The 242,502-nt window shown below is 42.5% G+C and overlaps 3 protein-coding genes across 6 annotated transcripts; 1 reads left to right on the top strand and 2 right to left on the bottom strand.

Moving 5' to 3' along the window:
- Nucleotides 1-37,422: 37,422 nt before the first annotated feature.
- Nucleotides 37,423-167,620, bottom strand: dusp22a (dual specificity phosphatase 22a). Its single transcript, XM_043706607.2, has 7 exons — nt 167,373-167,620; nt 149,901-149,934; nt 142,593-142,675; nt 124,997-125,046; nt 94,987-95,061; nt 94,679-94,850; nt 37,423-38,123 (listed from the first exon to the last, which is right to left on the bottom strand). Exons 1-7 carry the CDS (start codon nt 167,391-167,393, stop codon nt 37,917-37,919), a joined length of 642 nt encoding a protein of 213 aa, XP_043562542.1. The 5' UTR covers nt 167,394-167,620; the 3' UTR covers nt 37,423-37,916.
- Nucleotides 167,621-187,401: 19,781 nt separating this feature from the next.
- cox4i1 (cytochrome c oxidase subunit 4I1) lies at nt 187,402-202,539 on the bottom strand. 4 transcript variants are annotated; one of them, XM_043706608.2, is made up of 6 exons: nt 202,491-202,507; nt 197,532-197,578; nt 197,284-197,363; nt 194,798-194,962; nt 190,819-190,950; nt 187,402-187,667 (listed from the first exon to the last, which is right to left on the bottom strand). In XM_043706608.2, the coding sequence occupies exons 2-6, from the start codon at nt 197,537-197,539 to the stop codon at nt 187,531-187,533; spliced, it is 522 nt and encodes a 173-aa protein (XP_043562543.1). In that variant the 5' UTR covers nt 197,540-197,578; nt 202,491-202,507; the 3' UTR covers nt 187,402-187,530. The 4 variants fall into 4 exon arrangements, with proteins under 4 accessions (XP_043562543.1, XP_043562544.1, XP_043562546.1 ...); XM_043706609.2 differs by lacking the exon at nt 202,491-202,507 and adding an exon at nt 202,244-202,262; XM_043706611.2 differs by lacking the exon at nt 202,491-202,507 and adding an exon at nt 202,183-202,200.
- Nucleotides 202,540-221,226: 18,687 nt separating this feature from the next.
- emc8 (ER membrane protein complex subunit 8) lies at nt 221,227-235,919 on the top strand. The gene is made up of 5 exons (XM_043706606.2): nt 221,227-221,483; nt 228,757-228,833; nt 230,772-230,841; nt 231,804-231,898; nt 235,354-235,919. Exons 1-5 carry the CDS (start codon nt 221,280-221,282, stop codon nt 235,511-235,513), a joined length of 606 nt encoding a protein of 201 aa, XP_043562541.1. The 5' UTR covers nt 221,227-221,279; the 3' UTR covers nt 235,514-235,919.
- The last annotated feature ends 6,583 nt before the right edge of the window (nt 235,920-242,502 follow it).

Below are 242,502 nucleotides of genomic sequence, written 5' to 3'. Positions count from 1 at the left end.
TGCTGAGATGGTGGACAATGTGCTGCAGAGAGAAGTGGTTGCAGAATTAGAGTGAGAGTGAAGTAGTAGAGGAAGATGGTGGCACTTGCGCTTGCAGTGAGCAGAAGTAACTTAAACTTCCAGCAGTATTGCTGCACGTTTCTCCAGAGCCTGGATGGATGGCTATTTCAGACCATGCCTGCAGCACTTAGAGTCATAGAGTCATAGTTGACATAGTGCACAGCTGAGGCTTAAACCTGTGGCGCCCACAGGTTGAACATCGAAAGATTGCAACAGTGGTGAGCATTTCACAACTGCTGAACTCAAGGTAGTGCAACAGCAGCACCACGATGCATACTTAATGAGGTGAGCAGCAGAGTGACATGATGTTACATCACCATCTACCCTCAAACAGCCAAGACTCATGATCTATGAGCAAGTCTCACAACACGGCTTTTGAATCATTTAATGAACTCATCTGAAATAAGAACAGCTGACCCCAGGTAGTCCATATCTTTATGCCCTCCAATGTCCCTTTCCTTGGATCTTCAGGCCCAGTTTCTGTCAATATTGGTCACTACCTGAAATTGACCACATAGCTCAGGAATTGAGTGTATCAAGCTGAAAAGAATAATTAAGTAACAATAATGATATTGTTCCTTTCTGTGCTTCTGAACTATACTGCTGAGATTTATATGTAAGATAGCTATATGCTGACCTACAGCGGATAGTTGAAGCACCAAGTTGTTTGAGCTTCAAGTAAGACCAAGAAAACACTATCATCTGTTACAACTAATGATAATGCTATCATACAATAACAGATCACCACACTGGAAAAATCCAATTGAAAATCAGCTGCAGGGCCATGATCCATTGAAAAGAACAGCCGTGAAGATGAGTTGAATACATTAGTTTAGCATCTGAATGGGCAGAGAGGTGGTGGGTGAAATGGCCTCTTTCTACATAACAATCTCTATGATTCTTTAACACCATTGTTGGATTTTAAATAGTTATTTGAAAAAGTTATAAGATGACAGAAAGATTGAGGAAGGTGGCAAGTGTTAGGGTTCTGGGAAAGAATGAGTTAGAACGGGAGCCAGTGTGGTGAGTCTTTATTTCAACACAGCAAGGATGCATTAAAGAGGAAGAACAGGCTGACTGTATATTTAGTGCTCAGATGGAACGAGACTAGTGGGCAACCATTTTGCTGCGGTTGAAAAAGAGAAAGACAAGATGGATTGCAACACAGGCAGAGTTGCAGGCTGGAAGTGACAAAATGAATATCCAGTGCTAAATTAATCTTTTCCTCTCAAGGAATGTATGGGAAAGCCAGGAAAAGTTTCACCAGATATGGGAGCTGCACGAAAATCTGGCATTGACATGGGCTGTGTAAAGATCCAAGGCTAAGAATGAGAGCCAAAACTATATTTCTTAGAAGCATGTCTGACAAGGATGTTATGTGGGAGTTGCAGTTAGTCAGTCACCCGCTATTTTTCAGAACTTAAAACATCTGCTAGCAATTTATAAGGATAGGAATTGACTGCAACCCTTTCTGGTTACAAAAGCTGCCGGGGAAATGCAATTAGCTGTTGCTTTTATCTGACGATTACTTCTGTTTCATTCACAAAGCTATTACGGTTGTCAAATGTCAAATACACAGAAATACTAGAGAGGATAAAGTAATTTGAGAACTATCTAAATCCAGAGAGCATTTATAATTTACACCCACATCTTGTTTTACTCTCTACTTTGGACTAATGACAAAAAAAATCTTCTTGGTCTATTAAACTTCATCTATCTATGACACAACTTATCCAGGCCCATATTCCTGCTGTTTTTTGAAATATACCTAGCAAAAGTAATTAAAGTAATTGAATGGATCATCATTTCGGTGCCCATAGGTACCTTCCAATGAAAAGTTACTGTACTGTCATACATTCTTGTTCTGTATTCTTGTCATTGCTTCTCATAGAGGATTTACTCAGATTCTATAAGGTTGGTAAAATCAGAATTTTGCTAGTCCGATCCAAATTCTTTATGATTACGATGAAATTCTTTTAGAACAATGGGACAGTGTATTATGACCTGCACTACCAGGACAATAATGAAACAGGTCAAATCATGGATCATTTGTAAAGCCCATCTGATGTCCATCATCAAGTTCAATAGAACAAAACTGCCCACGGAGATGTAAAAGCATTCAAAGGTGATTGCGCATCTTTGGAAAAAAACATCAACAGAAAGCTGTGGGTCCACTGGACATTTCATAATTCTGGTACTGACAGCAATGTGCCGTGCTAAAGCCTGGTAAGAAACGGGTTTGCGGCTAAGTTTCCTCACACGATGAGTTTCTGATCTGTTGTGGTGGGACATAAGCAGGGTGAGCTCTTTCCTCAGACAGAGGAAGTGAAATTGTTGGCTTAGTCACCATGAATTTCTCCCAGGAATCTGCTAACTGCCAGTTAAGCCCATTGTCAGTTGTGGCCTCATCCAAACTTCAAAGAAGCAATGTACATGTACATGAAATCATAAGAACATAAACTTCTGTAGCACAGAACAAGGTCATTTAGCCTTGTCTGTGCCAAGACAATTAAATACAACCTCAAATATCAAATTAACTCAAATATCAAGATCAGGCTGATGATTGTATTGTTCTTGTTCATAATTGTACCAAGAATGGAGAGTGCACTGACTCTCTCTAATTACAACACTCAAATAGATGCAATATAAATTTAAACCTTGACCCTTAGTGATATGAACAATTAATCCTTGATTGATATTAGGTTTGGAATAAGTATCAACAAGGCTTCTTTAATAACCAACAAAATTATTGATTAGTTATAAATATAAGTTTTATTTGACCAAGATACAAAGCTAATTAACATGCAGTTTGAAATATGAAAGTATAAATGTTTACCTTTCCTAACAAAACCTACTCATACATAGTTAGAGAAAATAAACTTTCTCTGCAGAGCAAGTTGGAAAAAAAACATTGTTGTCAATAGTCATTGGTTTTTAAGGTAGGTATGAAATGTTTGAGGTTGCTGAGAGGCAGCATCCTGGCACATGTAGATGGGGTCACTAAACACAAGCAGTTATCACTGCGGTCTTTGCTAATGAAGTTTTTTTTCAGGAATAATTGAGAAGAACTCTCTCAGAGGTTTTTTAGGAGACCTGTTGGATCAGTGCCTCAGTTACCAGACAGGATGCTCAGAGTTCTCTCAGAAAGGCAGAGGATAAGCAGGGTAGCTTCATTCTCAGGAGCGCATGCATCTTCTGAACTCCAAACAAATCAAAAACTTACTCCTGACAGCTATAAGCACAGGAATAAGATTTCCTATAATTATAAGCAATTAGCTATAATGAGATCCAAGAAGTATGATTATAAAAAGTCCAATTTCTTTCTATAATGCTTATTGAGAAAACACATCCAGTCATCCCCTAAGCTGTTTTCAAATGAACTCCTGCCAATCATCCAAAAAGATTAATAATGAGTATGTCCAATACATTCACTATACAGGAAGAATGACCCTCACATGACCCTTGATGCTGCAATCAGTTCACCCAAAGCAAAGAGGGAAATGCAAAGTAAATGGTTCACGTCACAATGTAGGAGGCTTTAAATTTAATACATGATTAATTGATGTTTAAATGCTTGATTCCATGCTACATAATTTTATGTTCTTCTGATTTACATTTCTGATGCATATACGTTGCTTCTTTGAAATTTGGGTGAGGCCAGGCAACATGTTCTGAGGCCATAACTAACAATGGTCTTAACTGGCAGTTAGTAGATTCCTGGCAGAAATTCACTATTTATATAGGACTAGTTGATCTTCCTTAATCTTGAACACAGGGAATTATTACCAAGTACAGTCTTTATGATAAAAAAGGTTTGGAGATAAAGAAATAACTGGGCCAGAAGCAATTCAGTCCTTGTCTTAAAGCCATGCATTCTTTCTTGAGTTTTCCATTAATATAAATTCTGGGCACCAAATTTCTTTGGCGTATTTTCTTCCATGCACTTATTCTATACTTTTGATCATTTGAATAAGGGTGTCTACCTGCATGCAAAGGTTCATGGCAAATTGATTAATTGGGCAAGACTGCACACCAAAAACAAGGTTTGTGATATCCTTGTCTATCTGCTGATGCCACTGCAAAGGAATCCTATTCTGAAATATGTTTGTATCACCTTGGAGATAGTTTCTCTTGGGCTTGCATGGAGTTTGGGCTGGCAGTCAGTATCAGGTAGACCAAAGTTATGGGCCAAGATATAAAGATTCCACTGAAATAACTACCCGCATGCTGGTGCCCCATCACCAAGTCACCCTTTATTTACATTTGGAGAGTACTTGATACTGAACCAGCTTCCTCAGAGCCAGCTCTCAGAGTGAACTGATTCTCCTGTTTATAGCTGTCAGCCAGGACTCCCTGATTGGACCAGATTAACAGCCCCATTTAGGGAACTTATATTCTATGAGGTCCACCTCATTGTGATCATTACATCCACCTTACTTCAACATTGACAACCCCAGTCTAGAAGTCATTGATAGTCTTCACACACCTTGGACCAACAATCACCAGCAACTTATTCTCTGCTGACAAAATCAGCACCAGCATTGACCAAGACTGCGACTGTCAAGCAAAGCTGAGAAGTTGGGTGTGAATGAACAGAAAACTGTTGAATCCTTGATGTGTAGGTACACCCACAGTGCTTTTGTAAATGTAGTTCCAAGATATTAACCCAGTAATAGTAAAGGAATGTTGATATACTTCCAAGCCAGGATGGTGTATGACTTGGAAAGGAACTGGCAATTGGTGGTGTTCCCATGTACCTGGTGCCCTTGTCCTTCTATGTAATAGAGGTTACGGGTTTGGAAGATGCTGTCGAAGGAGCCTTGGTGAATTTCTTCAGTGTGTCTTGTAGATCTACCCACTGATGCTGCTGAGCATGAAAGGAGTCAATGATGAAGGGGTTGGAAGGGGTGCCAAGCAAGTAGGCACTTTATCCTTAATGGAGTTGAGCTTCTTGAGTGTTGTTGGAGCTGCCTTCATCCAGGCAAGTGGGTAGTTTAGCATAATCCTGAAATGCCTTACCTAGTTCTTTCAGATCTAATCAAAATGAGTGCAAGAAATCCAGTGGGCGGCACAGTGGCACAGTGGTTAGCACTGCTGCCTCACAGCACCAGAGACCCGGATTCAATTCCCGCCTCAGGCGACTGACTGTGTGGAGTTTGCTCATTCTCTCCGTGTCTGCGTGGGTTTCCTCCGGGTGCTCCGGTTTCCTCCCACAGGTTAGGTGAATTGCCTGTAGTGTTAGGTACAGGGGTAAACATAGGGAGAATGGGTCTGGGTGGGTGCGCTTCGGCGGTTCGGTGTGGACTTGTTGGCCCGAAGGGCCTGTTTCCACACTGTAAGTAATGTAATAAAAAAATCCATGATATAAAGGGAAAACATAAATTGCTGGAGAAACTCTGCTTTTGGTGCTGACAGCTCTGATGAAGAGTGATTGGACTCAAAATGCTGTCTTCCCACAGATGCTGCCAGAACTGCTGAGTTTCTCCAGCATTTTCTGCTTTTGCTTCAGATTCCATCATCCACAGTTCTTTGTTTTATTGCTGTAAAGCAAATTTATTAGCTTAAGCTACTTTATACATGTCGGAACTAAATATTATCTTATACTACTTTAGATATATTGGAACTAATTATTAGTTCAAACTGCTTAAATGTATTCAAACAAGTGAGTCTCATGTCTGTTCACCTGTCGGAAAGCCAGACACTGGCACATAGATCTCGATCTCATTTTCCACGGCATCAGTCACAAACCCAGCCTATTGAACTGTGAAATGTTCCAACATGAATGATATACTGGATTTGATGATATGTGCTGAATCTCCCCTTCTGAATACTTTTCCCAAGTATTCCTCTGTGCTTGGTGAAAAACAAGTCCAGGTCATGCTGCAATACAGCTTCTTCTCACAGCAAGGCCATCTTCTTGCAAAACAGCCTGTTTTCATAGACTTTTCTGATCTCCAGCAATGGCTTAACACTATCCCCAATTAACCCTTAAAGATCTAATTTGGACATGTCTTTTTGTTGTGATGCACTACAAGGAGCATTCCATCACACTTGTGACTTATACCTTTTAGTAGGTCAACAGATATTGAGGTGACAAGAGGTGAGTTACTCTTGACAATGTTCATTGTCTCTGACCTGATGTTTAAAGAACAGTGCAGCACACATACAGGCCCTTCGGCCCACAAAGCCTGTGTTGATACACAATGCCTTTCTAAACTAAAAACCTTTTGCCTCTACATAGTCTGTATCTCTCTATTCCTTGTCCATTCATAGATCTGTCAAGATACCTTTAAACATTTCTAATGTTTCCACTCCACCACCTCCCCTGGCAGTGCATTCCAGGCACTTACCACCCTCCATGTTAAAAAAAATTGCCTCTCACATCTCCTTTAAACTCACCACCTTTTACCTTAAACCTATGTTCCAGAGTAAATGACATTCCTGGGAAAAAGCCCCCGACTACCGATTAATTATCTCTCATAATTTCGTAAATTTCTACCAGTTCATCGCTTGACCTCCTATGTTCAAGTCAAAACAAACCAAGTTTGTCCAATCTCTCCTTATAGCTAATACTCTCCAGGTAACATCCTGGTAAATATGTTTTGTACACTTTCCAAAGATTCCACATCTTGCTGGTAGTGTGATGATCAGAACTGTACGCAGTGTTCCACATGTGGCAGAACTAAAGTTCTATACATATCTGGCAATACGACTTGCCAATTTTTATACTCTATGTCCTGACCAATGAAGACAAGCATGCCAAATGCCTTCTTGCCTACCTTATCCACTTGTGTTGCCACGTTCAGTGAACTCTGGACCTGTACACCTAAATCCATAAGACCATAAGACCATAAGACATAGGAGTGGAAGTAAGGCCATTCGGCCCATCGGGTCCACTCCGCCATTTAATCATGGCTGATGGGCATTTCAACTCCACTTACCAGCATTCTCCCTGTACCCCTTAATTCCTTGTGATATCAAGAATTTATCAATCTCGGCCTTGAAGCCATTTAGCGTCCCAGCCTTCACTGCACTCCGCAGCAATGAATTCCACAGGCCCACCACTTTCTGGCTGAAGAAATGTCTCCGCATTTCTGTTCTGAATTTACCCCCTCTAATTCTAAGGCTGTGCCCACGGGTCCTAGTCTCTTCGCCTAACAGAAACAATTTCTTAACGTCCACCCTTTCCAAGCCATGTATTATCTTGTAAGTTTCTATTAGATCTCCCCTTAACCTTCTAAACTCCAATGTATACAATCCCAGGATCCTCAGCCGTTCCTCATATGTTAGACCTGCCATTCCAGGGATCATCCGTGTGAATCTCCGCTGGACACGCTCCAGTGCCAGTATGTCCCTCCTGAGGTGTGGGGCCCAAAAACGGACACAGTACTCCAAATGGGGCTTAACCAGAGCTTTATAAAGTCTCAGTAGCACATCACTGCTTTTATATTCCAACCCTCTTGAGATAAATGACAACATTGCATTCGCTTTCTTAATCACGGATTCAACCTGCATGTTTACCTTTAGAGAATCCTCGACTAGCACTCCCAGATCCCTTTGTACTTTGGCTTTATGAATTTTCTCACTGTTTAGAAAGTAGTCCACACTTGTATTCTTTTTTCCAAAGTGCAAGACCTCACATTTGCTCACATTGAATTCCATCAGCCATTTCCTGGACCACTCTCCCAAACTGTCTAGATCCATCTGCAGCCTCCCCACTTCCTCAGTACTACCTGCCTGTCCACCTAACTTCATATCATCGGCAAACTTCACTAGAATGCCCCCAGTCCCTTCATCCAGATCATTAATTTATAACGTGAACAGCTGCAGCCCCAACACTGAACCTTGCGGGACGCCGCTTGTCACTGGCTGCCATTCCGAAAAAGAACCTTTTATCCCAACTCTCTGCCTTCTGTCAGATAGCCAATCCTCAATCCATGCCAGTAGCTCACCTCGAACACCATGGGCCCTCACCTTACTCAGCAGCCTCCCATGTAGCACCTTATTAAAGGCCTTTTGGAAGTCTAGATAGACCACATTCACTGGGTTTCCCTGGTCTAACCTACTTGTCACCTTTTCAAAGAATTCTAACAGGTTTGTCAGGCACAACCTCCCCTTACTAAATCTCTCTCTATATTAATGCTTCTCAGGGTTCTGCCATTTACTGCATATTTCCCTCCTTCCAGAATGCATCACCTCGTATTTGTCTGGATTAAATTCCATTTACTCCACCCAAATCTCAAGCCTATCTATGTCCTGCTGTGTCCTCTAATAAACCTCCTCACTATCTGCAGGTCTTCCAAACTTTGTGTCATCTAGACCCTTACTAATTAGGCCACGTACATTCTCTTTCAAAACATTTATATACATTGCAAACAATAGAACACCACTAGTCACAGATCTCCAGTCAGAAAAACACCCTTCCACGCACTCTTTATTTTCTGTGACTGATCAGTTCTTAATCCTCATACCAGCCCATGGGGATCCCATGTGACTTTTTTTTGTATTAACCTACTGTGAGGGACCTTGTTAAAGGCCTTACAAAAGTTAACGTAGACAACATTTACTGCCCTCATCAATCATCTTTATGACTTCCTCAAAACACTCAATCAGGTTTGTGAGACATGACCTTCCCTGAACAAAGCCATGCTGCCTATTGCTAATAAGTCCATGTTTTTCCAAACGTCAGTAAATCTCACCCCTAAGAATCTTCTCCAATAATTTCTCTCGCACTGACATGAGGCTCACCAGCATGTAATTTTCTGGATTATCCCTATTGCCTTCTTAAGCAACGGAATAATGTTAGCTATTCTCCACTTTTCTGCAATCTCCTGTGATGAAAAAGGATACAAAGATTTCATGCAAGTATCTTGCAATTTCCTACCTGCCTCCTTCAGCATTCTGGGATAGATACCATCAGGTCCTGGGGACTTGTCTAACTTAATGCTTTTCAAAACACCCAATACTTCCTCCTTTTTTACATTGACATGCCTAGAACATCTACATATCCCTCTCGAGACTCACCATATGCAATGTCCTTCTCCTCTCTAAATATTCATTCAGGACCTCACCTACTTCCTCCAGCTCAACAGATAAATTCCCTCCTTTGACCCTGAGTGGAACTACCCTTTCCCTAGCTGCCCTCTTGCTCCTTATATATGTAGAGAATGCCTTGGGATTTTCCTACTGTTGTAGCCACAATATTTTAATGTGTGGTCCAGATCAGTTTCTGGTCAACAGCAATTCCCACAATATTGATAGCAGCAGTTTTGACACTAGATCCAAATGGTTGTACATCACTTTCCATCGTGATGTCAGCTCTGATGGACCTGTATTACCTTACTGCTGGATGTGTTCACTGTATCTCACCAGGCCTTTCCTGGATTACTTATTGAGCAAGAAAGCATTGTTTTTGCGGAATGTATCTCAAATCTGACTAAGATTTAGTAGTGTTGCATTCACCCAATAATAAATCTTTACACCTAGACATGTGATCACATGTTTCTTTCCAAGATAACAGCCAAGATAGGCTATCTGCCAGTACCACTTCTTGGCTTGTATTTAAGAATGAAATCAATACTTTGAAGCCTCAAGAATAACCTCTGTAGTATCACTGGTGCTTTGCACAGATTATTCTTGTGGATTAGCTCCAGTTGATGATGATCACTCTCGATTGTGAAATTTCTCCTGGAGAGGTCTATATAGAATTTCTCATGTCCATACACGAGTGTGAGAAGCTCTTTTTCATCTATTGCACATCATCTATTGCATCCTCTGCACCCGATGTGGCCTCCTCTATATTGGGGAGACAGGCCGCCTACTTGCGGAGCGTTTCAGAGAACACCTCTGGGACACCCGGACCAACCAACCCAACCACCCTGTGGCTCAACACTTTAACTCCCCCTCCCACTCCACCAAGGATATGCAGGTCTTTGGACTCCTCCATTGCCAGACCATAACAACACGACGGTTGGAGGAAGAGCGCCTCATCTGTGGGCGGCACGGTGGCACAGTGATTATCACTGTTGCCTCACAGCGCCAGAGACCCGGGTTCAATTCCTGCCTCAGGCGACTGACTGTGTGGAGTTTGCACGTTCTCCCCGTGTCTGCGTGGGTTTCCTCCGGGTGCTCCGGTTTCCTCCCACAGTCCAAAGATGTGCAGGGCCAGGTGAATTGGCCATGCTAAATTTCCCGTAGTGTTCGGTAAGGGGTAAATGTAGGGGTATGGGTGGGTTCGCTTCGGCGGGTTGGTGTGGACTTGTTGGGCCGAAGGGCCTGTTTCCACACTGTAATGTAATCTAATCTAATCTTCCGCATAGGGACCCTCCAACCACAAGGGATGAACTCGGATTTCACCAGTTTCCTCATTTCCCCTCCCCCCACCTTGTCTCAGTCAAATCCATCGAATTCAGCACCGCCTTCCTAACCTGCAATCTTCTTCCTGACCTCTCCGCCCCCACCCCAGTCTGACCTATCACCCTCACCTTGACCTCTTTCCACCTACCACATTTCCGATGCCCCTCCCCCAAGTCCCTCCTCCCTACCTTTTATCTTAGCCTGCTGGACAAACTTTCCTCATTCCTGAAGAAGGGCTTATGCCCGAAACGTCGATTCTCCTGTTCCCTGGATGCTGCCTGACCTGCTGCGCTTTTCCAGCAGCACATTTTCAGCTCTAAGCTCTTTTTCTACACTGGTATTCCTGAAATTAGATTTTTGTAAACGCTATTGGCTTTTGCTGTTGTGCCAGGGCTGCTCTCAGTCCTTTCTTGGAAGCATCTACTTGCAAAGTGACAGGGCTTTTTTTTCTGGTGCAGTATGACAGATTTGTCTCTCTGCATGTTATCATTTTGCATTTGTTGCAACTCATATGACTTTGGGCACTGGTACCTGCAGCTTCTTTCATCTGCTCCTTTCATGGTTTTGCTGTGTGTTTTGACATACGCAGTAAGAACGATCTCATGAATTGGATGAAGCCAAGGAAACTTCTCAATTCTCTTATCTCTTGAAGCTTTCATCCCAGAAATAACCAGAATTCTTTCAGGATTTAGTTCGATTCATCAGGTGTGCATACCATTCCAAGGAACTGGCATTCTGTCACCTTCATAAAGTGTTGGATTACATTTAACTTAATTCCAAAATCCGTAGTTTTCTCCATAGCTTCATGCAAAAGGTGCAAATGATCTTTATCCTCTGTACCTTGTATCTGGCTATCATCCTCTATTTCAATTGCTCCTTTGCAACCTCTGTATGCATCATAGACCTACTGCTGGAATACACACTGGCTCAATTTAAGGCCAAAATGCAGAGGCAGGAATTTGTTCTCTCCAAAGATTATGTTGAGTGTTGTCAACAGTGCTGGGCCTAGCTTCACATTGCAGTAATCTTTTCAGACATTAAGTTCACTTTTGCTTCTGTCAATGCTAGTATTTCAACCCTCCAGGGTTGGAATGGGCTTGTGATTCCCTCTTTATGGTCTGAATAAGATCTTTGGGATTCAAGCAAATTTTCAGTTGTACACTTGGCTTCTCTCTCAACTGCAATGGAGTTTACCTGATCTGTAGGCCGTTTCTGCCTGGTGGTCACTATTCTAACTTTAATCTCTTGGAGCTCTCTTTCAAATATTCATTTTTGTTCCATTGATACGTTACATGTATGATACATCACTGGTTTCATTGTTGGGTCAATGGTGAGGTGATAGTCAAAATCTCCAAAATATTTCACTGAACCACTGTGGGCATATTTGCACCAGACCTTCTTTGCATCTGTTTGTAGGATGTTTTTCAGTGAAGATACAATGTTCAAAGCCCCAGCATTTAATTTGATTTGATTTGATTCATTGCAGTCACATGTACCTAGGTACAGTGAAAGATTTTGTTTGCAAGAAGTACAGGCAGATCATAGTACGCAAGGACATAAGATCATAGGGTGCTTAGACAGAGTGAAGCATACAGGCAACGCTGCACAGGTGGAGCAAGAAGCAAGATCAGCATTAACAAGGTCAACATTATTTGAAGTTAGAAAGTCCATTCATCCATCTAATAATGTCAGGGAGATACTGTTCTTCAACCTGTTGGTGCATGTGTTCAAGCATCTGTATCTTCAGCTTGATGGAAGAGGTTGGAGGAGAGCATTACTGGGTAGGAGGAGTCAGTGATGATGTTGGCAGCCTTTCTCTGCAGTGAGCTGTGTAAATGGAGTCCATGGATCGAAGGTTGGCTTCTATGATGGTCTGGGCTGTGCACACCACCTTCTGTAGTTTGTTACAATCCTGGGCAAAGCAGTTGCTGTACCAAACTGTTAAGTACCCAGACAGTATGCTTTCTATGGTGCATCTATAAATGTTGGTGAGGGTCCTTAAGGAAATGCTGAATTTCCTAAGCTACCTGAGGAAGAAGAAGCATTGTTGTGCCTTCTTGACCATCACATCTACATGGGAAGGCCAGGACAAGTCATCACTTATCATCACTCCTAGGAACGTGATGCTGTCAACCCTCTCAACCCTCTCAACCTCCACACTGTCGATGTAAAAAGGGGTGTGTTCTCCTCCTTTCTTCCTGAAGTCAATGATCAGTTCTTTTGTTTTGCTGACATTGAGGGAGAAGTTGTTATCCTTGCACCACAACACCAAGCCCTCTGTCCCCTTTCTGCAGACCTCTTCAGTCAGATCTCAGCTGTAGATTTGTCTCCTGTCTACAGAATGATAGAGCTGACTCTCTGTTCATTGCCAGTAGGAATCTACTGACTACCTGTATGCACTTGTGTTTAAACTTTCCAAATACCTATATGATGTCATAAAAATCCTAGTGCATTATTGGCTTTTGCTGTGCTGGTCCTCGTGCTGTTTTATATTTTAGGATAAGAAATTCACTCCCATTAACAGCTATTCACCCTCCTAGACTGATCATTATCCACTCCTTTGTCTGTCCAACTGTTGTTCTCTCTCTTTGGGCTCTATTCCAACCTATTATTTCATCATTACCCCCTCGTGCCATCCTATCTTCTACATAATAAAACATTTTACTAGCTGCCATCAGTTCTGAGGAAGAGTCACTGGGCCTGATTTTTTCTCCACAGATGCTACCAGACCTGTTGTGCTTTTCCAGCAATTTCTGTTTTTGTTTCCGATTTCCAACATCCAAAGTTCTATCGATTTTTTGCTCAGTTTTATTTCTCTCTCCCTCTGTCTTGCACTAATTTGGGTCAATTTTGCTTATCAGAATTCAATTTAATTCAAAATGTTTTAACAACATTTGCCACCTTGTTGATATTTGATTGTCTGTGGTTCCTAGATTTTAAAATAATCACACTTCTTACTTGAAAAGGTTAAAGCTCTTTGATTTTAATCCAATTTGCCGTGCCATCTCCTTAGAACCTTTGGCCAATGTCCTGTTACACATAACCTGATGCTCTACTGCAGTCATGAATGTGCACCTTGAGAAAGTTAAAAATCACACAGCACCAGGTTATAGTCCAACAGGTTTACTTGGAAGCACTAGCTTTCGGAGTGCTGCTCCTTCATCAGGTGGTTGTGGAGTCTTATACTCAGTTTTCTTATACTCAGTCTTATACTCCACAACCACCTGATGAAGGAGCAGCGCTCCAAAAGCTCGTGTTTTTAAATAAACCTGTTGGATCAACCTGGTGTTGATTGATGTTTAACTTTGTACACCCCAGCCCAACACTGGCATCTCCAAATCATCCTCTCCACAACACTTGCACGTACAGTTAGTTCCTGGCTAATTAGTTTCCAGCTCTTTTACAGACAGTAAGAAAATGTATAATAATTATATAATCTATTGAACATTCTCCAGAATGAAAGGGTTAATTCAATAGTGGCTTTTATCTGTAATGCAGTTAATCTCAATAGCTGCCGGCAAAATTACGTCACATATTTAACCAGTATGAACCTGCCCTGTAACTTTGCACAAATGGCAGCATCGAAGAAATATTTGATCATTGATTAGATAACTGAGAAAGAAACAAACAATAAGATGCTGTTACAGGTTGCAGCATGACTGAAGAGCAGAATTTAAGTTCTTTTTTAAGAAAGTAAACTATTTTTCTTGGAGGCTGAGAGCCCTAGTGCCAGAATTTTCAGTCAAGCCTGGCAGAAGGATACCCTTGACCTTCACTATAGCCTGAAAGCATCTAACATCTAAAGGAAGCAAAAAGGAAATGCAAGGTTCTTCGGTTCAAATGAGTTGCACTCAGCAGGTAATCCTTACCCAGTCTCAGTAGCACTACACGATTCAGCATGTTCCCATGCTATGGTTCCCTACTCCCAGGCTCACTCAGCCCTAGCCCTAGCCATGAGTGTTCCTCAACTGTTTCTCCAAAATAATCCCTGACCATCTCTGTTGACAACAGTCAGGCCAAGTCCCTTCCCATTCATCCTATGCCATTATTCCTCCCTTGCATTCCCTCAAGCACCCCAATTTGAATGACTTGCTTGTTCCTGGTTTAATCCTCTCCAGATTCATTGGAATGCATCCTGCATATTAGTGCTTCTTGGCATGATGCCGACGTGTTAGTTGCTCTGCCTTTGTTTATTCAGCCGCACCACCCAGTTCTCGTAATCATAATATCCCTGTTACCTTCTATCCAAACCAATGGAAAGAGCACGTACGAAAGTCATGGACACATCAACAACAGAATGTGTAGCAAGATAGTGGGAAGGGAAATCTGACACAAAGACTAAGCAAAAAAATAAACAAGAGAATACAATGACAGACAGCCTGAATGGGTCGCAGAGACGGGAACCATCATAAATTAGTATTTAGATGAGCACTTGAAACACCGTAGCATGCAAGGCTATGGACCAAGTGTTGGGAAATGGGGCTATAATAGATTGGTGTTTGATGCCCAGTGCAGACACAGTCCCTTTCCACTCTGTAAAAGAGAGAAGGGAATAGGATGACAAATAGAAAGACACATAGTGAACTTAAGTGGGGAACAAAATTGCAAGAAGGCTGAGATGCAATAGTTGGAATCTTGTGCCTTTTAATACTAATCTCATTCCTTGCCATGACACGACAGCCTTGGTAAAAGCCCACCTGCCTCCCAGGCGAGAAAATGCAGTAAAACTGGTCAATGGGGGCATATTGGTTCAACTTGTTTCATATACTTCAAAATGAGGGTCCAAGATCACCCATTCAATTCCAAGTATCAGATTTTCTGACTGTGTTGTTTTTCCCTCAGGGTTGTCGGGTTTTCCCAGAGGAAGTCAATGAATAGGACTTTGTGAATCAACCTCATTTGTTAAATAATTAATAAGCTCTGAATGCATACACCAGGTCTCTGGCAGAAGGTGACCTGTAGTCACTGCTGATCCCTGCTGCTGAGGTGCTCAGAGTTGGGAAGGGGTGGAGGAAGGGGATGGGAGGACTGAATGCATTTCCAGACCCCAAGCCTGCCATCTCTTGGATGCCAACTGTGGGCACCCTGCTCAGTGAGAGGCCAATTCATTGTCGTCGCAATCTGCCTCCAAATCACACAACACAAACAAAGGTCTGCAGATGAAAGTCTGAAACAAAAACAGCAGTTGGGTGGAGAAACTTAGCAGGTCTGGCAACATCCATGTAGAGAGAAGCAAAGTTAACATTTCGAGTCCAGTACTGATGAAGCATCACTGGACTTGAAATAATAACTCCATTTTCTGTCTGCACACATGTGCCAGAACTGCTGAGTTTCTCCAATAGTTTCACTTTGCGTTTCACTTAATCACTCAAGTGCTTTTGGGCAGGTAACCATTGCTGGTCATGTTCACCTCTGGTAGCATTCTCTGGAAGCAGAACATGATGAGCCAGTTAACCAATTCAGAGCTTCCTGCATTTCCTGACATCAAGCTCCTTCAGTAGGAGTGGGAAGATCTTACCTTATTCTTTTCGTCTATGATCTGTTCATCTTTTTCCTAAAATTTATTGCAAAAGACATTAGAGACTGAATCAGAAAATTTCATATTTCAGATGCAAAATATTGATAATTTCTAATCAAACTATTCAGAAATGCTGTGAATAAAAGTCTAGAACTATTGAATTGGTTTTGACAAGCAAACAGTACAGCCTAAATACAAAACTAGAGGCAATTCTTTTTTTAATGAAAGGATTTCACAAGTTCTGTGGATGTTTAGTATTAATTAACTATCGTGTTCGCACAAATTTAATAGCTACAACAAGGTTGGACATTAATACTTCTTAGATCTGTTACTAATCATCCACTACTTTTTATAACAGAAAGGTTATTGTGTCAGTAATAAAAAACAAAAGATGCCAGTAATGAAGATCAGATCATGATTTCCAGTAAGCATTACATGTACATTTATATTGTACCCCACCCACCTACCTTCGGGCGCCTTTAGTTGTAAATCACTTCAAATAAAATGCTGTAAGTCAACAGCAGTAGAAAAGATAAACTGTATCTTTAGCTTTATAGAGACTGGGTAGGGCAGTGGACCAGTGCAGCTTTAGTATGCAGAAAATGATTTGAATTCAGTCCAAACTGTTGGGATGCCTGCCACCAATCCAATCAGTCATCAGGACTTTAAAACTCAAGGAATGTCAGCAGTATAAATACTGATGCCCACCTGAATAGATTAGATTAGATTCCCTACAGTATGGAAACAGCCCTTCAGCCAAACAAGTCCACACCGATCGTCCGAAGAGTAACCCACCCAGACCTATTCCCCTACCCTATATTTACCCCTGATTAACACAATGGGCAGGGTAAAAAAAAAGATGCTGGATTTTTCTCTAGATTAGAGTGGTGCTGGAAAAGCACAGCAGGTCAGGCAGCATCCGAGGAGCAGGAAAATCGATGTTTCAGGCAAAAGTCCTGATGAAGGGATTTTGCCCAAAACGTCGATTTTCCTGCTCCTCGGATTTGCCTGACCTGCTGTGCTTTTCTAACACAATGGGCAATTTAGTATGGCCAATTCACTTGACCTGCACATCTTTGGATTGTGAGAGGAAACCCATGCAGACACAGGGAGACAACCTCCACACAGGCAGTCACCTGAGGTGGAAATTGAACCCAGGTCCTTGGTGCTATGAGGCAGCAGTGCTAACCACTGAGCCACCGTACCACCCACTTGGCACTAATTGTCATTTTGACTCACAGAAGTCACAAGGTGTCTATTGAGAAACCTGCAAAGATTCATACTGGTGGGGTAGGGTATGAAATTGGTCCAAAAGCATTTTGTTGACATAAAATACAGGGAATTACAACTAACCCATGCAAAATCTATCCAACTAGTACTTAATTCATCAGGTGCCAGACATAAAAAAATGTCTCATATATTTTAAGGTTGACAACTTTCACACAATCAATGCAATCAAATAATGTTTTATTTAACGTCTTTACTTCTGATTAGCAAAGTAAATAAGGAGCAATACAGTCCTTAGCAGAATCTTTTGGGACAGAGTTTATGTGTAATGGCTCACAGCGTGATTACTTCCACATTAGAGCAAGTGTTTGATTACTTGCTCAAACACCTCCACTCTATCTATAAATGTAACACTGGTCAGCCTGTGACTTCCCCCATATTGACCTGCCCATCTATACTCATCCCCAACTCTGATCTTCGACCAGCTCCACCAAGCTTGGTGTGATCTGCAGGAACAGAAACTTCAGTAACTTCAGACTGCAGCGACATTCACAGCTTTCTGTTGAGTCAGGAAGCTGCTGGACTTGTAGAGTTGGTTTTGTTGACATTCCATTGAAACTCCTGACATGGATCTTTTTGTGGCAGGAGCCGTGCTCTTGGACGGCGACCTCTCCTTTTTTGCCCCCACTTTGGGAGTAGTGCTTCCAGTTTTAATTTTGGACTCAATCCCTCGCTGTGGTGTTCACATAGAAGCAGGAATTAGGCCATTCAGCCCATCGTGTCTGCTCTGCCATTCTATCAATGCTGATAAATTTCTCAACCCCAGTGGGCGACACGGTGGCACAGTGGTTAGCACTGCTGCCTCACAGCGCCAGAGACCTGGGTTCAATTCCCGCCTCAGGCGACGGACTGTGTGGAGTTTGCACATTCTCCCCGTGTCTGCGTGGGTTTCCTCCGGGTGCTCCGGTTTCCTCCCACAATTCAAAAATGTGCAGGTTAAGTGAATTGGCCATGCTAAATTGCCTGTAGTGTTAGGTGCAGGGGTAAATGTAGGGGAATGGGTCTGGGTGGGTGAGCTTCGGCGGGTCGATGTGGACTTGTTGGGCCGAAGGGCCTGTTTCCACACTGTAAGTAATCTAATTCTCCCACTTTTTCCCCATAACCTTGATACCTTGATACTGAAGGACCTATCTATCTCAATCTTAAATATACTCAATGACCTGGCCTCCACAGCCTTCTGTGACAATGAATTCGATAGATTCACCACTCTCTGACTGAATAAGTTTCTCCTTATCTCTGTTCTAAAAGGTCTTCCCTTTACTCTAAGGCTATGCCCTAGGGTCCTAGTCTCTCCTACCAACAGAAGCATCTACTCTGCCCAGGCTGTTCAGTGTTCTGTATGCTTCAATTAGATCCCCCCTCATCCTTCTGAACACCATCAAGTATAGATCCAAAGAGTAGTGAATCTATGGAATTCTCTGCCCAAGGAAGCAGTAGAGGCAGCTTTATTAAATATATTCAAGACACAGTTGATGAGTTTTTGCATGGTAGGGGAATTACAGGTTGTGGGGATATTGCAGGTAGGAGGAGCTGAGACGATGGATAGATCAGCCACGATCTTAATGAGTGGCGCAGCAGACTAGATGGGTCAAATGGCCTACTCCTGCTTCCATTACAATGAAACTATGAAAGTGGGCTCCTTTGTCTTTCAACAAAGGTTGAAGATCCTTGAATTTCTGGTATGCCTAGTTACAACCCTGTAGCACCCCTGGTCTTTGGAGGAATGCTGTCTCGTTTTTACTGTATCCGTTTTATATGGTAAAATAACAAGCTACTCTGTCTCCACTCTCCACTGAGTGGATTTCCTAGGCAGCAGCGTCACTGGGCACTGTTGTACAATCCATGCTGTACCATTACCATTAACATGCAGATTTTCCTCTCCGATAAAACAGGATCCTGCAGTTTGTCAAGTACATTTGAGCCTATAGAAAGAAATGTGGTTGATAACTGTCATTTATTAGTTATTTTATTGTGCAAGATGTCTTCTTGAAAAATCATCAAATCTTTCGAAGATCTTCATGAAGCAATCACCAGCTTTCTGAGTATTGCAATTTTCCTTTGAGTATTTGTGGTTTCTATCCATGCCAGATAATGAGCTAAACTGACAATGAGATGTAGAACTGAGTTGCACAATGCATCTAGATATACAGTGCAAAGTCATAGATCAATATGCATTACATCATCCCAGTGGTCAAACTAGAATGCTGGGAATTAGTCATAATTCTGATCTGAATGAAGTACAGTACTACAATTCAGCATTGGCACAGTGTTCCTTGCATTTTCAATTACATTAGCACATTAGAGAACTAATTCAATCTTCAAATCAAATTGTCATTATTTTCAGATTTACTGCTACCTGTTTGAGCTTCTCCAAAATATTATTTGCTAATATTGAGTCAGAGAGTCATAGAGATTTACAGCACAGAAATAGACCCTTCAGTCCAACTCATCCATGCCGACCAGATATCCTAATCTAATCTAGTCTCATTTCCCAGCATTTGGTCCATATCCCTCTTAATCCTTCCTATTCATATACCCATCCAGATGCCTTTTAAATGTCATGAGGTGGGGGTGCTAGTGTCGGACTGGGGTGGACAAAGTTAAAAATCGCACAACAGCAGAATATAGATCAACAGGTTTATTTGGAAGTACAAGCTTTCAGAGTGCTGCTCCTTCATCAAGTAGTTGGTGGAACAGGATCATAGGATACAGAATATACATCAAAAACTTTGATCTTTTACTATAAACTCTACGTCCTATGGTCTTCTCCTTTACATTCAATGCAGTACCATCACTGAATCACTCAACATTTACATCCTCAGGGCTAGTATTGACCAGGAATTGTACTGGACCATCCATTTAAATACTGGTGCTATAAGAACAGGTTTGATGCTGAGAATTCTACAGCTACTGACTTTCAAATTTCAATGAAACTTAGTAGATATGTAGGAAATGGCCTAAAAAAGAACTTGCTTAATTTTCACTGACAATGCAGATCTGGTCTTGATGCTGTAATCTTTAAGATACATTAACATTGGCAGATAGGGAAAAATGACTTTTTCTTAGAGTGTTAGACACTATTTGATTTAGAATGCTGTTGATTATTTTAGGGTGTTGTAGATTGTCTCAGCTGTCTTATTGGAATTTGTCAGTCGTCTATATGTGAGCAGAGTTTTTAGGGCAGTTTGTTGGACGTGATTGGCCTGAGACCTTCTTGGTGAAATGTATGTTGTTAACAAGATTATTTTATTTTTAAACTTTGTGGTTTGAACATCAACCAGGCAGGGAACAGCCCCAAGAAAGAACTACATATTTGTAATAACATTGAGTTAATGTAGCATGGCAAAGGGATACACTCCACTGAATCCCCACTCCATTTGTTTTCGTTATTTTACATTGTTAGTTACTTAGCAGCACGGCACGCACCACTTAATTTTCACACAGTTGTTGCCTATATATGGCCTGACCACCAAATAGAGGAAGTTTCGGTATGTTGTCAGGAGATGCTCAGAGTCACAAGCTCACACAATAAGCCATAGCTATCAGAAATATCTTCCAACACTCAGATTAGAATTTCAATGGCCAGTGTGTGAGAAGAGGTGATGGTAATAATAAATGCAGATTGATTGAATTATGGAGACGGGAGGTGTCCTCAATACTATAGTCAGTGACATCTGCAATCTTAAAGCATCTACAAAATACTAAAACACAAAATACATCACCAAAGCTTACACATCTGCAAACGTGATTGCTGATACCCTATAAGATACAACAGTGGCTAAAGCCTAATGTTGACTGTTTGGTGTGGAAAGCAATTGATGGAGCTAAAATAATTGAAAACACAAGCTTTTTGAGCCTTGCACCCTCTTCAGGTGCTAGTGAGAGAGGAGACATCTGACCCAGAATGTATAAGTAAAAGATCAAAGGGTCATACAACTGATGCAAATGAATTGAACATATTTCAGATGGGTGTTAAACCTTTTATCAGTTAGAATAGAGATGCAGGTTTCGACTGATTAATATGCAAATCCCAGATTTTACTTCAAGTCACTGCCCCAAGATAACTCAAAGTTTTATCAGTATGAAAGGTGACATCTCAGGTCAGACAATGCATTTTCCGTGTGAGGTCTTGTATAAGTCTGTCTGTGTCTTAACCTGAAGACAGACTGATTTATTTCCAAAGTAGGAATTTATAAAATGCCACATTGACTGACTGCTTACAGATTTGTGTGCTTTTGGAACAAAATAGAATGTATCTACAAATACAAATCTGTGAATTTATAAATTCCTACTTTGGAAATAGATCAATCTGACTCCAGGTTAAGACACAGACAGACTCTAAACAAGGCCTCACACCTAAAATGCATTGTCCGACCTGAGATGTCACCTCTTTTATACTGATAAAACCTTATGTTATCTCGGGGCAGTGACTTGAAAGAAAATCTGGGATTTGTGTATCAATCAATCAAAACCTGCATCACCATCCTAACTAATTAAAGATTTAACAACCATCTTAGGTATATTAAATAAATTTGCATCAGTTGTATGACCCTTTGATCTTTAATTATAAATTCTGTGTCGAATGTCTCCTCTCTCATTAGCACCTGAAGAAGGAGCGAGGATTTGAAAGCTTGTGTTTCCAAATAAATCTGTTGGACTATACCCTGGTGCATGTGATTTTTTATTTTGTCCAACACAGACCAACATTGGCACCTCCACATCATGGCTAATATAATTGAAAAAGTTTTTGAATTGAAATCCAGATTGGCACAATTTCATGATACTCCAGTTTTTGAACAAGTTTGAGCCCATTTATTTTGTCGAGCTTATCGTTTGCACAAGCTGAAATATACCATTACTGCATAGCCCATTCCTACAGGCAGTTTGTCAATGGTAATCTCTCATCTCATGAGCTAGCATGACACTCAGGTAAAGTGACTGAAGTGGATCAGCAACTCCTGGGTGTATTTCTCTCATACCAATCACCACATGTTTCATTATTGCATTGTAAGTGGATGCATGTACCAACTAGGGCATGTGCAAGACAACGCACGCAAAATAAAAGGTTCCAGCTTGGTGTCATTGTCTTGTGTCATCAAAGGAGAATAAGATTTTAAAAAATGAAGAATTTGCCATGTTTAGAGTCATAGAGTCATAGAGGTGCACTGCACAGAAACAGACCCTTCTGTCCAACCCGTCCATGCCGACCAGATATCCCAACCTAATCTAGTCCCACCTGTCAGCACTCTGCCCATATCCCTCCAAACTCTTTCTATTCATATACCCATCCAAATGCCTTTTAAATGTTGCAATTGCACCAGCCTCCACCACTTCTTCTGGCAGCTTATTCCATACACGTACCACCCTCTGCATGAAAAGAATCTCCTTAGGTCCCTTTTATATCTTTCCCCTCTCACCCTAAACCTGTGACCTCTAGTTCTGGACTCCCCACCCAAGGAAAAGACTTTGTCTATCCTATCCATGCCCCTCATGATTTTATGAACCTCTATAAGGTCACCCCTCAGCCTCCAACACTCCAGGGAAAACAGCCCCAACCTCTGCAGCTTTTCCCTATAGCTCTAATCCTTCAAATCTGGCAACTTCCTTGTAAATCTTTTCTGAACCCTTTCAAGTTTAACAACATCCTTCCAATAAAAAGGAGACCAGAATTGCACGCAATATTCCAATAGTGGCCTAGCCAATGTCCTGTACAGCCACAACATGATCTCCCAACTCCTGTACTCAATACTCTGACCAGTAAAGGAAAGCATACCAAACGCCTTCTTCACTATCCTATCTACCTGCAACTCCACTTTCAAGGAGCTATGAACCAGCACTCCAAGGTCTTTTTGTTCAGCAACACTCCCTAGGATCTTACCATTAAGTGTATTAGTCCTGCTAAGATTTGCTTTCCCAAAATGCAGTACCTCGCATTTATCTAAATTAAATTCCATCTCCCACTCTTCAGCCCATTGGCCCATCTGATCAAGATTCTGTTGTAATCTGACATAACTTTCTTCGCTGACAATTTTGGTGTCATCAGCAAACTTATCAAGTTTACCTCTTATGCTCACATCCAAATCATTTGTACAAATGACGAAAAGTAGTGGACCCAGCACCAATCCTTGCAGCACTCCACTGGTCACAGGCCTCCAGTCTGAAAAACAACCCTCCACCACCACCCTCTGTCTTCTACCTTTGAGCCAGTTCTGTATCCAAATGGCTAGTTCTCCCTGTATTCCATGAGATCTAACCTTACTCACCAGTCTCCCATGGGGAACCTTGTCGAACGCTTTACTGAAGTTCATATTGATCATTTCTACCGCTCTGTCCTCATCAATCCTCTTTGTTATTTTTTCAAAAAAACTCAATCAAGTTCATGAGTTCTCACACATAAAGCCAGATTGACTATCCCTCATCAGTCCTTGCCTTTCCAAATATATGTAGATCCTGTCCTTCAGGATTCCCTCCAACAACTCACCCACCTTTGACGTCAGGCTCACCGGTCTATAGTTCCCTGGCTTGTGCTTACCACCTTTCTTAAATAGTGGCACCACGTTAGCCACTAATCCGGCACCTCACCTGTAACTATCAATGATACAAATATCTCAGCAAGGGGCCCAGCAATCACTTTGCTCACTTCCCACAGAGTTCTAGGGTACACCTGATCAGGTCCTGGGGCTTTATCCACTTTTATGTGTTTCAAGACATCCAGCCTGTAATACTCACATTTTTCAAGATGTCAACATCTATCTCCCCATATTCTATATCTTCCCTGTCCTTTTCCACAATAAACACTGATGCAAAATATTCGTTCAGTATCTCCCCCATCTCCTGCGGCTCTACACGAAGGCTGCCTTGCTGATCTTTGAGGGGCCCTATTCTCTCCCCAGTTACCCTTTTGTTCTTAATGTATTTGGAAAAGTCCTTTGGATTCTCCTTAACTCTGTTTGCCAAAGCTATTTCATGTCCTCTTTTGCCCTCCTGATTTCCCTCTTAAATGTAAGCCTACTGCCTTTATGCTCTTGTAAGGACTCACTCAATCTCTCCTGTCTATATCTGACATATGCTTCCTTCTTTTTCTTAAGCAAACCCTCAATTTCTCTAGTCATCCAGCATTCCCTACATCTACCAGCCTTTCCTTTCAGCCTAATAGGAATATATTATCTTTGGAGCCGCATTTCTGAAGGCTTCCCATTTTCCAGTCGGCTCTTTACCTGCGAACATCCACCCCCAATCAGCTTTTGAAAGTTCTTGCCTAATATTGTCAAAATTAGCTTTCCTCCAATTTAGAACTTCAACTGTTAGATCTGCTCTATCCTTTTCCATCACTATTTTTAGACTCTGAATTATGGTCACTGGTCCCAAAGTGCTCCCCAACTGACACCTCAGTCATCTGCCCTGTATTATTGCCCAAGAGTAGGTCAGGTTTTGCATCTTCTCTAGTAGGTGCATCACATACTGAGTCAGAAAGTTTTCTTGTGCACACTTAACAAATTCTTCTCCATCTAAACCCTTAACACTATGGCAGTCCCAGTCGATGTCTGGAAAGTTAAAATCCCCTACCATAACCACCCTATTATTCATAAGGATACCTGAGATCTCCTTACAAACTTGTTTCTCAATTTCCTGCTGATTATTGCGAGGCCTATAATACAATACCAATAAGATGATCATCCCTTTCTTATTTCTCAGTTCCAGCCAAGTAACTACCCTGGATGTATTTCTGGGAATATCCTCCCTCAGTACAGCTGTAATGCTATTTCTTATCAAAAATGCCACTCTCCCTCCTCTCTTGCCTCCCTTTCTGTCCTTCCTATAGCATTTGTATCCTGGAACATTAAGCTGGCATTCCTGTCCATCGCTGAGCCACATTTCTGTAATTGCTAAGATATCCCAGTCCCATGTTCCTAACCATGCCTGAGTTCATCTGTCTTTCCTGTTAGGCCTCTTGCATTCAATAAATGCAGTTTAATTTAACAGTCATACCTTGTTCGCTGCTTTGTTCCTACCTGCCCTGACAGTTTGGCTTATTTCTTTTCTCAACTGTACCAGTCTCAGATTGATCTCTTTCCTCAATGTCTCCCTGGGTCCCATCCCCACACCTTATTAGTTTAAATCCTCCCAAGCAGCTCTAGCAAATCTCCCTCTGCCTGTATATTAGTCCCCTTCCAATTTAGGTGCAATCCGTCCTTTTTGTACAGGTCAATTCTAGCCCAAAAGAGATTCCAATGAACCAAAAATGTGAATCCTTCTCCCATACACCAGCTCCTTAGTCATGCATTCATCTGCTCTATACTCCTATTCCTACTCTCACTAGATGTAGCATCGAGAGTAATCTAGATATTACTACTCTCAAGGACCTCCTTTTTAAATTCCAGCCTAACTCTTGATATCCTCTCTTCAGGATCTCATCCTTTTTCCTTCCTATGTCATTGGTTCCAATGTGTACAATGATCTCCTGCTGGTCACTCTCCACTTTGAGAACATTCTGCACCCTCTCTGAGACATCCTTGATCCTGGCACCAGGGAGGCAACACACCATTCTGATTTTTTGCTGCTGGCCACAGAAACATCTGTCTGTGCCTTGGAATAGAGTGTCCCCTAACACAATTGATCTCTTGGAACCAGACGTACCCCTCATTGCACTAGAGCCAGTCTCAATACCAGAAACTTGGCTGTTCATGTTATAGTCTCCTGAGAATCCATCACCCCCTATATTTTCCAAAACAGCATATTTGTTGGAAATCAGAATAGCCACAGAAGACTCCTGCACTAACTGTCTACATCACTTACCTTTCCTGGAGTTAGCCCATCTATCTGACTGTATCTGCGACTTTTCTCCCTTCCTACAACTGTCATCCATTACTCCCCCTTGTTCTTGTAAATTCCTCATCGCCTCTATCTGTATTTCCAACTAATCCATTCGATCTGATAGGATTCACACCCAACAGCATTTATTGCAGATATAAACTCTCCCTAAACTCTCACATCTGACAAGAGCATATCACTCTACTTAGGGCCATTTTTGCTTCTTCCATTCTACAGACCCAGAAAATAGTACCGTCTTATTCCTCTACAAAACACTGCTCCGGGCTAACTTAATACTTATGGTTTACATTTTTAAGTTTAATCAAGAGACATATATGTTTCTGAGACTTTGTCATGTGTTCAAAAACTGTCAATAAAAACACACACCAAAAACATACACTGTAACAAAGCGTTCATATTGAGACTGCTACCATTTCCTATTATTTATTTAAAACTATTAAAGAAACAAATGAAAACTGACCACAAATACTCTTCAGATCCTTAAACTCTAACCAGTTAACATTTGAACATGGACTCATCACCTCTTAGCATCCTTTTTTTTGAAGTTTCTGAATGACAGTTTCAAACCACTCCATTAACCCTCTCCGTCTGTCGAGACAGGATTAGCAGTTTTACATGCACGCTTAAGTTTGAAAGCAATATTGGATTCAATGCATGTTATTCCATCCACCATTTCCTCGCTCCTCATTGCAATCTTCCCCACTTTTCAAGTTTGATTAGAAATGCTTCAGCCTCATTTACAGGGGTCAAAGGTCTAATGTGTTTGCAAATTGTACTATAGGATAAAGAAAAAAATCATCAACTAACCTCACTCAAGAGACACTGGCCAATGTAATAGGGCTTTTCCAGATTGAAAATACTGGGTAGAAAGTAAAATATCAGGAAATACCTACCTGGAAAATTAGTATACCGAGTGCAGTATTATCCATGGTAATAGAAATGGCCTGCGTCAGTATTGAGTTGTAACTTTGTCAATTCTCTGAAAATATTTTATTTTGTTGCACGGTAACTCAGTTTAACAGGAAGCAAGTAAGAAATACGAGGTGTTTTGTTATCTATAAGGAATACATTTTATGATGCAAATATATATTTAAACATATGAGCAAATCCCACGATAGAATCAAAAATTAAACCTGCCTGGTATTGGGATAATAACAAGTTTAGACAAATACCATATTCAACAGATGTCAGAAGTGATTTATTAAATATTCTTTCATCATTTCTTTGAGCTGATTGTAGGGCTTGATATTCTGAATTGCTTCATAAAAATAGCTAGAAGTGGTTTCACCTCAATCTAAAATATTTTGTACTTGTGAATTGTGTGTGACAGAGGATTTAAAAACCGAGTTAACTGCAATAAATCTGTTCAGGTTGGACAGACAAGGTGTACAGAAAGCAATGCATAGACACATCAAAATTATCATATACCAGTGCCTGAGCACACGTACTTATCTTCTACTGGACAATAGCAATTACATTACAGAAGCACATAATTGGCAGTAAAAGAATTCGGGACACCCTAAGTCATAAAAAGTGCAATATAAAACTACTTCGTGTTTCTTCATGGGTTACATGTTAATATTTGTACGAAGCTTCTTATTATTTTAAATTTGCTGATGTGGTTTCAAAGTTCCAAATTTTACATCAGTCCATAAGTCTAAAGGGGGAATGAAACTGACTGAATTGCTCCATGACGTAGACTCAAGCAGTCAAACGGCCTCTTCTATGCCATAAATGACTCTATGACCTTTTGCAGGATAAGGTACTCATAGATTTTCAGGCAAGCAATTTGTCTCCTGTCCACCTGCAGTGAACCAATGTGGAATAAGTCATGCCGTTGCTCAATCTACCAAATGGTCAACATAAACACAAAATTATTGCAGCTGGCAAACCTGATCTCACAGTCCAGTGAAATAAAATAGTTACAGTCAAGATATTAAGTATTAGTTTTATTTCAGGACTGGATTCATGACATTGACCTCAGGTGTTTTGTGCTATATTTTCAAAGTGTGGTGCAACAGTGGTCATGTGCAAGTAGGTTAACCCATGGCCTGTGCTTAAAGTTGGCCTATCATTGCCCATAGTTCAACATACACATCTGACCTAGTTACTGTTTGAAGGAACCGGTAGCTGGAGTTCCACAATTCAGATCTTGTGTACTAAGAAGTGATGATACACTGGAATAATAGCATTAAAAATTTGTCCTGTCGATACATCAGGGTAATTGGCTTGTATAATTCAGGTAAGAAGATTAATATTTGGTGCTGATTGATGATTCCATAGTAGGCTATTTACTTAATTTTTTAAAAAAACATCTATCGGCATCCATATGCACTTGTTCTCTTAAAAGTACCACAATCTACAAACCATTTCCCAGATGTAATAAAGGGTAAATTATTCACTCAGAATTCCTTCTAATATTTTCCTTGGCTAGCTGCTAGCAAGTGTACAGAGATTATCAAATTCAATTGTTCTTTGAGATTTTCCAGACTAGGATCTGAATGTGATTCCATCTGGGAATACAAATGCCAATCCATATTCCTGAGCAATATGCTTACTGCATCAGGACCTCAACAACAGTATCTTGCACATTTTACTTCCTGATTGTTTCGTGAGGGTTGAGGAAGTGAGCAGGAGTCTTTTACCACAGTTGTTCAGATCCTGAGCTTTGGAGCCAGCTCACGGTAAGAAAGGAGCTGTGAAAGATGGTTGTGTTGCAATTCCACAGGGCTCAGCTCAATGTTTTTACAGGAGGTTACCCACGACTGTATGGAATGAAGAGAAAGAAGCACAACAAAAAAAGGATGTTGTGAAACTTAAAAGGGTTCAGAAAAGTTCTGCAAGGTTGTTGCCAGGGTTGGAGGGTTTGAGCTACAGGGAGAGGCTGAATAGGCTGGGGCTGTTTTCCCTGGAATGTCGGAGGCTGAGGGGTGACCTTATATAAGTTTATAAAATCATGAGGGCCATGGATAGGATTAAAAGATAAAGTCTTTTCCCCTTTGGGAAGGGGGAGTTCAGAGCTAGAGGGCATAGGTTTAGGGTGAGAGGGAAAAGATATAAAAGAGACCTAAGGTGGTGGAGGTTGGCACAATTGCAACATTTAAAAGACATCTGGATGGGTAAATGAATAGGAAGGACTTAGAGGGATATGGGCCAAATGCTGGCAAATGGGACTAAATTAATTTAGGATATCTGGTCAGCATGATGAGTTGGACTGAAGGGTCTGTTTCCATGCTGTACATCTCTATGACTCTATGAAAGGAGCAATAAATGGATTTTGAATAAAGCTAATTTAGAAATGGTAGTGATCAGGCAGAGTTTAAATGTGAAACAAACCTTACTAGATTTGAGTGCATGTGTGTCTCTCAGTGTGCAGGACATATTCTTGGTGATTGTCAGCACCACTAGTCACATGGAGCTGTGATATAGTGACAAATTGGAGACCTGGCTCCAAGTGAAGAGATGAGCTTTCAGTATTTCTGCCTATAAGAAAAATATGGAAGAAAATAAAGTAAATGATATTCATAGCCCCAGTTAAAATGTTCCAAAGTTCTTTTAATCCTAGAATCTTGAAAAATTGCAATGTAACACTGTTTTTTAAGAAAATTGAAAGAAGGAATCCATGGAATTATCAATCACTTGGCCTAATACCTTTTAGCAGGAAATTGCTAGTGTCTCTGTCCAATCAGGAAGGATAGAGTTATTGAAAACCTTGAAAACTGACCAGACAGACAAAGCATAGTTTTGTAACTGATAACTTGTGACTCATGCCTGAAGAACCGGGCTGGATTTTCTGAAGATGTGACAAAAGAGCCAGACAGGTCAGTGTCTAGTGAGACTACTTGTATTTGTAGCGGAAGGCTATACTGGCTTCAGTGGACATGGAGCATAGATTTACCAGGGTGACACTTGGACACCAGAGGCTAAATTCTGAGGAGAAGTTATGCAAACTGGGGATGTATTCTTTGGAATCCAAAAACTTAGGGACTAATTTGCTGGAAGTTTCAGTAAATTAAGGGGAAGTGATCAGGTGGATTGAAACAATTTCTCTAAAATTGGAGGTTAGAATTTAAATATAATTGAAGAATTAGTGACTTTTCAAGAGTGATACTGAGGAACATTTCTGTATTTGTTATTTTGTTTTGGTTGGAAGCATTCTTCATGTTACATTTATCCTTTAAAAGTTAGACTTTTGCTGCCAAAAACAGACAATAGATGGACAAACTGACTGATATCCTGTTTAAACATCTTAAACACCATGCACAGTTTGGATGAGGGGCTCAGAAATAGCGTATAGGATGCTGCCCTCACTATGGAGAAGTTTCACAACAACTAATTCACCAAGTTCAGTACTGCTACACTTGAAATTTAAAGTTTAGAGTGTAGGCACAAAGAAGAGGAACATTCCAGTGTCGAGAATCAGTAAGAGGTGACACTGTCAATGCAGGGAGGAGGAAGATCGACAAGGTACTTTTACTTTCCAATGCACATAATATCACTTCTCTAGCAGTATCATGTACCATTTACAATGAACTTCCACACATGCTGACCGCAATATCCTCCCCAAAAAAAAGTGATCTGAGAATTTAAGCTAAGCTCACAAAGCATTAATTCAGCAGTGTTTATGAGAATGCAAAACACATCGCCCTTAATGGCCATGTCTACAAACTTAATTGAACCCTTTAGACCACAAGATAGTAAGGGCAGAAATAGCTCATTCAAGTCATCAAGTATGCTCTGCCAGTTAATTAGATCATCGCTGACCTGATCAATCCACGCTTTCACTTTCCTGCTTTATCCCCATAACCCTTACTGATTAAAAGTCTCGGCGAAAGTGAGGGCTGCAGATGCTGGAGATTAGAGTCCAGATTAGAGTGGTGCTGGAAAAGCACAGCAGGTCAGGCAGCATCCGAGGAGCAGGAAAGTCGAAGTTTCGGGCAAAAGTCCTTCATCAGGAATGTGGCAGGAAGCCTCCAGGGTGGAGAGATAAATAGGAGGGGGGGTGGGGCTGGGGTGAAGGTAGCTAAGAATACAGCAGGTGGATGGAGGTGGGGACAAGGTGATAGGTCAGATAGGAGGGTGGAGCGGATAGGTGGGAAGGAAGATTGGCAGGTAGGACAGGTCATGAGGATGGTGCTGAGCTGGCAGGTTGGAACTGGGGTAAGGTGGGGGAAGAGGAAATGAGGAAACTGGTGAAGTCCATATTGATGCCCTGGGGTTGAAGTGTTCCGAGGCGGAAGATGAGGCTTTCTTCCTTCAGGCGTTGGGTGATGAGGGAGGTGCGGTGAAGGAAGCCCAGGTCCTGCATGTCCTCGGCAGAGTGGGAGGGAGAGTTGAAGTGTTCGGCCACAGGGCAGTGGAGTTGATTGGTGCAGGTGTTCCGGAGGTGTTCCCTAAAGCGCTCTGCCTATCCTGGCCTTGGATATACTTAACGACCCAGCCTCAATGTCCTTCTGTGGTAAGGGTTTCTGTAGATTTGCTGAAGACAGAAAGAAGAAATCCCTCCTCATCTCTGTCTTCAATGTGCAAATCCCTTATTCTGAAGTTATTTCCTGGTCCTAGACTCTCCCTCAAGGGGAAATCAATCTTTCTGCATTTAGCTTGTTAAGTCCCCTAAGATTCATGTATATTTCAATAAGGTCACCTCTCCTTTTTTCCGAGTTCTGATGAATACAGGTCCAACCTACTCAACCCTCTTCATAAGAAAATCCACCCATACCAGGATCAAATTAATGAATGTTCTCTGGACTACTGATTTAAAATTCCACCAACAGTACCTTATCAACTTCTTGAAATCCAAATGTATCGCATCCACATCCACACATCTCTTCTGCTCATTAGATCCTCAAACAATTTTAGTACGTTTGTCATGAAGACTCTGTTTGCTTATTTTCTGCATTTCCTAAATTATTTGCTCCTTCACCTTCAATCATTGTCTCTAACATTTTTCCAATAACTGATGTTAAGCCTAACTGGTCTTCAGTTACCAGTATTTTGTCCCCTTCCCTTTTTGAAAAATGCATCACAAAGGCAGTCTTTCAATCCTCAGGCCTTTTTCCAGATCCGAATGATTTTTGGAAGTTACTGCAAGTACATCCTTTATCTTTGTTGGCACTCCTTCTATTATCCTTAGGTCCAGGGATTTATCAATCTCTGGCACCATTAGTTTTCCTAGTTCTTTTTATCCCAGCAATAATTATTGTATTTCCTTCCTTTCCAATCTTACCCCTTGATTTCCCTGTTTAGTATCTTTGGAATACTATTTATATTGTCTGCAAAGTATTTATTCAACTCCCCCTGCCATTTCCAAGGTACCCATTATTATTTCCCCATCTCATTCTCTAAGTGGCTTCTCACTTCTTTTTATATATTTAAAGAAAGTCTTGCTGTCAGTTTTGATATTACTTGCAAATTTACCCTCAAAATTTGTTTTCACATTTTTTTTTGGTTGAGTTTCATTTGGTTTTTAAAACTTTCCCAAACTCTGGCTTGCCACTAATCTTTGCCACATTATATGTGTTTTTCTCAGATTGATGATCCCGCATTGTTGGAAGGATGTGAAAGCTTTGGAAAGGGTTCAGAGGAGATTTGCTAGGATGTTACCTGATGTGGAGGGAAGGTCTTACAAGAAAAGGCTGAGGGACTTGAGGCTCTTTTTTTGTTAGAGAGAAGGTGGAGAGGTGAATTACTTGAGACATATGAGATAATCACAGGGTTAAATAGGGTGGACAGTGAGAGCCTTATACCTCAGATGGTGATGGCTAGTTCAAGGGGGCATCACTTTAAATTGAGGCGTAATAGATACAGGACAGATGTCAGAGAGAGTTTCTTTACTCAGAGAGTAGTAGGGGCGAGGAACGCATTGCCTGCGACAGACTCGCCAACTTTAAAGGCATTTAAATGGTCATTGGATAAACATATGGATGAAAATGAAATAGTGTAATTAGATGGGCTTCAGATTGGTTTCACAGGTCGGCGTTACATCGAGGGCCAAAGGGCCCGTACTGCACTGCAATGTTCTATGTTCTATGATGCAATTCCTAACTTCTTTGGTTAATGGTGGTTGCATATCCTCTTCATAGATCCATCTTCCTCAGCGGCATATATCTTTCTTCTAAGCCATGAACTGTTTTCTTAAGTTATTTTCAAGCTACCATTGATAGGCAACCACCTTTGCTACTGAACACTTTTCTCAGTCCACCACAGCTAGCACTGTTTTCAGTCCTTTATAGTTATCTTTATTTAAGTTTAGCACAGTTATGGCTGGTCAAAGTTCCTCCATCTCAAACTGAGTGCAAAACTCTAACACTGTTATGGTTAATGTTTTTGACAAGATCTTTTAAACGTGCCTCATTACACAACACCATAGCCTGATCCTTTGTTGAATCAACAATAAAATGTTGGAGGAAACTGTCCTGAAAATCTTCATTGAAATCTTCCTCATGACTATGTTTACCAATCTGACTTTCCAATCCACCCGAAAATTAAAGTTACGCTTGATTAAAGTAATCCCTTTTTTTAACATGCCCTCATTATCAGTTGATTTATTCTTTGTCTTACCCTATAGCCATTGATGGAGGTCGAGCAGGAGAAGTTATATTCTCCTACTAGTGCCTTTTTTCCCTTGGTATTTGTTATCTCCACCCATATGGATTCTACATCTTAGTGTCGGAGGCTGAGGGGAGACCTTATAGAGGTTTACAAAATTATGAGGGGCATGGATAGGATAAATAGACAAAGTCTTTTCCCTGGGGTAGGGGAGTCCAGAACTAGAGAGCATAGGTTTAGGGTGAGAGGGGAAAGATATAAAAGAGACCTAAGGGGCAACTTTTTCACGCAGAGGGTGGTACGTGTATGGAATGAGCTGCCAGAGGATGTGGTGGAGGCTGGTACAATTGCAACATTTAAGAGGCATTTGGATGGGTATATGAATAGGAAGGGTTTGGAGGGATATGGGCCAGGTGCTGGCAGGTGCGACTAGATTGGGTTGGGATATCTGATCGGCATGGACGGGTTGGACCAAAGGGTCTGTTTCCATGCTGTACATCTCTATGACTCTATCAAATCTTGCTGCAGTGCTTATTCCAGTCCATATGAGCAAAGCTACCCCACCTACCTTTTCCTTCCTTCCTGCCTGCCTGCCATCTCAGGAATCACATACTCTTCCTTATTGAGTTCCCAGCCTTGATCACTGTAGAGACAGAAAACCTGCAGATGCTGGAATCCAAAGTAGACAGGCAGGAGGCTGACAGAACACAGCAAGCCAGGCAGCATCAGGAGTTGGAGAAGTCAACATTTTGGATGTAACCCTTCTTCAGGACTGAGGGTGAGTGTTGGGGGCAGGGTGGTGGTGGGCATTGGTGAAGACAGGCAGAGCGAACGATCTGGTTGGTCAATGGGAGGAATTAATCTGGTTGGTGGCTGGGAGGAGTGGAAGGGAGAGGGAGGGGCTGGGAAGGGTGTTAGGGGATGGAGAGGGAAGTTAGTAGAAATTGGAGAACTCAATGTTGAGTCCTGCGGGCTGTATTCCTGGAGATTGTAGCTATGCTGTAGGCTGCCTGGAGGACTCAACATTGAGTTCTCCAATTTCAAATAACCTCCCTCCCCATCTTTCCCAGACCCTCCCCTCCCTTCCACTCCTCCCTGCCACCAACCGGATTCATTCCTCCCATTGACCAACTAGTTCATACCTCCATCCTGTCACCGCCATGAGGAAATCAAATGTCAACAATGCCCGACATTAAAGTTGGGACAGGCACCTGATGACCCGTTCCTCTAGATCACCATCTTAGATACCTGATGTCATCATCTATGGTGACGCTCCAGTGTCCAAAGATGTGTGGATTAGGTGGACTGGTCATGCTAAATTGCCTACAGTGTCCAGAGATGTGCAGGCTAGGTGGACTAGCCAAGGGAGTTACAAGGATGGTGTGGGACTAGGTGGGATGCTCATCAGAGGATTGGTGCGGACTTGATGGGTTGAGTGGTCTGTTTCTATATTGTAGGGATTCTATATAGCAGCTGCACACATTCCACATCCATGGACACTGGCATCTGATATGTGTCCACCTTCCCATGCCATTATGGCATATCTCTGGTTCATTTACTGAACCTTGGCATGTAGTGGCAGCCATCATTGCAACTCTGCTGCAAGAACAGACTGTAAACAAGGGCAGGCACCAACTCGTGGATTGGACCGGTCGGATCGGTCAGATCTGCTGACTTGTTCTCTTGGCCACTAAAACACTTTGGACAGACCTAGGTGTTCACAGCCTCCCTGCCTTGCCGTGCCTGTGTTTGTGTGATATGTTCCCACAGCCAGAAGTACCAGGCTCAGAGTACTCCAGTATCATCTTGTTGTTTAGTGCAGGCACAAAGCTGGGAAGTGTGCCCATGTTTGTCAGCAGCCCTCAGTCATGGGAGATAGTCTTCAGCCAGGTGACCCCAGCACAGTCCAGGCACTGATCAGGGTGGTCAGAGTCTGGATCCTCACCTTGTAAAGGGGCAAGGAGCTGAAAATTGGACAGGCTGTCATCTGTCTTGACTCTTTCTGCCCTGTTGGGGGCTGCTTCCTCCTGCGATGAGAGATAAGATGGTATCACGGGAGACAAAAGTGGCTGGTGCAGCTGTTACTATAGGTGCAGGGGACGGGAGGAAATTTGGTGGAGTGTTTCAAGTGAGTGAATAGGCAATGTGGAGTTAGTAGCATGAGGGAAATGGGTGATGACAGCAGGTGAGAAAACTGGATGTATACATTGTGAGAGTGATGGAGAATAAGCCTTAGCAGAAAATGTGTGCAGTCACAGAGATAGTGAGTGTGAGGCAACATTTATGCTGGTGGGAGTAGTAAAGGTCATTGACCTTCTTCCTGCCTTGCTGGGTGTTCCTGTAGACAGCTGAGACTGCATTGACCTGAGTGGTAACGTCAGACCAGACTGTCCAGTGTCATAGCCTCCTCAGGCTGTCCTGAGGGAACAGGACGTCCTCCTTTGCAGAACCCACCCGTCAGGATATCCAAGTCCTCGCCCACAAAGTTCTGCACCATGTCTGCAGCAAATGACAGGAACAGTGCAGGGCAGATCCAGGTTAGCTGTGTTTTTCAGGATGCACAGTGGCCTTGTAAAGATGGCACCTGTGCCAGTACTGACAATTTATTCCAGGATATTCTAGTGGTGACGGGTTCTTCCAGCTACAGTGAGCGGTAGAATCAGTCTAGTATTGGACCAGATGGGTGCAATAGTGGGTGTTCGGTAGTTAATGGATTTGGGAAGACAGCATGAGAAAACTCACCAGGCCTTGTGGAGAGAAACCCACCATAACCAACACTTTACCAAAAAAGGACAAGATTCAGACCCACGTAAAGATAAGTTCTGTTCAATTCTGTCATCGGTGACCCAGAAGGGTTTTAAAACAATAATTGTTTCATGGTCACCATTACTGACACTTGTTTTCAATTCAGAATTTATTAATTAACAAACAGTTTATCAACTGTGGCTCTGGGATCTGAACCAGTGTCCCCAGGTGATTAAAACTGAATGTCTGGATTGCTAGTCTAGGCCAGTATATAAGAATCACATCCCTGTGATAAGACTGTTTTGATAATGAGGAAGTGCCCATGGTTTTTACATGGCACTTCAAGCACCTTTCAGAATCCATTTACGATGCCTTTGCACAAAGCAATTCTTCCCATGATCAAATATACCGTTACTCTCAGCATTTAACGTATAAGGACTGAGGGGGCGATTTAGGTCTTCCAGCAGAAAGGTATCCCATTGAGAGGAAAATTTCAGAAAAATTGTAGACTGCCAGTAAGGGTAGTAGAGGCAGAAATCCTTATAACACTTAAGAAGTATTTAGATGTGCACTTGCAATGCCAAGGCACACAAGGGTATGGGCCGAGTGCTAGAAAATGGGATTAGAATAGGTTGGTGCTTGTCTTTGACCGACATAGAATCAATGAACCAAAGGGCCTTTTGTTGTAGGTACCTACGACTCATGACTGTGCAATGATGAATCCCTGAGATGTCACCCAGGAGTGAGAACCAATCCCCAACGGCAGTACCAGTAAGCTGACTGCAAACTGCATTAGCACCTTTAATATCAGGAAGCATTCCAAGGTATTCACATTCAGATTGCCTATTAATAAGGTCACAAGACATTGGGTCAAAGAGGTAGTTTCTAAGGAGATCTTAAAAATGGGGGATGATCATTTGGGTCGGGGTTCTGAGACAGAGAAGTTTAGAAAAGGGATTCCAGGCTAAAGGGGCTAAGTAACTGAGGGCACAACTACCAATTGTGGACAAGAGGAAGTACCTGATGGGACAAGATGCAAACTCCACAACTTACTTAAAAAGGTACAACACTGTAAACCCAATTTTCCATTTTATTTAATCATTTTAAAATTCAATTAGCTTAATGAGTAAAAGTAAACATTTACTGACACATGCGGCACTGAAAAACTTATATGGTTTCATGTCCACTTATCAACATTGTCAATGCTTGTAGGTAAAAGTAGCAACTTTATAGACTGTTAAATAATTTATAGCCCTAAATGGCACTGCCCAAAGTTACTGCAGCAAGCATCCATTCTGGATAAAAGGGAGGTGCCAAACAAATCCAAAGCAGCACAATTTAACACTGCAATCTTAATTAGGCACTTTAGTTTAAAGAAAGGCACAACTTGCACACTGTAGCCAATGAAAACACACTTGAAAATGATAAATAGGAAAAGAAGAAACAATGATATATAAATTATATGCCGTTCTCCTGCTTCATATTGCACAGTTGGTACATATGGCTGTATATATTCTTGCTGATTCGCAAATGAATAAAATGATTCAGCAGTATTTCTCTGGCAGTCCTCTTATCTGTTCACCCAGCTGCGACTCGTACTGCCATAGGCATTGTAGGGAAGGGGATAGACCGACGATGCATGGTTTGTCCAGTGGCGCTCCCCGAGTCTCAACTGCTGTTGCTTTTGCTGTTCATTGTACTGAGACAGCAGCTTTTCGACCTCCTGCTTGTCATTAAATCGATTTTCACCATATTCCGCTCGAAGCCATCTCCGATACTGAAACAAAACAAGCACACGTCAAAATTCTGTATTTTTTCCCCTGATGCCACGAGGACACATTTCTGAGAAGTCACCAATGATCTCCAGAATTGTAGAATTTCTCGTCCCGAACCAAAAGCTATAGTCCAGCCTATATATTAAAAAAATGACAAAACCATGTGCCATTGCTTCAGCTGCCCCATCAGCTGGGGCATGTTGTAACATCCTCACATGAAAGCTGGCAATCACTAAATCGAAGCGGACATTCTCGTGCATTTCTGAGGGAGTGTCGCACTGCCATAAGTGCTGTTTCTTTTTCTTTAAGACGTTAAACAAGCGGTGTCCCGCAGAGTTCAGTGTTGGGGCCGCAGCTGTTCACATTATATATTAATGATCTGGATGAAGGGACTGGGGGCATTCTAGCGAAGTTTGCTGATGATACGAAGTTAGGTGGACAGGCAGGTAGTACAGAGGAAGTGGGAAGGCTGCAGAAGGATCTAGACAGTTTGGAGGAGTGGTCCAGGAAATGGCTGATGGAATTCAATGTGAGCAAATGCGAGGTCTTGCACTTTGAAAAAAAGAATAGAAGCATGGATTACTTTCTAAGCGGTGAGAAAATTCGTAAAGCCAAAGTACAGAGGAATCTGGGAGTGCTAGTTGAGGATTCTCTAAAGGTAAACATGCAGGTTGAGTCCGTGATTAATAAAGCGAATGCAATGTTGTCAATTATCTCAAGAGGGCTGGAATATAAAAGCACTGTTGTGCTACTGAGACTTTATAAAGCTCTGGTTAGGCCCCATTTGGAGTACTGTGTCCAGTTTTGGTCCCCACACCTCAGGAAGGACATACTGGCACTGGAGCGTGTCCAGCGGAGATTCACACGGATGATCCCTGGAATGGTAAGTCTAACATATGAGGAACGGCTGAGGATCCTGGGATTGTATTCATTGGAGTTTAGAAGATTAAGGGGAGATCTAATAGAAACTTACAAGATAATACATGGCTTGGAGAGGGTGGACGCTAGGAAATTGTTTCCGTTAGGCGAGGAGACTAGGACCCGTGGACACAGCCTTAGAATTAGAGGGGGTAAATTCAGAACAGAAATGCGGAGACATTTCTTCAGCCAGAGAGTGGTGGGCCTGTGGAATTCATTGCCACAGAGTGCAGTGGAGGCTGGGACGCTAAATGTCTTCAAGGCAGAAATTGATAAATTCTTGATGTCACAAGGGATTAAGGGCTACGGGGAGAATGCGGGTAAGTGGAGTTGAAATGCCCATCAGCCATGATTGAATGGCGGAGAGGACTCGATGGGCCGAATGGCCTTACTTCCGCTCCTATGTCTTATGGTCTTATGGTCTAAACCAGAGCCACACTGCACCCTCAGGTGTGCATTAAAAAGTCCCATGGTATTATTGTAAAGAATAGTAGGTGAGTTGAACATAAAGGAAGCTTTGCATTTATATAGCACTTTTCACCATCCCTGGAACATCTCAAGGAGTTTTACAGCAGTTTTGACACGTCATAACTGTTATAATACAGGAAAACACAAAAGGCCAGTGTAGATGCAGCAAATTGACAAAAACAGAAATTTGACAATGACCAGATAATCTGCTTGATTGAGAGAAAAATCTTGGCGAGAACAGGGTGGAGAATTACCATGCCCTTCTTCAAAATAACACAGTAGAAATTTTTTACAGTTTCCCAAGCAGAAGCTGGAGCCTTCATCTGATGTGGCTGCAAGGATAGCACCTCCAGCATTGTAGCATGCCCTTAAGACTGCACTGAAGTGTCAACTCAATCTCTAGACTCAAACCCTGGAGAGACCTGAACCCAAAACTTTGTGACTCAGTTAGGTTAGCAACTGAGGTAACACTAGAAATTTTAATTCTTCAACCAATATTATTAAGATTATAAGGTTTTATAGTTATTATCATTACATAGCTGCTGCATTTCATTCATTAGAATAATGGCTACATTTGAAAAGGACTTCATTGGTTGCAAAGTGTTTTGAGGTGTTCCGAGGTTTTCAAAAGTGAGTTCCTTCTTTATTATGTCTGTGGATACATTGCACTGACAAGTGGCAGCATATTAAAGTATTGTGACCTGTCAGAACTCTTGAGACTGTGAGCTTTTAATTGCTGATTGGTATCAGCAGCTAGAGAATCCTCATGACCTGTAGCTATCTAAGGGCCACAAAGCAATGGTAGAGGCTTAAATATAAAATTTCTTGGGATAGCATGGTGACTCAGTGGTTAGCACTGCTGCCTCACAGCACCAGGGTGCCAGATTCGATTCCAGCCTCAGGCGACTGTCTGTGTGGAGTTTGCACATTCTCCCTGTGTCAGGGTGGGTTTCCTCCAGGCGCTCGGGTTTCCTCGCACAATCCAAAGATGTGCGGGTCAGGTGAATTGGCCATGCTAAATTGCCCATAGTGTTAGGTGCATTAATCAGTGGTAAATGTAGGGGAATGGGTCTGGGTGGGTTACTCTTCAGAGGGTTGGTGTGGACTTGTTGGGTCGATGGGCCTGTTCCCATACTGTAGGGAATCTCATCTAAAAGCTGTTGTTTTGGGTGACCTTGGATCTTGCAAAAAGCCTCCCCAGGTAGTTCATTTTCCATCCTAAGCCATAAACTGGGCCTTTATCTGAGTGACTGGTGACCATTATCTCACTGGTCCTACAAGAATGTCCTGCATCATGCATGTTGCTCCCAAGGGAGAAAGTGAGGACTGCAGATGCTGGAGATGTAATCTTCAAAAACGCCAGGATTATCACAAGGCAATAATTGCCGAATAAAGACTTGTCGTTCTGTGTTAGATAAAAATATAGCCTATTCTAATTAACTAGGAATTCCTGATGAAGAGCTTATGCCCCAAATGTTATTCGCATGCTCCTCAGATGCTGCCTGACCTGCTGTGCTTTTCCAGCATCACACTCTCGACATTGTTCCAATGGACATACAGCCAGTCAAGTGACCTCTAAATTAATAATTAAGACCAATCCTGTCTTCACTCCATATCTACACTTTCAACAGGATCACAGCATAACCTTTGGAGCAGCAATTAATTTGACTTTGCTTCTCTCTTTCCCCTGGCACCAGGGGCCTCTGCTCTTTGTCGTTTTTATAAATGACTTGGATGAGGAGATTGAGGGGTGGGTTAGTAAATTTGCAGATGACACAAAGGTTGGAAGCGTCGTTGATAGTATAGAGGGTTACTGCAGACTGCAGCGCGACATAGACAGGATGCAGAGCTGGGCTGAGAAATGGCAGATGGAGTTCAACCTGGATAAATGCGAAGTGATGCATTTTGGAAGGTCGAACTCGAATGCTGAATATAGGATTAAAGACAGTATTCTTGGCAGTGTGGAGGGGCAGAGGGATCTGGGTGTGCAAGTATATCGATTCCTCAAAGTTGTCACCCAAGTGGATAGGGTTGTTAAGAAAGCATATGGTGTTTTGGCTTTCATTAACAGGGGGATCGAGTTTAACAGCCACGAGGTTTTGCTACTGCTCTACAAGTCCCTGGTAAGAGCACACTTGGAATATTGTGTCCAGTTCTGGTCGCCCTACTATAGCAAAGATACAGAGGCTTTGGAGAGGATGCAAACTAGGTTTGCCAGGATGCTGCCTGGACTGGAGGGTTTGCCTTATGAAGAAAGGTTGAATAAGCTCAGACTTTTCTCTCTGTTGAAAAGGAGGAAGAGAGGAGAACTGATCGAGGTATACAAGATAATGAGTGGAATAGATAGAGTCAATAGCCAGAGACTTTTCCCCAGGGCAGGATTGACTGGTACGAGGAGTCATAGTTTGAAGATATTAGGAGGAAGGTATAAAGGAAACGTCAGAGGTAGGTTCTTTACGCAGAGAGTTGTGAATGCATGTAATGTGTTGTCAGCTGTGGTGGTAGAAGCAGATTCTGCTGTACATGCACATGGATAGCAGTGAGTTGAAGGGTGCGTAGGTTGTTATTATATTTTACATTATGATTAAACCTCGGCACAACATTGTGGGCCAAAGGGCCTGTTCTATGCTGTACTTTTCTATGTTCTATGTAATATCACCACCACCACTTTGGCTAAGATTAACCATCAGCATCAATCCTGGCATTTCCCTGGTCTGCATGCCACATGGGAAATATGCTCATCACCTAGTTAATTAGGACAGGCTATATTTTTATCTAACACAGAACTACAAGTCTTTATTCGGCAATTATTGCCTTGTGATAACTCTGGGATTTTTGAAGATTACATCTTCCAAATTTTTTAAAAGTTAAAGCTCATGGTTTGTGGTGCTTGAAGAAGTCAATTTAATGATATAATACATTTACAATACATATAATTCACAAGGCTGTTTGGAAAGCAAGTTCAAATCCTGATCTCTATCTAACTTATGTGTTTTGTTCATTAGATGTGGGAAACACTCGTTAGGTCAAGATTTATAGCCCATCTCTAATTGCCCTTGAGAAGATGGCAATGAGCTGTCTTCTTGAGTCACTGCAATCCTCAGAGAACACCCCCACCTGCAAGTTCTCCTCCAAACCACACACCACACTGACTTGGCACTATATCACTGGTCCTTCATTGTCACTGGAGCAATATGTTGGATCTCTCTTCCTAACAATACTGTGGGTGTCCCCACTTCGACAGCAGTATATGAGGATGGCTCACTACTGGCTTCACAAAGGTAATTAGGAATGGGCAATAAATGCTGAACTGGACAGTAATGCCCACAACTCATGAAAAAAACTTTAAATCTATTTTTACGCAAAACCCTCAAATCAACAGTGTTTTTTACAATGTTCATATAAATGGCAAGTTTGACAACAATGTCGATAGTCTTCACACCTGCTCACCAAGGCAAAAGCACTCTACAGGTCTCTGAATGTGGTTGCTCATGTACCAAGTTTCCAAAATCAGACAGGTATGGAAGGGCTCACATCAAATGATCTGCAGCAGCTATACCATTCTCAACTTAAATCTGGCCATGTTAGGAGCACTTACTTTGCCTCAAGGATAAATCTTTAAAACAAATCCACAGAGTGGAGGAGACATACTTGGGGAGAGAGAGAAAGCAGCAGAGACCATCACTCACTGCAGACAAACTAGTACTGTCAGGCCACATCCTCTTTCTGTGAGAATTATGATTAAGGTAGACTATGGGGAAGCGTTCTGCAGTACCTCCAATGCAGCATCTATTCCTATATTAAATGCAAATCTATCTGCAAATCCACATGAAGCTTTGTTCTCTGCATATAACAAAGAAGCCTCTTGTATTAGTCGTAAAGTTAACTTCTACTAATCTGGACCAGTAGCTCCTTTCCCTACTCCCACTCTATAACTTCACTCTAACACTCTGGATTCATATTTTACTCATCATCTACTTCCTTTACAAAATCACATCACTTTCCTCATTTATCTCATGCTTCCTTCCTACTTTTCCTCCAACCTTTGAACATATTCAGCATCTAAACCAGACCCACTCCTGAATATATGAGCTCATCAGCATTGTAGTTTAAGTTATACCTCCCACTCACTGAGGACGAACGATCAGTCCTCAGCAAAGGACTCACGTTCATCCCCCTCCATCCATGCATCAATGAATTTAATACACACTGTGACGTCGAACAATTCTTCCATTGCCGCCGCCTCCGAGCTTACTTTCACAATCAGGACCCCGCCCACCTTCCAAGAACCCCTTCGCCCACCTCCAACACACTGCATCCACCTGGACACCCCGCGCTGGCCTATTACCTGCCCTCGACCTCTTCATTTCCAACTGCCGACGGGACATTAACCGCCTCAACCTGTCGACCCCCCTCCCCCACTCCAACCTCTCACCCTCACAACGCGCAGCCCTCCAATCCCTCTGCTCTAATCCCAACCTCACCATTAAGCCAGCGGATAAAGGGGGCGCAGTGGTAGTCTGGCGCACTGACCTCTACACCGCTGAAGCCAAACATCAACTCAAGGACACCTCTTCCTACTGCCCCCTCGACCATGACCCCACCCCCCATCACCAAACCATCATCTCCCAGACCATACAGAACCTCATCACCTCAGGAGATCTCCCACCCACAGCTTCCAACCACATAGTGCGGGAACCCCGCACTGCCCGGTTCTACCTCCTTCCCAAGATCCACAAGCCTGACCACCCTGGCCAACCCATTGTCTCAGCATGCTCCTGCCCCACTGAACTCATCTCTACCTACCTCAACACTGTCCTAACCCCCCTAGTCCAGGAACTCCCCACATACGTTCGAGACACCACCCACACCCTCCAACTCCTCCAAGACTTCCGTTTCCCCGTCCCCCAATGCCTCATCTTCATCATGGATATCCAATCCCTCTACACCTCCATCCGCCATGACCAGGGCCTCCAAGCCCTCCGTTTTTTTCCTCTCCAGACGTCCCCAACAGTACCCTTCCACCGACACTCTCATTCGTTTGGCCGAACTGGTCCTCACCCTTAACAATTTCTCCTTTGAATCCTCCCACTTCCTCCAGACCAAAGGGGTAGCCATGGGCACACGTATGGGCCCCAGCTATGCCTGTCTCTTTGTTGGCTACGTAGAACAGTTGATCTTCCGTAATTACACCAGCACCACTCCCCACCTCTTCCTCCACTACATTGGTGACTGCATTGGCGCCACCTCGTGCTCCCGCGAGGAGGTTGAGCAATTCATCAACTTCGCCAACACATTTCACCCTGACCTTAAATTTACTTCGACCATCTCTGACACCTCCCTCCCCTTCTTGGACCTCTCCATCTCCATTAGTGATGACCGACTTGACACTGACATTTTTTACAAACCCACCGACTCCCACAGCTATCTGGATTACACCTCTTCCCACCCTATCTCTTGCAAAAATGCCATCCCGTATTCCCAATTCCTCCGCCTCCGCCGTATCTACTCCCAGGAGGACCAGTTCCACCATAGAACACACCAGATGGCCTCCTTCTTTAGAGACCGCAATTTCCCTTCCCACATGGTTAAAGATGCCCTCCAACGCATTTCGTCCACATCCCGCACCTCCGCCCTCAGACCCCACCGTCCAACAGTAACTGGACAGAACGCCCCTGATGCTCACCTTCCACCCTACAAACCTCCGCATAAACCAAATCATCCACCAACATTTCCGCCACCTCCAAAAAGACCCCACCACCAGGGATATATTTCCCTCCTCACCCCTTTCCGCCTTCCGCAAAGACCGTTCCCTCCGTGAGTACCTGGTTAGGTCCACGCCCCCCTACCATCCACCCTCCCATCCTGGCACTTTCCCCTGCCACCGCAGGAACTGTAAAACCTGTGCCCACACCTCCTCCCTCACCTCTATCCAAGGCCCTAAAGGAGCCTTCCACATCCATCAAAGTTTTACCTGCACATCCACTAATATCATTTATTGTATCCGTTGCTCCCGATGCAGTCTCCTCTACATTGGGGAGACTGGGCGCCTCCTAGCAGAGCGCTTTAGGGAACATCTCTGAGACACCCGCACCAATCAACCAAACCGCCCCGTGGCCAACATTTCAACTCCCCCTCCCACTCTGCCGAGGACATGGAGGTCCTGGGCCTCCTTCACCGCCGCTCCCTCACCACCAGACGCCTGGAGGAAGAACGCCTCATTTTCCGCCTCGGGCATCAATATGGACTTCAACAGCTTCCTCATTTCCCCTTCCCCCACCTCATCCTAGTTTCAAACTTCCAGCTCCACACTGTCCCCTTGACCTGTTCGGACTTGTCCGACCTGCCTAGTTCCTTTTCCACCTATCCACTCCACTCTCTCCTCCCTGACCTATCACCTTCATCTCCTCCCTCACTCACCCATTGTACTCTATGCTACTTCCTCCCCACCCCCACCCTCCTCTAGCTTATCTCTCCATGCTTCAGGCTCTCTGCCTTTATTCCTGATGAAGGGCTTTTGCCCCAAACGTCGATTTTGCTGCTCATCGGATGCTGCCTGAATTGCTGTGCTCTTCCAGCACCACTGATCCAGAATCTGGTTTCCAACATCTGCAGTCATTGTTTTTACCTAGTTTAAGTTATAGTCTAATTTTTAATCTTTTTGAGTTTATCAATTCATTAACTGACTGGATAAATTTCCCAAAGAAGTAGAGTCTACCCAGACTACTCTATCTCTTTCTGTTTTAGCACCATTCATTGTATGTACATATTCCCTGTTTTCCCATCCTACATGCGGTACTTTGTAACTGTCTGCATTTAGTACCGTTTTCCACTTTGTCTAACTCAGTTGAATATTCTAAGCTGCCTCTTCTGATTTTAGACTCTCCTCTAGTTAGATTTTATCAGCAAATCTGACCAAAATGTTAGTGCTACTGCCTGCCTTTTTCTCTTAACAAAACATCTATATTGCACATAGCCACCATCTGATGAAGGGTTGCACTCAAAGTGGGATGTTGCTGGGAATGGAGGGTTTGAGTTACAAGCAGAGGCTGGATAGGCTGAGACTTTCTTCACTGGAGCATAAAACGTTGAGGGGTGACCGTATAAGGGTTATAAAATCACAAGGGGCATGGATAGGGTGAATAGTAAGGGTCATTTCCGTATCGTGAGGTGTTCAAAACTAAAGGGCATAATTTTAAAGCAAATGGAGACAGATTTCAAAAGGGCATGAGGAGCAACATTTTTACACAGTGAGTGGTTCATGCGTGGGATGAACTGCCAGAGGATGTGGTGGATGCAGGTAGAGTTACAACGTTTAAAAGTCCATGAATGGGAAAGGTTTGGAGGGATATAGGCCAAAGACAGGCATGTGGGAATAAGTTTGCTTTGGGAACATGGTCAGCATGGATTAGTTGGACCGAAGGATCTGTTTACATGCTGTATGATTCTATGACCTTGAATTGGGTTTCTGACTCCAAGTCATTTTAGTAAGTAAGAAACAGAAGCGAGAACAATACCAAATCTCAGAGCAGCCCATTCAGTGCTTTTGTCCAACATGATACAGTGGCTAAAGTGCAGTATTTTTCAAGCAGGATTCTTTGGGAAGACAAAGATTCTGTCAGTACATCTGAATGATTCAGGTTATTCAGAAACTGTTCCATTTTCTTTTCAACATTCATTGTGATCACATTTAATGAAAAGTAATCAGTTAAAGTGTTTCCATTTTCATTCATTTGTTTGTGCCTAATTTTGTCTTTGTTTTTGTTTTCAAATATATACAGCGGGAATGGAGAACGAACAGAAGATTGGGGCTCTAACAAAATTTCACAATACGTTTTAGTGTTACTTTATCAAAAACAAAATATTGAAAACCGCTGATCTAACAAGGATTCATTCATATCTACCTTTTGATAAGTTTCTTGTCTATTCCATGGATTTACCCTGAAACTGCGCTGCCTTCCTTTAGCATTTCATCAAATGTTCTCTTGGGCTCCTAGTTCCTTAAAGTGAAGGGGTTTGGTGAAGCAGAATTTTCCCCTTCTGAATCCACGTTGCTATTGGTTTAATTCAGTTATTATTGCGCAGTTACTCTTTAAACGTGCCCCTCAATCGATTCCACTGATGTCTCTGTGGTTCCCCATTTCCCTTTATTTGACTATGTGACAAAGTCCGAAGACTTCATTACAGAAAAGGAATTGACTTTTATTTAAAAATTGAGCCAAAATGGTTGAAATGGAAATCTTTTTCTCAAAGCATTTATTTTGTCAGAGAAAGATGGAATGGCATAGATAAACTGTCTTAGCTATATATTCTTGCAAAACTAGAAATGGAGCCATTTTCAATATAGAGGTATGGAGCTTGATGTTAAGGCAAGTGAAAAGTGAAATTGATCTGGCGATAGCTTGTATATCTCTTGCTCCTTGTCCAATTTTTTCCCCTGGATTCAGTCCGAGGGAAGATTTATTTTCACAGAATCATGGAATCCCCACAATGTGGAAGCAAGCCACATGGAAGTAAAATGGAAGCATTTTGGAAGGTCGAATTTGAAAGCTGAGTACAGGATTAAGGATAGGATTCTTGGCAGTGTGGAGGAGCAGAGGGATCTTGGTGTGCAGGTACATAGATCCCTTAAAATGGCCACCCAAGTGGACAGGGTTGTTAAGAAAGCATATGGTGTATTGGCTTTCATTAACAGGGGGATTGAGTTTCAGAGTCGTGAGATCTTGTTGCAGCTCTATAAAACTTTGGTTAGACCGCACTTGGAATACTGCGTCCAGTTCTGGTCGCCCTATTATAGGAAAGATGTGGATGCTTTGGAGAGGGTTCAGAGGAGGTTTACCAGGATGCTGCCTGGACTGGAGGGCTTATCTTATGAGGAGAGGTTGACTGAGCTCGGACTTTTTTCATTAGAGAAAAGGAGGAGAAGAGGGGACCTAATTGAGGTATACAAGATAATGCGAGGCATAGATAGAGTCGATAGCCAGAGACTATTTCCCAGAGCAGAAATGACTAACACGAGGGGTCATAGTTTTAAGCTGGTTGGAGGAAAGTATAGAGGGGATGTCAGAGGCGGGTTCTTTACACAGAGAGTTGTGAGAGCATGGAATGCGTTGCCAGCAGTTGTGGAGGCAGGGTCATTGGGGACATTTAAGGGGACTCCTGGACATGCATATGGTCACAGAAATTTGAGGGTGCAGACATGAGGATCAGTGGTCGGCACAACATTGTGGACTGAAGGGCCTGTTCTGAGCTGTACTGTTCTATGTTCTATGTTCTCTAAGCCTTTCAGCCCATCGAGTCCAAAGAGCAACCCTCCAAAGAGCAACCCACCCTCCTACCCTATCCCTGTAACCCTGCACATCCCATAGCTAATCCATCCAGCCTGCACATCCCTGGTCACTATGGGCAATTTTGCATGGCCCGTCTACCTAACCTGAACATCTTTGGACTGTGGGAGGAAACGGAGCACCCAGAGGAACCCATGCAGACACAGAGAGAATGTCCAAACTCCACATAGACAGAGGCCTGAGGCTGGAACCGAACCCGGGTCCCTGGTGCTGTGAGGCTGCAGTGTTAGCCACTGAGCGAATATGGAGAAACTGAGTACTGCAGATGCTGGATATCAGAGTCGAGAGTGTGGTGCTGGAAAAGCACAGCAGGTCAGGCAGCATCTGAGGAGCAGGAGAATCGACATTTCGGGCAGGAGCCCTTCATCAGGAATCTGATGTTTCCTGATGAAGGGCTTTTGCCCGAAACGTCGATTTTCCTGCTCCTCAGATGCTGCCTGAGCTGCTGTGCTTTTCCAGCACCACACTCTTGACATTGAGCGAATATGTCAGGCCGTTGCTGAGCATTGTTGGACTGTCACTTTGACTACCAGCTCCTCCCCGTGGTTACAAGGAGGGAACAAGGTAATGGGTTAAATTTGCCCAGGGGCCAAATACATAGCAAAAGAGATTCCATTTGTGACTACACTGAACACGAGAATACCATGTGGAGAGGGATTGCTGCTCGACTGAATACAAATGCAAACAACACTTCTGGGTACCAGGAAATTTAAGTTTTGAGGAAAGATGAAAAAAGAGGTCTAGCTTTCTTTGGAAAAGAGGAAACTGTGAGGTTACCTAAGAAAGTTCTTAAGACTATAAAAAGAAAACGTAACGTTGACTCAGGGTAATATCAATGCCACGAGGTATTCCAGAAAGAAAATACAATAAAAGGACATCGTATCACCTTCTGATGCTAATAAGCTGATATACTTAGTCCTACAGGGATTTCTTTCAATTATGGATCAACATCAATTATGCTTTTAAAGAAATGTTCTGCAGTTCTGAATGAATCTTGGTTTAACAAGGCTAAACTTGCAATGCAGCATTTAACATGTAATGGTATAGTGGCCTCAGTAGACCTTTACTTCCTAATGTAAAATCATACAACGGTATTTCCAATGGAATTCCCCTCTGCTAATGTTTGGCTCGATATCGCATTGTGAGTGATAAATGGTTTAACTTGATGTAACATTGATGAATACGTTCGGGCTCTCTCTCATACATATGCTGTTTAAGCTGATAAGCAATAACAGACTGTGAAGCCCCATGAAAAAATCATTTGCCATTTTTTTTTTAAATTGCACCTAAGAATAATATCAACCTCATTGGAAGGTATCATTGCATCATTTCAGAGTAAAATCATCAAATCAACATCCGGAAATATTTTTGAGGGGGATTTTGGGCTCGAAATGGCTCAACAAGAGCTATTGCAGGAGAACATACGTTCCAAGATAAAATTGGACGAATATCTTAAAGGACATTGGATACAACCATCCGGACAGCAGAGAGGTAAATAAGGTGGGCCAGCAAATCATAAGACCATATGATATAAGAGCAGAATTAGGCCATTCGGCCCATCAAGTCTGCTCCTCCATTCGATCATGGCTGGTATGTTTCTCAACTCCATTCTCCTGCCTTCTCCCCAAAACACTTGATCCTCTTACTAGTCAAGAACCTATCTATCTCTGTCGTAAATACAATCAATGACTTGGCCTCCACAACCCTCCACAGCAATGAGTTCCATTAAGTATAACATTGTTCCACAAGAAGATTATCTGTTTCTTGTATTAGACTAATTCCCTGTCTATTGACTGTAAATGAAGGGGAGGAGGGGACGTTAATCAGGCTGACATTTATCTTCCTTCACTCCAAAGAAAAATGATTGTCATAGCTACCAGGACAATATCACATTAAGGAGCATGCCCAAAACTGTGGGAATAATGTAAGGGACATAAAGCTCACAATAATGTATGTAAGATCAGTACATTTTTTCTGGGGTGAGATTAATAATAGGAGGCATGGAGAGACAGTGATAGATATGCGTGGTTAAGGTGGAATATCTGGATGGAAGGTGCAGATTCTGAGAGACAGAGACAGAGAGAGAGAGAGAGAGAAAGAGAGAGAAAGTGTGTGTGTGTGTGTCTGTGTCTGTGTATCTGTGTGTGTGTGTGTGTGTGTGTGTGTGTCTGTGTGTGCGTGCGTTCGTTCTATGTGATGGGGGAGGAGGAATCTTGAAGATTTCCTGACCCCCCACATCTGCACCACGTTTTAAGCACTGGTAACCTTTGGAGTCATTTGCTCAGGTGTTTTGACTGGGGTTTTGGCAGCAGATAAAAATACAGAGGCGTGCTTTGATTCTTGAGTTGCTAAATTTGTTCAAAATTGATTCTATCTCAGCCATCCCGTTAGCTGAAGGACTATCAGGAAAGATGGGACTGCCACTCAATCAGCCACAGTGATAGCCATAGAGGCAGCATCGGTATGGACGATCTTCTCTAAGAAAATGGGGGTTAACATAGACCTTCCGAAACAGAATGTTGGTCCTCGACATGTGGCAGGGGAAGAACGTGTGAGGGTGCTGTGCCTCAGCAGGTCAGCTGTCACCCAACTCAGTCACGTTATGCAATATGAGCGGAGCCATATCGTTGTGCACACACTGCATTCTCTGTGACTCTGAATGTCGTAGTGAGTGACTCTCAATCTCAATCTCTGTCACAGGTTTACTCCACAATATAACAGGTGACATCAGCAACATCAATCAGTTCACAGTCCCTGCACAGCCTTCAGGTGGGTGAATGATGCTGAACATTGTACAATCATCACCAATACCTTCACTTCTGACCTTATGAAGAAAGGAGGATCATTGGTCAAGGTAGGGCCAAGGAGACTACCCTGAGGAACCCCTGCTTTCTAGCTTCACCAGCTCGACATTTCATTTCTGAGTATGCCTGGTGCTGCTCCTGCCACGCCCTCCTGCACTCTTCATTGAAATGAGGTTGATCCCCTGGTTTGATAGTTACAGTGGAGTAGGGGGATATACCGAGCTATGTGGTTGCAGATTGTGTTGCAGTACAATTCTTCTGCTGCTGCATATAGCCCACAGTACCTTGTGAATGCCTAGTCTTGAGTTACTAAATTTGTCCAAAATCTATTTGATTTAGTGCAGTGGCAGTGCCACACAACACAATTACTTCACTTTCTCATTCATCTTTCCTTGGGTGCCATCCTGAATTTGGGACATGGTCCTTTATCTAGGTTTCCTATTGTTATATTGTATTTTATGAGTTGCTAACAGATTAGGAGCAGTTGTGTATAGCAGTGAAATGAAAGTAGCCAGCAACCACAGAGGCAAATACCTCAATCATCTTTGTTTTAGAATCAATTATCCCCAACATGACAACTGGGCTTTATATCCACAAGGACTGTACGGCAATTAATCTAACTGATGCTGTCAAGGACAGGTGCATCTGCAACAGCCACATTGGTGGAGATGAGGTGAAGTATGCTTATCCTTCTCGTTGCCTGCTGTGAAGCCAGTCCATGTAAAAACAAGGACTGCAGATGCTGGAAACCAGATTCTAGATTAGTGGTGCTGGAAAAGCACAGCAGTTCAGGCAGCATCCAAGGAGCAGGAAAATTGACATTTTGGGCAAAAGCCCTTCATCAGGAATACAGTCTACCAATTATGTCCTTTCAGACTCAACCACTCAGTAATGGTGCTGACAAGCCACTCTTGACGATGGATATTGATTACATTCTACACCACGGGAACTCTCAGTGCTTCGTCCAAGTGTTGTTCACACAGAGGCATAATGATACATCAGCTGAGAGGGTGAGAGAGCTTATGTATTTTATTATCTGTGTCAAAATTGAAGTATTCATAAATACAGTAATATTTTACTTTTACTTGGCATTGGTCTCCATAGTATTTCAGCTGATCTATTTAACATTTTTTCTTTCTTTTGCAAAATTAAATGAGTCTCTTTTAGTACAGTTAGTCCTCCCATTTAGATAAACCATAAACCACTTGTAACTCCTTCACTAAAACAGGAACTGGCTTGAATCACCGCTTTATAATACTGTACGTTGCTTCCAACAATGTCACTCTAGAGAATCTGTACTGTGCCACTTGACCCATTTTTGCTCTTTCTCAATGCAGACTGTTATGAATCCTCTAGCTGTAATAAACAGCTTCTTCTTATCTGAGGGAGGTATTTTTGCATTAGGACATTTCTGACATCAGCAGTATTTGAACAAGTAGCTTATATAAACGTGCTTACAAATGCATTAAGGTTTCAACTAAAGTCCGCACCAGAAGAAAAATGCTTTCTAAATACACAAACCTTAGCCAATAATTTGTAAGAATTGCTTATTACTTTTCGCAACTAACAAATTAATCTTTATTATTAAAATATTTCACTACCTATTTTCTAACACTTCACCGTCCACTCTGTTGATGTTTGCATTACACCTCTGACAAAACAAAGATTATCACTTTGTCTTTGATTCCAACTTCATTGATATCACAGGGACACATTATTTACTCCAGTTTTCTCTTTTACAATCTACTGGATTTGACTGGTTCAGTTGGGTTTCAAACCAAACTGCTACTTCCTTATCTCTCTCACTTTCTCTCTTGTTTTTTTGTCTTGGGGCCATCCTGTGTTTGGGGGCAAGGTCCTTTATCTCAGTTTCCTAATGTCACAGTATACTTTTATAATCTACTAAGAGCTTCAGAACAGTTGCATATAGAGGCAAAGTAAGTTCAGAATCAGAGCAGTGAAGTGAAAATGGCCAAGCAATTACAGAAGCAAATGCCTCAATCATCTTTGCATTACATGTTGACGTCTGATTAATGAGTTTTGGTTCAGACTGCTTGCACATTGGGAAGGCTGAATAGATAAATGTGCAATGCAGGTATGTATTTCTAGAAATCTTTTGGAGACAGCAGGTGAGTCCATAGAAGTAGCTTGTTGCTCCTGTGTACAAACTAAAAGAGGCAGAATTTGACAGGCCGAGGTCTTATTGCACAGTGGGTAGTGTCTGTGTGTCAGAGTCAGGAGCTTCAAGTTCCAGTCCCATTCCAAGACTTGATAGTTGAGGAAGATGTGATCATAACATGATCAACAAGTTCCTTCTTGTTGTGGGGAGTGGATTTCCCAGATAACATAAGATACCAATTAAGTTCTCTTCTATCGTTGGTTAGTGATTGGGCCTGTGAAGACCCAGAATCAAAGTGACTAGATATTGAGGCCTCCCAGACAAAGTGTCCCCTCATCAGCCTTTTATTCTTAGATAAAATGAAGATGGCCATGGAATATTGCCATAATTTGATTGTTATTAATACTATTAAGGCATGGAGGATAATGCAGCAGCGGGAGGGTACCATGTACCCCAAGAGTGGATATGCCAGGTTTTCAATGGGAGGTAATGGAACCCAGATTTAAGCCCTGGGCAGCCAGGGAATCTCCCGTTTGGGTGATTTATTTGAAAGTGAAAAAGTAAATAATTTGTAAGTATGGTCTAGTTAGCAAAGACCTTTTCCACTTTTTTCAGGTCAGGGATTTTATTCAGAAAGGGGCCACACTCTTGACCAACCCCCGTGGATCTACTTTGGAGAAGAGGGTACTTTATGCAAAAAGTACTCTCTGTATTATTATGCTTTATCATATGCTGGGGAGTGATTCTCCAGAAGAGATTGAGTGGCTTTGCAGGGTTTGGGACAGGGAAGAGGGGTTGAAATTTCTATGGAGGCATGTGGGGACATTTGTGAGAATGTGTGGAAGATCTTGATTTTAATAGGGCCCATGCCATACAGCTAAAGATTTTGTTTAGTGTCTATCTGGCCCCAGACAGTCTCTCAGAGTTTAAGGTGGTAGCATTCCCCCATTTGGCCAAAGTATAAGATAAACATTGGTAGTCTCACTCATTGTTTGTGGTCTTACCACAGGCTCTGTAAATATTGGGGTTGTATGGCAGGTGCTATAGAGAGGGTCTTGAGGGCTAAGGTTAACACGGCCCCTATATATCTCCCCCTAGGCCTACCCAATATGCCCTCTTTGGATGTTCATGAGAAAAAATCTTTTTAATATCCTCACTTTCTGGGCTAGGAAAAATATTTTAATGCGTTGGGTTTGTGTCTGTTTTAGTCTGTTTTGCACATGGGTTTAGTTGCGTTTTGGGTGTATTGTTGCTGTTGTGAGTTTTTTTCCTTTTTTTTCATTGTTATATGTATACAGAATAATGTTTGCTAGTGTTGTAATTTATCTTCCTTTTTTATGTTTTTTTTAAAGGAAGAAAAGTTTAATAAAAATATCAGTGTTAAAAAAAAAGTTACTTCTCAATCTGTGAACCCATCCAGCACCTACCAATTCCTTCTCAGCCATGTGATAGACAGAATTGGAGCCTCACCCTCTGTAACTTTAAGCTACAGCCCACGTACAAAGCTGTATGTTGGCAGTGTCTGGGACTCCTTGGCTGGTAGGTTTGATCTGCTCGCTTGTGTGGATTACATTGGGGTCAATAGCCTGGGATTTGATTCCTGGTCTGTCTGGGATGCATTCAAGACCTGCCTCCATTATCCAACCCAGGTGGAGGTCTTGACACTGTAAGCTTGAACTCTCTTAATGCAGGAACGATGTGAAGGCCTCCGAACGTAGATGTGGTGAATGTAAAACACAATTAGCTTGTGCTGGGTTTTTGCAACAAAGGCAACATGCCAACCTCCTGAGGCTTGCTCATTTCAGTGATTGCAGCTTCCAGCCAGCACTATCCATGCTCATTGGTTGGGTGCTTAGAATCATAGAATCCCTACAGTGAGGAAGCAGGGCATTTGGCCCATCAAGTCCACAGCAACCCTCTGAAGGCCATCCCATCCAGATTCCCCCACCTTCACCTTATTCCTGTAACCCTACATTTCCCATGGCTAATCCACCCAGCCTGCACATCCCCAGACAGTACTGGCATTTAGAATGGCCAATCCACCTAACCTACATATCTTCGTGGGAGGAAACCCACATGGATGAAACATGGATGAAACCCACCCAGAGACAGGCAGAATGTACAAACTCCACACAGTCACCCAAGGGTGGAATCGAACCCAGGTCCCTAGCAGAGCTAACCACTGAGCCACTGTACAGTATCATAGGGTTTCATATTGAACCCGACATTCAGTGTGTCCTCATGCCAGTCTCAACCTCTTAAAAAGAAGCTACACTGTCGCTGGAGCAGGCTGAGACAGTCATGCACCATGTGAACCCAACCTTGTGAAACACTGACTAAGAACTGAAGGGGTTGAGTTATAGGGAGAGGTGGAATAGGCTGGGGCTTTTTTTCACTGGACCATCGAAGACTGAAGGGTGATCTTGTAGAGGTTTAAAAAATCATGAGGGACATTAACCATCTTTTCCTGGGGTAGGGGAGTCCAAAACTAGAGGACATACGCAGGTTTAAGGTGAGAAGGGAAAGATTTACAAAGGACATGAGGGGTACGTTTTCACACAGAGGGTGGTACGTTTCACACAGAGGGCGGTGCTTGTATGGAATGAGCTGCCAGAAAATGTGGTGGAGGCTGGTACAATACAACATTTAAAAGGCATCTGGATGGGTATATGTATAGAAAGGGTTTAGAGGGATATAGGCCAAATGCTGACAAATGGGACGAGGTCAGATTGGGATATCTGGTCAGGATACATTGGATCGAAAGGGCTGTTTCCATGCTCAATGACTCCAAATTATATTTTGCACAAGATACAGTGATGTCAAGCCCTTGCAGTTCCTGCTATTGATATTTTAAAGTTCTAGAATTGGTTGACCCCTTCATTAGGTTGACATCACAGCAGATTTTGAAAGTAAGTTATGAATTAATTGTGTTTTCATAAAACTTTCCAGATATACCATTGAGAGTACAAGGCTTGTTGTCCTGCACAGTGCTTATGAATACAGGGTGAAGGGGTATGGAAATGTAAGGAGTTGGCATGGAGGATATCAGGAACCTTGAGAGGGACAGTGGATGGCCACAAGCTGACATGAAGGATTTGGGAAACTTTGCGGGAAGTGGGGGGATTTTTATAGCAATGTTCTATAACAACAGGAATTCCGGAGATACCCCAGCTATGCAATCAGAGGCGATGGGACCAGATAGCCGTGCAAGTCAAAGCCAGTTGTCAAGCTATAAAGACTTGAGGCTGAATTATTCCAGCCTCATCACTGAAAGATGAGAAAATACAAGGAACCCTCATTGGGTCATCTCCCCAGTTTATTTCCATTGCCAGAGGATTTTCTGAAGGGCACAGAATGAAGTGAATCAGCTGCTCATGATATTAATATTAAATATGAAGGTTAATATTAAAAACTTACAGTCAGGTGATGGCAGATTAGGATGCTCCAGCCGGAGCGCCTCTGCTCCATCAACCTTTCTCCCTCTATCCTCCCTCCTCTTGGCCTCAGACATCTGGCTCGGTGTCCGAGTGGATTTGGTGGAGACGCCAGAGACGAGAGTGGGTTCGGCAGAGACTGGCTACCCAGAGTTGGGATACTAGTGACCATCAGCCAAGAGCGGGGACACTAGTGACCATCAGCGGAGAGCGGGACACTAGTGGCCATCAGCCTGGAGCAGGGACACTACTGACCATCAGCCCAGAGTGGCGACACGAGTGACCATCAGCCCAGAGTGGGGACACTAGTGAACATCAAGCTGCAGCAGGGACACTAGTGACCATCAGCCCAGAGCGGGAATACTAGTGACCATCAGCCTAGAGTGGGGACAGTAGTGGCCATCAGCCCAGAGTTGGGACGCTAGTGACCATCAGTCCTGAGTGGGGACACTAGTGACCATCAAGCTGGAGCAAGGACACTAGTGACCATCAGCCTGGTGCGGGAGCACTAGTGACCATCAGCCCAGAGTGGGGACACTAGTGGCCATCAGCCCAGAGTTGGGACACTAGTGACCATCAGTCCTGAGTGGGGACACTAGTGACCATCAAGCTGGAGCAGGGGCACTAGTGACCATCAGCCCAGAGTGGGGACACTAGTGACCATCAGCCTGGTGCAGGGACATGAGTGACCATCAGCCCTGAGTGGGATCACTAGTGACCATCAGCCCGGAGTGGGGACACAAGTGACCATCAAACTGAAGCAAGGACATGAGAGACCATCAGCCCTGAGTGGGGACATTAATGACCATCAGCCCAGAGTGGGGACACTAGTGACCATCAGCCCAGAGCGGGAACACTAGTGACCATCAACTCTGAGTGGGGACACTAGTGAACATCAGCCCGGAGTGGGGACACTAGTGACCATAAGCCGGGAGCACGGACACTAGTGACCATCAGCCCAGAGTGGGGACACTAGTGACCATCAGCCTGGTGTGGGAGCACTAGTGACAATCAGCCCAGAGCGGGGACACTAGTGACCATCAGGCTGGAGTGGGGACACAAGTGACCATCAGCCTGAAGTGAGGACACTAGAGACCAACAGCCTGGTGTGGGGTCACTAGTGACCATCAGCCTGAAGCAGGGGCACTAGTGACCATCAGCCTGGTGCAGGGACACTCGTGACCATCAGCCCAGAGCGGGGACACTAGTGACCATCAACTCTGAGTGGGGACACTAGTGAACATCAGCCCTGAGTGGGGACACTAGTGACCATCAGCCTGGTGCGGTGACACTAGTGACCATCAGCCCAGAGTGGGGTCACGAGTGACCATCAGCCTGTTGCGGGAGCACTAGTGACCATCAGCCCAGAGTGGGGACACTAGTGACCATCAGCCTCGTGCGGTGCCTCTAGTGACCATCAGCCCAGAGTGGGGTCACTAGTGACCATCAGCCCAGAGTGGGGACACTAGTGACCATCAGCCCGGAGTGGGGACATAAGTGACCATCAACCTGAAGTGAGGACACTAGTAACCATCAGCCCTGAGTAGCGACAATAGTGACCATCAGACTGAAGCAGGGATACTAGTGACCATCAGCCTAGAGTGGGGACACTAGTGGCCAGCAGCCTGGAGCAGGGACACTAGTGACCATCAGCCCAGAGTGGGGTCACTAGTGACCATCAGGCTGGAGCAGGAACACTAGTGACCATCAGCCCAGAGTGGGGATACGAGTGACCATCATCCTGGTGCGGTGACACTAGTGACCATCAGCCCAGAGTGGGGTCACTAATGACCATCAGACCGAAGTGGGGACACAAGTGACCATCAACCTGAAGCGAGGACACTAGTGACCATCAGCCTGGCGCGGGGACACTAGTGACAATCAGCCCTGAGTGGGGACACTAGTGACCATCAGCCTGGAGCTGGGACACTAGTGACCATCAGCCCAGAGTGGGGGTACTAGTGACCATCAGCCTGGTGCGGGGACACGAGTGACCATCAGCCAGAGCGGGGACACTAGAAACCATCAGCCCTGAGTGGGGACACTAGTGACCATCAGACTGGAGCAGGGACACTAGTGACCATCAGCCCAGTGCGAGAGCACTAGTGACCATTAGCCCAGAAAGGGGACACCAGTGACCATCAGCCCAGAGTGGGGTCACTAGTGACCATCAGCCTGGAGCAGGGACACTAGTGACCATCAGCCTGGTGCGGGGACATGAGTGACCATCAGCCCAGAGCGGGCACATTAGCCATAAGTGGGGACACTAGTGACCATCAGACAGGAGCAGGGACACTAGTGACCATCAGCACAGAGTGGGGTCACTAGTGACCATCAGACCAGAGTGGGGACACAAGTGACCATCAACCTGAAGTGAGGACACTAGTGACCATCAGCCTGGTGCGGGCACACTAGTGACAATCAGCCCAGAGTGGGGACACTAGTGACCATCAGCCTGGAGATGGGACACTAGTGACCATCAGCTCAGAGTGGGGTCACTAGTGACCATCAGCCTGGTGTGGGGACACTAGTGACCATCAGCCCTGAGTGGGGACACTAGTGACCATCAGCACAGAGTGGGGGCACTAGTGACCATCATCCTGTTGCGGGGACACTAGTGACCATCAGTCCAGAGTGGGGACACTAGTGACCATCAGCACAGAGTAGGGCACTAGTGACCATCAGCCTGGTGCGGGGACATGAGTGACCATCAGCCCAGAGCGGGGACACTAGTAACCATCAGCCCTGAGTGGGGACACTAGTGACCATCAGCCTGGAGCAGGGACACTAGTGACCATCAGTCCAGAGTGGGGACACTAGTGATCATCAGTCCAGAGTGGGGACACTAGTGACCATCAGCCTGGAGCAGGGACACTAGTGACCATCAGTCCAGAGTGGGGACACTAGTGATCATCAATCCAGTGCAGGAGCACTAGTGACCATTAGCCCAGAATGGGGACACTAGTGACCATCAGCCTGATGCGGTGACACTAGTGGCCATCAGCCCAGAGTGGGGTCACTAGTGACCATCAGCCCAGTACGGGGACACTAGTGACCATCAGCCCAGAGTGGGGACACTAGTGACCATTAACCTGAAGCAGGGACACCAGTGACCATCAGCCCAGAGCGGGAACACGAGTGACGATCAGCCTGATGTTGGGACACTAGTGACCATCAGTCCAGAGTGGGGACACTAGTGACCATCAGCCTGGTGTGGGGACACTAGTGACCATCAGCCCAGAGCGGGGACACTAGTGACCATCAGCCCAGCGTGGGGACACAAGTGACCATCAGCCTGAAGCTGGGACACTAGTGACCATCAGCCTGGTGCAGGGTCACTAGTGACCATCACCCCAGAGTGGGGACACTAGTGACCATCAGCCCAGAGCGGGGACACTAGTGACCATCAGCCCAGCATGGGGACACAAGTGACCATCAGCCTGAAGCAGGGACACTAGTGACCATCAGCCTGGTGCAGGGTCACTAGTGACCATCACCCCAGAGTGGGAACACTAGTGACCAGCAGCCTGATGCAGGGACACTAGTGACCATCAGCCCAGAGTGGGAACACTAGTGACCATCAGCCTGGTGTGGGGACAACAGTGACCATCAGCCTGGTGCAGGGACACTAGTGACCATCAGTCCAGAGTGGGAACACTAGTGACCATCAGCCTGGTGTGGGGACAACAGTGACCATCAGCCTGGTGTGGGGACAACAGTGACCATCAGCCTGGTGCAGGGACACTAGTGACCATCAGTCCAGAGTGGGAACACTAGTGACCATCAGCCTGGTGTGGGGACACTAGTGACCATCAGCCCTGTGTGGGGACACTAGTGACCATCAGCCTGGTGCGGTGACACTACTGACATCAGCCCAGAGCGGGGACACTTGTGACCATCAGCCCTGAGTGGGGACACTAGTGACCATCAGCCTGGTGCGGTGACACTAGTGACCATCAGCCCAGAGTGGGGTCACTAGTGACCATCAGCACAGAGTGGGGCCACTAGTGACCATCAGCCCGGAGTGCGGACACAAGTGACCATCAGCCCAGAGTGGGGACACTAGTGACCATCATCCCGAAGTGGGGACACAAGTGACCATCAACATGAAGCGAGGACACTAGTGGCCATTAGCATGGTGCAGGGACACTTGTGACTATCAGCCCAGTGCAGGGACACTAGTGACCATCATCCCGAAGTGGGGACACAAGTGACCATCAACATGAAGCGAGGACACTAGTGGCCATCAGCATGGTGCAGGGACACTATGACCATCAGCCCAGAGCGGGAACACTAGTGACCATCAGCACAGTGCAGGGACACTAGTGACCATCAGCCTGGTGCAGGGACACTAGTGACCATCAGCCTGAAGCAGGCACACCAGTGACCATCAGCCTGGTGCAGGGACACCAGTGGCCATCAGCCTGGTGCAGGGACACTAGTGACCATCAGCCCAGAGCGGGAGCACTAGTGACCATCAGCCTGAAGTTGGGACACTAGTGACCATCAGTCCAGAGTGGGGACACTAGTGATCATCAGTCCTGAGTTGGGACACTAGTGACCATAGACCGGAGTGGGGACACTAGTGACAATCAGCATGGAGTGGAGACACTAGTGACCATCAGCCCAGAGTGGGGGCACTAGTGACCATCAGCCCGGAGTGGGGACACTAGTGACCATCAGCCCAGAGTGGGGACACTAGTGACCATCAGCCCGGAGTGGGGACACAAGTGACCATCAACCTGGTGCAGGGACACTAGTGACCATCAGCCCTGAGTGGCGACACTAGTGACCATCAGACTGAAGCAGGGATACTAGTGACCATCAGACTAGAGTGGGGACACTAGTGGCCATCAGCCTGGAGCAGGGACACTAGTGACCATCAGCCCAGAGTGGGGACACTAGTGACCATCATCCTGGTGTGGGAGCACTAGTGACCATCAGCCCAGAGTGGGACACTAGTGACCATCAACCTGAAGCAGGGACACCAGTGACCATCAGCCCAGAGCGGGAACACGAGTGACGATCAGCCTGATGTTGGGACACTAGTGACCATCAGTCCAGAGTGGGGACACTAGTGACCATCAGCCTGGTGTGGGGACACTAGTGACCATCAGTCCAGAGCGGGGACACTAGTGACCATCAGCCCAGCGTGGGGACACAAGTGACCATCAGCCTGAAGCAGGGACACTAGTGACCATCAGCCTGGTGCAGGGTCACTAGTGACCATCACCCCAGAGTGGGAACACTAGTGACCATCAGCCTGATGCAGGGACACTAGTGACCATCAGCCCAGAGTGGGAACACTAGTGACCATCAGCCTGGTGTGGGGACACTAGTGACCATCAGCCTGGTGCAGGGACACTAGTGACCATCAGCCCGGAGTGGGGACACTAGTGACCATCAGCCCAGAGTGGGGACACTAGTGACCATCAGCCTGGTGTGGGGAGACTAGTGACCATCAGCCTGGTGCAGGGACACTAGTGACCATCAGTCCAGAGTGGGAACACTAGTGACCATCATCCCGAAGTGGGGACACTAGTGACCATCAGCCCTGTGTGGGGACACTAGTGACCATCAGCCTGGTGCGGTGACACTACTGACATCAGCCCAGAGCGGGACACTAGCGACCATCAGCCCTGAGTGGGGACACTAGTGAACATCAGCCCGGAATGGGGACACTAGTGACCATCAGGCTGGAGCTGGGACACTAGTGCCCATCTGCCCAGAGTGGGTACACTAGTGACCATCAAACTGGTGTGGGAGCACTTGTGACCATCAGCCCAGAGTGAGGACACTAGTGACCATCAGCCTGGTGCGGTGACACTAGTGACCATCAGCCCAGAGTGGGGTCACTAGTGACCATCAGCACAGTGTGGGGACACTAGTGAACATCAGCTCGGAGTGGGGACACAAGTAACCATCAGCCCAGTGCAGGGACACTAGTGACCATCATCCCGAAGTGGGGACACAAGTGACCATCAACATGAAGCGAGGACACTAGTGGCCATCAGCATGGTGCAGGGACACTATGATCATCAGCCCAGAGCGGGAACACTAGTGACCATCAGCCCAGTGCTGGGACACTAGTGACCATCAGCCTGGTGCAGGGACACCATGATCATCAGCCCAGAGCGGGAACACTAGTGACCATCAGCCTGAAGCAGGCACACCAGTGACCATCAGCCTGGTGCAGGGACACCAGTGGCCATCAGCCAGGTGCAGGGACATTAGTGACCATCAGCCCAGAGCGGGAGCACTAGTGACCATCAGCCTGAAGTTGGGACACTAGTGACCATCAGTCCAGAGTGGAGACACTAGTGACCATCAGCCTGGTGCGGGGACACTAGTGACCATCAGTCCTGAGTTGCGACACTAGTGACCATAGACCGGAGTGGGGACACTAGTGACAATCAGCATGGAGTGGAGACACTAGTGACCATCAGCACAGAGTGGGGGCACTAGTGACCATCAGCCTGGTGCGGTGACACTAGTGACCATCAGCCCTGAGTGGGGACAATAGTGACCATCAGCCTGGTGCGGTGACATTAGTGACCATCAATCCAGTGCGGGAGCACTAGTGACCATTAGCCCCGAATGGGGACACTAGTGACCATCAGCCTGGTGCGGTGACCCTAGTGACCATCAGCCCAGATTGGGGTCAGTAGTGACCATCAGCCCAGTACGGGGACACTAGTGACCATCAGCCCAGAGTGGGGACACTAGTGACCATCAACCTGAAGCAAGGCCACTAGTGACCATCAGTCCAGAGTGGGGACACTAGTGACCATCAGTCCAGAGTGGGGACACTAGTGACCATCAGCCCAGTGCGGGAGCACTAGTGACCATTAGCCCAGAACGGAGACACTAGTGACCATCAGCCCTGAGTGGGAACACTAGTGACCATTAGCCTGAAGCAGGGACACTAGTGACCATCAGCCTGGTGCAGGGACACCATGATCATCAGCCCAGAGCGGGAACACTAGTGACCATCAGCCTGAAGCAGGCACACCAGTGACCATCAGCCTGGTGCAGGGATACCAGTGGCCATCAGCCAGGTGCAGGGACATTAGTGACCATCAGCCCAGAGCGGGAGCACTAGTGACCATCAGCCTGAAGTTGGGACACTAGTGACCATCAGTCCAGAGTGGAGACACTAGTGACCATCAGCCTGGTGCGGGGACACTAGTGACCATCAGTCCTGAGTTGCGACACTAGTGACCATAGACCGGAGTGGGGACACTAGTGACAATCAGCATGGAGTGGAGACACTAGTGACCATCAGCACAGAGTGGGGGCACTAGTGACCATCAGCCTGGTGCGGTGACACTAGTGACCATCAGCCCTGAGTGGGGACAATAGTGACCATCAGCCTGGTGCGGTGACATTAGTGACCATCAATCCAGTGCGGGAGCACTAGTGACCATTAGCCCCGAATGGGGACACTAGTGACCATCAGCCTGGTGCGGTGACCCTAGTGACCATCAGCCCAGATTGGGGTCAGTAGTGACCATCAGCCCAGTACGGGGACACTAGTGACCATCAGCCCAGAGTGGGGACACTAGTGACCATCAACCTGAAGCAAGGCCACTAGTGACCATCAGTCCAGAGTGGGGACACTAGTGACCATCAGCCCAGTGCGGGAGCACTAGTGACCATTAGCCCAGAACGGAGACACTAGTGACCATCAGCCCTGAGTGGGAACACTAGTGACCATTAGCCTGAAGCAGGGACACTAGTGACCATCAGCCTGGTGCAGGGACACTAGTGACCATCGGTCCAGAGTGGGAACACTAGTGACCATCAGCCTGGTGTGGGGACACCAGTGACCATCAGCCCCGAGTGGGGACACTAGTGACCATCAGCCTGGTGCAGTGACACTAGTGACCATCAGCCCAGAGCGGGGACACTAGTAACCATCAGCCCTGAGTGGGGACACTAGTGAACATCAGCCCGGAATGAGGACACTAGTGACCATCAGGCTGGAGCAGGGACACTAGTGACCATCAGCCCTGAGTGACCATCATCCTGGTGCAGGGACACTAGTGACCATCAGTCCAGAGTGGGGACACTAGTGACCATCAGCCCAGTGCGGGAGCACTAGTGACCATTAGCCCAGAACGGAGACACTAGTGACCATCAGCCCTGAGTGGGAACACTAGTGACCATTAGCCTGAAGCAGGGACACTAGTGACCATCAGCCTGGTGTAGGGACACTAGTGACCATCAGCCCAGAGCGGAAACACTAGTGACCATCAGCCTGGTGCAGGGACACTAGTGACCATCGGTCCAGAGTGGGAACACTAGTGACCATCAGCCTGGTGTGGGGACACCAGTGACCATCAGCCCTGAGTGGGGACACTAGTGACCATCAGCCTGGTGCAGTGACACTAGTGACCATCAGCCCAGAGCGGGGACACTAGTAACCATCAGCCCTGAGTGGGGACACTAGTGACCATCAGCCCGGAATGAGGACACTAGTAACCATCAGGCTGGAGCAGGGACACTAGTGACCATCAGCCCTGAGTGGGGACACTAGTGACCATCATCCTGGTGCAGGGACACTAGTGACCATCAGCCCTGAGTTGGGACACTAGTGACCATCAGCCTGGTGCAGTGACACTACTGACCATCAGCCCAGAGTGGGGACACTAGTGACAATCAGCCTGGTGCGGTGACACTAGTGACCATCAGCCCAGAGTGGGGGCACTAGTGACAATCAGCCTAGTGCGGGGACACTAGTGACCATCAGCCCAGAGTGGGGTCACTAGTGACCATCAGCCCAGAGTGGGGACACAAGTGACCATCAGCCCAGAGTGGGGACACTAGTGACCATCAGCCCAGAGTGGGGACACTAGTGACTATCAGCCCAGAGTGGGGTCACTAGTGACCATCAGCCCAGAGTGGGGACACTAGTGACCATCATCCTGAAGTGGGGACACTAGTGGCCATCAGCGTGGTGCATGGACACTATGACCATCAGCCCAGAGCGGGAACACTAGTGACCATCAGCCCAGTGCAGGGACACTAGTGACCATCAGCCTGGTGCGTGGACACTAGTGACCATCAGTGTGAAGCAGACACACCAGTGGCCATCAGCCTGGTGCAGGGACACTAGTGACCATCAGCCCTGAGTGGGGACACTAGTGACCATCATCCTGGTGCAGGGACACTAGTGACCATCAGCCCTGAGTTGGGACACTAGTGACCATAGACCGGAGTGGGGACACTAGTGACAATCAGCATGGTGTGGAGACACCAGTGACCATCAGCCCAGAGTGGGGGCACTAGTGACCATCAGCTTGGTGCGGTGACACTAGTGACCATCAGCCCTGAGTCGGGACACTAGTAACCATCAGACTGGTGCGGTGACACTAGTGACCATCAGCCCAGAGTGGGGGCACTAGTGACCATCAGCCTAGTGCGGGGACACTAGTGACCATCAGCCCAGAGTGGGGACACTAGTGACCATCAGCCTAGTGTGGGGACACTAGTGACCATCAGCCCAGAGTGGGGTCACTAGTGACCATCAGCCCAGAGTGGGGACACTAGTGACCATCATCCCGAAGTGGGAACACAAGTGACCATCAACCTGAAGCAAGGACACTAGTGGCCATCAGCCTAGTGTGGGGACACTATGACCATCAGCCCAGAGCGGGAACACTAGTGACCATCAGCCCAGTGCAGGGACACTAGTGACCATCAGCCTGGTGCAGGGACACTAGTGACCATCAGTGTGAAGCAGGACACCAGTGACCATCAGCCTGGTGCAGGGACACCAGTGGCCATCAGCCTGGTGAAGGGACACTAGTAACCATCAGCCCTGAGTGGGGACACTAGTGACCATCATCCTGGTGCAGGGACACTAGTGGCCATCAGCCTGGTGCAGGGACACTAGTGACCATCAGCCCTGAGTGGGGACACTAGTGACCAACATCCTGGTGCAGGGACACTAGTGACCATCAGCACTGAGTTGGGACACTAGTGACCATAGACCGGAGTGGGGACACTAGTGACAATCAGCATGGAGTGGAGGCACTAGTGACCATCAGCCCAGAGTGGGGGCACTAGTGACCATCAGCCTGGAGTGGGGTCACTAGTGACCATCAGCCCAGAGTGGGGACACTAGTGACCATCAGCCCAGAGTGGGGTCACTAGTGACCATCATCCCGAAGTGGGGACACAAGTGACCATCAACCTGAAGCAAGGACACTTGTGGCCATCAGCGTGGTGCAGGGACACTATGACCATCAGCCCAGAGCGGGAACACTAGTGACCATCAGCCCAGAGTGGGGACACCAGTGACGATCAGCCTGGTGCAGAGACACTAGTGACCATCAGCCTGAAGCAGACACATCAGTGACCATCAGCCTAGTGCAAGGACACCAGTGACCATCAACCTGGTGCAGGGACACTACTGACCATCAGCCCAGAGTGGGGACACTAGTGACCATCAGCCTAGTGTGGGGACACTAGTGACCATCAGCCCAGAGTGGGGTCACTAGTGACCATCAGCCCAGAGTGGGGACACTAGTGACCATCATCCCGAAGTGGGGACACAAGTGACCATCAACCTGAAGCAAGGACACTTGTGGCCATCAGCGTGGTGCAGGGACACTATGACCATCAGCCCAGAGCGGGAACACTAGTGACCATCAGCCCAGTGCAGGGACACTAGTGACCATCAGCCTGGTGCAGAGACACTAGTGACCATCAGTGTGAAGCAGACACATCAGTGACCATCAGCCTGGTGCAAGGACACCAGTGACCATCAACCTGGTGCAGGGACACTAGTGACCATCAGCCCTGAGTGGGGACACTAGTGACCATCATCCTGGTGCAGGCACACTAGTGACCATCAGCCCTGAGTTGGGACACTAGTGACCATAGACCGGAATGGGGACACCAGTGACAATCAGCATGGAGTGGAGACACCAGTGACCATCAGCCCAGAGTGGGGGCACTAGTGACCATCAGCCTGGTGCGGAGACACTAGTGACCATCAGCCCTGAGTCGGGACACTAGTGACCATCAGACTGGTGTGGTGACACTAGTGACCATCAGCTCAGAGTGGGGGCACTAGTGACCATCAGCCTAGTGCGGGGACACTAGTGACCATCAGCCCAGAGTGGGGACACTAGTGACCATCAGCCTAGTGTGGGGACACTAGTGACCATCAGCCCAGAGTGGGGTCACTAGTGACCATCAGCCCAGAGTGGGGACACTAGTGACCATCATCCCGAAGTGTGAACACAAGTGACCATCAACCTGAAGCAAGGACACTAGTGGCCATCAGCGTGGTGCTGGGACACTATGACCATCAGCCCAGAGCGGGAACACTAGTGACCATCAGCCCAGTGCAGGGACACTAGTGACCATCAGCCTGGTGCGTGGACACTAGTGACCATCAGTGTGAAGCAGGCACACCACTGACCATCAGCCTGGTGCAAGGACACCAGTGGCCATCATCCTTGTGCAGGGACACTAGTGACCATCAGCCCTGAGTTGGGACACTAGTGACCATAGACCGGAGTGGGGACACTAGTGACAATCAGCATGGAGTGGAGACACTAGTGACCATCAGCCCAGAGTGGGGGCACTAGTGACCATCAGCCTGGTGCGGTGACACTAGTGACCATCAGCCCTGAGTGGGGACACTAGTGACCATCAGACTGGTGCGGTGACACTAGTGACCATCACCCCAGAGTGGGGGCACTAGTGACAATCAGCCTAGTGCGGGGACACTAGTGACCATCAGCCCAGAGTGGGGACACTAGTGACCATCAGCCTAATGCGGGGACACTAGTGACCATCAGCCCAGAGTGGGGGTACTAGTGACCATCGGCCTGGTGCAGGGACACTAGTGACCATCAGCCTGGAACAGGGACACTAGTGACCATCAGCCCAGAATGGGGGCACTAGTGACAATCAGCCTAGTGCGGGGACACTAGTGACCATCAGCCCAGAGTGGGGGTACTAGTGACCATCAGCCTGGTGCAGGGACACTAGTGACCATCAGCCTAGAACAGGGACACTAGTGACCATCAGCCTGGTGCGGTGACACTAGTGACCATCCGTCTGGTGCGGGAGCACTAGTGACCATCAGCCCAGAGTGGGGACACCAGTGACGATCAGCCTGGTGTGGTGAAACTAGTGACAATCAGTCCAGAGTTGGGTCACTAGTGAACATCAGCCCAGAGTGGGGACACTATTGACCATCAGCCCAGAGTGGGGACACTAGTGACCATCAGCCTAGTGTGGGGACACTAGTGACCATCAGCCCAGAGTGGGGTCATTAGTGACCATCAGCCCAGAGTGGGGACACTAGTGACCATCAACCTGAAGCAAGGAAACTAGTGGCCATCAGCGTGGTGCTGGGACACTATGACCATCAGCCCAGAGCGGGAACACTAGTGACCATCAGCCCAGTGCAGGGACACTAGTGACCATCAGCCTGGTGCAGGGACACTAGTGACCATCAGTGTGAAGCAGGCACACCAGTGACCATCAGCCTGGTGCAAGGACACCAGTGGCCATCATCCTGGTGCAGGGACACTAGTGACCATCAGCCCTGAGTTGGGACACTAGTGACCATAGACCGGAGTGGAGACACTAGTGACCATCAGCCCAGAGTGAGGGCACTAGTGACCATCAGCCTGGTGCGGTGACACTAGTGACCATCAGCCCTGAGTGGGGACACTAGTGACCATCAGACTGGTGCGGTGACACTAGTGACCATCACCCCAGAGTGGGGGCACAAGTGACAATCAGCCTAGTGCGGGGACACTAGTGACCATCAGCCCAGAGTGGGGACACTAGTGACCATCAGCCTAATGCGGGGACACTAGTGACCGTCAGCCCAGAGTGGGGGTACTAGTGACCATCGACCTGGTGCAGGGACACTAGTGACCATCAGCCTGGAACAGGGACACTAGTGACCATCAGCCTGGTGCGGTGACACTAGTGACCATCAGTCTGGTGCGGGAGCACTAGTGACCATCAGCCCAGAGTGGGGACACCAGTGACGATCAGCCTGGTGTGGTGAAACTAGTGACAATCAGTCCAGAGTTGGGTCACTAGTGACCATCAGCCCAGAGTGGGGACACTATTGACCATCAGCCCAGAGTGGGGACACTAGTGACCATCAGCCGAGATTGGGACACCAGTGACCATCAGCTCAGAGTAGGAACCCCAGTTGCCATTGTCCCGCTGCAGAGCGTAGTGACAGCCAGTGGTCAGAACATGTGAGGATCCCCTGCATTGGCCTGCCGCAGATAGTCTTTCAGGAGAGACCGTGATGTTTGCCTTTTTAACTTTATTTTCTCTGACCCAGGTTACACTGTGTATTGTAACTCTTCTTTCATTTCTCTATTCTGGAACAAAGGATTGTACCCATGTAACTTTGTACCTAAGACGGCACTGTAAGTGGTAACTTATAAACATTTCACTGTACTCTTTGAGTTCATGTGACAATAAAGCTACTTCATTTATTCAGTCCTAAGTATGAATCATTTTGTAACCTGTGTGCCATTTTGCTGATGACATATTGCTCTCCAGCCGTCTCAATGGAGCTGGACTCTGTGGAGTCAGAACTCATCAAGACCAATCCAGCCAGGAGTTTTTCCTCCTCCAATCTGATTTACCCAGTGAGGTAAATCTCAATGTGCAGAACAACTGTGCTCTCTTATAGTCATGTGCTGGATCTGGAGCTCTGTCCATCCAACTGGACCTGCAGCATCATGCACACACGTACACTCGTCACACCAAGCTCATACCAAGAGATTGTCAATAAGGTGGCTGCCTCTCAGAGATTGCACTTTGTTGGTGTGGGGGCGGGGGGGGGGGGGGGGGGGGGGGGGGTGGGGGGGTGGGGGGGAGCGGGTTGGGATCCTAACTCAAACCTGATCTCAGCATCCTGAAAGCCCTGGGAACATTCTGATCCGGAGACAGTTCCACAAAATATTTAATGATCTCAAACGAGTGCTCCAGATCCGTGAATACAAACAATGTATCTGTGGATGCAGAGCAGCTAAACAAACTGCAACTTTTTAAAATTCCTGAACAGAGACAGCATTGTGAGTTCGCAAGTGAATTCATTAGCTCAGTTCCAAATTAGTAAACAGGTGACATAATCTCCAGATTACTTGGAATACATGATAGACTGGCTTGATCTTTCTTTCAGAGAAATTCCAAATGTATTCCTTTATGTCTGTTCATTGACTTGGTTAGTTCCAATGTTGGCCTAACAATCTTGGCAAGAGTGCATTAAGCTGCAATGTTTGGGCTAGAATTTACAGTCTCTCCCACTGGGTGGGCCCATCAAACACATGCCTACTGCCTACCTGTCCACCCCTGCTCCATCCACAAGGGGAATCGGGTAATCCATCTGCCTGTACCCAATTAAGCTCCTTGAATGGCTAATTAAAGCCCACTTAAAGTCAATCTGAGGCCAAATTACAGCTCAAAGGAAAGTGGCCCGGGGTAGTCCGGTCAGTACCCGGGGCAACTGGGAACTGGGTGGTTGACGACCAGCGTGGTGGAAAGCAGGCCTGCGGAGGGTTGGTCAGTACGCAGGGTGGCCAGAGACCAGAAGGCTGACGACTGTCCTGAAGGAAGGCTAGCCAAGGATGGTTTGATCAGTATGTTGCGCAGACAGGTGTCAGGTGTCTTTTATAGCTACATTGGGTCTGTACTCTATGCACTGTTTCTGATTTGATTGCACTGTCTTGTCTGTGTTTGTTACTGTTATCTTTGTGATGAATGGAAGTGGGATTTGAGGTTTATCCTCATCTCCCTGAAAACTGGTTGAACAGTGGGGTTTGGGGTTTGGCTTTGCTGCCCTTTCCCCTGTGTATAGTGCTTTTTTTTGTGAACTGCTGCTTTCTGTTAATTAGGTAAAAACAATGACAATTCCTCCGCCTCCGCTGTATCTGCTCCCAGGAGGACCAGTTCCACCACAGAACACACCAGATGGCCTCCTTCTCTAGAGACCACAATTTCCCTTCCCACGTGGTTAAAGATGCCCTCCAACGCATCTCGTCCACATCCCGCACCTCCGCCCTCAGACCCCACCCCTCCAACCGTAACAAGGGCAGAACGCCCCTAGTGCTCACCTTCCACCCTACCAACCTTTGCATAAACCAAATCATCCACGGACATTTCTGCTACCTCCAAACGGACCCCACCACCAGGGATATATTTCCCTCCCCACTCCTTTCTGCCTTCTGCAAAGACCGTTCCCTCCGTGACTACCTGGTCAGGTCCACGTCCCCCTACAACCCACCATCCCATCCTGGCACCTTCCCCTGCCACCGCAGGAATTGCAAAACCTGCACCCACACTTCCTCCCTCACCTCCATCCAAAGCCCTAAAGGAGCCTTCCACATCCATCAAAGTTTCACCTGCACATTCACCAATTCATTTATTGTATCCGTTGCTCCCGATGCGGTCTCCTCTACATTGGGGAGACTGGATGCCTCCTCGCGGAGCGCTTTAGGGAACATCTCTGGGACACCCGCACCAATCAACCGCACCGCCCTGTGACCCAATATTTCAACTCCCCCTCCCACTCTGCCGAGGACATGGAGGTCCTGGGCCTCCTTCACTGCCACTCCCTCACTACCCAACACCTGGAGGAAGAACGCCTCATCTTCCGCCTCAGAACACTTCAACCACAGAGCATCAATGTGGACTTCAACAGTTTCCTCATTTCCCCTTCCCCCACCTCACCCCAGTTCCAAACTTCTAGCTCAGCACTGTCCCCATGGCTTGTCCTACCTGCCTATCTTCTTTTCCACCTACCTGCTCCGCCCTCCCCCCTGGCCTATCACCTTCATCGCCTCCCCCACTCACCTATTGTACTCTATGCTACTTTCTCCCCACCCCTACACTCCTCTCATTTATCTCTCCACTCTTCAGGCACTCTGCCTGTATTCCTGATGAAGGGCTTTTGCCCAAAACATCGATTTTACTGCTTCTCGGATGCTGCCTGAACTGCTGTGCTTTTCCAGCCCCTCTAATCCAGAATCTGCTTTCTGTTTATTGTCAACTGTATTTTGTACTGCTTAATAAAATTTTTTTAAAAGTCAATCTGCTGCTTCCAGGATTACCTAGTGATGTCTTATTTAAGGAAAGATAGCATTCCATTGGAGGCAGTTCATGGAAGGTTCACTGGGATAATCTGGAGGGATTGTCTTATGTGCAACATTGAACAGATTGGGACTCTACGTTTGCTGATCTCATTGCAACATATCAGATTCTCAAGGGGCTTGACAGAATAAGTGCTGAGAGAATGTTTCTACTCAGGGGAGAGTCCAGGACCAGAGGGCACAGTCTCAGAATAAAGGCATCAATTTAAGACTGAGATGAGAAGGTTTTTCTTCTTTCAGAAGGTTATGAGTCTTTAGAACTCTTTGCCACAGAGAGCTGTGGGGGCAGAACTCCTGCATATATTTAAGGCTAAGATAGATGGTTTCTTGCTCAATAGGAAAATCAAGGGGTATGGGGAAAGGGCAGGAAGGTGGACGTGATGAATGTGATTAGCCATGACCCAACTGAATGCACAGCAGGCTCGAGGGGCCAAAAGGCCGACTCCTCTTCCTATTTCTTATGATCTCATGGACAGGAAAGACCATGCTAAGGTCCAACCAGATAGTATTCCCTGCAAAGGCTGGTAGGTGGTAAAGAGTTGTGGATTCTCCTTAATAGGAGGTTTTCCCATTCCAGGTCCCCCGCTCCACTGGTCTCTCTACCCTGGCCTAGTAACAATGGTGACAAAAACCTTTCGGTGGAAGAAATTCAGGAAAAGTATTCAAAGAAATTACCTGCTACTTTCATTTTAATATATACAAGAGGAGGTTAAAGGGAGCATTTCAATGACTCCCTGAAGGCTTCCCTTAAGAAAAGCAAAATAGACGTCAACGCACAGGAGTCCCTGAGGAGAAACCAACTTGGAGGAAACTCCTGTCTGAAGGGTTGCAATTCTTTGAGGCTACCATCAGAACCAAGAAGATTGGAAAAGGACCCAGAAAAAGGAATGCCAACATCTCAAGATCAAGGGCTATTTTCATCTCCCAGAAACACCTGCCAAACATGTAATTGGGGATATGGCTCTAGGGTCAGGCTCATCAGCTATACAAGGACCCAGAGAACCCAAGACCAGTGACATGGAATTTCTTGGGTGGGGGGCAATCATACTCAATAGTGAGTGATTGCCGATGATGTGCTTCTGAAAGGAATGCCTCTGACTTTGCCAGTCTGACACAGCACGAAAGTGTGGTGTCATGGACATATCTCAAATCTTTGATCTAAGTAGGCAGCACAATAAATGTAAAGATAGAACACAGTCAAAAACAAAGATAGAGCAATCACAGCTTTAGAAAATCTGAAAATTAATCTATGATCCCTGTTTTGAAAAGTCTATATAACAACATACAGAGTTCTGAAATCACCCCATCTGAGTTTTAAATTGTGGGAACCTTCACAAATAATATCACATCAGAGGTGGACCCTGTGCACGTAAATGTGATGTACTCCATGATGGTGGAGCAGATTCATAGAACATACAACATAGAACAATACAGCACAGTACAGGCCTTTCGGCCCTTGATGTTGTGCCAGCCTTTTCATCCTCCTGTAAGATCAATCTAACCTACATCCCCTTCATTTTACCATCTTCCATGTGCCTATCAAAGAGTCACCTAAATGTCCCTAATGTATCTGAACTACTACCACCGTTGGCAGTGCATTCCACATACCCACCACTCTCTGTGTAAAAAAAACCTACCTCTGACATCTCCCCTAAACCTTCCTCCAATCATCTTAAAATTATGCCCCCTTGTGATAGCCATTTCTGCCCTGTGAAAAATTCTCTGGCTATCCACTCTATCCATGGGCCAAATGGCCTAATTCTGCTCTTATAACTGATATCTTATTATGGAGTATGTTTTCTACTGGTCGCATTGGTGCTGTAGACAGATCACTATTATAGAAATTGTATGGTGCCCATTTCCTTTGACTAGTTTTAAGCCAGGGTGGAAATTGGAAATCCACTCCCATTTCTACATAGAACAGGAGCATCTCCATGCTAAAGAAAACATCTGAATGATTGCAACGGAATTTGTTCCAGGATAAGATATCTGAGATCAGGAAGAAAATACTTGTGGGGAGCTTTGACACTTTGGGGTCTTTTCCAAATTTCTCACTCTATATTATTTCAGCTCTCAGATCATTTATATGGCAAGACTGAGCACCACCCACCTTCAAGACTGGCTATGGCTGCAGTTCTAAGCACTAAGTTAATACTTACTTTCAATATATTCTTTGCTTTGACATTTCTTACTACTATTCCTTGAAAATTCAGTAGCTTCTTGAACAAGAATGTCAGACTAATTCTTCAACTCGGCTCTTTGATTTGAAGACAGAGCAACCCCAATTTATATTCTAGAAAAGGGAGTTGCTAGACATTTCAGGAATCCATGACTCAGATTCATAAAGTCCTGTGCAAATAATACTAAATCCTTGTTTAAATCTGAATTAATGTTCTCTGTTCCACCGCCAATGGAAACAGAATCTGAACTTGAGTAGTTTTCTTTTTGAGAAATCTGTTTATGATTGCCATGGGACTTGACATTAAGAAAATCGCTACATTGAAAGTAGTCAAAATGTATTTGAAACTGTAAAAAAGACAGTAGTTCATTCAGTTCTGACAGGTGGAATTTCAACCTCCTACAGCCAGTTGATCCCATATTAATTTCCGGGATGTAATCCACTCTCACATGGTGAGATAGTTATAAAATTCTTTTCCCTACAAAATGAAGGCAGAGACCAGTTCACTGTCTGTTTTACAATCAGGTTTCTCTATATCCTGTAGATACAGAACAGAAAAAAAGAATATATACTTGCTCTATTGGTCTATCTGGAAAAAGCAGGAATTCCCATAAACATTAACTGAATGCTGCAAACTCAAATTAGTTGAACTCATTACAATGGCACATTTAAATTAAATCTACAGAATAAACTTTACACATTACAGCAGGTAGTTCTATGATGAAAGTAATTACATGTGGAAAATGAAAAAGATTCATTAATCAATTGCAGCTACTACAACAATGTTCAGTGTTTATGAGTGAAAAAAAATCAGATGTTGGGATGAATTAAAAGATTAATACTGAGCCAAAAAATAGAGGCAACCTTACTACATGAGAGATTTTCACGAAACTAAATTTCAGAGCTCTGTGGAGAGTCCCAGTATGAAAAGAATGTTAGAATCATTGAAAACACACATCAGAAAGCAACCAGAATGAACAATGAGGAATTGACTACAAAGAAGGAATGGTGCATATTGATCTGTTCACAGCAGGAAGGGGAAGGTTGAAAGGTGATTTGATTATCATTTTTAGGATTGCAGAAGGACTGGATAATGTTATCCATGAAAAATTATTCATCTTGTCCAGCAAACACAGCCTGCACTTGAAGTAAGCGCATATTCAAAACAAATCTGCAGGAATCCCATTTTACACAGGAAGATGGAATAAACATGGTTCTGCTTGCCCTGACCACACTCTACAGCTCCACCTCCTGTCAAAAGGACAGTGTGGCTGATGGGCACGAGAGAACACGCTTGGCATAAGGTGGTAGGTGAGGATAATCAGCAGGTGGGGGAAGACTTGTGATCTGGCATCAAGACATGAATCCTCAACTGGTAATTGAGAGCTGCGGGTGGGTGGGGTGCAGGCTGGGGGGCACCCAAGTTCAAGCGGCTGGAGAGTGGGGAATGGTGAAGGCCCATGGTTTCATTAAGAAGCTTCCAGCTCCCCTGGGCCAACAGTGGGCGTGGAAGGGGCAGCTTGCTTTGCAGAAGCAGCAACTCCCTTCTCCATACACTGCCAAGATTCACAGCCCTCAGTGAATCCATGCAACACAAGTGGAGTTCAAAGCTGACAGCTAGTTAAATTGTTGGAGCCCGGATTCAAACACCAACCAGTATCTTATCTCTGAAGAGTGCAACATTTAGATGCTCTGGTTCTGCTAAGCATTCACAGTCTGTTGGGGCAGCTTCTGCAATGTTTACTTTTCAAACCCCTTCTCCCTCTTGCTATTGAGTGGTTAACATCAAATCCACTGTTTCAGTGAAGGCGTTGTCCATCTATAGAACGGATCACTTTGGGCAAAGATAGAGGCTGTTATTGTTGACTCATTTAAACATAGTTCAAATAGATTTCATTCAGAAAGTGCCATTTTGGGATATACTATGTGACTAATTTGAGGCATTATGTGTTAATTATAATGAGTTTGCAAATGTAAAGGTCAATTTTGATTTGATTTTGATGCGGTTTCCCAAATATCCCTCACCACTGAGATTTCTTGTCCATAATTTCTGTGTCTGTTATAAATTAATATTGATGGAGTTACTTTTTCTTTATTTGTTCATAGATGTAGGCATTGCTGGCTAGGCTGGCATTTTTCAGCCATGAGAAGGTGGTGACGAGATGCTTTCTTGAACTGCAGCAGTCTGTGTGGGGGTAGGTATGCCCGTGATGTTGTTGGGAAGGATGTTCCAGGATTATGACCAAGCAACATTGAGGGAACTATGATGTCATTCTCATTAATGATTGGGCTTGATTTTATTGGGGGCGGGAGGATTGCAGGTGCTGGAGCCCCCATGCATCTGATCTCTGTGTCCTCCTAGGTGGCAGAAATAGTGGGCCTGGAAGATGCTGTAGAAGAAGCATTATTTTTATGTAATTCACTTTTAGATGCACAAATGGAGGAAAAGAATGCTAAAAGTAATGTTTGTGGTGCCAGTAAAGTGGGCTGCATTGTTCTGGATGGTGTCAAGCTTTTTGATTGTGATTGGAGCTGCACCCCAGGAAGTGGAGGGTATTCCATTCCACTCCTGACTTATACCTTGTAGATGGTGGACAGGCTTTAGGGAATAAAGAGGTGAGTTATTCGCTGCAGGATTCCTAACCTCTGAGCTACTCTTGTAACCACAGTATTTATAAACAAAAACAGAAATTGCTGGAGAAGCTCAAGAGGTCTGATGGCATCTGTGGAAAGAAAGCAGAGTTAACGTTTTGGGTTCACTCAACCTGCTTCAGAACACAATACACAGTATATATATATATATATATATATATATATATGACGAGTCCAGTTCAGTTTCTGGCCAATGGTAACACACAGTTTGTTGATAGTGGGAGATTAAGTGATGGTAATAACATTGAGTGTCAAGGGCAATGGTTAGATTCTCTCTTGTTGAAGATGGCACTTGTGTGACATGAGTGTGGATTAGTCAGCAAGTGCGTTATCACTGCATACAACAGTCAGGATGGTAGGTTAACAACATTGAATTTGTTCTTCTTTCGTCTAGCAGTTCCAATGTTTCCACAGAAATATTACTAAAGATAAGACTTTGGATTGTTTGTTGTACAAATAACTTTGTAAAACATATCAGTAAAGCAATTAATATGGCCCTGTGATAGATATTGGATAATGGAGTTTGGTTTGTATCCTCTGCATTGTAGATCACTTCTTCCAAAAAGGTTACTTAAATGGCTTATTTAATTGTCTTTGTACCAAATATTTACAAAGCACTCTGGTGTTACTCTACAGATCCCCTTGGGAACAACGTATTTACTTCCTCTTTTTAAGGGCTGTGGTCCCACAATACTTCCTTGTAGCTATCCTTAATCTCAGTTTCAGTCAAGACATAGAAATTCAAGAGCTAAAAATTCCTCCACACCATTTATTGTTGGGCGTGGGAATCTCAATTCCCAACCTGCCCATGTCTCCTGAAGTGGAGCTAAGTAAATTCTGTCCTATCATCAAGACACATTGGACAAGTACATGGATAGGGTAGGTATGGAGGGATATGGGAGAGGACTGCAGATGCTGGAGATCAGAGTCAAGATTAGAGTGGTGCTGGAAAAGCACAGCAGGTCAGGCAGGGCTTCCGAGAAGCAGGAAAATCAATGTTTCAGGCAGGAGCCCTTCATGAGGAAATCTAGTGCTTGTAGATGGTGGACAGGCTTTAAGGAATCAAGAGGTGAGTTACTCACTGCAGGATTCCTAACCTCTGAGCTACTCTTGTAACCACAGTATGGATATGGACCACATGCAGGCAAACGGAACTAGTTTCATTGTGAAAACTGGGCAGTATGGTCGTGTTGAGCCGAAGGGCTGGTTCCATGCTGGAAACTTCTTTGAATCTATGTCCCTGATTATAACGCAAAGTTAAGCATCTGTCACACTGTGGATTGGCCCAGTGCTCAGCAGTAGTGTGTGCACAGCACACAATGAGCCAGCGTTGTTCTTAAAGGGGTAGTCTGTACCTTTAACAAGGAAGCTACACTGAATTACCCAGGGTATTGCTGAATACTATTGCGGCAAAGGGACTGAGAGGGTTCTAGGTGCCCGTCTGCAGTGTTAGGAGTCTGTTAGGATTGTGGTAACAAGAGGGGAGATGAGCGAGGTCTCATGACTTGTGTAGCCGACTGCTAAAGTCTCCCCACTTGGAGTCCAGTAGAATGTTGAGATCAGTGCATGGCAAGTCATTGAGCTTGTGTGGGCTGTAACAAAGCCCAGGTAAAGCAGAATGTGCCAGGAGTACTGGGGCACCCCCTGATGAGTCATGATACAGGGGATTCAGATGAGGATGCCGATATAGCAGCAGTCAGTTTAGGTAAAAATTTAACCAACTAATTGTTGTGATCAGGAACACACTGCAGGAAAGGATGATGGAAACAAAGTCAATATTAATGTTAACATTTAATTCGTAAATACCTGTAAAGAAAAAAATGAAGGAATGGTAAAAGAGTGAGAGAGTGTAACTCATTAGATAGCACTTGCAAAGGTTCGACATAGGCATGCTGGGCCAAATAAGCAGAGGCGGGTACTGCAGATGCTGGAGATTAGAGTCCAGATTAGAGTGGTGCTGGAAAAGCACAGCAGGTCAGGCAGCATCCGAGGAGCAAGAAAATCGACGTTTCGGGCAAAAGCCCTTCATCAGAAATGCTGGGCTAACTGACCTCCTTCTGAGTTGTATCATCGTATGATTCCCTATGAAGTCATGAAAATACCACCAGGAGGAAAAGCCATCTCATCTTTCGGACAGTAAGCAACCTGGCTCAGTGGTTAGCACTGCTGCCTCACAGCACCAGAGACCCAGGTTCATTTCCCGCTTCAGGCAACTGTCTATATGGAGTTTGCACCTTCTCTCCGCGTCTGCGTGGGTTTCCTCCGGGTGCTCTGGTTTTCTCCCACAGACCAAAAATGTGCAGGTTAGGCGAATTGGCCATGCTAAATTGCCCGTAGTGTTAGGTGAAGGGATAAATGCAGGGGAATGGGTCTGGGTGGGTTGCTCTTCGGAGGGTCGGTGTGGACTAGTTGGGCCAAAGGGCCTGTTTCCACACTGTAAGTAATCTAATTCTATTGAACCTGTAGGATCCTTGGGGATATGTTTGACTTCCACTTGCTAATTACCCAGTTACGTGATTCAGATCATGAGCTTGGTGTGCGGGAAATCACAGATCAAGAACTGCACATGGCCCACCCAAAGGTTTCAGATCAGAAGTTTCTAAATTATATGGTTCAATTAAATTTAAGGTAGGAAAGCACCCTGGGATTTTTTTCAATGGATTTCAGTCAATGATTCTCTGGGGAGAGAGACTTTTATTTTAGCTTGCTATGCAAAGTTGAAGGGGGAAGGAGAATTGTCTCTTGCACTTGAGAAGGTAGTGGTGAGCTGCCTTCTTGAACTACTGCAGTCTGTGTAGTGTCGGTACACAATTCCGTTGGGGAGGGAGTTTTAGGATTTTGACACAGCAACACTGGAGGAACAGTGATATATTTCCAAATCAGGATAGTGCATAGTTGCATGTTGTGGTGTTCTCATGTATCAGTTGTACTGGTTTTTCAAGGCAATGGAGATTGTGAACTTTGAATGTAATGTTAATGTAACAAAAATACTGCATTTCTGACAATGTTTTATTATTTAGTGGATGCGGTCTTGGTAACCACTAGAATAAAGCCTAGCTTCTTTGTCACTGTTTCAGGTAGTGAAAAGGAATATATATATTGACATCTCAGGGTAAGGCAGAGATTTTGATTGTTGCCTTTCTTTGGAAACTCATCTAACAGTCCACTCAAAGTATTCACGCTGGACCACTGAGTCAAACCACCCCAAACAATTCAAATATGCTCATTGCTCGTGTAAATTTCATAATCTCCAGAGAAAAGGTAGGAGTATCTGACAGCACATAGCAATCCTACAAATAGTTGCAGTGATTCTGTCAGTGGATTTTTAAACAACAAAAAAAGTTGTGATTTCGCTTCTTGATTTCTCCCTACTCCCAATCAAATGTGAATACGTGAACTCACACGCATGTATCCTATGATGATACACTCTGAAGACCCAGCACTGATTATGAATGTAGACCTGCAGGATACTATTACAATTCCCGCATTTGAAGACATATTCCAAAAATAATTTGACGGGGTCGGGGGTTGCAAACAAAACAAAAGCAATTGGCCAATGTGTCCGCATTTTAAAACGCTGCATCTCAATTCAATGGCACGTGCTTTATAAACGACAGGTTTGCAGGTCTAGAATTTCTCTCACCTCTGCACACCTCACCTGGCAACAAACTTCAGGACCTTAGTCTTTGTGTCAAATTATTTTTTAATTCATTTTTGGGACATGGGGGGTGACTGGTTGGGCCAGCATTTATCGCGCATCCCTAATTGCCCTTGTGAAGGTGGTGGTGAGCTGCTGCAGTCCCTGTGCTGTCAGTTGACCCACAATAGAATGAGGATGTGAGTTCCAAGATTTTAACCCAGTGACTGTGAGGGGTAAGAGAGAAATACATGTCCCACCAACAGGTGCACCAAGGTTCTTCAGACAGAACCTTCCAAACGATGACGACGCCCCACAGCAGGAAAAGGGTGGCGCCTTCAGTGTCACTCGGTTAAAATCTTGGAACTCAAATCTTCATACTATTGTGGATCTACTGACAGCACAGGGACTGTAGCAGCTCACCACCACCTTCACAAGGGCAATTAGGGATGGGCGATAAATGCTGGCCCAGCCAGTCACCCCTATGTCCCAAAACTGAATTCAAAAATAATTTTAAACAAAGACTGAGGCCCTGAAGTTTGTTGCCAGGTGAGGTCTGAAAGAAATCCTAGACCTACAAAGCTGACCTTTCTAAATGGCCTAGGAGAAAGTGAGGACTGCAGATGCTATCGTACCAGGTTTGAAAAATGTGGTGCTGGAAAAACACAGCAGGCCAGGCAGCATTCAAGGAGCAGGAGAATCGACGTTTCGGGAATAAGCTCCTCATCAGGAATGAGGACCATACCTGGAACAAAGGAAAATGGTCGTAGTTGCTGGAGGTCAGTAATCTCAGCTCCACAACGTCTCTGCAGGAGCTCCTCAGGGGCCCAACCATCTTCAGCTGCTTCATCAATGACCTTCCCTCCATCATAAGTTGAGAAGTGAAGATATTCACTGATGGTTGCACAATATTCAGTACCATTCATGACTCCTCAGAAACTGAAGCAGCCCATGTCCATACACAGCAATACCTGGACAACAACTGATATGCAGCAAGCAACATTGTGTCACACCAATGCCAGTCAATGGCCATCGGACAAGAGCGAATCTAACCATCTCCCCTTGATGATCAATGGCATCACAATCACTGAATCCCCTACTTTCAACATTCTGAGGCTTACCATTGATCAGAAACTGAAATGGATTAGCCACCTAAATACTTTAGCTATAACAGCAGGTCAGAGGTTAAGGAGTCTATAGCATGTAATTCAATTCCTCACTCCCCAAAGGCAGTCCGCTGTCTGCAAGGCATAAGCCAGGGTTTAATAGAATACTCTCCACTTGCCTTGCTCAGTGCAGCTCCAACTACAATCAGGAAACAATCAAGGACAAAGCATCCTGCTGTATTGGCACCTCACTCCCATTTTCAATACTCACAGCCTCTGTTACTAATGCACAGTGGCAGCAGCATATACCTACTATCTATAAAATAGACTACAATAACTCATGAAGGCTCCTATGACCTTGTGGCATCTTTCAAACCTGTGGCCTCTTCCAATTGAAAGGACAGAGACAGATGAAGAACACCACCACTGCAAGTTCCTTTCCAAGCCACACATTACTTGATTTCGCTGACTTGGAACTGCATTGCCATTCCTTCACGATCATTGCATCTGATTTCATTGGAGGCAGCTGATCATTTAAGTCATCAGTTACCTCCAGGAACCACTTTTGCAAACTAAGGACCACTGCCCAATCCTTCCCGCAGAAAAACTGAGAGATCCCGGAACATAGGACTCCTGACTTCTTCCATCATTTTCACCATGGCAAGCAGAGGCTGGGGTTAGCCATTAGGGAAAGGGTCAGCAGTGGGGGTATCATGCCACACCCCTGAATTTAGCACTATAGCAGCCTAAGCTGGTCAGGACAGGTAAGCACTGTTGCATATTCTCCTACATCCTCCTGTAGTCATCACACCACAAACAGCCTTGTCAAGCCTATTCAATCACATCACTCCTCATCTCCACTTACCTGCACATTCATCCATCCATTCATTCTGTACGCTTTCTCATTAATCACAGTCTATCCACACCACGCTCCCACTCACCCTGATCCTTATGCAATGTCAGGTCTCTCTCACTGTAAATCACCCTCTTCAATGAATGCGGCCTAACAGCTGAACATACGTCATTATGTCTATACATCTCTCCTCTCCTTCCTGATGACACAATTATATATCACTGTACTCGGTCAGATTGATTTAATTGCAACAATGAATGCAATCTGATCATCTTCATCATGGGGTTTAACTTCTGGCATATTTTTATTTTGCCAGGACTAATTCATGTCTTGCCTGTCTTGCAGAGTCTTCACACATGCATCAGAATTCAATGGAGATCATCAACAACAATTCTCCAGGGCAGCAGAGTCCTCTTGATTGTGGCATCGTGACAAGATCCATTCAGACTATGCACCAGTTCAGACACACACACATCAGCAGGCACACATGGGTAGGTTTTTCCTTTGCAACTCACACTGCTCAAACGAGGGAGAGCTCACACTGGGGTCAGGGTCAGCGGTGGAGAATTGGTGTCAAAGGGCACAGCCCTGTCCACATTCTGCCCAATTGGTCACAATGCTGTGCCTTAATAATGAGAGGCATCATTCAGCATCAACAGCCTGATGTGCAATGCGCAGCCAAGCATTCAAAGTGGGATTAGCACAGATTGCTAAGAAGGAGATTGGAGGAGTTCACCTCAAGTATGAAGGCAGGCAATAGAAACATAGAAAGTAGGTGCTGGAATAGGCTATTCGGCCCTTCAAACCTGCACCACCATTCATTATGATCATGGCTGATCATCCAATCTCAAGTATCCCATTCCCACTGCCCCCCCATATCCCTTGATTCCCTTTAGCCGCAAGGGCCACGTCCAGCTCTCTCTTGAATATATCTAATGAACTGGCCCCAACAGCTTTCTGTGAGAGAGAATTCCACAAGTTCACATCTCTCTAAGTGAAGAAATTCTTCCTCAGCTCATTCCTAAGTGGCTTATCCCTTATTCTTAGACTGTGACCCCCTAGTTCTGAATTTCCCCATCACTGGGAACATGCTTCCCGCATCTAGCCTGTCAAGTCCCATCAGGATTTTACATGTTTCTATGAGACCTTCCCTCATTCTTCTACATTCCAGTGCTGTTGCAAGTCACTGTGAGCTGTCATAGGTATAAAACTGAGTTCATGCATACACTCAACATCACTGTGCACATACCGGATGCCAATATATCAGTCACGTTAAGTTAGGTGGCAGATACCTTCATTGTGACCTTACAGAACTGCACTGGTCTAAAGCAAGTGTTCTCCAGTGCAAACATAGGATTCTTTTACACCTATAAAGCCTTAGGGTCTTTAGTTGGTGACTGTGTTTGACTGACAGTTCAGTCTGTTATGAAGATGAGAGAATCCTTTACAATCCTTGCGGAGGTTCTACTAGTTGACATATTTAGGCACATGGTAATTGCATTAATAAATCTGAAGCAACCTGGAATACTTGCTGATTCCATGTAAAAACTGAGCAAACCAACACAGATTTGCCTCATAGAAAACTGCAGTTACCAACGTCGCATAGGCTTTGGACATCACCTCGGGTCTGCTGTTCTTCAGCCTATTGACTCGTTAACTCCTTTAGAAAATGGTTCAGATGGCATCTTCAACACAGCAAAATGTATGAAAATACTTCCCATTGGCATTAACAAACAAAAGAGGAAATTTACAAGAGTGGTACCAGGGATGAGGAACTCTAGTTATGAGGACTGATTGGAGAAATTGGAACAGCTTTTCTTGAAGAGGAGACAGCTGAGAGGAGATGTAATAGAAGGTTTCAAAACCATGAGGGGGCTGGACAGAGTAGATAGGGAGAAACTGTTCCTGCTGGTGAATGAATTGAGAAACAAAAGATGCAGTTTTAAAGCTTTATTTTTCAAAAGAAGCAAAATGTGAGATGGGAAAATAAAAATTTCACAGAGCTTCCAAGTTAGAGCCTAAAATGCACTGCTTCGGAGTGCGGAGGAAGCAGGTCCAACTGAGGCATTCAAAAGGGCATTCGATGATTATTTAACAGAAACACGATGCAGCATTCTGGGAACAAGGCGACAAATTGGCACAAAGTCAAAACACTCTGAGATCCAGTGCAAACACAACAGACTCAATCACCTACTTCTGAATTCTAATAATTCTGTGATTCAATGAAAATTCTGACACTGAGCTACATGCAGGGAGTTTTGGGCTTGTGACCAAATGTTTTGTCAAAGAGGTAAGTTTTAAGGAGCACCGTATGGAGCTAGAGGGAAGAGCAAGGTTTAGGAAGTGTACTCTGGAGGACATTGGTAACTGAAGGCTGGAGAGATGGAAATTGGCCAAGGGCAAAAGGTTTGAACTGGAGGAGCACTGAGATCTTGTGCTGTTGAAGCAACTGCACAGGAACCACTTTTATGAACCAAGAGGGATGACTATAGTAATACTCCATACAATAGCAGCATCTAGAATAAGTATTTGACCAACCTACCTTTGTTCAATCTCAGGCAATGCCTTTTGCCTTTCTTTGAAGTTCATCATCATATAATCACTGTAGTGTGGAAACAGGCCATTTGGCCCAACAAGTCCACACCGATCCTTCAAAGAGTAATCCAACCAGACTGATTCCCCCACCTATTGCTCTACTTTTCCCCTAACTAATGCACCTAACCTGCACATTTCTGAACACTATGGGCAACTGAGCATGGCCAATTCACCTAACCTGCCCATCTTTGGAGTGTGGGAGGAAACCGGAGTACCCGGAGGAAACCTACATAGACACAGAGAGGATGTGCAAACTCCACACAAACAGTCGCCCAAGGCTGGAATCGAACCCAGGTCCCTCGCGCTGTGATTCAGCACTGCTAACCACTGAGTCACTGTGCAGTTTATAAGTTGTTCCGAAAATCAGTCATGAACAAAGGAGCTATATGTTGTATTTTAAGGAACCTAACTGTGATTAAAATCAGATATATACTTGCTCACATTCATCTCAGTTATCCAACTCATCAGCTGTGATCATATGCCATGCACTATACCTTACAGTGTAAAAGCAAGGCTTCAAATATTCCATTCATGGACTGTCAACTTGCACATTCATGTAGTTTTCTATCAGTGGGAGTCTGCTGGGGGAATATGAGCAGCCAGGGGCTAAATTAAAAAGCAGAAGCAAAAAAGGAAAGAATCTCCAGATTATTACATGAGCTGCAACCAAATTGGCACAGCATCAACAAGATTAAAGAAGTAAAACGTGTGGCTCAAAGATTGATGCAGGAGAAACAGGTTCAAATTCATAACTTGGAATATTAGCACCATACTGGGGAAGTGGGAAGCTGTTCCAATAGGACAGGCTCCACCTGAACCATGCTGGGACCAGAGTCCTGGTGAATTGCATTATTACGGCTGTTGAAATAGCTTTAAACTAAATAGTGGGATGGTGGGTTCAATTGCGCAGAAAATTATTAAATCAAAGTTAAAGAAGCAGGTAGGATTACAGGTTAATGAGGGGATTGATTGTGACCAAAAAATAGAGGAAGGGACAGATTGTGTGAATGTCATATTGTACCAAAGAACCATAGGAGTATCAGGAAATTTGATATCAGAAGAAACTTAAAGATGTTGTCTCCTAATGCACAAAGCACTCAGAATAAGTTAGATGAACTGATGGTGCAAATCAAGGTGAATGAATATGATCTCATAGTCATTATGGAAACATGGTTACAAGGAAATCAAAATTGGGAACTTTTAAGTTCAGGCATATTTGGCCTTCTCGAGAGACAGGAGAGATGAAAAAGTGGTGAGGAAGCACTGTTAATAAGAAATGAAATGAGGACAGTTGTGAGAGATTACCTAAACTTGAATAATATACAGTACACTTGGGCAGAGGCAATAAACAGCACAGAAAAGAAGATGTTGGTAAGAGTAGGGTACCGACCTTCCCAAACAGTAGCCATGCCATGGGAGAGGATGTAATTCAACAAATAATATGAGCAATACAAAGAATAGAGCAATAATTATGGGCAATTTCAATCTTCATGTTGATTGTGTCAATCAAATTGGAAAGTGTAGCTATGACAATGTGTTCATAGAGTGTATTAAGGATAGTTTCCTATAGTAATACTGTATATCATAGAACTAGGCAGCAGCCTATCTTGGATCTGAGTAATAAGACAAATTTAATAAATGACCTCCGAGTAAAAGATTCCCTAGGAAGCAGTGATCATTACATGATGGAATTTAACATTCAGTTTGAGAGTGAGAAAGTTGAGTTGGGAACAACTGTGTTTAACTAAAATAAAGGGCATTACAATGAAATGAGGTTAGAGTTAGCTAAAGTGAGCTGGACAGATTAGCAGTAATGTCAGTAAACAAGCAATGGTATACACCTAAAGAGGTAATTCATGATTCTCAGCAAAAATACATCCCAGTAAGGAGGAAAGATTCTAAGAGAGGAATAAACCAACCATGGCAAAGCAAATAAGTTAAGGAGAATATTAAGTTGAAACAGAAAGCAGATAAGGAGCCAACGTCAGTGGAAGCCCCAAAGACTCCAGAAAAGGAGGACTGAAATGATAACAAAGGAAAGAGAAAATAAACTATGAGAAAATTAGCGAGAAATATAAAAACTGATAATACAGGCTTCTTTAAATATATAAAAAGGAAGAGAGAGGCCTCTGAGAAAATGAATCTAGGGAGACAGTTTTGGACAACAAGGAAATAGCAAAGGAGTTAAATAGATATTGTGTATCAGTCGTTACAGTGAAAGGTTCTTCAAACATTGCATTAATACTAAAGAAACCAGGAAAGGAATTAAGTACTATCACCATCACAAGAGAAATATTATTAGATGATGCTAGGGGGCTAAAGACAGTCTTTTGGCTCTAATAGATCGCAATCTAGAATCCTAAAAGAGGTAGCAACAGATATAGCGGATGCATTCATTGGAGTTTTCCAAAAATTATTGGATTATGGATAAGCGCCAGAGGATTGGAAAGCTGATAGTGTGAAATTCCTATTCTAAAATGGAGGGAGGCAAAAAGAAGGTAACTATGGGCTGATTAACCTAACATCTATTGTGGGCAAAGTATTGCAATCAATTCTTAAGGAAGTAATAGCAGTACATTTAGAAAATCATAATATAATCAAGCAGAGCTAGCATGGCTTCATGGAAGGAAAATTATGTCTTACTAATTTATTAGAGATTTTTGAGGAAGTTTCAACCAAAGTGGATAGAGGGGAACAAGTAGATGTGTTATATTTGTACTTCCAAGGTATGCGACAAGGTAGCTCACAAAATGTTAAGTGAGCTTAGAGGCCATGGTGTTGGACGTAGTATATTGGCATAGACAGAGATTTGGCTCATGAGTGGAAAACAGTAGGAATAAGAGATTCTTTTTCAGGTTGGTGACCTGTGGAGTTCCACAGAAATCAGTGCTGGAACCAACTGTTTGCAATATATAGAGTCATAGAGTCATAGAGATTCACAGCATGGAAACAAACCCTTCTGTCCAACCCTGCCGACCAGATATCCCAACCCAATCTAGTCCCACCTGCCAGCACTCAGCCCATATCCCTCCATACCCTTCCTATTCATATACCCATCCAAATGCCTCTTAAATGTTACAATTGTACCAGCCTCCATCACATCCTCTGGCAGCTCATTCCATACACATACCACCCTCTGCGTGAAAAAGTTGCCCCTTAGGTTTCTTTTATATCTTTCCCCTCTCACCCTAAACCTATGCCCTCTAGTTCTGGACTCCCCGACCCCAGGGAAAAAACTTTGTCTATTTATCCTATCATGCCCCTCATAATTTTGTAAACCTCCATAAGGTCACCCCTCAGCCTGTTCAGCCTCTCCCTGTAACTCTAATCCTCCAACCCTGGCAACATCCTTGTAAATCTTTTCTGAACCCTTTCAAGTTTCACAACATCTTTCCGATAGGAAGGAGACCAGAATTGCATGTAATATTCCAAATGTCCTGTACAGCCGCAATATGACCTCCCAACTATTAATGACTTGGAGGCAGCAAGTGAATGTATTGTAGCCAAATTTGTACACAACACAAAAACAGATGGAAAGCCAGGTTGTGAGAGGGAGACAAAGAGTTTAGAGAGAGATATTGATAGGTTATGTAAGTGGGCAAACACGTTGGCAAATGAAATATAAAGTGGGGAATTGCCAAGTTGTTCATTTTGAAGGAAGAACAAATGTACAGAACATTATTTAAATGGCGAAAAACTGCAGAAAATTGCAATGCAAAATGACTTGGAGGCACTTGTGCATAAAACACAGAAAGTTAGCACATAGTTGAGGTAGGTTATCAAGAAGGCAAATAGACTGTTGGCCCCTATTTCAAGGGGGTTGGAGAGTGAGGATAGGGAACTCTTAATGCAACTGAACAAGGTGGTGGTGAAGCCACATCTGGAGTATATGAGCCGTTTTAGGTTCCTTATTTAAGAAAATATTTAATTGGAGGCAGTTCAGAGAATTTTCACTAGGAAGATCCCTGGTATGGAGGGATTGTCTTGTGAGCAAAGGTTAAACAGTTTGGGCCTCTACTCATGGTGTTTAGAAGAATGAGAAGTGATCTCATTGAAACAAGGATTCTGAAGGGACTTTACAGGTAAATGCTGAGATGATGTTTTGCCTCATGGGAGAGTCTAAGACCAGAGGGCCAAGTCTCAGAATGAAAGGGTGCCAATTTAAGATTGAAATGAGGAGGAATTTCTACTCTCAGAAGGTTGCAAGTCTCTGAAGCTCCATGCCACAGAGAGCTATGGGATATACTCCTTGTTTCTCGATTAAAGGTGCTGGAAAAGCACAGCAGTCCAGGCGGCATCGGAGGAGCAGTACAATCAACATTTTGGGCAAAAGCCCTTCATCAGAATCTGGTTTCCAGCATCTGCAGTCATTGTTTTTACCTAGTTGGTATACTCCTTGTGTATGTTTTAGGCTGAGATAGATAAATACTTGGTCAGGAGAGGAATCAAGGGTTACAGGGCAAAGGGCAGGAAAGTGGATGTGTGAATGTCAGATCAGCCATGATCCTACTAAATGGCAGAACAGGATTGGGGGCCGAATGGTCCAGGTCCTGCTCCTATTTCTTGTGATCTTATGATGTTAAATACTTTCTAAAGCTCTGTTCAGATCAGTATACTAACCTTGTCTGCATTCCATCAATCTTTCACAATGACACATAAAATAGTTCAGAGAGTCATTAAGATCTCTGTCATTAATGTTGGATCTTAAATGGACTTCACTAACTTATCTGAAGATCATTCATAATTTGAGAAAGGAACCACATCTAGCCTGTTGTGTTGAAACAGCTATTGCCCAACAGAAACACATAATGGTTTTCTCTGAACACATTCTCTATTTCAACTCAATACATTCTTATCTGACTGTGTAAATTACTGCCATATATATCTTAAAAAGTTTTTCCTTTATTTTTCTGTCTTACTTCACAACCCTGCAATCTAACAGAGTGTTAATCAAGTTCTGCCCAAGATGTTTGCTATTATTGTCAGTCGAGAGCACCTGCTAACCCTTGCGTTAGTTTCAATTCTGCTGCTGCTTATTTTGGCATTCATAACTTACTATGTGTAAAGGATCTGAATTTCCATTCCCACAACGAAAAAAAAACACAATTTGGACATTTTCAGCGTTGGGGGAGGGTTAGCACAATGGTGTGAGGTAATAGCAGATCAAGTAAGGTATTGATCCACTGATGCTCAGAACTCTTGGTTGAGATTTTTTTTTTCTGACATGGATGGGGAAAGCTTATGCAGCCAAAGAAACAATGCAGCCAACTCCTTCCATAGATCACATACAGAACTCTGCTAAGGTCGTCTCTGTCCTACCGACTTCATCATATGTGGGAAAGTGTTTAATACTGGTTTCTGATGACCAATGGTAGTCAAAGCAAAATACTTTTACATCCTGTATTTTTCCTGTTCAAACCTGGACAGTTGCTTTTCACAGATGATCCACAATATTCGCTCTACCTCATAACCCAATAACAAAGAAACCATTCCAAAACCTGAGAATGTTAGGATGTAGAGAAAGGTTATTTGATGCATGATGTTTTGCACCTGCTCCAAGAATCCTTTATTCTATATCCTAAATTCAGCTCTCTCCCTGTATATTTTAACATTTCCCTTCTTCAATCAATCTTCTAAGTCCCTTTTCAAACATTTCCCTTTACAAAGTGGCTTTCCATCACCAGTTTGCAACAGAGAATTCCACATCCTGGCCAGCATCCTGTAGCTTGAATAATTTTGACAACCTCTGCCATGTACTTCTTATTCTCTCAGCACTCATTAAAAAGCTGTAGATTCTCAAGGTCATCCTCATAATTGTAATCAGACACCTTAGTGTAATAAAATACTAACATACCATAACATTCTTCATCAATGTGATGTAATTTATACAGCAGTTTAATAAGCAATGATTGTAGTACACCTCCTGCATTTGGAATCACATTCATCATGAACTAGAAGCTATGTCTACACATTTTCCCACTCAACCAGCTTTTTAGAATCCCACCATCTTGGATTGCTACACCATACAATATTTCTCTCCAGAAGATGAGGATCACATTATGTATGCATTGGATTAAGATTTACACTTAGCTACAAAAGTTAAATACTAAGGATAGTGACCAAGGTTGACAATGATACAATTACAGTGGTAAATGTCCCTTTCTTTAAAAAATCCCATTCAATTGCAGACAGTACAGCTAGAATCCATTTACCAACATTGAAACACATTCACCATTCACTCTATTCTCATTCCACTCGAGACCATCATTTCTTTCCACATTTCCTGGCTCAGTTTTTCTTCCCCTCTCTGATCTTTCAATTAAAAACTTAACTATGTTCCATTAGCCTTCAATGCAGAAAGTCTGGAATGCAGAATGCAGGTAATGCGCACATAAGAAAAATGAATATTGATGCTTTCTCTGGCAATCCTGTCTCAAGGTTGAATAAGTCACAGGAAGCAGTCATTTACAAAATCCAAACATTGGTTTTCTGGTCTAATTAACACTTTAATACTCAAAGGAACCCAAACGCATGAGCCATCGACAGAAAACTAAACACTGGAAATCCAGATAGCCATCTTCTACTTTCTACTGACTTAGTTTTACATTTATCCTGCATGAAATGGAGAAGGATTTGTTTGTATAGCCCCACTCTGAGCAGCACCAAGCAGATGTAAATCAGGACAAATGTAATGATAGAATGAGACAAAAAAAAACTCAAAGAACTACAGAAATCAGTAACAAAAATAGAAAATGCTGCAAAAACTCAACAAAAACCGAAAAGAAGAGTCACTGGGCCCAAAATGATGACTGTGGTTTCTCTCTACAGATACTTCTAGACCTGCTGCGTTTCTCCAGCGATTTCTAAATTAATGAGACATGCTGTCCAGAAAGTGGCCTATGTTGCTGCCTAACCCCACGGATTCGATGTTCCTCTGTACAGCATTGCTAAATGTTACCCTTTAATGTATCAATTTATATTTATGCAAAGAGAGCTTGCTCTGTATCTATTCCTCAGTGATAATATCATGGAATCTGACATACTTCTTAACCTACCAATAAACCTGCAATGCACCTTGCTTTTGTGTCTTTTCTAAGAGAATTCCCAAAAATGTGCTTAATACCTAAGGCACACGCTTCTCCAATGGTCTTTATCTCACGTCATGTCTGGATATTCTGGAGACTGACAGAAGCTGATTGCAACGATGAATTAGAAAATGAAGAATCGGTGTATCATACAACTTCCAGCATTTTAGGAAGGAAAACAAACTGATCCTGTCAGAATTAAGGATTCTTAGTAAATAATATTTTGGAGATAATAAAGAATTCTTATGGAGTTAGCTGGCACACATTGATTTTTCTCTCTTTAGAAAGGCATAAGCAATTCTAAGTAGCCAGGTTGGAAAGGTTCAAACAAATGATTGACATAATGTGAACTAACAGCCCCTGGGGGAAATAAAATATACTAACATGTCCTCATCGGGAACATAGCTTCTTCAGATGGAAGGTGTACCCAGAAATATGGAGGATCACCAAAGGATCCATCACAAATGACTAAGTTCAGTATCCTGTGTGCCAACTATCTGTTCAACTTCAGGTATCAGTGAATCGCCCTCAACTGTCCAGTTGACTGATGCATCATATTGAAACTTATGTTCTATGCTAAACTTAATAAACAACCTTGAAATTACATAGAAAGTCAACTATTACCTCAGGTATTCCCTCAAAATCTTACAAGCCTTTGTGATTTCATCCAGTAAATTAGATTAGATTAGATTAGATTAGATTACTTACAGTGTGGAAACAGGCCCTTCGGCCCAACAAGTCCACACACTGCCCCGCCGAAGCGCAACCCACCCATATCCCTACATTTACCCCTTACCTAACACTACGGGCAATTTAGCATGGCCAATTCACCTGACCTGCACATCTTTGGACTGTGGGAGGAAACTGGAGCACCCGGAGGAAACCCACGCAGACACGGGGAGAACGTGCAAACTCCACACAGTCAGTCGCCCGAGGCGGGAATTGAACCCGGATCTCTGGCGCTGTGAGGCAGCAGTGCTAACCTTAAATTGTTTCTTCAAAATGAATAAAGCATTTATTATTTCTTTTTTCTGACTCTAACTGCAGTAACATCTATTAAATACCATTTAATTAACAGTCAATGGATGTCTATACGTTGAATTCTGTTGCACATAAATTAATCAATCTGTACATTGCATTGGACTTATTTACAGTGGTTATTTCAGTCTAATACTCAGAGATGCAAGAACATTGCTCCTGGGCTACAGTTACCTCTTTTACGAGAGTTGCCTCAAACTCTTGGAGCTGTTGCTGGAAGCCAAAGTTTGGACTGACAAACGATCGGGCAGCCTTCACCGCAGACAAGCACTCTTCCCAGCCATAGTCAGTTACAGTCATCAGATAAGCCACCACTACTGTTGTGCTGCGTGAAACTCCCGCTAAACTGTGCCGAGGAAGGCAGAGGGAGGGACAAAAGAGAAGACATTTAATAACACACTTTACAGCATGATTCCTTGAAGAAAGCAGAAACAGATGTGGATTCATTTACGAATTTGATATTGCTAAGATGCTGTACCTACCAGTGAACAATGCACCCTCCTTTTTCCATTCGACATTCATGGATAAACTTAATGCACTCCTTAAAGTATTGGATCCTAGGAGACACAAGAGAATGATTTACATTGAACGTTTAAAATATTTTTAAATACAGTTCATAGACAAAAATACAAGCCAAGCACGTAAATATGTAGTCCATTTCCGCCAAGAGTCTTCTCCCTCTGTTTCCTATCATCATGAGATTATCTTAATGTGACATTCTTTTAGCAGCAACACTGGCTTTTCATTAGTGGTGTAAAACACACTTCCTCACATTGAGCTTCAGACTCAGTTTTCAAATTAATTTTGAACAATTTCACAAAAATTGTAATTCTGTCACATACAAAACCAACATCTCTCAAGGGTAACCTATGAACAGAAGAAAACATAATGAGTTTGCTTTGCGTTTTGAGCAGAAAAAGGAACAGCACATACCTGCAAGTACAGCAGGCAGTGGCAAAGGCAAGTGGTATTTTGACCTTCATAGAAAGAGAATTCAAGTACAAGACCAGGGATGTCTTGCTGCAATTGTAAAGAGCCTTGGTGAGATGACAGCTGGAGCACTGTTTAAAGTTTTGGTCTTATGTGAGGAAAGCATTTCTGACTATGGAGGACATGCAACGAAGGTTTACAAGACTGATGCCTGGAATGGCAGGATTAATGTATGAAGAAAGACTGAATCAGTTAGGTCTATATTCACTGGAGGTTAGAAGAATAAGGGGAATCTCATTGAAACCAAGAAAATTCTAACAGTACTGGCTATGGTTAAATGCAAGCAGGATGTTTCCAATGATTGGGGAATTCAGAGCCAGGGTCATAGTTTAAGGATAAGGAGTAAGCCATTGAGGACTGAGATGAGGAGAATGTTCTTCACCGAGAGAGTGGTGAGCCTGTGGAATTCACTGTCACAAAAACTTAGCTGATGCCAAAACATTGAATGTTTTCAAGAAGGAGTTAGATATAGTTCTTGGGTATATCAAAGGGTATTGGGTAGAAGTGGGAACAGAGTACTGAGTTGAATGAGCAGCCATGATCATAATTGATCAAAAAGGCACAAATGGCTTAATGGCCTATTCCTGTTCCTATTTTCTATGCTACTATGAATATGCAAAGCATCTTGAGTTCATGTTCCCAACTGTACTATCTGGGCTAATAGACAATTCACAACACAGTGTGTTTTTGATTCCTAAACCCCAGGGTATGAGGAAGGCATTTTGCCGTGATACAACAGTAACTAGTCACATTATCATTTACTGGTTATCAGTTCTGCTTCACCCCGCCATGGGGCTCAGCAATTGTTCCTTCTGTGGTCTCATTGTCAAAATATCCTGGTTCAGTTCTGTACACAAAAGGAAGGATGGCAAGGCATCTGAGAGAGAGTGGAGGGGGAGGGGGGATGGATGAAGGATTTCATTTCCAAGGAGAGAATGGAGAAGCTTGAGCTGTTCACCGTAGAGAAGAGAGAGTTGAGAGGACATCAGATGGAGGCATCCAAAATCATTAGAATCTATTGAACTGCTGCAGAGAAATTGCTCATATCGACGGAACAGTTAAGAAGCAGAGGATTCTAGATGACTGTAAGGTGACAGGTAAAATAAAATGGCAACATGAGGAAAAACCTGTTTACCGAGCAAGTGGTTAGGATCTGGAATGCTTACCGGCTGGTCATTATGATGCAGGCATATTCAATTGTGGTTTTAAAAAGGAATTTGGATAAGCATCTGAAGATGAAAAGAAAAGTTGCAGGACTACTGGGACAAGTTGGATTGGAATATGAATTCCTCTTTAAAAAAGTGCCAGAAGAAACACGAGGGGACAAATGGCCTCCTGCTGTGTTCTAACTGTTCGCTGATTCCATGTTAAAATTAGTTACAGAAAATAAACAGCTTTTATTTCATATTAAGAACATAATTCCTTTCAGGAAATATGATGCTAACAAAAATATTTACTGAAAACCATGAATCAAATAATTTGTGCAATCCACTGACAAGAGCTCTTAAAAGATCTAAGCATAGACAGTACAGCTAGCAATAAGAACACAAGATATTTTGTACATTCATGTGGCATTCCTTTTCCCATTCAAAACAATATACAAATGAACTAAGTTTTCTGCTGCTGTTAGCCTACCCTTTTAGAGAAATTAGGTTCGTGCTCTGGAAAATTATTCATTTTGGGGAATTGTCCAACTTTTCTGAATGAATTTATACTTACAATAAATCCTCTCAGTCTATGAATAAAAAGTACTGTACTGGTGACATTAATGTAAGAAAGCATTTGTAACAGAATTTATCTTCTTCCTCAACTGCCAAGTCTGTCCTCCTCACTTCTACCATCCCCGTCTCTAGAAGTAATTTTGGTTTAGGTTGAGTTTATGTTTTAACTAGTTTAGACACAGATATCCCTCTTCCTTTAGGAAGTGTCTCTGCCTTTGGAAAATAGCCTCCAAGAATGGTCTTACATACTGCCCACCTCTGTGGGGTGAGTTGATGAACTTTGATCCAAGTCCACGCTGAGGAAGGCATTCTAGAGGCTGGAATGTGCCAAGGGGCCACTATACACTCGTTCCTCACAATTTCCCTCGACACAATGCTTGGCTTCAGAGTTGTCTACACATTGCCAGGGACATTTCAGCCCAGAGACTCCTACTGCACAGGAGCAATCCATTCTTTCCAGTGTGCTAATACTAGCTCTTTTACTGAACTACCTAATTATTCTCAATGCCCTCATGTTTCACAGTAGCTTTGCAATTTTCTCTACTTAAAGGATTTATCCAGACCAGCTTTAAAACTATTTCCATTACCCTTTCAGGCAGGTGTATTCCAGATCATGATGGGTCAACAACACAAATCTCCCAATCTCCCCTCTAGCTCTTATGCTATTTAGCTTCTTAGTATTTAAGTAGTGGGGATCTGCCACTTGTTTTGCTAAAAGCTGAATTAAACACTGACTCACTTAGTCTCTCAACAGTTTCCCTTTTTGAAATTGTGTATCGCTCACCATCAAATCCCAAAAGTAACAATTTGATTTTGTGCATAAATCACTCTCCTCTTTGAACTGAGAACTGACAAGCAACAACTCACATTCTGTAGCTAAAGAGGTTGCCTCACCATTTCCTGATGCATTACTAAATGACATTACATACTCCTTTAGTTCTCACTTTAAGAATTCCTCGTTTCTTTCTCATTCAGAGGCATGTCTTTTTAACCTTAAAAAGGTTTCTCTTTTAGGCACCAGCTCAGACCAGATGCCCAGTACAGTGACTGCAATGTACTGAAGGGTCACAGGGATGACATATTTAAAGATTCAGAAGCAATGCACTTCCAAGCACATGTAAAGCAAACAAATCAGCTCCAGTGGGAATTGCTCCGTCATAGGAAAAATGTAACACCTCTTGGTTGGGATGGTGGGAGGACGGCACCAAAGAATCGGAGGATGGAGAAACACTAGCATATTAGATTAGATTCCCTACAGTATGGAAACAGGCCATTTGGCCCAACATGTCCACACCGACCCTCCCAAAACCACCCAGAGCCATTCCTCTACCTTATATTTACCCCTGCATAATGTACCTAACACTATGGGCAATTTAACATGGCTATTCACCTTACCTGCACATTTTATTTGGATTGTGGGAGGAAACCAGAACATCTGGATGAAACCACGCAGACACGGGGAGAACGTACAAACTTCACACAGTCGCCAGAGACAGGTATTTGAACCCAGTTCCCAGGCATTGTGAGGCAGCAGAGCTAACCACTGAGCCACCATGCCACCCCAAGTATCAGCTCCACTAGTACCCATCTATTTTTCAGGCCCTGTGCTAGACATATGTCCTGGCCAGAGATAAGAGGCCTGCTCTATGTTAGCTAGCTAACAAGCAGCTAAGGAATCTTTCTTCATAAGACAGCAATAGGGTGATCAAATGCAAAGTATTGCATTTTGGTGAACAAACAAGGGCAGGACTTATACAATTAAAAGTAGGGCATTGTTAGTGTTGTAGAATAGAGAGACCTAAAGGTTCAGGTACATAATTCTTTGAAGCTGCATCACATATAGACAGAGTGGTTAAGAAGGCATTTAGCATGCTTGCCCTCATTGTTCAGATCTTTGAGTAAAAGAGTTGGGACATCATGTTAAAGTTGTTCAGGACATTGGTGAGGCCTCTTCTGGAGTACTGTGTCCAGTTCTGGTCACGCTGTTATGGGAAGGACATTATTAAGCTGGAGATCACTGACAAGAACCAGTATCGCTCACAAAAGTCAAACGGTTCACCCAAATAGAAAACCATTTTTTGCTGGAGTAGTTGAACTCGGTTGGCATTTGAGAATTGAAGGGCTTTTGCCCGAAACGTCGATTTCGAAGCTCCTTGGATGCTGCCTGAACTGCTGTGCTCTTCCAGCACCACTAATCCAGAATTTGAGAATTGGGGCAAGTTATCACCACTTGCCACCAATTGGCTGTGCTTTCCAGTTGGTCACCAATAGCTACAAATCACTTCCATTCTACTTACAAGATCAGAAAGTAAAACTATAAGTGTTACAATAGCTCTATGGCAACTGGATTCCCTAAATGTCTCATAATTCAAACACATGTAAATTTAGTTCCCACAAGTTTAACATTTAAGTCACTTATGTAATTTCACTGTAAATTGGAAATTTGGATTTTTGGAACATTTGCATAATAACTGTTTTTTAAAAAAGCACTTAATTCTGTCTCACACTAAGCGTGGTGCAATTAAGTCTGCTACTTTCTTTCATATGCTTCCAATAACATATCAAATGAGTGTCTACTGCTCTAGAAATCTGCATATAAAACAAGAACTGTATGCATTCAATATAACAGAATCAGTTCAAACACCTTCAGCAAAAACTGTTGGTTCTTCGAATTCCATCCATCCTCCAGCTTTCAAAAGGTAACACTTTCAAATTGCAGATTGTCCGCTTGACATTGTCAGCCCTCTTTTCATTTTGGAAATATTGGAAAAGGCCTATTAGCAAGCACAGAGTTCACATACACGATTACCCAGCAGCACAGGGAAGGTAAACTCATTGCTTCCTGTGTTGCTGTTATGGCATAGATATGAGGGGTTCTCAGAGCAGTCCGGTAATCTATTGAGGTTGAGTGTTGCTAACTGTGTCCAAACCCTTCCAGGGGATCTTATTTTTCTGAAAATGCTGATGTCACACATTGACCTGATGGTTTAACCCGTGCAGAATAACAATCTGGGAGTCATTTCACATTATCACCAAGATTTCCTTTTCCCTGTTCAACTACGTTTGACTCCCTGGCCCAGTTTGTTGATTGCCAGGGCAAAGCAGTCAAAATGCAGTTCTCTGCATCTCCAGGATCCAGCACCACAATCAAGGACTCTTACCTGAACCACAGTGTGCACGAAAAGAATCTACACTACCCTCAAAATCTACCAAATCTTAAAGACTTTTGTATATGTATGTTACCTTACCATATATGTCAGTCCAGTTCAATGCACTTCATTTATGGAGTTTCAGAACAGTATTGGTGCCATACCAAAATACTGCCCTTTACCTGCACTTCTCCTGTTGCCATTATTACTCTACCTCCACTCACTCCATCAATAAGAAAACTGGCAACAATGACCATCAGCACAGTCCACATGCAAATTTGCAACACCCAAAAGCAGTTCAGGAATGGTTCATAATATTATGCTCCATGCTATTGCAACACCAGCTGCAAAGTGTACTTGCAATGCGATTAGATCACTGTTTTGATGAGCTTAGGGTTCTGACACAGCCTCTGCATGAAGTATACAACAGGATTTGTTCAAAATATTGCTAATAAGTCTCCCAGAATGCTTTCCTTGTCCATTGGGAATCTGGTGGCAGTCATTCTGGGAGGAGTGGTATCCTAGCTGAGGTGACGGCCTAGGGCACTGACAGTGGTGGAAAGGTTATGATGCCTTCTCTCAGTATGGCAGCTTTCACCACTCCGCCACACTGTCCTTATGGCCAGTCAGCCAGTCCAGACTGCTTCCACACATGCCAATGTGTTATGGTCTGTAACCAAGCCCTCAAGACCCAGAGCTACTCAAGAGCATCCTGCAGTCTCCTTCAGAGAACATCAGCTGTCTTCCCCACCCACCACCCTCCAGCGTGAAGGAGCGCTAGGCTATGCTAAGGCATTCACAAGGCAGGCACTAAGTGAAGGTCAATAGTTCAAATTGTTTATATTATTGCAAGTGAACAAAACAGATACAGTGGACTGAATGGCCTCCTTCTATGTCATAACAAGTCTGGGAAATGTTGTTGGATAAAATTGGTGTGCGTGATCCATTTGCTGCATCTCTTACTTCAGAATTTTAGGTCAGTAAAATCTTTGAATGTTCATGATAGTGGCACAGAGAAGTTTGGACAATCTGAGACATTGGGGATTTTCTATCGTGTGTTGGAGTCTGATAAGCCTGTCTGGACTGACGATGCTCCAAATGCTTTCTTCTTTTCTGATCTGTCTCCTCTTTCTTCTCCTTCTGAGCTTCTCACCAAAGGCTGTGCTCTCCTGATGGCTCGGTTGTGCAGGCTGTACCATGTATCGACGCCCTCCAGCAAGGAATGGAGGGCTCCCCATGAGTGGTCCAATCATTGTCACAGCATGTTAATGGTCTACTCCACAAGGTGACCAGTTGCATTGTGTCATTCATTGGAGTAGCACCATCAAAGCGGTCAGTCAAGAACTGCATTGAGAGCAGGGAACCCTTGTTGCTAAGCGACCACTCTCTGGTTTGACTTGGTGGCTTGGAGACGAATGGAGTAAAGCAAGATGGCAACATGATGATAACCAACACACGAGTGAGAATCCACAAAATTGATGGTCTGTGCAAGGTCACCCACTGTCTGCATATTCAAGGGTTGGAACTCTCTAGGTCTCCAGCTCCATCTCCCCATTGCAATGTCACACCTGCCGACTAAGCACATGTAGTCAGTAACCTCTGCACCATTGAATAAAACCATGTGCTCACTCTTCATGCTTGGACCAAAGGCAAATGAAGCTCATTCCCCGGTGGAACCAGTCTTGGTGTCCTCTCTGATGCATGACCAAGTGGGGAACTCATGTGACTCGACAGGCCCTTCAGCCCATCAAGTCTGTACCACCACAGTCCTTCCACAGGTCCAACACAACTGCCTGAAAGGACTGTCAATTCCTCCAAAAAGAGTGTACACTCTGATTCCAATAACACAGCAACAGTGGAAGAATATCAAAAGAATCCCACCTCAGGATTCCCCTAAATGGGAGATGGATGGTCCCCCTCCTGCAGCCAATCACATACCCAACTGCAAGAGATGGTACTAACACGAAGTATGAGGTCCAAAATGGCAGTGTTAGACACAGGCAGATGTCTATATCTGCCCATTCCCCCTGCCACTGCTGCATGCACAGGGCGTTGGTGCTCTTGGTGTTTAGTGTCGGCCTTGTTGGAAGAAATGGAAGGAAACTCCGCCATCCCTATTGTCACCAGCTCCCAGGATTGATGAAGCTTTGCAAGTTTTGTAGCTGATGTTCGCAAAATGGCCTTGATGTTAAACCAACTTGCACTCCATTACTGAGTAATACCTGGCTGATATAAATAAGGATGGACTTAACAGGAAAAGACATTTCTTTCCATCTTTAGTACTAGCTCTGTGTTATCCATATTCATCTGGATTAAAATTAACATATTCATTTCTCACAAGAACGATCCTTGATAGTGGCACAAATTATGAATCAGTTCACAATCTCTCAAGTGAATATAAACATCCCCCTGGCAAAAAGAAGAGAACCAAGAGTTAACCCTCAATGTCCATGTGAATATTTATTCCTCATCCATCATCGTGAAGACAGATCATCTGGACATTATCGCATTTCCACTCACTGGACCCTGCTGTGTACACTTGGTTGCCGTGACTGCACATCAAAATAATTCACTGGTTGTGAAATCCTTTAGAACATCCTAAAGTCATGAAAACTTCTGTCTAAACATAAGTTTTTATCAGTTCTTCGGAATTTTCCTTTGCTCATTCTTTAAATTTATGCGAGGTCATATAGCGATCCTAGGGTCGCAAAGTCATACAACACGAAAACAGACACTTCAGTCCAACTCATCCATGCCTTGTGTGTCTTCGCAACCAGAAAACTTTATTGTTTGTGCTCCTTTATGGGTGGCACAGTGGCTCAGTGGTTAGCACTGCTGCCTCATAGCATGAGGGTCCCAGGTTTGATTCTAGCCCCGGGTGACTGTGGAGTTTGCACATTCTGCGTGTGAGTGCTCCGGTTTCCATCCAGTCCAAAAATATGCAGGTCAGGTGAATTGATCATGCTAAATTGCCCATAGTGCATTAGTCAGAGAGAAATGGGTCTGGTTGGGTTACTCTTCAGAGGGTCGGTGTGGGCCATAGGGCCTGTTTCCACACTGTAGAGAATCTAGTCCTTGGTAATGAGCGAAGGCTATTTATACTCAATTGCACAACATATGGTTTGAGCACCAACTGCTCACTCCCACAGAAAAGAGGAATCGGGTTTTTATTGAACTTTAACCAAGAAAATGAGAATTGGTAAATATTCAGTGGGTTGGTTTTGAATCTAACTGCAAAGGGGGAAAGAAAAGTACAAGAGAAACAGCAATGTGTTGGTGGGGCACTGCTGCTCCGACAGGTCAGCAGCTACGTGAACAGATGGTGAGTTGTCGATTGGGACCGTGCTGTCAGAGGGGAGTGGCTCAGAGAGCAGGTGCTTCCTGACAGCCAATGAGCAATAGTTCAAAGAGCGATTCCAGTCAGGACGGCTCTGGTGACATCTCTTCCCAGCTGTTCCAAGATTTGAGAGGGGCTTTGGGACCAGGGTCAGTAGGCCCGCCTTGTCAGGCAAGGTCATGTCAAGCAGGAGGAAAGAAAATCAAATGAAGTGAACTTTTAAATAGAAAAAAAACTGACTAAATGTTTGACAACAAATAAATAAAGAAAGACAGATTAATTAACTACTTGGAGTTTTAAATGGATAAGACTCCATTTCTCAGCGTAATCTCATTGACGTAGAGTGTGCAAACTACATGCTATCTGTTCATCTCATCCACTCCATGATGCCCTGCTGACTGGGACCCACAAGGGACCCTACCCCCACCTTGGTAATGTACATATAGCCTGGGCCCTAAAAAAGACCTGGCCTTCTTATGCGGAACTGCACACATGCAACAGGAAATTCTGCAGTCTTTGGTTGGAAGGAAAATCACAATAGATGGAGCAACAGAAAAGGGTAAAAGATGCCAGGTTTTCTGATGCAATGCTGGAGATAATGACGATGGAGATGGAAAGAAGCATGTTCCTGAAGGATATCAGGAGATAGTCAAGGTATGCATTGAGAAGGGAAAGGGAGCAGCTGACCAGGAGAATGAAATTCAAAAGTCTTATCCCCCCAAGAACTTGGCTGTAGTGCTGGGGAATATTCAATGATCTAATATAACTGGTTATGGGCAGTGACTGTTTCTCATAGACACCACTCCACCAAGCTCTTCTGCTGCTCAGTGCATTCACCTCCACCATTCTCAGGGCAGTAAATGTAGCTGAGGGATTGGAAGGTGATGAATTAGGGAGCAATTCTGATGTCAGGATGGCAAATGTAACTCCATCAATCCTCCCAATGTTGTGAGCCTTCTAATGTCCATTCACAACTTCCACTTGCCCCAAGCTGTTAAACGATGGCAAGTACTTGACCCAAACACATTGGAGCGTACACTCCATTTTCCCCCTTTCTTGCAAGGGAAGGTGGTTCGCAATCTCAGCAACCAAGGGGACACTGACACACTTGCATCATCCAAGCCCTGTGGTTGTCTGCGTCAAGGGATCAATTACAACTGAGGCCACTGTATTCAGCAACTCTGAGAATATTCAGGATGACAGAAACTTTCCGTAATCTCCCCTTTTCCAAACCTCCTCCCACTGATTACATGACATGAAAGCAAAAGGTGTGACCAGGAGCTGCTGCCATTTCAACGAACTGCAAGCCCCATCATTTTACCGCACTCAACCTCCCCTTCTGTGTATCTGGCATCAGATACTCGCGAATGTTGCCTGGCCAGTGGCAATAGCCTCATCATACAGTTACACCAGGAACATCATCACTTGCTTTGACAATCCATTGCAGAGAACTCAGATGGAATACATTATAGAATGTGGATGGACAGGTACAATGTGTTGTTTGGCGTATTGGCACCGATGTTTTCCCCAAGCCACATGGACCACACAGCCACTGGTAAGCTCCGAGCACACCCATTGGCATGCCAATGCATGACTTCCACTTCAGCCACTGCCATTCTCACTGCCTTGACAGGCAAAGGCAACAGGTATAGTGATACAAAGTTGAGTTTTGGTGTGTATCGTTGTGATAAGACTATTGTGGAATTTTTTTGTTGGCGGCTTTATTTCAGTATTTTGGCTGTGATATTATGCAGCAGAGGGATTGGAAGATGATGAATTAGGGAGCAATTGTGATGCAGGATGGCAAATCAACAAAACCGAATCTGTTCGAAGTCCAGAGGTGAAGGGGTCCTGGATGTCTCCACCTTTTCCTAAACATCCTTCTCTTCCTCCTCTTTATTCCACTCAGCTCCCTTCAAAACTGCCTGAAATTAATCTCCAAGTCATACTGCAGCCCAAGAGGAACTGAAACCATAGTCTCCAGCATCGAAGCAGACTTTCTTTTGACAAGTTTTCCAACTCCTCTGACCTCTTTCTCAAGGCCCAGCACCATTCCCTTGAAAAACCCAAAAAGCTTGCAAAATTCTCCCTGATAATATTTTGCCAGTGAGAATATGCAAGTTTGGTGCTATTTGGAAGGTGCCAATCTAGGTCGGGTACATGAACAAAGGAGTACCCGAGTGTAAATACATCGATTGCTTAAAGTTACACCACAAGTTAGCAAGGCCATAAAAATCAAACCAAGATCCCCGCTTTATTTCTACAAGAATAGAATCGAAAACCACAGAAGTTATGCCAAACTTGTATTGAACCTAGCTTGAAAGATTCAGCAGGTCTGTGGAGAGCGAGTCAAGTTAACGTTTCAGTGATCCTTCTTCAGAACTGGACAAGTCCAGCATCTGCAGTTCTTTGGGTTTTCTGTATTAAACCTTAGTTAGACCACATTCAGGGTACTGTGTGCACCTTGTGATCAGCCTGTTATGAAAAGGATATCAAGGAAAAGGAAAGTTTCAAGGATGATACATGAAATGCGTGGGGATACATATTAGGAAAGGACTGGCCAGCTGGGTCTGTTTCCTTCCCAAAAAATGTGGAGAGGTGACCTACTAGAGGCCTTTAAGATTATGAAAGGTTTTTTATAAGAGTGGAATCAGAGAGTTTTGTTTTGCGCTAAGGGGCTTGACAGGAAGCTATCACTGTAAGATAGTCATCAAAAATCCACTACAGATTTCAAGAGGAAAACTTTTTAATCCAGGGAGTTGAAACTGAGGGAACGGTTGAAGTAAACAGTCTAGGTATAGTACAGGTGAGATTAGCACAAGGGGGAGGGGACTAAAAGGTTACAATGATAAATTCAGAGGAAGACAACTCAGAGGAAGCTCGAGTGGAACATAAGCACCAGCATAGACTGATTGGGCTGAATGGCCTGCTTATGTACTATACATCCAATGTGATCTTCTGTAAACATAGGAAACACAGTGCAAAGGATGTGCAGAGAAGGTTCACTGGGGGTTAATTCCAGAGTGAAGGGAGTTGGCTTATGGGGAGAGATTGCATAGAGTGGGACTATACTCATTGAAATTTAGAAGAATGAGGGGGATCTTATAGAAACATATAAAATTATGAAGGAAATAGATATGATAGAAGCAGGGAGGTTGTTTCCACTGGTGGGTGAAACTAGAACTATGACTAGGGGGCATAGCTGAGGAGGAATTTCTTCACCCAAAGGGTTGTGAATCTGTGGAATTCCCTGCCGTGTGAAGCAGTTGAGGTTTCCTCGTTGGGTGTTTTTAAGGCAAAGATAGATAGACTTTTGAACAGTAGAGGAATTAAGGGCTATAGTGAGCTGGGGGTAAGTGGAGCTGAGTCCATGAAAAGATCAGCCATGATCTTATTGAATGGTGGAGCAGGCTCGAGGGGTCAGATGGCCTACTCCTGCTCCTAGTTCTTACTTTTTATTCCACTAACTCTACAACAACAAAAGGAAGTCAATAGCCCCTCCCCTAGGGGCTGGATGGTTAGCACTTGTGCAGGGGGTTTCAGGGTGTGGCTCCCTCATGCAGAGCTGGGATGATCTAAGAGGATGCATTAACTGCTCCAGCTGATCCAAGCTTTTACATCAGTTCAGAGTTAGAGGCTGTTTAATGTCACAATCTGTCCACTCTGAATCCTTCAGATATCACCCTCACCCTTCATGCTGTCAGTATCGAGGAACTATGGCCTGTGCAGAAAGTGGCTGACATTTTTTTGTGTTCAGGACTGCGGTACTTACAAACATAAAAACAAGGAAAAAGTATTTTTCCTGTTCGGCTATTCAATCAGATCACGGCTAAGCTGAGATTCCACATTCCTGCATAAACCCAATAATCATTACTGGGCAGTGAGAGGGCATATCTTCATTAGAGCATCTTCTTCACTTTCTGCAGAAGTTCTTTAACAAAAACCTCTTTACCAAAAATTGTGTATGGTCAGAGGATCATTGATTTGCCATTCACCTCCAGCTATTTCTACATTTCTCAATTGCACAAGAGCCTTTGTTCGGATGTTAATCTTGTCATGTCTTCAATCTTTCCATTTACTTTAGTTACTTATTCAACATGCAGAGATAGAAATTTCAACGTTGCTAATAATGGTTGCTTGCTATTGGAACTTAACTGAAATTCTCCTGGAAGATATATTCCCTGTATAATACCAAGTCACATATTTCACCTTTTTTTCATATACTATGAGTCTTGAAAGTTGACAAAAATGATCTGCAAGTTTCTGAATGTGCTAGACAAGTCAGAGCAAGCACCAAAAACTGATCACCCTTTCCATATCCTCAATATCCGATCTTGGATGTATAAGCAAGTAAATGTTTCTGAACAAATTCACAGTGCTGCCAGACATCTTTTCTTTCATGTTCTGATCATAATCTTGGAAACTTGGCAAGACTGGTGAGGAATCAGCTGAAAATCTAGAAAGTTAAATCACTGGAGAGTAAAGGTGAAAGAAAAAGCAAAATTAGCTGCTCATTAATTGGAGGGATTTGAGTTCTCAACAGCTTAGTGTGTTCTATATGATATGGCACTAAAATAAACAGACCAGTTGGTTCCAGCATCGGTCCCCAGTCTGTGCTAAAGCAACTGGGTTCCACTGATTTGGCAGTTGGTCTTTTATCATGTGGTCTTACATTCACATCAAAAGAGTTTGTTTTCAAGACTATTTGAGAAGACAAGATCAAGAGCGAGCTTCAGGCTTAGACTTCAAAGTAACATCATTTATCATACATTAATACTAAATACAGTTAAGACCATAAGACATAGGAGCAGAAATTAGGCCATTCAGCCCATCGAGTCTGCTCCAACATTCAATCACTGCTGATAGGCTTTTCAAACCCATTTTCCCCTTTCTCCCCATAACTTTTGATAAGACCATAAGACACAGGAGCAAACTCTGCTGCTCATGGCAATCACAGATATCTCAGGCTCTGATTTTACATTAAGTAAAGATTAGTCTACTTTGTGTATTCATATCCATGTGCTCCTTCAATTCTACTAACTTTCTAGTCTAGTGTGGTGAGATCTAACTCCACTACATTGTGCTACATGGAGGAAAGTCCAGTAAATAAGCATGTACTGCTCACACTGGAAGTCCAGTTTAAGATACACAAGACAAGTTGGATCTGTATGTGTCATTCACAGTTTTCATGACTTTTTCTGTGACGATAGATACCTCTGTGACATATCTTCACAAGGCTCGTTGAGGGTCCTCAATGCCTTGCACAAGTTGTCACCTTCGAATTGGTGTCAGAACCCCGGTCTAGGAAAGAATTCTGCAAAGGTTCCTGTGACTGATCACTTTGCAAGCCCCCATAAGAAACTAGTGTATGTGTGAATATCAGGGAAGATCAAAGGCTGTGTTGTCTCCATTGTTAATTATTTTCCTGCTCAGCTTCGATGATCCTGTCGGTAGGGTACTAGACGGTCTTCGGTACCCTTCGGTCTGTTCTTTAGTTTAAGTTAGGGTTAGCCTGATAGAAAGATGGATATTGGCAATCGGTATGGAAATCAACACCAAAATCAAAATAAACTCTTGGGGGTGCTGGAAATCTGATATAAAAAGAGAAAGTGCTGGAGCAACTCAGCAGGTCACTAGGCCAAGAGAGGATGAAAACCCCGACTAAAAGTCAACTCACTTCCAACTCCTACTTTCATATGAATGCCACTGTGACCAGCTCAGTGTGTGTATCATCAGGGAAAAACACAAGGTCAGTGTTCTTTAAATCCAATCCCTGAATTCAGCCCCATTACCCATCCATTGACCAGGATTTTGGACCCTGTCTGTGTCTCTGCAGTTCTGCTTCATAAGAAAAGGGTGTCATGGTGGCTCAGTGGTTAGCAATGCTTCCTCAAAGTGCAAGGGACCTGGGTTTGATTCCAGCCTCAGGTGACTATGTAGAGTTTCCCCATTCTCCCGGTGTCTGAGTGGGTGTTCTCCAGTTTCCTCCCACAGTCCAAAGATATGCAGGTTCGATGAAATGGCCATGCTAAATTGCCCACAGTATCCAGGGGTGTGCAGGCTAGGTGGATTAGCCATGGGAAATGCAGGGTTACAGGGATTGGGTGGGATGCTGTTTAGAGGGTTGGTGTGGACTGAATGGGCCAAATGGTCTGCTTCCACAATGTAGGGATTCCAGAAAAATGATTTTTATGTTAGCTCTACCTCTAGACATTTTTAAATTGTCATCTTTAAAATGATCAATTTATTGCTTTGCAATTAATTATCTTTTGCTCCACAAATTGATTAGATTTTCTTCCTACCTTAACTTTTGTTTCATGTTTAATGACCCAATCTCAGGCAGATGCTGTTGAGTTTCTTGCTGAAGGGGACTGAGAAAAAGTCTGATTGCTTTTTTGCAGGGCAGACAAAAGGGCTCATTTTTGCTCCAGCAAACACAAGAAATGTTGAAAATGGTCAACATATCTGGCAGCATCTGAACTGAGAGAGAGAGAGAGAATCAGAGAGACAGAGAGAGACTCTCAAGTCAGTGAGCCTTCATCAGAGTTAGTGTAGATTATGAAGCACTAACTCTGCTGCTCTCTCCACAGATGCTGCCTGGCCTGCCAAGTATTTTCAATATTTACTGCTTACATTTTAGATTTCCACCTTCTGCAGTGCTTTGATCTCCTAGTATAAGCAACATGCTGGGCACTGGTAAGTGTACTGAGTTCCAATTTAAAGTGAGAAGTTTTCTTTTGTCAATTGAAATAATAATTTTCTGTTAGCAAAGCCCACTTGAGTCAAATAAAATAGCACATTACTGAATGTCGGTTGGTGCTAATTTACTAGAATGTTCTGCCACTTCTTAAATTTGGAAGTGAAATTAGGAGTCATGTGTCAATAGCATATGTCATTGCTAGTTCAAAATATACTCATTTGTACATAGGATCGTTTGTTGTGGCACTTGTGATGTTTGAGGCTTTTAGATCTTACTGCATAGAGCCAGGTTCAAGGATGCAGAGCTGGCTGCATTATATAAATAAGCAAGTTGCATGTTATTGTCCATCAAAGCTGTCCTTATAAAGTGTATTTGTGTGAAACCTGAGCATTGATGTACTGAGCACAGAGTACAAAAGACTATGAGATGTAGGAGCTGAAGCAGGCCATTCAGCCCATCAAGTCTGCTCTGACATTCAATGAGATCATGCAATAGGTTTTGCTCAACCTTCAAGAATAGTTTGACCCCACTATGACTATGGTACACAATTCAAAGGATGTGAGGGATTGGGTTTGAGAGAAGGGACAAAATAAACTGCTCAGGAACAGAAGAGTCAGGACTCATGGTTTTCATCACTGGCCCTGTTTGGCTGCTTAGCAATGAACTTATCTGCACAATATGGAGTGTTGTAAACTTCAAATGATTGCTGTAGCTGCCACGCAGATTTACCACCACTGAGCAGGTGGAGCTAATCTCCAATAAAGATATAACTTTTATTCTGAGTTTATTTAAACTAGGAGGCAAGTCGAAGTGGGTCCAGAGAAAAATAAGTCACAATCCATGATGCAAGAGGAGCTAAAACGACACCAGTGAATTTGAAATATATTTGAATTAACAAGAACAGGCTTAGACAAGTTTCAGTACTTTCACTTGGACAAACTCCAACATTTTGCTTTATTGACCTGAAGCTGCTGTGATGCGGCTTCTGACGCCCATTACATAAAGCAGCAATGACCAGAGTTCATGTTGACAGAACTTGAATAGTTTCCTGTAAGCTGCGGAAGATTTTCTAGCAGATTCTACAGCTTGTTTCAGTACTGCCCTACGGTGTTAAAATTTCACATCAGTGCAGCAACCCAAAGGCTGATATACCCAAATCAATTGAGAAAGGTTGAGAAAGCTGTTTAGCAAAAGGTTATGGGATCCTTAGCTTTATAAATAGAGGCACAGGGTATAAAAACAAGGAGGTCCAGCTAAACCTTTATAAAACACAGCGTAACCCTCAGCTGAAGTACAATGACCAATCTGGACACCATAACTTTAGGAAGTGGGTCAGGAGGAGATTTGATAGAAGTGTTCAGAGTTAAAAAGGGTTTCGATAGGGCAAACGTTTCCAGTGACAAAAGAGTTAGTAACCAGAGGAAACACATTTAAAGCCTTTGGTAAAAGACCCAGAAGCAATATGAGGAAACAATATTTGATGCAGCAACTTGTTATAATCTGGAATGCACTGCTTGAAAGAGCAAAAGATGCAGATTCAATAATAATTTCAAAAGGGAATTGGATCAATATATGAAGTGGAATCATTTTCAGGGCTAAAGGGAACAGGTGGATGAGATTATCTCTATCACAGATTCAATGGACCAAATGGCCTTATGCTAAACTGTATCAGTCATCATCCATGTTCCAATGGCACTGGTTTTGGAGAACACAGTTGCCTGTGAATGGGAGATAGATCATTAAATAATATGATGTCTAAATGGTATTCTACATGTTGCTGCTTAAGGTCATTCACCTCTTAAATTCCAATGAGAATCTCTCTGAGTCCAACAGCTAAAATGTACATCAGGACAAGACCACCCCATCTAAGTTTAATATCCTTTTAGTGAAGAAATGTCCAGCCTTCTTTCTAATGGTACAGCCCAGAAGCATTCTGTGGTACAGAGCCTTCATTCACCCATCAGTTGACCACACCACCCAGTGGGCTTCTAATGCCCTTCATATTTATCAGCATTGAAAAGATTATAATCTGCCTAGCATCAGTCACTATCTTCAATGTGCTATACTCTGCTCTGTTAGAATGAAAGTAGGTCAACAGCATCTTGAACAAAGAAGCTCAGTTGACCTCTTTGACGACCTTAAAAAATTCACTCCCTCCATCCAGAGTGGCAGCAGTGTGTGTTATCTGTTAGATATACTGCAGCAATTCACCAAGACTTCTTCAACATGGAATATGTGCTGATAGTGAGATTAGTTCAGATGGATCAACATAGACTCGCTAGGCCAAAGGGCTATATTACTCTTGACACTCTAACAACATATTCTCAACTGATTCTCCATATTGCTCCTCTGAACCCAGATCATTTCTCTTTTGCTGTACTTATCTCATCCTTATTATCAGAGCTACCCAAATTCTTCGTGCTGCAGTAGATTATTTTATGAAATAATCTCAGGAGCCTCAAGGTACAGATCAATGGTTGTTTATTGGTTATGAAGAACCCAGTACCAAAAAGATTCCAGGGAAGCACTCTGACTCAACTCGGATCCATCACATATTTATATATTGTAAGTCACATAGGCAATACATTGCTTGAATTCTGAATTGGTCTGTTATGGACAAACACTTCATTTGTAACACCTTGCAAAAATTGCAAGGTGCCTGTTTCCCCTGGTCTCACCACTCCCTATCTTCCCAGGTGTCATTCTTCCTCCTCTGTAAAGCTTGTACGTCGTTACCCCTTGAATAAACCCCATTGCTTTGTCTTTCTTGGCATGTTACTGGATCATCCTCACATTCCACTAATGCTGGTTCAATCACCTTTCATTCTCACAGAAACCGTCCGTCTACTGCATCAGCGTCTGAACACGTTTGTGCAGTTTAAATAATTTTCTTTTAGAACCTGACTACTTTCCTGAATAAGAATAACTGAGAATGAACCTTAAATGATTTATTTGATTATTGCTTGTGAAGTTAATTAAAAATTCCTCCTCATTCTAATCCCAGCTGGAGTTTCATGTGGATTTATAGGTTAATTCATGTCATACCCAAACAGCCCCATAACAGGTCTATGATACTTTGACTCTCTAACAACATATTTCAGGTTGATTCTACACCTTAGTCCCCTAAACCAAGGTCACATCTTGCCCCTGTCCTGATCTCTTCCTTATTACCACAGTGGTGGTGAGTTTAGTTCAGTTGATTTGTGAAGCAGTGTGATGCTGACAACATGGGTACAATTTCTGTCCCAGCTGAGCTTATCATGAAGCACTCTCCTTCTCAACCTCTCCCCTCACCTGAGAGATGGTAGCCCTCAGGTTAAACCACCACCAGTTATGTCTCACTAATGAAATAACAGCCCTCTGGTCTGGTGAGACTATGGTGTCTTGAGTATCTCAAATCTTAGACATTCAAAGATGAACTGATCAGCCAATGGAATTTTGTTGTTTATTAACTAAAAATTGGAAATAACAACTAGATGGAGAACTGAATGGGAATAACGTCTGTCTAAGAAACAATATTAGCCGATGTAAATATTTGCAATATTGACTATAATTTGAAGCAGGAGAAAGTGAGGACTGCAGATGCTGGAGATCAGAGCTTAAAAATGTGTTGCTGGAAAAGCGCAGCAAGTCAGGCAGCATCAAAGGAGATGGAGAATTGACGTTTCGGGCATAAGCCCTTCTTCAGGAATACTCAAACTAAAGTGTTACTCTGAGAACCATTTCAGTGATATGATTTGTAGAATTTGGTATCAAAATCAATGCTAAAATACTGCAGTAATTTGCCATTTCCTATTGCAGGGTGGCTGACGAGGCAACACTCTTGTTCTTATCACCTGCTATTAGCCAAACTGGAAGGATTTATAGGCTGAAAATCAATTAGCTTGACCACCACTGGAGACCACCTTCTACGATCAACAAGTATCAGTGTGGGACTCGGACCCAAATAAAATATCTTCCTCTCTCTGCCCCCTTTTAAAAACAAACCCCAAAGTTAGTCCAAAGGTCTGGAGAGGTGGTGGGCTAATGATACAGAACTGCTCAATGTCCTGGAGGCATGCGTTTGAATTCCACTGTGGCAGATGGTGAAATTTGGATTCAATAAAAATCTGGAATAAATTGTAAGCCTAATGGAGACCATCTCACCACTGTTGATTATCATAAAAACCCTTATTATTCACGCATGTCCTTTAAGGAAGTAAAAATGGGGTGTCACAATGGATTAGTGGTTATCACTGCTGCCTCACGGCACCAGGGACCTGGGTTTGAATCCACCCTCGGACGATTGTCTGTGTGGAGTTAGCACGTTCTCCCCTTGTCTGTGTGGATTGCCTCTGGGTGCTCTGGTTTCCTCCCACAGTACAAAGATGTGCAGGTTTGGTGGATTGGTGAAACGCAGGTCTGTGGGCAGGATGTTCTTTTGAGGGTCAATGTGTGACTCAGTGGAATTCCAGGCACCTTTGATCTTAAATGATTTTTCCAAAGAGCACAGGTCTCTATAATGAATTCAATTATTCATCCATTGTCGACTGTCAAGGAAAAGTCCACCTGGTTCATTAATGCCCTTTAATGTTATGCATTTGTTAAGAAATAATCTCAGATGTTTAGAGCTGAAACAAGTTACATGGATAGAGAAGAATGAATTTCTGGGAATGTCAATTAGAATTTTAAAATCAAACCTTGTATCAGCTTATCTTTGCCATCCAGAATAAGCCAAACAATTTAAGTCGACATGTTTCACTTCAGATTCTTTTCTAAAAGCAAAAGCTAGCAGCAACTTCTCAATTCAGTGCCATTCTCAATGAAACTCTTTGCTTTCTACTCTTATTCAAATAATTGCGTGTTAAAACTAAAACAGAAAACTGTCACCACTGTAAACCCAGGGAAGCTGAATGAAATATATGAAACTTCTATATCACTCAATTCTAGATTAAGCGTTCAGAGAGCCTGACAACAGTATCAGAGGAAACCCCTGATCACACTCTTGTTGATTGTTCCAGTCTCTTTACTTGACTGCCCTGAGCTAGCACAACATCATAGGCATTGGAGTATGCCATTCCACCCCTCTAATCTTTTCTACCATCCTGCTAAATTGTGGCTGATCTCAAACTTTGCTGAGAGCTTTCACATTTTGGTAACTTAGCTGAGTCATTGTTCACCCTCACTGTGGTGTGAAGGGTTAAATTATACCTCTACTCTATTGAGCATGAGCACAAGGAGCTTTGTCACAGTGATATCAGATCAAGGAACTAGAGCCTGATTCTGTACAGTTCCAGAAAAACGTCCTCTCTGACTACCTCTTGTATATCACTCGGATTCATAAAACTTGTTAATATTCACCTCACCAGAATAAAGACCTCACCTTATTAAACAGTGGTGGGATCTGGACCAACATCCCTGGAGATTCTCACCTACACTATCCTCTTCGAACCATAGAATCCCTACAGTGTGGAAGCAGACCGTTCAGCCCATTGAGTCCACACTGACCCTCTAAAGAGCATGCCACTCAAGACCTCAAGCTTCCTTCCCAACCTTATTCCTATAACCCAGCATTTCCCCTGGCCAATCTATCTAACCTGCACATTCATAGACTGTGGGAGGAAACCCACACAGACACAGGGAGAACAGGCAAACTCCACACAGACAGTCAGCCAAGGGTGGAATTGAACTCAGGTCCCTGGCGCTATGAAGCAGCAGTGCTAACCACTGAGCTACCATGCTGTCCCTGAGTAGTATTTGTTAGCACTAATCCCTTAATTCTTCCAGGAATATGCCAGTTTTCCTTCTCTAAATGCTTGACTGAAACCAAAGGGATCAAATCTGGGGCGAGTGGGGAAACAGGTGGGGACGGGCTTTGATTTTTGGGACTCGCTGTCAATATAGCAAAAAGGTCAAGGTACTAGCAATGTACCATTGGATTCACACATGGAGAACTGGAGTTTAAATATCAATGTGTGGTTGAAACTTCCCAAACATCAATTAAGCAATCTCAGTCACTGAAGGGGCAACATCTTAGCAGAGAAAAGAGTATTACCAATCCAATCTCATTCTCTACCCAAGTGAAAATATTGCTTTTCATTATGGTCAAATCATCTGGTAAAAATGAGAGACAGAGAGCCACAAAACTCATATTCCATTACCTTGTGTGGAAGGAAAGCAATATAATGCGTGAAAAGCTACCAAACGGGTTCACCCTCTAGTATGGGGCCTCTCTTTCATGCTTAATACACAAATAAATAATCGTTTGGCTGTGGTGGTTTATCAGGGCAACACAATGTGCCCTTGCAGTTGTTATGAAACATTTCCTGTGCAGGTGCAGCCCTTATCCAAAGTGACTTAAGTCAGTAAACAGCAGCCCCTCTCCCCTCCCCACCAACCCTCTGAGTTTTAAACCTGCACCCTGTATCTCCACTCTCCTACACCCATGCCTTCCTGTCTCCTCACTCGATCGACCTCAACTCCACATGTGCTTTCAGAAGCTCTGTGATAATGTGCCACCCTTTTTTGAGATAGCTACTGTAGTCAACTATTGAAAAGCAGTGGCTGATGTTTTGTTACCTTTTGGTTCGTTTTTCTCTTGAATTATATCTAATTACAACAGCTACATAATGGAATAAGAAAAGAAATGTATTTGGGAAATAAGACAAAGTACATGTGGGAATAACGATTAATGGGTTTAGAATAACTGGACACAAGTGAAATTGAAACACAGCAGTCTAGGCCATTCAGCCCTTTTAGTCCTCCTTTGACATTCAATTAGGTCAGTGCTGATCTGTGCCTCAACAAATAGTAAAAACACTGGCAAAGTTGCAAAACTGATGGGCCAGAACTTCCTGCCAGACTAACGATGATCACAACTTCTCACACACTTATCGCAAAACAGTTTTAGGCACTTCAGTGCGATTAAACGGAAAGATCTATCATTTGCAGTCCAAGATACACTGATCCATTGTTGACTTTGTGAAAATTCAAATGCACCAGGTAGCAAGTTCCTATACTGCTGCAGTAAATACAAACTAAACTCACTAAACCAAATTTGGGGCTTGTCCATTTCAATCTAAGTATCCTTCTATTAGTGCAATGAGTCTGAATTCCTGCCAAATCATCTCTACGGCACTAACAGTTAAGTATTATAAACGTGTTGTCATATTCCCTCTGTGTTTAATAGTTGGAAATGCTTTTAAAAATATGTTGACCCAGCATATAAAACAAATTCATTTCTTTCGCTCCCAAAATCATGTTCATGTGTATATTCCAGTTGATATATTAATCAAAATCCCCTAAGCTACCTTTGTCAGTCAGGACACTGCATTAATCAGCAGCAGCAATGTTTCGCCCCACAAATGGATATTTTACTCACTGGTACCTTATCACTGGATGCCAGGGGTGAACACAGTTCAGGCTCTGTTACAAAAATGCGCAGGAGTTTAAGACACTCCCATGCAGGACATTGCCCCCAGGTGGTGAATGACAAAGATGCCAACTACCCACATCATACCAGCAGTTCATTTTCGCATTTGGCATAAACATCAGCCCCAGTTTTAGGAGTGATTATTGTGAAGCTTCAACCAGTGCAGGCAAGGTGGGACAAATGGCCTCTTCCCTCACCATATCAATTCTGTGATTCAAACATTTGATATAATCTACACTTACTTATATTTACCATTATGCCACTCCAACCCACCACCAGCCTACCAAACAAGTTCTGATCCACCATGTTTCTTTCTTGAAAGATTTTTGGTGAACCTTAATGCTCATTACAGAAGCAGAGGTCATTTTGGGAATAGAACATTTTTCCATTTCAGCTAACCTACAATTTCCGGGTCAAGTTTCATGATAATTAAAGACATTCTTCCACTCTTATCCAAAACAAGCCTTTACTCTACCTGTAACCCAACAACGTTCTGATTTGGAAAGGTCAACTCTCCAGATTTTCTAGATACACATCTTAAACATGGCTTCATAGCATGTATATTTACTACTGAACACGTTTCATAACATTATAGATGAAACCATAAAATGTTGGATATCGCTGAGCAAATCAAGCATTACCACTGGCAAAAGAAACACAAGTTGACATTTCTGATCAATGAGCCTTTGCGAGAGAGAGAAGTGCTAGTGAACAGGGATGATTTTGGAAGGCTGTTGATTGGAGACATTGGCCTGGAGTTTCACCAGCGAAGCAGATAGTGAGAGTCAGGAGAAGTCCCACAGTTGCACACTCACCTCTGGGGACAGTGCCCACGAAGTCATTGTGGACGTGAGGGTGGAAGATGTCAGGCCAGCTGACCCAGAAAAGATATCAGAGGCAGCCACAGAGTCTGTTAGGAACTGAGACAGTGTGTTTAAAAGACCTGCCTCAGTGATGTGAGACTTCTTCCCTACTAGAGTGAAAAATCTAATGCCCTCTAGCCTTAATCTCTCATACTTCTTAACCCTCCCCCATGCCCTATACTAGCTGGAACCAATGATCTCAGGTGTTTCAACACTATGAAATAATAATTCCAAATGAGATTTGGCTGAGAACTGAGACATCCGTTAGACTGCTGAAACAACTGAGCCCCAGACAACCAAGGCTTGATTGATAGCTCTGGATCTCTGATATCTGATGTCAAGTGCACTTTTTTTTCACGAGATTAAAAGGTTTCAAGTGTTTGCAGCTTTTATTATTGATACTTATAATGGTCCAGATGATTGACACAATTATTGCTCTTCTTAAAAGGACTGAATTTTTAATCTGAGATAGTGGACATGAATGAATGAATAATTTTAAATTTTTTAACACATTCTGTTATCACTAGAGAGTTCACTGATTCCATAAAGTGTATAAAAATGGGCATGGGCATACACTGATTGGCATGAGGGACTACGGGGTGTATGGATGGCATTACCTGAAGGCAATGGGAGGTAATTGGAAAAGCATTAGGAAGACCTTTTGGACTTACCTTTCCAAAGGTACACACTGCAGACTTTGTTTCATTACTTCTTTGTGGTGTCATGAACTATGACTCTTCCAAAAAGACAACCAAATTCTATGAAAATTGGAAGGAATGTCTATTTCAGCCACATTGGAAGTGTTGGGTACTGGCTCACAGTGCAAATTAGACCGCATCTTTGAAAGACACTTCCAATATCAGAATCTCGGAATCAGGACATGCCCACCATTTTGAAAAGATTCCAGGTATCAACTCTGTTTCTTTCTCCATAGGTGCCTCCTGACCTGTGTTTTCACAGTGTTTTCTGTTTATACTTCAGATTTTCAGCACTAACAATACTACCCTCCTTGAATATTATACACATGCATCGTTCAGATTTCTCCATTTTTCCTTTCTCCTTCTTCTGAAGATGAAAGCATAAGGCATCTGTGCTATCCAGTGGCCCATTGCTTCTGTCTCAATGTGATATTCCCATTCTATCTCCCACATTATTACAGACTCTGGGGACAAGACTGCCATTCATCCCAGACTACAAGCAAATTGTGCTGTAATTCTGTGAACACGTTTTGAAACTGCCCAAAATCTACATAAGGACCTACCAAGTCAGAAAAGGAAAATATTACTTCCATCTAAATCAATAACTACTGGAGGGCCAAAAGACAATATTTTACTCCCTTTACAGTAAGCAATGCTGGCAGAGCTCAATCACACTCTGTGCAAATTTCTTCTTTGTGAAAAAAATATTTTTTGTGGTTGTAAATTTGCTCGCTAAGCTGCTAGGTTTGTTCACAGATGTTTCATCACCATGCTAGTGAGCCTCCATTGAAGCACTGGTGTTCTGTCTGGCTTTCTATTGATGTATCTTGGTCTGTTAAGGTGGGTGATATCATTTCTGGTTCTTTTTCTCTAGTAAATGAGGTCCAAATCGATTTCAATCATGCGGATCGCTGACAGTTCACCATTAATAAACACCCCCTCCCAGTCCCCCACCACACCCAACCCCCCCAAAGGCCCTTTTGTCATTCTTTATGTTTTAACTTTGGATGCTCCACCATCTTCCTCAAAGATAATGCCTGGTCTGTACCTGAACTATCTCTTCCTTGAATGGTGTCCATTGTGCCATTACTGTTTTACCCTGGGAATTACTTTTCTAATCAACTTATGCTGAAATTAGTCTTTCTCCAGTTCAACATGTTTTAGCTTTGATAGCTTCTGGACTCCATCTTATTTTAAACCAAATGATGGTGCACTCAATGTTAGTTTAATCAGCTTGCATTATCCTACCTTGTCCAATTTCAAGTCTCACAACCATATCCAATACTGTTTTCCTTCCCTGATGGTTGGCAAACATATTTATGGAGAAAATTCCACATATCTGAAAATCTTTTCCTCTCTACCAGTCTATATCAAAGAAATTAAAGTTTCCTAACACTCTATTTTTGCGAGATATTGAAATGTGACAATAAATTTTATAACAAGTTAACACATAATCCCATCCTCAACTCAAGCCAAATAGTTTCATCCTTAGTAAATCCTTTATATCTAGAACTGTAACATCAAGCCGAGCAATAATGCCAACTCCTTCTCTCTATCATTTTTGGAGGTCGCCACTGATGATGTTACCTAGCCAGGTAATGAAACATCTGGATATCAAACCTACAGCCCAGCGAGCAAACCTACACCCTAAATTCTTGAATATTTGGTAACGAAAAATATTCGGAATTCAAAGCTGACATTTTATTAGTGTCATCTCTCTGTTAAACCAAACATATCATGATTCCTTGCAGCAATTCATGCATACAGCTCACCAAACTTGCTCGTTACACTTTGAGTTGCCCCTCTAGTTTTGAGTAATATACTTTACATGCAGCACTTTGGGAAATATTTTGTGAAGTGAAAAATTTTGTACAACTGCCTGGTACACTGGCAGTATGTTTTTGACTGCATGTGGCTGAGGGCATATGTTATCCACAAGCACTATAGTCTCTTGCAAAATACTGCCCACTTCCACCTCCATAATATCATCCATCTCCAACCCTGCCTCAGCATATCTCCTGCTGAAACATTGACTCAATCCCTCAGTACCTCCACAGTTGATCATTTCCATGTTCCCCCAGTTGGCCTCTACCACCCTACATAAACCCAACCACCTCCAGAGTTCTGATGTCCATTTCCTGGACTTTGAAGCAAGTCCTGCTCATCTATGACCACTCTGCTCATTGATTGACATTTGTTCCCTCTCTCCCGCAATATCTACATTTTAAAATTCTTACCCTGGTTTTCCAATTCTTCCATAGCCCCTCACTTTATAACCACGTAACCTCTCCATCCCTATATTTCTCTGAAAACTCTGCACAGCTCCAGTTGTGGCCTCTTATATGTCCCTGCAAATCACAGTGGATGGTGTTGTCTTCATTTGCCTAGGCCCTGAGTCTAAAATTACCTCTCCACCTCTTTATTTTTCTCTTCACCTTCAAGCAACACTTTAAAATCAAGCCTCTTAAACAAGCCATTGCTCAAATATCCCCTGATACTGAGGTTCTCTGCTCAGTTGTCTAATATCAAATCCTGTAGAGCGCCTTGAGATGTTTTACTTCATTGAAGGTGTCATATAAATGTGCAATGTAACTGTGATTTAACAAAATGTCTTTCTTTTTACAATTCACTGTACAATGACAAGGAATGCAACACAATGACATCCCCACAATGACAAGGAATGCAACATTTAATAGATGTCCATCCTTTTATCATAAAATGCCACAATTGTCTCAAATAGCCTTTATTCATTCATCTTTCACACATCACACAACTGCAGTGACAGTAGCTCGGGAACTTTAGTAGACACTGTCTGGCTAACACATACACGTGCCCATATAGAGAGTAACCTGCTTTCAGCACAACATTTTACAATGCACCTTTAACCAACCCAGACCTCTTATTCCACCAGCAATGATGTGTGCTCACGGTGTTAAAACTGCAATGCACTGGTTTAAGTGTCGAGTTTTGGAAATCGATCATAGTGCTTGGTGTCAGCCTCTTTGAAATCTTCTTTGTGTCGGCATGACTTTCAATTGTGAAATCAGATTTAAAAATACACACAACTGCAGAAAAGGGTCACTTCTGTTAAAAAACGACCTTATGTCTTCCTTCCTGTGGTATTTCTCCTGGACACATTCTGATTGCAAAAAGGAATCAAATTGTGCATTGACCAGAAAACCATTTCTTGTAAATAGAGATATTAGTTCTGTATAATCCATTTCAAGATTCATTTTATTACTTTAGGTCCGGTAGTCAATGAGAGCATTTGAAAATCTGTTTGTCTATTGAAATTGACAGTCAAGCCTAAGGAGAGTCAGAACAGACTCAGCAAAACACGGCTGGAGTTAAATTTTTTTATATCATCAATCACTCTCATCACGAGAGACGTCACAGAATCACAGAAGTGTTACAGGGCAGAAGAAGATCATGTTAATCTGAGACAATACCTATTATCCAAAAATAATTCCAAAATATTACTCTGGCCCAATCAACTTTTTGCAAAGAGTCATGATTTTCTTAAAGATCTTCCATTGTTCCACAACCATCTTTTATGCTAAACCCTTTTCCCAATCCTCTACAAACAACTCAGCCTTCATTCCTATGTATTTAACAGTTGTTTAATTTTATCATATTTGTTTACCCATGTTTCTCACTCTCAAACTTAAAGCTTAACTTTGGGGATCGTTTACTCTGAGATCATTAATTAAACCTGACTCATTACAGATTACCAGATTCAAAATAGACTGATCCCTGGTTGGATCCATAACATATTACTCTAGGAAATTACCCTGAATACATTCTCTGAATTCTTTCTCGTGACTATCCTTACCAATTTGGCTTTTCCAGTCTACATGAAGGTTAATGTAGCCAACGATTAATGCATTGCCTTTTTTACATGCTATCACTATCTCCTGATTTATTCTTTGTTCTACAAAACAGTTAGTGTTTGGAAGCCTATAGACTAGTGTCTTTTTCCCTTTATTATTTCTTATTCCCACCCATGGGAGACTACATCAGCTGATCCAAGATAACTTCTTGCTATTGCACTTATTCCATCTAATATTAACAAAGCTACTCGAACATCATTTTATTCCTGACGTTCCTTTTGTAAAGTCACTGCTATTGATTTAGGTTCTATTAGACTCAAATGAACTTGTGGAGGGATAATACTTAACAGTTAGTTCTTACTGTGATAAAGATCCAGGTACGCACAAGTCATAAATGGGAAAATCATAACACATTTCTTCATAGGTTCTTAACATTCTCGGTGGTGGAAGTATGATGAAGGAGATGTATTTTCAATCTAAAGCACTCCTGTTCAAACAGGTTGTTCCATAGTTTTAATTGAGTAGAAGAAAGACATCAATTACAATGAGAATCCTGCTATGCTAGTTTTTGCTCTCCCCAAACCAACTCATCTCATATTAGCAGCATCTCAGCTACACATAGTGTTCATTCTGTTGAGCAGATCTTTAAATTCTCCCTGGGATTCAGATGCTGGTGGCAGTCAGACCCCTGTCTCCTGTGAACACTGAACATGAGAAACTCTCCATTTGCTAGTGGTTCAGTTGCCATTTGCTCTTTTGTTGATGAGGACAATGTTTCCTATATTTGGCTAAATATTGGCATTGACACCTGGACGGACAATTTTGTTTCAGGCAATGAAGGCCCGTTTATGAAAATAATCAGGCATGAAGAGGTTGCTAAGTTTACAGATGGGTTTAGCTTTCCTGAATCCCAAACACAATTAGAAATATTAGTGAAGCAAGAATTGTCACTCCCTAATTTTGAGTTTGGATAGTCTGATTTGGGCAGATAGTCCAGAAACCAGACTAATGTGATGGGGTGGGGTGGGTGGGAGGGGGGTGGAGTACCATGGGTTCAAACACCCCTCAAAGCAGCTGGCGGAAATTGAATACAATTAATAAACTGGGAGGAAATGTAGTAATGGCTACCACAAAGGCTGTCACTGACTGTTGTAAAATCCCAACTGGTTCACTAATGCCGGTTAGAGAAGTAAATGTGCAGTTCTGGCCAGCACGTGACACCAGACCCACAGCAATGTGGTTGACTCTTACTTGCCCTTTAAGGTGGCCTACAGCAATGTTGAAATCAAGCCTCAGTCCACAGTGTCTTACTCAAACTTATTCTCTGCCAATACTCTAAAATAAGAAACTTCTCATTGCCCTCAGTTTCCTTTCTCTTGACCATCCATAGGTCTGACTTCTCCTCATCATTATTCCGCATCCTCTTTGCTATTCTTTGCAAATCTGGTTGAAGCCCTTAACTCCTTCCCTAATAACAAACAAAATCATAAGTCGGACGGTACCATGTGGGTGCTTGAATCATTTGAAATTATCGGGTGATAATGCACGACAGGAACCCAATTTATCCTTGCAGTATTTAATGCCAGAGTTATCAGCTTGTTAAAATCAAATTCAGATTCCTCCTCTTCAGGAATGAAACTGGAAACTAAAGATTCTGGAGTAAAGGATCAATGTTTCCCCAAATGCACAACACGCATGTTGATGCTTTCACCGATGACATAATGAATAGGATTCCTCAGTTAATCGCTCTGCATTCACCCTGGCTTTATGTATTTGTCATGGTTAATACTTACAGATTTTGGCTTGAAGAATCAGCTGCAGCAATACAAAGGTATTTCATGTCCTGCCGAAAGAAAAGAAGTTCAGTGTCATTGAGGCTGACAAAGACTGAACTTGCCTGTGTTTTTGTTATGGTCCAGACCAAATCCCTTCAAATCTTCTCCTGTTTTATATTATTTAAAGGCAAGTGTAAGATGCTGTGTCCCGGTTGTGATTCGATTGGCCAACTAGTAGGATCTAAGCAAAACACACTTTATACTTACAACACAAACAAAAAAAAAGAATAATTGGCATAATTTGAAAGCTGTTGAAATACTTAATAAACATATTATGTAACTACTACTCATCAACTATTCCAACATAGCAGATCCCATGAACACACTCTTGGCAAAGGCAAATTCAGATTTTCCTCACATGTCATTTCCTCTGCAGTCCAGGAGAAAAAAACACTGACAGAAACAACCTAGGGAGCAGAAAGTGAACTTAAGTTTTTCCTGTAGCTAGGAGAGAGCTGTATCTATCAGCTTCAATGAGCCAGCTCCAAACTCCTAATGAAAGCAAAACTAAAATCCTGAGTTTATGTGAGCGTGATTCAAGCCTCTTTCATCTAATTTTTAAAAACACTCAGGGAGCTTAAAACTGTTTACCCACTGCTTCTGAAGCAGACATTCCAGCACCACTGTGGCAACGCCTCACTGCAAAGGAAACAGGACAGAACAAATCTCTCCTAAAGGCACAGTACCATCACACTTTACAGTCATGGAGTAGGCACTGTCGTTTTATCCTAACTCAGCAGATTAGTTGCATGGTGTTGGGCTTACACTCTGCTTTACATTACTCCCTGTTGATCCTAATGCCGAGAATGTTCAAGTAGGCTTTAAAATCAGCCTTGCAACTGATCCTGTGGCTTTCCTAATGGTCAGGTTAGGTTAGATATTTGAAGCATTTTCACCTAAGGAATGTATTAACCAAGTTCCCACAAACTAGAGCATGATGATCACTAGATTGAGCTGCTTATTTTCAGTGATGTTGAATGTGATGTAAGCATTAACCAGATCAGTGGGGACAACGCCCCGTTCTTCAAAAATAGTGCCAGGGTTCTATTATACTCACATGAGAGGGCAGATATGGCTTCATCTTAAATGTTAATCTGAACAGTTGGCACCACTGATAAGCACACCTTCCTTATTACATTTGAGAGTAAGTATGGACTTTTGTGCCACATTTCGTTCCAAAACTGTGTGTTTTAAATTTGTATCCACTTGCTCCCTTTTATTAAGTACCTCATTCGAACATAGGACATAGACCAGTACAGCACAGAAACAGACTCTTCAGCCCACGATGTTTTGCTGTACATGATGCCAAATGAAACTGATCCCTTTTGCTTGCCCTTGGTCCATGTCCCTCCATTCCTAGCATATTCATTTCTTTATCTAAAAATCCTTTAACATGCCTATTGTATCTGTCTCCACCACTACCCCTGGCAGCGCGTCCCACACTCCTACCACTCTCTGTGTAAAAAACTTGCCCCTCATATCTCCTTTGAATTTTCCCCTCTCACCTTAAATGCATGGACCCTAGTATCATTCTTTACCACCTTGCCTATACAGCTTATTTTATAAGATAATGATTGGGTATCCCTCAGTCTTATGGTGCAGATAAATGTGAGGTCATCCACTTTGGCAGAGAGAATAGAAAAGCAGATTATCAGCTGAATGACAATAGATTGGGAAAAGGGGAGGTGCAACAGAACCTGAGTGTCCTTGTACATCAGTCGCTGAAAATAAGCAGGTAGATGCAGCAGGCGGTGAAGAAGGCAAATGGGTACATTGGCCTTGAAAGTGAGAGGATTCGAGTATAAGAGCAGGGATGTCTTGCTGCATAGTATAGGGACTTGGGTGAGGCCACGTCTGGAGTACAATATATAGTTTTCATCTCCTTATCTTGGGCAGGACTGGCTATGGAGGGAGAGCAATGAAGGTTCACCAGACTAATTCTTGCAATGGTAGAATGAAATGGGAAGAAAGATTGGATTAGTTAGGGCTATATTCACTGGAGTCTAGAAGCATGAGGGGAAATCTCAAAGAAACCAAAAAAATTGTGACAGGACAGACAGGGTAAAAGCAGGAATGATGTACCCTATATGCTAGAGTCCAGAACCAGGGGTCACAGTAAAAGGATATGGGGTTAGGCCATTTAGCACTGAGCTGGGAATTTTTTTCACCTGAGAAAGCAGTTGAGACCAAAACACTGAATGTTTCCAAGAAGGAGTTAAATATCATTGTTAGGGTGAAAGGGATCTCAGGGTATAGGGAGAAAGTGGGAACACTCGACTGTAATATAGTTAAAGTCATAGTCATAGGATCACACAATGCAGATAAGGCCCTTCGGCCTATCGAGTCTATACTATATAACTACTACTAAAGGCGCACTCATCCCAATCTCCTGTACTTGTCCCATATCCTTGAATGTTACGTTATTTCAAGTGCTCATCCAAATACGTTTTAAAGGTTGTAAGGTTTCCAGCCTCCACTACCTTCCCAGGCACTGCATTCCAGATTCCCATCACCCTCTGAGTAAAAATGTTTTCTTTCTCAAATCACCTCTGAATCTCCTGCCCCTTATCCTAAGGGTTATACCCTCTCATGATTGACTCCATAACCCAAGGGGAACAGCTACTCCCTACTTATCACCCTATCCTATACTACGTTGGATCATAGAATCACAACAGTCCAGAAGCAGGCCATTCAGCCCATAGAATCCACACCGACCCTCTAAACAGTATCCCACCCAGACACACAACCCTACTCTATCCCCACAACTCCGCATTTTCCAAGGTTAATCCACATAGCCTGCACATTCCTGGACACTATGGGCAACTTAGCATGGTTAATTTGCCTAACCTTAACCATCCTTGGACTGTGGAGGAAAACTGGAGCACCCAGAGGAGACTCATACAGACACAGGGAGAATGTACAAGCTCCCAAGGCTGGTATTGAACCCAGGTCCCTGGCACTATGAGGCAGCAGTGTTAACAATTGTGCCACCATGCCATCCAATGATCAGCCATGATCCTATTGAATGGTGGAGCAGGGTCCAAAGAGTCAAACGGCCTACTCCTGCCCCTATTTTCTACATTCCTATATTTCTCCTGAATCATCCTTCAAGAAGTAAGGTCACTAAAAGTACAGAACTACTCTGATCACTCTTTGCTGAACTCTGTACTTTTTGAGACCGGAGTTAATGTATAATCAGTGAGAGCAGTGTGATGGGTAAATGGCAACTGCACAGCAAATTGGATACGAAGTCTGATTGCCATAAAAAGCTTCAAACAATGAAGACAGAACAGCCACCAAAAAATTAGGAATGCACAACAGTCCATTGGCACCTGGTGCCAAATTAACCATATACTGCTGAAGGCTGAACACAGTTCTCTAGATAGCATATGACCAGTACGCGATATAACTCAAACACTGGATCATTATTTTATAATTCAATCCAGTTAATATCAAGGCCAACATTCTAATTGTCATTTTTGATTTTAGTTACGGTGGCTCAGTGGTTAGCACTGCTGCCTCACAGCACTAGGGACCTGGGTTCAATTCCCGCCTCGGGCAACTGTCTGTGTGGAGTTTGCACATTCTCCCCGTGTCTGCGTGGGTTTCCTCCAGGTGCTCCAGTTTCCTCCCCCAATCCAAAGATGTGCAGGTCAGGTGAATCGGCCATGCTAAATTGCCCATAGTGTTAGGGGAATGTGTCTGGGTGGGTTGCTCTTCGGAGGGTCAGTGTGGACTTGTTGGGCCGAAGGGCCTGTTTCCACACTGTAGGGAATCTAATCTAATCTTAATGTCTGTACATTATTATTGTACAGGCACAGCTAAGTCCCATTGTTTTTCCACAGATCCTTGTCCCTTTCTAATTAAGAAAGTAGTCATTTGCATGTAACTAATTTGAGTATTGCTGGAAAAGACACATTTTATCAAAGCTTTTCATCCTGCATTCATCAAGACATTTCAGAAGAATACCAATTCAAGGACAAAACTGCATGAAAAGAGAGTGCTAATTAGTCACCAATTGGTGTAACCTTTGCCATGGAGAATGCACCCACTCATACTGATTGGCAGTTAACTATCAGGTTTTGTTTAAATTTAAAACCAGGAATGTTGTGTTTGATTGCTCAGTGCATTGTCCTGAGAAAAGAACAAGCAAATGGCTGTCACCTACTTTGTTGAGTTAAAACAGTATACGTTCATTTACTTTCTGTCTGTAAAGCACAGGGCCCTATATAGCTTCGAGTACGTCCAAGTACACCACACTGTGAGCTGGCTAACAAGTCTAAATTGGTACCCATCAAACATCTAGCATATTCAGGATTATCCAGAAAATGTTGTCCAACTGCAGATTCACAACTAATGTAGGACAGTGTATAGTGACTTTTGTAAGTGCTGTTTGGTTGGGTACAGCAGTACATTTCTTGTTGCAAACAGCCAAAGGGACATGCTGTTTGATATGATCATCACGCCCATCACACACCTCCACCAATCAGAACCCATTTGCCAACCAATCAGCATTCTCTTCACATACAGAATAAATGCTGGTTTTCCCCATGAGTTGAGATTCTTGCAAAATATCCTGATGAGTGCAAAGCAACAAGCTTCCACAAAATGTGTTATTTTTCAGTAACATTTAAGGAAGTACGCCAGAAACATTGCCTGTGGATTGGAACATTTCAAATGTCACCCCTCCGACCCCCCAAGTTAAGAAGTAATTTTAGAAGAATGAGGGGAATCTTATTTAAATACTTTCGTGAATCTAGCCTCTACAACTCTCTGGTATAGAGATTTCCAGACATTCACTACCCGCTAGGAGAATAAATTCCTAACATTTCGGTTTTAAATGAATGGCTCCTTATTCTGTAAAAATGTCTCCTAATTCAAGATGCCCCAACTGGTGGAAACATCATCTCACCGCCTAGCCTGTCAAGCCCATTTAGAATCTTATATGTTCAAATAAGACCACCCTCATTCTTCTGAATAAAGGCCGAATCTGCTTAGCTTTTTTTTGATAAGTTAACCCCTTCATCCCAAAAATCAGCCAAGTGAATCTACCCTCAATGATTAGATTATATTCCCTACAGTGTGGAAACAGGCCCTTCGGCCCAGCTAGTTCATACCGACCCTCCGAAGAGTAACCTACCCAGACCCATTTCTCTTTGACTAATGCACCTAACACTATGGGCAATTTAGCACGGCCAATTCACCCTGACCTGCACATCTTTGGACTGTGCGAGTAAACCAGAGCACCCAGAGGAAACCCACACAGACACGGGGAGAATGTGCAAACTCCACACAGACAGTTGTCATGAGGCTGGAACGAAACCTGGCGCCCTGGTGCTGTGAGGCAGCAGTGCCAACCACTGAGCCACCATGCCTAACCATTCCTTCAATGGTAGCCATACCCAGGAAGTATTAATGTTAATATTGAATGTCATTAGTTAATAATATTTTATTAAATTCCTAAGAGGATAAGAGACTTTGCTGCCCTAATGTCTTCCTGATATGGTTGGAATTTGTGGAAAATTAAGGCTTCACTCACATGGAAAGCAAGTTGGAGATTATCTTTGGTGTCAATTCCTCCCAAACATTCAGAAAATGTCATTTACCCAAATCAGTCAGTCAGCTTTGGTTTGCAGTTGTTATGGCAACTTCTCACATTGGAATATAATGAAATAACTTAGTAAGTCATGGAAGAAGGTCATTGTAGCTCACACAGCTTTATAGATGAAATGTGCAAAGGGAATGTTAGTCATTAAATAGTCACATTATACCATCACCAAAGGGAATTAAATAACTTAAGAGTCGATCTTCCACTGTGTTGAGTAGAACTAGAAAGCACAAAAAATAGAATTAAATAACATTGGTCTATGCACGCTGTCTGCCACCTTTCTATATCTGACCCAAAGCTCCATTTGATTTAGTACAAATGTCACTTGTCATCTGAAGTCATCTGATCCCTTTTCAATCCCTGAGTGGCTTTCCTTGCAAAATGAACTGATTGCTGCCCCCTGCTGTGCAAGAAAAATACATTTCAAAAGCACATTGGCTGAAAAATGTTTTGAGACACATTGGGTTTATGGAAGGCTCCATATAAATGCAACTTGTTTCTTTTTACTGACTGCACCCGTTCTTCCTGTTGTCCTCCTTTATTAAGATGCACCTTTTTAACTGATACTTTGGTCACCACCATCACAACATCTCCTTCTTTGGCTCATCACCCACCTTTATCTCCACACAGCACTTACCATGTTATTGAACACAAACTCTTTTGAAAGTCTGATTATCGAATCCAAAGTTACAGCATGTCTCATTCACCCTCACCCTCTGCCTACTGACCTACTGGCTCCTCAACCCTGTCACGTTTTCTGAGCTCATCCGATTCTGTATTCCTATGCATCTATGCTGTTCATTTTTTGAGCATAGAGTCATAGAGATGCACAACACGGAAAAGGACCCTTCAGTCCAACTCATCCATGGTGACCAGATTCCTAAATTACTCCAGGCCCATTTGCCAGTACTTGGTCCATATTCCTCTAAACCCTTCCTATTCACATTCCATCCAGCTGCATTTTAAATGTTGTAATTGTAGCAGCATCCACCACTTCCTCTGGCAGCTCATTCCATACACGTACCACCCTTTGAGTGAAACATTTGCCCCTTAGGTCCCTTTTATACCTTTCCCCTCTCACCCTAAACCTATGCCCTCTAGTTCTGGACTCCCCTACCCCAGCAAAAATACCTTGTCTATTTATCCTATCCAGGCTCTTCATGATTTTATAAACCTCTACAAGATCACCCCTCAGCCTCCAATGCTCTAGGGAAAACAGCCCCAGCCTGTTCAGCCTCTCCCTATAGCTCAAATCCTCCAACCCTGGCAACATCCTTGTAAATCTTTTCTGAACCCTTTCAAGTTTCACAACATCCTTCCGAGAGGAAGGAGACCAGAATTGCACGTAATATTCCAACAGTGGCCTAAGCAATGTCCTGTACAGCTGCAACATGACCTCCCAACTCCTGTACTCAATACTCTGACCAATAAAGGATAGCATACCAAATGCCTTCTTCACTATCCTATCTACCTGTGACTCCACTTTCAAGGAAATATGAACCTGCACTCCAAGATCTCAGCAACACTCCCTCGGACCTTACTATTAAGTATGTACGTCCTGCCCTGATTTATCTTTCCAAAATGCAGCACCTCACATTTATCTAAATTAAACTCCATCTGCCACTCCTCAGCTCATTGGCCCATCTGATCAAGATCCCATTGTACTCTGAGGTATCTGTCCACTGCACCTCCAATTTTGGTATCATCTGCAAACTTACTAACTATGCCTCCTACATCCAAATCATTTATATAAATAACGAAAGATAGTGGACCCAGCACTGATCCTTGTGGCACTCCACTGGTCACAGGCCTCCAGTCTGAAAATCAACCCTCCATTACCACCACCTGTCTTCTACCTTTGAGCCAGTTCTGTATCCAAATGGCTAGTTCTCTCTGTATTCCATGAGATCCAACCTTGCTAACTAATCCACCATGAGGAACCTTGTCGAACGCCTTACTGAAGTCTATCCGGATCAAGTCCACCATTCTGCCCTCGTCAATCATCTTTGTTACTTCTTCAAAAAACTCAATCAAGTTCGTAAAGCATGATTTTGCATGCACAAAGCCATGCTGACTATCCCTAATCAGTCCTTGCCTTTCCAAATACATATAAATCCTGTCCCTCAGGATTCCCTCCAACAACTTGCCCTCGACCGATGTCAGGGTCACCGGATGTACGGTCATGCCTTCAGCTCAAAGCTCTTGAATTCCCTCCCTAAAGCTCCACCTCTCTCTCTTCACCTTTCAGACCGCTCTTTGTGACCTGTCTCTTTGACCAAAATATTGGTCACCCTATTCAGGTATTTCTTTATGAGGTTCAGTGTCAAATGTTAGCTGGGAATGTTACTGTGAAGTGCTTTGAGTCTTTCACTATGTTAAAGATGCTATAATATAAGTTGTTCTTGTCATTCTTTCACATTGAAGACAAGTTGTTATTGATGGTTTACCCATTACGCACACTTATCCAAATGTCAATTCTACATATGCCAAGCTGCACATGAGATTCAGCAAGATTCCCAATTTCCAAGGATGCCCGCTCCCAGCTGTCAGTCACTGACTAGCGATCAGAATAAGCTCCTCTTCATTGCACATTCCTACCTCAGCACTGATGCAAACCATCCTGTCTCACTGCTTTTTCTGGTGAGCTGTGTACTGGATAGGAGGAGGGGCCACAAGGGTACACAGGGGTATATCCATGTGAAAGTATACTTCAAAATCATGCATTTGAGTGTATTTTCATTTGCAAATTTCCCTCCTTGGAGTGAGCGTTTCCTTATCCATTCAATTGCAGAAATGCCTTACAATAAATTATTGCTCAGTGCACTCCCAAATGCCTTAATCCTATAATGGCGAAGAAATCAGAGGCTTTAACAAACTGTAGAACCTGACTGAGAGCTACTCCAAAGTGAAGATTTAATATCATAACATGATGTCACTCTGACAAAGTGGTAGTACTGCAATGTATTACTATGTGGAAAAGATAAATAAATTAGGGCAGATTTTACTGTGACAAGGTATCTAAGTTTTAGGAGTTTTTTTTTAAGGCAAGTTGCTGTGAGCTATGAGGGGAAGGGGAGCATATGGAATTTGAGTGAACACAGAAATTCAGATTGAAGGATTGTGAAAACCTGAGCAGTTTCATTTAGATAAGAGTAATTCCAAATTAGGAACCAAAACAAAGGACGGAAGGAAAGGAGAATGGATTAATTAAAGAAACAGGCAGTAAAAAAAAACATTATTTCACATTCTTAATTCTGCAGCAACAATTAATATTCAAAGGATGAAACTCCAAACTTGTAACTGTTCATTTTCAGAGCAGTATAAGTCGCTTGGTAGTAATTGACACTGAACACAAAGTTTAAATGATACAGAGTCTGAAATGTGACAAGTTTAGTTTGTACCTACAATACAAATGCAGCAACATCACATTGTTCAGTGAGTTTCAATCATCAAACTGATGCAGTGAGATCCTGTTACAACAATATTAACAACCTGCAAGTACATAACATAGAAAAACATTTCAAAGTAGTTCAGGGGAGTGTCAGTACACTTTGACCAGTAACCCACGTGCCTATTGCAGCAGGAAGGTAAATGTGTTGGGGGATTGTAGTTTCTAATATGCAATGTCAACAGTGTTGTCCAGAAAGTGCCCTGCATTGCTGCCCAGTGCCACTCAGTACCCAACGATCCAGCTTTTCACCTTTACTGGAATACACAGAATCCCAGGATTGCAAAAGTTTGCATTTTCATTTTGCCAAGTTGATACTTGGGCTGCAGAACAAAATGATTCAGTTAACATTTTGTACTATACTGAGGAGATGATGTTTCTTCTGAACTATGTGCAGCACTGATGCACTGAAGGAAGGAATGTGCTTGGGGAAGGGCCTGTCACTGATCAGGATGTATTGGGAGGGAAGCAGATCTGCTGACTGACTTGCAATTAACGCTGCTGAATGCTGCATATGCTTTGTACTACTGTCCCCTAGTGTCTTCCTGTTGTAATACATTGGCAGTAGTTTTTAAAAATCTGGTTTTGTTCCACAGAAATTGCATTTGATCCCTTCTTCAAAACACAGTTTTTAATTAAATGCAAGACATAATTTCATTCAGAACCAGATGGATATTTCCCTGTGCCAGTATTCCTGAAGCAAAATGTTAATGCTACCCTTCAGTAAAATGGTATGGAGAGACCTTAGTGAACTGTGCCATGGTGCAGTGAGTTTCCATACCATTATGACACATTTGATCAGTGTTTTTTGACTCATTCATGTGAGGAGGAGAATCGCTGGCTGTGCCAGCATTTATTGCCCATTTCTTAATTGCCTGGCAGGATATGGTGGTGGCACAATGGACTGGATTATAAGTTAAAGTGGACTCCCCGCCCCAGAGTTAATGTGAGAAGTGAGGCCAGATCTACTTGGCTGGCTCAGTCCACTTTCACCTTTCAGGTGAAAGCCCGAGACCGTGCGCTTTGTGAGACTTGTGAGAGCAGTAGGAGGGCAGACCTCATAGTGCTGCTCGAGACAAAAAAACTGCAGATGCTGGCATCCAAAGCAGAGAAACAGGAGGCTGGAAGAACACAGCAAGCCAGGCAGCGTCAGGAGGTGGAGACCTAGAGGTGGAGACCTCCTGATGCTGCTTGGCTTGCTGCATTCTTCCAGCCTCCTATTCGTCTACTCATGGAGCTGCTGGCCCATTGAGAGAATGGACATGCAGTGGACCCTCTGATTGTCTTTGGGGACCATGCAAGGGCCATCTTCTTCATCTGCTCCCTCCCCACCCACCAACAGGGTTAAAGCTGCCATCTATTCTTTCAGTCTCAGTCCCTCCCATTGCCTATTAAATCAGCATGTCACTATTAATTGACCATTAATTGCCCAATTATATCCCCCCATTGGGGCACAAGTGGGCAACCCACCAAATAGTACCTGTTGCTTGTAAAATCACAATGGGGATGCAGTTGGCCAGTGTGGGCATGACACCAATGACACTGTATCCAAATGTATGGGTCCACCTACCTGCTTTCACACCCATTATGTGTCTCATTGAATGTAGCCCTACGTGTTCTGAAACCACCATGACACACTGTGTTCCGGTACTACTATGACAATGTACATCAACTAATTCCTACAACAGTCTGCATGCGTTCATTCAAGCATGAGTCAGCATGGTGGCTCAGTGGTTAGCACTGCTGCCTCCAAGTGTCAGGGACCTGGGCAACCCGGGAGTTTGCACATTCTCCTGTATCAGCGTGGGTTTCCTCCCACAATCCAAAGATGTGCAGGTCAGGTGAATTGGCCATGCTGAATTGCCCGTAGTGTTAGGTGCATTAATTAGGGGAATGGGACTGGGTGGGTTACTCTTTCGAGGATCGGTGTGGACATGTAGGGCCAAATGGCCTGTCTCAGTACTGTAGGGAATCTAATCTATTCACATTCATAAGTATTAGCAAGTTGAACATCAGATCCTGCCCAATGTCAGAATTCTCACTGACGGCAGGAATTAACCTCTAATTAATCTCAGCGCAGTTTTGGACCTTCTGGACTTAGCATCTTGTACATAGTCACATCCTAGCAGCAAAGAATACCCATTTGATATGTATTACAATACTCCTTATAGAACTGAGCAGCTAGAGACTCACTAGAACAGTCAATATCACATGGGATCCACAAGTATTTGTACAAACTCAACTCCAATTAATGGTTCAATCAAGAGACAATATGAAATGCACACTATCAGATTCTACCTGTTGAAACATTTTGCAATCGGTATATCCAATGTATAAGCAGAAATCGCAAAACTGTCTCAGTAATTGTTTCTTTCGGAAATCTACTTCAGTCCATGGATTCTAAATTATGAATGCTCACTTAAGATGAAAATAAGATTCCAAAGAACTGACTACAGACTGTATTATATTTTAGCAGCACACAGCACCCCAGACAGACAACATAGTGGCCCTGACGACTCAGGTTAGGAACAGGTTGCTTGCCCCCAAATCACAGCATCGTCCTTTTAGTACACTGTCAGAAATTACACAGTGGCAAAGCTCAGGAAACTAACATCAGTTTCAAAAGATCATTATCTAATCATGGCTGATTTTGTGAGTTTGCTGTGTGAAAACTGATTGCTGTGTTTTCTATCTTTGCAACAGTGGTATTTTTATCACTCAACTATTAATGCAGAAACCCATTCTGAGGATCTGAGTTCAAATCCGACCATGGCAGATGGTGGTATTTGAATTCAATGAAAATTTGAAATTAAGATTCTAAAGGTGTTCATGAAATCATCATCAATCATCAGAAAAAAACCCATTCATTAATATCGTTCAGGGAAGAAACTGCTCTCCTTATTTACTCTGGCTACATTTGACTCCAGAACAACAACAATGTGGTTTTCTCTTAATTGCCCTCTGGACAATTAGGGATAGGCAATAAATGTTGGCCTAGCCAGTGATGCCCATCTCCTATGAATGAATTTTTAAAAAGTATTTGAAACTTGTTCATCAGCTGTAAAATACTTTGAAAAGAGGGAAGGTGCTAAACAAATGCAAAAGTCTCGCTTGTGGTTATTGTGACATCCTTCTTTTCAGGCAGGTTCTGGGCTCTGCAACTTTGAAACAGTGAGAAGCAAGCCCAGATCTGTGGCATTAAAATCATAATCTGTAGACAGTAAAGAAAAAAAATCACTGTGAAAGTTTGTGTCCTCCCCCTCCCCCCAAAATGGCTGTCAGAAATTGTCATGCTGTTCAGGCTCAGAAACTGCTCCTGTCTTGGTTGATGCTGGTCAGAGCCATGCTTTGTGATTATGTGTGATTCCAACTTACTCTGAGGCTCTGTCAGTGTAAAAGAAGGAAACTCTGAGCTGCACAGTGATTGCCTAAATTACAGATATTAGATTAGATTACTTACAGTGTGGAAACAGGCCCTTCAGCCCAACAAGTCCACACTGACCCTCCAAACAGCAACCCACCCAGACCCATTCCCCTACACCTAACACTACAGGCAATTTAGCATGGCCAATTCACCTAACCTGCACATCTTTGTGACTATGGGAGGAAACCGGAGCAAACCCATGCAGACATGGGGAGAATGTGCAAACCCAAGGCTAGAATTGAACCCAGGTCTCTGGCGCTGTGAGGCGGCAATGCTAACCACTGTGCCACCGTGCCACCCGGAATGGAGCCACTAGGGAGTAACTGGACAGTTCACTTTAAGAGACAAAATGACATGACAAAAGCTGGTGTTGATAGAAGGGAATCAAAATTGGGGCAGAAAACAGCTTCCTCTTGACCCATTTAGTGAAGAGAAAATTGCTTGTTCTAACGATGTGCTATGTTTACATTTAAAACAGCATGGAAATTCTATACTACAAACTTTATTAGCTTGTGGTAAGTCATTGTCAAGAACAGAATTCCTCAAAATAGTGAGACCTGTCTCATGCCTGCAACCAATATTAAATCACAGACAAAACCTCCAGTCAATGCTAACTTGCGCAGTCTATTGGGTTTTCCCAATCTTGTATTATAAATGGGACCTATTTAATTCATTAAACAGTGTAGAACTGAAATGAACTGCACATGGCCTGAACCTAAGGCTCGAGACACATCCAACCCTTTTCATGAACATCTATGTGGCAACTTAAATCCAATTACTTTTATGAATAGCCCCACATACTACCCAGCACCTCACCATAACTGACATTTGGTCTGAAGCATAAATCACCTGCTTTACATCTCATCTAAAATCAATCTCTTTTTCTCTTGCGCTCACACATATGTCTTTATTTCAGCCTCTTGCGGTATCTCAAATATTCCACTGCTTATTAAAAATAAAATCAAACCTATTTTCCATTTATAGGTGCCTACATTGAACAACCTTTCCCAATTTCACAAAGTCAACACTCACAACTTTATTTAAATTTGACATTACAAGAAAAAGGCTTTGGTGTTTTCTTTAATACCTTCTTTCAGAATGTAACTGAGTACCCGGGGGAGACATATTAATTTGTGCATTTGGAATCATGGAGGCCCCCAAATGCAGAGAGTGCCATTGTTCACTAACCCGGGATTTCACTGTCAGATTTAACCATCAGTCTTTGCAATCCTGGGAAAATGCTTGTAAGCATTTGATATCCTCTCCAAACCAGGAGATACAAGTCATCATTTTCAATATATAATGGCTGCCTAAATTTATAAATTGGACATTTTAACAAGTGCCAGATACTCTCAAAATGCATATTCTTCCGAAGCAGTGATTTTTCCCTTCCCCTATGATTTTTACTGTGTGCACAATACTATTCCCATTGGCTGGCAGATTGGGTATAAGATTAAGAAGAGTTCAAGGGTAAAAAGGTTAAGAAAACAGGGGAGGGGATGAGAGGCAGATGGTGGAGAGATGGATAGAGAGAAAGAAGGATGGTGGATAGAGACACAGAACCGAAACAGAGAGAGAACTAGAAGAGAGAGAGGTAGGAGAGAATAAGAAAATGTGAAATGGAGACAGGAGGGAGAGGCTTAGGGGAGAGAGGAGAGAGTCTGGGGGAGAGCATGCCTGCTTACTTCCAAAGAGACCTATTATGTTTTTCCTATGTATTACATTATACAATCCATTCCAATACAAATCTATTAACCTAAATACAATTTAGTTGCCTAACATGTGCAATGAAGCATGATGCTGTGCACTGGAAACTGTCAGACCACCCAGCTGATGTGCCCTCTGGTGTGTCAAGACAGGATGAGAAAATTGTGTAGACAGGGTCCTAATTGAACTGTTTATACCAGATTGATTCAAATCAATTTGCTTCTGCATTTGCTTTTGACCAGCATCAGGAAGTGAGCAGTTTTGCTCCAATCAAATGTTGCTGCAAATTGACTTGCATCCTTTTTATTGTACATTTGATTCAAAACAGCTGCACTTCGGAAAACCATAGACAGGTCTTTAAAATCCTGAAACTGTGTGGTTCTCAACTGATGTGCAATAAATCCATCACAAGCAATTTGACGCTGGGATGGTAAACTGTGCTTATAAAACAGTCCAGGAGTTGTACACCTCAAAGAAACAGGAGGAAGTGAAGACTGCAGATGCTGGAGATTAGAGTCAAGAGTGTGGTGCTGGAAAAGCACAGCAGGTCAGGCAGCATCCAAAGAGCGGAAGAATGGACGTTTCGGGCATAAACTCTTTGTCAGGAATCACCACAGCCATTTCCATGTGGACTCTCCCAGTGCCTCCCAGTTTCTGCCAATGGTCATTGATCATGATATTGTATCCTTGAGAGGATATCAAATGCTCACAAGCATTTTCCCAGGACTACCAAGACTTGCAGTTAAATCGGACAGTGAAATCCCGAGTTAGTGAGCAATGGCACTGACTGCATTTGCCTGAAACGTCGATTCTCCTGCTCGTCAGATGCTGCCTGACCTGCCGTGCTTTTCCAGCACCACACTCTCGACTCTACCTCAAAGAAATAGCAGTTATACTGGAATTTAGCTTCCTTCAACAAACCCCTAGACCAAATTAGCAACCAATTAAATATCTTAACATCTTATCTTACTATGTGTAAGGTAGAACATTAAAAATAGAAAGGCAAGGAAGGAACAAGGGACAGCGATTAACTGGATGGGTCTTTCAAAGAGCCAACATGGTTGTGATGGGCCAAACAGCCGCCCATTGCATTGTATCACCCTCTGACTCTGTAAAATTGTGGGGTGGCCCCTTTCCATGTAGGCAATAATGGGTATTCTGCTTAAAATGATAGAAATAAGATTCTTCAAATGGTATCGAAAAGTGTGGCGCTGGAAAGGCACAGTAGGTTAGGCAGCATCTGAGGAGCAGGAGAGTTGGTGTTTCGGGCATAAGCTCTTCATCTCTTCAAAAAGTGTGCTGAGTGATGGTTTATGGATTTGGCTGCTTCCATCGCACAGTAAAATGCCCCCACTCATGTCAGTCTTTCCAACCTGGGAAGACACAGCATGAGACCCTTCCTTCCTGGAAAATGGACGAAGGAAACAACATAATGATCAATGACCATAAGTTGTTCTCACATTGGCAGAAACTGGGAGGCACTGGGAGAGTCCACATGGAAACGGCTGTGGTGAGATTTTAATGTGAAAGAGATCTGAAAAAGGAAAATAGTTTGCAAAGAGAAACAGACACTTTTTTTTACAGATTTTAAATCAGGTTGAATTGTATTAAATATTCTCATCAGCTTCTGCATCATTTTTCAGAGTTGAAAAGAGTCATAGATTCTTGAGCTCTGTCATGAGACACTCCATTCTCCTTTTCTTCTGACTGGAAGCTATAGTGAACTCAATGTCCACTCAAATTCCTCAGCCCAACCTTATTGTTAATCTACCCTTATCGACCACCTCCTCTTCCAGTTAGTCAGGGACCGCTCTATAAATGCCCCATGGCTGTGTGAATTTGTCCAGTGCTTGGAGATGACGTGCACAGGTTGGGATGCGATGAATTGGTTGTGATCAGTTCCCTTGGGATGTATATACAGATTGCAATGGAGCACCGTGTGACTTGTTTTGGTGCAAAGTCTGAGTCATCGACAACACTCAGGGGCCAAGGAACTAAATCTCAGTACAAGTCAAATGTGGACACCTTCTGGTGAGGCTGAACCTTACATGAGTATATAAACAGATGGGTAGCCCTGTAGGTTAGGGAACCATGCTATCAATGCCACACAACCCCTTCTTCACCAATCTGACGACCAACACAAACTACAATTTTGCTTTAGGCAGGCAAAGCATTGGGTGAGCCACTTCTGGTCTCATTCCCATCATCACTTGGATCTGAATTGATGGAGAAAGGGACCCAAACTGAGCAACCAAGCTGGTGGGTTTCCCTGCATAGGTTGGTGCTGGGCACTAGGGGTCCCAATTATTTAATCTGGCCCCATTGGTCCATCAGTGGGCAAAAATGTAGGACTCGCCCCCAAACCCTTCCCCACGGATCTCTTAAATCCCCACGCAACCCCCCTGCCCATCTCCCTGAGGCTTGCAACATTCTAATCAATCGCAGTTCACCTCATGAATAAAAACTGTGGACGCTGGAAATTATAAACAAAAACAGAAATTGCTGGAAAAGCTCAGCAGGTCTGGTAGCATCTATGGAGAGAAATCAGAGTTAATGCTTCTGGTCCAGTAACTCTTCCTCAGAATGCAGTTCATCTCCTCCTTGCTTGAGTACGGTATCACTAGAGGCAGCCATCTGAATGGCCAGCAGTTCTTTGAGGTGAGATTGGCTATTCCTGAAGGGCAGAAGTAGCCATCTGAAAGGCAGCCAATAGTGTCCTCAGCAGGCTTCCATAATCCCCCCACCCCACCCAAACTATTCGGGTGGGTTGCTGTAGATAGTAGCCAATATTATGTTAAGGTGACATTTTGGACAAGAGGGAGCTAATCAAAGGAAGAACCTACATACTGTATGTGTTAAGCCTTTCATTACCTTAGAATGTTCCAAGGTACTTCAGAACTGTTATAATGGAGGAAACATAGCAGCCTGATTGTACACAGTAAGTTCCCACAAAACATAATATGATAATGACCAGATAACGATTTTAGTAACATAAAAAAAAACAGATATTGGCCAGGACACCAAGAGTAACTCTCCTGCTCTTCTTCTAGATTGTCATGGGAGCTTTTGAATCCACCTAATGTCCAATCCCAAAGACTGTCACTTCAACACTGCAGCACTGTCTCAGGGCACACTAGAGAACCATCCTCAGGCCTTGTCAAGCTTTGTACTCAAACTGCTGGAGTGGGACTTGAACCAATAAGCTTCTGAGTCGAGTGAGAGATCTTCCCACTGAACCACAGGTAACACTTAATCACAAGCCAATCCAATCCAAAACCCATTTTATAGTAATACCTTCACATTGATGTCAGAAAATTACTATAGGACAAATATAACTGTTGCAGCTCTTGCTAATTGTGATGCTTACCTCAAGTACAGGCTTGGCATTGTGGCAGATAGACAGGACATGGGAAACTCCATTCTTTACAAGGTTATCTTTGTCCTGGGAGTCTGTGGGCGACAGCAAATACAAAAACCACATTCATAATGACTAAACACCACATAAGCACAACACTGTGCAAAGAATAAGAGCGAGTTGCAATTTTGCGAATCAAATTCTACAATGTGGGATGTGGGTAGCATTATAATTAGTGAAAGCATCCATCAATTTGGAGACATTCTACGAAAATTAAGTGTTAACTCATTTCACAGTTTGCAGTAAAGGGAATAAGCCAAGATCAAAACAGGCAATAAAACAGAAACACAAACAGTGGAAATCTCAAAAATAGAACTGAAAACTGGAAATACACAATGAATTGATGACCTTTGAAGGTATGTGTTTTGGGTGGGACCCTTTGTCAAAATGAAACATCCCACCTAATCTGTGTCAGAAGACAATGGGGCTGCAGACAAGTCTTCCTGTTGATTCTTGTATGTTAGTAAAATGCACCAAAAATAAATCACAACGAGAAGGGATTCCTATTCTCTTGAGCGTTTGAACAGAAGGCAACAACATTGCTTGTTCCAGGAGCCTCCTGAGCTAATTGTTTACATGGTTCCATTTCATTAATAAATGAACACTATTGCATAATGAAAACAGCATGAAATAACCAGAGCCCAGGAGAACAGTGTGACCCTTAACTCTAGTCGCTGTGCAATGCATCTAAAATTCTCTGGCTGTCTTTTTCAAAGCATACGTGAAAGAAATTGTTTCCTTTTCCACTACTTCTCTCTGCTTCTCTCCTGAAGCCACTGACATTTGGCTGGGGATCGGTTCTGAGGGTATGAATCACTCTCTCCCAATATTTAACAAGGAGCTAACAACCATGGGGGCCAACTCAGTGGAGCCAAAACCTGACAATCTAGGTGCATTGGCTCTCCTCAACAGCTTTCAGAGGGTGGTCAGGAGCAGGACTTCAGGCTGATGTTGTTTTCCTCCTATAAGACTATGAGGAGTAGAAGTAGGCTATTCAGCCCATCGAGTTTACCTCACCATTCAACTGGATCATGGGTAATTTGATAATCCTCTACTCCACTTTCCAGCCTTTTCCCCATAACCCTTGATTTCCTTATTGATTAAAAATCTATCACATAGTACATGGCGGTCCTTTTTGAACTGTACAGACACAGACTTGTCAGCTATATTGGTCAGAGCCTTTGTGTAGCCATGAGAGCTGTGTCTGGCGGGCCGGGGGCCCCTGGGAGGAAGAATTCCAAACAATTACGGCTTTGCCAACTGATGTTCCTAGTCGTGGGGAGCTTTGGTGGGATTATGCTGAGTGTTGTAACTTAATACAGTTTAATTTGCCTTGGTTCAATTCGCTTTCATTCAGTTGCTTTTTGATTTAGTCATTTATTGAATTGTAGTTTGTGTAGGTTTATATTTCTCTTTATTCTTTTTTTTCTGCTAAATTGTTTGGGGAGTAGACTAGTAGTTTGGTTACTGTTATTGTTGTTATATTATAAGATTTTTTCGCTTGTTTGTAGTAATTATGTAATTTTGTAAAAAATTCAAAATCTTTCTCTCAATAAAAATATTTACAAAAAAAACTATCCCAATCTTGAAATTATTTAAGCACTCAACCTTCTACATAAAGAATTCCACACATTCACTACCCTCCAGGAGAAAAAAATCCCTCTCCATCTCTGTTTTAAACGGACGACTCCTTACTTTGAGATTATGCCCTCTGGTCCTAGACTCTCCCACAGAAAAATAACCTTGTTGCATCTGCCCTGGTCAAGTCCCATAAGATTGAAATGTCTAAATTCATTTCAATGAGGTCTCCTCCCATTCTTTGAAGCTCCATTGATTACAGAATGAATGAAAATCCTTCCATACCTGGGATCAGTCTCATGAAACTTCTCTGGGCTGTCTCCAATACCAATATATCTTTTCTTAGATAAGGGGACTAAACCTTTTCAAAGTATTCCAGCTGCAGTCTGACCAATGTCTCTTGCTTAGCTCAGGTGCTCTGTGGCTTACAGCAAAATCCAAACAATTGTCAGCAACTCTTCCTCATTCAGCACATTGGGAAAAGAAATGTTGGAATATCCCAAAATGTAGGTTGATAATTCCTTGTGTGTAGAGAATTAAGTGCTGATCCCATTGAAATAGTTAGAACGATTAAGGGATTAAATGGTGTAGAGATAGAGAAAGAAACGCTATTGTCATTATTATTTAAACAACTACATTATTATTTAAGTGATTTATGCTGAAAATAAAATGTAACAGTGGTGTGTATACTCCCTGCATTATATTTCCATTACTGAGTATGTTTTTAATATTGATCAATTGGAGTATTTGATCAACCTGCACACTCCTGGTCCTATAGGTACCAGTTAATAAAAAGTTTGCTATATTTATTATAGTGGAGAAATCCATGTGAGCAGATATTCTCTTAACATTAGAGTTAGCCCATTAAAGGGTGATATCAGGGAGCAGTTATTCACATGGAGGATAATGAAAATCTAAAACTCGACAAGTTGTGAGGCTGAGGGTCAAATGGAAATTTCAAAACTGAGTTTGATAGATTTTTGTCAGGTTATGATATGAAAGGATTTGAAGGCAGGTAAATGGGACAAATGAACCTCAAGCTAACTGAATGACAGAACAGGCTTGCAGCGCTGAATGCCCTACTGTACATTAGGGAGTGACAGCAGACAGAAAGTTGATAAAGTAATGTGGAGTCAAATAGGGTTGAGGTCTGATTAACATCCTGTTGTTTAAAGCTGACAGTTACACAATAACACTAAATATACACACAGGAAGTACTGAAAACCTCACAGGACAAGTGGTGAGCTTTCAAAGTGAAATATAGCTAAACGGGGAGCCTCTACCATCTGTCTACATGAATTTCTCCTCAACGTAATTACCACTTGCATTTAGCATTTTATTCTGAGATCTCCCACTAGAGGAAGTAAATCCAGTAAACATTATTTATCAATGAAACGTGGAAGGTGACAAAGATTGATCTAAAACTAGATGAGGCAACCAAATACCTTTTTTGTGCATAAAATGAGGAGATAAATTGTTCACTGTGAGCCTGGTACGAGATTAAAGTGGGATATCAGAGAATAATGGTGATGTTCATGCACTACCGCCCTGGGGACATGAATTCAAATCCCACTATGGTAATTGGGGAATTTAATTCAACAAATCTTGCATTTAGAAACTAAAGCATTAGACATGGATATGCCTTTAAGCACAGTACACATAACCAAATGCAAATTAAATGGGAACCATGAGCTAACTCATTCTCATGAAAATCTAGTTCTCTAATGTTCGTTTACAGAGAGAAATCTGCCGTCCTTTCCCAGTCTGACTTACACATGACTCAAGATCCATAGATCAACTCTTAACTGCCCTTTGCAAAAGCCAGCAAGCCATTCATCTTAGCCTGCTGGACACACTTTTCTCATTCCTGAAGAAAGGCTTATGCCCGAAACGTCGATTCTCCTGTTCCTTGGATGCTGCCTGACCTGCTGCGCTTTTCCAGCAACACATTTTCAGCATTCAATGGATATACTAATGGGCAGTAAATGATGGTCTCACCAACATCCCAAGAATCAACAAATTTTTAAAAAAACACCCATCTGTTTAATGGAGCTGCAACAAATTGTGCTACTCTGAGTTAGGGACAGTAGAGAGAGGTTAGTGTGGATGTTCACATATTATTTCTTGAATCATATACAGAATACAGCACAGAATTTTTTTTTAATCATTCACAGGAAGACAGCATCGCGAGCCAGGCCAGTATTCAATTGCCCATCCCTAATTGGCCAGAGGATAGTTGAGAGTCAGCCACATTGCTGTCGGACTACAGGCACATGTCAGCCAGAGCAGATAAATATGGCAGTTCCCTTTCCTATAGTTGTTAGGGAACCAGGTGGGATTTTTTCCAACAATCATCAATGGCTTCATAGTCACCATTAGGCTCTTAATTCCAGATTTTTATAGATTTCAGATTACACCAATTAGCACAAACCCAAGACCACAGAGTCTCTGGATCAATAGTCTAGTAATAATACCACTAGGTGACTGACTTCTCAACATGAAGCTGTTTGGTCCATGGTAAAAGTGCTGGCACTTGAAAGTACTATTCTGGATTAGTGGTGCTGGAAGAGCACAGCAATTCAGGCAGCATCCGAGGACAGGCAAAATCGACGTTTCGGGCAAAAGCCCTTCATCAGGAATTTGCCTGTCCTCGGATGCTGCCTGAATTGCTGTGCTCTTCCAGCACCACTAATCCAGAATCTGGTTTCCAGCACTTGAAAGTGCTATCCAATCGATCTCACTCCCCCATTCAGTCCTCATTGCCCTACAAAACACACTCCTTCAGGCACTTATCTGATAGCTTTGTGAAAGTTATCACTGAATACGATTTCAATTATGCTTTCTCAGCTATGTGTAAGATCAGAAAAACCTGCTGCTTAAAAAATAATGCCTTCAAATTATGTCTGTTATTTTTAACTTCTCTTTGAGGGTCCCACCTCAGCAGATTCACTATTCCAATATGTGTCATGTGCTTCTCTCTTCAAATCATCCCAGTACCCTCTAACATCCATCACTGTCTGCATCATTCTGATAGACCCCTGACTGTGACAGTAACCAGAGTCTAGATTACAGTGGTGCTGGAAAAGCACAGCAGGCCAGGCAGCATCCGAGGAGCAGGAAAATCGATGGTAAAAGCCCTTCATCAGTATGGAGCATTTCAAATTGTTACAAACAAAATTGCCTTTAGTCATAGAATAGTACAGGTGTACAGTCCCTCAGTCCAACTTGTCCATATCAACCAAATATCCTAAATTAATCTAGTTCCATTTGCCAGCACTTGGCCCATATCCCTGTAAAACCTTCCTATTCATATACCCATACAGATGCACTTAAATGTTGTAATTGTACAAGCCTCCACCACTTCCTCTGGCAACTCATTTCATACACCAACCTCTGCTTGAAATAATTGCTCCTTAGTTCCTTTCAAATCTTTCCCCTCTCACTCTAAACCTATGCCTTCTACTGTTAGACTCGACCCACCACTGGGGAAAAAGGCCTTAGCAATTCACCCTATCCATGCCCCTCATGATATTATAAACCTCTATAAGCTCACCCACTCAGCCTCTGTATCTCCAGCCTGTTCAGCCTCCCCCTATAGCTCAGAACTTCCAGTCCCGGCAACATTCCCATAAATCTTTTCTTTCAAGTTTAACAATAGCTGGGAGACCAGATTTAAATGCAGTATTCCAAAAGGCTATCATAGTCAATTTCATCTTGATGGTTTAGCTCAAGTACCCACTAAAAGAGAGGTCTGACAGGAATTATAGCATTTACTGCTGATTGATGGGCTTGTCAAATATACACCTCTTCAAGTAAGATCATCCCACAACAACCTTGTTCTGCTTTTAAATTAATTTCATTTCATTCTGAATTCATCTGCCTGCAAAATTTGTGGGGTCGTTTTTGTGGCAATATAAACATTTTTAAATTCTCCAGCTCTTCAGTTATACATGGTTGGCTGAAAACACAAAACCTCCTCAGTCTGTTTCTAGGCATTTCTCTGAAATGGAGACTGGGTGCATGCCATAACAGAACAATTAAGTTATACATATCTTTTTAGCTGTCCAGTCTTCAGCAGCCCAATAACAATTAAGCATTGAAAAATACTTGAAAGATGTGTACATTGCTACTACATGCATTTTATTACATAGAATGTAAAGCACAATTTATATCTGGTGCTTATGCTCCTTCTGCTCCACTGCATATTCTTATTCATTCATGAGACATGGGATTTGCTGGCTGGCCAGCACTTATTGCCCATCCCTAGTTGCCCTTGAGAAGGTAGTGGTGAGCAGCCTTCTTGAACGGCTGCAGTCCATGTGCTGTAGGTAGACCCACAATATTATTAAGGAGGAAATTCTAGGATTATGATCCAACGACACTGAAGGAATACATCTCCAAGTCAGGATGGTGAATGGCTATGAGAAGAACTTGCAGTTTTTTTTTCCCATGTTTCTGTTCCCCTTGTCCTTCTAGATGGAAGTGGTCGTGGGTTCAGAAGGTGCTATCAAAAGTACTTGATGAATTTGTGCAGTGCATCTTGTCGATAGTACACACTGCTATAGAATGTCAGTGGTGGAGGGAGTGAATATTTGTAGATGTCATGCTGATCCAGCAGGCTGCTTTGCTCTGAACAATGTAAAGCCTCTTGGCTGTTGTTGAAGCTGTACCCATGTAGGCAGTGGAGAGTATTGCATCAGACTTTGCAGGTGATGTACAAGCTTTGGGAAATCAGGAGGTGAGTTACTTGCTGCAAGATTCTTAGCCTCTGACCTGCTCTTATAGCCACTGTATTCATGGAACAAGTCCAGTTCAGCTCCAGTAAATTGATAGTGAGAGATTCAGTGATGGTAATGTTGTTGAATGTCAACAGGCAATGATTAGTTTATCTCATATTGGAGATGGTCATTGCCTGGCACTTGTAACCCAATCAGCATTACCTTCTAATCCTTCCTCCTTGGATACCCATCTTATTTCCCCTTAAATGCTCCTACACTGTCTACCTGATTCACTCCATTCACCGCCTATTTCGACAATTTCACCAGTTTTTCAGTAAAGGAGTTCCTCCTGAATTCGTTATTGAATTTATTAGTTTAATCTAACAGTATATCCATTTTAATCTAGCTCTTTTTTCACTTATGCCAACAAACATAAGAAGGAATCACTCTAATACTCAACACACGTTCTAAATGGAAATTCAACTTTGAGGTTGAAATTGACATTGACAAAACTCTGAGTTATTATTCCTCCTGGCTGAGGTGTGATTGATCAATACGGTTATGAAGAATCAGAAAGTAACATTCTTACAGACAGATTATTGGAAAAATTAGATGCTTTGCCACAGAAAGTGGTTAAAGCAGAGATAGTTTTAAGGGAAGACTGAGTAACTACTTGAAGTGGAGGAAGAATCACGGTGACTGGAAGGAAGCTGGGAGCTGCTATTAGTTTTGGATGGTTCCAGCAAAGAGCAGACTCAGACATGATGGGCCAAACGGTCTAGGAGCATCCATAGGTCTATTGACTGAACTATTATTAACTTGTAAAAAAAGGCACTGGCCATTGTATTTTATAGCAGTTGGTAGCTTTGTTCTAATGGTGGGCAAAAGAACTTAAAGAACCAATAATGCAGTTTAAGTCCATGGTAACCATGATAACAAGTTAAGAAATGATAGCCACACTTACCTCTAATATTTCCAAGATAGAGACCATCTAAAACCTAGTAAGAGAAGAAGATTTCTTTATTAAATCAAGAATGCATAGTTGCACAACTTACAATGAGTTCAGTGATACAAGTAAGTTAATTTCTAAGCAAGCTCAGCTCTGCACTGCACACCAAACACATCCATCAAAAATAAGACTGATATGCATTGTACTATGGTTTTCAGCCTGACAAACAGACACATGGCACTAGCTTTGATTAACCAGTCTGCACTTTGTTAATGAATCCCAGCAGAGACAACGTTCCAGGGTAAATGTTGGTTGGTGTTGCATGTTTTGCACTTCTGATGCACTTTATGCCACTCTCTGTATGATCGTGTAGTTTGTGCTGTCCATGTAGCACTTTTGTCCTGGAGGAATGCTGTCTCACTTTTACTGTATCGGTTGTACATGAAAAATAAAGCCACTCTTGATTCTTGGCTTGACTCTTGGTGGCAAGAGGAATAAAGGAACAGCTCGCAGTGTCTATTCTCACTTGCCAGAGGGCAACTTCCACAAAAGGTGGATCTACATACGGATCAGGTGAATGAAACATCAAGTTCAGCAATGATTTCCTATGTGAACGAGCAGACTGACAATGTCAGTGCCCAGGTTCAAATCCCAGGAATGATCATTTACTTAAGGCACCAACTGGGTACTGGCAGCTCAAGATGATGGTGTGTTTAAGAGAAGAGCAGAACTTCTTCAAAGTGAACATATCTGACAGAGAAGTGGGAGTGAATTAAACACTCAAATAAAGGTAAGATACTGTGGATACTGGAAATCTGAAATGAACACAGAGAATGCTGGAGAAACTCAGCAGGTCTGGCAGCATCCCTGGAGAGAGAGAAACAGAATTATTGTTTCAAGTCGGCAATGACTTCTTCAGAACTTCCAGACTTGAAACATTTCTCTCTCCACATGATTTGGAGATGCCAGGTGTTGGACTAGGGTGTACAAAGTTAAAAAATCACACAACAAAAGGTTATAGTCCAACAGGATAATTTGGAAGCACTAGCTTTCAGAGCCCTGCTCTTTCATTTCTCCACAGATGCTGCCAGACCTGCTGAATTTCTCCAGCAATTTTATGTGTTTGCTTGTGAAAGTCTCTTGATTACATTACTCAATTCAGCAATCACATTTCTTTGATGATAGAAAGCTCAAGGTTTGTATACAGAACATAATCAACAAAGATTGAGGAAGTGTAGGTGAGAAAGCAAAGATTGTGCTCAGGTTAGAAGATTCAATTTCAGTTTTAATATTTGGTGGTTAGTGGCAGAACTGTTAGGAGTGAGCAACGTAGTGTGTTTTGAAGCTCTATGATAGCTACCACTATGCACAAGATACCGACTACTCAAGACAGGACCAGAAACATTATAATGTGGAGTCTATGTTCAAGGATGGTTCTGTACAAAGGCACATCTCCTCACTGCACAGTACGTTCTTTAGACCACTACCATATAAAAGACACATACCTCATACCTGCTCTACGTTAGAAACATAGACATAACTCTTTAAGGAATACTACATCAAAGCTGGGACTAAGGTGTTTTACACAAGTGATCCAAACAGTCCTTGCCATAGGATGTGCAGCATGAAACAAGGAATATTGGAAACTTCAGAGATAACAGCCCTTAGAAACAAGCTTTCTAAGTCATGATTTCTAGTTGGTTTACTTAAAATTTTGCCCTACGCCTATCCTAATCAATGGCTGCCTGCTGCTGACAATTCACAGCCATGCAAACTCTGAGCAATGACTCGACATGTGGATTTGAAGATATTTCACATGCAGCTCGTATACCTCAACAGCTGCTCACATCTATGGCTTTTGTCAAATTTCATAGATTCAGCTCTTTTGTGAATGGCTTGACATGGATAAGAACCAGTACAGTTGGCTGAACTAATCCTTCACACATTAAATGTCTTCTGTACCTTTCAGGACTGAATGTCCTGATCCATCATAAAACATGTGCAAAGGTAACTGCTTTAGCTTAAATACAGAAATGGCACAGAGATTAGTTTTAGCATCAGCACCTACATGCAATGTACTCACTCCTCTGTGTGTCACACACTGAGCAAGTCTCAGAGTATCCTCAACTGCAGGACTCCACCATGGAGACAAGGGAATGGATTTTCAATCCAAGTCAGGAACCCAACACCTGGAACACCTTTAAGTCCCAGCCCCACAACAAATCTGCAAACTTGCAGAACTCCCAGTTGAGCCAGAGGCCAACTCAGCACTGATCTGTGGTGCTGGGCAATGTCTGGGAATAGGAACTGACTCTCAAAGCAATGCTAAATGGCAAACAGCAGGCATTACTCAGCCTGCCATCACCTTGCTGAATGGAGCAGACATGATGGCAAACATCAAGCAGCACCACAGTGCAATAAATGGAAAAAGAGGCAATCCATTCAAATGATGACCATTTTGTGCCACTAACTGACCTCCTAGGTTTGAATAACACTTTTTGCTTTCAATACTCTAATTCAGCAGCAACAATGGCTCCCTGCTGTGTTCCTGACGAGTACTAATGAACCCCAGCTTGTTTACTCTTCCTGTTTGCTGGTTTTTTGATCACCACATTCCAGTTTCAAATCAGAAGCAAATGGTACAATTAACAGGGCCAGCAGCAAACACATGAAACACGTACAATTCCATGACCATGGTAGGTTGCTGTTGGAAGGTCCCACCATCAATCTGGGTTTGTTGGGACCTTCCAAAGCTCTGAAAGCAGCAGAGCTCTGCAAGAACACAACTGAGAACTCCTGGGGAAACATGAGGATGACTGCAAGGTTCATTGTCTGTGGTCGCAAATCGATTAGATGGCTAGACAATGGAAATCCTTCCAGTTGACACCGTCTTGAGGGAGAAAATTCCATATGTCTGCAATCCTCTGTGTAGAGAAAATAATTGCATTCTGATTTATCTCCCAACTCATCTAGCTCAGATTTTATGTCCTTTGTTCTAAATTAGGGTAAATAGTTTATCTGTATCCAACCTTTGAACTCTTATGACACTTTAAATATCTCAATTACCTCCACCCTTAATCTTCTAAACTCCAGGCAATACAAGTCAAGTTTATGAAATTTGCCCTTACAATTTAACTGCTATGATGGTCCTGTATTTTCAACTCACACATTACACCTATGAATCATAACGTTTGTTTTGATCTTCCTGAACTAAGTCCTATTATGGCCTCAGGTCCTATAAGTATTGTATTGTTCTGTTACATAAGTACACTGATAACAAACTAAAATGTTGATAATGTTATCAAGGAGACTTCAGAATTTCTTATATAATCAGCAGCCAGTGATTTGCACAACAAATGTATGTCCTTAACGTAAATGTAAAATACATTATTCAGTTGGGTTCTTCCAGAGAGAAAAAAATAAATTCTCCCAAGATTGTGGCAAAAAAAAGGGTGGCATGTTGGCTCAGTGGTTAGTATTGCTGCCTCATAACACCAGGAACCTGGGTTTGACTCCATGCATGGGTAACTGTCTGTGTGGAATTTGCACATGCTCTCTGTGTCTGCGTGGGTTTCCTCTGGGTGCTCCAGTTTCCTTCCACAGTCCAAAGATGTGCAGGTTAGGTGGATTGGCTTTGCTAAATTGCCCATAGTGTCCAAAGAAGTGCAGGCTAGCTGGAGTAGACATGGAATATGCTGGGTTATAGGATACAGGGGTGGGTCAGTGCAGGATCCTTTTATGGACGGTCGGTGGGGACTCAATGGACCAAATGGCCTGCTTCCACACTGTACAGACTTTATGGTGTCAATGATTATTTACTGATGTTGCTAGTGGTTCTAAGGGAATTCCAATGGAGACTTGAGTACCACCTACTCCAGGGAATGGCACTGAAGCCCTTTGCCCTGGTAATGGGTGATCCTCATCTGTAATGATACTGTCAGATTCTTTGGAACGATGGTAGAAAACACCGACCACCCCTTTGAATCACCTGTGTATTCCAGACCACAAAATGCCACTCTTAACTTTGAGGTTACTTTATGACAACTGTGGGCATATCATTGGCACCTTGAAATTCCAATCATCACCTTGGACTCTTTCATCATGGAGATGGACACACTATTGCCTCTCAATGAACCAAAACCTAACTCATCAGCATTCCTCCTCTAATCTAGACAAAATCTTCAAATATTCAGACTGACGCTGTCCCATTAATAAATCAATGACTGAGCATTCCATCTGCCTGACAGCATCTTGATTTTGACTCAAACACGACTGTATTAACCGTGCCCTACAATTAATTAACCTTCATTAATAACTCCTATCATCAGAATCAAGACCCTTCCCACTCAGCAATTGGACACCCCAATCCCAGCTACTGACCTTCTTCACAGCCCAGTTCCATCCCTCCATGCCCTGAGCCGACCTGCTGTTCTTCCCAAACCCTACTGGTTTTGTCCTTGGCCCTAATTGAACCCTCCTCATTCCTGATTTGCTCTTGACTGTCCTGACCCCCTCATTCAACTTGTCATTCTCCAGGTCCCCTCCCTTGGTGCTGCTGAAATTAACAATTTCAGCCATTCACCTCAGGCACAAGCCAATTAGTGCCCACCATTTTTAATCATGCCATCATCCCAATGAGTTTGTCAGCTTCAGCATAGATATGAGTGTCATGGGGTTCCTGTGTGATACTGACTTAATCTGAAAGATTTGTAAAGTTTTAAGGTAATGAGCATTCACATTATGCAAACATATTACAGGTACCTGCAACAGGACAGCATGAACCCTGATCTGTCATGTGACACCATTAAGTTTGCTTTTCATACCAGCATAATATTCAAATTCCACCTCCCACACAATTACTTCACCCCACTCGCCATGTATCCCATCTCATTAAATTCAGCCCTATGAGTGAACTTTGTCAGCATTAAATATTTGCAGTAATCATGGCTTCATGTATAAACTCTCCTCTTCCATAGGGCCAGATGTGAAGTCCTGCACTTAGCTAACCAGAAGTAACATTGTCCAATCTTGCTATGTCTCCCAGTTGAAAACTAGAGTTGATGCTCACAGTCTATTCCTAGATTGATACTTGGGCTTCTCTTCATTCGCCATGAAGTTATAGCTCTAAGGAAGAAAAAAGAGGGCCAAGGAATCCATAAAAATGCTCTTTTGGTCTTAGAAAAATAATGGATGAGGTTGTGACTGAATGTAAGGTGTAGAGTAAGTAAAGGTGTAGAGTAAGTATATTTTGTGTCTATGTATGTTACCTTGGCAGTGAGCAAACAGAGTGTGTCAAAGAGTGAACGCTGAGTATGCACGTGTCAGTGTGCACAAACATTTCTGGATTGGGATGAATGCTCACTCAATACATGAGTACATTGGCGATTAATCATTTTCAATCAATCAATGTAGCAGATTCATTAAGGACCAACTCCAATTTATGTCATTTCTAAATGCAAAGGAAATTATTTTGTGTTAAAAGATAATTTTGCTTGATTTATTTCAACATGCATTGTGTGCTATCACCTGCAATGTATTAAATATGTCAGATCCATACAAATTTCAATCCCTGATTCCCAATCCTTCCATGACTCCACTTCCCACTATCTTGGTTACCTTCTCCAGCTCCATCAAAATCCTGCCATCTTCATGCTGCTCTAATGCTTGACCAAGCTCTTCATCACTTGTCGTAAAGTCTTTGTTTATGGCTCAGTGTCAAATTCTCCCTGATTACATTCCTGTGAAGTCCTTTGCAAACATTTCCTTTTACCTATTCACACATTTCCTAGTAAGGCTGACGTAAATTCAACTGAATCAGATGAATTAATAGGATACCATCAGTCTGTTATCATGTTCGGTCTCCTTTTTTAGGTCAATTTTCTCCTTAAAAATTCTCATATCCACATTTATAATGGAAACTATCTGTTGAAGATGTCATTACTGTAATTACAATGCACTGACTGTGGTGGAACTGTAGCCCCTTGATTTGTATCTGCCAACACTCCATCTTCGAAATACCTCTCGTTTATATCCCTAACTTATCATATGTTCCTCCATTTAATATTTAATATAAAATAAGAATATTAACTTTAAATTCTATTTGCACATCCTAGTTCATTTAGTCCTTGTCCTCTAATTACACTTGGTGCAACGTTAAAAACTGCCACAATAACGCAATGCTACAAAAGGTAAATGTCTTCTGTCTAGCATTGAAGGACATAACCCCACAGACCTTTGGACTGGAGATTTTTATTTCAGTTGTCAGCTAAACAAGGAGTAGTTTTATGGTTGTACTGTGTTACACCTGTGTCCCCCCCCCCCCCCCCACTACACCTTCATATCAATACAGTGAGTGACAGGTCATATTGCACTTCACAGGAATATGCTGATAACCTAATAGATGTCAAACTATCACTTTAATATCTGACACCTCACTCCTTCAGCAGTTAGAGTTCAATTTACACCATATATTTAACCACACAGCATGCTAGGTTCTGCAGCAACTTGTAGTACATCATTAGCTCCCAGCATGGTATCTGAAGCTCAGATTGGGAGAGGTTTATAATGACATTAAAAATGATCCAACCTGAACAGTGTTATCAAATATCAGGCTTTCTCGAATACTATTTGGGCAGATCTCATTTATAACTGTCCATAAACACAAGTTAATCAAAACCCTTTGCTTGGAGACAGTGGGGTCTGCAGATGCTGGAGCTCAGAGTTGAGAGTGTGTTGCTGGAAAAGCACAGCCGGTCAGGTAGCATCCGAGGAGCAGGAAAATCGACGTTTTGGGCCAGAGCCCTTCATCAGGAAGGGCTCCGGCCCGAAACGTCAATTTTCTTGCTCCTCGGATGCTGCCTGACCTGCTCTGCTTTTCCAGCAACACACTCTCAACTCGAAATCCTTTGCTGCCTAATTCTCACCAAGTCCTGCTCATCCGTCACTCTTGTGCTCACTGCTTCTAAATAAAGCCTAATTAAGCAATAACTTGATTTTAAAATTTCAATCCCTGATTCCCAATCCCTCCATGACTTCACTTCCCACTATCTTGGTTACCTTCTCCAGCTCCATCAAAATCCTGCCATCTTCATGCTGCTCTAATGCTTGACCAAGCTCCTCATCAACTGTCGTAAAGTCTTTGTTTATGGCTCAGTGTCAAATTCTCCCTGATTACATTCCTGTGAAGTCCTTTGCAAACATTTCCTTATGTCAATGGTGCCATATGAATGTTTCATATCTTGGTTCCCATGCTGTTCCAGGTTTGCTGAGGTCAGTCAGAACAGTAGCGTGGGGGAACTACTATTGGTCCCTTCTCTCCTGGTCAAAATGTGAGATGTAGAGTTGCCACACATCCAGCAAGCCCTCCTGCTAAGTGCCCCTGGGGAGGTACCAACTTTAATGAGGTTATTTTTCCCACCACAGCCTAAAAGCACCTGTGATTTGTGCTAATGCCCATGAATGGCCATGGACAGGGAGCCATATCTAGTTGCTGTGGCAATGCACTCAAGTGAACAGTACATCTTTGAGGCAAGCATTATGGAAAGAAGCATTCTGTCCTCAATATGCAGGAGCTGCATACCCTGTGAAACGGACACTTCTTGGCTAATGCTTCAGCAACTTCTAGAACATGCATGGCATCTGACCATAAACTGACCTTTACAAACAAATGCATTTAACTTGCCAGAGTATCTCAGATAAAGCACTTGCCAAGAAAGGAGAAGATGTTTGCAGTCAGCTTTTATTATCACGCCCTGGATGGACTTCCAATCATTGTAAATGTTCTCGGTTTTCTCCCTTGGCTGTACATTCCAAGATGCAAAGAGTTCAATCAACCACACACTGTCAGTAAGTAACATAGTTCGTCTACTGTGACATCTACATGATCTAAACTGGAATGCCAGGCCTCTATTTTAATGTCACTGATTTGAAAAATGACTTTTCTGGCCAGTTTACAGGTGAAGTTTAACAAATGTTTTGTGCTCATTGTGTGTAAGTTGTGCATTTTGCCATCAAACAAAAATCATCTGCTCCCAACTCCCAACAAGATACATATCGGTCTTAGCTCAGGTGGGAAAACAAGCATCAAGATGACACCTTTATATGACACCTTTCACAATGTCAGTATGCCCCAAAGTACTTTACATTCACCCAAATATTTTGAAGTGTTGTCAGAGTTGAATCCTACCAGTCTCATCTCTGAATCAGAGATTGGGAGTACAGATCTCACTTCAGGTTATTGGGTAAATAATCTAGACTGACACTTCTATGTAGTACTGAGGGACTTGTGCCTTAACAGAGGAGTCATCTTTTCAATTAGACATTTAATCAATATCCTTCAGACTTCCTCAGTAGCCCAAAGTGAAATGGTCTATATTTTTAAGTGTTATTATATCCTACCAACAATGGAGTTGGAAAAACTGCAGTTTTTCAGCTGCAATATAATTAGCAGCCTGTTAAAATTCAGCACAGGAGGTCTTGGTGGTGCAGTGGCAAACATCCATGCCTCTGAGTCAGAAACTGCAGGCTCAAATCCTACTCCAGGATTTAACGGATAAGGAATGTGTATTCATAATTCTGGCCCACAGATTGAGCATCAATCACCAAATCCTTCCATCATACACTAATGACAAGTAGTAAGAATAGGAGAGATTCTTGGGGTCAGCTATGTGGTGGAAAGATTGTTGGACCATTGACCTTGGCTCCAAACTACAACATGTATTTGAAAGGGCATGTTGCCCTGTGCCACAAGTTCAACATACTATCACTGTTTTTGTGTTCTATGCCTCATGATGTAAAACCAAATGTAATGTTTGTCTTTCTCCAGTTAGGGACAGAGAACATAGAACATTACAGCATAGTACAGGCCCTTTGGCCCTCAATATTGCGGCAACCTGTGAAACCAATCTGAAGGAGAAAGTGAAGACTGCAAATGCTGGAGATCAGAGCTGAAAATGTGTTGCTGGAAAAGCGCAGCAGGTCAGGCAGCATCCAAGGAGCAGGAGAATCAACGTTTCAGGCATGATCCCTTCTTCAACCAATCTGAAGCCCATCTAACCTACACTGTTCCATTCTCATCCATATGCCTATCCAATGACCATTTAAATGCCCTTAAAGTTGGTGAGTCTATTACTGTTGCAGGCAGTGCATTCCACATTCCTACTACTCTCTGAGTAAAGAAATGACCACTGACATCTGTCCTATTTCTATCACCCCTCAATTTAAAGCTATGTCCTCTTGTGCTAGCCATCGCTATCTAAGGAAAAAGGCTCTCACTGTCCATCCTATTTAGCCCTCCATTATCTTATATGTCTCAATTAAGTCACTTCTCAACCTTCTTCTCTCTAATGAAAACAGCCTCAAGTCCCTCAGCTTTTCCTCATAAGACCTTTCCTCCATACCAAGCAACATCTTAGTAAATCTCCTCTGAACCCTTTCCAAAGCTTCCATATCCTTCCTATAATGTGCTGACCAAAACTGCACACAATACTGCAAGTGCAGCCGCAGCAGAGTTTTATACAGCTGCAGCATAACCTCATGGTTCCGAAATTCAATTCCTTTACTAATAAAAGCTAACACACCGTACACCTTCTTAACAACCCTGGTAAAAACAATGACTGCAGATGTTGAAAACGAGATTCTGGATTAGTGATGCTGGAAGAGCACAGCAGTTCAGGCAACATCCCAGGAGCTTCGAAATCGACATTTTGGGCAATCCTGATGAAGAGCTTTTGTCCGAAACGTCGATTTCGAAGCTCCTTGGATGCTGCCTGTACTGCTGTGCTCTTCCAGCACCACTAATCCAGACTCTTAACAACCCTATCAATCTGGGTGGCAACGTTCAAGGATCTATGCACCTGGACACCAAGAACCCTCTGCTCACCGACACTACCAATAATCTTTCCATTAGCCCCAGTACTCTATATTCCTGTGTTCCTTCCAAAGTGAATCACCTCACACTTTTCCACATTAAACTCCATTTTCCACCTCTCACCTCAGCTCTGCAGCTTATCTATGTCCCTCTTTAATCCACAACATCCTTTGTCACTATCCGCAACTCTATCACCCTTAGTGTCATCGTAAATTTACTCACCCATCCTTCTATGCCCTCATCCAAGTCATTTATAAAAATGACAACAGCAGTGGACCCAAAACAGATCCTTGAGGTACACCACTAGTAACTGAACTCCAGGATGAATATTTCCCATCAACCACCACCTTCTGTCTTCTTTCAGATAGACAATTTCTGATCCAAACCACTAAATCACCCTCAATCCCATGCCTCTGTATTTTGTGCAATAGTCTACCGTGGGGAACCTTATCAAATGCCTTACTGAAATCTATATACACCACATCAACTGCTTTACCCTCATCCACCTATTTGGTCACCTTCTCAAAGAACTCAATAACGTTTGTGAAGTACGACCTACCCTTGACAAAACCGTGTTGACTATCCTTAATCAACTTATTCCTTTCTAGATGATTATAAATCCTGTCTCTTATAACCCTTTCCAACACTTTACCCACAACCGAATATTTTTATGAGCAAACTATGTGTTGAAATTTAAAAATGAGCATTAATCAGAGATTTCTTTTCTTCCCCATGTTCAAATTTTTAACTCCTTCACAGCTTTATAGGTTTGAAGTATTGAGAATTTGACTGTCGTGCAGGGTAGCGTACTGGGACTGTTGTTTGAATGACAATATATTCAGACAATCTCTTGGCTAGTAAGTAATAACTGTAATTTAAATAACTAGATAAGATTTATTCCTTTATTAAAGTAATTATTTTTAAATCCAGTAGCCTGTGTGATGTGGGAAATCAAGACAATTCAAACATCTCTGACAACTACATCTGCAGCAAATGTGTGCAACTGCAGGTCCTGTCAGACTGCATGGATTGGTTGGAGCATCATTTAGACTTAGGAGCATGTAGAAAGTGGAAAGTGTCTTAGATGGGAGTTTCAATCCCAAGGTTGAGACAGACAGATGGGTGACTGTAGAAGGGGTGGGAGTCAGTGGAGGAGATCCTGTGGCTATCCCCCTCTCTAATATGTATACTGTTTTGGGTACTGCTGGGGGGTATTCCCTGTCATAAGATGGTGACATCAACAGTCAAATCAGTGGCACGGCAGCTTGCTCTGTTGTACAGCAGGGAGGCTCAAAGTGCAGGTGAAAGGTAGTAGTCAGGAACTGTGTACTCGGGATTATTCCTGATGCCACTAGTGAGGCCAGAAATAAGAAAATAGTACAGCTGATCACACTGGTGTACGAGGAAGGGCTTCAGATATCTGGATCACTGGCAACTCTTCCAGGGTAGGTGGGACTTGTACAATAAGGACAGGTTGCAGCTAAATTGAAGGAACACCAATATCCTTGCTGGGAGGTTTGCTAGAGCCACACTGGAGGGTTTAAACTAGTGTAGCAAAGGGGTGGAAACTGGAGCAGCAGGTCAACTTGTGATGAGATGGTAGAGGTTAATAAGATGAAGAAGCAGAACCAGTTTAATGAATAAGGTAGGACTATAAAAAATGTATCACGAAAGACAGGAGGGAGAAATAATAAAAAGATGCCGAAGGTCAGAATAGACTGTACAGTCTAAATTAAGGTTCTTTATACAAATGCACAGAGTGTAAGGAACAAAGTAAATGAGCTACAGACTCAGATTCAAAATGGAAACTGTGGTATTGTAGCCATTATGGAGACATCGCTGCACAGTGGTCAGGACTGTGAACTAAACACACCACTTCATAAAGGTTTACAGAAGGGATAGAGAAAAGGGCAAAGGAGATAGAGTATCATTACGTGTTAGAAACAGAATCACTTCTATGTTGAGGGAGGATGTAATGAGGGGAAAGCACCCAGTGGAGGCCTTATGGGATGTGAGGAATCATAAAAGAACTAAATCCACAATAGACCACCTGGTAGCAGATCAGATAAATGTTGACATTAGGCAATCATGAAGCAAAAGCAGAGCAATAATAATCAGGAATATTGGCATTGACCACAGACATACTGGATAATGGGTGACATGGTGGCTTAGTGGTTAGCACTGCTGCCTCACAGTGCCAGGGACTCACATTCAATTCCAACCTTAGGCAACTGTTTGCATGGTGTTTGCACATTCTTCCTGTGTCTGTGTGGGTTTCTACTGGGTGCTCAGATTTCCTCCTACACTCCAAGCTTGTGCAAGTTAGGTGGACTGGTCACCCTAAAATTGCCCTGTGGTGTCCCAGGGATGTATAGGCTAGGTGGGTTAGCAATGGTAAATGCAGGGGTTACAGGGATAGGATGGGGAGCTAGGTCTGGATGGGATGCACTTTGGAAGGTCAGTGTACATTTGATGGGCTGAATGGCCTCTTTTTGCATGATAGAAATTCTGTGATTATTTTATTTCAGTATTTAGAGCAGAAAAGGAGGACAATTTCCTGGATGTTCCAAAGAAATTAACAGAGGATCAGGGACAGGGTTAAATAACATTAGCTGAAGTAAATCATCAATAATGGGGAAATTAATGAAAGTTAAGAATAAGAAATCTGCAGGACTTTAATGCCCAACCATGGGCATTAAAGGTAAGGGAGAACATTACTATACCCGAACAAGAATCTTTCAGAGTTTCCTAGATTTAGACGTCGTACCTCTGGTTTGGAAAGTTGCTCCATTCTTTAAGAAAGGTCACAGAGGAAATTACAGACCAGTTACCTTGATATGTGGTAGGGAAATTGTTGGGATCTATAATTAAGGATAGGGGAACTGATCACCTCAAAAATTTTGGTTAATTAGGGAGAGTCAGCATGGATTCATGAAGGGTCAGTCATGTCTGACAAACCTCGTAGAGTTTTTTGAAGAGGTAACAAAGGTGGTGGACAGAGATAGGTTGATGGATGGTGCTTATGTGGACTTTCAAGAAAGCTTTTAATAATGTATCACACAAGAGACTGTTAGTTAAGGTTGAAGGGCACAGAACTGGGGGCAAATTACTGATGTGGATCGAACATTAGTTGAGTGGCAAAAATCGGAGATTTGAAATAATGGGTAAGTACGCAAATTGACAGGGAGTGACAAGGGATGTTCCACAGTGAACTGTGTTGGGGCCTCAGTTATTCACAATATTCATTAACGTCTTGGATAACTACGTTAAGAAGTCAAACATCCAAATTTGCTGACAACATAAAATTGGGCAGCATTGTGGACATGGTTGATGAAATTACGAGAAGATATGGATAGATTTGGTGAACAGGCAAAGCTGTGGCAGATGCATTTTAATATAAGCAAGTGTGAGATCATCTATTTCAGACCAGAAAAGGATAGATCAGGGTTTTTTTTTCAGAAGGCACAAAGTTAAACATAGTGGATGTTCAATGGGAGTTGGGGGTTCAGGTGCTTAGGTCTTCAAAATGCCACAAACAGGTCCAGAAAGTAATCAAGAAGACTCATGAAATTCCGGTCTTTATGTCTAAAAGGCTGAAGTATTAAGATGTATACAATGTGCTGCGGTAATCAAAAATTTAGACTCCACTTAGAATACTGTTAGCAGATGTGGGCGCCACACCTTAGGAAGGATATTTTGATCCTGGAGGGAGTTCAACACAGGATCACAAGGGCGATATCTGGACTTCAGGGGTTAAGTTATGAAAAAAGTTTAGACAAATGAGGCCTTTATTCTCTAGAATTTAGCAGGTTAAGGGGTGATCTAATCGAGATCTTCAGGAAAGGCAGGGTAGTTAAAGATAAACAATTTCCACTAGCTGAAGATCCTAGAATGGGGAGTATAGATTGAGAATTAGGGTCAGACCAGGGGAGATCTAGAAAGCAAAGAAAGATGGAGGTTTGGAATTCTTTTCCTTAAACAGCAGTCGATGCTAATTCAATTTGTTAAACTTAAATCTGAGGTGAACACATTTTATTAAGCAATGGTATCAAAGGATATGGAGTTAGGGCACAGATTAGCCATGGTCTTTTGAATGGTAGAGCAAGCTCAAGGGGCCAAATGGCCCACTCCTCTTCCTGCATTTCTTAATCCAATAGCTGAGTAAAAGGCTTGCTGATATTTTTGGTGTCCAATATAGATTATGATCTTTTGATCCAAAAACTATAACTGCAGCACTTTGACTGAGGGACAAGGGCTCACTTTTGCTACATGCATCAGGCAGGAGGTCTAATAGGCGTGCCTCACAACAGCTGAACACTGTTCCCACAATATCCCCAAATGGTTAGTTTTTAGATTAGATTACTTACAGTGTGGAAACAGGCCCTTCGGCCCAATAAGTCCACACCTACCTGCCGAAGCGCAGCCCACCCAGACCCATTCCCCTACATTTACCCCTTCACCTAACACTACGGGCAATTTAGCATGGCCAATTCACCTAACCTGCACATTTTTGGACTGTGGAAGGAAACTGGAGCACCTGGAGGAAACCCACGCAGACACGGGGAGAATGTGCAAACTCCACACAGTCAGTTGCCTGAGGTGGGAATTAAACCCGGATCTCTAGTACTGTGAGGCAGCAGTGCTAACCACTGTGTTACCGTGCCGCCCACTGTGCCACTGTGCCACCCACATATAGGATTTAATAACTGAATTCCTCTGAGTTTCCTTGGTTAGTTTGGTTCACAGATCCCTGTAGATTGCCTAAAACTAGAAGTAGAGCCAATACCAGACTGGACATCTTTCAGAAAATTATCTGGGAACTAACAAAGACTATTTGTGCTGGAAATCCTAGAAGCTGAGATATTTAAAAGTATTACAAACAAATACTCAGAACTAGAGTCATCACTGCATTGTTCTAAGATAATTCAATCATCTAAGATATGCAAAATCAAGACTAGAGTGGTGCTGGAAAAGCACAGCAGGTCAGGCAGCATCCGAGGAGCAGGAAAATCGACATTTCGGGCAAAAGCCCTTCATCAGATATACAGAAACCTGGTGAAAACAAAACAGTCAGGAAGCTTTAGGCCAATTTTCTCATTGTACTATTAATAATTGAGTCCACCGTCTGATAGCATGGGCTGACAAAATTAACACCCTATGCATTGCTCTTAAATAATAAAAGAAAAAAGATTTATTTTACAATTTATTCATGGGATGTGAGCATTTTGAGAAATGCTTGCATTATTTCCCATCCCTCATTTCTTTAAGGATATGGTGGTGAGGCAGCTTCTTAAATCACTGAACTTTTTATGGGAAGGTGATGTTAGGTAGGGATTCCCACAAGAAGCAATGTAAATCATTTATTGGTGACGTGCTTCCAGGTCATAATGATGCATGATTTAGAGGGAAACTTGATGCTGTTCAAATAGGCCTGCTGCCCTTTTCCATCGAGATTGGAATTATCACAATTTCTAAAGATGCTGCCAAGAAGCTTTGGTGTAGTATGTCTTGTGGATGATAATATTCTGCTGCTGCAGACTGTCAATGGTGGAGAGAGCAAGGTTAAGGACAAAATGCCAAAAGCAGGCTACTTTCTCTTGGTGGGGTTGAACATGTTGGATTACATTAGAAAGGTGCTCATTCAGGCAAGTAGGGATTATTTCCACATAGTCCTCACTTTTGCCTTGTAGGCAGTGGAAAAGGTTTTGGAAGAAAGGAGGTGTATTATTTGCTCCAGAATGCGCAGCCTCTGATCTGCTCTTGCAGCCACAGTATTTACATCTGGTTAGGCAAGTTCAGTTTCTGATCAATCAATCTTTTGTACAATCAACTATATAAGCAACCCCATTTTTTTTTTGCTAAAGAACAGGCCCATGGAGGTGATAGCCTTGATTGATAATCCAGAGATCCAGGAAATGTTTTGGGGACCTGTGTTCAAATCCCACCATGGCAGGTGGTGGAATTTGAATTCAATAAAAGTCTGGGACTAAGAATCTAATGACAACCATGAAACCATTATCAATTGTGAGAGTAAAACCTATCTAGTTCACTAAAGTCCTTTAAGGAAGGGAAACTACTACCATCCTCATCTGGTCTGGCCTACATGTGACTCCAGATCCACAGCAATGGGGTTGACTCTTAACAGCCCTCTGAGGAATTAGGTTTAGACAGCGACATTCTCATCCTGTGAATGAGTAAAAGTAGTTTAGCACTGATCACAGAAGTGTTACAGTGTAGAAGGAGGCCATGTCTGCACCAGCTCTTCAAATGAGCATCATTACTTATTTTCTATTAACCTGTACGCTGTTCCTAATTACGCTGGGCTGATAAAATGTGGACTCATTCAGGTCTTTGAAGATCAAAGTTGTTGTTACTGCACTCACAGTAAGTATCCCAAGGCCTGAGTACATGGAGATATATTTAAACAGACCAAGCTCCCAGAATAGCCTGCCGCATGAACAACTGCCAAGTCGCCTGCTGAGATCAGATGCAGCACCACAATGGCGTGCTAACTCCCAAATACATTCACTGAAGAAATGCTAACAGCACTGTTGAACAACAAAATTACTGCATATCGTCTGTGCAGCAGAGAAACGCGGAGTAGTGAGGCCAGTGCACTCATATTTTTATTTAAAAGGCACAAAACACTTAACCTCGTTTCGTTTTGAACAGAATGTGAAGTCTGCATTCCACTGGTTGCTCCTGGAAACACAAGAGCCGAGCCTCCTGCCTCTTTTAAGACAGGTGGGTGTTCATCCGCTCATTTCTGAGGGAACGACAGTAGCGTGGGGTAGAAATCAAGGAAGAGTGTTTTGAGGGGTTTACATTCAAGGACAGCGTGGGTCAAGACTAGTGTGTTCCCTGACTGACACCAGTCGGACTGTCCTTGCTGTCCACCGCGGGTCACATTTCAAACACGACCTTGGCTGGACGCTGACCAAAAATGCAGGTCCCTCGGGCGAAATGGATAGAGGGGTTCAGGTCTTCTCCCTCGCCTCACCCCTTAAAATATATCAATGATTTCAAACTTAACCTTTCCCGTGAACTCTTGGGTTTTATTTTTGTTGGTTGCTACAACAAATCCATTCCGAGGCAACGCTGGATGAACAACATGTTAGTTTTCCTGTCTGGGACATTTAAGGGGGTGGTGGGCGGGAGGAAGGGGGGGGGGGGATCTGTCACAAAGCAAACCCTAAATTTAGGGTGATTTAAAAGCACCGTTTATTCCCCACCCACCCAGACCGTTTCGACCGACCGTCACAATCTGTTGTTTGAGGTTTTTTTTTGGGGGGGGGAGGGTGGGATGGGAGAGGGTGAGGGGGCAATTGGTGAACTTTTTGCGAGGCTCCTTCCAGCGGTGGCTCAAACACGCAGCGGAGACACCCTGTTCACTTCCGATCAAATGCCGTGGTGTTTTGGAAATGTCAGCAATTGCTCTGATTACATCGGTGGGAAACGCGAGCCGCCAAAGGGCAGAGCTTGCAATTTCACCCAAGGAATCCAGTCGATTTCAGCAAGCTGTAACGATCTGTCTCTCCTACCTCTCTCCACCCTCTCCCTCCCTCTCTCTCTCTCGGCAACACTTGTCAACACGCACACGCCCCATGTCTGCCACATACCTTACTCATTCCAGTGCCCATGGCTCACAGACTCGGGGCTCCTACAGGAGCTGCAGTTACAAAAATAAAAGATTTCAAGGCTACCGCCGAGCTTTCGGTGCAAAAGGGAGCCCGGCGCTGAGCGGTGGAGAACTGCTTTCGTCAATGGACCGCTTTGAGACCGGTGCCGGGCTGAAACTCGGATTTGCAGCGTGCCAATGCCACCCGTTTTTCCTTCAGCTGGAGCTGAAATTCCGATCCGCTTCCGCACTCCCTGGAAAATACATCAGCGCGGTGACATCACCACTAGGTGTCTCCAACTTCAGTTAAAGGGACACAACATGGTCTTCATCTTTCCCTTGTCTAACACTTTTCACTCATTCCTGCCCTTCATCCTCTCGTCCAGCTCCACGTTTTACTTCTTCTCCTCCCAAAGCCGTATAACCAATCTGCCTCTGTACTTCCAGACAATCTGCTGGTACATCTCTAAATTTTTGAAAACCTCGATCAGATCTCCGCTTAGTCTTCTTCTCCCAAGGGGAACAGCCCCAACGTCTTCAATCAATCCTCATAACTGAAGTTCCTTACTCCTGGAATTATTCCTGCAAATGGCTTCTGGGCTCTTTAGATTAGATTAGATTAGGTTCCCTACAGGGTGGAAAAAGGCCCTTTGACCCAACCAGTCCACACACCATCCCTCCGAAGAGTAACCCACCCAGACCCATTTCCCTCTGACTATTGCAGTCTAACACTATGGACAATTTAGCATGGCCAATTCACCTGACCTGCACATCTTTGGACTGTGGGAAGAAACCAGAGCAAACATGGGGAGAATGTGCAAACTCCACCCACCTGAGACTGGGATTGAACCTGGGACCGAACCTGGGACCTTGGTGCTGTGAGGCAGCAGTACTAACCACTGAGCCACCGTGCTCTCTCCTATGTTTTCTCATCCTTCCTATAATGGGGTGTCCACATGCTGAACAGGAATTAAAACAAAATGCAAGGATTATGGACCTGAGACATGAAGTTTTATCTCCTCTTTCCCTCCAGATGAGTTGACCAACTGTCTGAGTATTTCACAGCGCTTCCCTGTCTTTTTTTTTAATTCCTGTTCAGCGTGTGGACATCCCATTATAAGAAGGATATCAACACATTGGAGAGTGCAGAAGCGATTTGCAGGAAGAATTCCAGTAATTAGTCTTGTGGATTGATTGAAGAAGTTGGGGGTGTTCCCCTGGCAGGGAAGAAGGATAAGTGGAGATCAGATACAGATTTTCAAAGTCATGACCAGGCTTGATGGAGTAGATAGGGACAAGCTGATCCCGCTCATAAAAGGATCAAGATTCAGAAGGCGTGGATTTAAAGTAATTTGCAATAGAAGCAAATGTGATTCCAGAAAAAACTTTTTCACTCAGTGGGTAGTTAGGGTCTAGAATACACTTTGGAAATGTAGGGAAGGCAGGTTCAACTGAAGCATTCAGGGGGACATTGGATGATTATTTCGAAAGAAATAATTTGCAGCAGTAAGGGGGAGAAGCAAGAAATTGACACTGGTAATGATGCTTATGTGAAGAGCTGGTGCACACATAATGTGCTCATTGGCCTCCTTCTACGCTGTAACACTTCTACAACATTACTGCATGAAGAATGCAATATGAACAATGCTACATATCTTCAAAGTTTTATTACTATATGCCTTGCTCCAAGTATCGTCTGCCTTCTAACTATACTTGACCTGAAAAATACATTTTGTCTTTGTGTGCAGCACTGTGAATAACTAGCCCAAAGTTTTAAATGTGCGAACCTAAGGGAAGAGTATTTTAGAAAGTAATTCAAAGCCCAGGGTTATATCCAGCTGTTTGATACCAAATCATTTCAATTGCATTGCAGATATTGAAATTGGTTTAATAATACCCATCATAGTGAGTTTTGAGAAGATTTGTAGCTCAGGTTGAAGTTCTGGATGTAGATTTGCTCGTTGAGCTGGAAGGTTCATTTTCAAACGTTTCCTCACCCTACTAGGTAACATCTTCAGTGAGCCTCCGGAGGAAGCTTCAACCAAAGGCTGACTCACTGAAGATGTTACCTAATGTCGTGACGAAATGTCTGAAAATGAACCTTCCAGCTCAGCAAGCAAACCTACACCCAACACCCGTCATAATTATGAAATTAAATTTATCCACAAGTTACAAATAAAACAGCCTACTATGGCTTTATTCTATCCATAGTCCATTACTTCAGGATATTTCCTTATGTAACATATGTTAAATATAAATATAAATGCAAACAAGGACTCAGAGACTTAGTTCCACCAGTAAGACAAACAAGAATCCAAGGCCTTTACTTCTTTATAATTTTCAAAGTTTGTGAGAAGATTTGTAGTTCGGGTACTTGTTGTTGTGGTTCTGTTCGCCGAGCTGGGAATTTCTGTTGCAGACGTTTCGTCCCCTGTCTAGATGACATCCTCAGTGCTTGGGAGCCTCCTGTGAAGCGCTTCTGTGATCTTTCCTCCGGCATTTGTAGTGGTTTGAATCTGTCGCTTCTGGTTGTCAGTTCCAGCTCTCCATTGCAGTGGCCTGTATATTGGGTCCAGATCGATGTGCTTATTGATTGAATCTGTGGATGAGTGCCATGCCTCTAGGAATTCCCTGGCTGTTCTCTGTTTGGCTTGTCCTATAATATTAGTGTTGTCCCAGTCGAATTCATGTTGCTTGTCATCTGCGTGTGTGGCTACTAATGAAAGCTGGTCGTGTTGTTTCGTGGCTAGTTGGTGTTCATGGATGCGGGTCCCATGCAAGGACTGCACAAAACACTACATAGGACAAACAGGAAAACAGCTAATGATCCACATCCATGAACACCAACTAGCCACAACACGACACGACCAGCTATCTTTAGTAGCCACACACGCAGATGACAAGCAACATGAATTCGACTGGGACAACACTACTATTATAAGGCAAGCCAAACAGAGAACAGCCAGGGAATTCCGAGAGGCATGGCACTCATCCATAGATTCAATCAATAAGCACATTGATCTGGACCCAATATACCGGCCACTGCAACGGACAGCTGGAACTGACAACCGGAAGCGACAGATTCAAACCACTACAAATGCCGGAGGAAAGATCACAGAAGCGCTTCACAGGAGGCTCCCAAGCACTGAGGATGTCACCTAGACAGTGGACGAAATGTCTCCAACAGAAATTCTTTATAATTTTGCACAGTAATATGTAAGGGTATAAATTTGGCTTGTATGTATGAAAAATAATAAAGAATACAGGTGAACTTTAAAATCTTTATTTTGTTTGATATTAATATTCACTGAAAGGGTACAGTTCATGTTCTACCAAGGGAATCCAATGATATGTCTGAGATACCAAAAGTGAAAATGATTAAGTCTTTCTGCTTTTCCAGCATATTTTGTCCAGGTCTCGCCACTGTAGAGGAGACTGACAAGGAAAATGTTTAATTTTTTTTAGTCACTTTGCTATTGGTCCACACTCTTACTCAATGGGACATGGCTGCTCCAGTTTTTATGATATATCTGTTGATTTCAGCAACAAGGGACATACAGTTGAGAACTGTGGAGCCTACATATGTGAATATGTCTAAACAATCACCAGTGTCATTTTTGTCAATGCTGATAATTAGCGCGATGCCAACATGTTGGACCATGGTCTTTCTTGTCCTGATGCTGTTGATGTATTCTCAGCATCTTTCGATAAGACAACATCATCACTCAGGGTTCCTTGGGCATGCATATTTTATCAACTTACAGTCATTGCCAAGCTAATAATGGGTGATGGCTGTATACCTAGACCTATGGTGAATTAGCCACTGAGTTATGACCTCCTTGGCATCTAAATTTCCACTACAAGAAAGATATTAAGATGACAGATATTGACAAAAATGTTATCATAGAATCCCTACAGTGTGGAAACAGGCCGTTTGGCCCAACAAGTTCACACTAACCCTCCGAAGAGTAACCCTGAACCTATTACTCTACATTTACCTCTAATTAATACACCTGTCCTACACATCTCTGAACACTATGGGCAATTTAGCATGGCTAATTCACCTTACCTGCACATCTTTTGGATTGTGGGAGGAAACCAGAGCACCCAGAGGAAACCCACGCAGACACATGGAAAATGTGCAAATTCCACAGACAATCACCCAGGTCCCTGGCGCCATGAGGCAGCAGTACTAACCACTGAGCCACCGTTCCACCCTGGATACACCTCTGGAGGCAGACTATTTGGAAGGGTACTGGAAGAGGTGACCAGAAACAACAACTCACATGGCTGAGCTAATGGCCCAGGAAAACAGAATCCAGTGAATCATGCACTTTCTCATCCTACTGTCTTCCTCTTCAGCAGCTGAGGCAGACTGCAGCCACTCCAGATGATAAAAACTAATAAAGGACCGTGGACATGGTAAAACAAAAACAAAAATAGAAATTGCTGGAAAAGCTCAGCACGTCTGGCAGCATCTGTGGAGAAAAATGAGAGTTAACGTTTCAGGTTGAGTGACCCTTTTTTAATATAGAGGAGCTTCAGATACACATAAAGATGAAAATGACAGTTAGAATAATTTCCTCATTTGACTCTGGGATTGCTTGGAAAGAATACCTCACACTGTATGATCATATATTGAGCATGACTTCAATCTGGCATCACGTTCAGAATTTTAAGAAAATCTTCAGAGATCCTTGGCCCCCTGGAAGTTAAGCGCAGCAGGTCAGGCAGCATCCAGGGAACAGGAGAATCAACGTTTCGGGCATAAGCCCTTCTTCTGGGCTTATGCCCGAAACGTCGATTCTCCTGTTCCCTGGATGCTGCCTGACCTGCTGCACTTTTCCAGCAACACATTTCCAGCTCTGATCTCCAGCATCTGCAGACCTCACTTTCTCCCCTGGAAGTTAACTCAAACTATTTTCAAAGTTTTGGGAATGCATGAAAAGGTACCAATAGAGCTCTCTCCTGCATAATGAAGTGCAATTCATTGCCAGGTATTTTACCAGCTGCACTTACCATTCTCCATCCAACGTTTCAGAGTTAGAATCTATTTCTATCATAACCACAGGATGGAAATTATTGGAAGAGAAGCGTATTGTATTGGCCACAGTACATTAACATTTCCCACCCACATGTGTAAAGAGATGAGAGGCATTATATGATTCAAAGATCATTTTAGGCATGCAGGAATATTTTATTAATATTTTATTCATGGGTTTCTCTAATATACCTCTAAGAGGACTGAAGGCAGTCAGCCAGAATCTATCTACAGGGTAACTGTTTCTATAGGAACAAAGGGAAGCCATTTGGCCATTTTAATGACCGAAATAAATTGGCAAGAAGTACAAAAAGGAGTACAGAGAATTGAACATTTATGCTAGATTGTAGCACGTAGACTGTAGTTATCTTACCTGGAATGTAAAACACCCATGAGAGGGAGCACTGCTGGATCTAATGATAGGAAAAGAAATGGAAAGTGTAGGATGCATTGGGGACTGTGGGGCTATAACAATAACAATATTTAAGATAAACATTAAGAGTAGACATTTCAAAAGAATAAATAAGAAACAAAATAATCGGCCATAAGACCATGACAATGTAGAACAGGAGTACACTGTTCAGCCCCTCAATACTGCTCTGTCATTCAGTAGCATCTTGGCTGAACTGACTTTACTCATGTCCACTTTCCTGCACTTTTCCTGTAACCCTTGATTCTCCGCAGATTTAAGCCTTAAATATACACAAGGACTCTGCCCTCACAGCTCTCTTTGCAAGGAGTTCCAAAGACTCCCAATCCTCTCAGAGATCTTAAATTCGCACCCCTTAATTCTGACCCTAAGCGATTCTCAGGGATGAGAACAAAACTAGGGAAAATAAAAGAGCAAGTATTACAGACAAACAAAGAAATGAATCAGAAGTGGAAACATTTAAGCCGATAATGAATAAAGTCCAGGGGAATGAATTCAGTTTCTACGTGTGGGGGTGTGTGTAATGGAGAGAGTTTAAACTGAGTTTAACTCTGCATCTCTGCTTAGGGATTCCCTGTCCTTCAGATATTTGACTGCAACATCATAGAAAGTGTGAGTATCTGCCTGTTTCTCTCCCATCTTTCAGAACACATGGAAACCTCCACATACAGTTGAATACTGTCTGGCTCAGCTCATTGATGAGTTGGTCCATGATGGGTACTTTCTCCTCTGCTTTCTCCCATCTCATATCCCGTTGCTCTGTCTATAAATCGCTCAATCCCCTCAATTTGATTGCAGTCTGCAGCTCACTCCTGGGTATCTGTTATTCTACACATAATCATCCCGGATCCCCTTGAATATTCCAATCTGAAACTGACTTCCATTTTTAAGGGACTCTGTACATTAGCCACCTCAATCCTTTGATTAGATTCCAGTCTGTATCACACTCCTGGGTATCTGTTGGTCTGTATATTAACCATTTGATCCAAATCCTGTTAAAATTGCCCATAGTGTTCAGGGATGTGTAGGTGAGGTGCATTAGTCAGGGGTAAATGAGGGGAAATGGGTCTGGATGGGTTATTCTTTTGAGGGTCAGTGTGGTCTTGTTGCGCTGAAGGGCTTGTTTCCCCACTGTTGGGATTATATGAATCTCGCGATTAGATTCCAATGTGTAACTCACTCCCATGTATGTGTGACTCGCATGTTTAAAAAACACCCCAAAACCTTCAATTCTATTCCATTTGGTGGAGTTTAATTTAGATAAACGTGAGGTGCTGCATTTTGGGAAAGCAAATTTTAGCAGGACTTATACACTTAATGATCAGGTCCGAGGGAGAGTTGCTGAACAAAGAGACTTTGAAGTGCAGGTTCGTAGCTCCTTGAAAGGAGAGTGGCAGGTGGATACGATAATGAAGGCAGCGTTTGGTATGCTTTCCTTTATTGATCAGAGTTTTGAGTATCAGCATTGAGAGGTCATGTTGCGGCTGGACAGGACATTGGCAAGGCCTCTGTTGGAATATTGCATGCAATTCTGGTCTCCTTCTTATTGGAAGGATGTTGTGAAACCTGAAAGGGTTCAAAAAAGATATACAAGGATGTTGCCAGGGTTGGAAAATTTGAGCTACAGGGAGAGGCTGAATAGGCTGGGACTATTTTCCCTGAAATATCAGAGGCTGAGGGGTGACCTTATAGAGGTTTATAAAATCATGAGGGGCATAGATAGGATAAATAGACAAAGTCTTTTCCTTGGGGTGTGGGAGTCCCGAACTAGAGGGCATAGGTTTTGTGTGAGAGGGGAAAGATATGAAAGAGACCTAAGGGGCAACTTGTTCACTCAGAGGGTGGCACGTGTATGGAATGAGCTGTCAGAGGAAGTGATGGAGGCTGATACAATTGCAACATTTAAAATGCAGCTAGATGGGTATATGAATGGGAAGGTTTGGTGGGATATGGGCTAAGTGCTGGCAAAAGAGACTCAAGTAGGTTAGGATATCTGGTCAGCATGGACGGGTTGGACCAAAGAGTCTGTTTCCATGCTGCACATCCCTATGATTGTATGACTCCGCAATTTTGTGTCTCACTCCCGAATATCTGTTATTCTATACGTGAGCAACCCAAAACCCTCAATTAGATTCCAGAACGTAACTCACTCCTAGATATCTGGTATTCTGCATATAAACCTCCCCAAATCCCTCGGTTAGATTCCAGTCTGTAACTCACTCTGGGGTATCTGTCATTCTGTATATAAACCACCCAGAACCCATTGATTTGATTCCACTTCCTGTCATGTTAATTTCATGTTCCCAACACAATCTAATCTCAGTAATGATCAATGTATCACTGGTCCTCCTATCTGCTGGCACTACGATCATGTTAACTTTCTGATGTTTATGTGCATGATCAGCCGGAGCCCCTGAATAATACTGTTTCAGAATTTCTCATCATTTTACACAGAAACATTCTGCTTTTTCTATTTTTACTGCAAATCACGTTCCAGAATATTCTCTTGCACCTGTCATGTTTTCAATATAATTCACAAAACACTGACAGCAAAGTAGATGACATGACGGGATGTAGCAAACTGTTACACTCGGTACCTTCATGTTGCAATGTAACAATATCCAGTCAGAAACCTGCCCTGGGTCAGGGACAAAACCTCCCTGGGTTTGGAAGTGTGGACTTGGCATAGAACGGGGATTTTTGTCCATCACTGAGTTAGTTTGGAAATCTGTGCTGCACATGGACATTTCTCCACATTATATTTAGTTTCTATGTGTGGGTGTGTGCGATGGAGAGAGTTAAACTGAGTTTAACTCTGCATCTCTGCTTAGGGATTCCCTGTCCTTCAGATATTTGACTGCAACATCATAGAAAGTGTGAGTATCTGCCTGTTTCTCTCCCATCTTTCAGAACACATGGAAACCTCCACATACAGCAGTTGAATCCTGTCTGGCTCAGCTCATTGTTGAGTTGGTCCATGGTGGGTACTTTCTCCTCTGCTTTCTTCCCTCTCGTATCCCATTGCTCTGCCTATAAATCACCCAATCCCCTCAATTTGATTGCAGTCTGCAGCTCACTCCTGGGTATCTGTTATTCTACACATGATCATCCCGAATCCCCTTGATAATATTCCAATCTGTAACTGACTTCCATTTTTAAGGGACTCTGTACATTAGCCACCTCAATCCTTTGATTAGGTTCCAGTCTGTATCACACTCCTGGGTATCTGTTAACCATTCAATCCAAATCCTGTTAAAATTTCCCATAGTGTTCAGGGGTGTGCAGGTGAGGTGCATTAGAGGTAAATGTGGGGAAATGGGTCTGGATGGGTTATTCTTTTGAGGGTCAGTGTGGTCTTGTTGCGCTGAAGGGCTTGTTTCCCCACTGTCGGGATTATATGAATCTCTCGATTAGATTCCAATGTGTAACTCACTCCCATGTATGTGTGACTCGCATGTTTAAAAAACACCCCAAAACCTTCAATTCTATTCCATTTGGTGGAGTTTAATTTAGATAAACGTGAGGTGCTGCATTTTGGGAAAGCAAATTTTAGCAGGACTTATACACTTAATGGTCAGGTCCGAGGGAGAGTTGTTGAACAAAGAAACTTTGAAGTGCAGGTTCGTAGCTCCTTGAAAGGAGAGTGGCAGGTGGATATGATAATGAAGGCAGTGTTTGGTATGCTTTCCTTTATTGATCAGAGTTTTGAGTATAGGCATTGAGAGGTTATGTTGCGGCTGGACAGGACATTGGTAAGGCCACTGTTGGAATATTGCATGCAATTGTGGTCTCCTTCCTATCAGAAGGATGTTGTGAAACTTGAAAGGGTTCAGAAAAGATTCACAAGGATGTTGCCAGGGTTGGAGGATTTGAGCTACACGGAGAGGCTGAATAGGCTAGGACTATTTTCCCTGAAATATCAGAGGCTGAGGGGTGACCTTATAGAGGTTTATAAAATCATGAGGGGCATGGATAGGATAAATAGACAAAGTCTTTTCCTTGGGGTGGGCGAGTCCCGAACTAGAGGGCATAGGTTTTGTGTGAGAGGGGAAAGATATGAAAGAGACCTAAGGGGCAACTTGTTCACTCAGAGGGTGGTACGTGTATGGAATGAGCTGTCAGAGGAAGTGACGGAGGCTGGTACAATTGCAACATTTAAAATGCAGCTAGATGGGTATATGAATGGGAAGGTTTGGTGGGATATGGGCTAAGTGCTGGCAAAAGAGACTCGAGTAGGTTAGGATATCTGGTCGGCATGGACGGGTTGGACCAAAGAGTCTGTTTCCGTGCTGCACATCCCTATGATTGTATGACTCCGCAATTTTATGACTCACTCCCGAATATCTGTTATTCTATACGTAAGCAACCCCAAAACCCTCAATTAGATTCCAGAACGTAACTCACTCCTAGATATCTGGTATTCTGCATATAAACCTCCCCAAATCCCTCGGTTAGATTCCAGTCTGTAACTCATTCTGGGGTATCTGTCATTCTGTATATAAACCACCCAGAACCCATTGATTTGATTCCACTTCCTGTCATGTTAATCTCATGTTCCCAACACAATCTAATCTCAGTAATGATCAATGTATCACTGGTCCTCCTATCTGCTGGCACTACAATCATGTTAACTTTCTGATGTTTATGTGCATGATCAGCCAGAGCCCCTGAACAATACTGTTTCAGAATTGGTTTAGTGTAAGAGGGGAAAGATATGAAAGAGACCTAAGCGGTAATTTGTTCACTCAGAGGGTGGTACATGAATGGAATGAGCTGTCAGAGGAAGTGGTGGAGGCTAGCACAATTGCAAAATTTAAAATGCAGCTAGATGAGTATATGATTGGGAAGGTTTGGTGGGATATGGGCTACGTGCTGGCAAAAGAGACTCGAATAGGTTAGGATATCTGGTCGGCATGGACGGTTTGGACCAAAGGTCTGTTTCCGTGCTGCACATCTCTATGACTATGACTAAATAAATTCTACTTGATGGCAAGTACTAGCCAGTGATGACATACCAAGGATGCACAGGAAATAAGGTTAACAGTGAAATCTTAAAAAGGCAAACACTATTCAAAAAAAAGAGGGCTCAACAAAAGGGAATACAGAGTGGTCAGCAATAAGCTTTAAAAATTGAAGATAAAGAAACTACAACACAAAATGATACAGGAGTTCAAAAAGGAATAGCAAATTATTTAACAAGCACAAAACTAACTAAGGGAAAATGTGAATAGGTAAAGAGCCACTGATAGATGTACAATTAACTAATGACTGCGAAAAGGCAAAAATATTAATTATTTTGCCTTGATATTCACCAGAAAAATAACCTAAATGGTAGGCATTGTTTATATTGGTTCATGGGGTGTGGATGTCATTTGCTATATCAGAATCAGATCCCTAAGTGTCCCAGAGAAGGTAGTGCTGAGCTGCACTCTCGAATCACTACATCCCTGGCATAGAGGTAGGCCTATAGCGCTGCTAGGAAAGGAGCTCCAGAATTTTAATCCAGTGACAACGAAGGATATAATCCCAGATCAGTACAGTGTGTGGTTTGGAGGGGAATTACCAGGTGATGTCCTCTTGGATTTCTTCATGCCTTTGTCATAAATGGGCAGCGAAGAAGAGATCAAAAGGAATAGAAATGCTCTTAAGGGAGAATGGGGAGAGATCATTAATAAATCTGGATTGACAGAAATCTTGATCTGAATGAATTACCTCCATACATATTAAAAGTGAGAGAAATGTTTGCAGAGGCATTGTTAAAACATATTTAAGAATCATTAGAAATAGCAGTGCTAGATGACTGGTCGAACAAGTCCAGTAAACTATAGACCAATTATCTTAACTTCAATGATCGGTGTTATGAAGTTGAAGATGTGTACAAGACCTTTAAGAGAGAGTGAATGCTGTTATGATCTGACAGATTACAAGCAACTGTGCATATATAACTAGATGGCAGACCCATAGTGTACTGGAAATTGAAAATATGTAACATTCGGCTGTGAAATGGATACCTGAATTTTGGTTGCTGTTTTGACGACAATTCAAATTTAAGCAATCAATTTAAATAATATCCAGGATACTAAAACCAGTTGAGATGGATTTATTGTTTTGCCAACATCGAATTCAATGAGAGGAACTGATGTTGGGGACATAAAAATAGACATTTTGAAAATTGGGAAGAGAGTAATTGCCATCAAGACAAACCTAAGAAATTAGGAAACACTCTCTATCGAGGGTACCTTTTCACATGAAACACACTCACAGTAAAAAGAAAGACAATGACCCAGGGAATTCAACAGCTGGAAGAGTGAAGTCACAGAAGATGACAGCGCCTGTGTGATTTTGAAATTAAGTTGATGTAATTTTAATAAGTGTCTTATTGGAAGAGCATCTTGTTATAGAGTTGGAGGCAGGTAATAAGCAATTAAAAGAAAAGGGGACTTAGAGTTGTGAATAGTTATTGTTTAATGTTCACTTTTAGAGTTAAATAATAAATTGATGTTATTTTCTTTAAATAGTGGAATTTGGGAGTTCGCTGGCATTCATATTTTAACGGATTACAAAGCGAGGTGAGCTTTTCTGGGTGTCTGGGCTTCATTAACAAAGGGGTTCACCTTCATGTCGTAACATAGGAAACATAATTTTAGTCCTAATTTAAAGATCTCATGGAAAACTATAAAGAACCTGAGAATATAATACAGTAATCAGCACAGATTTCAAAAGAGGTCAAACTTAACCAACCTTATTGAATCAGTTTAAGTAACAGAATAAGGAAGCATAATGCAGTAGGCATAATAAATTCTGGATTTCAAACTAATTTCAATATAGTAAAGACTTTCATGCTAATAGACTCGTGATGCAAGCAAGAACATAGAGTCAGTGAACATGGCAGCAGAGCAATTAGCAACCTGTCTCCTAACTGAAAAAACAGACTGTTAAACAAAGTTCCATCAGACTGGCAAACGTTGTGAATTAGTCTTGCCTAAAACTACTCATTATTTACACAGGAGTTGGATGTATAGTCCTAAAATTTTTATATGTTAACAAATTGCGGGTTTAAATAATAGAGGACAGCAACAAATTACATCAAGACATGAACAGATTGTAGGGTTATTGCAAACGAAATGTAGAGGCTCTGGAGATAAGGTAGTCATTAATCTCATTAAAAAATTATGGGGAACTTTCTTTAGAGATTGGAAATTTTTATTGCAACAAGAAGTTGAGGCATAGATGTTTCAGGAGCAAGTGGGATAATCCAATGGAGAAAAGAACATGTGGATATAAAATTATTGTGCTTAATAGCTTGTTTGTACTGCAAGTACTTGTGCAGCGTGATGAAATGTTTGTGTCAACTCTGAAATTGTTGTCCAATTAGTTCCACTTTCATGTTCTAATCCCACAACCCTGCAAGAGTATCTCACTATGATTTTCTTTAAGGCCCACTGGTGAAGATTTCAATCCTGATGTGAGAAAAATCACAAGTGGTAGTCAATACCTCATGTTGACGCACAAATGAGTCACCTTTGGTGTAATATTTAGTTGTCATGCCCCACTGAGATTTTTTTTAAAAACTCATTAATTGGCTACATTTTTACAACTGAAAATGTGTTGCTGGAAAAGCGCAGCAGGTCAGGCAGCATCCAAGGAACAGGAGAATCGATGTTTCGGGCATAAGCCCTTCTTCAGGAATGAGGAAAGTGTGTCCAGCAGGCTAAGATAAAAGGTAGGGAGGAGGGACTTGGGGGAGGGGCTTTGGAAATGCGATAGGTGGAGAGAGGTCAAGGTGAGGGTGATAGGCCGGAGTGGGGTGGGGGTGGAGAGGTCAGGAAGAAGATTGCAGGTTAGGAAGGCGGTGCTGAGTTTGAGGGTTGGGACTGAGACAAGGTGGGGGGAGGGGAAATGAGGAAACTGGAGAAATCTGAGTTCATCCCTTGTGGTTGGAGGGTTCCCAGGCAGAAGATGAGGCGTTCTTCCTCCAACCGTTGTGTTGCCATGGTCTGGTGATGGAGGAGTCCAAGGACCTGCATGTCCTTGGTGGAGTGGGAGGGGGAGTTAAAGTGTTGGGATACGGGGTGTTTGGGTTGGTTGATCCGGGTGTCCCAGAGGTGTTCTCTGAAACGTTCCACAAGTAGGCGGCCTGTCTCCCCAATATAGAGGAGGCCACATCGGGTGCAGCGGATGCAATAGATGATGTGTGTGGAGGTGCAGGTGAATTTGTGGCAGATATGGAAGTGTTCCTTGGGGCCTTGGAGGGAAGTAAGGGGGGAGGTGTGGGCGCAAGTTTTGCATTTCTTGCGGTTGCAGGGGAAGGTGCCGGGAGTGGAGGTTGGGTTGGTGGGGGGTGTGGACCTGACGAGGGAGTCACGGAGGGAGTGGTCGTTTCGGAACGCTGATAGGGGAGGAGATATATCCCTGATGGTGGGGTCAGTTTGGAGGTGGCGGAAATGACGGCGGATGATACGTTGTACATGGAGGTTGGTGGGGTGGCAGGTGAGGACCAGTGGGGTTCTGTCCTGGTGGCGGTTGGAGGGGCGGGGCTCAAGGGCAGAGGAGCGGGAAGTGGAAGAGATGCGGTGGAGGGCATCATCTACTACGTCTGGGTGGGAAATTGCGGTCCTTGAAGAAGGAGGCCATCTGGGTTGTACGGTTTTGGAACTGGTCCTCCTGGGAGCAGATGCGGCGGAAACGAAGGAATTGGGAATATGGGATGGCATTTTTACAGGGGGTAGGGTGGGAGGAGGTGTAGTCTAGGTAGCTGTGGGAGTCGGTCGGTTTATAGTAAATGTCCGTGTCGATTTGGTCACCCGAGTTAGAAATGGAAAGGTCTAGGAAGGGGAGGGAGGAGTCTGAGATGTCCAGGTGAATTTGAGGTCGGGGTGGAAGGTGTTGGTAAAGTGGATGAACTGTTCAACCTCCTCGTGGGAGCACGAGGCAGCGCCGATACAGTCATCGATGTAGCAGAGGAAAAGGTGGGGGGTGGTGCCAGTGTGAAGATAAGGCGTTGGGGACTGGGGAAGCGAAAATCATGGAGGAGGTGGAGGGCGTGGGTGGTGTCCTGAACGTAGGTGGGGTGTTCTTGGACTAAAGGGGGACAGGACCGTGTCGAGGTATGCAGAGATGAGTTCGGTAGGGCAGGAGCAGGCTGAGACAATGGGTCGGCCGGGGCACTTTACAAGCATATTACTAGTTTCAAAATGCCACCTCAGTAATTGAATTTGACAAAACAACTAAAGCAATAGCTGGAATATCAAATGTACTTTGTTAGTAATTAAGGAGCTTTACAGTTGCAAAGAATCTTGGTTGCATCACAAACAGAAGACCCACTCCAGATTTATACACTTTAGTTGGACATTAATATGAATTTATGTAGGATCTTTAATGTTAAAGACTTCCCAATGTATTTTGAAGAAGTAGAGGTACCAAGCTGAGCCAAGAAGAGTTACATTAAAAAAACTTGAGAATTTTTTTTTAATAGCAGCTTGTAGCGGAGGGACATCCAGTCCCTGTACACCTCCATCCCCCATCATGAAGGACTTAAAGCCCTCCGCTTCTTCCTTTCCCGCCGTACCAACCAGTACCCTTCCACTGACACCCTCCTTCTGGTCCTCACTCTGAACAACTGCTCTTTCCAATCCTCCCACTTCCTCCAAACCAAAGGAGTAGCCATGGGCACCCGCATGGGCCCCAGCTATGCCTGTCTCTTCATAGGATATGTGGAACTGTCCATCTTCCGCAGCTACACTGGCACTACCCCCCACCTTTTCCTCCGCTACATTATTTGAAGCAGAAATTCCAGAGAGTAGGGATAAAACAATTTAAGGTTCCACCATCAGTGAAATTAAAGGAGTGGAAACCCATAGAAAACCAAAAATAACAAGGAGATAAGGCAAGACTTCACAAAGTTTCGGAGTACTGTCACCAAAGAGTCAACATCCAGTTTAGTTTAAAAATTCCATAGCCAACAAGGATTTTAAACTGATTGTGTTGTCAGAGAAGAAACCAGAAGAAATCATGTCATTAGGTAAAGTTAGTCAAACCTGAAAACAAAACGTGCTGGAGATCACAGTTCCATGGAGAGAAAGCAAGCTGATGTTTCGAGTCATCTAGACTCAGAATGTTAACTTATTTTCTTTCCCTGATGCTGCCTGACCTACTGTGATCTCCAGCATTTTTTGTTTTCAATTCAGATTCCAGCATCTGCAGTAATTTGCTCCTAGCCTCTCAAACTTGTTCTGCAATATTTGGTAGTAGGTGATTGGGACAGGAAGCTGTATTTTGCACCTTTGGACATCAACAATTGTGCATTGAAATTGAAGCTGCAACTGGCATATACCAGGAAGGGTTTCAGTGGTAAAGGGACTGAAGTCACAGAACCTTGCAGCTCATTATGCATGCGCTCACCTTTGGAAAGGGCTGTTATGCTTAGTCATATCCCATTTTTGTTTGCTCTAGCTATCTAAATCTCATGGATGTAAATTTGCTTGCTGAACTGGAAGGTTCGTTTCCAACATTTCGTTGCCATACTAGGTAACATCATGAGTGACCTCCAGCGAAGCGCTGCTGCTGTTATGTCCCACATTCTATTTATTTGTTTAGGTTTCCTTGGGTTGATGATATCAGTTCCTGTGTCGGTGATGTCATTTCCTGTTCTTTTTCTCAGAGGGTGGAATGCCATGTTTCTATCAACAAACACATCGATTTGGACCCCATCTAACACCCTCTGAGAAAAAGAACAGGAAATGACATCACCAACCCAAGGAAACCTTAAAAAAAATAGAAAGCGGGACATAACACCAGCGCTTCACCAGAGGCTCACTGAAGATGTTACTTAATATGGTGATAAACGTCTGAAAATGAACCTTCCAGTTCAGTGAGCAAACTTACATCCAGAACTCAACTTGAACTATAAATCTTCTCAAAACTCGTTCTCTGAATCTTGTCTTCAAGTACTTTTTCAAACAATTCATAGAATCAGCTTTCACCATATGTTAATTTGATCCTAAGATCCAATTTTTTTCTAGTCACAATAACTTTATCAGCTCTTTGGAAGTGAGACCAATGTTACAGTTTGTATTTAAAAAGGAAAGCAAGAATATAGTGAACCGCAACATACAAGGTCAAAACGAATAAAATCCATTCAACACAACTTCCAACAACAGAAAATTATCACTTCAATAGGATTATACTTCAAGCTGCTTTAGACTCTCATTTGGACATGAAGTCATTTCTATCTCATTTTATTCTTTAGATCAGAAAGTTGAAATAATTCATGTAGAAAACATTCCGTTTTATAGCATGTTAGTGTTTTAAATACTATTTTAAATTCATTCTTGGAATCTGGCCATTCTTGGCATTTACTATCTATTTCTAATTGATCTTTTTGGAGGCTATCAGCTATGCTTTCACACTGTCCTGACATCTTCATTCATACATGCAGGACCTTTTGATACAGCATCCCTTTAGAATTGTACTGTTTTAAGTTACTTCCACATGCTTTCCCTACCAAAATTAATCAACTGTCATTTCTCCACATTAAATTTCATTTGTCATCTACCTGTCCATTCCACCAACTCATCCTTCTGAAGTACAATATGTTCCTCATTGCTTCCAAGATTTGTATCATCTGCAAATTTTGAAATTGAGCCCCTACATCATAGAACCACAAAGATTACAGCACAGAAATAAACTATTCAGCTCATTCCGTCTGCGCCTGCTGAACAAACTAGCCACCAGAGTGTAACAGTCTAAGTCATTAATACATCACGAAAAACATCGATCCCAATACTGAAACACCTCTCCGTTCCTTCTTGGAGCTTGCAAAGTATCTATTAACCACAACCTTTTTACCTGTCACTCAGCCAATTTTGCATTCTTGTTGATACTGCCCCTTTTTTTCCCATGAGGTCTAATTTTTTCTGTTGTGTCACTGTATCAAATGCCTTTTGGAAGTCCATGGACATAACATCAACAACATTGTCCCATCAACCCTGACTGTTTTCTTTTTAAAGCTCCAGCTAATTTAAAAAACCCTTAACAAATCTAAACTGATTTTCCTTAATTTCTCTCCATGTGTCCACGTCAATATTAACTTTGTCTTGAATTATTTTTAGTGTCTTGGTGTCAGTACAATCTTTACAGCACAGAATGAGGCCATTTGGCCCCATGTCCATTCCAGTCAAATATCCATCTATTCAATTTCTATTTTCCAGCACTGGCGTGTAGCCTTGTATGCTACAGCGTTTTGAATTTTTAATCTAAATAGCTCTTAAATGTCACAAAGGTTCCACCCTCTACCACCCTATCAAGCAGTGAGTTGCAGATACCCAAACCCCTCTAAACCTTCTACCCTAAAATTCTGCTCCATGGATGTAGGTTGCTCGCTGAGCTGGAAGGTTCATTTTCAGACGTTTCATCACCATACTAGGTAACATCTTCAGTGAGCCTCTGGATGAAGCACTGCTGAGGTTTCCTGCTTTCTATTTATGTATCAACAAACATATTGACTTGGACCCCATTTACCACCCCCTGAGAAAAAGAACTTGAAATGACATTACTGTAGGAAATGAAGTCACCACATGAAATGACGTCACCAACCCAAGGAAACTCAAATATATAAATACAAAGCAGGAAACATCAGCAGTGCTTAGCCCGGAGGCTCACTGAAGATGTTACCCCTAGTATGGTGGTGAAATGTCTGAAAATGAACCTTCCAGCTCAGTGAGCAAACCTACATCCAGAACCTCAACCTGAGCTACAAATCTTCTCAAAACATGCTAATTCTGCTCTATGGTTACTGACCCCTCTAATATGGGGAAATGTTTCACCCCATCTCCCCTGTGTTTGTGCCTTACAACTAAGTACTGTATACCTCAAGTCAGATTTCCTTCAGCCTTCTTTGTTTAAGGAAAACAACCCCAGTGTAAGTAGCCTCTCTCTGTCTTCAGAGTAGAATTGCTCTTAACAAGGCATAATCCTGGTGAATCTCTTCTATGCCCACTCTAGTGCAATCAGATTCAGCCTTTAGTGTGATGACTAGAGATACACATGTACTCCAGGTGTGGCCTAATTAATGTTACATACAGCTTCACCATAACCACCTTGCTCTCATATTTGATACCTCCACTAATAAAGTAATCCAATGCCTTTCTAGTCACCTTACCTACCTTTCCTTCTGTTTTCAAGGATCTGTGGACATGCACAACAAGGTCCCTCTGAGTCTCTGTACTGCCCAAGGTCCTACATTCAACATGCACTCCCTTGCCTTGTTCATCCTCCCAAAAGCATCATGACACAAGTGTCAGCATTAAGTTGCTCAGCCTATCTGACTATTGTTCCTAGAAGTTACTCCACCACTGAAGTTAAACTGGCTGGCCTGTGGTTGTTCAGAGTGCATAGCTGCTGGGCTCAGCTCTGATATACTTTACAGTCAAATAACCTCTCTTGTACCTTGCATGGTACAATTTCGATGTTTAGAGGGTAAGAAATAAAACTCCTCGACATCACAATGTCCATCTAACCCACCAACATTATAAACATTCACAGAAGCATTTAGTGTCACTCCAAATTCTGCAATGTCAATGACTCACATCAAGCTGCTTCAATTGTTCTCATAGCTCAAAAGAAATTATTTACATTAAACAAATGAGAAAACAACCACCTTGCTTTCATCTCTAGCAATAGGACTTGGAACTGGCACCAAAACTGAAAGGAATTTCCCCTTCTACCATTATGTGGTGTTATAAAAAAAAGTTAGAGGATTTAAGTCAGTGGTTAGTCCAAGAAAAAGTCTTTAAACACATTGAAAAACCATGTAGAAAAACAGATTGAAGCATTTCAACTCTGTGGTCAAAAAACTGTAATAAAATACTTGGGTTTTGTTTATAGATTCTGCATCTTTAAGAGCTGTGAGGTTTTGCTGCAGCTCTACAAGTCCCTGGTGAGACCACACTTGGAATATTGTGTCCAGTTCTGGTCGCCCTACTATAGAAAAGATACAGAGGCTTTTGAGAGGGTGCAAAGAAGATTTACCAGGATGCTGCCTGGACTGGAGGGCTTGCCTTACGAAGAAAGGTTGAATAGGCTCGGACCTTTTTCTCTGGGGAGAAGGAGGAAGACAGGAGGCCTGATTGAGGTATACAAGATAATGAGCAGAATAGATAGGGTGAATAGCCACAGACTTTCCCCCAGGGCAGGATTGACTGGTACGAGGGGTCATAGTTTTAAGATATTAGGAGAAAGGTATGGAGGAGACATCAGAGGTAGGTTCGTTACGCAGAGAGTTGTGAATGCGTTGAATGGGTTGCCAGCGGTGCTGGTGGAAGCAGGGTCATTAGAGACATTTAAACGACTGCTGGATATGCACATGGATAGCAGTGAGTTGAGGGGTGCGCAGGTTAAGTTATTATATTTTACATTAGGATTAAATCTCGGCACAACATCATGGGCCAAAGGGCTGTGCTTTTAACTTTAAATTTTTAAATTTTAATCTTGTCCATCTCATCCCTCTCAACCAAAGTTAGAACTACTGCTTTTTAAAAAGATTACTGCTCACAGACAAACTCACATGAACCAGTCAAATTTATTATCAAAATTTTGCAGATTAACTCTAGACTGTTAAATTTACTTCCTAAACGCACAAGCTAGTATTTAAATGTTAAACAAGTAATAGTTAAAACGTTCAGTGCATATTCATTTCTTCCATTTGTTGTGTTCATAATCCCATTTTGAAGCAAAGCCTTGAATTGGATTTATCCTCATGTCCACCATTCTCTTGGTCTGCTTAGCCTTCCATTCATTAGAAAAAGTGTGAGGAACATCCATATACACTGTGAATAGAAACACACATTAGACCACAGACAATAATGAGACTCTCCAGCTAGAATCTAACACTTCTAAAAGCTGTTCAGCCTTTTAATCAGAAGTTAAATGAGCATAATTGAGAAAGTTACGTATGACCTATTACTGAGATATTTGTATCATCGATAGTCACAGGTGAGGTGCTGGTAGACTAGAGGTTGGCTAACATGGTACCACTGTATAAGAAAGGTGGTAAGGACAAGCCAGGGAACTTTAGACCAGTGAGCCTGACATCGGTGGTGGGCAAGTTGTTGGAGGGAATCCTGAGGGACAGGATGTACATGTACTTGGAAGGGCAAGGACTGATTAGGGATAGTAAACATGGCATTGTGTGTGGGAAATCACAAACCTGATTGAGTTTTTTGAAGTAACAAAGAGGATTGATGAGGGCAGAATGGTAGATGTGATCTACATTGACTTCAGTAAGGCTTTTGACAAGGTTCTCCATGGGAGACTGCTTAGCAAGGTTAGATCTCATGGAATACAAGGAGAACTAGCCACTTGGATACAGAACTGGCTCAAAGGTAGAAGACAGAGGGTGGTGGTGGAGGGTTGTTTTTCAGACTGGAGGCCTGTGACCAGTGGAGTGCTGCAAGGATTGGTGCTGGGTCCATTACTTTTCGTCATTTGTACAAATGATTTGGATATGAGCCTAAGAGGTATAGTTAGTAAGTTTGCAGATGACACCAAAATTGGAGGTGTAGTGGACAGCGAAGAAAGTTATCTCAGATTATAACAGGATCTTGATCAGATGGGCCAATGGGCTGAGAAGTGGCAGATGAAATTTAAATTAGATAAATTTGAGGTGCTGCATTTTTGGAAAATGGTAAGGTCCGAGGAAGTGTTGCTGAACAAAGAGACCTTGGAGTGCAGGTTCATAGCTCCTTGAAAGTGGAGTCGCAGGTAGATAGGATAGTGAAGAAGGCGTTTGGTATGTTTTCCTTTATTAATCAGAGTATTGAGTACAGGAATTGGAAGGTCATGTTGCGGCTGTACAGGACATTGGTTAGGCCACTGTTGGAATATTGCGTGTAATTCTGGTCTCCTTCCTATCGGATAGATGTTGTGAAACTTGAAAACGTTCAGAAAAGATTTACAAAGATGTTGCCAGGGTTGGAGGATATGAGCTATAGGGAGAGGTTGAATAGGCTACGGCTGTTTTCCCTGGAGCGTCGGAGGATGAGGGGTGGTCTTACAGAGATTTATAAAATCCTGAGGGGCATGGATAGGATAAATAGAGAAGGTCTTTTCCCTGGAGTGGGAGAGTCCAGAACTAGAGGGCATAGGTTTAGAGTGAGAGGGGAAAGATAGAAAAGAGACCTAGGGGCAACCTTTTCCACACAGAGGGTGGTACATGTGTGGAATGAGCTGCCAGAGGAAGTGGTGGAGGATAGCACAACTGCAAAATTTAAAAGGCATCTGGATAGGTATATGAAAGGTTTGGAGGGATATGGTCCAGGTGGTGGCAGATGGGACTAGATTGGGTTGGGATATCTGGTCAGCATGGACAGGTTGGACAGAAGGGTCTGTTTCCATGCTGTACATTTCTGTGACTCTATATAGATATGTAATTCCTCTGCTTGGAAATCTTGCCGGCTTGTTAGTGATTTGACCTTTACCAATGGTAGCATTTCAATTTGTTTTATTATAGGCATGTTTATTTCATAAAGCACATGTGTCACTACAGCAAAGGAAAGGAATATTGACAGTTTTATACAATAGAAAATGTTGCCAGTGATTTTGATTTGATGTGATGTATTGTAGTCATGTAAAAGAGACCTAAGGGGCAACTTTTTCAAGCAGAGGGTGGTACGTGTATGGAATGAGCTGCCAGAGGAAGTGGTGGAGGCTGGTACAATTGCAACATTTAAGGGGCATTTGGATGGGTATATGAATAGGAAGGGTTTGGAGGGATAAGGCCGGGTGCTGGCAGGTGGGACTAGATTGGGTTGGTATATCTGGTCTGCATGGACGGGTTGGACTGAAGGGTCTGTTTCCACGCTGTACATCTCTAGGACTCTATGTGTGCGTTAGTACAGTGAAAAGCTTTGTTTGCAAGCGCTACAGGCAGATCAATGTAAGCAGGGGCATAGAGATCATAGGGTGTTTAGAAAGAGTGACGCATACAGGCAACAATGCATAGGAGATGCATAGGAGAAGCAATATTAACAAGCTCAACGTTATTTGAAATTAGAGAGTCCATTCATCAATCTAATAACAGCAGGGAAGAAACTGGTCCTGAACCTGTTGGTGCATGTGCTCAAGCTTCTGTATCTTCTGCTTGACGGAAGAAGTTGTAGGAGTGTGTTACTGGTGTGGTTGTGATCCTTGATGATGTTGATATTGCAGCCTTTCTGCGGCAATGAGAAGTATAAATGTTCATATTCCTAACTCGATGACATTTTCATATGCCCAGACATTTGGAAATAGAATGAAGTCTTTGTCATTGAAATGATGCAGAATTACTACAGAGAATATACAGCACATACCCAACCCAGCTCAACAATCCATGTCAGCATTAATGCTCCAACGTGGCCTCAACAATCAGCACAACCTACCACTCCCTGATCTGCTGTACAATCTCCCTTAACCAATCTGTGGTTTAAAAATTTCATTTACACAGAAAATGTGGTGTACTGTGACATGACAAGCCGTCCACAGCCTATGGCTAATGCTCCGGAAACATAGCTTCAAATCTCTCCAAGGCAACTGGTGGAACTTGAATTCAATTAATAAAGCTCTGGAATTGCAAGTAAGTCACAGTAATGGTGAGCATAAAACTACTGACTGTCATAAAAAGTGATTCGGTTCACTAAAATCCTTTTAGGGAAGGAAATCTGCCATTGTATCTTGGTCTGGCCTGCAAGTGACTCAGATATAACAATGCCTGATTTTTACCTGACCTCTGAAATGGTCTAACAAGCCACTCAGTTCAAAGACAGTTGACGATGGACAACACTATCATCCCAGGAAAATAATGAAGAAAAGTAAAATTTGAAAAATGCCTTGATTTGTAAGCAAACTGCAGTGTTAAACCACTCTTCCCAATACTAGGTATCATTCAGTGCCACCATTTACATAACTTCACTAATCTTATGCAGCTGACTTAGCTTCACTTACCATACACTCTCTGCCAGGCAAAATACAGTCCAGTTAAACCTAACAGGAATAAAGTTCCACCAATAACAGATTTCCATTCATTTGATCCCTCGTCTATTTCCACAAAGCTTTGGTGAAAGCGAATGCGATATACTGAAGAAATAAACAAAAACTATCTGAATAAGAATTTGGTTAGAGCTTTAATATAAGTGAACAAAATGAGAAAACATTTGATGAAATAATAAGAAACTGCTTCCGACGGCAGTCAGAAACCATTGGACGCCTTATTTACCAGATGAACGAGAGCCACAAAGAGAAGTTATTTTGTAATGCAGCACATTATGAGCTGGAACATACTGCCTGAAAGGATGGTGGAAGCAGATTTAATAACTTTCAAATGCAAATAGGATAAATAATAAAGGGGAGAAGGTTGCATTGCTGAAGAAATAAGGCAATGGGAATAGGACTACCCCAAAAACAATTTCAGGGAGCCAGCACAGGTGCACTGGATCAAATGACCATCTTTAGTTCTGCATTATTCTAGACTTAAAACCAAAATACAATAAAGTATAGTTACACAATCAATATGTTCTGAAGACTGAACTTCATTCACTTCCACCTGCTTGTTGAAGTTATTTTATTTGTGTGCCAGGCTACTAGAAACGAAAAGGCCATGCGTGAGTCAGGTATTGCACTTGAGAAGAGATGGAGAAGAATTTTGCATTGTGTCTCAATGTAAGGGCTCTTCACTTTGAAGAATCAATTAATTATCACCAAAAGCCCTGGAACAAGTTCATAACCATTGCCCAATACACTATTTCCACTGGGTGAGGGTTCTAGAATTAGGGGGAATAACCTGACAATTAGGGCTAGACCATTTGGGAGCAATATTAGAAAGCACTTCTACACAGAAAGGGTGAAAGATACTTTGAACACTATTTCACAATTGGCAATGGAGGCTAGGTCAGTTGTCACTTGGAAATCTGAGCTAGACAAATTTTTGTCAAGCAAAGGCCTTAAACAATATAGGTCAAAAGCAGATAAATGGAGTTATAAATCAGCAATAACCTTATTGAATGGAAGAACAGGCTTGAGCAGCTAAATGGTGTACTTTTGTTCCTATACACCTAATTCTTAGAACCACAAAGGAGAAAGAACTTTAGAGAGGCAAACAAAAAATGCAATGGATTTTAAAAATCAGCTGCCACACAAATATTTCAAAATAAAATGGGATGTAACCAAGTAATTGTCTTTTTTTAATTTCATATTTCAGTTATGATTTGGAAAGAAGCCTGAAAATTAAACATCAAATTAAGGATACATTTGACTGACGAAAAGGGGTAGAAAGGTAGGACACAAATAAGTATTCAGATACTTAGCACAATATCAACAAGAATGAAGGGCGATCCTTTTGAAAGAAAATTTTTAAGATGCTTAATGCTTGATCATTCATCTGACTGGGAAGCATAGAACAGTCTCACAATAAGGAGTCAGCCACTTCCTATTGACATCAGAGCAAATTCTTTTCTACCACAGAGAAGTGTGCATACTTGGTTATTGGGTATATTTAATGACTGAGATCAATGACTATTTGGAAACCACTGACAATAAGGAACAAGGGAATCGTGCAAGAAGGTGGAGATGAAGCAGGCCAGTCGTAGTATATTGAATGGGCGAAAAGACTCAAAAGGCTGCATCGCCTATGCAAGTTTCTACTTCTTATGTTATTAATCTCATGTCTGCATGTTCCACATTAATTGCCTCCAACCTACAACATGTGGACTGCAATGATTCAAGAAGGCAGCTCACCACCACTCTCTCAATAGGAACTTGAGACAGGCAATAAAATGCTGAACAGCCAGCAACGTCCACGTCCCACGAGTGAATAAAAACAATGGTTTGCAGGACAGTTAAAACATCAACTTTGATTAAAATGAATCCTATCTGAATATTATTGGAGTGATGAACTGAGTGGAGGATCAACTGTAAAACATTGACAAGATTATCAAAAATTATTTTGGTTGTGGTCGTTGTTCTGTTTAAATACACAGCTTTAACATTCTGCACTTAGTATTGAAAATCATCTGTATACCTGCAGTTATTCAAATATAATATATATAATTCATTGAGCTTGAGCAATTTTAAGGCCTATCAATCTTAATTCCAAGCCTAGTTAGCGGGCTACGAGGTGCAGGACGAGGAAAATTCACAGTAACAGAAATGGAAATACTTTGAAGACAGTGCATTGTTCTTGAAACCATCAGCACATCATCGATAGGCTGACTGCTGGCATTCAACTCTGTGAAATTCTCTGAACTTAGATTCAGAGTCATAGAGATGTACAGCATGGAAACAGACTCTTCGGTCCAACTCGTCCATGCCAACAGATATTCTAACCTAATTTAGTCCCATTTGCCAGCACCTGGCCCATATCCCTCTAATCCCTTCCTATTCGTAGATCCATCCAAATGCCCTTTAAACGTGGCAATTGTACCAGCCTCCATCACCTCCTCTGGCAGCTCATTCTATACATGCACCATCCTCTGCATGAAAAAGTTGTCCCTTAGGTCTCTTTTATATCTTTCCCCTCTCACCCTAAACCTATGCCCTCTAGTTCTGGACTCCCCAACCCCAGGGAAAAGACTTTGCCTATTTATCCTATCCATGCCCCTCATTATTTTATAAACCTCTATAAGGCCTCCGTCACTGCAGGAAAAATAGCCCTAACTTATCCCAAGAATACTTAATATTGTCTAATGAATCTACCCCAAAATAGTACTATGATGCCAGGTGATGATGGATTGAACTTCTGTAATGTCTCCACAGTCAAATAGCCCATCAATCATCGAGACTCACAAAGAAGAACTTGGTCAATTAAGGTTCAGTAGAGACAGACACAGCAAACTGACTATGATGACTAATTAAGCTTGCCTACTGGAATGGGTCTTATGGCACAATGATATTGCCCCTGTTTCTGGGCTACAAGTTACAAGTTCAAGACCCACCCTGGCCCCAGAGATGTGCCAAAGTATGTCCCAATACACTGGATAAAAATATATCAAGCAATCAGGGAATGTGGCACAGTGGGCCAGAAGGTCCAGGTTCAACTCCTATTTATCCCAGATGTATGTCGAAGCAGGTCGATTAACTTTCGTGGTGAAGATCTGGATCTCTAACTGTCAATCAGGGAATGAAACTTTCAGGGTAGCAATATTTAGAGTTGTGTCATAACATGTCCAAACAGGCTGATAATTTTAAATACAGAAACATTTATTGACACAAAAGCAGAAATTGATGGAAAACTCAGCCGATCTGGCTGCATCTGGAGACAGAGTTAACAGAATGACTTCTGACGAAGGGTGGCTAGACTCAAAACTTTAACCCCGTTGTACCCCACAGATGCTGCCAGGCCTGCTAAGTTTCTCCAGCAATTTTTGTTTTTATTTCAGATTACTAACAGATTTTTGTCTTATTTTAGTGAAACATTTACTGACACTGGAGTTGGGTAATAGAGATAGGACCTATACAGTTATGGTATTTCACTCTGAACAAATCTAAAACTGAGTAAAGACTGACTTCTATCTATTTCTTCACCAAATAGATATCAGAAATTTGACATCTGAGTCAGATTTGTGCCTACAAAGATTTCCCAGCACCTTCAGGCATGGTGAAAACAATCGATAACTTTAAAATGCTTCCATTGCCAGTGAATGAGGCTCAAGACATACTAACATGAGCTTTCAGATCTTGATTCTGGATATTAATAATTCAAGTAAACAGATCTCTTCCTTGAGTATATTCATGTCCTGTACTAATCAAAGCCACCTAGCAATCCATGCAGTCAAATCATAGGTGAATGGAGCAAAATCAGTCTCCATCCTCTCTTGCCCCACATTCTCCTCCATAATTAATTACTCCGCATTCTCCCTCCTCAACTACTCCCACTAATCAGACAGGTTCAATACCAACATGCAGTTTATACATCATTTCAGTTACTTACACTTCAGCTTCTCATCAGTGGAAAGAGAAACCCAAGAACTTTTCTCCTTCTCCTTCAGGGACTTTTGCTCTCTGGACAGTTGTTCCACAAAGTCAACAGCAGTAAGTGGTTCACATTTACGATCATAGTAAGGTGAAAGTGAACATGCTCCAATCTTTGCTACACCTACAGAAAACCAGGACATTTCTCAATTACATCAGCACACAATAACATTAAACACAGGCATACACACCCACAAAGGAAAATCATTGTTAAAAATATTTCTGATCACCTCATGGGTTTCCTTCTGTAGTATTTTTATAAATCTCTGTAAATCTTGGTTAAATATGCTGAAACCAGTGACTGATCATACAGTTCAGTATTCACATCACTTGCAAAGAGTGCTAAGCAAAAGCCTCTGGCTAAATTATAATTTAGTGACTAGTTTCACTTGCGTTTTATCATCTGCTATATTCAGTCTAAAAGTTAATGATTGTAATGATTTTCCTGCTATTTGTGTTTTTGATAAGATTGTATTTTGATAAGAATGCTAGAGTTTCTGATCTACATTTACAATCAAAATATGGATTTCCAACAAGTTCAGGTTTCCTTAACACACTAAAAATATAATGGAGCGTACAATATAGAAAAGGGCTTGAAAAGTCAATTTAATTTAAATGTAAAACTTGATGTTTTCCACATTGTGCTAATACATACAAGATTTTTAAAAAAGGACTGAAAGAGGAAGATATTTAGAATGAAGAAGAGTAATCACTTTTAGTATCCAGACAGGTAAATGTGGTAAAACAATTGAAGCAGGAGAATATAGGCAGAACACTATAATATATGTTGAGATAATGGTTTTGTCAGTCCACATTTAGATTACTTAATTCTGTGCACTGCACTGCACAAAAGCACTGAAGCACATTTAGCATACATTTCAAAAGGTCCACAAAAGGACAAAATTTATTGCAATTACAATGATGACAAACTGGATTTCGTGATTAGAGATGTTCAAGGATTACTGTCTAAAACGGAAAAGTAAAGGTGGTCCCTAGCAGTTTGCATGAAAGATGAAATAGTGCAGATAAGAATCCAGCAACCACACCTTGACGGCATTTTAAATTAGTATTTGGAAACCCAGCTTTGAACATCTGGCTAATGAAGTAGATACAAAATTATTAGAGACATACTCTGTGCAATTGGATACTGCAGAGTTAAAATATTCAAACAGATGTCTAGTCCTTGTGAGTATATTACTTTTCAGGTCTGTCAACAGAATAATTTCTTTTAAACACGGGTACCATTCTCATGATGCACTTATTGCAAATTTAAGATTAGGATGTTAGCTGTGCATGTGGTAGGAGTTGAGTGATGTTAATCCTGTCGTAGATAGTATTTCAACTCCAAAAGACAATGTAAAGGGTTCTCAATAAGACTCAGACAAGCTTACGCACCCACATACTGACTCAAAATACTTACAAAGGCTACACAAAAATTACAGCATCTTCATAGCTGCACAAAAAACAAAAGCACTGCACACTTAATCACCTGCCCAAATCAAAACCATTGAAGAGTATTAGCAGTACAAAGATAAACTATTTCCACTGTTTGAAGATTCTAGAACTAAGAGGCCAAACCTAAAAATTAGGGCCAGACTGTTCAGGGCAGGAGTTAAGAAACACTCCGACACAGAAGGGGTAGGGGCGGCAGTGGTTTGAAACTCTCTTCCACAAATAACAGTTGATGTTAGATCAGTTATTAATTTTAAATTAGAGATAGATTAAAGTTTTGTTACTAAAGGATATGAGCCAAGGTGAATTATACGGAGTTGGGCCAATATGGAATTAAGCTATGGATCGGCCATGATCTCATTGAATGGAGGGACAGACTTGAGGGGCTGATTGGCCTGCTCCTAAGTACCACTGTTTCTGCTATAAAGATTAGCAATTGTAAGGTTATCTTTTCTTCAAATCAAAACACATTTCAAACTTTCAGCACAGCTATAATTCACTCGCTGAACACTGACATAAGTATACAAATTTTGACTGAATAAAGTTAGCTAAACACTTTGACTATTGATCCAAGCTCTATACAACTGGCTCCTTGTTTCAATTTAGGCATCTTTTCAAAAAGGTTAGGCACAGAAATATCTAGACTGATTTTGATGCAAATATTCTGCAACTGCTCCTTCACAAAGTGAAAGGAGAGGTATCACAGTAAATTCTGAATAGCTGAAAGTTACCTGGCAAAGGTCAACAAAATATTATAAAATGTGGTATCACCCAAAACATAATCAATTTTATGGTATATAGACAATATACATTGTATTAAAACCAAACAAACCTTATTGAAATCTTATCTGTTACCGAAACATGCAACACTATATAAGTTATGAATTAAGACAAAGAATCAGCAATGGAGATTCAGAATGTGCAATCAATATTGGATCATCTAATGTAGCACTAGAATTTAGATCCTCCAACCACAATTGTTTTACAACTTACTATGTCCACGGGCTTGGATACAAACAGAAGTAGAAATCCCACACTTGGTGATCAGGCTCAGAGCTCTTGAAGCCAACATTCTGCAAAGATTTTACAAAGGACATTTGTCAGAGTCGTGTGTCTGTCAGTGACACAATAGTACGTTTTATAAAGTAAAAGTCTGAAGCATCAAGTACACCACGTAATTCCAGTTCCAAACTACCAACGCTTTAACAATTCACAAGCAAGGCCAAAGTACTAAAGATCACCTTTTCATAAAAAAGTGGAAGACCAATGTTGAGAAATGAACATTCACCTGTAAAACCAAAACTCAACATATTAAATACATCCAGTCACATTCATAATTCCAAGTTTCTTCCATTAACGAAATAGTCATAGAGATGTACAGCATGGAAACAAACCTTTCAGTCCAACTCATCCATGCTGACCAAATATCCTAACCTAATCTAGTTCCATTTTCCAGCAATTGGCTCAGATCCCACTAAACTCTTCCTATTCATATATCCATCCAGATGCCTTTTAAATGGTGTAATTGTACCAGCCTCCACCACTTCCTCTGGCAGCTTATTCCACATACACACCACTGTCTGCATGAAAACGTTGCCCCTTAGGTCCCTTTTATATCCTTCCCCTCTCACCCTGAACCTATGTAAACAAAGGCTGGAGCGGTCAGGAAACGCTCTTCGTACTGAAACCTGGGATTGAACCAGGGACCAGTAAATCTTTAGTCTAACACTCTCCCACGTCAAATTTTGCACCTTAACAACTTCATTGCAAGAGTTGTAAGCTGTAGAGCTAAAGATCATTATTGACATTTATCAATTACATATAACCCCTCAGAGATTAAGTGTAATTACTAATGGTTGAAAGTAATGTTAGGGACAGAGAAACCTCTCACAGCCTGACCACAATCACTTCCTCGATTGTCCTCCCTTCTAAATTCAGAGAAACCTTCCAGTTTTACTGCAGACTACTTAACCATGGTCACATAGCAAAGTAAAGGTATGTGTAAATACTCAAAAATATAACACACATAAGCATTCAGATTAATAAACGTCAAATGCAATTCTTGCAAGGTAACTTTATGTTAGCAATAGACATCTGCAGCAGAGTTGTAAACAAAACCCTGTATTGACTTATGGATAATTTTAGACAGACACCCATGCTAAAGTGAAATTATATTGTAACGTTCCTGTACAAGTGTGTCCAGTTTAATCATTTCACCAAAAGATCTACTGTAATAAACTATTATAATTATTTGATTCTGTGATTTTTCATTTCCCAATTTACATGTAATTCATTTGAACTGACACTTGGTAGACTAGACCACAATCATTAAAAAAGGTACTATAATAAAGACAGAGGTAAATAATCCTGTAAAATTAACATCCATCATGGTTGTAGGGCAACAAAGCAAAATTAAATTGCAAAATGCATGCCAGCAACAAATAAGCAATAACTGCACAGAAGAATTCCTGATTCAATGTGTGGATGTACCTACTAGAGAAAGTGCAAAACCTGATCTACTCTTGGGAAATAAGGCAGGGAAGATGACTGAGGTATCAGTGGGGAACCACTTTGGGGCCAGCGACCATAATTCTATTGGTTTTAAAATAGTGATGGAAAAGGATAGACCAGATCTAAAAGGTGAAGTTCGAAACTGGAGGAAGGCTAATTTTGACGGTATTAGGCAAGAACTTTCAAAAGCTGATCGGGAGCAGATGTTCGCAGGTAAAGGGATGGCTGGAAAATGGGATGCCTTCAGAAATGAGTCCAGAGACGGTATATTCCTGTTAGAATGAAAGGAAAGGTTGGTAGGTCTACGGAATGCTGAATGACTGAATAAATTGAGGGTTTAGTTAAGAAAAAGAAGAAAGCATATGTCAGGTATAAACAAGATAGATCGAGTGAATCCTTAAAAGAATATATAGGCAGTAGGAGTATACTTTGTGGGCGGCACGGTGGCACAGTGATTAGCACTGCTGCCTCACAGCGCCAAAGACCCGGGTTCAATTCCCGCCTCAGGCGACTGACTGTGTGGAGTTTGCACATTCTCCCCGTGTCTGCGTGGGTTTCCTCCGGGTGCTCCGGTTTCCTCCCACAGTCCAAAGATGTGCAGGTAAGGTGAATTGGCCATGCTAAATTGCCCGTAGTGTTAGGTAAGGGGTAAATGTAGGGGTATAGGTGGGTTGCGCTTCGGCGGGTCGGTGTGGACTTATTGGGCCGAAGAGCCTGTTTCCACACTGTAATGTAATCTAATCTAAACTTAAGAGGGAAATCAGGAGGGGAAAAAATGGGACATGAGATAGCTTTGGGAAATAGAGTTAAGGAAAATCCAAAGGGTTTTTACAAATGCATGAAGGACAAAAGGGTAACTAGGGAGAGAATAGGGTCCCTCAAAGATCAGCAAGGCGGCCTTTGTGTGGAGCTGCAGGAGATCTGGGCGATATTAAACGAGTATTTTGCATCAGTGTCACTGTGGAAAAGGACATGGAAGATATAGAACATAGCGAAACAGATGATGACATCTTGAAAAATGTCCATATTACAGAGGAGGAAGTGCTCGATGTCTTGAAACACAAGAATAGGTACATTCCCAAGGACCTGATCAGGGACGCCCTCAAACTCAGTGTGAAGCTAGGGAAGTGATTGCTGGGCCCCTCGCTGAGATATTTGTAGCATTGATAGTCACAGGTGAGGTGCCGGAAGACTGGAGGTTGGCTGACTTGATGCCACTGTTTAAGAAGGGTGGTAAGGACAAGAGAACTATAGATCAGTGAGCTTGACGTTGGTGGTGGGCAAGTTGTTGGAGGGAATCCTGAGGGACAGGATGTATATGTATTTGGAAAGGCAAGGACTGATAGTCAACATGGCTTTGTGCATGAGAAATCATGTCTCACAAACTTGATTGAGTTTCTTGAAGATGGAACAAAGAGGATTGATGAGGGCATAGGGGTGGACGTGATCTATATGGACTTCAGTAAGGCATTCGACAAGGTTCCCCATGGGAGACTGATTAGCAAGGTTAGATCCCATGGAATACAGGGAGAACTAGCCCTTTCGATACAGAACTGGCTCAAAGGTAGAAGACAGAGGGTGGTGGTGGAGGGTTGTTTTTCAGACTGGAGGCCTGTGACCAGTGGAGTGCCACAGGATTGGTGCTGGGTCCATTACTTTTAGTCATTTATATAAATTATTTGGATGTGAACATAGGAGGTATAGTTAGTACGTTTGCAGATGACACCAAAATTGGAGGTGTAGTGGACAGCAAAGAAGGTTACCTCAGATTACAATGGGATCTTGATCAGATGGGCCAATGGACTGAGGAGTGGCAGATGGAGTTTAATTCAGATAAATGCAAGGTGCTGCATTTTGGGAAAGTACGTCTTAGCAGGACTTATGCACTTAATGGTAAGGTTCCAGGGAGTGCTGCTGAACAAAGTGACCTTGGAGTGCAGGTTCATAGCTCCTTGAAATTTGAATTGCAGGTAGATAGGATAGTGAAGGCGGCATTTGATGTGCTTTCTCTTATTGGTCAGAGTATTGAATACGAGTTGGGAGGTCATGTACAGGACATTGGTTAGGTCACTGTTGGAATATTGTGTGCAGTTCTGGTCTCCTTCCCATTGGAAGGATGTTGAGAAACTTGAAAGGGTTCAGAAAAGATTTACAAGGATGTTGCCAGGGTTGGAGGATTTGAGCTTTAGGGAGAGACTGAATAGGGTGGGGCTGTTTTCACTGGAGCATCGGAGGCTGAGGAATGACCTTATAGAGGTTTATGATATAATGAGGGGCATGGATAGGATAAACAAAGTTTTCCCTGGGGTGGGTGAGAGGGGAAAGATATAAAAGAGATCTAAGGGGCAACTTTTTCACACAGAGGGTGGTACATGTATGAAATGAGCTGCCAGAGAAGTGGTGGAGGCTGGTACAACTGCAACATTTAAAAGGCATCTGGATGGGGATATGAATAGGATATGGGCCGGGTGCTAGCAGGTGGGACTAGATTGGGTTGGTATATCTGGTCGGCATAGACGAGTTGGACAGAAGGGTCTGTTTCCGTGCTCTACATCTCTATGACTCTATGAGGAAGAAGCAGATATTTGGAGTAGACTTTATCATTTCAGTGTACTTTCTTTCTAAATCAAAAAAAGGCTGCAGTATTGTGTTGGGCAGCACTGCCTACCTACACCTGTTTCTATGACTTCTACTGGGGCTGTTGTAGACAACTCATGTTACCAGCATCTAGGGTGAAAGGTCAAAGTGCACATAATAGATGATCCATTGGCTATGCCTGCAACTTAACCTCAATAAAATATCAAAAGATTAATAAATATTTCAAATGTCAACTGCTAATTATGTAATGAATTCTAGTTTGAAGATTTAAAATAATCCTGACAAATACTTATGCTCTGCTCTCAAATCTTGATATTGATCTACTGCACTCCAACCTTGTTATTAGTCGATAATTGTACTGAAAGTATTGTCATTCTTTCAAACATTATCTGTCCAGAAAACCCGCTGACATCAGATTAGCCTGAGGGAACTAAGGAATGATTATATCAGATGAGCGGGGTTTCAGAAAAATAATAATATTTGGTCCATCTCATGATAAACACCTCAGTGCTGGAGAGAGAAAAATACATTTGGCTCCGTAATTCCTTACAATAATACCGACATGTACATCCTGATTTAAGTCGTTAAAGGCTGCAAAAGACAGACAAGCTCAATGGCAAATACATAGTTTCACTGAGTGCGATGGGACATCCTCGGGGGATTCCAGATATCAAACTGATAAAACTTTTGTGGACCACTTCCAACACCGTTGTGTGACCGACGCTGTGCACATTGCTGCTGATGTTGCCTCACCCAGTGCCCAGTATAACTAACCTCCCTCACCCTGACATAATCGATGTGTTTGGGGCGGGGTTATTTCAGTTTAATTGCAGTCGGCCCCCACCGTGCTGAAGCCGCAGAGTTACTGCCCTCATTGGCAGACCTTGTGAAACGGGGCAGTCAGGTCACTCATCACCCGCTCAATGTCCCTCCCTGGGTCAGACAGGCCCATCCCAATCTCCCAATCTCCCAACCCCAACGCCCCACCCCTACGCCTGAGACCCTGCTCCAGCGGCTCCCGAAGGCGGGAGGGCGGACACCGCCGCCGCTAGGCCGAGGCCCCGGACGGGCAGAGAGAGGCGGTCACTCACTCGAGCGATCAGTCACCACAGCAACGGGAAAGCAAGTTACCGCGGGCGGAACTGACGCCACCCCGCAGGAAGTCAGGGTCAAATGGCGTCCCAGGCGGCAGGCAGCAGTTCAGGGAGCGAACAGTAGGGGGTGTATGTTGCGCACACATTCAAATGCACAATGTATGTGGACTAGTGAGATTTCACCATATAGGGTGTATATGGACTGGGTGTGAGATTTCACCATATAGGGTGTATATGGACTGGGTGTGAGATTTCACCATGAAGGATGTATATGGACTGGGTGTGAGATTTCACCATGAAGGATGTATATGGACTGGGTGTGAGATATCACCATATAGGATGTATATGGACTGGTTGTGAGATTTCACCATATAGGATGTATATGGACTGGGTGTGAGATTTCACCATGAAGGATGTATATGGACTGGGTGTGAGAGATCCTTATAAAGTGTGTATATGGACTCAGTGTGAAATATCCACATAAAGGGTGTATACGGACTGGATGTGAGATATCTTCATAAAGTGTGTATACAGAGTGGATATCAGACACTCCTATAAAATGTGTTTCTGGACTGGATGTCAAACATCCCCATAAAATATCTGCAAGGTTCGGGTGTATGATATCTTCATACACTGTGTACGTGGCCTAGATGTGAGATATCCTTATAAAGTGTGAATATGGACAGGGTGTGAGATTTCCTTACAAAATGTGTCAGTGGACTGGGTGTGAGATATCCTCATACAGAGTGTGTATGAACTGGGTGTGAGATATTCTTATCCAGAGTGTGCACACCATTGGGAATGAGATGTTCTCATCCAGAGTGTGTACATGCACTGGGTGGGAGATATCTTCATACAGAATGTATATGGACTGAGTGTGAGATTCCTGAAGATTCTCCTGCTCCTTGGATGCTGTCTGACCTGCTGCACTTTTCCAGCAACACATGTTTCAGTTCTGAGTGTAAGATATCCCCATACAGAGTGAGTACATTCCTTGGATGTGATATATCCTCTTGTAGAGCATGTATGTGGACTGGGTGAGGAATATATTCACGCAGTTTATAGGCATTGGGTGTGAGAGATCATTATGCATTGTGTATATGGATTGGGTGTGAAATCTTGTCATAAAGTATGTATGCAGTGACTGTGAGAGATCCTCATCCATGTTTCCTTGGCAGGAGAGACTAGCATCCGAGGACACAGCCTCAGGGTAAAAGGAAGATCCATCAGAACAGAGATAAGGAGAAACTTCTTTGGACAGAGCGGTGATTCTGTGGAATTCATCGGCGTAGAAGGCTGTGGAAGTCAGGTCATTGAGTCTATTTAAAAGAGAGATAAATAGGTTCTTGATTGTCAAGGGGATCAACTGTTACAGAAAGAAAGCAGGAGAATGAGGTTGAGAAACTTTTACAGCCATGATTGAATGGTAGAGCACACTCAATGGGCTGAATGGCCTAATTTCCACTCCTATGTCTTATGGTCTTACATCCAGAATGTATGTACATCAAGAAAGAGATGGATAGAGCTCTTAGAGATAGTGGGATCCAGGATTATGGGGATAAGGCAGGATACTGATTGTGGATGATCAGCCATGATCATAATGAATGGTGGTGCTGACTCGAAGGGCCGAATGGCCTCCTCCTGTACCTGTAGTCTATTGTATGTGGACTGGGTGTCAGATATCCTCATCCAAATTGTGTATGTGCACTGGCTTTGAAAAAGCCTCATCAAGTGTATATATGACAGGGTGTGAGATTAAAATTAAATGTTATTGTCATGTGTACTCAAGTATAGGAATACAGGAGTACACTGAAAAGAGCAGACACATTGCCAATCTTCAGCATCATCTTAGTTACAAAACCAGAATTTAAAAACAACACAATTTTTATTTGATAAAAGAGCCATAAGGTAAGAAAACATCCAGATCAGAAAGTCTAAAGACTTATCTCCATGAAGGTATTTGGAAAACTCATCCACCATGCAGGCAACCAGGACTAGCCTGGAGGCTGTCGTCATTACACAAAAGGTCCCCTATTGCTGCCAATGTTGTTCTGCCACCCGGGAAGCCACTGTCTCCCATCATGCCACCACCTCCAACTGCCGGGAGGCTGCCAATCCATGCACATCCCGGTCTCACTGCAGTGCCAATGCCACTGAATCACTGCAAAAGTCTTGAAAGAAAAGAAAACAAAGAGAAAAGTAAAGAAAAAGAGCAGAAGTTAAAAACAAAGTAACATAAAAAAGGAATGCAGGCAGGACTGTACAAGACCTGGGCTCAGCCCTGTTATTCCGACGCCATCTTGAATGATATCTTCAAACAGCATTTATATGGACTGGGTGTGAGATATCCTCATACAATGAGTATATGGACTGGGTGTGAGATAGCCTCATACAGAGTGTCTATAGGACTAGGGGTAAGAAAGCTTCATATTGTGTGTATAGACTGGGTGTGAGATATCTTTACATAGCATGCATATGTTCTTGGTGTGAGAAATATTCATACCAAGTTTATATGGACTGGGAGTGAGATATTCTTGTACACAATGTTACGATCTGGGTTTGAGATGTGTGAGTGGAGTGAGTATGTAATATCCTCACCATCTGTATGTGGGACTGAATATAACAGGATGGTTATATGTTTAAGACAGATCAAGCGTCAGTTAAATTACTGTGACAATGTATGGAGTTGAGTGCAGATGTTAGAAAATGTAATGATTAACACTGTGTATGTAAATTATGTAAGCATTGACTCATGAAAGGAATGGGTCAGACCAGCAATGGTGAATACATATGTGGACGCTGATGGGATAAAAAGGGTGAAATGTAACTGTATTGTTGCATCTTAATTCCTACACTGTACCAGAATGGTGAACCACTAAGAATCTACAATGTTGATGGGAAAAAGTGGCCAACTTCAGAAGAACAATTGCTGTGAACAACAGAGCCAAGCACTGCTCATTAAGCAGGAATTTGGTGATGTGGGGCTGCCTAAGACTGCTTGACCTTTGTGGTTATCAAGACTTCTAAATTAAAGAAAGAAGGCAGAACAGTGAGACAGATGTATCTTTTCTATACAACCCTTGGATGGATGGTCTTAGAGTCACAAGGGTCCTTGGGTAGGAATCAAAATTTATGGAACTTTGAAAGAGAAAACACACAAAAATATGTATTTTGAATACATCGGCCATGTAACTTAGAAATAACTATTGCAGAAGCAGGACCTTGAGCACAGAGTTCAGAGAAGAAGAACAGACCTAGCTGCTTGACTGAAGCCCGGCCAGCTCTCCCTCATTAGTGTGAGTAATACCAAAGTCTCAATAATGAGTCTGAGGCAGATTTGTTTGTACCCTGACACAGTTTTATGCTGTAGTATTAAACTGACAGAATGGTTTAAAAACAAGTAGATTGCAGTAACAGTACAGACTGTATTTATTGTGTTCATTGGTGATGACTCAGAGACAGCAATGAACGACACTCACATAGTGTCTTCAACCATTCTTGGATTCAAGATGGTGCCAACACCAGGCAACTCTTTGCGTGCTATCTACAGCAGTTCTTATTTCCACATTTCTTTAATCGGTAGCACTATTAAATCTCAATTCTAAGTCTGTAAAAATTACTAACAATATTCTCTTAAATCTCTGTTTAATCTATATGTTCTTGATCCATATGTTCTTGTGTTATGATCTGCCTCTACTACACACAAAATAAAACCTTTCACTGTACGTAGGTACATGTGACAACAACAAATCAAATTAAATCAAATTATAAAGGAACAGTGGGAGAAACAATCAGTTTCCTAACAATGAGTTTTGACTGAACCCCACAGGGCCTCAGCACTCCAGTATCCAATTGCATCTTTCCCCGTACCTCTGTTGAAAGTAAGTTTGTGTTGAATTGAGACAGAGACTGGAGAACTAACTCATGTTGGAGGCTGACTGAACAGGGAATCCTTAAGCACTGAATCCAGCACTCATTTCTTGTCTGCTGTCACACAGAGAGAGTGGGTGATGAATTTTCCCTGATGAAACAGTTTGCGAAGTGTGACCCGTCATTCTGTACAATTCCGGTTGCCCTGCTACAGGGAGGACATTGTTAAACTTGAGAGGGTGCAGAAAATATGTACAGGAATGTTGCCAGGGTTGGAAAGTTTGAGTTATAGAGAAAGACTGAATAGGCTGGGGCATCTTTCCCCTCAAGTGGTGGAGGCTGAGGGGTGACCTTATAAAGGTTTATAAAATCATGAGGGGCATGTTTAGGGCGAATAGCCAAGGTCTTTTTCCTGTGGTGTCAGAGTCCAAAACTGAAGGGCATAGATTTAAGGTGAGAGGGGAAAGATTTGAAAAGGACTGAGGGGGTAACTTTTTCATGCAGAGGGTGGTGCCTGTATGGAACGAGCTGCAAAAGGAGATGGTGGAGATGGATATAATTACAACATTTAAAAGGCACCTGATTATGTACATGAACAGAAAGGATTTAGAGGGATATGACCAAATGCTGGCAAATGGGACTAGGTCAGATTGGGATATCTGGTTGGCGCGGACGAGTTGGTCCAAAGGTTCTGTTTCCATGCCAAATGACTCTATGACTATCTTAGCGCTGCCAAAGAATTGTCTATAGGCTCAATGCAATATGCAATACACGGTAGATTTTCTGTTATAAGAGACAGTCATTGCCTGCCACTTGTGCGATGTGAATATTATTTGTCACATGTTGATCCAAGCCTGAATGTTGTCCAGGTCTTGCTGCATCTCGATTCAGTATACTGCTCCAGTATCTGAAGATTCACAAATGCTACATAACATTGTGTAATTATCAGATAACATTAAATTGGAGAGGAGGTCATGGATAATGCAGCTGAAGATATTTGGGCATGGTACACTTCTGTGAGGAACGATGACTTGGGGTTGGAATAAATGACTTTCAACAACCGCAACAATCTTCCTTTGTGCTATGTATGACCTGACAATTGGATAGGTTTGCCCACATTTCCATTGACTTCAATTTTGCTCTGGCTTCTTGATGCAATACTTGGTCATATGTTGCTTTTATGTCAAGTGCACCTCTTTCACCTCATTGGAGCATATCTGAATAAATATTCTAAATCCAGAGATGTCAAGTACTAAAATTAGTGAGGTAGTCTCTCCAGATGTGTCATGTCTGTGAAGCAATGACTTGGCCAGAGTTGAAATGTGATGTGGAGACAAATGTTTTATGCCAGAGTATAAATATCACTGGACAACAGTATATTAATTGGGCTGCTTTGATGGAACATTTGTGATCCATTATGTGTCTAATTTGATGAGAGCAATCTAATTACTAAAACCTCTGTGGGATGTCTACAGGGTTACACTAACTAGCTGAGTTCATTAGCACATCTGTTTTTGTGAGGGATATCAATTCTGGAAACTGGATTCTTTCATTTAGTTTCCAAGGATTGTTTGCCACATTTCAGGAAATACTTGGCAGAAGTTTAAAAAGAACTGAGCTACAATGAGTCTGTCATTATGCTGTGATAAAAAGATGTTCTCCCAGAGAACTGTGTTCCATTCACAGCTTTCCACTTAAAAAAAAGGTTAGGCTTTACTTTGAAGCCTCAGACATGGAATTAGTATTAAATAGATTGGTTCCCACGCCTTGATTAATTTTACAGTAATTACTTCTTTTGGATGGGGGGATGGGGGGGAGAGGGTTTGGTGGCATAGCAGCAATATCATTGGACTAATCCAGGAGTCCCAGGCTCATGTTCTCCAGACACAAGTTCAAATTCCATCATTGCTATTCAAAAAACCTGCAATATAAAGTTGGTCTCAATTGTGATGCCCATTAAATTACCACCAACTGGTTCACTAATGCCTTTTAGGGAAGAAAATCTGATATCCTTCCTATGCATGTGACTCCTGACCCAAAGTAATTTATTTGACTCTTAAACTGCCTTCTGAAATGGCCTGAGCAAGTTCCAGGGTAATTAAGGATGGGTAACAAATGCTAGCCCAGCCCCCATAACAAAACCCGTTGTCTCGTGACTAGATTAGTGAGAAGCTGACAGATGGAGGGGGGAACAATATTGTGAGTAAACCAACCCTTCATCTACAACGTGTATGAGCCATTAGTGCTGGAAGCACAGTTGTGACAAGATTATGTTGAAGTACAGATTTGAGATGACCCAAGGAATCCCTTATGGACTCAACTTGTCAGCCTCTCTTTGTTCATCCCGGAGATCGTTCTCATTGATAGTCTGGAATAGAAGACTCTTACAGATAGTTTAGTTTAATTTTAGTCATCCCCTTTATTTACCAATAGCATCACTATTACAACATAACACTGATACCTATAAGCTAAACTAAGTAGGTTCTAATAACCCAAAAGAGTAGGGCACCAGCTCTTCAAGAGCCCAGCAGGCTACTCCGATGTTCTGACACAAAGTGTCTTCCTTTATTTAAAAAGTTTACAAAAACATTGCATGTTCTTAATTAGGCAGACAACAGTGAAAGACAACAATTCGTAAGGAAGAGAAGTTAATTGATGGGTCTGTGTACGCTCGACTAATCACTCCTACAGGCCCTAAGCCATTCATCAGGTGGGATAAACAAATCCAGCTGTTAGGCGCCTGTTGAGATAAGTTAGTATCATAACGAGGTACCAGTCTGAGCTAATTGGAGAGTTCATAAGGTAACCTTGCACATCTCACATGTCAGATACAATCATTTGCAAAATGGCTTCTTAGCAAGGATAACAAAAGTTTTGAACATAAAATGACTTCCAGACACATTGTGCCAGAATCTCTTCAATGTTAGGTTTAGAATACTTTTTAAGCTAGGTCAGACTCCTGCTTTTACTCTTAAGCACAGAATCATCTGTGCCTGAGGCTGAGATGTTACTATAAGGTTGTATTTAAACTGATTCATTAGTCGTGAATTAAACATGCTTTCTTTTCGGGGTTGTGATTCAAATTCAAATAAGACATAAGATCTGACTAGTTAGAATTGATAGTGGGTGACAGTCTATAGGATGGTCTGCAAGATCAGCAAGTAAGTTAAAGTTTCATCAATATTACCTTTTAGAGAGTTTGCATTTCATAACCAGTAATAGCTACTCAAAATCATCATAAAATCTCAAAAATGTGATTAAGTTCAATCCATAGCAGGTAAGCATAAAGAGTTAATTTTCTGCTGGCAGCCCCAGTTACTAAAATGATCTCTCTCTCTCTCTCTAGTTCCTTTTGAACTCTCAAGTCAAGGACTTGTAAAAGCAAAGATATGTTTCCCTCTGTTTCAGCCTAGCTTACAAGGGGTAATAAGAATCCATTACAATTGATAGGACCTGACCGTCAATTACACGGCTTTTGATAGTACCGGGTTTCGTTTCGAGGTCAGAATCAAACTCTGTCATTAATTTCACAAGGGAACAGCCGTGAATGTTATTACTCGGTGTCCTGTTTACACAGATTCACTGATGTTAAGGCAAATGTTCTGAATTGCCTTAGAGCATCCTGTTATCACTTGGTGAGCACAGATAGAGTCATAGAGTCATACAGATGTACAGCATGGACACAGACTCTTCGGTCCAACCTGTCCATGCCGACCAGATATTCCAACCCAATCTAGTCCCACCTGCCAGCACCCGGCCCATATCCCTCCAACTCTTCCTATTCATATACCCATCCAAATGCTTCTTAAATGTTGCAATTGTACCAGTCTCCACCACTTCCTCTGGCAGCTCATTCCATACACGTACCACCCTCTGCATGAAAAAGTTGCCCCTTAGGTCTCTTTCATATCTTTCCCCTCTCACCCTAAACCTATGCCCTCTAGTTCTGGACTCCCCGATTCCAGGGAAAAGACTTTGTCTATTTATCCTATCCATACCCCTCAAAATTTTGTAAACCTCTATAAGGTCACCCCTCAACCTCCGACACTCCAGGGAAAACAGCTCCAGCCTGTTCAGCCTCTCCATATAGCACAAATCCTCCAACCCTGGCAATATCCTTGTAAATCTTTTCTGAACCCTTTCAAGTTTCACAACATCTTTCCAATAGGAAGGAGACCAGAATTGCATGCAATATTCCAACAGTTGGCTAACCAATATCCTGTACAGCCACAACATGACCTCCCGACTCCTATACTCAGTACTCTGACCAATAAAGGAAGGCATACCAAATGCCTTCTTCACTATCCTATCTACCTGCAACTCCACTTTCAAGGAGCTATGAACCTGCACTCCAAGATCTCTTTGATCAGCAACACTCCCTAGGACCTTACCATTAAGTGTATAAGTCCTGTTAAGATTTGCTTTCCCAAAATGCAGCACCTCGCATTTATCTGAATTAAACTCCATCTGCCACTTCTCAGCCCATTGGCCCAACTGGTCCAGATCCTATTGTAATCTGAGGTAACTCTCTTCACTGTCCACTACACCTCCAATTTTGGTGTCATCTGCAAACTTACTAACTGTACCTATTATGCTCGCATCCAAATCATTTATGTAAATGAAAAAAAGTAGAGGACCCACCACCGATCCTTGTGGTACTCCACTGGTCACAGGCGCCCAGTCTGAAAAACAACCCTCCACCACCACCCTCTGTCTTCTACCTTTGAGCCAGTTCTGTATCCAAATGGCGAGTTCTCCCTTTATTCCATGAGATCTAACCTTGCTAATCAGTCTCTCATGGGGAACCTCGTCGAACGCCTTACTAAAGTCCATATAGATCACATCTACTGCTCTGCCCTCATCAATCTTCTTTGTTACTTCTTCAAAAAACTCAATCAAGTTTGTCAGACATGATTTCCTATGCACAAAGCCATGTTGACTATCCCTAATCAGTCCTTGCCTTTCCAAATACATGTACATCCTGTCCCTCAGGATTCCTTCCAACAACTTGCCCACCACTGAGGTCAGGCTCACCGGTCTATCGTTCCCTGGCTTGTCTTTACCGCCCTTCTTAAACAGTGGCACCACGTTTGCCAACCTCCAGTCTTCCGGCACCTGACCTGTGACTATCGATGATACAAATATCTCAGCAAGAGGCCCAGCAATCACTTCTCTAGTTTCCACAGAGATGTTTTTATCTTCTGCATAACTTGGGTTCCCCTTTTTCTGAGCCTCCCTGCCTGTCTATTTTCTAGTGTGCAGCAAATGTGTTCTATAATTCAACATTACATTTTAGTCTAAATGTTTAAGGACACATTTTAAGGCTATAGACTTTCTAATTCCCTCCTTTTGTCATTTCATGACAACTACTTGGCTTATATAAATATAATTAGTCAATTCAGTCGATTTGTATTCTCAATAAGTCAAGTGCCTCCTCTGGTGAGTCATCTTCTCTCAGAGTCTGAAAGATACTGAATTTCAGCATGGAAGTTCAGGCATGGAGGTACAGGGGTAGACAAGGGTCATTAACCAGATTCCTCAATGGCTTTGGCAAAAAGCAATGTATGGTCCGTTTCACGTATAAGTGGATGATAATGTATATTCCTCGGATGAGACCAAAGACTATCAGTACGTCCCATATGGTTCATCCACACAGCGACCATAGCCAGCAAGTAAAACTCCATCCACATGAATTGGACGACGATAGGGCAGGTATCTTCCCTGCATCTTGACCCGTTTTGTTGATAACATCTGTGTCATCCAAAATGTCTTTTGAGAAATCATTAATGTAGGTGCAACATTGCGGGCCAATGACTGAATGAGCACCTCCTTCTTTGGTAAGGAGGAAATCTAGCACTAGCCGATCCTGAAGCGTCATCATCCGGGTCTCCTGTAACTCTTTGTTCACCAGCTTGAGAGCATGGGCAGTCAAGTTGGCAAGTTTTTCTATGTCTTACGCAAGGTCAGTTATCTGATCTAGCGCCATCTCAACACCCCAGGCAGGAATAAGGTCTCCCAGCAATCTAGACCACTAGGTGTGTTGATGGAAGATGTTATGTAAGTCCTGTTTTGTTTTTCCTCAACCCTTTGCTCCGTACTGATTCACATGTTGGTGGGCGTTCCATTCATCACCTACTTAAGGTAATTCGTGGTGGAGGGTGAAAAGTGGTAAGACGTGTACGAGGGCACAATGTCCATACCAATCATTGGATAAATATGGGTAGGCTTTGTTTTTGCATATCCAATGAACGCTAAAAGGAGTTCCAAGAGTGCACTTCAGTGAGTGAATGACGAGTCCACACAGAGCAAGAGCTGAATCTTGTAAACAGTGAGTATTATCAAATGTTCAGGTGTTCAAGTGTATTAACGAATGGAGAGCAGGAGTACGACCAGTGTCTTTATCTTCTGCATAACATGGGTTCCCCCCTTTTTCTGAGCCTACCTGCCTGTCTATTTTCTAGTGTTCAGCAAATGTGTTCCATAATTCAACATTACATTTTAGTCTAAATGTTTAAGGACAAGTTTTAAGACTATATACTTTCTCAATCATGATCTTTATTAGACAGGAGGCGAAGGTGGGGTAAATAAGTGGCAGTAAAAGAGGAGACAATGGAATGCAGTGTGAGCGGTTGAATACGAATGGAAGAGATGGGGATGATGTTTGGAAAGAAAAGAGACATTCAGAGAATTTTTTAAAATGGAATTGGGGGAAGATGAAATGTTTGGCTGCCCCCGGTTATGAGGAAGGAAATGCTACACTTGACTAAAAAGAGTGAAAAACTGTGATGGAGCTGGTGAAAAAGTGCCAGCATGACCTTCGCAAAATGGCTGATGAAAAACAAAGCAACTGAATTGGTAGAGAAGAGAGGCAAGATGGTATCGAAGAGGTTGAGGGAAAGGGGAGAGAGTTAATATAGGTTTAGAGGATAAGAGAATTTCTATATGGAAAGATCACGATATTGAAGAGATACAGATGGGGTTGAGTGCCTCTGTGACAGAAGGGATTTAGAAATGAGTCTATTCCAATGTATCAAGCGTGAGGTGCTGGAAAAGCACAGCAGGTCAGGCAGCATCCGAGGAGCAGGAAAAGCGATGTTTCAGGGAAGGCTTTTGTCCGAAACATCAATTTTCCTGTTCCTCGGATGCTGCCTGACTGCTGTGCTTTTCTAGCACCACATTCTGGACTCTAATCTCCAGCATCTGCAGTTCTCACTTTCACCTACTCCAATATATATCTCGGCAGCTTCTCACATGCAACCCTCTTTGAATTTAAGATTAGCTGAAATGCCTGTGTTGTAACTTGCACACAATCTTGTTCACCAATGAACCACCTGCCCATCCACCACCATTGTGTGCTCATTTATTTACACTGGCTCTTGATTCATCAAAAACCTTAATGTTAAAATGTTCCTCCTTGTTAGAACATGCCTCGCCACCTTGTTTTCTCTGTCATTTTCTCCAACGCTGTAAGCCTCCAAAACTGATGTTTGAGCATTCGTGATTTTACTATAAATTGACAATCAAATTCAGATAAGCTGAAATGGTAGTTGGGGAGAAGTTGTCATTCCTACCAGAATTATAATAAATCCAATAGAATGATGGCCAGGACTGATAATTCAAACTGGTAACTTCAGATTAGCCAAATTCAAGCATGTTTTTCTGATGACAGCACCTACCATTCAGAATGGAGTTATGCCATATTAGCTATGTGCCCTCTAATTTTTTTGGGTGCTATGCAGGTCCACGTGTGGTAGTGTCTTCCATCACCTGCATGTCGATCAGCATGTGTGGACTTTCCTTGTGGCCATGCAGCCTAATGGGAATTTTGCCCACCAAAGTGAAAAGAAAACCAGTCAAGCATCATTTGACATCAAGATCACTCTGACAGAATGTTCAGACATTCTGGCTCAGCCTGAGAGGAGACTAATAGAGCCATTGATTGGAGATAAGGTGAAGTGAAGACAAAAAGGCTTGCTCTATTGCTGTAGGCAGCTGATCTTTCAGGTGACCAAGGCCATCAAAAAGGTGCAACCCAACTGCTCATGAAGAAGGCATGGAAGACAGTAATGGAAGCTACAATTGCCTACTGCTTCTGGGTTCAAAGAGGTGACAAATGCACAAATACCAAGAACATGGTGGTGCAGGATGAGATCAACCAACTCAATGATGAAGTTGTTTTTGCTCATCTGGAAAAGAATAGCATGGAAATTCCAGGCAGAGCAGTGGACGTGATCTATATGGAGTACAGCAAGGCATTTGACAAGGTTCCCCATAAGAAACTGATTAGAAAGGTTAGATCTCATGGAATACAGCAAGAACTTGCTATTTGGACTGGCTCAAAGGTAGAAGACAGAGGGTGGTGGTGGAGGGTTGTTTTTCAGACTGGAGGCCTGTGACCAGTGGAGTGCCACAAGGATCGGTGCTGGGTCCATTACTTTTTGTCATTTACATAAATGATTTGGATGCGAGCATTAAGAGGTACAGTTAGTAAGTTTGCAGATGACACCAAAATTGGAGGTGTAGTGGACAGCAAAGAAGGTTACCTCAGATTACAATGGGATCTTGATCACATGGGCCAATGGGTTGAGAAGTGGCAGGTGGAGTTTAATTTAGATAAATGCAAGGCATTGCATTTTGGGAAAGCAAGTCTTAGCAGGATTTATACACTTAATGGTAAGGTCTGATGGAGTGTTGCTGAACAAAGAGACCTTGGAGTGCAGGTTCATAGCTCGTTGAAAGCGGAGTCGCAGGTAGTTGGGATAGTGAAGAGGTCTTGGTATGCTTTCCTTTATTGGTCAGAGTATTGAGGACAGGATGTGGGAGATCATGTCGCGGCTGTACAGGACATTGGTTAGGCCACTTTTGAAATATTTTGTGCAATTCTAGTCTCCTTCCTATCAGAAGGATGTTATGAAACTTGAAAGGGTTCAGAAAAGATTTACAAGGATGTTGCCAGGGTTGGAGGATTTGAGCTGTAGGGAGAGGCTGAACAGGCTGGGCTGCTTTTCCTGGAGCGTCAAAGGCTGAGAGTTGAACCTTATATAGATTTATAAAATCATGAGGGGCATGGATAGGATAAACAAACAAAGTTTTTTTTCCCTGGGGTGCGGGAGTCCAGAACTAGAGGGCATAGGTTTAGGGTGAGAGGGGAAAGATATAAAAGAGACCTAAGGGGCAACATTTTCACGCAGAGGGTGGTATGTGTATGGAATGAGCTGCCAGAGAAAGTGGTGGAGGCTGGTACAATTGCAACGGTTAAAAGGCACCTGGATATATGAAAAGCAAGGGTTTGGAGGTATATGGGCCGGGTACTGGCAAATGGAACTAGATTGGGTTGGGATATCTGGGGTTGGCATGGACGAGTTGGACCGAATGGTCTGTTTCCATGCTATACATCTCCATGTCTCTATAACTTTAAGGAACAACCACAGAAACATAGCGTCGATGGAAAACATCATACTGCTCAAAGGAACTAATAGATAAAGCAATCATGATTGCAGTACATGTTTCAGCTGAGGAGGCTGGTGACCATGAAGAGTCCAATGAACACCGACCTACCCACCTGCCTCTTTCCCTATGTGAAGTGATAAAGTCTCCAGGTTTTCTCATTTCATGACAAATACTCAAGGGTCATGTTTAACTTACTTGTTAAGATGATGTACTGACCCACACTTATCTGAAGGCAATCACTAAGAAGATAAAGAAAATTTCTGGATGTTTTCCACTTATGACCCCCAAGAATTTTCATTGCCCTGCCAAGCTAATCCAAGACAAGATTTGAAGAAATTGAAAAATAAAGACATTTACCACATTTTTACATGATCAATTTTCATTTTTGACCTCAAACACATTTGTAGTCAAATTGAATTTTTTGAGAGATTCCTCAGTTATCTCTATTTAACACAAATTTATGGGTTGTATCCCTGAGACTTATTGTACCTTTATTTGAAATCACTCCACCATTGCTTGTCTCCCGTCAGATGCCAATGTCCTACCATGATCGCAATGAACCAACTACTAACACTCACTAGTGGCTGGTTCTATTGCACTATACCCAAATCCTAGCCCTCACATTTTTCTTGGAGTCAAACCAATGTTTTGAGAACTTGTGGTCCACAGCCCCTCAGAGGAGTCTAGAAGAGGGTACCATTGAAAAATAACTTCAAGAATTCTTAACCTATGCCCCCGAACTAACTCATACTGCCCACCCACACCCAATGGCTGCTCACGCAATACATGCCAAAATATATTTTCCTACCTACCCCCAAAGATCCCCCTATCTGCCATGTTAGGCCATGCCCATCCAATGTATCTTCTTTAGTCCCTCATATCTTCCATGCCAAATCATAACATTCCCGTGTCCATTCATCCTGAATTCATAAACATGGACAGAATCACAAGCCTTGTACTATCAATGGTTTGTATGCAGAAGTGTTGTGAAAATATAATTCATTCATAATTTTCCTTAAAACTCTGCTGTGATCAATGGCCATAAAGGGATCAACCAATTCTAGAACTTTAAAATACCAATAGCAGAAACTACAAGTGCTTGGCATTCCTTTCTTATGTGCAAATATACATTTGACAAATAAATATGAGAAAATACAGTTAGAATATAGAACATTACAGCGCAGTACAGGCCCTTCGGTTCTTGATGTTGCGCCGACCTGTCATTCCAATCTGAAACTCATCTAACCTACACTATTCCATGTACATTCATATGCTTGTCCGATGACAACTTAAATGTACTTAAAGTTGGTGAATCTACTACCTTTGTAGGGAAAGCATTCTATACCCTTACTACTCTCTGAATAAAGAAACTACCTCTGGCATCTGTCCTATATCTATCACCCCTCAATTTAAAGCTATGCCCCCTCATGCTCGCCATCACCATATTTGGAAAAAGGCTCTCCCTGTCCACCCTATCTAACCCTCTGATTATCTTATATGTCTCTATTAAGTCACCTCTCAACCTTCTTCTCTCTAACGAAAACAGCTTCAAGTCCCTCAGCCTTTCCTCGTAAGACCTTCCCTCCATACCAGGCAACATCCTAGTAAATCTCCTCTGCACCCTTTCCAAAGCTTCCACATCCTTCTTATAATGCGGTGACCAGAACTGTACACAGTACTCCAAGTGCGGCCGCATCAGAGTTTTGTAAAGCTGCAGCATAGAGTACAATAGGTGAAGAGGAAATGACCTGGGAGTTGCAGTGGGAGAGGGATTCCCTGAGATTCTTGTAGAGAGAGGAAGAAAACTTCTTCAAGGCAGGTGTCCTTGCAAGAGGATTCGCAGTAGGGTTAAAATCAACTAGGTAAAAACAATGACTGCAGAAAAGCTCTTCACCTATTGTACTCTATGCTACTTTCTCCCCAGCCCCACCCTCCTCTCATTTATCTCTGCACCCTTCAGGCACTCTGCCTGTATTCCCGATGAAGGGCTTTCGCCCGAAACGTTGATTTTCCTGCTTTTCGGATGCTGCCTGAACTGCTGTGCTTTTCCAGCACCACTAATCCAGAATCTGGTTTCCAGCATCGACAGACATTGTTTTTACCTAAAACACTGTATGCCTTCTTAACAACCCTGTCAACCTGGGTGGCAACTTTCAAGGATCTGTGTACACGGACACCGAGATCTCTCTGCTCATCTACATTGCCAAGAATCTTACCATTAGCCCAATACTTTGCATTCCGGTTACTCTACCAAAGTGAATCACCTCACACTTGTCCGCTTGCCGCTTCTCAGCCCAGCTCTGCAGCTTATCTATGTCTCTCTGTAACCTACAACATCCTTCATCACTATCCACAACTCCACTGACCTTAGTGTCATCTGCAAATTTACTAACCCACCCTTCTACGCCTTCATCCAGGTCGTTTATAAAAATGACGAACAGCAGTGGACCCAACACTGACCCTTGCGGTACACCACTAGTAACTGGACTCCAGGATGAACATTTTCCATCAATCACCACCTCTGTCTTCTTTCAGCAAGCCAATTTCTGATCCAAACTGCTATATCTCCCACAATCCCATTCCTCCGCATTTTGTACAATAGCCTACTGTGGGGAACCTTATCGAACACCTTGCTGAAATCCATATACACCACATCAACCGGTTTATTCTCATCTACCTGCTTGGTCACCTTCTCAAAGAACTCAATAAGATTGTGAGGCACGACCTACCCTTCACAAAATTGTGCTAACTATCCCTAATCAAATTATTCTTTTCTAGATGATTATAAATCCTATCTCTTATAACCTTTTCCAACACTTTACCAACAACTGAAGTAAGGCTCGCTGGTCTATAATTACTAGGGTTGTCCCTACTCCCCTTCTTGAACAGGGGAATCACATTTGCTATCCTCCAGTCTTCTGGCACTATTCCTGTAGACAATGACGATTTAAAGATCAATGCCAAAGGCTCCTCCCTGGCTTCCCAGAGGATCCTAGGATAAATCCCATCCAGCACAGGGGACTTATCTATTTTCACACTCTGCAGGATTTCTAATACCTCTTCAAATAACGTTTTTTCCCTTGTGTACACTTTTTTCAACAGACTAATGGATATCTTGGCTCTTTGCTGTTTCTTTCCAACTAGTTCCAGACTATTTCTGGCATCGTCTGTTTTTCTTTGTTTCTAATTTCCAACATCTGCAGTATTATGCTTTTTGTGAAGAAATTGCAAGACGTCCAACTAACTTGACATTGTAATCTGGTTGCAATGGCTCCTTTGCTCTTGTTCATATAGAATTTTGTTAAGTTCAGAAGTTATTAATTGTTTTCTTACATTGGTAATGCGCTAAATAAACATTTGTGTGGATTTATGTTTTGGTGTCATTGGGACAAACCACATTTCCCATGAGACCATCAAAAAGGGGCTGTTTTTAGGCATTTCTGGTTCATGGTTTATTAAAATTGGTCCACTTCTCTTATTAGTATAACAAAATATTATATTTAATGATGAAGTAGCCACTCGCCGAAAGCTAGTGCTTCCAAGTAAACCTGCTGGACTTTAACCTGGTGTTGTGTGATTTTGAACTATTGTATTAAAGTGTATTTGTCCATCAAAACTGACTCTGTCATATTGGTCTGTAGAAATTGGCCCTTCCCTCGTGTCAAAATAGTATTTTCTGCCTAATTAGTCTAACAGGAAAAGCCTATCAAATTACTGATCCAGCAAGTAACAGGTGGCATGGTGGCTCAGTGGTTAGCACTGCTGCCTCACGGTGCCAAGGACCCAGGTTTGATTCCTGCCTCAGGCGACTGTCTGTGTGGAGTTTGCACATTCTCGCCATTTCTGCATGGGTTCTCTCTTGGTGCTCTGGTTTCCTCCCACGTTTCAAAAGATGTGCAGGTCAGGCGAATTGGCTATGCTAAAGTGTTAGGCGCATTAGTCAGGGATAAATGTAGAAAAATGAGTCTAGGTGGGTTACTCTTCACGGGGTCAGTGTGAACTTGTTGACCCAAAGGGCCTGTTTCCACACTGTAGGGATTCTAGTGTGATAAAAGTAAAAGGTTATTCGCTGATCCATTAAACTAGACCTAAACTAACCTCACTTGTTACTCCATACGTTCCCATCTGCTATTGGGTCATCACAACTAGACTCCCATATGATGAAGGGCTTTTGCCGTTGATTTTCCTGCTATGTGGATGCTGGCTGACCTGCTGTGCTTTTGCAGCACCACTCTAATCTAGACTATAATCTCCAGCATCTGTAGTACCCACTTCCGCCTCTCATATTCCATTGGGCTTTCAAGATGGTCCTCCAATCGTATTGGTCGAAACAAATCATCCTTTCAATGGACTGGAAGAAAGTGGGGACTGCAGACGGTGGTGCTGGAAATGCACAACAGGTCAGGCAGCTTCTGAGGAGCAGGGGAATCGAGCTTCAAGCAAGATTATTGGTCCACCATCTTTCAATATAATTGGGTCATAAAAATAGATCCTTTAACGCTATTGGTCGATGGAAACAAACACTTGAATTCTATTGGTTGATAATATTAGATGTTTCAATCCTATTGGTGCATAACAACAGACCCTTCAATCCTTCTGGTCCATAAATATAGTCAGCTAATCGTCTGGGGGGCATAGAAAATAATTCTTTTGTTCCAATTGGTCCATAGAAGTAGACCCCTCAATCCTATTGGTCAATAAAAGTGTCTGTTGTATTCTTAGTGTTGCATAAAAACAGACCCCGCAATCCTATTGGTCCATAGCAAATAGTTCCTTTGATACTATTGGTCCTTAGAAATAGGCCCCAACACTATTGGATCATATCTATATATATATATATATATATCTCGCGACAATCCGATTGGTCAATAGGAAATAGTTTCTTTGTTCCTATTGGTGCTTAGAGGCAGGTCCCTCGACTCTATTGGTCAATAAATATAGACCTATAATCCTATTGGTCTAGATAGTATTGTTTCATTACTCCTATTGGTCATTAAAACTAGATACCTCGCTACTATTGGTCCATAACAGAAGCCCCGCCCTCAAACTGTCACGGCCGCGACTGTAGACTTTGCGACTTTTTCTTTGACAGTTTACGGCGGTTGCCGGTGAATGGGCGCCGGGGCCTGGTGAGTGGCGCTGGTGCTGCCTTCAGAGCGTGCGGCGGGGATTCGGGTATCCGAGATCGGGGGAGAATGTGAGAGGCCGTGTCCCCCCCCGCCCCCGCCACCGCACCCAACCCGAGGGAGAGAGAGAAAGGAAGGGAGCAGGCGGGCGATGACCGTGCGTTAACAGGCGATCGAGCAACTCGAGGAGGCTTGCTGAGGCCGGGCCTGAGGGAAGGAGAGAGGGCGGCGGCGTCGTCGGCGTCGTCAGTCCCACTAGCCCCCCCTCCTCCCACATACACACCCTTCTTCCCCCCCTCCCCACCCCCACCCCCACCCCCACCCCATCCCACCCGCGGCCATGACCTTGTTCAGACTCACCACCCAGGCCTACTGCAAGATGCTGCTGCACGCCGCCAAGTACCCGCACTGCGCCGTCAACGGCATCCTGGTGGCCGAGAAGCACAAGAGGAAGGACGGCCAGCCCGTCCTCTTCGTGGACTGCGTCCCCCTCTTCCATGGCACCCTGGCCCTCGCACCCATGCTGGAGGTGGCCCTGACTCTGGTAAGAGAAGAGCAGCGCGGTCAGAGGGAAGCTGCTGGGAACTGTCTTTTCCCCCCTCCCCCCAGCAGCAGGCCTGGCAGCATCGGAGTCCTCGGCTAACCTCTTTTGGCTCATGTGGTGCCAAAGGGACGTTGCTGCCAGAGTCTGGAGTACCTGTATGAGAGGGGGTCGAGAGGAAGGAGAGGCTTTCTTTTTTTTTTTGTACTCGGAAATGCCACTTTTTTTTTCCCTCTCCTCCCCGTTCAAAATGTTAACCTATCTTCGCCTCACCTGTTCTGGATTTCCAGCATTTTCCATAAACCTGTAAACATCCGCACACCAGTGTCATCACTAGAATTTCATGTGTAAATGTTTCCAAGTTGGAATCTCTTTGATTTGCTGTATGTGATGTGTCTAAGTGCTGGTGGAGGATGTAATCGCATCCTACCTAAATACAGGTCTTTGCAATTCCATACTGTTTCTAGAGAAGTAGTTTGTGCTTAGTTGTATTTTTGATTTCTTTCACATTGTTTAGAATGACACCTGGAGTTCTTGATTCAGTATGTACTGAATCTGCCTCTCAGCCTGAAACTTCAGTGACTTGGACTTCGGTCACAGCATGTTTTTACATAAAGCTGCCAAACAGCTTATCAACCTACAGATTCAAATGGTCAGTTTGAGCAGGCAGGTTTCCTCGTCAGGCATCTGATGGAAAGAAGTGTTGGCATCTCTGTTGTCATTATTTGTAACTCTAGTTTACGACATGCACAAAAAATTACATTACTGTCGTAAAACCAAACAATTGCATGTGCTGAAATCTGAAATAAACAAAAACAAATTGCTGGAGAAACTCAGCCTGTATAGTAGCATCTGTAAAGAGAAAGTAGTTAACCTTGAGTCTTGAAACCCTCCTTCAGAACAATGAAGGGTCATATGAAAGAAAGATCACTGGACATAAAACTTTTTACAGATGCACCAAACATACTGAGTTTCTCAAGCAATTTCTGTTTTCGTTTGTTACTGTAGTAACTTGGGCTCTCTGTGGATCTGAAAAATAACTACCTTTTGCTGATTGGTCCTCTTAGATGTGAAGAGGGTATTTCCTCTTGCAGGAGAATCTAAAACTAGGGATCACTCCGATAAAACAGAAATGGGATGTTTTTGTTTTTTGAGGATTGAGAGTCTTTGAAATTCTGCTTCCAAGTGATGTTTAGGAAGAGAGTTCTTGAATATTTTAAAGTCAGAGGTGCATTCAATCCTTGTTAACTGTTCCTGTCCTTGCTTATCAGGGATAGGGAAGAATGCAGATTTGAAGTTATAATCAGATTAGCAATGATCATATTGAACGCTGGAGCTGAATGGCCTTCCCCACATATAATTTATAGATTCATAACTAACATTTCTGTACCTCATTTGTCTCATTACTAGTTGGTAGTGTCCTGAAAAAGGGCTTATGCCCGAAACGTCGATTCGCCTGTTCCTTGGATGCTGCCTGAGCTGCTGCGCTTTTCCAGCAACACATTTTCAGCTCTGATCTCCAGCATCTGCAGCCCTTACTTTCTCCTCCTAGTTGGTAGTGTCACCAGCAAACATGACATTGGTTCCACTTACTGCTGACAACCAGTTCTAATTTGCTTTTCAATTCCATTTGAAAATAATCACTTAAGGATTAAGTCTTGGATGAGTCTCTATCTCCTTCAGATGATCACAAGGATGACCAAAGCAATCCATTTAGATTTCTGGCTAAGGATAAAATGGTGGCTGTCAAAACTCAAATTTAAGGAGTCATCTGAGCAGTGAATTTGATTCTTCAGACATTCTCAATTAAATGCAGAAGTCTGGATGTTGGGCTGAAATTAGGGCCACTCTTGCTTAATGCTTGCTGCACTGATACCTTAAAGTCAGAGTTGAATAGCATGTAACAGACCCTTTGATCCAACTTGTCCATACTGTCCTAAATTAATATAGCCCCATTTGCCATCATTTGATCCATATTCTTCTAAACCCTCCCTATTCACATACCCATCCAGATGTCTTTTAAATGTTGTAATTGTACCAGCCTTCTCCACTTTCCCTAGCAGCTCATTCCATACACACACCACTCTGTGTGAAAGGTTGCCCCTTACGTCCCTTTTTATATCTTTCCCCTCTAATCTTAAACTCGAGTTTTGGACTCCCCTGTCCTGGTTGGAAAAAAAAACTTGACTGTCCATCTATCCATGCCCTTCATGATTTTATAAACCTCTGTAAGGTCACTCCTCCGCCTCCGATGCTCCAGAGAAAATAGACCCAGCTCTATTTAGCCTCTCCCTATTAACTCAAACCCTCCATCCCAGCATCATCCTCCCAAGCTTTTCTGCACCCATTCAAGTTTAACAACATCTTTCCTATAGCAGGGAAACCAGAATTGAACGCATTATTCCAAGAGCGGCCTAAGCTATTCTATACACCCACAGCAGGACCTCCCAACTCCTATACTCAGTACTGACCAATAAAGGAGGTAAAAACAATGACTGCAGATGCTGGAAACCAGATTCTGGATCAGTGGTGCTGGATTCCAGCACCACTGACCAATAAAGGCAAGTGTACCAAATGCCTCCATCACTCCCCTGTCTACCTATGACTCCACCTTCAAGGATCTATGAACATGCAGTCCCCAAGGAAGGCAATGCTCCTCAGCACCCGACCATTAAGTGTATAAGTCCTACCTTGATTTGCCTTACTAAAATGCAACACCTTGCATTTTGTGATAAGTAGGCACTTTTAAAGATAAATGGATTTTTACCAGCATGATAGGTCTCCTCTACTCCTGAGCAACTTCTCTAATGTTGAAAATGTGGAGTCTTATTCCTCCACCTTCAATTATTGGACATTTCCTCTAACTTTCTTAATCACATCTTCCTTTCCACTTCTCTTTTCAGTTATTTTTAAGCGCATTGACATTGAATTAAACATTCTAGGTATAGATGGTTCAGATACTGCATAATCTCAGTTTGTTCAATTTGATTTGGTTGAGATCTGATGACAATCAGTTCCCCAGATTTCCTGTAGAGGGCAGTAAACTGTATCCGGTTTCTAACTCTTGCAAGTTGCAGTTAACAAAACCCAGTCAGAGGATGGATGGAAAAACCAAGTGATCTTCATTTACTGCTTACCACCACATCCAGGTTTCATTTTGGTGCTCGTCAAATGTGATTCAGAGCTGAGCTTTAGCCCCTGTATCATCTCCAGCTGCAAATTCATGTATTTCCACATATTTCATTTGACCATATCAGTTGTTTTCTTCCCCTATCCCCGCCGTCCACGCGTTCCATCAGTTGTCATGTGTAGTAACACCCTAATACTGGGTTCTCCTCTTCTTGCTAGTTGCCCAGATCTCCATTTTGTTCCATATTAAGCTCCATATGACAATCTATATTGGTATTCTGTTGCTCAAAATGCTATTTCTATCACTCTTAAAATATCATTATTGCTTGACGCCCCCCTCCCCCCTTACCTAAATACTGTTCTCCAACTAGACATCGTGGACTGAGTCCCCCTCTTCCAGGGCTGTTGCCACCTGAGTATCTTCTCCCTCCTCCTTTCACCCTGGTTTCTGAAGGCAGACATTTAATGCTTTTGTCGGAGTCTTCAAATTTTATGGAATTCCCTCTAAATCTCTTATGTTTACAATGAATCGGAGAACTTTTTCCAACACGACTAGTTTCCTTTATCAGTCTTGCCTTGATCACTTTATCAAATCTGTCCTGTGGAGAAAGTGAGGACTGCAGATACTGGAGATCAGAGTCGAAGAGTGGTGCTAGAAAAGCTTCATTCCTAATGAAGAGCTTATGTCTGAAATGTCGACTCTCCTGCTCCTCTGATGCTACCTGACCAGCTGTGCTTTTTCAGCACCACACTCTCTTCAAATCTGTCCTGTGGTTAGGCATCCATGCTCCTTTTTTTATTTTATAAAATGCTTTGAAAACTTTTGCCAAGTGTTGTAAATGCATGTTGTAAAATGTTCTAAAGTATTGCTATCAGTGCTGATTAATCTTAAAGACCCAACACTCCATTTAGGCAGGACTGATACAGATCTTCTTTGTATAGTGTCTTATTGCATATGGAGACTATCGCGAAGGATGCTTCACTTTTGAAATCCAGGATTTTTTTTCTTGTTCTTTGGATGAGTGCATCCCTGGCTAGGTCAGTATCTGTGTATATCCGTAATTGTCCCAAAGAAGGCAGTGGTAAGCTACTTTCTGAACCACTGATGATGGGAGGCACCCTCAGTGCTGTTGAATAGGAAGTTCCAGAATTTTGACTCCGCGACAGTGGTATACTTCCAAGTCAGGATGGTATGTAGCTTGGAAGAGAACTTGCAGGTAGGTGGTGGTAGTCTTGTGTACCTGCCGCCACCTCCTGGTTGAGGTCATGGGTTTGGAAAATGCTGTTTGAGGAACCTTGAATTATTGCTGCTCATATTTAGAAATGATGCACTCTGCTGCCACTTTGAGGGGATTGCATATTGAAGTTGGTATATGAGCTCCCAGTCAAACTGGTTGCTTTGACCAGGATGTAGTCAAGCTGCTTGAAGCTTTGCTCCTCAGGTAATTAAGAATATTCTATCACACTCTAACCTTGTGTCTTTTAAGATGATGGACAGACTTTGTTGCGATAAGGTGTCTCATGAGAAGTCTAGTCCAGGATATAAATGGAATTGATATTAACGGCCCCCCACTAGATTGGCTGACTGAGTTGGGGTAGGTGGGGGGGAAGCATTGGGTTTGTGTTGTAGTGCTTTCACAGATCCCTCTGGAGGGAAGTAGATGTAGGCACTTTCACATGTTGCAGCTGGGAGCTATAGCATGACTGACTAGGAATTTCTCCTGCTCTTACTGCCTGTCATTCGTGTATGTTGGTACATGTAACTGGGAATTATTCTGAATGGAAGGATGTATAAAGTGCAGTCCCACAGTGAGCTGAGCTCAATTGACTTAATGATGATGAATTTAGATCGAATAGGGATGTGGGCAGAAATTTTCTATGTGCAATTTTAATGCAGATAACCATGTTTTTATATTTTGGGAATACAGGACAGCCAAAGAAATACAGGGTGAACAGGGAAATTATTGACTGGTGAAATGAGATAAGCATCTCCTCTTTAAGCCAATAACTCTATTAGATTACATTACATTACAGTGTGGAAACAGGCCCTTCGGCCCAACAAGTCCACACTGCCCCACCGAAGCGCAACCCACCCATACCCCTACATTTACCCCTTATCTAACACTACGGGCAATTTAGCATGGCCAATTCATCTGAGCTGCACATCTTTGGACTGTGGAGGAAACCGGAGCACCCGGAGGAAACCCACGCAGACACGGGGGGATTGTGCAAACTCCACACAGTCAGTCGCCTGAGGCGGGAATTGAATCCAGGTCTCTGGCACTGTGAGGCAGCAGTGCTAACCACCGTGCCGCCCTAAATTCATGTTAAATTGCAAAAGACAATGTAGATCCAAACCATCCTCAATTGAACAATGCCAAGGCCTTTGAATTCTGTACAAGTCTGGTACTCACTTTCCTAAGAATGATGTGACTTAACTGGGCAAAGTACCATGAAGAACTAATGTATAATGGAACTGAGAGAAAACATGTTCACTGTTTTGGATTTCTTAGTGAAGCAGAGGTTGGGATATGATTCAAGATTTTCAAATGAATAAACTGAAATCAAGAGCCAATTACTAAGGTGAGAATTGGTTTACTTAGGTAGGTTTGTTGGGGGGGGGATGGATGGATGGCAGGGTGGTGGCAGAAAAGATCTGCTTCAAGGAATATATTGCTGAGTAAAGTTGTTGGGGCAAGTACCTTTTCTTAAAATAACTGATAAAGTTAGGCAAGTTTCTTTGGATGAGAATTGGCATAAGCTGCAGATGCTGGGACTCGGGTTCTTCTAATCATTCTTTCTATTAATCACATGGAAACTGGGTAATGAATTGGGGTTAGAGAGGGTGTCATACTGACAAACGGTAAAGCATATTAGATGTCATTCTCTCAAACATTATGACAATAACATGTTTTTATTACAGCTGTTTAACCTCCCTGATAACTCCACCTTTTCAGACAGCCCCTTAAGTGTGGTCTCTTGCAATGTGCTCTATCCTGTGTCTTCCGTTAGTTTTTTTTAATGACTCGTGTAAACCTAGCTAGATACTTGAAAATACTTGCCATGTTTGCACATCAGCGCTAATGTTTCTGCTACTCCAGCTAAGTCATGTTCAGATGTAACACACAATCCTTCTCTCCTTTAGGATCCTCCTAAACTGTTCAGGTCCATAGTTTCATCTAAACCTTCCTACTGTCAATCAGTAAATAGCTTGTGCTAAATAACTTTTCATTCTTGACAGAACACAACTTTCTTCACTCCATTTCCTCTTTCATAACCCTTTTCCTACTCTACACAGTTGCCTCCTTGATTTTGCCTTCTGAAATTTGTCAAGATGATCACAATCCATAATTGCCCAGGTTTGTTATTGAATAGTGCCTCCATTCACTGACAACACTTTTTGCCTTGGAAGGCAGCTATCCTATCCCCCAAATGTTGTGCATGTTTTCACTCTACCTCCAGTTTAGTCCTTTGCCATTTTTAGAAGAAAAAGAGCAGCATAATATCATTCAGTCCCTGGAGTCATTTCTGCCATTCATATATTGTGGCTGATCTGTCTTTAATTGCTTCTATGCACCTTTGTTACATTGCCCTTCATATTCTTTAGACCATAGAGTGCTGCTCAATCCCTGACCTTCCTTCATTTTCCAGGATCAAAGCAAGCGTTTGCCTCAATCACAGAATTAGCACTCCTCCATCACTTCACATTCAGTCCTTTCCCACCTGATTTCTGCACTGGTCATAGTGCTAAGTTTGCAACAGCCAAAGTAACATTTGATCCTGTGGAACCGTCACTGCTTTTCAGTCTCTTCTCAGCTATCCCTGTGTTGCTTTTGAGATTGTTGGGTCACCCTATCCATTTCTTCCATTTCTCTTCTGCAATCCCATCTCCACCCCTCAAATATTGCGAAACAGCAATGTTTCTCTGCTTATCTGTTCATGTTGTATGTATGCTTGCCCTTGCCAACTCAATCCAGTCTCTACTTAAAAGTCTCAAGATTTTGTAGGATTTTCTCTGGAAATTGGAGAGCCAAAGAGTTGTGAAATATAATGCATGAAATAAAATACCATAATTTTTTTCTCTCATAACTGCTGGTACTCTACAGAAAGCTATTTTCTAAATTTCTTTTATTCATTTTGCTTTCAGGTTGACTCTTGGTGCAAAGAGAATAACTACATAATAGCAGGATATTACCAGGCAAATGAGCGTATGAAGGACACCAGGTGTGTAAATGTTTTGATGGGATGTGGAATGAGCTATATTGTACCAACAAGTTTTAAAAGTCTTAAGCTTAGCTTTTAACTAAAATGTTATCAAATTTTCACATTTCTCTGCCTGTTACCCTCTTTGATTAGGGAGGATGGTTGATCAATTCCTGTGAATGAGATTCAGTCATTAATGCGCCTGAAATGTACAAAAACAACATGCTTGGCTTGGCTTCCTGTTTGTTATTGGATTATGTACCCAAGAGAGCCGGGGGGGGGGGGGGTGTAAGATGATTCACAAGCTCAATATTTAAAAAAAAACTATATCCCATGGGCTCAGCACCCAAAGGTCCATGAATGCACCTCTTGAGTCATTGTTTGTGCCTTTCTTTTTGTTTTGAGTTGGAGACACTTTAGGAAGGTTTGTGCAACTGTGCCACAGTTCACACTTTGTAGTACCTGTAATTACTACATATTGAGTGATAAAACAGGAATGATTTCTGGGCTGGGTGCTAGCAATTAGCAGGAAGCAGTGAAGTGGAGAGGTTACAAAAGTAATAGGCATCTGCTGGCATTGTTAATAGGCAGTGCTCTGCAAGATAGGGACTTGGGACGGATTAAAGATTTCCCAAGCTTTGTCAGTGTTTCTGACAGTTCCGTGTACAGCCTTTGCTTGTTCTGACAGGCAAATGCCCAACACTTTTTTTTATATAAAAGAGGCTTGTTATGGGGAATTTTGTAATTATGCTGAACCAGAGGAAAACGCACTTAATGTGTGATCTAAGCATTGAGTTTTTGTGTTCGTAAACTGAGCCTAGTTTTTTAATATTCTAAAGGAGTCTGATTCTGTGACTATTATTTAACAATCACTGAACGGATTCTCGATTGTTTGCTCGATGATGTTGTCAAAGGCTTGAGACCAACTGATGTGTTTCTGTCATGAGCTTTTTAAAAAAGTAGAATAAAATGCAAAGCCAATCCTTTCATGTTCTCGTAGTCAAATCTTGTGATTTTAAATCTCTTTCCTCTGTTTCTGTTGAATGTATCAACCAGATTGCCAGCTACAGACCTGTGTTCACACCATTATTTTCTATCTTCTATTTCTGATTTAGGACCCTAATTATTTGGGTTTATTTTACCTGCAAGTCTTTGCGTATGTGGTCTCATGATTACAATTCTCCCAGAACTCATGATTGTGTTTTTAAATGTTTGACATGCTGAAATATTACTGTCTTGAAATGAGTCTTAATGGAAAGTAAGAAATACTTGAATAGATCCCAGCATGACACCCTACATTTCATGTTTTGTGTCAGATGTTTTGATTCTGAAGACTTGATCCCACAACGAAAACCACTGCTTCATTTGCTTCGGCAACATTAATCTAAGTATTGTGCTTTTGTTATCAATTTAAATACTTTAGTCTTTTACCTGTTTTCGGATGTAAAGTTCAGTATTATGCCTGTGTACACCACCTGCACAGGCTGCTCACAAAGAATATGTGTAGGGATACTGTTGATCTAAAATTTGGGTGGGGGGAGTAATAAAATAGTCACACTGGTTTTGAGTTATACATTTTGATGGCTTAATTTGTGTTTGCATTGATGTTGCAGTGTTTTCACAGTTTGTTGATCTTCCCTCCTGGGGACTGTGCTTCAAACCATTGTCTCCTCTGAGGATCTTATTGTGAAATACTTCTAATAGGTACAGATCCACAGTCTTGAGACCTGACTGCATCCTTGGCCATTTACTCTGGTTAAATCAATTCAATGTGAAATGAGAATAATTGCATTGTTATAAGTTTGTATTTTAGAATAATTGTCATGAGTATTCAGTAGTGCCAATGAGTTTTATTTTGCCCCAACAGTGATGTCTTGTACATTTCTGACCTCAGTTTTGAAAAACCTGCAGCATGTGTCAGGCTGATAGTTTTGTTGTAATTTCCATTTGTTTTTGCAGCCCAAACCAGGTTGCTGAAAGGGTTGCCTCTCGGATTGCAGAAAACTTCAGTGATGCTGCCCTAATCATGGTACAGTATTGTGCGATTTCTCGTGTATCTTGCTGCTTAAGTTGCAGAGGAAGAAGTGTTAATTCAGTGTGTTGACTTTCAAGACAGTTACTGAAATGTTAGCTTTGGGATACTGGTCTTTGGAAAACGTTCAAATATGGATTGAAATAGATAATAGGTGCAGGAGTAGGCCATTCAGCCCTTTGAGCCTGTACCACCATTCATTATGATCATGGCTGATCATCCACAATCAGTATTCTGTTCCTGTCTTATCCCCATAATCCTTAATTCCACTATCTTTAAGGGCTGTATCCATCTCTTTCTTGAAAGTAACCAGAGACTTGACCTCCACTGCCTTCTGGAGCAGAGCATTCCATATATCCACCACTCTCTGGGTAAAGAAGTTTCTCCTCAACTCTGTCCTAAATGGCCTTCCCCTTAATTTTAAACTGTGTCCTCTGGTTCTGGACTCACCCATCAGCAGAAACATGCTTCCTGCCTCCAGTGTGTCCAATCCTTTAATAATCTTATACGTTTCAATCAAATCCCCTCTCATCCTTCTAAACTCAAGTGTATACAAGCCCAGTCACTCCAATCTTTCAACATATGATAGTCCCGCCATTCCGGGAATTGACCTCGTGAACCTCAATAGCCAGAATGTCCTTCCTCAAATTTGGAGACTAAAACTGCACATAGTACTCCAGGTGTGGTCTCAGGGCCCTGTACAAATTCTGCTTTTGAACTTGATCATATTTGAAACCAACTTCTGGATTTCATTTTCACTCTGGCAGATCTTCATGGGCACTGGGGCAGGGTATTGGATCACTGCCAGTACTTGTAGTTGAGCAAGTCTGAGCACTTTCACTAGTCAGAGTTGATTTAAGAGAAGGGAAAACTAAGTTTTCATCCATTTCAGGTATTAATCTACAGGGTTGTTTGTAATATTTGACTTCTAGTGCTAAGTCTTGTCCTTTTTTAAATAGGTGGACAATCACAAATTTACTATGGAGTGTGAAGAACAATCAATTGTAGTATATGAACACCATGAAAATAAATGGCGATGCAAAGACCCTAACATGTGAGTTTTTACTCTAGTGAAACAGACAAGGGTATTGAACTTGTGTTGTGCAATGTAGTGTTACAGATGGTTGATTTCTTGTTTGGTTTCATCAGCAATGGCTTAGTGAGAGCACTCTTTGAATCAAAGTGATTTAAATGAAGTCCTACTCTATAGAGTGGAGCAAAAAATCTGATGGAGCATTGCACTGTCCAATAAGACTGAAAGATATACTGTCCCCTCAAATAGGTTTGTACCTGGCATTCTTTGGAGAACATGGGAATTCAGCCAGTGTGCTGGCCCCATTTATATCTTCATTAATATGACTTAAACACAGTTAAGTATGTGATTTTTGTCATTGCTGTTTGTGGGATCTTTATGTGCAAATCAGCTGCCAATTTTTTCAACATATTTCAGTTTTTAAGTACTGTGATAAAGTTAGGATATCTGAGGATGTGAAAGGAGCTCGTTTAACTGCAAGCTCTCTTTCTAGTCCTTTAAAAATGGATGCTAATAGTATAGATGTGAATAGTTTACACAGATTAAGCACATCTAGAATGTATCCTTGTGCACTCTGCAGAAGAGGCTGTTGTACATATCAGGGGAATGGCCTGCTTTAAAGTAACACATTAGAAATTGATCATCAAATAATGTAAAACTATGATCCAGAATTTGCTAACGAGCATGTTTGCTTTTAACTTGAATAAGTCAGTGCCTACATCTTTAAAAAAACATATATGCATCTGCTCCTGTTCTGAATTCTAGGGACCAAGTAATTTTTCTTTGAATTTTCTGGATTATAGAATGCCCTAACCACAAAGAGGGAAACTGGAAAGCACTGAATGTCTAAATATTTACCTAAGTGATTAAATGTTACATAACACAAAAATTGGTTAAAATAACAACAAAAGTCCTGAAAATGCTCGGGTTTTGCAGCACCAATGGAAAAATTAACTTAACATTTCAAGTCTTTGATCTTTTAGAATTGGGCAAAGTTGTATATGTTGAGCAAGGAATGGGTAGCGCAAGGATAAAAGATGGGAGAGATTCAATGACAGAAAAGCTAGCCTTCCAGGGCCAAAGGTGTTAGGGTACCAAAGCATAAAAGGTGTACCTGGAGCAGATGTGCTGCTGATTGGGATTAAAACAAATGTAAAAGACACAAACAAGCCATTCCACTCTGCAAAATGCCTCCATTAGCTCTGCAAATGTGACCTTGAGGTTTTAGGCATTTTGATTTTCCATTGTGCTCTTAGTATTAGAATTAGCTTTATTGTTGCATGTATTCACATGGCTATTGGAAGGATATTGTCAAACCTGAAAGGGTTCAGAAAAGATTTACAAGGATGTTGCCAGCATCAGAGGATTTGAGCTGCAGGGAGAGGCTGAATAGGCTGGGGCCATTGTCCCTGGAGTGTCAGAGGCTGAGGGATGACTTTATCAAGGTTTATAAAATCATGAGGGGCATGGATAGGATAAATAAACAAAGTCTTTTCCCTGGGGTGGGGGAGTCCAGAACTAGAGGGCATAAGTTTAGGGTGAGAGGGGAAAGATATAAAAGAACAAATGGATAACTTTTTCATGCAGAGTGTGGTGCGTGTGTGGAATGATCTGCCAGAGGAAGTGGTGGAGGCTGGTACAATTGCAGCATTTAAAAGGCATCGGGATGGGTATATAAATAGGAGGGGTTGAGGGATATGGGCCAAGAGATGGCAAATAGGACTAGAGTAGTTTAGGTTATCTGGTCAGCATGGACGAGTTGGACCAAAGGGTCTGTTTCCATGCTTATAATTCTGCTGAGTACAGTGACCAATTTACAAGTTGTCACTTGCAGCACCATATTAGTATAAATGTACCTAGATAAAGATTCTGAAGTACAAATTCTTAGGGAAAAATTTGAAAAATAAAGCAATGAAAAGCCCAGCATTGTAGACCTTCACAGCATTCCTAGGTACAAAAGTACAAAATCAAAGAAGTAAATTAGAGAATGAAAGTGTTCAAAATAAGTCGTTCCACCTGGCAGTCTGCTCCTGAATCATCTCTAGGCCAGGGGTCTGTGCGGAGGCTGGAATGTAGCATTCAGCAATTTCAGACATCATCTTCCCACTTCCTTTGGTTTTTCTTGCATTCAGCCAGCAACAGGCTAGTAATAAGCACTTTTTTTTTTTGGTTTTCTTCACAGTCTCCAATCCCTTTAGGACTAGAGAACCATCTCTTCTGTCTTCCACCCAATCACTGACTGACCTTTTTCTCCTCGTTACACCCATACTTTAAAATATGTTACATCTCTACTTTTCCAGCTTCTAATAAAGGATCACATACCTGAATTGTTAACTGCATCTTCCTTCACAAATATTATCTAATCTGATGACTAACTATTTCCAACCATTTCTGTTTTGTATCAGATGTCCAGCATCCACTGTTTACTTTTTGATAAAGAAAATTTATTTTACTGATCCAAGTACAAAAATCTTTCATATTTCTGTGACCAAAGTACTGTACTAAAACAATGCTATGGGCACACTCAATTTCCACGGAACTGATCTTTCCAAACAATAAGTTTCTGAACTGAAGAGATTTACCTTGGAGGGCCTCTGAATTTACTATTCTTGTGCCTTCATTTATATGGAAGTTCTATGTTTTATTTTAAAAAGAACTTAACTGCTCAATAACAGTGAAAGGTGCATTTGGTCATACATTAATATTAAACTTCTAGCCATGTCCTAATCTTAATTTACCACATGCAAAACTATATTTTTAGTTTCATAGAAGTAATTGCAAGACTATATGGAGAAATCTTTGCTCATTTCAATCGTTTACAGAAATAAGCTTGTGATATGGTTTCTGTAGGAATACATTTTTTTTGGCAAGTAAATAGGATATACTGTTTGAAGTAAGTAACAAGTAAAGTATTAAACACTGACCTTCATGTGGTAGATATTTCTAAGTTGGGAAATAAAATGTCTAAGATGAGAATAAGTGGAGAAGCTAACGTTTAGCATGTGTTTTTTTTAATAGAAAGTAGTTGAAGGTAAACAGATTTTTTTTAATCTAAAAATATTTTTCATGGCTTGAAAGAAGCAGGAGGCAATATTTTTAGTTTAGTCGAATCTGACAGTTGGATCCTGAAAACACATTTGTCAGATGTCATAAACCACTATTGGTCTTCAACGATTTAAAAATTCTATGGGTTTTTTAACTGGTGTTTTGAGTTCTTTATTTTGAGTACATCTTTCTTTCAATAAAAGGTATTTTCTTCCACATTTGAAGAAAAGAAAAGACATTGGTTAGTCCTTGTACACTTTTTAGTCTGAATTTTGACTCTCTAAGACTTGGTGGGGAAGAGGGAAGCACCTTCTTTAGGGATAATAGGATTGTAAGGACATGTTCCCCATCACTAGTTGATACCACCTGGAATGAACTATGCATTTTTGTCATGTTTGTGTGCATTTAGTTGATTTTTGTTTCTTTTGCAGTGATTTTTGTGAAGATTGGTCAGAGGTGCAGCGAATCATGAACTGTCTCCTGGATGGTAAATCCTATGACTCCTTAGTGGATTTTGATAACCACATGGATGATCTCAGGAATGACTGGACAAACCCAGAGATCAACAAATCTATTCTTCACCTTTGCTGAGACAGCTTTCTAAGAATGTTCTAGGGCATTTTTTGGTAGCTAGGGACCTGCAGCTGCTTTTGACTGCAAAGGGTGACCCTTAATGAATGTGAAACCTGATGAGTACTAATTCACTAAAGAACGGAAACAATAAGCATACCAGCGTACTGTGCTGAGAGAAGATTTATGCCTTCTAATAATTGAGCCATAGATCTCTTGGTATTCACAACAGGACAATAAGTTTGTGATGAAATAACATATTTTAGTTAATAGTTTCAGTCATAAATCAAACTTTGGGTATTTCAAAAGGAGACAAGTGAATTGTGTGTAATTTTTTTAACATTTGCACCCTCAACATTTTTGTCTGTTTAAAATGAAATACTTTTAGAATATTTGATTAAATGAAAGTTTAAACTTCTTGTCTGAATATCCTGCAGCATGTTTCTTTGATTAATTTTATTACTGTAGTTGCTAATGTGATTCAGCCCCAATTTGAGATTTGACTCTAATTTGCAAATAAATTGGTGGGGTGATAACAGGAAAAGATATCCACTAATTTTTTCTCACTAAAATAATGGCATTATTTTTGCCATGCAGCTTAAGCTTGTATGAAATGGAAAAAACTCTTACCTAGACACAGGTACTCAAGATTGAATAAGTCGTGGATTCAATTCCATTTTGTACCAAAGTGCAATGGTGTATGTTGCAATAAATTAACTGCAAAATTAATGTGATTTGAATTTAATACAGTAACTACTTAAAGTACTTCACTAGGTGTGAAACATTTTGGAAAGTTCTAACTTTGTGAAATATTATATAAATCAGAGACTCAAATGTTTTCACATTTGCAAAATATTTAGTACAGTTACATTTTTTTTAAATTTGTAACTGAAATCCTAGATATAACAGCACCAAAGTCTGAACTTTGAATTCTTGAAATTGCACTCAACATTGCAAGTCACTGGCTGCACAACCATTAGACATCTGTATGAATAAGAGTCCTATCCTTTGTGTTGTAAAAACGTTAACATTTTTATTTAAAGCTCCATGAATGAAACCATTTTATAATAAAACATCTATGCGGGTTTAGTTTAAAATGTACTATAAGTTTCATCCATGAGAGATGATTTTCATATTTCAACATCAGCTTTATTTACCAACCAGCGTAATGTAGATTGCTGTACCTGTATGTTACTTGTCATCTGAGCAACTGACTTGTACATTATTTTTATGTTGAACAAATCCCATGGTACAGGATTGATTTAACATTGTTTTGAGTTGGTTTTATTCTGTAATTATTTTGGTAGCTTCACATTATTCTGGTCATTTGGAGTGCAGGGGTGACAGCTTTCAAAATCTAGTTTTCTCTTTTTGTTCCCCATCTCCAACGGTTAATACTGTATCACCGAGTAATAAGCTAAATGGTACAAATTATTATTTGAAGAGTTGAATTTAATTTAAAGTGCTTACTACAATTCTTATGCAGTTTGATACCCTCCCATAATCCATTGTATAAGCTTGAGCTTTTTGTTTAACTGTCCCATTTGTTCTTAAGGTCACTTCTGGGTTTTACAACTCTGGCCCATGTTTGATTCTTAATCACAGATTTGTAGTACTTTCTGAACAGTACAGAAAGAATAATATCAAATCCAAGCATCAGTACATGGCATGTATATTTATGTTGACTTTGAGCTCATGCCCTTTTTCAAATTCTCTGTTCTCCAAATTTTTTTTTATAAGTAAATGCATGGAATGTTCCAAGTCTTCAGAATTGAACTTGCATTTCTGTTTCTGTGGCAGCGTGGGAAATGAATAATGGAAACAGACGCCACTCTGCTGTTCATTTAAAACAATTTAAAACTAAAGGACATTGCATGTACGTTATTTGCATTTTTAAAATCACTGCCTGCAACCTTTTCATTAAGCAGGGCTGCCAGCAGTTGAGCTGCCTTTAGCCTTGTGACCAACTACTTTCAAACATTTGATTGTAAAAATGCAAAAATAATCCTGCAAATTTTCCTAGGCTACTAAGTGGAGCATACTAAATAGGGTTCCTATCTGATTACAGCACATCTGAGTACTAATGTATTCCTGCTGCCTATACGTCAGGCATTGTAACTCCAATCAATGTTTGTAAAGTTGCTGGTTGTGATATTAGAAAAGATGTTTTAAGTTCTCGGTTGTGGGAACGGTTGCTCCTTTGGAATTCAGAGCCTGCCTGGTAGCAATGGATTGGAGATTGATTAAATTTTCTCAGGATGGGAGCCTACCCATTTCTGAAAATGGTCCATCATGGCAAGTTGCTGGGTAGTTGGATTTGCTTTTGTTGTTGTTGAAAGCATATTGAGACACGTAGCTTGTTGGTGTATCCATGATAGATTTGCATGATTGAATTTTGTTATGAGTGTTCACAGAACACCATCCAGATGCACAGCTTCAGTTGCACTCCTTTGAGGTTGTGGGGACGAATTTTGATGTTAACTGTGTCGCTTGTCTTTTCCTTTTTGGTGTTGAGTGACCTATGTTTCTGGCACGGTTTTTATTTCAAATTTGAGTTGATCATTGTTCTTTTGGATAAGATCGCTCTACTGATTTTTATTTCCAAAGAATTAGCCCTTTAAAACAAGTGCAGCATTCACCTGAATTAGTTTTGTGCTGGTGGTGTTCTTTACAGGAGCAACCAAATTTAATCCTACTTGCCTATGACAGTGTCTAACTCTGCTGTATCAAACCCTGGCAGGACAATGGACATAAGCCTTGCTCTGCAGTCACCTCATGCAGTTGAACTCTTAATTTCTATTGTAGTGCTGTGGTAGCTCCCGAATTTGTTCACAACACTCCACAGATCTCCACCACCTTACCTGACAATTTGAAGTGTTGTATCAGTAGTGTACTTTAGCAGCAGCATTTTGTTAGAATCCTGATCTTCCTCCATCCCTGGGGTTGCTGTTTCTAAATTTAAAAATCTTTTCACACTTGAAAACAAATCAAGCTCTTCTGTCAGCAACTATCTTTCAAACTCCCATGATATTTTTTTAATCTGGTTATTTCAGGCCTCTTGCAAATTGCTGCATTTTTCTGCAGCAGTGACTGTGCTTATTAATTATCAGTCAAGAGACTTGGGATGCCCCATTGTTGTGAAAGGCACTATATTAATGCATTTTTTTGTATGCTATAATTCCTGAACTACATACTGAGATGATTATTTTCACTTCCATTTAGTATTATTTCACAAGTCTTTATGTACAAAGCCTCTGTATCTAGGTACTTGTAAATTGTTCCTGAAGAAGGGCTTATGCCCAAAACGTGGATGCTGCCTGACCTGCTGCGCTTTTCCAGCAACACATTTTTCAGTTCTGATCTCCAGCATCTGCAGTCCTCACTTTCTCCCACTTGTAAATTGTGGACAGTGTAATTAGTTTATTTTCTTGTTAGGAGTTGGTCTAAGTGAATTATACATAACCACAATTTTCTTAAACCTCTCAGGCCATCCAAACTTAATGGGCAGAGTCTAATATAGCTCAGTGAAGTAGACATGATGATGGGATAGTTAGGAGAATGAACATGAGTATCTACATCTAAAACATAGTAAGAAGGAATAAGTTTAGGCCATTTAGCCTGCAAATCTGTTCTGCTGTTAGGATGATCATATTAAACATTGCACTCTAGCTCTCTTTGTGCCCCTTGAAGCATTTAGTTTCTAGAAACCCATTTGTTTTAATCTTAAATACATTCTTGCATATTGGCCTCCAGTGTCTCCTGTGGTAGAGAATTCCTCAATCACAACCCTCTGAAGAAATTTCTCCTTGTCTCAGGCCAAAATGACTTACCTGTATCCAGAGATCATGACCTCTTGTTCTACACCCCAGTTATGGAGAACATTATCCTGCATATCTAGTCTCTTCACACATATCAATCCACTTCTCTCATCCTCCTTATCTCTGCTGAATACACACCAAGTCAACTCAATCTCACCTTGAATGACCAATCAGTATGTGCCTTCACTGAACTTCCTATGTCAAGTATATCTTTTTGATGCCGAGACAGAATCCACATGGTCTCAGTAAGGTCTTGTACAGCTGCAGTGAGACATCCTTGCAGCTGTGTTCACTCCCCCGTAACGCATACCAACGTTCTATTAGGAAGTCAGTCTGCTTGCTAATTCTGCAGCAGATTGATGGTGTCAGAAAACTATCCTTAATTTAGTGGGAGAATGAGGGTACTGTCAATTACACTCAGCAATGTGTCTCATTAGTGAGCTGATAAGGATTCAGTGGTGGTTCAGGGTTTCAGTGGACTTGCATGGATATCTCACTCTTCTCATCCTGTGGAGCAAATCCTGTTGGCTTAGTCATTGGTCTGTTGTATCCCTTGCTATCAGGCATTCGTGCTGTGGGTGCTGAAGGCCACCCACTGTCCTTGAATCTGGCCCCATCTTTCTTTTATTGCTCTTTCCAAGCAATGCAGCTGTCTCCAGGGATCTAGAGTGATCCCTGGTAAAGGCCTCTGCATTACTTGCAGCAATCACTTGATAATGGCCAGTTGACTAGTGTTTGGCCTCTTGGACCAATTAGACAAGTGCAGAGTCAGAAGCTAACATTAATTTTCCAGGTGGCTGGAGGAGTGGGGGAGGACAGTGCTATCTCAATAACTAAATTCTACCCTCAAACTTGTTATTGATCCTTTTGTTACAAAAGTCTTTAATACACAAGGTTGTTTGACCATGCAGTAGGTTGCCCGAGAAGGGTTGGCTGAAGCTGAACCTGTTTTATACTTGAAGGACAGCTGACTTGCAGAAATATTTGAAACCAGAAGGCACAGGATAGGGAGAATCTGTTCCAGTTGCTCTAGCACAGGTTAAACATGGCCCTCTGTAAATGGCTATGTATCTAACTTACACAGTCCTTGAATCCAAATTTGATGAAAGTGATGGTTGTGCAAATACTCCACTAGTAAGCCTGAGTTTGAACCTCCGTCTTGATTGTTACTTGCATTTGTGTACTCAGCAAGGGATGGATTCCATCTTTTGCATTTGCACTTAGATATGACCACCTGCTGAATTGTCTTGAAGATGTTGTAGTGTTTTTTTCCTCTCAGGCTGGACCTGTATCTTGCTGCCTGAATAGGTTAATAATTAAAATAACCTTGTGATTAATGGGTTCCTCAAGTCCAAGTATCAACCTCCATTTTAATGAGCATCTTTTCAAATGGGTAAACTTCAAGTGTGGCAATTTAAAGATGTTTCATTGTACTTCACTGATACTCAATTATATGGAAGATACAGAGACCAAATTGTAATACATTAACATCAATGCTGTCACTTTTAAGACTGTGATGAAACCTCAATAAAGAATTGAAATGGAAATTTGACATTATTTACTAAATGTGCTACAAAGATTAATTTCAAGTTGGATCATTCAGCATTAAAAGAATCTGGAGTTATATATTTATTTGTAAATTTGAAGATCCTGGATTGAATATCAAGCCACAAAAAAAAACTAAGTGCAGGAGTTGAATCAAATGGAAAAAAAACTGTCAGTAATAAGACAAAAGCAAAATTTTGTAGAACTGGAACTCTGCTATGGAAACCAAAAAGGCCAGAAACACTTGTCGCTGTGTGGGAGAGTGTAAAGATTTTAGGTTCATCTTTTGTCAGAATTGTATAAACATTGAAGAGAACTGTTTTAAATCAGTACTTCTGTTTGTTCTTCCCCACCCTTTACAACCTTTTAAGCTTCTCCACAGCTTAAAATCAGCTCAGTTATTATAGTTATCAGCAATCATATTCAATATTTTCCTTTTCCACAAATATATGAGCACTTCCAGCTTTTTTTTTTGTTCTTATTGTGATAGAAAATTCAACAGCCTCTTGGTAATGTAATGTTTGATTTTCTGAGTTGCACAGAACTGAATCTGGAATGTGACAATTGATCTTGAGGTAAGGGGGCATTTTGAGCTAAAGACAGGAGGAAAGACATCAAGTTGCCTCTTCAGTTCCTAAACTAGTGAGTGTCTCCTTCTGGAAAGCATCAGGGCTGTGCTGTTATGTTTACAGTCCAATGATTATCTGTCTGTACTTTCCCACCCACATCAGCACCTTCATGTTCTTTGTAAAGAACATTTCTAACAATACTAGAACTTGAATATAATTATCAGGAAATAATTAACAAGCTCCAGGAAGGCTGAGGGGTGACTTAATAGAGTTTTTATTATTGAAGCTTCTAATAATTTTGGACAATGTCCAATATGTGGGAAAAGCAACATACAGAACCATTATCCTTGTCACAGGAATTCTCCACCACTGAGTTTAGTTGAGGTGACTAGTATAAATATGTTAAGGGGATGAGACCAGCCAGCATATGAGGTGAAAGGAAATAGAGAGTTGGCCTGATGGTTAAGGATGGATGTTAAAGTACAGTGTAAATGTATTGAATGGCTTATTTGTGTATTTTAATGTACTTTTGAGACTTTGAATAATTCCCCACTAGGCCTAAAGGATAAGATATTTGTACAAATGTGTCCTGAGCTACAGCTATCTTTGGGTGAAGGAGGTGATATGGTTTTTATTTGGTTGAGATTATGAAACAAGTCACCCATCTATACTAGAGGTATAGTTCTTAGGGCAAAAGGGATTGAAGATTATGGGGAGAAGGAGGGCCATGGTACGGAGTTGGGTGATAAGTTACGATCATATTGAATTGTAGAACAGGCTTGAACAACCAAAAGGCTTATTCCTGCTACTATTTTCTACGTTTGTGATAGGTTTGTGGATGCAGTTGGATGTGCATGTGCTCTTGGTTTGTTTTAAATATCAATAATTTAGTATTGCGTTGGGATGTTGATGCTATGTAGAAAATAAGATTTACATTCATCTAGTGCCTCCCACAATCTTGACATCTTAAAGGATTTTATGGTCAATTCCTTTAAACTTGCAAGTTTCATCACTTGTAATGCAAGAAATAGTGAATTTTACACAATAAGCTGCCAAATAGCAATGTGATGACCACCAG

The sequence above is a fragment of the Chiloscyllium plagiosum genome, unplaced genomic scaffold (genome assembly GCF_037043375.1).
Source record: "Chiloscyllium plagiosum isolate Xiang-an unplaced genomic scaffold, Cpla_swu_hap1 HiC_scaffold_17, whole genome shotgun sequence".
Lineage (NCBI taxonomy): Eukaryota > Metazoa > Chordata > Chondrichthyes > Orectolobiformes > Hemiscylliidae > Chiloscyllium > Chiloscyllium plagiosum.
This window is presented reverse-complemented; position numbering and strand designations above follow the sequence as displayed.

Coding starts and splice junctions, on each gene's coding strand:
- dusp22a (XM_043706607.2), bottom strand. CDS start 167,393: ATGGGCACTGGAATGAGTAAG. Junction 142,676..149,900: donor CTATCTTGGAAATATTAGAG/GTAAGTGTGGCT, acceptor TGTCGCCCACAG/ACTCCCAGGACAAAGATAAC. Junction 94,851..94,986: donor GGAGGGTGCATTGTTCACTG/GTAGGTACAGCA, acceptor TCCTCGGCACAG/TTTAGCGGGAGTTTCACGCA.
- cox4i1 (XM_043706608.2), bottom strand. Junction 190,951..194,797: donor CACTGATGAGAAGCTGAAGT/GTAAGTAACTGA, acceptor TTATTTCTTCAG/TATATCGCATTCGCTTTCAC. Junction 187,668..190,818: donor TGCCTGGCAGAGAGTGTATG/GTAAGTGAAGCT, acceptor TTCTATTCACAG/TGTATATGGATGTTCCTCAC.
- emc8 (XM_043706606.2), top strand. CDS start 221,280: ATGACCTTGTTCAGACTCACCACCCAGGCCTACTGCAAGATGCTGCTG. Junction 228,834..230,771: donor GAGCGTATGAAGGACACCAG/GTGTGTAAATGT, acceptor TTGTTTTTGCAG/CCCAAACCAGGTTGCTGAAA. Junction 231,899..235,353: donor CGATGCAAAGACCCTAACAT/GTGAGTTTTTAC, acceptor TTTCTTTTGCAG/TGATTTTTGTGAAGATTGGT.